This window comes from Danio rerio, chromosome 7 (assembly GCF_052040795.2).
Source record: "Danio rerio strain M-AB ecotype USA chromosome 7, GRCz13ab, whole genome shotgun sequence".
NCBI lineage: Eukaryota > Metazoa > Chordata > Actinopteri > Cypriniformes > Danionidae > Danio > Danio rerio.
In genome coordinates, this window is record NC_141027.1 from 34,772,961 (window position 1) to 34,976,907 (window position 203,947).

The 203,947-nt window shown below is 36.7% G+C and overlaps 5 protein-coding genes across 47 annotated transcripts; all 5 read left to right on the plus strand.

The window, feature by feature from the left end:
* Positions 1-2,002: 2,002 nt before the first annotated feature.
* Positions 2,003-34,993, plus strand: slc9a5 (solute carrier family 9 member A5). The gene is given in 16 exon segments (NM_001113472.1): positions 2,003-2,354; positions 10,805-11,107; positions 12,286-12,449; positions 16,685-16,763; positions 16,843-17,020; positions 18,664-18,884; positions 20,359-20,561; positions 23,099-23,188; positions 25,450-25,520; positions 25,638-25,764; positions 30,202-30,293; positions 31,113-31,239; positions 31,540-31,689; positions 32,061-32,133; positions 32,228-32,359; positions 32,935-34,993. Coding segments are annotated over 16 exon segments (2,913 nt in total). The 5' UTR covers positions 2,003-2,017; the 3' UTR covers positions 33,501-34,993.
* Positions 34,994-36,474: 1,481 nt separating this feature from the next.
* On the plus strand, positions 36,475-155,828 carry plekhg4 (pleckstrin homology and RhoGEF domain containing G4). 22 transcript variants are annotated; one of them, XM_087261370.1, is made up of 26 exons: positions 36,475-36,572; positions 38,756-38,889; positions 48,671-48,779; positions 93,877-94,074; positions 99,477-103,464; positions 106,733-106,909; positions 106,988-107,111; positions 107,749-107,842; positions 115,073-115,159; positions 115,757-115,873; positions 116,658-116,756; positions 119,134-119,282; positions 124,113-124,251; positions 126,117-126,239; positions 126,491-126,682; positions 144,168-145,081; positions 147,884-148,133; positions 148,910-148,999; positions 149,586-149,810; positions 149,900-150,070; positions 150,580-150,760; positions 151,597-151,713; positions 152,450-152,698; positions 152,773-152,969; positions 154,682-154,729; positions 154,897-155,828. In XM_087261370.1, the coding sequence occupies exons 5-25, from the start codon at positions 99,714-99,716 to the stop codon at positions 154,718-154,720; spliced, it is 7,485 nt and encodes a 2,494-aa protein (XP_087117496.1). In that variant the 5' UTR covers positions 36,475-36,572; positions 38,756-38,889; positions 48,671-48,779; positions 93,877-94,074; positions 99,477-99,713; the 3' UTR covers positions 154,721-154,729; positions 154,897-155,828. The 22 variants fall into 22 exon arrangements, 21 of the variants coding, with proteins under 21 accessions (XP_087117496.1, XP_087117507.1, XP_087117499.1 ...); XM_087261381.1 differs by having other exon boundaries at positions 99,477-100,419; XM_087261373.1 differs by having other exon boundaries at positions 38,802-38,889.
* Positions 155,829-165,453: 9,625 nt separating this feature from the next.
* si:dkey-148a17.5 lies at positions 165,454-169,544 on the plus strand. Of its 3 annotated transcripts, none has more exons than XM_087258669.1 (2): positions 165,454-167,806; positions 169,333-169,544. In XM_087258669.1, exon 1 carries the CDS (start codon positions 165,535-165,537, stop codon positions 166,552-166,554), a length of 1,020 nt encoding a protein of 339 aa, XP_087114795.1. In that variant the 5' UTR covers positions 165,454-165,534; the 3' UTR covers positions 166,555-167,806; positions 169,333-169,544.
* A 269-nt stretch (positions 169,545-169,813) lies between these two features.
* si:dkey-148a17.6 lies at positions 169,814-171,036 on the plus strand. The gene is given in 1 exon segment (NM_001328706.1): positions 169,814-171,036. A coding segment is annotated over 1 exon segment (1,071 nt). The 5' UTR covers positions 169,814-169,821; the 3' UTR covers positions 170,893-171,036.
* A 2,830-nt stretch (positions 171,037-173,866) lies between these two features.
* Positions 173,867-199,745, plus strand: esrp2 (epithelial splicing regulatory protein 2). Of its 20 annotated transcripts, none has more exons than XR_015494899.1 (18): positions 173,879-173,983; positions 174,143-174,729; positions 174,814-174,942; positions 182,540-182,653; positions 183,007-183,121; positions 183,318-183,413; positions 184,539-184,593; positions 184,707-184,817; positions 185,099-185,231; positions 187,225-187,267; positions 187,694-187,995; positions 188,873-189,109; positions 189,192-189,390; positions 190,996-191,194; positions 192,790-192,973; positions 193,932-193,965; positions 196,091-196,192; positions 198,567-199,745. XR_015494899.1 is itself a non-coding variant. In XM_087259861.1 (17 exons), the coding sequence occupies exons 5-16, from the start codon at positions 183,112-183,114 to the stop codon at positions 196,175-196,177; spliced, it is 1,656 nt and encodes a 551-aa protein (XP_087115987.1). In that variant the 5' UTR covers positions 173,879-173,983; positions 174,143-174,729; positions 174,814-174,942; positions 182,540-182,653; positions 183,007-183,111; the 3' UTR covers positions 196,178-196,192; positions 198,567-199,745.
* The last annotated feature ends 4,202 nt before the right edge of the window (positions 199,746-203,947 follow it).

The following is a 203,947-nucleotide window of genomic DNA, read 5'->3' on the forward strand; positions in this document are numbered from 1 at the left end:
TCACAAAAACTGCCTTCTTTCATCTGAGAAATATCGCTAAATTACGAAATATGCTATCCATCTCAGATGCAGAAAAGCTAGTCCATGCTTTTATGACTTCGAGACTGGATTACTGTAATGCTCTATTTGCTGGCTGCCCAGCATCCTCTATTAACAAACTTCAATTAGTACAAAATGCAGCAGCCAGAGTTCTGACCAGGTCTAGAAAATATGATCATATAACCCCAATTTTATCCTCCTTACACTGGCTGCCTGTTAAATTTCGTATTGAATTTAAAATATTACTTCTCACTTATAAAGCTCTAAATAATCTAGCTCCTGTTTGTCTAACCAACCTTCTGTCTCGCTACGAACCAACTCGTTCCTTAAGATCTCAAAATTCAGGGCTTCTAGTAGTACCTAGAATAGCAAAATCAAGTAAAGGAGGTCGAGCCTTCTCTTTCATGGCTCCTACACTCTGGAATAGCCTTCCTGATAACGTCCGAGGCTCGGACACACTCTCCCAGTTCAAAACTAGATTAAAGACCTATCTGTTTAGTAAAGCATACACTCAATGCATCACCTAGCGGGTTCCACACAGGCTTCTGCATCTTGCTTATATACACTATGAACAGCAGCTACGCTAATTATTCTCTTTATTCTCTATTTTCACCTGGGGATACTCATCCCGAGGTCCTCAGATTAGGCAGAGTCACTGATTGGATCCAAGACCAGCGACGTGATGATCCCAAGGATTCCATATCCGGGACCAGGCCATATCCTGAGCTGCTGATGGTCGTGGGGAGTGGAGAACATGTGTCTGATTCCAGCGACGCTCCAGGGACAGACGAGTCTTCATTGAGGCCATCTTCCAGCATAAACCACGGCGAATGAAGTTCTGCACAAGACTTTTGGCCAGCGGAGAAATTAAAATGGTCGTGCCCAACTGAGTCTGGTTCTCTCAAGGTTTTTTTTTCTTCACTCCCATCAGGTGAAGTTTTTTTTCCCTCTCCGCTGTCGCCACTGCCTTGCATGGTTCAGGATTGGTAGAGCTGCGCATCGATGAATTTGCTCTTCAGTGTTTGAACTCTCAGTAATGATTAAATCACACTGAACTGAGCTAAACTGAACTGAACTGAACTTAAACACTAAAACCTGAACCACACTGTTCCAGTTACTATGACCATTTATGTGAAGCTGCTTTGACACAATCTACATTGTAAAAGCGCTATACAAATAAAGCTGAATTGAATTGAATTGAATAATATGATATAATACAAACTTGTCTGAAAACATAGTATGACTGTTATGGAAAAAGTTATTAAATATTGAGTCCAAATGAAAAGACTATACAGTGCTGTGGCGTAATCTGACCTTTCAGTGGATTTATGATAAATGAAAAGGGTAAAGTGCAGTAATGACAGTAAGAACATGAACACTAACATTTCCAAGGATGGCGATGCTGTAAAATTGTTACAATTTTGTTTGTTAATTAATGCATTGTTTTGTAACATAATGCCTCATTGCAAAGTGTTATTTAATACGAATATTTTCCAGTGAACTACATCAGTAAAGATTCACTTTAGTCCTCCTGGGGGCGCATGTGACATTTTAAATTCATTTGACAACTACTTTAATCATTGAGTGATCTATCATTTAAAAGTCAGGCTGCTTCAGTGACTAAAGCAACTTGTTGATTCTGATTAAACAGTCGATGTATTTCCGCGTATTAAAGAATTGTTTTTCGTGGCGCTGTCATATATAGAGTCTGTGTGATATCGTTGGTTTTGCTCGCACTCTCTGTTTTGACGAAGATGAGGATGATTGTGATGAGTGACGGCTCTTTAACAAGATCCTCCTTGTGCACGAACGGATCACGTGTCCGTGTCTGCCAGCTGCACCTTCGTGAGTTACCGGCAAGTGGAGTGTGTGTTGATGTTGTAAACCGGTAACGGGGCGTCCCGCGGAGGGCTTGCCATCGCAACAAGAGCGTATATAAAAGAAATGAAGATGACACGCCGCTGAACGCGCCGGCAAGATGCGGGGCTTGAGTTTGCTCCTCTTCATAACGCTGGCTCGTGATGCAGTGACTGACCTTTACGTGACAGGAGCATCGCTTCCGCCAAAACTCGGGGTGAGCGCTGCTCCTCCCGCCACATCCCCCGTCGCCGCCCGGTATATTCCCCGAGAGTACGGGCATCCTGGGATTGCGCTCGCCCGGTCTGCCGAAGAGCCCACGACGCCGAGCACAGAGGATGGAGAGTCTTCTCACCACCACGGAGGAGGATTCAAGATAGTGCAGTGGGAATGGAGCTACGTGCAGACACCTTACATTATAGCCAGCTGGCTCTTGGTGGCCAGTGTGGCCAAAATACGTAAGTTCTGTAACACATTCTGTTTGTACATTCGTATTGTTCAAAGAAAGAAAGCTTCGCGCTCCATCCTGGTTCATTACGCGGGCAGTGCGGAAAGTTATCTGTGTTGAGGTCGTGAATGTGTGTAGCTCGGTTTATTAAAGCGAGCCGCCGCCGGTGTTGTGTGTAAAACAGTGCGTAAAAAAGCGCAAGCCACCTGCGCTTCCCTTCCACTGGCATTAATTGACCGACGCGGGTAGTTGTCATGGCAATAAAACCCGTGCATTTCCTCAGGGACATTTGAATACAATGATAATTAAAAAGGCTTTTAGCTGTAGGGAGATAAGCGAAGCGCCTTAAAGTGACAGGAGTGTGCGTTTCGGTTAGATGTACATATGGTGGACTTGCATTATCTTCTGTTTGTGAAATCCATGCTGTAAATCCATGTGAGAGGTTTTTGAACACTGTGTTGACTGTTGAGAGCTATTTATTTTACAGTCTATAGTTCAGAGTGTATGAGAGCTCAACGTGTGTTCTGTGTTCCCGCCGATCCGGCAGCTCTCCAAAAGGCGCGAGTCTCAGCGGACAGTGACGGCGCGCGCTGATTGGCTATGACTCATCATCTTTCTATTATCATCTTCCTCAGTCTTACGCTATGTTCTGAATCCACTGATGAGAAGCTCAATTCAGGTGCGCGATTCGATTCTTTCGATTAGTAGTCGATTAGAAGTCTTGATGACATCATCATCACTCGCTGACGCGGCAGATATTAGTTCTCAAGTGTAGCCACGTCGGTATTTATTGATTTAATAATTCGGGATACTGTGAGGATTTCTTTCCATTGTAGCGTGTCTACGAAAATGAATCATGTGTTTATTATAGCAAAAGTGAATTAACCATTTTTTTTTTACCCCCCCTAACACAACCACAGTTTTACTAAAAATGTGATGGTTAAACCAAAGTTCAGTAACCATTTTATTAGTAAAGCCAAAGTTGAGTTCATAAGGGACCAGCCATCTATTCATCTATATCAGCCATCGATTTATCTATAACTCCATTCAAGAAGTGAAACTTATGATGTATTCATTCATTTTACGCAGACTGATGTATTTCAATTGTTTATTTCTTTTAATTTTGATTATTTTGATTACAACTAATGGAACCCCCAAATTCAGTATGTCAGAAAATTTAAATATTGTGAAAGGGTTCAGTTTGAAGACACCTGGTGCCACATCTTACTCAGCTAACTAACTCAAATCACCTGCAAAGACCTTGTAAATGTCTCTCAGTATAGTTCTGTAGGCTACACAATGATGGGGAAGATGGCTGATTTGACAGTTGTCCAAAAGACAACCATATATACATTATATATAATAGTTAAAACCAGCACTGTTTTCATTTGTCAATGAATAGATTACCTGAGCTTTACATCAGTAAAGAGGAAAACTGCTCTCATCACATTCACTTTTCTGTGGTTCTTAAACTCCACTTATGATGCTGTCAAAGAAATGACCAAATTTATTTTATTGTATTTATTTGTTTATTTGGCAGGGACAGTGTACATTAATTAGCATTTCTGCAAATGCACCAGAATTAGCCAGAAGGCTATTTTTTGTGTGTTGTCCCTGAACAACCTAAAAAAAAAAAATACAAGAATTATACAATCGGTCAAACATAGTTGAAAAGTAATAAAATAGACAAGGTTATGTAGATAATAATAAAAAAATGAATATTTACAAATTCAACTAAAACTCCAATGTTTTAAAGGTAGGCACAAATGGAAACATGCTAGGTACATTCTAATAGGAATAATGACACGTCTGATTTTATATAAACCAGATTTTTAAATGTTTTTTGAATATATTTAAAGAGGTTATAAAAAATAATATATAAAATGATGAGCATAGCCTGTGTCCGTCACAGAATGACATCACAATCATTTCTTTCTGCTGATCTAAACATCAGCAAATCAAGTTGTAATTTTCAGTACTTTTAATTTGTAGCTTTTCTACTGTGCTGTTTGATTTATACAGCACATGTTTCATTCATTCATTCAGCCAAATACATCAGCAAAATTCATATTTTTTCCTTCATGGTCTGTCATTTTTGTAAACAAATTTGTCCTCTTTTGTGAACTGATTCAGCTGATTCCTGAAGAATCCAGTGTTGAAACCAGGGGTTGAAAGCAATTGTCCTCGAGAATGTCCACAGGGAGAACGTGTAAACTCCGCACAGAATTGTTGGCTGGTTTGGTAAGGACTAGAACCAGAGACGTTCTTGCTGTGAGGCAACAGTGCTAACCACTGGGCCACCGTGTCACCCATCTAGTAAAGGAGGAGAAGTGGAAGGGGGGATTCTTTAAAATGAAGATGGCTGTCATATAGAACTTGGGGTATTTATTGTGGCTAAGGAATCGTCTGATTGGTGAATCATAAATTGAATAATGCAGGACCAGCAATCAAAAGCACGTGATCCTCTCGAAATTAGTTTATAAATAAATTTCACTTCATGTAACTTGACAATACTTTGGTGTTTTGCTTTAAAACGTGTATTACACACTGCCATGTAGAAAATGCTATTTTTTTAATGCACTTACATTGTTAAAAAGAGGTATGTTTTGGATAATTATTACATATCAATAATTGGGGTGTGAATGGTTGCAGCTTACAGTTCTGTAATGTTTACCATAGACCTTAAACAGTAGCTAATGAATTGAACGATTCCATTAAAAACCCCATGGGAAAATCTATCATGGGAAATAATTTTCTGGGTGCTCATTTGCTAGGCAAGAGCTCATGATGATCAGTTTCATAAAAGATTATACAAATATCTTCTAGACATGAGAATTTATAATAGGGCATGTATGTAAAGTTTTAAGTGGCAGTACAAAGTTTTTTTTACTGATTATATGTTTTGTGGCGTTTATTCATGAAAACACACACTCATACAGTACACAAGCCTACACAAAATGCACTGCCTCCTGTATTTGCATGTGTGGGTGTTTCTCAGGCGTCCCTCCAGCTTGTATTTTTGGCCAAGACATGCAGTTACATCAGATGATTTAGTGCTGGTAGCTCGATCATCTGTTTCTCCCTGATATAATTGCTACGGCAACACACCATTAAACCCACTCTGAATATTTGTCTTGCATCTGGAGAAAATAGCACTACTGTATCTTGAGCACCTGCACACAGTGGCCAGATGACTTTAAGTGCTGAGTCCACACACAGACTGACCAGCTGTTGAGGGATCAGTGCAACAACATGTCACCCTCAACAATGACAAAGAAAGTGAAGCATCTGCAGCTGTGAAATGTTAAACTATTGCAACATATAATACTGTCATTTTATTTCAACAGATGATTCTAGAATCACTGAACGTACAAGGTTTCTGTCTGAAAATCTATTTGTGTACTGCATATCTAGAGAGAGAGAGAGAGAGAGAGAGAGAGAGAGAGAGAGAGAGAGAGGGGCTAAAAAAAGTATGATGCAAATTTAATTCGATTTTTGACATTTTATGAATAGTATAATATGTATGCATATTCATTCATTTACAGCATAGTTTGTCCTACTTTATTTTAGGTGGCCTAAACTAATATGACTTTACACTGAAACTCATTTTTGACACAATATACTTATTGTCTAAATACAAGTTTTTACATTGTAATAATAATTGTGTAATTGATTTCTGTGATTAAATGTGTAATTACACTGTTGACCATCCTTTACACCTCAATCTGCCATTATACCTGCTCATACCACCAAACCTGTCCCTAACCCTACCTGTACCCCACCTCAAGAGCACCAGAAGTGTTCTGCAATACATTATCAACACATGTATTTGTATGTGTATTTATTTTTTGATCCAAGTAGTAGTTAAGGCTGCATGATATAAAGTGGAACTGGAATGTCATATCTAATTAAGATTTGTGTGTGATTTTATATAGTTTTTATAAGTGTTTTCATAACAATAAAGGACGCTTAGGGGTTAATTCAGGAAAATTTGGCTAAAATGGCAAAATTACATAAAGGGTTACATAAGTTAGACTTATATAATATTTCAGTAATATGATATGACTGCATTCAATTTCAACTAAAAGTTAATACAAATAGTGCTCCAACGAAGCTCCTCCAGGAATGAGTATAGACTTGGGGTGCCATTGCAAAGAGGCTTTAAGTCACTTTCAAAAACATTTTCATTCACTGCTTCATGCTGGTGGAATGATCTTTCCATTCCCACTTGGGCTGCAGATTCACTGGTATCCTTCATTCATTCGTTTCCATCCGCTTTTCTGGGGCAGCAGTCTTAGGAGAGAACCCCAAACTTCCCCCCTGCCCAGACACTTCCTCTAGCCACGGGATCCCGAGGTGTTCCCAGGCTAGGCTTGAGACATAGTCCCTCCAGCGTTTTCTGGGTCTTCCCTGAAGTCTCCTCACGGTAGGGAAATGCCTGGAACACCTCCCTAGGTAAGCGTCCAGGAAGCATTCGAAACAGATGCCTGAGCCACCTCAGCTGACTTCTCTTGATGTGGAGGAGCAGCAGCTCTACTCTGAGCTTCTCCCTTATGACAAAGCTCCTCACCAGCAAAGGAAACTTATTTCAGCCGCTTGTATCCGAGATCTTGTCCTTTTGGTCATGACCCAAAGCTCATGACCATAGGTGAGAGTAGTAACGTTGATTGACTGGTAAATCGAGAGCCTTGCTTTTCGGCTCAGCTCCTTCTTTACCACAACAGACTGGTACATTGATCACATTACTGCTGCCGCTGCACCAATCCGCCTCACAAGCTCACATTTCATTCTTTCCTCACTTGTGAACAAAACCCCAAGATACTTGAACTCCCCCTCCTGGGATAAGGACCTTCCTCCAACCTGGAGATGGCAAACCACCTTTTTCCGGTGGAGCATCATGGCCTCAGACTTGGAGGTGCTGATTCTCATCCCAGCCGCATCACAGTCTGCAGCAAATCGCCCCAGTACATGCTAAAGGTCTATGTTCGATACCCCCTACAGCCCAAGGCTGCACTTTGAAATTCTGTCCATAAAAATTATAAACAGAATTGGTGACAAAGGGCAGCCCTGCCTGAGTCCAACATGTACTGGAAGCAAGTCTGTCTTATTGGCGGCAATGCAAACCAAACTTCTGCTCTGTTCATACAGGGACAAGACAGCCTTTAACAGAGTGCCTCTGACCCCATACTCCCAGATGGTATCCTTTAAACAACAACTAAAAACCCATCTCTTTCGAAAACACCTGAACCCTCGGTGAATAAAACCAAAGCCACCTGTAGAAGCACTTTCTCTCTCTCTCTCTCTCTCTCTCTCTCTCTCTCTCTCTCTCTCTCTCTCTCTCTCTCTGTCTCTCATTTCATTTCATTTTCTTTTCGTCTTAGTCCCTTTATTAATCAGGGTCGCCACAGCAGAATGTTCCACCAACTTATCCAGCACATGTTTTACACAGTGGATGCCCCTTCAGCTGCAACTCATCCCTGGTAAACACCCATACACTCTCAATCACACAGATACACTACTGACAATTTTTAGCTTACCCAATTCACCTGTACCACATGTATTTGGACTTGTGGGGGAAACCGGAGCACCCTGGAGGAAACCCATGCAAATGCGGGGAGAGCATGCAAACTCCAATACCTCCGCGTCGCCCACCCTTTCACTTCAGCTAAATTCAGAATTGCTTTATTAACATGACTGTAAATTATACAATAGTGCCAAAATTTGAAGTAGGAAGACAAATATAAAACTACTATAGCATCAAAATAAAGAATAAAAACAAAATATCATAATAATTTAAACTGAAGTAAACAATGTAAGTGCGACAGTGGCGCAGTAGGTAGTGCTGTCACCTTACAGCAAGAAGGTATCTGGTTCAAGCCTCGTCTGGGTCAGTTAGTATTTCTGTGTGGAGTTTGCATGTTCTCCCTGTGTTCGCATGGGTCCGGTTTCCTCCACAGTCCAAAGACATGTGCTATAGGTGAATTGGGTAAGCTTAATTGTCCCTAGTGAGTGAGTGTGAATGAGTGTGTATAGATGTTTCCCAGAGATGAATTGGGGCTGGAAGGGCATCTGCTGCGTAAAAACGTGCTGGATAAGTTGGCAGTTCATTCTGCTGTGGCGAAAAATGAATAAACAATGTAAAAAATAAGAACATGTGAACATTTCTGACCACAGTGTTTGACATAAACACACACACACACAGACAAAGGGTTACTGTGGTAGATAGTAGGAAAGCATACAGTAATACACACATGGCACACACATAATTGGGTTTATCTACTGTCTCCCAGGCTGTGGCACATCCACACACATCTGGCAGCCAGTGCTGCTGTATGTCCCTCTCTCTCTCTCTCATTTTAAATGCTCATAGAGTTTATTTCTATTTTAAATTTCTGGGTAAACAATTCTGGTCATTCACAGTGTCAGGACCTGACACAGTTTATCTGTAGACAGACAACAAGTAATGATATCCATATCATTAGCATAGCATTTGCATAGCATAGTGCTTAAACATTCATGCTCAGGTTTGTTGAGTCATGGGTGCGACAAGGCAGCATCTCATTATACACACACTCTAATTTAATGATTGGCCTGTTCTAATGTTAATAGAGATAATAACAGAATGGCTCCCCCCTCTGTTCCTAATTACTGTCGCTCCATGTGCAAAACTTCTCTCTCGGTCTGTCCCTGAAAATGAAGGCCATTGGTTTAATTGGATTTGATAATCTTTTATTATGACTGTAATTACATGTGGGATGATTAGCTAAGTGCTTCGACACATAATAATTCAAAAGCAGAAGATCTTGTGATAAAAGTGATTTAGCAAAAGCAAACATCGCATTCATGGACAAATTATGAATTCATTTTCTATCACCACAGTGAGAGTCTGGAGCAGTTCACTCACAGAAATCAGTACTGTATGCTTTTAAGAGAACACGCTGCTCTTATAACAACATATTTGTGAAGTATCTAGACATATGAATCAGAATACATTAGTGTTTGTGTGCACACATGCATGTGTTTGTGCAGATGTCTAGTATGCTTATTTTGGGTGTACGTCAGTGTTTTTCTGTCCTTGTGTGAATGACTCATGGAGAGCTCTGATTGTTGTGTTTCTTGGCGGAGGTGTGCACTGTTTTCCCTCCTACACAAAATCGCTCTGATCATGGAAACATTAATAATGATTAGATTCTCCTATTATGCCATAATCTGTTGTGATTGTACACTTTTGCATTTCGGGAGGGCCACTTGTATGGTGTAAAAGGAGGTCGGTGTGTGCCTTATTCAGCCCTGCGTATTAACATTGTTTTCAGTACAATATCCATAATGAAACATCTCATGGACTATTAACTTCATTTCGGTCCCCATAAACACTACGTTTGTGTTGTTTTTGTGAAGTATTGACTTGCACCACATGCTTCAGGGTGTTGAGCATGCTAGGTTACTGCTGTCTGATTGTTCCTCTCTTGACAATGCTTCGTACGGTCATTTGATATGTTTGACGTGAGAATGGAAACAAGCTGCATTTCCTCATGGAAATATTGTGATGACTTCTTGACTCTCCATGGAGCCACAGTATGCTCTTGCATTTTATTGGTGAGTTTAGCATGCTGTGCTTACTGTGGCATATTGACTCAGTATTTGTCATTGTAAGTCATTATAGATTGGAGTGGCGTTGTGTAATGTTTCATTTGAAACCATGGTATGGAATTACAGTACTCTCGAGGTATAAACTACTATTTGAATGAGGCTGGTTGACCGCCGTTCCAAATGTAATCAGTCAATTAAATGAGCATTATCAGTGGTTATCGGCTGAGAGATATGGGCCAGTAGAAGCCTTCTGTGCCTACTAGTAGGCTCAGAAGACTGTTATAATTCATTCACATGGTTATATTATCACCTATATATCACTTATGGCTGCGGCAGGAAGTTAACAATAATTATTAATATTATTTATTAAATTTCCCACTAATTGTGTTTTATTAACGTTTACCCAAACCCTAAACCCAACCGTCACAGTAATGTAAAAATAGATCTGGATCTGGGGTCTTCTCTATTAGTATAGCTGATTAACCATGTGGATGGATGATAACAGCTTTTTAAGCCAACCAATTGGCATAAAAGGCCCCTACTGGCCCATATCTATCAGTTGATAACCACTGATAATGCTCATTTAATCGAGAGATAACATTTAAAGCAGGTGCCGTACTGTTAAGTGGAAACAGCCATATCAGACAAAAAATTATTTAGTCTGATGAATTGTCTGTTGTGATCGTTGGCATTACAGTGCAGCACATATCTCTTTGAAAGGGATGAAATTTCTTAAATAGCTGTAGTGACATTTCAATAAAGCATATTCATCTCCGTTTTATGACAGTGAGTAATATCTGTGATCTACTGTGATCAATCTTTATGAACTTTTTTCTCTGCTCTCTCTTTTCTGTTTTCTGTGATCTTCAGTTTTCCACTTCTCTCAGCGTTTCACCACAGCAGTCCCGGAGAGCTGTATGCTGATTCTGCTGGGTCTGGCTCTGGGCACAGTGGTTCTGCTTGCCAGCAAAAAGCAACCATATCAACTGGACCCCGGGCTTTTTTTCCTCTTTCTCCTGCCAACTATAGTGGGGGATGCTGGGTATTTCATGCCTGCACGGCTGTTTTTCGACAACCTGGGTGCCATTCTGATGTACGCTGTAGTAGGCACTTTGTGGAATGCCTTCTGCACAGGATTCTGTCTCTATGGAGTCAAGATGGCAGGAGTCATAGGTGAGTGCCTAAGGATGCTAAATGATTTTGTTATAAAACTGCAAAAATTTGCGTGACTTTTAAACAGCTCATGATGACAGTGCTTTCAGTGCCTTTGCAGCTCGATTCAAGGTATATGATCCACACAAACTTTACAAGTGGTGGGATTTTTTCTAACATGAAAATGCAGCATATGACAAACATTTTATGAAAATCTTTTAGAATTATGTGATAAAAAGAGGAGAATTGCAAAAGAAAAGCTTCTCTTTCATTTGGAAACCCCACAAAAATTCTGTTGTTACATTAACTAATAATAATTAGCAGTAGCAGTAGTTGTAGTGTTAGTTACAATAGTAGTAGTAGAACTATAACTAATATGAATGACTACTATTAACTGCTTTACAGTTCTCGTAAAGTTCTATATTATATTTTTCTTTTTTATAGTTTTCTACATTTGTTTACATTTTTATTAAAACAATGTCTGCGTCCGAAATCTCCTACTACACAGTAGGTACTACTGAGACAGTTCTACATCTGCCATTTTGTCATGCTCATGTGACCTACCCGAGTCAGTTGCGTTGCTTCACTTCCACACTTCCATTCATGGATTCTCTTGCGGTGCATCATGGGATAGCGTAGCATGCACCGGATGTAAACTTCTGAATCTCGCTGGAAGCAGTAGGTCATCCGGGTACTTCTCACATACTGTTTTTCGAATTCTATGAATTTTGTTCATACACATACTGTTTTTAGTGTACTATATACAGTAGTATGGAAGTATGCGATTTTTGGCTGGTAAAAAAAAAGACACTAAAGGCTGGTAAGTTCTTCAAATTACTGTCCAATCACGAGGCTAAAATTGCTTATTTTTTTTCAATAAATACCATCAGTGCAATAAAAGTGATCAGTATTCATCATTAATGTTACAATTATTTAGCGCAAAATACAAAAAATTATTTATTGCATTTAAACATTTGCTCAATTTTGGTCACATAGTAAGATTCTATCTAATTTTCTAGTCTAATAATCAAATCATTTGTTTTGATTTGGCACATTCAAGTTTCATACTGTTATTTATACCATTTTATTAAACACAGGTTGCTCCTGGACAGTCGCAGTGGAGCAAGTGCATGTTAAGCTATGGTTAAATTGGTTGTAATTATTGACTGGATTTGTTTATGTGTTGTGTGTGAGTGCAGATGAAAAAGTGGACGCAGGTTTGATGGAATTCTTGTTGTTTGGAGCTCTGATCTCAGCTGTGGATCCTGTAGCAGTGCTCGCTGTGTTTGAAGAAGTCCATGTGAACGAGACACTCTTCATCATCGTCTTTGGCGAGTCATTGCTCAATGATGCTGTCACTGTGGTAAGTCAGTTTTTAAAAAATAGAATCTTCTCTTGTATTACTCACATTTGCTTTAATCTCTAACTTATAAATTGTATTTACATGATTAACATGCTACTAGTAGAGTGGAATGATACGTCAAACACAGGCTCATTGTGAAAATATACCCCAGTATACATTTCTGAAGAGCGCGAATTATGTAGCCTGTTCACGCTACCGTCTTATCACTTACCTCTGTGTGGATGGTTTTTACACTGTTACTGCATTGCCCAGTGCATATTGCCTATTGCAATATTACTATTATTTGATTTGTTATAAAAGCCCATTAATGAATATTTCTAAACTGATTTTTGTAGCCACATCACTTCAGTCTTCAGTGTCACGTTCAAAACAGTTTTTTTCATTTTTATCATTTGTTTTGCTGAATTTCGAAAGAGTAAGATTTGTTTTAAATTGCATTTTAGTCTTCATAATTTAAGTGTATAAAAGCATTTACTGTCACTTTTCATCAATGTAATGTTTTCCTCGCTGAATGAAAATAATAATAAAATAATTGTCTAGATAGTATAACACTTTTAATTCATTTTATGCACAGCACTTTAGACAGACATTCTTGGCATAATTGATATTGAAGTGTTTTGACGTTTACCTACTCTAATACCCTAATGAATGTCTTGTGGATGTGTAAGCATTATAAAGACTCAAGGAAAGCTTTAAGGGAGACGAGGAAAATCTCTTCTTCATCCGTCTATGTTCTTTCTGTTGAGTAGCATGTCTGTTGTTATGGTAACTCTACACCAGAACACTCTGCTGTTGTGCTGACATGATTACATTATAAGACATACCCAAAAGTCATTTACTAGCTCTGGAGAAGCAAATCGATAGTAAATGACTTTGGCTTAGGCATTGCCACTGAATTATCCAAACCATTTCCTTTTGTTTTTTTTCTTTGGATTTTGTATATAATTACTCTGGGTACATACAGTAGCTTCTGCATATGTGAAAGCAGATTTTGTGTTAGTTGTTTATACTGTGCGTTGTTTTTGAATAATATGCTTTTTCATATCAACAGGATGTTAAATTAGAGTGGACAGAGCTAGCATTGCATTGTCTGTTTTTGCACGGGGTGTGCACTCTTGTAATAAATTGCATTTCTATATATGGTGTATTGATAATTAAAGCATAAAATATAAAGCATATTACTAGGTGTCTTTTTGTACCAGTGCCTTGTTTGGTTTAGGCTTATCATGGAAAAAAGTCTCCGTCTTCATTGGCAAAACACACAAAAAAATGTTCTAACATGGACATTTTAACTGTTCTAACAGGTTTTCTCATACTGTAAAGACTTTTAGACTCTCAATATGTTTTTAGTTTTTGTTGACTGACATACTCAATGGTTGCCGCATTAAAACTGTAGCTTTATCATAAACAATAGTGTTCACATGTACAGTAGCAGGTCTGTCTCTTTAGGTTGTAGACATCACATTTGTTGATCCATGTGTAGAGGATTACACCCAGTCAGTCTTTTAAACAAATTCCCCCTTTACTTAATCATAGATCATTTCCCCTAAATAACATTGTCTATCTTTTTCTGAAATGTGAAAGCATGGGAATATCCATTCATGCTTAATTCCTCAGGTTATATGATAAACTGTAGGGGCAGACTTACAGTTTAATTCAAAGGTCTTGAATCATGTAGTGGAATATTTTTTACTTGCTCTTTATAGGTCAATTTTGATTGCTGTTAAAAATGTGTCCAACACAAAGGGCGAATCTGTCGTTCTGGTTTCACTTTTTAAAAAAAAACTTTTTGCATACAGACTGATCTCAAATGAATATATATACAGGATATACATACATACAGTTGAAGTCAGAATTAATAGCGCCCCTGTTTACTTTTTCCCCCAATTTCTGTTTACGGAGAGAAGATTTTTATCAACACATTTCTAAACATAATAGTTTTAATAACTCATTTCTAATAACTGATTTATTTGATCTTTGCCATGATGACAGTAAATAATATTTGACTAGATGTTTTTCAAGACACTTTTATACAGTTTAAAGGTACATTTAAAGGCTTAATTAGGTTAATTTGGTTAACTAGGCTGGTTAGGGTAATTCGGCAAGTTATTGTATAACGATGGTTTGTCCTTTAGACTTTAGACTAAAATAGCTTAAAGGGGCTGATAATTTTGACCTTAAAATGTTTTTAAAAAAATTAAAAACTGCTTTTATTTTTGCTGAAATAAAACAAACAACGTTCTTTAGAAGAAAAAATATTTTAGGAATTACTGTGAAAATTTCCTTGCTCAATTAAACATCATTTATAAATATGTGATGCAAGGGTTTCTCTTACAGCGTCAATTTGCCTTGGGAATGACAGATAAATGTCCTGGAGTGGCCAGAGGAATTCTGAGCCACTTCTTGCAGAACAGTGACCAGGTCACTATGTGATGCTGATGGAGAAAAAAGTTTGCTGACTCACTCCTCCAAAACACCTCAGTGCCGCTCAATAATATTTAGATCTGGTGACTGTGCAGGCCATGGGAGATTCACTTTCATGTTCATTTTCATATTCACTAAACTACTTTGCCACCAGTCTTGCTGTGTGTATTGGTGCATTATGATCCTGATACACGGCACCACCCTCAGGATACAATGTTTAAACCATTAGGGGCACACACCACAATGGTTTGTTAGTCCTTGACAGTGATGTGTCCATCTAGCACAGGAATTGGGCCTAGGGAATGCCATGATATTGCAGCCCAAACCATCACTGATCCAACCCCACTCTGGGCATGCAACTAACTGGGTGGTATGCCTCTTTAGGGCTTCTCCACACTGTAAATTAGTGTTGCAACTCAGTGGGCAGCTGTGAATTTATGTTTTTGGATACAATCCCGGTTGGCACCAGGACATCCCTATCAGACAGCTTCCTATTCTCCCAGTTCATACAACAGATGAAATCGAAATTGCTTGGGCAGCAAAAATGTTTGTTTAAAAACATTCTTTAAAATATCTTCTTCAAAATCTTACACAGAATAAAGAAAGTATTAGGCTTGTAACCATGAGTGGGTGAGCAAATGAAAACCAACTTCAAAGTTTTAACTTTTGGTCAGCTATCCCTTTAAATGCCATTCAAAATCTCTGCCATGAAAATTAAGCTGCGTTCTCTTACTGCTTTTTGAGCTGGATTGTAATGAGACTTCTGTCATAAGTCTCCATTATTTATACGATTAGTTGTAAAGTTACCACAGTCACATTCTAGGGATTTTCCCCTCATGAGCAGGTTCTCACCAGGCTTCGGTGTAGAAGTGGCAGCAGATTATAGTGTGATTGAGTGTGTTGTGCTGGCAGGTCAGTGAGCACTTGAGGTTGGGCTATTGAGACTGTAATAATCTTCTTCTTTCATACATACACAATAAACGTGGTCATGACACAGATCAATGCTGTAATTGAAAGCTGCAATCTGAACTCACTCAAACCAGCATGCACTTAAATGTCTAGGAACTGTTACATAAAACTCTGCTGGGACTTCACAATCAAACTACAGCAGTCTACTGCTTATTAAACACTTGATGTTATTGACAGTCACTGAACCACAGATCAAATTAAAATTGTACAGACTTCTTGGAGATGATTGTTTGACTGCAGAACAACCAACACGTTTTCAATAAATAATTCTGCTTGAAATGAGTCTCCTGGCTTGGGTTATGAAATTTTCAACAATTTGGTGCCGTGACCCTGATTGAGACTGAAATCACAAATTTACCACAGTGACAACAAATAATCACTCACTTTTACCACATTTGTTTATTTATTTAAATACTTCTATTCAGTGATGATTTGAAATTATTCAAAAGTGAGAGTACTTTGAACTTAACAGTCACTTAACGCTTACCGTTGTCATTAAAATACACTCAGGCACAGAAGAAATTGTCACATCCCAAACATATAAAAAAGCAGAAGTAGCCTGATCTGTCTGCAGCACATGTATCTGTCAGAGCAACTGACAGGGCTAACCATGTCAAACTATATGTGTTAAAAACCCTTTAATTATTTTAAGACATTATCTCAAAACATGGCTTTGTTTATGGTTAATTGAATTATGCACTTTCCGCTTTTTAATTGTAATATTTCACCCATTATTGTTTTTACTTTATTTTCATCAAACAAATACAGCCTTCTTAAACATAAGTTTGTTTTATGTAAAAAATTGTCAAAACTGGAAGATAAATTTCTGATGCTCTCAACAGGTCTTATATAAGGTGTACATATCATTTGTGGAAGTGGGACCAGGGAATGTTAACACTGCAGATTATTTTAAAGGAATTGGTAAGTCCAAAAATATGTCCTGTTGGGTGTAATATTTACTCAAAAATACATGTATTAATACATTCTTTTATTATTTCAGCCTCCTTCCTCATTGTCAGTATTGGAGGGACTTTGGTTGGTCTCATCTTTGCCGTTATTCTGGCCTTCTTCACTCGTTTCACAAAGAAGGTGCGCATCATAGAGCCAATGTTCATCTTCCTGTTGGTTTATCTGGCCTACCTGACAGCGGAGCTCTTCTCTCTGTCCGCCATTCTGTCGTGAGTATCATCACTGCTTGCAAACTCATCTAAGTAATAAAACTTAATTAAAGGAAGGGTTTACCCAAAGATGAATATACTCAAGTGTAATGATTGACTTCCCTAGTAAGGAAAAGAAATACCATGGAAGTCAATGATTCCAACATTTCTCAAAATATCTTCTTTTGTGTTCAACAGAAAAAAGAAATTCAAAGAAGTTTGTAACAAGTGAAGGGCGAGTAAATTTTTGGGTGATCTAACCCTTTAAAATTCAGGCTCTACGTTGTCTACACTGAGCACACTAAGCTTAACATTAGTTATGAAGACAAATAATATGTGAAAATTAAACACCACTGAAAATGTGAAATGCAGAAAGATCTACGTAAGTAATTTAATAGTTTAAACAATGTCAATGACAGGTCCCCACCGTGGAAAAATAATGCAGTTTCTGTGACAAACACTGTAGTGGCTGACATTTAAAATGGTGAGAAGTTAAATGACAGGATTAACGCGGATAGAGAGACTGATTCATGCTGTAAGAGCAGTTCAGCAAAGGAGAGAGTGAGAGAAACATATGAGCATAATAGAGGAAAGATAATGAAAACATCAGGGTCAATGATACATTAAATTGAGAACTGATGAGTGGCTTTGTAAGAGCAGCACGATGATGTTGTTTATGAATATTTCCATTACAAGCTTCAATTTGAAAATTGTGTCAGATTGTTTTCAAGCCATGTGTGCTGACCCGTAAATCTTGGTCATACATCACATAATGAGATTATGAGCAGAGGAATTAGATTGTTAACCCATTTTAGTATTGCTCAGCACAGCAGTACAACAGATTTTAAGATGCAGAATCATGCTTGGATTCAAGATGCTGTAAAGCCAGAAATTAGTGGTACAAAAATGTAAGATTTAATTCTTTTACACATGACTTTAAGTAAAAACGTGTGGATCTGCTTGTTTTGTTTAGGACTGCCTATACTAATGCATTGCTTAGAGCGCCCCCGAGTGGCATTTTCATCACTGCACGTGGTGGTGCTGAGTTTCAATTGAAATAAATAAGCCACAGTAGAATCTAAAGATAATGGGGTAAAGTCAAATAAAAATTCATGATATGAATATGATCTTGTCGATATAAATTTGCACTCTTTATTGTTTCTAGTCTGTTCAATGTTGTGTGACTCATATAACAAACACAGCACAAAAATATGTAGAGTAGGCCTATAGTGAGTGCACTGTATATTTGGGATAATGGCATATCTTTGTCTCATATAAGAACATGTTAAATTGGCAAATGTTAGTCACTAAAAATGGTTAAAGTTTTGCTAATTTATTTTTAAGTATGGGGATTAGTATAGTATGCAAAAACTAGAAAGACAAACAAAAATCTCAAAGGAAATAAAAGAATACATTGACTGCAACATTCATTCATAAATTTTCCTACGACTCATTCCCACAGCGGAATGAACCGCCAACTTTGACTGCAATATACATTATTGCATTTAAATTATTTTCTTTGTGTAATCAAATATCAAAAGCACTGCTATATTGTATATGGAATTAAAAGGCAAGGATGTCACTCCTAATCTGGCCACCACAATAATTCTGTTGTACTATATCATATTGCACAACATCTTAATGACAATGTTGATTCACCACAGGTTGACTTTCTGTGGAATTGGCTGTAACAAATATGTGGAGGCTAATATATCCCAGAAGTCCCGGACTACTGTAAAGTACACCATGAAGACCCTGGCCAGCATTGCAGAGACGATCATCTTCATCTTTTTGGGAATCTCAGCTGTGGACAAGTCAAAATGGGCCTGGGACACTGGTCTCGTTGTCAGCACACTCATATTTATCTTAGTCTTCAGGGCTATGGGTGAGAAAAAGAATTCTCTATTCAATTCCATAACATGATATGCTGAAGTTTTCAAGTTGAAAAGTGAATGCTAACTGAATATTCTGCATTAAAACTAAGTGAAGTTTATTCATGAACTGATTTCGAGAGTAGCACATGCTTATGATTGTTTGCAGCTGGTCCTGCATTAGCTTATGCATGATTCACCAATCAGATGACTCTTAACCCACTATATTCAGTTCAATTCAATTCAATTCACCTTTATTTGTATAGCGCTTTTACAATGTAGATTGTGTCAAAGCAGCTTCACATAAATGATCATAGTACAATGGTTATAATACTATAAATAACCAGAGTATCTTACCTTAGCCATCTTCATCTCTAAGAACCCCCCCTTCCACCCCTACCCCTCTCCTTTCCTTGACAGGGCAGCACGGATGCTCAGTGGTTAGCACCTTTGCCTCAAAGCAAGAATGTCAAGTCTTTACCTGGCCAAGTTGACATTCCTGGTTGGGTTTACATGTTAAAACAACATGTAACATAAGTAAATTGACCAAATCGACATCATAGATGCACAACTAGTTTAGTAATACAATCTGCCCATAGTTATTCATAATTTGCACACACCATTATCAAGCAGGGAAGTTCTTGAGACCTACCTGGGCTCAAACTCCCCTCTTGCCCTACAAATGGGGAGGGAGCCCCGGGCTAGAGGATCTCATGAGCTCAGGGCTCTCTCCTGGCACAGCATGCCAAACACGCTTCATAATTAATCATCAGCTAAGGGCGAACTCTTGAAATAAAGTTAATTCAAAACTCTGAATCTTCTTAATTCATAAGGAGCTCATAAAAGAAATGAAAATGAGTTGATCATTTTTGATGATAATTAGATTTTTTTTTCATGCCTGATTCACATATGATCAAGGAACAGTGTTTATAGCACTTAAATCTGGTTACAGAATCTCAAGCGTGGTGGCTTGATTTGCAAGAACCAAAGAGATTCACGTGTGTCTTAGCCAGAATGTTTGATCTTCATCAAGAAGGTTTGTTCTAATGTGTCAAGCTTTTTTGAAATGAAATCTGTTCCAGCAGTTATATCTCTTCCAAAGACCTGCATAATACACACAATACACAATCTCTTAATACACATGAATTGCTGCAGTCTTTTAAGAACATTTCAAACAAGTTGGGATGAATAGATTTTCATTGGAGGCACAGAAGTCTCCGATTTCACTAAATATCTACATTTGCATCTCACAGATGAACAAGTCTTATTTGATATGAATAACTGAAGGGGAATAAATGATGACAGGATGATTTTCTAATACTTTGCTAAACCATGAAATCTGCAAATGTAGCATGAAGTTCATTTGAGTTTACTTTATATATATAATGGGCTGAGCCACTGAGATAATCTTGTGCTACAGATTTACAACTGCTAATGGCTTCATCTCTAACCTTTAGCTTATGTGTTTGCTCACCGTGTCATTTGCAGGTGTTATAGGGCAGACTTGGTTTCTGAACTGGTTCAGGCTGGTTCCCCTGGACAAGATCGATCAAGTGGTGATGTCATACGGCGGTCTGCGAGGTGCCGTGGCATTTGCTCTGGTTGTTCTTTTAGACAAAGAACATGTGAAGGCCAAGGATTACTTTGTGGCAACAACCATAGTTGTGGTTTTCTTCACAGTCATGTTTCAGGTACATTTTTCTGTATTCCTGTCTGCTCATGTTTTCCCTCCCCTCTCACCTTTACAGAATCATTTGGTGTTGATAGGAGTGTTTCATCTTTTCTCAGGCTGTGATTATTATTATTACTTAGGTGAATGTGTGTGGGTAGCATGCAGGTAATTGCCTTGGCGGGATGACATTTCCCCCACTGCCGTGTCAAATTGGTGTTATTTCCAAAGCTGCTCTGAAGCAGAGATGCTAATTATGATGAATGGATGCTGCCTATGTGTAAATGTGCATGTGTATTTGCCCATCTGGCCAGTGCCAGCCTATTTATTCTATTCCAATCTCTTCCTTTATTCATGCCTGGAGATTTTCTGTGGGTGTTTTCAAAGTGTTGTACTGTATAAAACATGCCATAGTACATCTTACTTCTGTATTCATTTGGATATACTGTCTGACTTTGGTTATAAACACATCAGTCAACAGAACCCACAGACATGTACAGTGGGTTAGACAACTAGTCATTGTCATTTTTTTTAATAGCTGGTTGTGGGTAAACTTAATCTGAGTTGGTGTGTTACATTAGTGCACCAGTAGGTGGCAACAAGTGATTGTCTATATTAAAGAGTCACTAAATCATTTAGTGATTCGTCAGTTCATTTGCTGAATTTGGAATATGCACCTCGATGTATCATCAAAAGTCATCAATAGTAATTTTACCAGTATATGATTCTTCAACTCTCAAAGTAGTGCAAATCTATGGATTTGCATTTTATAAATCACCAAGGACCACAGTTTCAGCTAAATATTAGGGGTGTAACGGATCAAAGTTGGACTGTGATATGTACAGATCACAACCCACAGTTCCGAACGCACATGACCTGTTTTTTTAAGAATTTTTGTTTAATTTGTAGGTTAATCCAACATTTATAACAATTGCAGAGAAATCCCCTCCTGCGTCATTTAAATCACGTGTATGAAAGCATTTTGGCTTCCCTGTAAAATATAATGCTGATGGAAAAAGTTGTGGCGAGACCTAAATGCTTTCTTAGGCTATTAATCAAAGTATTTTCTGATACTGTTTGTTCAGTGCTTGACCTTCACACATTTTTAATGGAAAATTATTTCAACATTACAGTATTCATACAACCATTTATTGTGTTCCCCTTTTCAAAATAAATACTATGCAGAAAGACTTTACAAATATACATTGCACAATATAAATAAAACAGATTTTAATAACAATTTCAGCAAATAAACACCCTTAATATGTTTATGCCTTATTTAAGATTTTTATAGTAATGTTTACTTTACTGTTTAATTTAGGGAAACTCTTGATATAAATTAGTTATCTCTAAACTTTAATAATAAAACTATATAAAATGCTGCGCTTCCCACCTCAAGTTGCAATGACTTCTGGGACTTGTCAAGCGAGTTTGGTGCTCAAATTTGCATCGGTGCGTCCTCGATATCAAAAACACATGCGGAAAATTTCACGCGTCCTCCGTTCTTGCGGTCTTGAGTATTGGAAATGAACTTTGGCAGTTGATGATGACGTTACTAGAGAACACAAAGATGCAAGATCGCTGAAGAACTCATAGTGAGAAACAGCCAGTAGCCAATATCCGGATGATGGTCAGCTGGAGAGGGTGTTGATTGTAGCACAGCATCATAGTAGTTGTAGTTCTTGTGGTGTGTATATAGTTCACCAGTGATCTACAGTCTCTAGATCACTGGTGATTGTTATAGTTATCAAATGCCAGCTTCAGTTTATTCAAGTTTAGAAACAGATCATTATCCTTCATGTGTAGAGCTGGGTTTGTCAGTGTGGTGCTGTGGTTTCTCAAGAAGCATCTTGAAGAGCTGTGCAGCTGAGCATTTGTCAAATATAGCACTTTTCATATGTATATGTTTGTTTGAAGACATTTTACATTGATAATGGCGGCTGCAATATCACGGTAGGTGCCCAGGCATAATCTAACATTTTGACTTTTTAATTTAGAAACAGTTTCAAATACTCCTTAATTCAGGTCATGAAGAAAAAAATGTCAGCAGTAGCTCGAGGCTTGGATGAGTGCTGTGTGTGTGCTTAGCTGCTTCTTATGAATGATTGCTACCACAGACATTCCTATACTGCCTCGGAGAGGGGTGTGGTAAACAGCTCATTAGCATTTAAAGAGATATAAAGCAAAATGGTTTACTGTGGACAGGGTAATAAGAATTCATTTACACTATCATTGAGCAATTGCAACAAATTAAGTAGTAGACTTTTTATTAGGAACTTAAAGAATCATGTCAACGTGTGTAAAATGGGCATCCAATGTCTCCTTTCATGTTGTACTGAAAACTTAAATATTTGTATGGCTTGAGGGTGAGTAAATCAACAGCAAATCCCAAGTTTGGTTGAATTATCCCTTCAATTTGGCAGAATGTTTGTTTGAAAGATCAGAAAGACAGACCTGGCTCTTCTATTAGAGGTGTGTCCTGTGATATTTACTTGAAAGCATTCGGAGGAGCCACCTGTGTCTGTTTTGTTGACATTTCCCTTATCTTGTCTTTTCCAGGGTTTAACCATCAAGCCTTTAGTGAAATGGCTGAAAGTGCCACGTAGCACAAACAGAAAACCCACCATTAACGAAGAGATCCACGAGCGCGTGAGTCAATATCACTTCCAATACTCCTGTCTCTTTTCTGTGTCTGTTTCTCGTCACCTGTCGCTGCCTGACTGCCTGTGGTGCGATGTGTGAGTGATGAAGTTGACCTTGCTGTCTGTGCAGCGCTTGTGATCTGATGACTGAAACAGCGGCATTGCGATAGACAGACTGACGTTAGACTTTTCCTAGCAATGAATTAATCATCAGAGCTCGTTTTTGCCTTTCCACAAATAGATGTGCACACATGGGCAGAGGTCACATGGCCCCTTGCCATTTCCCTCATCCTCTCAGCGAAGGTTTTACACGTCCTGCTGCCACTGCTGTATGCACACTCTGGGACTCAAGGCTACCTGCTGAGCTCTCCAAAACCTGTGCTAAACATAGACTGTAGTGAAGATGAGCTGACACAGGAGGTTTGAAATAGGAAGATGCAAAAAATTATATTTCTCTTCAGTAATTTTGTTGGGTTTTCTAGTAAAAAAAATAAAAATAAAATACTTAAACTCATTTTACAGAGGAACTTAAAAGTTATTTATTGATGAAATAACTCAAAAATACTTCCAGACATTTAAAAAATATATTTTCATCCTAATTAGAAGTGTATGTAATTTTTTTTGAAAATAACATTATTTTACATTTCACATAAGTAATTGAAAAAATATGGACAAGCGTTTTTCACAGTGTTTACAACAGGGTATGAGAAAAAAAAACGGAAGAGAAATAGATATTTCCTGTTATATAGATGCGGCACGGTGGCTCAGTGGTTAGCACTGTCACCTCACAGCAAGACTGTCGCTGGTTCGAATCCTAGCTGGGCCAGTTGGCATTTCTGTGTGGAGTTTGCATGTTCACGCCGTGTTGGTGTGGGTTTCCTCCAAATGCTCTAGTTTTCCCCACAGTCCAAAGACATGCTTTATAAGTAAATTGGATTATTTAAATTGGCCGTAGTGCATAGGTCTTAAACTCAATTCCTGGAGGGCCACAGCTCTGCACAGTTTTGCTCAACCCTAATCAAACACACCTGATCTAACAAATCAAGGTGGTCTAGACTACCCTTGAACACCTTGATAAGTTGTATCAGGTGTGTTTGAATAGGGTTGGAGCAAAACTGTGCAGAGCTGTGGCCCCATAAGAATCCAGTTTGATACCTATGCTGTAGTGTATTAGTGTGTGTGTGTGTGTGTGTGTGTGTGTGTGTGTGTGTAAATGTGAGTGTTTGGGTGTTTTCCAGTACTGGGTTGTGGCTGGAAGGGCATCTGCTGTGTAAAACATATGCTGGAATAGTTGGCGGTTCATTCTGCTGTGGCGACCCCTGGTAATTATGGGAAGCCGAAGGAAAATAAATGAATGAATGTTGCATAGACCAAAAACTAATTTTTATTTAAATTGCAAAAATGAACAAATTGCCACTTCATTTAATATTTAAAAAAAACTTACAGATGTTTAAAGATGTCTGCAAAGTATTTTTTTTATTCAAGTACATCTTAGTTCATTCAAGTACTTAAATTCTTATTTCTGCATTCACATTGAAAGACCTCATATGACTGTAAAGCGTTTTGGGTGTATGACAATACACAACAAAAATGCACTACATAAATGTAAATTCCTTCCAATTGATTTTCCTTGTCTGCTCAATTAATATAAATAATATACAGTTGAAGTCAGAATTATTAAACCCCTTGTATATTTTTGTTCTTCTCTTTATTGAGAGTAGACTTTTTCAACACATTTCTAAACATAATAGTTTTAATAACTCATTTCTAATAACTGATTTATTTTATCTTTGCTATGATAACAGTACATCATATTTTTTTAGATATTTTTCAAGATACTAGTATTCAGCTTAAATTGCAATTTAAAGGCTTAACTCGGTTAATTAGGTTAACAAGGTAGGTTAGGGTAATTAGGCAACTCATTGTATAAGGACGGTTTGTTCTATAGACTATAATAATTAGATTAAGGGGCTAATAAAATTGACTTTAAAATCTTTTTGTTTTTTAACTGCTTTTATTCTAGCCGAACTAAAACAAACAAGACTTTCTCAAGAAGAAAAAATATTATAGGAAATACTGTGAAAAATTCCCTTCTCTGTTAAACATCATTTGGGAAATATTTCACAGGAGGGCTAATCATTTTGATGTCAACTGTATGTATATTTGTTTTTGCCATGCAATTAGCCTTGAATGTAGACATGATGTAATAAATCATCTTAAGTAAATACAAAAATAAAATGAGATAAACATCTATCCTCCTGTCTTCAGGCCTTCGACCACATTCTGGCAGCTGTGGAGGACATCGCTGGACTGAATGGCTATCATCACTGGAGGGACAAGTGAGTGATTCAATACTAAATCTAGATGACAACTGAATCTATTATTAGGATGGAGGATGTGCTCTGCAATTATTCAAGAGCACGGTTAGTGTTTGTAATTCACTTTTTTTTATTTAGGTGGGAGCAATTTGACAAGAACTATTTGAGTAAGTTGCTCCTGAGAAAGTCTGTCTACCATAAGAGTGAACTGTGGGAAGCCTATCAGAAAATCAACATCAGAGATGCCATCAGTGTCATTGATCAGGTAAAATGCTGCCGTTTGCACAGTTTGTCTGCACTATGTCATTCAAGATCAAAGGAAGGATGATAATTGATATTTTACTGACAGTGACATTAGATTTGTGTTTTCAAGTACTTCATATATCCTGGCATTAAAAATATAGTTCACCCAAAAAATCGATGTTTTGAAAAATATCAAAAACTGGTGAACTAACTAACATAGTGTTTGTTTTTCCTACTATAGAAGTCAATGGTCACTGTTTTCTAACATTCTTCAAAATATCTTCTTTTTTGTTCATCATGCTGGCACACTTATTTTCCTGTAAGGGGACAAGGGTATTACAACAAATTTTGGACATGGTGTGATCATATTTATGTGCATTTTTCCATCATGCTTGAATATAATAATAATTATTTATTTCCATGGTACATGTCAAGGAACCTAATTTGATGCCATGTTATAAAAATGCTGTGTCATGGTATATTTTTTTGTAAGGCGTTCCATGTTGTATTATTGTTGTACTGAAAATGTCTTCCACTAGATGGTGTCCACACTCAAAAAATGAGTACTGGTTAAAAACAGACCATTTTCACATTTCTAGATTTCTCAGCAGTGGAAGTCATAATAGTTTGGTAAACCTAGAGAGCAGTGAATGAGAGACTATCACAAAAACGTTTTTTGAACTCCAGTTTGCTCAAATAACAAACGAAAAACTTCTCAAAAGTGTTTTCAGGATTTTCCAAAAAAAAAGAAAAGAAAAGAAAAAAATGTGTGAGACTGAGAACGGCAACTAGAAGACAAAAAAAAACAATATCAACTTTACTATCCTACTCATAGATTACTATCCTACTCACAACATTACAAACACTGTGCATAAGCGTTAACTAGTTATTACAAGTTGTAAATTAATTCGAAATTGATGTAATGTGAAGTTTATAAATGTATTTTTTTTATAAATAAAAATATTAAAAACTTAGTTGCTGATGACCATTTAACAAAGTTTAATTTCTAACTTTTTAATAAATATGACCATTGGTGTAACGTTAGTTCTTATTTATATTTATACTCATTTTTAAATTAATCATAAATCATTTTAAAAAGTCACATGTTATTAAATTACCCCACATTTTGTATTTTAAAAATGTAATTAAAAGTAATAAATGAAAATGTTATTAAAGTGAATACAAATTTAAATTTCTTTTTAATAGACACATTTAAAATATAAATTTTTCTACTGTATAAATCTTTATTAAAAGTCTTTATACAAGAAATATAGATGTCCTGAACTACATTTTAGAATGTTTGTCACAAGAATGCCAGAATTTGGCCGTTTTTAGGCAGACTGAAAACTCTTGTATAAAGAGGTCTTTGGGTTGGTGGAGAGTCTGGTCGGGGGTCCTTGAACCATTAAAGACCGAAAGCCCCCATACTACAACAGTGGGCAGAAAAAGCTCGGAGGTCTTTTCTCAGGCTCAGGAGAGTGGTTTGAGAAGAGCAGAGGATAATTCCTCTCTTTGTTAGGTCCCCTGACGCCACCCTGTCTCTGCCAATACTGCTCCTTTGTAGGCATCCGATACCTGTCAGACGCAACATCAAACCTATCTGCTAAATACTCAGCAGTGGCTTCATACAAAAGGAGTGAAATAAAAAAGAGAAGGGCCTCTGGTAGCGTCATATAATATATTTTATTTCAATCTTTTTTATGGGTCTTTTGTATGACAATACAAATTAAATATTGAGAGGTATACAGTGATGTATTGTCCATTATTAATCCCATCCTCTAACCTCTCATTCATTAACTCAACAAAACAATAAATGCATAAATACCAAATAATTATAATGAATTTAAATAAAAAAATAAAAATAAAAAAACCTTCTGATAAAATGGTAAATGGTACAGGTTGCCGGCACCAGGTGTTATAAGCAGGCCTTTGATGTAATCAAGAAAGAAATCCCAAGTCTTATAAAAGGAATCTAGTGAGCCAGAGAGTGAGCATCTCAGCTTTTCGAGTCAGATTCAGTAAAAAATGTCCTGTAACCACTTGTCATGTGTAGAGGGGGGAAGTGTGTTTCCATTTTAAAAGTATAGGACGTCTGGCTAGAATTGTGATAAAGGCAAGAACCTTACTGTCACAGCCTGTCAAATCAGGTTCAAGGGATACACCAAAGAGGGCTAACAAAGGATCAGGTGGCATATTGATTTAAGGGCTTTATTTAATGTATCAAAAACACCTGACCAAAAGGTGGCCAATAATAAATGTTTTGAAATAAATGATTGTCACATGCCTCCCGATTCATTAGTTTGTTTGCAAGAAAAAAGTAATCTTCCATGTCAGATTCACCTTTTCAATAGTTTCTCTCCCTTTCCCTTTCCTCTGCGCAGAAACAATATGTTAGATCAGAAAAGTTTTATAACACCTGGAATCTTAGTCATGCAGGGCTTTTGTCTTCCGGCGAGATCATTTCCTGCGCCCTTGAGTTTCATAGAGCTGGGCTTCCTGAGAGGAGTTATTAAGCTAATATTAGCACAAGATTGAAAGATAGGGAAACCTCTGTTCTCTTTCAGACCACCCAGTGAAAGAGGAACAGAATTAGGGTCAAAATGTAAAAGTTTCTAACATGTATGAAAAAATAGTCCGTCTTTTCTGCCATGGTTTTGCTTACAGTCTATATATGTTTCACTGAGCTGTGAAGTCAGGTCATTTGGTAAGAGTGCAGAGTAGATTGTTTAAATAATCAGTGGTTGTGTATGTCAAGAAATGATTAGTCAGCTGTAAATGTCATTTGTGAAAAGAGACACCATCAATAAGAAAGGAGAGCGTGGCCCGTATTTATCAAGCCTCTGAGAATTACTCATAAGAACAGTGCTAAGAATTAACTCTAGAGTAAAGAGAGCGAGAGTAACTTTAAAAGTTAACTATCATGCATCTCACACTCTACTCCATTCGGAAGGGTTCATCCCTAAACCCTAACTAACCCCTTCGAAGTGTTTACCCTCAAAGCTTCAAAGGGATTAGGGATGAGAACTTCTGAATGGAACACAGTATGAGACACTAAAACAAATCTAATATTTGTGGGTCCGAAGTGTCCATCAGTTGCACCTTCGAAATAGTTCATTTTGAAGGGTCTTTGATATGGTCAGTTTTGTGCACTTCGTTGTGGAACAGCACTTCAATTTGGCGCCCATGATTGTTTTCACTCTGAAGAGCCTTTTGGAACGCACCTAATGTTGAAATTTAAGTAAAGTGCAGGAGTAAATTTTAAGTCTTAGAGGGACACAAATGGGCTTTTGAGTGATTACATGAACATGTACCAATCACTGAGTAGAATTTCTCATTTAGGAATTTTTAGGGTTAATTTATATTGAATGGGAAATTCATAAGAGGAGTTTACATTTAAAACACATTTGACAATATGACTTATAAAGGTATTATATAAGATATAATATGACATTAAAAACAAAACAAAACATGCCTCATTTAAAATCGGAGTGCTGTTAGTAGTTACAGTGCTTGGCATGTTTGAGTACACGCCTCACAAATCTCTCATTTTAATTAATATTTTCTATACGATGCTTTAAAATATTATATTTATGCATATACATTAGATTAGTCAGTACTGGAGCCAGATCTGGAGCTAATCTAACAAAATAACTTGAAATAATGGTTCAAACATTAGTAGCCCAAATTTATATGTTAGGGAGAAATATGAAATATAATAGTAAAAAACAGCAAAAATCAAGAGAAACAAAAATATCTAAAAAAAAATTTGGTAGTTTGTAATTTATTTTTGCAATTTTTTTGCATGAATTGAAATGTACTATCTTTCTATTTCTAAAGATTTTCAGTGACTAAAATGTTATTTTAATAGATTTGTTTTTGTTAAAATGCGCCAAATATGTATTACATATATTCACTGAGAAATGGAGAAAAATATTCATTTTCAAAATGGGGTGTACTCATGTATGCTGAGCACCTCTTTAAGGCATTCACCCCAAAAATAAAATTTGACCATAATTTCTGTCATTTTAGTACAACTCACCTTTAAATAGTTCCAAATTAGAGTTTTTTTTGTTTTGTTTTTTAATTCAAAATAAAATATTTAGAAAATACATTTTTAGATTTTAGAAAATTGCACTCTTATGGTAGGTACGCACAGTGCATACAGCCGTATAGCTGCAGGCGCCACTGTGTCATATAAGCAGATACACTAGTCAACGTTTTTAAGTGGATCAATACCTTTCATCAAAGTTGTCTCAAAACTATTGAACAACACCCATTCTTGTTGTAACCTTTGTGATCCACTTTCTAATGTTGACTTAATTTTGTAAGTAGGATTAGCGAATTGTTCTCAGCACTTTACAGACTAAATTGGCACTATGAGATGCTTGATAAATACAGGCCCTGGTTTACATGTGCATTCAGATTGATATCTGGTGGTATGTCTGCGTGTTTCTCTCAGGGTGGGAATGTGTTGACCTCTGCTAGAGTCTCTCTGCCTTCAATGGCCAGCAGAACATCTTTCCCTGAAGTTACAAATGTTACTAACTACCTGTGAGTATGAGAATATATTTATGCATATCTCAAAAAAAATTGCTTAATTGTTATGATGTTGTCCAGTAAACAACGTGTATTTTCTGTACAATTCAAAAGCATGTTGTTGATAGTTTTTCTAAAATGTTTTTTTAAGTGATCATTTAATACATTTAAAATAATTACAAAATATATTAAAAAAAATGTTAATTACTCATGTGTTGCTAAATCTGAATTATGACTCCATTATTAGCATTGTTACTCCAGTTTACAGTGTCACATAATTATGCAGAAACCATTTTAATATGCTGATTGATCTCAACAAATGTATTCTTCTTATTATCAATCTTGATAACAGTTCAAACTGACCATTAAGTCTTCTAAAACACTATAAAAGTATTTTCTGTCACTTTTGTTCACTATTATAAGCAGTAAATATTCATGATATGTTTTAATATCTTCATATCTAGGCATCATTTATCATTTAATATCTTAGTATCATTAGTATCTTTTTAACAATGACTTACCCCAAACAATTTAAATGGCATTGTTTCTTAAATCAGATTAATAAGTATGATTGTAAACATATTTTCTTAAAGTAATATAAATGAATATAGACTATATTAAACTATATAGATAATATAGATTCTGACTACAATACTTACTATTTTTATTTTCAGAGGATGTTTTTATGTGTATTGGTGTGTGAAGACATCTTCTGTGGTGTAACTACTGTGCATGTGTTTGCATGCGTGTTGGTTCTTGTATTAACCTTTCAGTGTGCACGCTCACGTGTGTGTTTGTGTGTGTGCGTGTGTTTATGTATGTGTAACCACTCAGGAGAGAGAACGGCAGTGGAGTGTGTTTAGACCTCCAGGTGATTGACACAGTGCCAGGAGCAAAGATAGAAGAAGAGCTGGAGACACATCATGTGCTTGCTGGAAACCTCTACAAACCCAGACGACGGGTAAAGCACACAAACACACATTCTCTCCATAGATTTTTACACCAACCTATATATTTTCTCCCCTAACCATAATCTTACCACTAAACACAGCACTGACAGAAAACGTCTGGACAAAGGAAGTGTCCTCATAAACCATGTTAACTGTATGTTGTTATTCATGTCATTACTCACGTTTGTGTCCTCATAAACCATACATTCTGTCACTGCAAAGAGCTCTAAAGTATGATGTTGTGTCAGTAATATGGGAGACACATTGTGTGGTGTTTTCTTCAGTTGACCTCTTCTTCTCTGTTCCTGCAGTATCAGTCCCACTACAGTCGCCACTTCATGACATTGGGTGAAAAAGAGAGACAAGACAGGGAGGTTTTCCAGAGGAATATGCGCAACCGTCTGGAGTCCTTTAAATCCACTCGCTACAAACGCCACAAGAAAGACCGCAGTCAGAAAAAGGCAAGCACTCAATGTTGAGTTGTGTTACCTGGACTTGAAGGAGGTCATGCTAGTTTAGACAAAATAGCCTGCCTGTGTGAGAAAGGTCAGCTGCCCAAAGGCAGTGAAAAGACAAGGTTAAAGTTTGTTATTACTGATATGTATCTTGAGTGATGGGTTGCTAATTTGCTGAGTTTCTGATAATGTGCACTTGCATGATATTGAGAGAGAGAAAGTGAGATTATCATATTTTAAAATACGACTTTTTAAAGTAAATGCTACTATACAATATTAGTATTCTCATACCCAGTAATTCCAGTACATCCAAATGAACCATTGGAAGAGTCTCTTAAAGTGTTCTTTTTAAAATATTTGATAATATTGCATTACAGCGGAAAGGGTCAGATGCTAAAGAGCAAGACACCAGCGACAAACCCAGACGCAATGTCAGCTGGCAGGACAAAGGTTGGTTGTTAGGAAATGTTTAGCTTTTATGTTTGAATAAAGTGTTATATTTACAAGTGCATGATCGGTAACATGTTTCCACACATGTCTGCAGACCCGCTTGTGGCTCCATTGGCAACCGAGGAGGATAAACATGATCCTACTGAAGTAGATAAAGATGATGACGTGGGCATTATTTTTGTGGCTCGCAGAACCCCAGAAACACCAAAGGAGAGACCGAAATCAGGTAAGAATATGATGATGCTGTGAAAATCTGAGAAGAGATTAACATAGGCTCCAGCCCCATATACATTTCTGGACATGTAAATCGAAGCCAAAAATAAGAAAATAGCAGGGTGAAAATTCTGTAAAATCTGAAAACGTTGAAAAAATCAGATGAGGGATTTTCTTTTTCTGGATTGCTTTTTAAAACTGGTTTAGGGAAGAGTGTGAGAGGGTCAATCGGTGCTTTTTAAAACACTATTGGTTGGGTTTAGGGAGGGAAGAGGGTGGTTTAGTTGATCGATCAGTCATTTAGATAGTCAGTTAGTCAATCGACAGCGGCCTCTGGTGGATTTACACAAGAACAGCAGGCGCGAATGGCACTTGTGAGAGAAATTTGATATCTGAAAAAGCATACACAGCGCCCTTGGGTGGATTCGCGAACGCAAAAACTGCAAAAAAAAGTATCTCCTGGGACATATTTGGCGCTCTTCAGATATGTATATAGCGGTACATTTTCAAAACGAGCCTGGGTTGAAACTGATTGTTACCTATTCCCAACGCTTGTGTACCTTCTTGTGTTTCTTTCTGTTCTTGCAGTACCAGCAGCTCTGGATGTCTGTCAGAGCCCGATCACAGCTCCTCCCTCACTGACATGCGGAGAGAAAAACCTGCCGTGGAAAAGTGGCATGGGTTCCCTCCCTCCCTGTGTGTCTGTGGAGGCAACCAAAATCATCCCAGTAGACCTTCAGCAGGCCTGGAATCAGAGCATCTCCTCTCTGGAGAGTCTGGCTTCTCCTCCTGCTCCCGCAGAGCCTCTTCACCCGCGCATTAGCGCTCTCTCGCGGCTAGGAGGACCCCTGCGCACCCCTGCCAAGGACAAAAGTGCTGGTGTTGATGCAGGATTAGAAAGCACTACAAGTTCCCCAAGTTCAGGGCAGTTCAAATACCCTATGGGGAAGGAGGAAGAGGAGGAAGGTGCTCTTTCTCAGCAGCATCGGGAAATGCAGCCGCTAATGTCATCTTTGAGGCCGCCACCGCCTCCTCCTCCACTTGCTGCACAATCTGCAGGAAAGAGAAGGAATCCTTGTGTTTATCTTAGGAGTCTGGTGACAGTGCCACCTACTGGTGCAGAGCCACATAGCAGGAAGCCAACCCAACTATAGACTCTCTCGCTTTTTTACTGTGTGGTCATTTAAGGACCTTCAATCATCTCACAGTAGGCATTTACCTCCTCAGGCCAGACTTTATTTTTGAAGTCAGTAAATTAATAACTGAGAGGTTACTCGTTTGGTTTCTTTTTTTAGCACTTCATGGGTTTATAAATGCAATTATTTGTTGGTTTGAAGTGATCTTCAAGCTGTGATCTGCCCTGTATCATGTACCTCTGCATGTGTGATTGTCAAGGTTTAAAGCGACTGAACATCTTAAGGCTAAACCACATTCCAAGTACCATGTACTGGGAGTGTCTGTTGAACAGTGTTTTTACTGAAATGTCCTCCCTCAGTCACTCAATCACACATCTAAGAACGGCAAATCACTTCATGGTTATTCTTAATCTCACAGATTTATTCTTCAAATCAGCCAATCCATTTTAAAACAAGAATAAGCAGTGCTGAGGTTTTATCCTTTCAGTAGGGGATGACAGAACAACACATTTTCATCTGGCACAAAGCACACAAAGGCACGCGTCTTCAATCACAGTCGTTGAAATATTGAAATATGCATAACAAAATCCACACCCATTGCATCGGGTGACAAATAATTGATGATGATTGTCATCAGGAGCATTTATGCTGTGCGCAGGATGTATAAGATTCTATGCAGCACATGACTCTCTGTTGTTGTGTTTTGGAGAAACAGCAAGGTGTGTTAATTTATTTCGTATTGACGTCTCATCTTCATACCTTTTATGCTTTTGCTTTAGGAAAAACAGGGCTTAGTTAATCTGTATTTTAATCTACAAAGCTATACGTAGCTGTTTTAATAACCAAAGTGTAAAATGTTTTGTCCAGCATTGCGTAATTTTATGACACTATATTATATTTAATCATGAATAATTATTTATGGATCATTTATTTTATGTGATTTATCAGTAGTAGGGGGTTGGGAAATGGCTGCCGAGTATATCTTGTTCTGTTACCACTGTAGGTCGGATGTGAATGTCTACAGAAATATTTGACAGCGACAATGCACAGACTCATCTATATAATCTATTGCACTTATTTCAGCAGTGTTTAGTTTAATCGACCATATGCAGGCACTATGACTTACAGTATGATGAGATGGATGTAATGTTGTTTAATTTAGTTTTTTGTCTGACATATACCATGTATAACTATACCATAAAATGGTATTGTACACAGGTTTTGCACTTTAAATTAAAAGCCATTTAGTCCAGTTGTATCAATGGTGTTGATGAAGCTACTGGCCCATTGTTTTGTATTGCTGTGTAATTCTGTGTATGTATTGAGGGTTGTTGTGCCTTGAGAAGTTGTTATGTGTTGGGAACGAGGCCTTGTTGATCTATATTGTGCCTGTAACAGTATGGAGTGGTGGTTCAGTGCTATGTTGTCTTACTTGAACTTGTCGCATTAGCAGAAATGTCAGCCCAATCATTCGACCCCCATAAAATTCAACTGGAATTAAAAAACACACCTTTTAAATTGAAGACTGAATGTTCTGTTCTTTTCTCCCATGTGCTTATTTTTAGTGAGTAACACATCTATATGAGGTGTATGTGCCCAAATATTGACCCTGAATAGCTTCCATGATTAACGCTGACCTAAGAGAGCAGCACTTCAGTTTAACTTTTTAATGTTTAGATAAAAACATATCACTTATACATTCCAGTCTATCATATTTAGTTGGTCTCAGCTGGTTTTTCATCCTTGTATCCTCAGGAGGCCCAGTGAAGGAAACCTTTGGAGAATAATGAAGTTATAGTCCCCTTTAACCCAGGAGTCCCTGTGGTTTAGGCAGGGCTTCCCCAGACTACCCTCAAAAGACCACAGCGCATTTATGTGCTAATGTGCCATTTTCTCTTCCTCAAGTCCTGAAACAGATCCCAGCCAGCGATGAAGTCATTGGCGAGAGAACAAAAGTTAGATTTGAATGTGGAGACTTTAAACTGATTCAACCAAGTGATTTTCCCACCTGACTATATATCAAGGTTTTCAAGCTGACTTGAGTTGTAGAAATTCAATCTGAACATTTTAATAAATTAATCTGTACAGCATCCATGGATAAGAAGATATTCATTCATTCATTTTCCTACAGCTTAGTCCCTTTACTAATCATGAGGTCGCCAAAGCTGAATGAACAGCCAACTTATCCAGCATATGTTTTACTCAGCAGATGCCTTTTTAGCTGCAACCCATCACTGGGAAACACCCATACATTCTAATTCACATACATACGCTATGGACAATTTAGCTTACCCAATTCACCTATAGCACATGTCTTTGGACTTGTGGGGGAAACCGGAGCACCTGGAGGAAACCCTTGCCAACACAGGGAGAACATGCAAACTTCACACAGAAATGCCAACTGACTCAGCCAAGGCTTGAACCAGCGACCTTCTTGCTGTGAAGCAACATCTCTACCAACTGCGCCACCCCATACGAAGATAAACATGTGGTCATTTTTGTTCAGTGATATTTCCTGAACCAACAAATGTGATTTCTATCAAATACTAATAAGACCTAATTATATAAGAATGAATTTACCGTACACCTATTTATAACATAATAGAAATGATGGTGGAAACATTTTAAAAAACACTAATGTTTAGAAAAAAATTGTACATTCGACACATTTATCTCACTGTCATTTTAACAGATTTATTACAGTTTTTAAACGTGTGATTTTATCAATATTTAATCAATACTAAAAACATTCTCAATTGTTATTGGTGCTGTATTTAAAATGATAAAATAAACATAACCCTATTGTTGGAAATTAATAATAAGATAAAACCTTGTCGATCAAAACATCATATAAATTATTCCGCTAAATAATATAGGTCGCCGTCATACTTGGCGCATTAATATAACTACAACGGCTCGGTGAGGATCATCCAATAGAAATGTAGAGTAGAGAGTCGTATTTGTATATTTAATGATAAACATGTAACGTGTTAAACAAACTAGACGGTTTAATCAGTCATTAGCAATGTAGCGTATGACTACGGAAGCTGGGCTTGTTTTGGATTTCAGCTCTTTCCTGTGTGGACTAAGGTAACTTCACAGTTATGGTTTTATCATGCAGTCTTAATTAAAAGTTCTAGTAAGTTTTGGTGCAAAGAAATAACCAGTATCGAGTTGTAGCCAATGGTATTAGCATAATCTACATATTTTGGCTGAACACATTTAATTCAAATCGTAAAAGTATGTTTTACAAACACGTGAAACTTACCTGATGCTTTGTTCTGTAACGTTAGGTGTAACGTTAAACTCAGTCCGAACCGCGAACGAGTCCTTAACGTTACTTTCATACTGTGTGTTAACTTAGGTTTAACGTTAAATCGATGCCTTTTGGCAAACGTCTGAAGACTGCTGGTCAATAAACGTTGTATTTTGACCAAATGAAGATTCATTTTGTTCAAAGAAATAATTCGGTAACGTTAGGTGTATACTAGTTACAACTATAATCTACGTGCAGGGGCGCAACTGCACATTTACTGATGGGTATGCGAGTTAAAGTTTTGCGCCCCCCCCCCCCCCCCATATTAATTTCCTCAACAACATGTCGAAGTTCTGAACGCAACTGAAATAGTATGAAGAAGTAAAAGTATAATTACATTAAGCATGTTAAGTCACAAAGAATTACATCTCATCCCTACCCAAATTTCTTCTTAATTCCATTTTCCTCACCAAATGATTATAGCACCTCGACATGTCTTGTTTTTGTTCTTTTTGTACATTTGTCAAAACAAAATGATAAATATGGAAGTCGTAAAGGACAAAAGAACTTAAAAATGCAATAACTTCTCACATGCATATGTGAGAGGTGTAAGGACTATCTTCACATGAACAATTGACTGAAACTGCAATCACACCTTTCACAAAGTGAAATAAAAAAGACAAACTGCCTGAAATGTTTTATTTGATCAAAATGTTATTGGCAAACTTTTTGGGAACTAAATTGAACTAGTTTTAAGCAGAAAAAGTTACCAAAAGGCCTGATGTATCAATATGATACATAATTATTTATAAAAAAATACAAAACACAAATACAAAAAAACATGTATATGATATAAAAATGGATCTTGATGGGATTAATAAACATGACAGTTCCAAAAAATGTGAATATTCTGACTATTTGCTTGTGTCAGTTTTAACAGGGTTAAGAATCTAATTAGGTATCCAAAATTTATATAGGGGAATTTTTTAATCCAAGTATTATTTTCTATTTTGTCTAAAATATATTCAGTAGGCCCACATGGAGTCTGCGTGCGCAGACATCTGCAGTTTTCTACAGATTTTTAGCCCATCATTGAGTCTATCTAATTACTTTTGTAAATTTGTGTACATTTATAATTACTCAGTATTTAAATTCATTTTACTAATATTATTGTGATATAATAATAGTAATATTAAAATGTTCATATGATTTATTAACAATACAGTTGGTAAAGTAGTATTTTCTGCCTGTAATTCTCAGCAGAAATAGCAAAAAATGTTTGCAGATTCTGTCTGGCCCTAATATTTAGGTATGTAGCCTACTTTTATACATACATTTTGTGTGATCACTCTTATTTTTGCAAAATAATTAATTAATAATAATAAAGAGAATTTTTCAGATTACTCCAGATATACCTTTTGAGCTCAACTGTAAGTATGATTTGACAGTTTATTTTGATAAAACTTTTACATGAACTTTACACATGGATGTTTGACTGCATGTTATTGTTTTAAATGATTTAGAATTAAAATGTGTGTGCCAACATATGCAATTCATACCTATAAACCCTCTCGTTTTTGCCATATTAATTCTACCATATTTTACCATTCTATCCGCTGTCTTCCGTGTGTGTTTTTTCCAACACAATCTCACGGCAATTCGTAACTTTTTCATTTAGTGGCTGATTCGTACGAATTCGTATGATCTAGTTCGTACATTTTAGTACGATTTGCTCATCCCCCAATGACGGTTGGGTTTAGGGGTGGGGTTAGGTGCCACGCCTCCTTTTTAAAATCGTACAATTTCTTACGACTGAACTCGTACGAATTCGCCACTAAACTGCCAAAACGTAAAATACTTACGTTTTCTCGTGAGATCAGGCTGGTTTTTTCCTGTATTTCTCCAGCATTTGTGATGTTTCTATGAAAAGTTAAAGTAGGAGCTAAACAGCTGAATTCAAATGTGATGCAAGAACTGTTTAAGAGAATTAAGCTTTCACGTTATTTTTTATTGACAGCACGTTGAAATTAATGTAAAAACGGCTGCATTCACATCCTTTCCAGTTGAGTGATGGACGCGCTCCATAGTGATAAAGACGGCTTCTATACACGGGATTTGAAGATGAATGACAGCGGATACTTTAAGATTCAGGTGTGTAAATAGACAATAATATGTAAACATGTTTTATTTGAAATACAAGTTATATTATCTTAAATTAGCAAAAACAAAACAAATGTTTTCATTGCATTCTTAAAATCAGACTCTCACCTCTGTTATCAAACAAAACAGAGGATCAAAATAAATTCATTTGTTGCTCTTTAGTAATGAGCTAACGTTAGTAACTGTAATCCATATTTAAATGCAGTGAATAAAAATGTTATCTTTTGAAGCTGACAATCCATAAATTTACTACTATCAAAAGTGTTTACCATAAAGTTAACTTTACACCAGCTCATCATGGCTTTAGCCTATAGAAATATAGTATTTTTCGCATACTATACAGGACGCAAATATGCGATTTCGGGCGCAGTTCAGGTGTGGCCGTGCGTCACTGTCCCCCTGCCTGGACAAAACCTCCTCGTCTGCATTTATGTTAAATAAAAGCCCATGCATGCAGTGATTGAGTGGCGATAATGAATAATTAATGATATGGCTGCCCGTCGCTCCCAAAAAACATTAGAAGTTGATTAAACGTATGGTAATAATAGTGTGGGTTAAGCTTACCAATTCCTTATTATCCAATTTGTCATGGCAGTTTTCATTTTAAGGCATTGTTTGTTCTCTTTTTGTTTTCTATTTCGCGCTTCACGTCTCTTTACTCTTCTCTCCATTTTGAACATGTGACTGTAACCGAGCAATGGATCAATCAAATGGTCAACGAAGAGGGATGGGTGGTATATTTTTTTTATTCAATAAAATACAATTGTTTATTTATATAAAATGCAGGATAAACATTTTTAACCAAAAATATGTATTTATTTTGTTTAATATGTATAATAATATGTATAATTTCAAAAATAGTTTTGGCACAATGGCGCCACCCCCATGTGTGGTGCCCCTATGGGCGCATATACTGCATACCCCCTTTTTGCGCCACTGTCTACGTGTTTGTTTGACCTGAAAATATCTTTATCGTTAGTTAGTTTAGTAATAACATTAACCTAACTGTAAATGTGGCTGAAGTGAAGCTCCTAGAGTTCGGCTCCTATAAAGGTGTGAAAAATTGCCCATGAAGAATGATATTGTGGTGGCAGGAATGTGACACAATAGCCTCATTTTAGGTTATTATGAAGCTACAGTTTCTATAAAACCACGTGAAATGTGTCTGATAGGACACAGTGTAATTGGAGCTCTTTAGGGCAAGAACACAGGCTCAACCAGGAGCCATATTTCACAGGCCACAGAGACCAGTTAGAGGTGGATTAACTTTCTAAATTGTTTCCATTTGTTGGCAGTGTCTATCCTCCTCCCCATATAATGACGATGTCAATGGCCAGATTCAGTTGCTCTCTAAGACACTGTAGTTGCTGCACACCAGGTTTTTTCTTGTTATATGCAGCAAAATATTTACTGTGTTTAAACTGCTGCACATGCTTTTTTTAAATACAGTCATTCATTCATGAGCACAAATACGACTTAAATCACTCCCACACTTTTTCACATGCATTTACTTGTTTCTTGTGGAAAATAATTTAAAAAAAGATTTTTTATAGTAGGCCTTAGGCATGGGTTGGTATATGTTTTTGATGGTATGATAACCTTGAATACGAATTACCATGGTTTAACGGTATCACAATATTTAAGTTACTGCTCTAAAATAAGTTTTTTTAAATGTCTCTGTAAAAAACATTTTCCCTGTCACAATCAACTGGCGATCTAACCTTCATAGATCACTGGAGAACATTTACATGGACTACAATCCTGCCTCCAAATGGACTACAAGTCCTGTCAGGCACCACACACACACCTGTTCCAAGCCTCCTTTGATGAGACAGCTGAAGCTGCTCATGGACTGATTATACTCAGATATATACAGCTCACTCTGACATCCTCATTGCTGAGTCTTGTTTATTTGTCAAGTTAAATTACAACGTGGTTTTCTTGCCTTGCCTTGTTTGTTTGTTTTTTTATGTTGTCTGCTGCCTGCCTGTACTGACCATCCACCTGTTATTTGACCAAGACTCTGGATTCCCTGTATGCATCCGTTTGCTCTTAATTGAGATCATTGCCTGCCTGACCAATCTCTTTATAATAAATCCTGCATTTCGATCCGCACTCTGTTGTCAGCATCTCCCTTGTGACATTTTCCGTTTAACACAGTATATTTTATTTTAGGAAACATTTATAATGTTTTAGACCAGTAAGCAAAAAAGGCTAAATAGTTTTTAAAAAATCATTAACTTCTGCTTTCTTCATTAGTTTCAAAAACACAGATATTTTAAAACACATAAAATAACATAAAAACAATCCTACAGATACCTTAGGAACAGAATAATGGATAATTTTTAGTGGTTTTAAAACTTTTGACCTTTTCAAAACCATGGTAAACTTTAAAAGCGTTTATCTTCTAATGCCTAGTAGGCTTTATCACAAATATATTTTTAATGATGAGCATTAAAAAAAATTTAACTTTGTTAATTTTATCACCTGTTTTAAGCCTGAAATTGCTTAAACTCTTCACATTTTTACTTTACATTTTTCAGTAACTGTGGGAAAGCTGGCAGACACCAAGTGATTTTGTGGTGGAAGATAATTCTGGAGGGTGTACCAATTTTCATATTACCTTGAACTTCATGGCTCAACTGATGAAATTAACCTGCCAAGCAGGTTAACTAGTTGACAGGGACCAGTATAAATCACATTCTAATGAAAGGGTGTGTGCATGCACTCATGTATGTGAGAGAGTATACAGAACAAATTATATTTCCACAGTCCTTTGAAGCTGTTCAGTCATTTTTGACTTGTAAAGCATTTTATCTTTTACAAAAATTGTTTAATTGATTGGAAACTTGATAACAGTTTTGCCACTTGCCATGTAAACATGTATTATCCTGAAAAATATTTTCACACCTGTATAGTTGACAGACAAAAATAACCACACTGTTATTCTGTACTGTGCCAAAAAAACATATAATGCATTTTTCATAACAAAACACCTAAAATAAACAACAAAAACTACTACGACATAAAAAAGACCAAACTGAAGCTCTGTAGCATTCAAGGTTCACAACAATTTTAGTTGTAAATGTAATATTTTAGGCCCTAGCTCAAATATTGTGGAATGATTATAAATGTATTATAACTACTGCATAAATATTAAGTCTGAAATGTATAGTTGATTCGTTTAATTGACTGCTATGTGTATTTTTGGCTTTGTTTGATCGATGAAAAACATCTGCAGTATCAGTGCTACAATAATATTGTGTGTGTGTGTGTGTGTCATGCATGCGTAGCTAAAATTAAATTTGCAGTCAGTCTCATAGTTTCTGAGCACATTTGATTATATTGGCAGCCTGCAGATGGTGTGTTCCTGGTGCCCGTTGAAGTGATCAAAGCAGCAGTGGTGTGTGGAGCTCACAGTAGCTGCCATCCCTTGTGCAGAAGTCCAAGAACGAAGCTATTCTTTCAGGGCTTAATTGTGGGGCTGTCCAGAGCAGATTAGAGGGCAGTGTTCATATAGCTCTCTCCTTATTGGCTGGGTGAATATTGCTCCCTGGGGTGGAAAACCTGCTCACATTCTTAACAGACACTTTGCATTGTCACTGTGCAGCAGATCATCCGATATCTGGCTGATCTGTCAGTGGGACCTCCGAAACCCAGAGCAGGAATTTTCCATGTCAGGCCGGAGCATAAACTGATTAGAGCTCCATAGGTTCTATGAACAGGCCCCTTCTGGGTAATCACAGATATAATCATCCTTGTTTCTCCCGAATTGCTTGGTAAATCACGTACGTGCTTTTATTTATTGCGCACACACCAAAGCAGATGATCTAAGATGAGGTTTTGCCACCCTCTCTCTCCTATTGGCAAGGCTTTTATGTCGTCTGTGCCAAAACATTCATGATCAATCGATATGTCAGTCTTGTACAAATGTGTGAAAAGAAAATGATTCTCAAAACAAAGTAGAGCTATTATAATATATGTTCTGTGCTTTTAAAAAGTACAGCCTGTGGCCGTTTTTGCCCTGACTCCTCCGTGTAGATAATCACTGCTTATGAATTTGTTTTCCAGCATGTGTGTACTTGCTGGATAGGAGTATCTTTTCTTGATTGCATAACTGTTTGCTCATCCCCAACCCTTCACAACTGTAAAGATTGAACACATGTTTGATTTAAGAGAAAAGCTTTAAGTGTGTGTGTTTATTCTTGTTTATAGAGTGTCCTGGGCAAAAAAGACTGTTTCTATCTATCTATCTTTTAACTGTTTCTATCTATCTATCTATCTATCTATCTATCTATCTATCTATCTATCTATCTATCTATCTATCTATCTATCTGTCTGTCTGTCTGTCTGTCTGTCTGTCTGTCTGTCTGTCTGTCTGTCTGTCTGTCTGTCTGTCTGTCTGTCTGTCTGTCTGTCTGTCTGTCTGTCTGTCTGTCTGTCTGTCTGTCTGTCTGTCTATCTATCAACTGTATCTATCTATCTATCTATCTGTCTGTCTGTCTGTCTGTCTGTCTGTCTGTCTGTCTATCTATCAACTGTATCTGTCTGTCTGTCTGTCTATCTATCTATCTATCTATCTATCTATCTATCTATCTATCTATCTATCTATCTATCTATCTATCGGATGTATGCTAGTCTATATGGATTCCTATTATTTGTATAGGAACAGATTCTCAGTTGTTTATGTATCATGAGGCAGTAATGAGTGTGCGGGGTTAAATAAGTTCTGTAGAAAATATCTTTTCAAATGTATCTGTGTATTAAATCAGATGAAGGAGGGAATTGGCATTTCCAAGAGAACACTGGATTAGATAAGTAAATTGTCAGATGAGAAGGAGCAGTGTGTTACAGATTGAGCTGATGATGAGGTGAATTATTAGATTTGTTGTTTGGCATATGACTAGGCATTTTGAACAAAGTGGATGGTTCTAACTTCAATGAAGAGTGAATGTGAAGGTTGTTACAGTTTTTTTTCTTTGTTTTAGAATTGTTTATATCATGGTCAAATGACTTTGGATGGTATAGTATAGCTATAAATAATGGTTCTTACCATTGGTGTTTATCAGTCATATGTCCTTCAGAATGTTCCAAGCTGAACCACATTGTCTGGAACATTTAGACTTGTTACACAATGGTCCATAAACACTGTTGTAACACATTTAATTTGATGTTAGCTCTGCTTTATGGCTGTAAGGTTGTAGTCAGCCAGAATGCATGCACCAAAACTATTTAAAGAAGGGATTTATGTTTACAGCTTTCAAAAGTGTCTGATTTCATAATCATAACTGAAACAACTGTGTTGAAAACTCTAGAGTAACATTCCAGTGACAAAAACAGTAAAATGTTGTCGTCAATGTCTTTATATTTTTTGATCTTGTGTGTATCAGACAAAATTGGTGCTATAGGAGTATCGGTGCAATAATTGTCAGCACCTTACCTAAGTTAATAAATTAAGGGTGTAGCATTCATGTGATGGTCAGAATCAGCTTTACAAAAAAAAATAAAATAAAAAAAAATAAAAATGGTTAAAAAAAGTTACTAACAATGCAATTTGGAAACATTGCTTATGTGTTGTTGCACTGTGCATAACCTTGGCAAGCATGTGCATCTTCCTGTGCTTGTAAACTCATAAACAAACACTTGCAATTGGTTCATGGAATTGGCCAGATCAATGAGTACCGATCGAGTTGTGAAATATGATTATCGGCAGATATTGATATCTGGCCGATCGATCGGAGCATCTCTAGTGCACAAGTGACACCATGATGTAAAGATCGAACAGGCAGTTTTGAGAATTTAAATTCTGAACTGAGAAATGTACCAAAGTGACTGAGAGAAACTGTAATAGAGCCTGCAAATTTGTTGTAATTGATGCCGATCTTTCATATGCATTCAAACTGAGATGCTGTCAGAATTTTACCATACAAAGATGAATCTGACTGCAGCTTAAAAAGCCTTTGTTGCTTTCAAAAATCATTTAGAGTGACATTGTGATGCAGTTTTTCAAACAGGCTCTGTGTTTAATTTGACTTCAAACATCAGACGGGGTTTTCGGAACATCACCACAAATATATAGCAGACGGTGAAGTGAAGGTTAGGGGTGTAAATGTTTAAAATGTCATAGTCTTCAATGAAAGAGGTCTTTTTCACCACTTGAGAAGCATTGACTTTTGCATCTTGAGACTTTCTTTTCTCTGTCTTGTGTTGGTTATTATAAGCTTTTTAAATTATATTTGTGAAACTTGTGATGAGGATCTCTGAAAAACACTAAAGCCTTTAGCCATGTTTGGAGACCCCAGACAGGAAGCTCGCTTGCAGCTAAATCATAACAGTGAATCTCTCATGATGTAAAGACCACATTCTGATGAGTGTTCTGGGTGTTGAAGCGAGGAGAAAAGCAGGACACACTCGTGCCATCTGAGACCCCCTGTCTAAGTTCAGACAGGCCAATTGTCAGCACCATCTGCCATGATGAGCGTCCTGAGTATTCTCATGTTTTACAGACTGAGATGCTGAGTAGATTTAATGTGTGTTATGTCTTCTCCAGACCAGCTTGTGCCATTTCTCTTTAGTAGTTTAAGCCCGGTTGAAAGAATAAGCATATTTATGTTCCAAAGTTGTTGTTTTTTACTGAAGGATAATATTCAGGATGTATTTCATTTATAATACGTGACAGTAAATGGTTTTACATTTGCATTAAAAGTTTTAATACATATAAATGCTGCTCTATTGAAACTTTATTTATAATATGCAGGAAACATCTGTCACCTTCTTTAAACGAATATTAAACAGCACAATGTTCATCAACATTGATGATAACAATGTATATGGATGCTTCCGTAATTTTTGACATACACTGCCCAGCAAGCATTTTTTGTTTTTAGAAGATGTCTAATAGACGTCAAAACAGTCGTCTTGGCTAAAACAAGGCTAAGTTTGGGCTGTCAGTGAAAATCTAATAGACGTCTATAAATAGGCCAAAACTAGACTAGTCATCAAATAAACAGAAATGAATGACTACACCTAAAGTCTGTCTAATCTGTCTATTTGATGACTAGTCTAGTTTTGGGCATGGGCCAGTATAAGATTTTGGCGGTATGATGATAATGATAAGGATAAAAATATGGTGTTGCGGTATTATGGTTACCGCTCTAAAATATGTTATTTTTAAATGTCTGGGTAAAAAACAAAAACATTTTTCCCTTTTGAACAGTGTATTTTATTTTAAAAACATTGATTTATTCCAATCCAAATATTTTGGAACAGTAAACATAGGCTAAATAATTTAAATGAGTCATTGACTTCTGCTGTCTTCATTTGTTTCAAAAACACAGATTTCTTTACAATTTAAAATGGAATCTTTGGATATTTTTTTCTGCTGAAGATACTGTGTTTTAAAAAAAAAAGTAAAAAAAAATCGTACACACATTAGGAACAGTATAGCAGAACATTTTGACTGTTTTGAAACCTTGACTTTTCTAAACCGCGGTATACTTTAAAAGCGGTTAGCATCTAATACCGAGCGATAAGTGCATGGCTTTTTCATAAAACTGAACTCCTACTAATGTGTGAAGTTCTTCCATTGACCCTTGGATAAAAGTATCTGCTAAATAAATAAATGTAACTGCGTACTGGCGCTTTATACATGGACAAATCCCCAAATGAATTTTTGATTACAGTTTTTCTCAGTCGCTTTGGTGCGTTTCTCACAACACTATTTACATTTGCACAACAGTTAATGCATTTCTCAAAACAATTTGTACAAACTGCAAAACCTATTGATAACCTGGCAAAGTGTGTCACTTACTCAAAATGGAGAGTTCATGTCAATAAAAGTGTCAATGTCATCAAGATGAAAAGTCCTGACACCATTGCTTATGTACAAGATAGTCAAAGCTTTGTCATGTTTTCATTATGACAGTTTACTCTGTTTTTTCCAATGCAAAAAAGTCCGATTTTGATGACAGTTCCTGAAAATGCTCAAGACAACACTATATACTATTTGCACAGCCATTTGAAAACTATAGTAAAGTTAGAAATCACTGCATTTAGTGAGGTATCAAGACACTGAATATGTATGTTTCACATTTTTACTGCATTTGCTCTTTGCAATTCTAATTTATTCACAGCATTGTACATCCGTATTTACCACAAACATAAACTTCATTTGGGTAGAGCTGTGCACAACTGTATACAACATTGCAGTACATATTGGAACTGAACCTACAACATACACAGCGTGTAAAATAAATCATTCATGAAATTGTTCAATTTAGAACACATTTTCAGAAAAATGTTTTTTTTTTTTTTTTTTTTATAAATTTAGCTAGACAGATTTTAACAGCTAGTCCAACAGTTTTGTATGTAATGACTTAAGTAATTAAATAATTTTTTTTAATAAAATTAAATAAATTTTATATGGAATGACTAGTCAGCATTCAGAAGTTTAGTTAATTTTGACTAACATGACATAAGCAAATGATAATGTTATGATTACAGCAGAGAAATGTATGAAAGCAATTGATGCATGTCCAAAAGCATTTGCAATTTGTTGGAAGGAATGAGAAACTGCTACTATGATGTGCAAAAATGACTAATTGTTTTGAGAAATGCATGAACTGTTGTGCAAATGTAAATCGTGTTGTGAGAAATGCACCAAAAGTGACTGAGAAAAACTGTAACAACAGGCCAGGAGCTTAATGCATGCACTTCAGTAAAGCGGTTAAAAAAGCGCCTGCGTTGATATTTCCTCCCTGTATTCTGTTCCAGTGACCTTTAACAGAAGCATTTCATTGACATGTCAGTCTTTAAGCAAGCTTTAACAAATCTGAGAAAAAAACTCTTTGTTTTTGGCTCTTTACGTCTGTAACACATCCACACCTCTCATGGACACTTTCTGTTGACATAAAGAGGCGGGTCAACCTGCTCTGCCAGAATTCAAACACTTTCCATCCGTTTTGTGATCCATCAATGCTGTTTACATCATCAGCCAAAGAGAGATCTATTTTTGAACTGTCTCTGTTTGTAATGGCCGGGGTTGTTTCTCTGACATGATGTAGACTCAACATGATAGATGCACTGGAAAAACATTTCAGGAAGTGGATTTGGAAAAATTGATATTTTCTCAAAGTCATTTTTCAAAACGCATCCAAGATTTAAAATTCAGTCTTAAATAACACTCCCTGTTCTTTACATTTTCCTTCATTACCGTTTATTTTCATTTGGCACGGTTTCCGTCCTGCAGCCTAGTGTATTTCTCAGCTGTGTAAGAGCAAGTGTACTTTAGGGTTGTTTTGTTAGGGGTTGTATATGAAGATGCCTTGTGCCTGTGAACAATTCCAAAAACCACAACCTGTGTGCCGTAATTTGAGCATGAATATGTTCCCCTGGTTTCAGTGCAAGTTTTTTTGGCCTGGCTGTGGCTGTGTGTGTGTGTGTGTGTGTGGGGGTGGTTGTGTAAGGCAGTAATTTCCATGTATGTTTGTGAGGTAATTCTGAACTTAACGTTGAAGTCTTTGCTATTCATACTTTTAGATAGGAGAGTTTCACATGCTCCAACAGGCAGATTTGGTAATAAGTTTGTGGAAAGGGGTGAGTAAAAGACTTTACACTCCCCTAGAGATAAAGAGAGAGAGAGTGGGAGGTTTTAGAGAAGGGGGAGGAGTTTTCTTCGGCTGAGTTAGCACAGTGACAGACAGTCTCAGTGTGTGTGTGTGTGTGTATGAGTGTCTCACAGAGTGTTTTATTTTTCCCTCTCACATGCTGCCAGTTTTACCATAGAGGGTCTTCTCTGAGACTGTCTGTCTGGTCTGCGTGATCCTGTAGGACTGAAGACTTTGGATTAGTAGACACAGCTGCTGTAGCAGGATCTTCTGAGGGTAAGTGACTCTCATATTGAACGTTTTGCCTGTCTCTCTCCACCTGTCTCTGGAATTTAGCTTGTCCACTCACTCAGCCTGCAGTCACAGCTCTCCATGCCCGAGCAAGTCATCCTGACAGTTTCCTTCCTCCTCTTTTCTTCTGCATGCCTTCACTGGATTCATCCTTCCCAAGTTATACTGTAAATCGTGTGAACGTTTTAATAAAAAGAAAATACATTTGATTGTATAAAGAAATATATAGGAGATGAGTATTTGTAGATATTGTAATTCCTTTCCATTTTTGTTTCACACTATTTATTTCTCCAGTTTAAAGTTAATTGTCAATACGATTGTTTTGCCAACTTTCATTTAAAATTCACTACAGATTAATTGCTTATTATACTTTTACTCATGGATCAGTGCTTCTCATTTTTCTCCCCTGTGAGGCCCAATGTCAACAACTATATTTAGAGGTTTATTTACTTTTTTCAGTTGTTCATAAATTTATTGAATAAAGTATCTAAAAATAGTTTAATCCATTCCTGCCTGATCAAAAACTTTATAGGGTATAACTAAAAATATACAGTTGAAGTCAGAATTATTAGCCCCCCTCAATTATTAGCCCCCCTGTTTACATAATAGTTTTAATAACTCATTTATAATAACTGATTTATTTTATCTTTGCCATGATGACAGTACATAATATTTTACTAGATATTCAAGACACTTCCATACAGCATCACGTGACATTTAAAGCCTGAACTAGGTAAATTAGGTTAACTAGGCAGGTTAGGGTTATTAGGCAAGTTATTCTATAACAATGGTTTGTTCTGTAGACTATCAAAAAATATATAGCTTAATGGGGCTAATAATATTGACCTTAAAATGTTTTTTTTAATTAAAAACTGCTTTTATTCTAGTCAAAATAAAACAAATGAGGCTTTCTTCAGAAGAAAAAACATTATCAGACATACTGTGAAAATTTCCCTGCTCTGTTAAACATCATGTGGGAAATATTTTAAAAAAAGAAAAAATTCAAAGAGGGACTAATATTTCTGTCTTTAACTGTATGTTTAATAATTGTTAAATGTATTAATTATTAATTTATGGAGTTTTTATTAATTTATTTATACGTTTTATAATCTTATTATTTGTATGTATTATTATTATTAATTTACGAAACTAGACAAAAACAGTTGTGAGGGCTATGGTAATGTAGGAATTGTCAGTTATGCTAGTGAGCTCTAGTGCATTAACATGAACGAAATATGTTAACTAAATATGCTTGTTACTGTATTTTTGAAAGTTTTATATTATGTAAGTTTCTCCAATTAAAATTTTCATGGTCAAATATGTTTTATTATATTATTTTGAATAATTTTGTTGTACTATCGGCAGTGATTCAAAATATCCATGGACTTTAATCATGATCCAAACACTGTAGATAAAACTGCAGACATGCTGAACGAAAATATAAGTTTACAGTCTTCTAGTTAGAGCTGCAGGAATATAGCTTTTTTATATTACATATTTATATAATTTTAGATCATTTTTAATCATCTTGGTAAGATTTGCAGAAACACCCCCTCGCTTTGCCCTGTTGGAAGTTTTGAACCCCCAATCGAGTTGGCTTCAACTACCTGGTTAAAGAACACTGCTGTTTTGCTCTTATTGTTACCTAAAGCATTTATTGTTTTAGATTTTTAACTTGAACCATCTATATACTATAAAATGATTGTTAGGTATTATTATAAAGTTATGTTTGAGTCCATCCAGAGAGTGATAGGTGCTGTTAGTACTGTGCTGGAATGTGTGTGTGTGTGGACAGATGCCTGCACTGCTCAGTATTTTTGTTTTAAATAGCCCTGTTAAGACTTTGTGTGCCGTGACTGCATTGAGTTCACACACCATTAACCTCACACACATAAAGAAGACCGTTCCTACATCAGCTAGGTCAATGAGGAGTCCAGATGAATGGCTGTTGAACTTTTGGACGTGGCAGGATGAATGTGACTTTGTTGATTTAATAGTGCTTCAGCCCAGTCCAACCGCCAAGCGTTTTTGTAATTTACACTGGCTTTGCAGTCATGAAAGGAAGACTGAGTTGAACAAACACTTCACTTCTGGATACTCACCGTCATCTGTCTGCAATGGAGTACAGCTGATACCCAGTGTAGGATGTCGTAATAAACGCATGCCCCGTACTGTCTTTAATCTCGCAACAATAGGCCCGATCAGACAAACATGAAGAGCTCTCTTTAGTGACTGAGCTCCGTTGGGTTTCTGTGTATTTGTGTGTGTTTGAATGCTGATACAATAACCCTAATATGAGAACACATCATTTAAAGGGTTAATTGGTGGTAAAGTTTTTTTTACTCTGAATTATGTTTGAGACCCTTTTGTGAACTCTGTTGTAGTGTGTACAGTGCGGTGCCGTCACGGCTGGATACTTCTATGCACTACAGCTGGACGCGAAGGTAAAATGTCTGACCTAAAGGGCACTGAAAGTGTGGGAAACATCCCCCCTCTGCCTCTCTGTCCGGCAGACTTCTTTTCAACACTCCAAAATGAGAAATTAATCTTATGTGCTGCAATGAAAATATTTTAGAAAGATATGCTTTATTTTGTTGAGTTTAGTCTATATAATATCAGCTCAATTTTGACACTCTGTTTTTGATGTAGGGTTTCTTGGTGGCTTAAGAATAACAATGAGTGCCAGACACAAAAATTGATTGTTGGATCCAATGTAATGTGTTATTGTGGGCAACAAACAAAACTAATTCTGGGATGCTATGCAATGTCCAGACAGGAAACTAGCATTTATTATTTTGCCCCTCTGTATTAGACATGGGCTGATATAAGATTTGTATGATAATCTTGGACAAAAATATCACGGTTTCACGGTATTGTGAACACTGCTCTAAAATATGTCTCGGTACAAAACAGCAACTTTTCCCCTTTTGAATAGAATATGTTTTATTTTGAGAAACTTTTCAAATATTTTGGGGCAGTAAACATGTCAGGCTAAATAATTCAAATGAATCTTTGACTTCTGCTGTATTTATTAGTATTCATTAAACACAGATATCTTTACAATTTAGATTGGCATCTCTTGATATAGGTAATGTGGCATTAGGGAGTGCTGGTAGAGCTTGTCAGGTGACGTTTCTGTGTGGAGTTTGCATGTTCTCCTCGCTTTCGCGTGGGTTTCCTGCGGGTGCTCCAGTTTCCCCCACAGTCCAAAGACATGTGGTGCAGGTGAAGTGGGTAGACTAAAGTGTCCGTAGTCTATGACTTGTTTCCCAGAGATGGGTTGCAGCTGTAAGGGCATCCGCTGTGTAAAACATGTGCTGGATAAGTTAGCAGTTCATTCCGCTGTGTCGACGCGGATTAATAGAGTGACTAAGCCAAAAAAAAAAAAAATGAATGGCTGAATGAATGAATCGTTCAATATATTTCCTGCTGGAGATACTGTTGTCTTAAAAAAAGTAAATAAATAAAAAATCCTACTCATACCTTAAAAATGGTATAGCAGAAAAATTTTGGCGGTTTTAAAACCTTGACTTTATCAAACCGCGGTATACCTTGAAAATGGTTATCATCCCATACCTACTCTGTTCTGATCTCTACTGTACTTCTCCCTCATATGACCTGTGTGGAGACCTGATAGCCAAAAAAAACAAAAAAAAAAAAACAATTGACTACTATGGCAGCTACACTGGGATTCTCATAGAAATGCAGCACAATCTGCTCCTTTTTCCATCTGTTTCAACCTGCCAATATTTGGATCACATAAAAACAAAACAAAGATATGATCACAAACTGTAAATTGCTATCCAAATACTGCACCCGTAGCCATTTTAAGCCATTTAATGTCATCATGTCCCTGTAAGAGCTACAATTTGCTAATGTTTACATCTGGCTTGTGAATATTTCGTGGTGATTTAGTCATTGGTGAAGGTACATGCTTTATACAAGGTGTCTGCGGGGTCTTAAAATGTCTTAAAATTCAAAATGTAAGGCCTTAAAAAGTTTTAAATTCACTGAAGTATTGTGTTGTAGGTCTTAATTTGCCTAAGTTCATGTAAAGCTAGCCAATCGGACCAACAACCATCCAATCACTAACATTCCATCTCATTAAACATTTTACCAAAAGTTAATTTTATTAACTCTCATTTATTAACTTATTTTACCTACTCTATTTATATTTATACTTATAAACATATAGTTTAATCATTTCCTTGCAAAATTTGTTTTTAATGTTTTTCTAATGTTTTATCTGGGCCAAAATCTTCAGCGTTTAGCCATGTTTAAGTATAAAGTTGAATCCATAATGGTCTTCAAAAGGTCTTAAAAGTCTTACATTTGATTTGATGAAACCTGTAGAAATCCTGTATATATCAGGGGTGTACAAACTCAGTCCTGGAGGGCCGGTGTCCTGCATAGTTTAGCTCTATCTTCCTTCAATACACTGGCCTAAAGCTTTCTAGTATACCTAGAAAGAGCTTGATTTGGGCAGCCCTGTTTCATATCCTATGTCATTTAGTTTTTCATAGATTAATATAGATTAATATTTGTCTCATGCTGGTTAATAGCGCTATATATTATTGAACAACAATTATCCATTTTTTATAACTATGAGGAGAAATTACTCAGCCCATGCCTTGGTAGTTAGTGGGAGATAGTAATGTTTTGCTCGCCAGGGGGGCATTCCCCATGATAAAACGTGTAAACTATCAATAGGATGCCCTCATCTGTAGAATTGACCAATCAAAGCTCAGATGTTTTTGGATGAAAGAGTATTTTCCTTCATAAACTGACTGAATAGGTTGTTTGTGCAAGCAGTTTATTAAGACCTATATATAGTTTCCTTTTAAAATGTGCATCCTTCTGTGTGTCGTTGTGTGTAACATAATCAAATTGCAAGATTGTTGAAGCACATTATTTAGACTTTGTAGGCAGTTTCTTACAGGAATGTACCATTTTTCCTATTTATAAAGTTACACTCCTATGGGTAGTATTTCAGGTAATTGGTAAACAACCTATAGTTGTAAATGTTGGAGGATAGTTGAGGAGATGGAATTATGCAGTGTCCACAATTGCTTCTTTTCATCTTTGGTTCTTTCTGACTTGATAAGTCAATGCAAAAGATAACAATTTGACAGCCATTGTTAGTTTAAACACTTGTTTTTGAAACTCAGTTGCTGGTTAAACCTTCTCATTAACATCACACATCAGTAAACATGGTAAGTTTTGATTGTCCTTAAGCAGTCAAAATCACAAAACTCACACTCTGATTATGGCCACAGAAAAATATTACTGTATATAGTCTTAACCCGGCATTTTCAAGTGAAGTCTTATGATATTAACTTTTGCTGCAGGGAATTCATTAAGGCACATGAAAGTATTTATGTTACTTGAAGCCATTTGTTGGACTGCAAGCACTAATTGAAGTAATCACAGATTGGCCTCACAGTATATGTTTAAGACCTCTTGACATTTTTATCAGTGTCATGTGGCCAAAATAAGCACTGCCTGGTAGCGCTGTCGCTAAAGTTCACAGGGCCAGGATAAAATGTTTATGGGTGGGCCCCCTCTCTACCATGAAGGACCACTTCACAGGGCCTTGGACAACTGCTGCCTGCTGTTATGGTTGATTATGAGTCTGTATTATATGCTTGAGCAGAAAAGAACAGCAAGGGAGAGAACCCGGGACAGGATATTGCAGTTTGCCTGTACTGGACAATAGTGAACACATTGCTTTAAAACTTCAATTTCCTTTGCTGAAGCTTCAAGCATCTGCTTTCTCCCATCCCCATCTCCAATACCCACATGCTCTTGCATAGCTCACATGTAGATACATAAGAGATACTAAAAGCAGTGTGAAGTTATGGAACATGACATGGAATGTTATTGACAGTGAACTGTAGATTTTCATAACCTCAGGTTAAACTCTTCACTTTCTATTTAAATCAAAAAGCACATCCCATCTCTCGCTCGCATTCTTTCCCTCTTTCTGCATATCCCATGTTTCATTTTTAAATTACACAAACATTCGGGTGATTTCCCTACTGATGGTATCTAGGTCTCATTCGGGTTTGCATAACATGTTGGCCGTGGGTGAATCCTCTGGCTTAACAGGAAAAGATCAAGTGCGCTCGCAGAACTGCAGGCAGGTCCAGAACACACTGTTTACACTGTGCTTAAGATGCATTATACAGTATGTTGAAATCAAGAAATGAGCAGCTCACTTTATTATACTTTTTTTTAGCTATAATTTATTTACTTTAATTATGAAGCCTGAACACCTGTTCAGTTCTGAGGAAGGTTTCGTAGAGGTTTTAAAAAATTAATTTAGCATAGTAAAAAAATGCTTATGCTAGTTGTCTTCACACATTAATTTATTAGTCTTTGTGGGATAGCATTTGGATTGGAAGAATGTTTTGGACTCTTCTCCTAGTGGTCAGGCTGTAATATTTTTCCCAAAACCTCAACTGTTGTTTACAGCCTCATGTTGTTCAGTTTCTCCACATCGTTATGAATGGGGTATCCGATAAGAACTAGCAGAGTGTTAAAACAGAAACAGATGCTCATAAAACCCAGGTCTGGGTTGAATCTCTCTTCTTCATCACAATGAAGGCCTGTTGTTTCCTGTTGTCTCATCTCTATTTAGTGATCCACCACAGGATCTTCCTGACTCTTTCTGCTTAAGTAATATTTCAAGTTTTTAAAAGTGAAGGTCAGAGAGCAATAAAAGATGTAGATGGAGTGAGAACAGACTAGAGAACTGTGAGAATCCACATACATTTAAAGCTCAGTTGGGCTTGGGTGGACCTGCTCAGTCCCACAGTGAGGTAACTCTGCTGACTCTTAACACATGCTATGTAGTCTCCTTCTCTTCATTCATGTCCCCTAGTGGTTAAAATGTTGGAGTTATCCTGCTTTGCTACAACAATTTATTTTTGTTGACTAGTAACCAGATCTTTAGTGTAAATAATGTGGGAATCGGTGTTACGTCTGTATCATTTTATCACAAACACCCATATTCTAAATTTTTCTTCCCTTTTCATTCACAAAAAAGAAGAATGTTGTTAAGTAATTGTAACCATAAAATATTTTACATTATATGCAGCCTACAAACAATAGGCTATTATTTGACATTATTAGCCTCACTGTAATCCTCATATGATTACAATCTTCAGTAGTACTACAAACTGTTACTCTCTGAAAATACAGAAAATTTCCTGAAAAAAACAGAAACATTACATAATACCAAAATACAAGCAATAACTGTAAATTTAATGCTAGAGTTTTTAATTATAGAAAATAACTGTAAAACAACAGGTATTTCACAGTAAAATGAAAAAAAAACTGGAAAATTTTGTAAAAACATTGACTTGCAAGATATAATTACTAACAAACAAGTATTAAACTAAAATAAAACAAATACAAATTAAATAATTTATTGCATTAAAATTAATTTATTAATTAATTTATTTTTGTAGTTTTGGAAATCTTTCATATGAGGTGAACTAATTTTAAAAATTATTTTTAATACATTTTAATTTATAATGTATACATTTGTATTATTGTCAAGCTCAATTTGGAAGTTTTGAGTTAAACAATTTTTAAATTATGTTTTATACAGTATATAATACTGCATAATTATACTGGATTATACACAGATTTAAAATGTTGAGTACCACTAGTCTTAGGGGAGAAGCACACTTTTGTTCAAGACTGAGTCTAATGGTTTGTGCTGACATTTACCTTATTTAGTCAGTGCTCTAATAGTCAAGATGGAGGAAACTCGGTCATCTTAACTGTTTGCATGCACTCTCATAATGCTGTTATCTAGTATTTTAGCACTATTTTTGTCATTTTGCCAAAAATGTAAACATAATACTTAATCAAGCGAATACAATTAAGCTCATAAGCAAAGCAAGCATAATTGCTATGTTGCATGACGATTTTAATCACAATAAACAGGCATGTAAACATCTTAATCACATTGTTGTATCTCTAAATGAATTGTGCATCTTCTTAGGCGTATCTGAATGCTTTGCAGTTTGCATAACTTCATGAATGAACTCCTTGACACATTATTCATTGGGGCAGTGTGGCCTAATGCTTAGAGAGCTGGACTTGTAATCCGAAGGTTGCAGGTTCCAGTCTTGGCATTGGCTTGGATTGCATAACTAGTACTCTCTTCCACCCACAATACCAAGTCTGAGATGAGTTCCTTGAGCAATGCTCCATACCCACAACTGCATCCCAATGGCTGCCCACTGATTTACTATAAATGAATAAAATGTAAATAATATTATGATGCTTAACTCTTTGAATAAAATGTTTTTCTAAAGATTAATTTTGTAAACACAACTCTTCACGCGGTCTTCAAACTCATAGGTATTGCAGTGTACATCACAATGCCTAATAGGTAGATTCAAACAGTGGCCATTAACATGCCTACTGTACTGTATGTGAGTTCTTCATTTGTGCAGATAATGGCGGTAATAAATAACCTCACTTCTTAGCAAATAATCCAATTTTAAAAAGCATGTAAACACAAGTCACACTAAGGTTTGCTTTAATATCTTACTGTGATTTCTGTCCTTACTTTGATTATTGGATAGTCACACATGTGAAACTAGTTAGTGACCTATCACTTAAGGACACTTGTTATTGCTCAAAATCATGTTCAGGATATAAAGGTGAATAGGAAAGTTTGAAGCAGCATGCAGATGACACACCCATCTGATTAGTCACAGGTACGCGGAGTCATCAGTCCTCCCTCTGTTAGTGAGTTTCTGTTCTTTTAGTCACATTACTAATCCTATGTCCTATAAATAATGTGCAGTCATTTGATGAGACACAATTTGGATTTGGCTGCCTTCAAAATCACATACCCTCTTAGTTGGTACTTGTTTTGAACAAGTACATACAGTAATTTGGGATGACATGTAAAATGAAGTCAGTTTGTGGAAATAACAGGTAATCTGATTTTTATGAATTTTTATTTATTGCCAAATTAAGATAATTGTATGGTATCAAAGTATAAAAAATGTAATTGTACAAAAACAAAGTTTTAGTCCTTAAAAATGATTAAATTCACAGAAATATTATGTTCTAGATTTTATAATTCTAAGTGTTTCTTAATATCTACGTACATGTCCAACCGTTAGTTTGCTGCAAGTGAAAGATGAGAGAAGGAGTGCAATAATAAAACCCTGCAGTTGAAAATGCATAATAATAATAAAATAATAAAAGACAGGGTGAAGGCAGTTAGTTGTGGAATTGGATAAATTCTGTTTAATGATATTTTTATTATTAGAGAATCATAATTCAGTCTATAAACCCATTAACGGTTATCCTACAATAATAAATGTCTTAATTTGTGTGTTCACCTGTATAATAGATTTTTGTCTAAGATTATCTCTATTGTGTGATGGAGGATTCGTGGTATCCAATTCTCATTAAATCCCAAACTTGATATTTATAACAAAAATAAAAGTCTAAATCAGGGGTGCCCAAACTTTTTCTTATGAAGGACCAAAAACCAAACTAGATTGAGGCTAGTGGGCTGAAGGTTAATATAGTTGCCATGGGTACTTGCTAATGTATTTCATAATATTTAAAAATAACTGGAAAACTTTGCTATGTATTAACTAATACAATATAATTTTTTAATGTTTTATAATAAACTTAATAAAGTATCTCATTTAAAGCAGAATGTAGTTACACTAAGTTGCACCTGATTTTGCCTTGATTTGATCGCAGATGTTTTCTGCATTGTCCTCTATTTGACGAGTGTCAGTATTTACATTTTTACAGTATTATTTACGTATTTACAAATGACATTTAAACTAAACAATTTTAGTTGGCTTTTTTTAAGCTTGGCAATACAACAAACAAACAAAAAGGTTATTGTCAATTAGAAATGACAATCTCTGTTAAAATCATTGTCAAAACAACCCTGCCTATCATTCTTATTCTCTTTTCAGATGAGATTGTGGGCCAAATCCAAGGTTACAATGGGCCAACTTTGGCCTCCAGGCCCTAGTTTGGGCATCTTGGGTCTAAATGTGAATATATAAGTCTGTTTTATTGAGTAGAAAGTGCTATAAATGCTTTTGAAAAAGAAATATGGTCTAACATTCGGGTGCAGATGTTGACTGTGGTTGTACAGTATGTGAAATAAGGGACGTACTTTGGGTGTTTCCTCCCACAGTGTTCCAGCCAGGCCCATCATTCAATCAGACACCATAATAAATGTACAGACTGGAGGTTTATCATTGATTTTATGAAGGAAAGTCATTTTCTTTGAAGACCATTCCATTGGTCATTTATCCTCGGTGTGTGTGTTTGTGTTTGTGTCGAAGCTGAGGTTAGGGGTTAATGACGCTGGTCAGTCTTACTTAATGACTTATGGCTGAACTGTCTGAAACCCAGATGTCTACAAACTGTCTCCTTCTACACTGTTTTATACATTTTATATGCTTTGGTGATTTATGATTCATAGAAAGGTTTATGGATGTGAATTTGCTGTGTATTAACCCAGTACTGTTATTATGTATTACAAATTACTGGTTGAAATCTTGGAAACATAGCTGATAGAAATAATTTCTGCTGACCAAGACTGGATTTATCTGAACAAATATACTGTGCAGTTAGGCTATATTAAGACAATGTTATTTCAGTTTAAAATAACTGTTCTCTATGTAAATATAAATACAAATATACGAAACCGGATTTTCGATTAATTGCACAGCCCTAGTATTATTAGTTTTTAGGATATCTATCAGCTAGTGTGCCCCAAAACAGTGTCAGAATTCGCATTTAGAAGATATAAAACTGATATAAGCATGTAAAGCTTGTCACTTCCCCCCAGATGGACCAACAGTTTTATTCATGTCGACTCACACTACAGTTTCTCATCACATCATAACCAATAAAATGTTTTCTAGTAACTGACATGCCCCTCCCCTTTTAAGACAATTCTTATTTGCTTTTCATATGATGCTCTTGAGCTCAACATCTTTCACTGGCAGAGCTGTGATAAAAACTAAACACTATTGGCTGTTTTTTAAAAAGAAAAGGAGATACTCTGTGTCTCTACCCCTCATAGTGTTCAGGTTAAAATTACGTCAACCATGGAATAAAAATGTATAATGTACATATTTCAAAGCATTTCACGGGACCTTTAATAATGATCAAGTACCAGTAATAATGATTAAAACAGCAAATCTGCTTAGAATGATTTCTGAAGTATCATGTGACATTGAAATCTGGAGTAATAATTCCAAAAATCTATCTTTGCCTTTTGTGTACTAATCAATTCATCAATTAATATGTTGTTTGTTTTTCTTCATTATTATTAATATTTACAAAGATTTTCAATTGGCCAAATCATCTTTTGTCATATCGCATTTCATTTTATTATGTTGACTAAAGCAGAATATTTGTGTATGTATGTGTTTTTTTTTTAAGCAAGTTACATTTATCCAGTGAAATTCGTACAATAAAAATGCTTGTTTTTTTTTTAAAGGCTTTGTGATTTTAGACCTGTTAAGCCTGAGTGTGTTTTTTCTTAAGTAAAACCAGCTCCATATGATGGTCTTAATAATGATCTCTTCAGTCCTCACAAAAGGTTTCATTTAGACCGCAAACCTCTCACGTGTGCTCCAGAATCATTTGAAAATGTGTTTAGGGTGTGTTTGCTCATGTCAAACATAAAAACGCAGATGTTGACTCAACAGGTGACCGGCAAGAGCTTTTACCTTACCTCACCTTGGTATAAAAAGAATCATTGTTGTGTTTATTAGACTTGTATGTTCTGGTTTTATTTAACTGTTCAGACTACAGGTGCACTTTTGAACATGTGTGGATTTAGTCTTATGGTCTTTTCATTGAGGATTACTTGTGTCCCCAAAAGGATGTCTAGCTGTGGTTAACCGTCCATTCATTAGATACTTAGTGGCACAATTAGCTTTAAAAAGCTGAGCTGTATACTCTGGTTTAAGGAGATTTGGGAGTAAGTAGTTATTTAGCATATGCTACACTCACTACAGGCACACTGACCTCTGAGCATCTCGATAGACCACCTAGTATGTTTTAGCAAAGTATTCTTTCCTGTTGTTTTTCTCTTTTAATTGTTATATGAAATTGATCAAATTTGAAGCAATGTTTTAAGTTAAATTGGATAACTTAAAGTCCACATGTTTTATGTGATGCTGGTAAAGAGATTATGATGGCACATTTTTAATCTTGTCATCGTTGAGGCTATGGCTGACAGGCGCGTGGAGCTGCAGTGATTTACAGAGCCTAAATCAATATTAAAGACTGCTGTGATGCCAAAGAGGTTTGCTTTTAGACGAGCTCTAGTAATAAAAAAAACATAGTCTCTTTCATGATAAAAAAAAACAAGTATTTCCGGTTCTTTACAGTTGCTGTAGATTGTATACTTCTAAGAAATGTCTGTTTGCAAGTGCATTGTGTGGGGGAGGGGTGGAAGTGAACCTATCCTCATTCTGACCTTGATCCTTAAAGGATCCTTCAGGGATTGGGTAAGTGCTGGCCCCTGAGAAGAAAAAAAAACACTTAACCAAACTTTTATATAGCATCTCTTGTCTTTAAGGGCAAATCTAAGACAACAGTATTGTAAAGTCAAAACAATCATTAAAAAACATTTGTTTCTTCAGCAGTTGTCATTTTATTTAAATAAAATTGAAAAATATTCGTAAAATGTAGGTAGTGCTGTCGCCTCACAACAAGAAGGTCGCAGGTTTGAGCCTTGCCTGTGTCAGTTGGCATTTCTGTGTGGAGTTTGCATGTTCTCCCCGTGTTCGCATGTGTTTCTTCCGGGTGTTCCGGTTTCCCCCACAGTCCAAAGACATGCGCTATAGGTGAATTGGGTAAATTAAATTGGCCGTAGTGTATGTGTGTGAATACGAGTGTATGGGTGTTTCTCAGTGATGGGTTGCAGCTGGAAGGGCATCCGCTGCGTAAAACATATGCTGGATTAGTTGGTGGTTCATTACGCTGTGGCGACCACTGATTAATAAAGGGACTAAGCCGAAAAGAAAATGAATGAATTAATCTCAGTAAATGGTTTAAAAATCTATGAATTCTTGACTTGGAAGAATCATGGAATTCTATAAATTCTATTTTTAGATATGTAAATTTTTATATTTAAATTGGTGGATTATTTTAAATAAAGAAAGATTTCTTGAAAAAACAACATGACCAAAAATAGGGAAAAAATTAAATGATAGAATTTGCTTGTTTATTTATTTATATGTATTTTATGTTATTGTTTTAATATATTTTCGATCGTTTCTATAATAATTAATCAAAATGATCCTTTTTGGAAATTACATTTCCCGAGGGCCTTCAGATATCATTTTTGACAATGGGGGAGTCTTTGACAACCTTGGATACAACAGTCCTACTGTCCCAAGTAATTAAAACTGTAAAAACAGCTAATATATTGAATGCAGCAGTTGCAGTATATTGCCATCTACACAGTGAGCAGTACAACACTAAGTCAACACACGATTTGAATTCTGTTCTCTTATTCTATTTGAATATGCTTGTATTTGCACACACTCAGTGAATATTAAGGCATATATTTATGCTCATGTATTTTTTTTTTTCAAGATTTTCTTTCTGAATTCACTTCTTGATAGATTATACTTAGAGATTATAATATCATTAAATGTATATTTTACCATGTCTGGATTAATAAATAAGTGGTTTGTTAAATTTCTGGTCAGGTTTCTTATGTATCATTTTTTTCTTTAAAGCTGTCAATCCCTCTCCGATGTTCTTCAGCACATGCAAAAGCTTGGCCTATTCATTTAGTGAACCTCACGTGTGTGTGTCTGTGTGTGTCATTCATCTTTTTATTTCTTGTTTTCATTGCTGATATGGGTGGAGCTGGAATGATAGATTTCTGTCTATCTCTGTTTGTTTTGGCAGATAATGTTCATGTCCTGTAACAGATATTGGCACAAATTGATGCTATTGTTATAGGAACACACGAATGCTTATTCCAGCAGTCTCTGCACCAGTTTGTTTTGTTGTCTTCTTATTATTTAAGATCCTTTCTGCATTGTATATTTGTATTTATAATGGAAGAAGCATGTCCTGTATTTTCCAGCAGTCATCTGTTCCCCTCACTCGCTCTTGCTGTTGTTCTCTTTTATATAAACTGTGTAATGTAATAAATCTAAAAATAAATCAGTTTCTCTGTCCCTTGAGTCCATCACAAAGCAGAGGACTCCACGTTAACTGGTATCAGCAGTGCATTAGTCAGTCATGCCAAGCAAACTGCATCTCTTTTCATGTTTAATCACTTAATCAAATTGAGTTTGGGAGACACAGAGCAGGACAGACGGTCTTGTTTTTCTGTAATATATGTTTGTGAATGTGTTCTTGGGAAATCAATGCTAGTAATATTTCATTAAAATGTGCGCTAGTAGAGTTATGTTTTCAGAAAGTAATATTGATTTTGAATGAAACATTTTAAACCTTTTATTTTTTGGATGGGCTTAATGTACATGGTCATTATGCATTTTACTATTTAGTAGCTCAAATTTGAATTTTGAAAATCTAAGTGATGATGAGTAAAGTCTATTTGTAAGACTCTTTGGGTTTATAAAATGTTGGAAATTTGCATCACACATAAACAAGCCCATGGAGTACAATCCCAAGGCCACCAATGTCTTTAAAGGCCATTCACATATTGGACCTTTTGCATGCTCAAATTTATTATATTCAAATGGAAACGCACGGCAAGCGCTCTCAAACAGAGAGCAATGCGGTCACAATGCATATGCAGTTCTAGACGTTCTAGACATGTTTTAGACATTCTAGACATGTCTAAACTGCAGTAAGTTGAAAACCTCTCAGTGAAAACTTCAACTTTTCAGAATGTCGCACCATGCATCATGTGACAAACCAACCAGCTTTACATGAAGCATACACATTTCAGTTATAACAGTAGACTTATTAGACTCGCTCAGAGCCTAGAGACCCAAACATGATACTTTTAAACATTCTACATAAAGAAAGGTTGCATGCGAGCTAAAGCAATTGTTTGTTTGTGGTGTTTCCTTGGGGAGAGAAGCTGAAGGTTGCTTAACAACAACAGATGCCACTCATAGGCATGTTGAAATTGTAAGAGTGGTGCAGCTTGTATTTTCCATGCATTTTTAGATGCAATATGTAAATGCCCTTTAGGGACTTGAGGCTATTTAGACAAAATTGTCAAACAAATAAATATTATCGTCAAATAAAACCTTTTCTTTTTGACCAAAGAGGAACTTGTCCCATGATTGAGCCTGGTTTCTTCCAAGGTTAGTTCTCCACTTCTGTCTATTGGTAGAGTTTTGGTATCGTGCCACTATGTTGCTTAATTGGGGTCAGAGGAGCTACTCTTCAGTGCACGGTCCTTTAACAGTGGCATTCATATAAACTGAACTCAATCAGTTCTAATCTAACTAGAACTACACTAGCATTCTATTAGTCTGACATACTGAAAATGTCTCACAAAGTGTAGTATTGTTATAACTTTTTTTTTCATTTCCTGTTCATCAATGTTAAGTGGCTTTGACACAGTCTATATTAAATAAAACTATAGATATAAAAGTAACTTAAAGTACTTCAGGGTTCTGGGTGTTTATTTGTTGCAACATAAACATACATTAAAGCTTCGCAGTTCATTGGCTGGCTGCCTGACGCCTGTTGTTCTGCTATTCCCAAAGCATACACGCTGATTCCTATCTTCAGTATGTCTGGAAAGGTTGGTAGACTTCCTCATTTATGGCCCTTTTTCACCATTAAAGGTAACAAAACAGCTGTGCTGATTATTTGTCCCCATTTCCTCCTCTTCTTTTACTATTTCTTCCTCCTTTCATGTTGTTTGAGAGCTATTATGCTGATCAGTCATTATGTTATCAGACCTCTCCATCACAGCACATGCTTTCTCCGGCCTGTAGAGGTAGTCCTTCCCCCTGCCAGATATTCTGCTGGTTGTGCTGTGAGGAGGATTCCTCTGACATTTCTTGTGGACATAATTCTTCATGCCTTTGACCGAATGTGAAAATATATATTCCAGTTGATCTCAGTTTAATTATTTTGGAAATAATGGAAATAAAACGGCTCTTTCTGATTTAGCAGGGACTGATATCTGCATACTTGAGGTCAGAGCATTTTTTTTTGTTGAGTGATTCAGCCGTTGCTTTAGCTTATACTCTACTCTCTTTGTATAGCAAAATGTGTTACCCCCAACACACACACACACACACAAAGAGACAGGAACTGAGCATTTTTCCCGATGACAGCCTTGGGTGAAGGAGCATGTCATATATTGAGCCATTAACAAAGGGTGCAATACAGGAGCTGCTTTTTGCCCCATGGCTAAATATCCACTCACCCTCACAACAGAGTATTCTGCTTCCTGCTGTACAGCGACTTTGTAGACTTTATGAGATCACTTTTTAGTCTATTCACAGGGTTTGCATATCAGTGTCAAACTGGGTAAAGTCTTACAAGGAAAGGCAGAATGCACAAAATACACGGACATCTGTGAATTGTAATATACTTTGGGTTTAACATACTGCACATGTAAAAGTTGCTTATTAGGAAAACACAATGTTTTTGTTGGGCACCTTATGACTTTTTTGTATGCATATTATTTTGGAAATTAATATAAACATAAACATGCAAATAATTAGTTTCATGCCAGTAATATCTTTATTTATTACCATAACCAGTATGTCTATTGAACAAACTGTCAAAAACAAAGAAAGTAGAGCTGCATAATTCTGTATAAATTAATACTTCCTTTATAAAAAAATGTTTAAATACAGATATTTTAGTATTTTAAGAGCAACTTCATGAAATATTCGATTAATTTGAACAAATATAAAAATCATTCATTCATTTATACCAGCAGTTATTAGGCATTTAAATAAGACATAGTCTAAAGCAGCGGTATTTCAGTGACTTGTGTATTGTAGATAGTTTTATACATCTATTTGGGGCAGACACTTGAAGTGATTATTTAATTATTATTTATAAGTGTTTTTATATTTATGTTTATAAATGAGAACTCTTGACTGCAAACCAAATCTAGCTTCGGGTGTAAATAAAGTAACCTTACCTAACCTATCATTCAGATTTCACTTGTTTCATTACGGAATTAATTAAAATTGTAAACAGATCTGTTCAATTAACCGACAAACAGATTTTCTTTTGTGATCACTCTTGTTAGCAGACATCGCTGATTAGTTGTCTTAGGAACAAGCTTGTGAATGAGGCCCTGTTATTTTTAAAATGCATAACTTTTGCTACACTTTTGCCTTCCATCCACACTAACCCGAAGTGTGGATGGGGGAAAACAGAGACATCTGAAAACGGAGGCTTCATTATCATAACAATGAAATGAAAGCATAACATAAAGCACTGTTTCTTTTGCTTTTTATATTAAAACTTAAAAATTTAAGACACAAAAATGTTAAGGCATCATGTACATATTTATATGACTGTCATCTTCACTGTATGCAAATTTAAAACAAAATACCTAATATCTGCCTTTTGTCATTTTCATTGAAAAATATATAACATTTGGCTCACTGTGTGGTTTTTACAATATGTGCTCAGTGTCAGGCTATATGCACACAATAAAGATTATCAGAGGATATGCATGGTGAAATAGTGTTCTCTTTTGCTGTATATAATAATTGGTTAGCTATAATTTAATAATCAACAATAATTATAAAAGTAAAAGGTACAATAAGTTTATACAATATAGGAAATAAAGGCAAGCAATTGGTTAAACATGCTGAATCAGTGTACGTGGTCACATAAAATAATAGCATATCTTTGCACTCAGCCAAAACAGGTTAGCTAAGAACATGTAGGCTAATAGATTCAAAAGACCAACTCATAAAAATAGGTCTACTACACAAGATGGATTATAGATAGCGTTTGATAACTACAGAGAGATGAGATCCAACAGCAGATTCGGGATGGACTGGCCGGCGTTCGGCTGCTCTTAGAGGTGTGCTCAGAGCTCCCGCTGACTCCCTGGAGCTCAGACATGAGAATACACTGAAACAGGTTTCAGTGCATGCCAGAGTGTGTGTGGTCACGTGATGTACGTTTTCAGCGGTGTAGTGTGGATGGAGATCTTTTCAGAAATACTAGGTGAAACACCAGTGTGGATGTGGATCATTTTCGTTCTAAAACGCCATTTTAAAACGAAAATGTATTGGTGTAAACGAGACCTGAATCTGAATCAAGATTACAGTTTTTTGATGATTAATTGTGCACCTTTACAGAGAGTAAATGCTTTTCCTGCACGGATTAAAAATTTGTAAATTTTAACTTTTTAAACATAATTTTAGTTCTAATGTTTCTGGCATGGCAGTGAGTGGGTCTATTACCATGTGCAGCTGGAATGTGACTGGCCGTCCTCTACACTACAGAGTGCTTTGGCTCCCCCTGGTTATGCATTTAACTCCCTTCCTCAAGCCTATCTATTCACAGAAGCCTAGTTGGTGGAAAAACATGGTTCTTTATTTTCACCATTACATGCCTGTAAAGAAGTTTATCAGTGTGCTTCATCTTCCCAAATCATCTTAAAATGAAGTATGCCAAGTTCAGTGCACTTTCAGTTGTTCTAATGTCTTCTCAAGGGTCTTTAGCGAGTATCCATCCTGCAGGTTCAGGAAGTCATCTTATTTAGTGATTTCGATAATGATTTTTTTTTGCAGTGTAATCATAACATGGTATATAAATACATTAATATGGTACTGTACCAATGCTATTATAAGCTATGCTTAAAATTGAGCACTTATTTATACACTACATGAGACCCTGAACCATCTCTCCATCCTGTAAGTGATCCTTGGCCTTTACAAGGTTGAAGGCTCCTGGTGCACAGCCAAACGGGCATGTGTTTTTACACGCCCGGTTAAAAGTAAATATATTTAATTGAGGAATGGTCACATGCTTGACACAGAAATTTTAAGTGAGGTAGGGTCACACGCCTTACAGACTCTATTTATACTGAACCCCTGTAAAAATAGACAAATGACTAAACCCAGTGATGAATAACCTAAACGCACAGACCCATATATATGGATTCAATTTAGTATGACCTTAATTCAGTGTTCAGGCTTATGTGCAGTTTGCAGCTCTTGCAGATTAGTCTCAAATAAAAGATATAGACGTTTGAGTATGATGGCTTCCCACATTGGAAAAAATATTTTTTTTCTCATTTAGTAGAGTAGTTTGAACAAAAAGCAAGCATAAATTTTGAGTGCATGCATATACAGTAGACAGTGTGTGTATGTATATATATATATATATATATATATATATATATATATATATATATATATATATATATATATATATATATATATATATATATACAGATGAAGTCAAAATTATTAGTCCCCCTAAATTATTAGACTGCTTGTTTATTTTTTCCCCAATTTCTGTTTAAGGGAGAGAAGATCTTTTCAACACATTTCTAAACATACTTATTTTAATAACTCATTTCTAATAACTGATTTATTTTTTCTTTACCATGATGACTCTAAATAATATTTTACTAGATATTTTTGAGACACTTCTACACAGCTTAAAGTGACATTTAAAGGCTTGACTTGGTTAATTAAGTTAACTAGGCAGGATTAGGCAAGTTATTGTATAACAGTGGTTTGTTCTGTAGATTATCGAGAAAAAATATAGCTTAAAGGGGCTAATAATTTTGTCCCTAAAATGGTTCATAAAAAATTCAAAACTGCTTTTATTCTTGCCGAAATAAAACAAATAAGAAAATGTCCTTGCTCTGTTAAACATCATTTAGAAAATATTTTAAAAAGAAGAAAAAAAATAGAAGAGGGCTAATAATTCTGACTTCAACTATATACAGTATATACACACACACACACACACACACACATGCACATACATCATTCAGGTAAAGTCAGAGTACTATAGTTATATTGGTTTTATTGTTACAAGTTATTCATTTACAACATTGAAGAACTGCTAAATTGACTTTGTCAGCAGTTCTAGTGTTATACCAAACTTTTATTGAACCAACTGAATGTGAAATTTAGCAAAATGGAGTTTTTGTTCACTAAGTATGAGAATGCTTGACCACCAAATCAGCATATTCGAATGAATTATGACAGACTGCTCTGATGACTGCATGGTGAAAATTCAGCCTTGCTGAATCAAAAAACATAAATTACAATACAAAATTTATTGTCCAGCTATTTTAATGTTCCACAAAGTTATAGTTTTACTGAAGTTTATTTAAACATTACAGATTATTAAAAGTAGTTTATTTATATAAATGTAATTAAAAAAAATTTAAAAAGAGGCATACTGACTTTTTTTCCTTATAAATACAACATGGAAACTGAGGTACAATAAATTAATTATTCAATTAGGATTTAAATGAAGTTAAAGGTGCCTTAATGCTGCTTAAACCAGCTGTGCATTTGACTGAGGAACTGACCCCTTTTGCCCCAGGTTCACATTACTCCGTTCCCCCTGTTGATCCTGTCTCAGCTATTGGACAGTGGCGGGCACATCAATTGTCAATCACTCATCTTGGACAGCTTTTCTCCTCTCGCCAAAGCACTGTGTCCATTCTATCAGCAGGGATCCAGTCTCTGGGTGTGTGAAGCTGCTGAGCTGAAAAGCCAGATTACACTGATTATCCCAGTGCTTCTTCAAAGACCCCATGCAGTAAATTTTCCTCACTTGTGTTCTTTGTAAATTAAATTAGACTAAAACATGTATTTCGTAAGTGCATTTATTTTACCTTTATTTTCTTTTATTTCTATTTAGTTAGTTTTTTTTTTACAATACAGAACAATAATTTAACAGCAAGAAACATACCAACTAACACTACCCGTCAAAAGTTTTTTTCATCTTTTTTTTTTAAGGAAATTGTTCTGTTTATCAAGGTGGCATTTATTAAATGTCAAAAAAAATATATTTATTTATTAAATATATATTTATTACTTATTGTAAGTAGTTTCAAATGAAATAATTATTCTAGTCATTATTGCTTTTATTACTATTACCATTAATAATAATAATAATTAATATAATAATAAAGTGATTTCTGAAGTATCATGTGACTCTAAATACTGGAGTAATGAAGCTGAAAATTCATCATTTAAATCACTGGAATAAATGATTAAATTAAATGATAAACTACTTTTAAAGAGTTTTTTATTGTGCAATAACATTTCACAATTTGTACTGTATTTTTGATTAAATAAATGCAGCCTGGCGGTTCATTCCGCTATGGCGACCCCTAATTAATAAAGGGACTAAGCCATAAAGAAAATGAATGAATAATGAACGCAGCCTAAGCAGGATAAGTTTGTTTTAACACATTTAAAAATCCTACTGACCCCAAACTTTTAATGTGCGACATAGACACATCAATATGCACATACACAATTATCTTTATATACACCACATAAACATGCATATAAAAAGAGTAAAAAGGACGAAAAAAAAGTCCAAACACATAAGATATCGCTTCCAATTACCATTCACTTAAATGGGGATGTCCTTTATTCCCTTTATATGAACCATTTTCCCAACCCTTTCTAAAAAATATTTTACCTTTATTCTTTATTACAGTTTTAATAAGTTTCGTGCTAAGCGTGCTTTTTTCTAGTAATTGCCAAGTTTTTAATTCAGTTGTTTTGACTTTAACCTATTTTTATATTTATTTTTTTAGTTTACATGATTTAATTTTAATACTGTATAAAATTTCTAATAGTTCTTTAGCATTAATAGCAACACTAAAATGGTGATTTTTAGCTTATTGTTATTAATATTATTCATTTATTTTAAAATGGGATTTATAAAAGTACACAATTTAAAAAGATGTTCCCTCAGAAGTGAAAATGAATCATATGCTCACCCTCATGTCTTTCCAAACCTGCATAACTTTTATGTTTCACAGACAAAAGACAGATAATTATCAAACTGCCACTGGGCTTTCTTTGCATGGACTAAAAGTAAACACCTTGACATTTCTCAAATTTATAATTATCTTCTAATGATACTAATAATTACAAACTAATTGTAGTTTTATTTCTTATTTATTTCTTTATTTTTTGATAAAATTATCCCTTACTTACTTTTTTAATACACTGCCATACTTTTTTAATACAGTCTGTGTCCCCACTGTGTATGTTTTGCTCCAGCAGTATAAGTAGAGTGTGATGGGAGGGGCTTTAATATGTGGGTGTGTCCTGAATTTTTGAGTGACAGACAGACAGTCAGTGTGAGAGAGGGAGGGGCAGAGAGTGAGGGGCGGTCTCTACCTCGTGAGCTGCTGCAGTGTGTGGGGAGTGTGTCAGTGTGTCGGAGACCTGCAGTGTGGAAGGGTTAGTGAGTTACACACACACACAAACTTGCCCACTCAGCACACATGCATGCACAGCAAAACACAACAGCGGTACGGTACGCCGCCGGACTCACTGGAAAATGAATCTAATGAAGGGAAGGACATTCAGCCCGCAGCATGGTAAGTACAGACAGAGTTGGAGTTTTAGAGGTGCTAATGGCTTTACCTTACGGGGGTTGAGCTGGGGGAGGGGTGGAATAGAGGGGGCACTGTGACTGTTTTACTGAGTTTTACAGTAGTGTTGCTTGATTGATTGAATGAATAGCAACAGTGTGGGAATGTGTGCACCACTAAGGTTTTGCTAATTGGGAACATGTTTATAGTGTTATAAGTTGCTGGTTGTCAGCGTTACACGTGAACAAGACTTTTAGTCAGTGTGTGATCTTAATGAATAGGTGGTAAGAGTGTGTGTTGGTGGTCTGTACTGTCCTTGACATAGGTAATGCAGCAGAGTGGAGTGAAACTGTGGATTCAGCATGAACACGCGTCACTGAGAGCTGACTGTGTGTTGTTGTTTTTCTCTAGGTATCATAGAGCGGTTTGAATGTGTCGCTGTGTGACCTCTTCATGACTATTGGGGTCTTCCATATGTGTGTGTGTGTGTGTGCTCAGGCCTGTCACGCCAGCTGTTCTGTGCGTTACACTCGTCTCCTTTACATCTCAGCGAGCTTATAAAGAGGTCAAACATGCTGAGAGGAAGGAAAGTGTGTATGTGTGTGTAGTGTACAATGCTCTTGGCCTTCAAGGTAATGTGTTTTATCTGAAATCCATCTCCATTGGGTTTGAAAACACTGACATGTGTGGATTCAATTTAGCCTGATCTTCTGTGTTTGGTTTTTGCCGGTTTGATATTGAAAATGGGCCCAGGAGGAAAGAATGGAAAGCGGGGTAAAATGAAGTGTTTAGAGTGGAAGTACATTGTTATTAGTATGCTCATGTGCTCATTCATCAATCCAAACCACAATTACGCTTTGAGCAGGTTGCGCTCTGCTACATCTGCTTGCTGAACCACAAACATTTGTAGATGTAGCTCTTTCCGAGGTACTTCCTCTGACCTGGCGTGGATCTTCTCTAAGAGCGCTGCTGGGCTTGTCCTGTGAGCAATCGTTCTGTCCTTGTAATTGAGTGCGTCGGGTACAATTTACAAAGTCAATCTAAACATCCACTCCCCCATACTGCATATGGTTCAGTTTTTCAGGAAACACTGCAGCTCTGGCTCAGTGATCTGTAGCTTACAATAGCTGTAGAGCTAACTAGAAACAAATGCGTTTAAAAGCAGAATAGCCTACCACTCGTCCATTTAAGTCCACTGCTTGTCAAGATGTCAGAGCCTTAAATTAGGCTCATTTATTGTGTCTTTTGCTGAGGTTTTTGTGTCTCTAGGCTATTTAGCTATGAGGCCAAATTAATTTGGCACACCTCGCTGTACAGAACTTTGCCCAAGGGTCACTGGGTTATCTAGAAGCCATGTTTGAAGAGCAGGTTTACTCAGATGCCTTAGAGAGATCTGAGGTTTGCCTGTATCTGTTTGCAGGTAAAGAGAACGGTTCTTAAGTCTGCTCTGATGTGTTAAACTTTAACTCTTCAGATTTCAGATGCGTGCTTCACAAATGACTCTTGAGTAAAGAATTTCACCGCTCTTTTCTTCAGGAGCTTCATGAGAAGAGCAGCTGCAGGGTTTTTGATGAATAGGGAGTCTCAGCAGTAATAACAAACATCTTGTCTGTAGTATTTAAGGTGTAGGCAAGTGGGCCTGCATTTTGCTAGTGGGCTGATATATCTGATATGTGTGTCTGTGGAGGTTTATCTAACTTTTAGGTCATTTATTTAATCAAATAAAGTAAAAAAGTTTCAATTTTCAAATGTCATTTTGTGAGGGCATAGCTAGCTTTCAGTAGTTCATAATCCAGTCAACGCTGAAAAAAAATGATTCAAGATTCCTTGGATTTACTAAATCTTTTAAAGTAAAGTGGTTGTAAACAATTTATTTGGGCTGAATTTAAACAAACAAATTAAGTAGTTTTTTTTTCCGGAGGTTGCAGCTGAAAAGTCATCCGCTGCGTAAAACATATGCTGGATAAGTTGACGGTTCATTCTGCTGTGGCAACCCCAGATTAATAAAGGGACTAAGCCAAAAAGAAATGAATAAATGAATTAAATTAAGTTGAACCTTAATAAATTGAATTTGTTTGCTTAAATTCAGCCCATATAAATAGTTTGGTAACACTTTATAATAAATACACACAATGAATTGTTTATTAAGCTTTAACATATTGTCATATGGAATCATAAGGTTCTATCTGCGTTTTGAATGATTTGGAGATATTGAACGTTAAAGTTTTTGCATTCCGTAGCAAACAGTATGTGTCACATTTGTGTTTTAAATAAGAAGTCTTAAAATGTAAAAAAAAAAAACTATATGTAAAAATAAAAAAACATACCATAATGTTAATAATTTGTCATTTAATAAGAAATGTCAATAACTCAATTTTGAAAATATGTCAGATAGAACCTTATAATTCTAAGGTGACGATATAGTGAATTCATTATTTGTCAATTATTGTCATTATTTCATTATTATTAGTTTATTACTGCAGCTATTCTAGTCTTATAAGCATATGTATAATGTGCTTAATAAATGTACTTTCATAAATTGTGAATGATCGATTATCATAACTAAATTAAGCATTGCGTTATTTACAAACCAGTTGTATTTAAGAGTATTTGGTGGTTTTTAAGGTCATTCAGAATGAGTTAGTAAGAGATTAATTATTGAAATTAACGTTTATCTTATTATTCAGGCATATAGTAATAGTTACTATGTATGTTAATAAATGCTTTATTATTACAACTCCATGCAGTTTTGTGACTTAATTTAGTAATAAAAAAGGAATTATTAAGAAAGAATGAAAACACAATCATTAAGCACATTTTAAATGTGCTTTTAAGTCAAGAATAGAGCATTTGTAGCTGTAGTTACAAACTGCTTACTAACATTCATTAATGTAGAGTTAATGCTTAATACATAACGCGTTCACTACTTCCTAATGCTTCATAAATGGTTCATAGCGTGAAGTTATTATAAAGTGTTACCAATTGTTTGCAACAATTTTGCAGAAATAATTTTTCAGTGTACAGTGTCACATGACACTTCTCAAATTTTACGTTTTGCTAGTTTGGTAGGCATTTCTGTTTATCTTCAACATTGCAAACATTTCTGCAGATATACAATTTTGTTGAAAAACAGAAATAAAATCTAAAAGCAAGAGAATTTATTAGAGATAAAGTGTGTTGTTGCTGACTTTGATTTCTTTACTACTAATAGAAGTGTACAGCAGAGGTCTATGGCTGTTTTTAATTTAGAAAACACAAGGTGTGTTTGCTTGTGTGAGAACAGGATTGCAGAACTCATTGTTGGCTGCACTTTATTTTGTTGTGTAGAGGAATGCTCACGATTCTTCTTCTGATCAGACCTGTTCAATACAGAGTATAAAACTCTTTCTCACTCTCTTCATGTCCATCTCTTCCTTTCTGTCTGTTTTGCTAGATATGAATGGTTTACTTGAGTTCTTACCACTAAAGTAAACCAAATATCATGTTAGTTAAGCTCTCAGAAAGTAAAATTTGTGTATATTCAGGTCCACTCTGAACCTGGCTAACATGTATGGCTGGAAAGTTCATTATTGTCAGCTTTGCTTTGAATAATTTTGTGTGTGAATATTAACAGATGTCAACAGAAGAGGAGACAATCATTTATTATTGTCAAAGTGATGTATAGGAATCAAGGCAGTGTTCAGAGATATTGATTAAAGGCCTTCAGGGTCAATTTTGTCCTACATGCTTGTAAATCCCTGTCCGCTGGTCAACTTTGAAAGAACCGCTGCATACAGATACAATTCAAGACATGTGGAGTTGTGAGAGAGCTATGCAATTCCTTTCCTCCTGCATGCTATAGTAACCACACTGAAAACTGTGTAATATGGGATCAAGAATTGACTTGTTTGCTTTAAAGCTTCAAGCTAATCATCTGTAATTTTAAGCCATTCATTGATTCACAATCTGTTGTTATAATTGAAACACAGACTGCTTTTAGTGAGTTTTTATGTCATTAGCTGGATGGATATTGTCTCATTTTACTGTAGATAATTCCACAACATAAGGCATATAATATATATATATATATATATATATATATATATATATATATATATATATATATATATATATGTATGTGTGTGTGTATGTGTGTGTGTGTGTGTGTATGTGTATGTATGTATATGTATATATATGTATATGTGTGTGTATATATATATATATATATATATATATATATATATATATATATATATATATATATATATATATATATATATATATATATATATAAATATATTGTTAAACCCAAATTACTTTTTTTTTTTGTACAATATAAAAAAAATGTCTCACAAACTGTGGGTTACACACCAGTATATATATCACTAATAACAAAAAAAATAAAGCATGATAAAAAAAAGGAAATATTAAGTTTATAATTTCTAAAGAAAAAAAAAACCTGAATCCTTTAAAAATCTTAATTATTTTATTGATAGAAATATATTTGAATTAAATGTTTTGTGTGAACTTACTGTGAAAACTTTTTTAAAGTAAGAATCATACTTTTAAAAGACATGAAAGCCGCTGTTGGATTTAAGAGCACTTTAGATGATGCATTGTAAAAGCAGACAATGAATACTCAAACTGGATATGACTGCATAATGTCTCAGTGTACTGCTATCGATTTTGTTTGGGTGGCTCTTGTTGCTTCAAGAATGCTGTCACACCCTTTGGGTCTCTCGTCTTTATGTGGTAATCCCAAAACACTAAGCAGGAAAGAAAAGCGTTTTGTGTGGCCTATTTGTGGGGGAAATGAATGATCCATTTGTGTAGAAAAAGACGAAAAGTATGTCAATAAATATCAACACGCGAACACATTTGAGTGACAAGATTTCATGTTTAGGTGAATTCCCACATCTTTTCTACCATGTGGCAAGGCCAGAAATGTTAAAGTGAGTGGAACTTGGAATAGGGTGGGCTTCAGTGCCTACATGTTTAAGTGTATAATAACTAGATTCTTACATTATATTATCTCATAGTTTATAAATTAAATTAATGATGTGTGAGCTGACCGTTTTGAGTTTCCATGCGAAAAGTGAGCAAAAATGTGTCCAGAGTCCTAAATCATTTACATGCCTACTGAAAGCAAACCTTAAAGAGCCCATATTATACATGAAATAGGGTCATATCCTGGTTGTAAGGGTCTCCAACAACAGTCTAATATGCATGCAAGGTCAAAAAACACTTTCATGGTCTTATAATCTGCATTTATTTTTAGCTAATTATCCCAGCGACTCCTGTATGAATCGTCCAGTGATTCATTTGTTCCCAAACCCCTCCTTAGCGTGGAGCTAATCTGCGCTGATTGGACCGATGACAGTCTGTCGCGATTGGTCGACTGCCTTCAGTCAGAGAGGGAAATGGCCAATAGCTAATCAGCAATTTAAACGTGGATTTTAGCTGCCACACTATGGCGAGTGGATAGTGCCACGGATAACCGAACGAAGGAGACAGTCGTGTACTCGCCATACCACACACACACACACAAAAACACACACACACACCTCCGGATGACAACGCTCCCGCTTCCGCCCGCACCCGCCAGGTTTTAGCCTGAAAACCCGCTCCGTTTTCTGCCCGCCGCGCCCGGTCCCCGGCCCGGAGCGGAGAACACAACCAAAAATCACCCAGTATACAGTCCAGACAGCCAAGCTGTCTGTTTAGGTTTAAACACACACACACACAGCACAAAGCTCGTTCGTTCGTTCGTTCGTTCGCTCTCTCTCTCTCTCTCTCTCTCTCTCTCATACGCGCGCGTGCGCACTAACACACACACAAGCACCACGCAGACGCTCTCTTTCTAATTCGCATAGCAATATCTGTGATATTGCTAGACAGCCCGCTCCCGTCCCAAATTAAACCCGTTACCGACCGCTCCCGCGATTTATTCGGAAATTTATTCCCGCGGCTGTCCCCGCGCCAGATTTCTGCGGCGCGGGAATAAATTTCCGAATAAATCGCGGGAGCAGAACTCTAGCACGGAGCTCCATAAACAAACAGCACGCGTCGCGTTTTTAACGTGACTTTGCACGCGATAAGATAAAATATCCAGTTAACCTGATACAGTACACGCGGTTACAAGTAACAAATCACAACTAAATACATTTGCAAGCTAGAGTCAACGAGGCAACAACTTTAACCGCATGTACTTACACTTGAGAAATGGAAGAAACCCATCCTGACGTCCATCAGTTACTCTTTACTGATCCTTCCTTTAACAAACTCAGATGAAGTATTCTTTGTAGCATGTAGCTTCCAGAAGTTTCCAACTGCTTGGTTATAATGCTGAGGTTTCATCTTTGGGTAGAGACTCAATATAATGTCCATCTGCAGTGTTACTTCAATCGACCGGCATGTTTGTGTGCGTGTGTTTGTGGGTGTGCGTGTGTTTGTGTGTGTTTGTGGGTGTGCGTGTGTGTCTGGGTTTCTGCGTCAGAGGGCGGGGCTTCAGGTTTGAAATCTCCCGGGTTTGCGCGTGCACGTGAATAACTTGGTTTCGTTCGTACGTCATGGCGGAACACCTAATGAGTCGGTATCAAGGCGACTCGTTTGAAGCACTATGAGTCGACTCTTTTATAGATGAATCAACCGTTTTAAACACTGTATTCTTACAGATTTAAGCCTTAGCTGGATACTTCACTTCACTTAGAGCTGTGTTACACACTACATGGAGGGAATTTTCAAAAACCCATAATATGGGCTCTTTAAAACATAAAGAGCTCTATTTTGACGATCCATGTGCAAAGTGCAAAGCGCAGGGCGCGAACGCATTAAGAGCGTGTCAGAATTCACTTTTACTATTTTAAGGACGGAAAAATATGTTTTGCGCTGTGGCGCATGGTCTAAAAGGGTTGTGCTTATTTTCTTAATGAGTTGTAGGTGTGTTTTGAGAATAAACCAGTCAGAGTCTTATCTCCCATTCCATTTTAAGTGTCAGTTGCGTTGCACCATGGTGTATTTGCTGTTTACAAGGCGACTTTGTAAGTGGAAAAAATTAATGCTTCAGTAGAAAGAAGACAGTTAAACAGAGCATCAGCAGTGCGAGAATGAGAGGTAAGGCCTTGTCATTTTCTACTTTCACTTTCACTCTCGTAGATAGGGAAACCTTGCACGCAGAGACATCAATTAGCCTATAAATAATACATTTAGTGTGTTAAGCGCAAATATTTGTTTCAAAACTATTTCTAAATTCAGTTCTAATTTCCAGCAAACTAATTAATGAATAATAATAACAAAGTGAGGTCAAAAAACTGAGTTATATCCAAATACACATGCTACGTCCCATATGGTCTAAAACCTGACAGGTGGGCAAGTCTAAGCTTGTTTTTAATAAAACAAATATAAATATGCAGAAAATAAATAATACTGTTAATAACGATAACATTATACAAAAGAAAATTGTCACGAATAAACTGAAAAAGCCTCTCGAGATCAAGAAGGTATGAAAGTATATAGTTTTATATTTATGTAGGCTAGGAAATAATATGTTTTGTAATATTTTAATCCTTTATATTTATATCCTATATCCTCATTATATCCTATATATATCCTTAATATTTTAATTCTTTTTCATATGTTAAGACATTTGCGTATTGGTCTACATCTTGTGTGTATTAAGCAGTGTGTTAGCGAGGCGCACAACAAATGCGCTCTGCACTGCACTTTAGGCTTTGTTCCGGTCTATAGAACAGACTATTATAGTTTCTTAGAATAGCAATGCGCTTTAAAACGCCTCCTTTTTAGACTAGAATGGCTATGGGCACACATATGAGCGCAAATGCATTTGCTCAGGCATGTGCCCACAATCTGCGGTGTAATATTCCTAGTCATTTCTCCCATAGGCAGCTGAATCAGAAGTTCTAAAACAATCGCAAAACAAGTACACTTCCGCATTGAAGAATAAAGTCAATAGACCAGGAATCTCAGCCTTCAGTCTTAGCTGCTCTGCCTGTCAGTATGATTTTATTTAATACACAAAATTTCAGATGATTATAATATTATCATACCTCTCTTACAGTTCTCTCTCTCTCTCTCTTTTTTTTTTTTTTTTTTTACTTATAATGCCTTTTTCCTAGTAAAGTCTGGAGCAATAGTTTGTGCAATGGAGGGGGATATGAAATTTTGTATAAAGGGTGCTGTTAATCGTCAATATACAATTACATTTATAATTCGCCTCTTCACACTTGCTACATATTTTCTTTACAAAACTTTTCTGCTTTCCCATAATAATTTTTTTTTTCTAGGTGGACCAGCGTTCAGTTTTAGTGAGCCAGTGCCACCCTGACTGTTATGTAGCCTCGCCACTGCCTTTTACACATTGTGACCTATTTTATCCTGTGCCAACAGAGCTGTGTCTAAAATTACTCATGATGGCTGTTTCAGACAAAAAGCTGTGATAGTTATTATTAAACTTAAACTTACTCAAATTATTCTCACAGACCTATTAGTTAACATGAAAAACATCAGAAGCCTCAGAAGCACACATCCAGGTTCAGTTGAAGTCTTCATTTAATGGATGGGTAACTGAAGGTTCTTGAATGGCTGTTATCACGTGATCTTCTGAATTGTGTTTATCTTCACAGTTGGTGCCCACTGCTTGTGCCAAAGTGAAACATAGGGAACACCCCTCCACACACACAAATTTATGTAACCCCTTCCACATGACCTTACTCTGTCACATCCTGCTGATTTCAGTCCCAGACAGTGTCGCCACACAATCCAGCTCTCAGCCAATAGAGTCTCACTTCACAATAGAAGAGACGAGGACTCAATCCATCAGTGGCAGAGGGCCAAAAGTCAACGTTTTTTTGTGTTTGGCTCTTGAATAGGCTTTGATCTAAGTGCAGGCGCTCTGAAGTTGTACACCGTTCTGGAGATTAACCCCAAAGACCCAGGATTTTGAGTTGTGTATTTGACTGATTATGTGCCAGTGGGTTTAGATGGAGTCCCATCTACAGGTTTGGATTTCAGGGAAAGACTGATTAAAATTAGATGGGATTATTTTGAGGAGACACTTGAGGCTAAGAGCTGCTGGCCCCTGTAAGTCTGGTCTCCGTATGCGTTTGATTCAGATGAACGTGTATCGGTTGGCAACTGCCACTCAGCCCTAATCCATATTCTCTCATTCAAAGCAGAAGTAAGTGGAGACATGACTTCGCCTGAGAATTAATTGGGTTGCTAATGGATTATTTCTGTGTGTAAATGATGGAAGATATTCTCAAGATAAGAATATTCATTTTGCATCTTGTCAGCCACATTTTTACAAATATGTTATTAAAAAATGTAGAGTTCACCCAAAACCTAAATCCAAGATGTAGTAGACTTTATTCTTCTGTTCTGTTTTGTTCTGAAGATTTTAGTTGAAAGCATGATTCTTGAAGAAGCCACTTGCTTAATTTCTTCAAGTGCTGATTTGCATTGGTTTGGATTTTATGAATCAACAAAGACCACAATTTTGGCAAAAAAACAATTACTCATATCAAAATTTACAGTACATTTTTAGAAATGCACATTTTGCATGCCATACATACCTTTTTTAAATGTAATGTGTCATCAGAAAATCATAACTTTAATCTTTCAGTGAATACTTGACAGTTTTCAAGTTTTCCCCCACCTTACTTTTTTTCAGAAGTCTGTCATCCTTAAATACGTCACATCAGTTTTCTGTTTTGATTCTCTTGCGCTAGAGAGTTAAGATAAACTGGAACACACAAACATCCATTGGTCACACTTTACAAAGCATTTGAGAATGACTGTAGGCCCCAAATGGTGCTAATGATGCTCATTTGATTGTTTTAAGTAGACAGCTTTAGATAGACAGGGCCTCTTATGGGTCTTGGCTTCAGTCTCACTGTTTACAGTTTGACGCCAGCGCAGTGGCAGAGTGAATCAGATTGCTGGCCTGACGCCTCTAGGTCAGCATGTGGCCCGTCTGAAGACTTCCACTCTTCAAGCATTCAAAGAACTCTGATATGACACTCTATACTGCTGTAGCCATCCGAGGGACGTTTATCAATACTGCTGGAAAGCCACACAATGAATTTAGGAATCAGGGTTTGTTCACATTAGACAGGTTAAATTAAGATGCTCTCTCTGTTAATGTTGTTAATTGAAGCTGCTCAAGGAAGAGGGTTGGAACTCTGGTGCAGATATGTAAATGTAAAACAAAATGAAGACATATAAACAAACCAAAAAGCAGACATGATGTCACAAAATGTGAGCATAAAGAGGGCTAAATGCTGTTGTGATTTTGCTCAGTACAGTTTAGACACAATCCAGGCATCGAAATGATCTTCCTGCAGCACAACTTCATAAGTCATTACTTCATCATTACTTCATTTGTCTTCATTGTTTACTAGGACTTTTCTGACTTCTTTTTAGAAATTTGAGTCGGAGGATACGTAAGAATATTTATAAAATTTTTGGTAAAGTTTGACCTTGTGAAGTGAAGATCTGAATGCAAAGCTAATAAATGTATAATTTTCATTTCTGGTATCTTTTTTGGTATAATTTTCAAATTTCATTGATTTAAAGTCCATATATATCCATAATAAACATCAAATCTTCTCCAGCTGGTGTATACCATTTAACATTTAGGCCTACTAAATTGTAGATAGAAACTTACTGCGGTGCTTCTTCTGTAAATCATTTTTAAAAATGCACATGGGGAGGTTTTATTGATGTTTCTGAGGGCTGTTTGAACAGTTATGACTTGTGCGAGCATCAGGTTTGATTCCCTGTGGAATGTCAGACAGCTCTCATTTTCTGCCTCACTCACCTCAGGAATGTGATGTGCTCTGTTTTAGCATTTAGCACAATTTCTTTCCCCATATTTTACTTACTCTGTCTGTGTTTTTTCATAATTTAATATTTAATTGATGCTCAGTCTCAAAATTGCTGTTTTTTAATTTTTACATAGCACTAGGATCACTCTAAACCTGTATGAATTCAGTCAGAACTTCAGTCTAAAATATTAAAACAGGTTTGAAACAGTAAATGAAGACACACTGTCAGGAAAATAATAATGGAATATATACAGTTGAAGACAGAATTATTACTCCCCCCCCCACCCGTTTATTTTCTCCCAAATATCTGTTCAACGGAGAGATTTTTTTCAACACATTTCTAAACATAACAATTTTAATAACTCATTTCTGATAACTGATTTATTTTATCTTTGTGCTGATGACAGTAAATAATATTTTACTAGATATTTTTAAGATGCTAGTATTTAGCTTAAAGTGACATTTAAAGGCTCAACTACGTTGATTCGGTTAAGGTAAAGGTAAATTTAGGGTAATTAGGTAAGTTATTGTATAATGATGGTTTATTCTGTAGACTCTCTGAAAAACATAAAGCTTAAAGGGGCTAATAATATTGACCTTAAAATAAAAAATATAAAAAAATGATTTTACTCTAGCCGAAATTAAACAAATAAGACTTTCTCTGAATGAAAAAAAAAAGATCAGACTTGCTGTGAACATGTCCTTGCTCTGTTATACATAATTTGGGAAATATTTAAAAAAAGAAACTGTATGTTTTGGTTGAACTGTGCCTTTAATGGAAATCTTTAATAAAGTATCTTGCCAAAATATCAGTCCTGTCAACAAATTTGTAAAAGAAACATTGCTGACAGTCATACTTGTTTTATATTTAGGCCTGCTCGTCTCTTTGAAGTCTTTTCCTGTTCTCTCAAATAAAAATGGTCTCTCCAGGGATCCATTTCATTGGAAAAATGTCTATCCATGTACCATTTCTTTAGCCAGCCATTGGATAAAAATTTCCTAAATATGTTTTTCTACTGGTGAGCTATATATGAGCACTGAATTCCAGGTAGATCTGACCCAGTGATCTGTGAGTGAGTTCAGCAGCAGTGGACAATCATTTGATGTGCTGACTGAAAAGTGTCATGGTTCAACAGCTGCTTCACCTCCTCAGGAAGTTGGTAGATGCTAGATGTCCAAATGTCCGGAACCTTATTCTTATCAGTCTGCTGATAACGAAGTAGGAAAATGTCTATTGTGGGGGTTGGGGTGAAGAGAAAGAAAGAGGGTTATATGCCTCTTTTGTGTTCATAATTCCCCATTGACGTACTACCACCACATTGTACGCTGCCAGAGTTTCCACTCTCTAAACCTCTGTGCCATCCTTATACACAATAGCCTGGTCACCTGATCAACTGGGACAGGATGAATACTGGAAACGGAAAATTTGCCCACTCTTTTGGGTAGCTTACCTCTCTCACTCTGTCAATCTTTTCTCTTTTACTGTCTAATAGACAGCTGGTTGATTCTGTCACTCGTGCTGGGTGAAAGGTCAGGTCCCCAGTGCTCTGTCCTGCCATACGCCATCTCTTGAAGTCAGTGTGTGTGTGTTTGTGTTTAAGAGCGTGCCCACATATTGGACTGCACCTCTTATTGCTTTACACATCTGTTAAAGCTCAGCCACAATTTACAAAAATTGCATTTCAAGGAACAAAGACTCCTTTATTCTTCTGACTTAAATTGACCCACATTTCTAATAGATTATCTTATCTCTCTAGTTATGATATTCTATGTTTGACTTTTTTGTCAGATGCAAGTCTGGACATATTACATTCCTGTCGTCTGTCAAACCACTATGCTATAATGTTTCTTTATACCGAATGCAAGGATAAAGGGATAAAAACAAGGATACAACTGAAACAATAATTCGTCTTTTAATAGTTTAATATTGCAAAACATAGCAAAAATTGGACTAACAGACATTGCTCGGCTATCATAACTACAGCTGGTTGTGCACTGGTTTTGAAAAGCAGAAGTGACGTACCATTTGTAATCAATCAAATTTTCAGTTACGGGTGACATGGTGGCTCAGTGACATGGTGGCTCAGTGGTTAGCACTCGCCTCACAGCAAGATGGTCGCTGGTTCGAGTCCCAGCTGGGTCAGTTGGCATTTCTGTCTGGAGTTTGCATGTTCTCCCTATATTCACATGGATTTCCTCTGGGTGCTCTGGTTTCCCCCACAGTCCAAAGACATGCGCTGTAGGTGAATTGAATAAACTAAATTAGCCATAGTTTGTGTTTGTGTGAATGTGTTTGTGTGTGTGTGTGTGTGTGTGTGTGTACTGGGTTGCAGCTGGAAGGGCATCCGCTGCATAAAACATATGCTGAATAAGTTGGTGGTTCATTCCGCTGTGTTGACCCCTAATGAATAAAGGGACTAAGCTGAAGGAGAATGAATGAATGTATGATATTTAGTTGCACATTGCATCACCTCTACCTGGACAGTTTGACGAAGACTATATAATTCACTTACTATGCAAAACAAAAATAAAACAGCTGTTGCCTGATAGTGTGATGCAAATATTGTTTGCAATGCAACTGCAGTGTCAACCTATTCCATTACAATGCTTTTTTTTTAAATGTCTTTCCTCAAGGGTTAAACAGTCAACAGAGGTATACACTCTTCCCTGGGGACAGATGCAGTTGATTTGATTATTCACCAGTAAGAGTGTGACCCAACGAGATGCTTTAAGTAATCTAATATTGTCCAGCCAAAGGCCAAGCTGCCATCTTAAAAGTAGACAGGCTTGATTTAACAAAGCCGTATGCTGTGTGCACTCTCATGCCATGATTACCATTAGCGAAAAGAGCCCATGCCATAAATAACACTCCTCCTAACAACGAAGACAAGCTACCATTAGACTGTTTGTCACATTCTGGGAAATGGTTCAATTCAGCATGTAAGCCAAGATTTGTTATTGTTTTCAAAAAGACAATACAAAGGATTTTTGTGAGCATTTCACATGTGAACCACAGTCTTCCTCTGTCTTTCTAGTAAAAGACACAATGTATTCAGAGTATAACAAAAAAAATCTGAAGGACTAAAGCACAACAAGCACGTAACTGTAGCCTGATTATACAATGACTAGGTGAAGCTGAGCTACAGGCCTGTTTACAAAATTGTTAAAATCAGTGATTTACATTATTTTTTTGTTCAAGGTTTTTTTAATTTGTTATACAGAGCAAACCAAAAAAAAAAAAAAACTTTCCCAGAACACTAGATTTAGGAACAATATATAATCAAATGTCCATAGAGAAAATAAAAGATGAAAACATGACATGAAAATATGACACTAGTTCCTTTTTTCTCTTATTGTCATATGTCCATTTCCATCACGAGAGTTAAAATAGGTTGCCAGATCTTATAAAATGTCTCAACAGACCCTCTGATAGTAAGCCTTATTTTCTCCAACCTATGACACGACTTCTCTTGTCTAGTGATTATGTGTTGCTAGAAAAGGGTCTTTCCGTTTAAACAATATCAGTCTTCTAGCCAGAAGAGAACCAAAGGCTAACATATTAATTTGTCTTATGTTGAGAAAAGCGTTCTCAGTTGCCACCACTACAATGCAAGAAAATGGTGATGGCTCTACTCCCACCCTAAATGATTTAGAAAAGATTTTAAAAAAACTAATCTAGTACATGTAAAGCTTTGGACATGTCCAGAACATGTGCAGTAGAGTAGCAGGAGCCTGCCTACACTGATCGTATATGTCAGCATTGATCTTCGAGAGTCTGACTTTAGACCAGTGCAAACGATAAACAATTTTTAATTGTATTACAGTATTGTACTGCAATAATACAATTCCATCGTGTAAAGTTGCTGAAAATCGAAGTTCCAAAGTTGCAAGTACCTATAAAAGTGTGATTTGTGAATGTCATATTTCTGTACCAGCTGTTCAAAAGAAGCAAGGTTTCCTTTAATATAAAGATCAGACAGTGAAATCGCACCCTTTCTAGAACAAGTTTCAAACGCTTCATCCATCATTGATGGAGCAAACATGTAGATTTTACCAATTGGTGCAGCCTGTAAAAAATCTTTGAGAAAGAATGCCTTATCTGATTCCAAAATTTAATTAGGAATGTACCTTTTAACATGTTTTATCCCTGTAATGGCGAAGTTGAATTTGCAGCAGGAATTACTCATTACATTATATATAAAATCGCCAACTTTTGAATGTATTTTGAATCATAGTCTTTGAAGTACCAAAAGTAACCTGGGAAGATGCTAAAAAATGTATTCTGTGTGGGCCTGCTTATAAGAACTCATGTAATGAAAAACAAGTCCAACCCCAAACACTCAGAAAACCACAGAATATCCCTCTGACAAAGTGTGGTAAGCGCACTTACACAAGCTCATGAGGCACACTGTTTATCCTGTAGGCATGACAACGGAGCTTTGTAGAATGATACCATTGTAGGTCCAAATCTCTCAAACTTGTCTCACTAATGCCTGAGAGAAAAGACCAAGATGAGTGATAAAAAGGGGTGAGCAGCTTGTGTGGCCATTCAGATCAGGAGGAAATTAAGCTGTCTGCTTCAGACTAACAGTAAATCCCCCTTCTTTCAAAGACTGGTCCCTTCTAGAGTCTTCCATTCAGCTCACAGAGACAGAAGAAAGCTCGAGCTGTAGGTTCTTACCTTTAAAAGGTAAAAATGGAGAGAATGTAAGACATTTGACTTTCTCTTGGAAATATTAGCTTTTTTGCTATTTGAGACAGGATGGGTGCATTTGATTCCTTCCTGGTTTAACACACTATAAACACAGTGAGACTTGTGACTGAGCATTAGTCATGACTAGTATTTGAAGCCACAGCCTCCTCCAATCAACATCTTTCTTTCATGCTGCCACCATTTGGTGGAGTTTAGCTGGAGTGACAGCTCTTGGAAAAGTGATATTGCTTTTCCTGACGATGATGGGTGGTGTGTGTTACTGTGCGGGTTTAAATGGCCAACTCAATGTTGTTATACATTATTCAGTTGAAGGAGTCGGCAGGATTTTTGTAGGCCTCAAGAGAGCTTTTTCCCAAGCATCAGAGCCTGCTTTATGAGTGATGCCTTCATGGCACCTCTGTTGGAGATGTTTAAGAGGAAAACCCCTTAGTTTCTTGCTTTTGAAGGCTCTCCTGCTGCCAGATTTTGAAAAATACCTTCTCCGATTTAAAATAACAATGGACATATTGGTTTGGCACTCCTGGGTTCTCGAGACTAGGCAGTACTCTCTTTTTTTTGGACTTTGTTGAATCTGAACATTCACATCACAAACCCATGAAGATCTCAAAACCTGGAATTCATTTACTCTTGAAAAGGGCCGTTAGAATGTTTTCTGTACAAGACGTGGCTCTTATATCTGACATGACTGATGCTGATGAAGAACACTCAAACATGCAGATGCTGTTTAGATCTGATAAACATCATTTGAACTTGCATCAAACACATCTTCAAGAATTTATATTTATGTTGTTTAAAACGTTATGTATCATTGCCACAATGTGTGAGAATGTTTTTCATGGAGAAGAAACCTGTAGACAGAAAAAATAGATAGATCAGTTTGTTTTCTTTTAGCTTCAGATACAGATCAAAATTATCATAGCTAGAAGATGAGCTGAAGAACGAGGACACTTTCATCCTGTTATTTCAGATGGTAGAGATATGGGTGTAGTTGAATGAGTTCCCAGACTGACTGAGTTATAGCACTGATAGGCACCAGTATGGCACATCCTAAGTGAAACACACACACACATTTAATTATACATGTACGTGAACATATCAGTCTTTGTCTGAAAAAATCTTAAAAGGCTTTTTTGTTTTAGCTTAGTACCTTACAAGTATTTTTTTATTTTTTTGATAAATATTTTGTAGAATTTTGTACACTTCAATGTGTTTTTTGTTTAGCGCTTTTCCCAATAGTTTTTGTTTTAGAAAAAAAGCAAGGATCAAAAACAAAACAATTAAGGTGTTCTGTATAGCACTGGTACCTTGTCACAAGATAATGAGTAGGGGTCGCTTGGTGATTTCTAAAAATCTAATTTATTTTATTAAACTATCAGAATACCCTATTTTATTTATAAACTAAAGAAACATTTTAAAATATGTAATAGTTACATTTTAAAAAAACAACATGCAAATAAAAAGCCATCAGCCTTTTAATTTTGTTTTCCATTGGATTGCGACCTCTGGAGTGATTACTTATATCAAAGACAAAGCAATAGGGTCAGATGCAGCAGATTGATTTTATGGCAGCAGATTGAACCTTCTGACACCTTTACGGCACTCACATACACTAAAAATCAAGGTCACAACTGAATATGGAGAATATTTTAGAGTGAGGTTCTCCAAAATTAAATGAACAATAGACTTAGACCTATTTGTGTGCATGCAAGATTTGTATATTTATAACCACCTCAGAGAATATCGGGGGTCACGAGTCACTGGCAATAGCCGCATTTCCACTGTCGGGCTACTGCAAGCCAGGGCTTTTATCGGGCCGGGCCGGGCCGGGCCAATCACCCAGGAGGTTGAGCAGTGAGGCTGAAATCATGTCGTGTTTCCACTGTCAGGCCAATAACCTGCAGCGCGGCAAGCACACTCTTCCCTAGAATGTCCCACGAATGAAACGTCACACAACCAGTTCAGCGGGGAACATGCAGACATGCACCCCATCGCATCATCACAAAACGACTAAAATGGAGACAACTGAAAAAAGCAAATTACATGTACATGTACTGCACAGCATTACATTATATGTCTATATGCATAGACATTTTCATTCATTATATTCTTTTACTCGTGTATAAATGTGAATGAGTGTGTGGATGTTTCCCAGAGATGGGTTGCGGCTGGAAGGGCATCCACTGCGTAAAAACATGCTGGATAAGATGGCGGTTCTTTCTGCTGTTTTAACCCCAGAATAATAAAGGGACCAAGCCGAAAAGAAAAAGAATGAATGAATGATAGACTTAGGAAATGTTTATAATTAATAAATAACTGTATTGACTTTCAGAGACAGCATTTCAAAAAGTTCACCCAAAAGGATGTTTGTTCAGACTACAGTTTTGATTACAGATTAAATGCTTGGTCACATTACATTACAGTTTTGTCTTTAAAATATGTACAAACAAACCCTTTTTATAGTTATTTTGGAAGATGCAATGCCCCAGTTGACATGCTTCTCCAATTTAGTCTGTTAGTTATAATGAGAAAATGATTGTGTTTATCTTTGCTGGACTCTATCAACCATTAAATTGAAATAATTTGTGATTATAACCCTATGAGGGCTGAGTGTTTACAGTTTTCGTCTTGTGTAGCCTAACTTTGGACATTCAACATAAAATCTCATTTTTTAAGAGTTTTTATCCATTAGAATGCCATTTTATTCCTTAAACCTCTTCCAAAAATGTAACTGAATTTTTGTTGCCTTTAAATGTGTCCTTATAATCTCGTGTGACGGTCGGTCCTCATACCCATGTTGGAAAACCTTCTGGTACTTTGTTGTAATGTTTTGTGTTAAAGCTTAATGTTTTGTGTGCAGGAAGGTTTTTCTCAGTCCTCCTACACTTCTAATCGCTCATCCTCTGTTTAATGCTGGTGGAATTACAATATTTACTCCAAGTGCACCTGTGCATCAGCTTAGCTCTCAGCTGTGCTATGTTGTTTTTTAGTTCATTCTTTCCCATGCTCTTTATCTTTCTTTCTCTCAACATAAACATATTCACTTCAACCATTGCCTTGGTTTCCATATCTGTACAATCTTACCTCAGATTCAAATCTACTCTTGTGTACGCACTCAAACACACATGCACAGGTAATTACACACAGACGATTCTCTAAGGCAGTCTGTGAATGACTTATGCATATCTTTTAGCCTACATGCCAAAGCCACTTGATGTGCTAGATAGATTTCTTTAGCTATACAGTAAGTGGTATTGTTAGTACATAGCGCGAAAGCTGGTAGGGTAGAGCTATATTTAGAGGGGTTTTTTAGCATTTGAATGAAAAATAATAAATAAAAGATACAGTAACTATTATGTGTTTAACAAAGAATAGGAAATGATGGTCATATTAAACCACATGGTGAGACCTGTTAAAGTCAGAGTACGTGTTGTGTCATTCTGGAGAATGTGTGATGTCCGTGACCAAGACAGATGCACAAGTCATGCCAACCTATAGGAATTTCCTAAATGTTTAACGACTGATTAAACATCATTGTTTGAAACACATATAGGCATAATTAGTAATTTTTAACTAATGTACATATAGCCTACTTAAATGTTTGCCTAGTTTTATTACCAATAAAAAAAAACACTGCGCAAATGGAAAAAAGAAAAAAAACATTGTCTGCACTTTACTGTAAAGGATGGACACGAATCAATAAAACTGTATGAAAGAAACAAATGAGAAAAAAAGTCTGCGTATGTAAATTTAGAAACATGTAATAATGAGGTGAATGTAAAAATACCTACTTCACAAACAGCAACTGTGTATTTTTTCATATTACAATAGTACATTTTATTGTGCTGTAAAATGTTTAGGACGTTTAATTTACTGATGTGTAAAAACTACAGCAAGAAATGAAGTGAGGGCACAGGATGTTTGAACCATGCAAGCATATTTACAATCTCTTGCACTTTTAATAAAATCATTTAATTACAAATGTCAGTCAGTAAACTCATTAGTTATGTAATTAACAGCAATACTGATTAGTACTGACCGGTCAGTGATGACATGCAAGGTGTGTTATTCACAGACAACAACCAGTGAAACTAATTAGACAGTCTCTTCTGGGTATTACAAATCTTTACTGCTAATAAATACAGTCATATAAATATTTATATGCTTATCTGTACCAAGGTTATAATAGTTTTAGATTTTTCATAGTTTTAGTTTTTATTTTGTTTTGACTTTTTGTTTTCAAATTCAGTTTTAATTATATGTGCAGTATTATCGGTTCACCGCTTCTTGAATCTGATCTCATTGTACTGTTCTACTAACTTAATAACTGTGGAAATTGGTTTATTTTAAGTCAGAGGTAGTAACAGGCATGTTAAATAGTAAGCAGTTTGTGGATAAGAGTGCTTACTGGAGTAGTGAATCATTTCAAATTATTCAGTTCAATTTGGTGAACTAGTTCAACCAGTTCACTTAGAAGATTCTGTTAAAATGAACGATTCATTCGCGATCAAGATCACTAATACAGAAATAAAAAGCCATTATTGGGCACAAATGTTTTACATTAATCCTTTAAGTCTCGGCTTGGGTCGTATTTAATGCCGTCACTGTGTTGCTGTCATGTCCAGTCAATTTTATTTTATTTTTTTTATCACGGGAGCAACAGCAAGGACAGACCGGAGGAGGACTGGCTTGATCTGGGCAATTGCATCAGGGTTACTCTAAGGTGACTTACGGGTCAAACACGTGGCAGCGCAAAGTAAATAGATTTACTTTTAAAAGGCCTACAGTAGGCTTATGTATTAAATACATTTACAAAGACAAAAAAGAAGGACGTTTTTGCTATAATTTTAGTTTGTTTCAGTTAGTTTTGTATGTACACAATACAGTTTCAGTTAGTTCTGGTTTTTAAAAAACTTTAGTTTTTTATTATTATTTCAGTTAATGAAGATTATTTAATATTTTATTTGTTTTTTCATTCATTTTCATTAACTATAATAACCTTCATCTGTACTTACCATTTTTTTGACTGTTGCCATTTCGTGACTTAACAATTAGTAGATTAGTGTTGGCTGCATTTAGCTGTTTTTGTTTCTGTAACCTTTAGTTGAAGAATTGCATATTACAGATTGGTTCAATGATTGTGGGGATATATTCGGCGAGAAAAAGCGATTACATGTACTTAATTCCTTGATTAAACAATCACCAACTGTGAACAAGATCAACCACCAAGTTGTGGCTGGCAGTAGATCAGATCATGCTTATGAAGCACAAACAGACACAAGCTAGGCTAGAGGCCTACTTCTTAAAGTGTGACAGGAGCAGCTGTTATTTTTAGCAGAGTTTTAGTCGCTCCCTGCACTGGCTATAAGAGTCGGGTTTCACCGGCAGTTACTGTTCTTCTCTGAACTTCTTTGAGAGAAAGCCTCTTGATGAAAACCACCAGGGAAATTGATCAGCTGCTTACAGGACATGTGTGGACGCAGCAGAAAAAAAAGCTTGGTGTGTTTGTTGACAGGGCTGAGTCGAGTGACAAAATGTAATAAAGTCTCAAAATAAAGTGTCTATAGTTTTGTGTTTTTTTTTTAGCTTAAAATACTTCATGGATTATTTTTACCATACTGTAAATGCCCCTTTTTTTTGAGTTTTTTGAGTTTTTTTTATATCAAAAAGGGTTGCTGTCAACAAATTGCACCAGTAATGTGACAGTAATGTAATCAATGCACAAGCAATTATAACAAAAATGAATGTTTAGATTTTTTTTTTTTTTGCTACATTTTATTCTAGCCTCTTTTCACAACAAACAATAATGCGTTGTTCTTTGGATTGGAAAATGTATATTCACAGTTTTCAGTCAAGTTACTAGTACAGATGACCTGTCAAGTTTATGTTTGTGTTTAGTTATAGTTTTTTGCCCTTATTTTCATTGTCGAAATTAACACTGATTTGTTCCCGACCCCCTTTCTAGACAAGGGCAGTGTCTTAACAGCATGTTCCTCAGTTTCTCCAGCAGCAAGCAAAACAGTTTAATTCCTGATATATGGTTTTTTAAACTCACAGAAACAAAGCGCACACAAAGATTGTTGAATGTCATATGGTTTGTTATGTGAATAATTAAATTCTCTTTCATGTCAACTGCCAAATACAAAGAGCATTGTCAAAAACAAGCAATAATAAATTGCATATGTACTAGTTTATTAGATTTGTAAGGCTGCTTCTCTTGAACATACACTACTAATACATCTTAATCATCCATTGTACCCATTGAACATAAAATTTGATCTCAGGATATTGTGTGGTGGACGTTCTTTAAAAATTACGCAGTACAATCAAGGCATTTGATGGAGTTCAAAACAGTGTTTAATGATATAGAGAAAAACCCTCTTTGGACTTTTGTGTTATTAGAAATCTTTTTCTTAAACTGCAATATTATGATCTAAGGGCAGCACAGTGGCACAGTGGGTAGTACGTTTGCCTCAGAGCAAGAAGGTTGCTGGTTCGAGCCTCAGCTGGGTCAGTTGGCATTTCTGTATGGAGTTTGCACTTTCTCTCTGTGTTCGCGTGGAGTTCCTCCGGGTGCTCTGGTTTCCCCCACAAGTTTAAGACTTGCATTACAGGTGAATTGGGTAGGCTAAATTGTCTGTAATGTATGAGTGTGTATGGATGTTTCCCAGTGATTGGTTGCAGCTGGAAGGGCATCCACTGCGTAAAACATATGCTGGATAAGTCTACGGTTCATTCCGCTGTGGCGACCCTAGATTAATAAAGGGACTAATGAGTGAATTAATTATGACCTAAAGGAAGATGAAAATGTAAAAGAATATAGATGCATTCATTGGTCTGATGGGCAGCGCATTGCTTTTAATTCAGCTGGGATTATCTGTAGCTTAACTGAGGTCATCTGGCTTCTTCATTAAGTGTATAAGTAGTAAAAATCCTATTGTATTTATGTCAGTACTGTTGCTAAGCTAGTTCTTCTTCTAAGGGTTTGTTGTTTTTCTGCAGGACTCTGAATCTCTGGACAGCTGTATCCAGAGCACACTGTCCGCTCTCTACCCTCCATTTGAAGCCACTGCGGCCACTGTACTGTGCCAGGTGTTAGATGTGGTGGAGACAACATACCGTGGAGACGGACTGCGATACATCATCGACTTTCTGGTGCCCGCTAAACACATCCTACAGAGCATTCAGCAGGATGCATGCGTGAGTGTTCTCTATTATTATCTATTATATTTGATTTTTATTTGTTACTTTTTTAATTAAAAATAAAAATAAAATGTACAGTTGAAGTCAGAATTATTAGCCCCTTTTGTTTTTTTCTTTTCCTTTTTTAAATATTTCCCAAATTATATTTTACAAAGCAAGGACATTTTCACAGTATGTCTGATATTATTTTTTCTTCTGGAGAAAGTCTTATTTGTTTTATTTCGGCTCAGTTTTTAATTTTTTAAACACCGTTTAAGGTCAAAATTATTAGCCTCTTTAAGCTACATTTTTTCTACAGAATAAACCATCGTTATACAATAACTTGCCTAATTACCCTAACCTGCCTAGTTAAAGTAATTAACCTAGTTAAGGTGTATAGAAGTGTCTTGAAAAATATCCTGTAAAATATTATGTACTGTCATCATGGCAAAAAATATAAATGATTTAAAATAATTAAAATGAAATAATTTAAATAATTCAGTTATTAGAAATGAGTTATTAAAACTATTGGGTTTAGAAAGGTGTTGTAAAAATCTCTCCGTTAAACAGAAATCGGTGAAAAAAATAAACAGGGGGGCTAATCATTCAGGGGGACTAATAAATCTGATTATAACTGTGTGTAATTGAAATATATCATAATAAAAAATGTTGAAATAAATTAAGAAATACAGCTACAAGCGAACGGAAACCCTAAATCTAGGTTTTTAAAAGACATAGACATGTATATACAGGCATTCAACAGGATGTGAGTGACACATTTCCCTTTCATTCTTTTCTTCTCTCTTACTCACAGCTTCAGTCATTTAGTCCTTTTGTTTTATTATTAAAGTTATGACTGTAGTGTGTTCATGCTTTCTCTGCCAGTCTCTGGATGTGTTTTGTCACGTCTTTTTTTGTATATCATGTTTTGATAGCTGAGCCCCCACTCATTATTAGTCATCATGAGGGTGTGTACCTGGATCACATACACACATTGAAACACAAGGCACAGCAAGCCAGTGGGCCTGATTGTTTTTGTTAGTGCTTCTTGTTTTGGTTATTTGAGAAGAAGCCCCCAGAAGTCCTATTAGTGCTGTAGAGCTTTAAAATCTTTCCCAGATAGGTCTTTGCTATGGGCCTCACACACAACACAGATACACATACACACGCATCCTCAACACAGCTGTCAACACATACATCTTTTTTACACTCAACTTCAGCTGCTGGTTTCTTGGTTACAGTTTTCTTTGTGACACCCCCATATGCTACTCGCACAGCATAGAGTATTTGACAAACAGAGGACTGGAAATTGCATGAGTTGGACACAGACTCATACTGCTGAAAAGACATGCCATCATAATTGAGCTGCAGCTTGGAGAACCCCATGTTGGCATGGGTTTCCTGGGTTGCAGCTGGAAGGGCATCTGCTGTGTAAAACATATGCTGGATAAGTTGGAGGTTCATTCCACTGTGGCGACTACTAATAAATAAAAGAACTAGGGCAAAGGAAAATACATTATTAAAATCATATTTAGGTTGGGGAGGTTAATTGTAGGTGATTTTCGTCATTTTGTCAGTAAAGCCTGTTCATGTAAACCTCTTGCTAAGCATTCAGATGGAGCAGCAGTACTACACATAACCACCAATAAGGTGCGCTAACTTTGATTTTGATATGGAATTCAGTTCAGTTGGACGATAAGATTCTTTGTGATAATGACTTACAGCTTTGAATTACAGAATGAATGAATTAGGAGGAATTACAGCTTTGTGTAGTAAATGCTAAGTCCAAACTCACTTTATAACTTCAGTTGAGTGATTGAAATAAATTCTTACATGAGATGATTTAGTAGTCATGTATCTATTAGACATGCTGAATCTATGAAAGCAGTTAAATCTTCTGTTGATTCAGCAACTGCTTTGTGGATTTCCTGGGTTTCGTCTTTGTGTGTGTTTATTGGTTTCTGCACAAGAGCTCCCTCTGGCCTTTGATGGAGAGTTACTGTTGGTCACACCATGCTTCCCTGACAGGATGTGCATGACAGTCGTAGCTTTGCTTGATTATGTTTGCGATTTTCATTTTCACAAAACATTAGACTGATACTTTTTAAGTTTTTTATTTTATTAAGATGAATTATTTCTTTAATCAGACTGAAATTAAACATTTAACTTGTAAATAAAGGTCCAAGTTTGGACTGTTGATGCGTCTGATAACAATGAGGTAGGGCTGGGTGATTAATCAAAAGGGATCTAAATCGACATTCAGAACCTATAATTGATCTAATTTTTCCAGGTCAGTTTTTTCCAATTACTTTTCCCTCTCTTCCTATGTGGAGTCACGTGGTCACTCTGTTAAGGCTGATTTATACTTCTGCATCGAACACATGGGTGTTACATTTTAAGCCTTGTTAAAATGTAACTCCACGTTGCACCTTTGCACTACATTGACGATGATGCCTTGAGATGGCATATTTTCCAATATTTTTATTACAGTAAAATTATTATGGTTTACAGAAGGTGCAAGAAAGCACTGCTTAAAGCATTATTTACAGAATATGAGTTATTATATTAAAATATCAGAGTTATTTTGTTTAGAAGAGATACTGCTTATTTTATACTTTTAATATGAAAAGCATTGAAAACAATTTATTTTGTTTCCAAAAGTGCAAGCTATTTATTTTCACATATTTATAAGAAGAAAGTGACAGTTGGTTTAAGGCAGTGTGAAAGTAGATCATTCAATCATTTTAATATCAAGTAATGCACGCTTCATTCAGAATTCTCTCACCTGTAATATGTGAGCATATTTACCATACAAAACTTGTCAGTAAACTATAAGATGGAAAAAATGAATAAATAAATAAATGAAGTAATTGTTCATTAATTGTAATCAAGTTAAAATGTTCAAGTTATCTAGATTTAGATTTTAGGCCAAATCGCCCAGCCCTCTAATGAGGCCTCACAAGCACCCATCATCTTTGCTCTGCTCTGCTCTTTCGCACAAAGGAAAATCTGTGATGTTTCATGCACTGAAAGCAAGCATCAGGGGAGAGCGGGAATGGTTTCAGTGTGCACCTGGCAAAAGACCCTTTCACAGGACCCCTACTAGTTTATTTATACCCCGTTTTAGTGTCTCTGTTTTTGTAGTTTGTGTGTATGAGTATGGGCATTTCTGCTCTCGTGAACACTGTGGGAAAAGCGGCTGCCTGCTGCACCTGGGGTCAGTGGAGTATCTCCAGGTCTGTCTCTTCATCCGCAGTGGTGGGGGCCACAGCTTGAAGGTGAATGAGGGTATAATAATGGGAAACAGAAGCTTGAACTGAGAGGTCTGTGTATAAAAAGTCCTTTCACCCCTTCTTACCCTCAGTACAAGGACATCCAACCCTCCTTCCTCCCTTGCCCTTCTCTGCCTTTCAAAGGAAACGGGTCATTTTCAGCCGTCCGAAGTCAACTTGAGCAGAATATTCATTTCATCACTGGTATATATCTGAAAGCACGTTTGCATCAAGTTACAAATACTTGGTCAGCATTAAAGTCTGTAATTTGACTGTCAAGGCATATAGGAAGCAATCTCCTGAACTGGAGTTGTTTCAGGACTCCAAGGCTCCTTCTTTTCTCATTCTTAGTACGATTGTGTTGTATTAAACAGAATTCACTCAGGGTACAGATTGACTCCAGGGCTCTCGCTCTCTTTCTGAAGTAGGGTTGTAATAAATATCCAAACTGTCTCAATGAATTCTATGAAAAAGGAGTCTTTTATAATCCCTGTCTACTTGATCTTATTATCTATATTATTCACTGAATTGCATTACTTAAACTAAATTTTAAAATAAGGCAAGTGTGACAGCATTTTGTCCTTTTGTTTAATCGTTTGCATAATAAATAATGAATAAATAATTGTTAAATTTTATTTAATTTAAATAAATGTATTACTTTTATTGTTGTTTTTTCTGTTTCTCTTAAAATCCTAGGGAGTAGGCCAAATTGAACAGTTGTAAGCAATAAGGTGCTTATTTGCCCAAAGCACATGTACAACAACATGTTGAGATGTTCTTAGAAGACATACATTTTCTTATTTTCTACTTGGATCAAAATGGGATATACAGTTGATATCAGAATTATTAGCCCCCCTTTAAATATTTTTTTCTTTTTTAAAAATTTTTCCTAAATAATGTTTAACAGGGCAAGGAAATTTCATATGTCTGATATATTTATTATTATTTTTTCTGGAAAAAGTCTTATTTGTTTTATTTAGGCTTGAATGAAAGCAGTTTTTAATTTAATTAATTTTTGATTTTAATTAAATAACCCCTTTAAGCAATTTTTTTTCAGATAGTCTACAGAACAAACCATCATTATACAATAACTTATCTAATTACTAGAGCCAGACAGAATCTGCGAAGGTTTTTTGCTATTTCTGCTAAGAATTTTGGTAAAAATTTGCGGATTTCTGCAGAATTATTTTGGGAGTGTCATAACTAAAACCTTAATGTGTGAAATAAAAAATAATATCTTTTTAACTTTTATTTAATTTTTAAAATGCAAATCCAATTAGATCCACAATTTTTGGTCAACAAAGCAATTCTCTCATATAATCAATCTACTAATAGACAGAAAATATTACCGTACAAACTGCATAGTACATAAATCAGATGAACATTTTGACATTAGTCAATAATATTACTGTAATTTAAAAACTGAATAAATATAGATTTACACACATTTATTCAAGTAAATAAATAGAATTAATGATGGGCGGAAAAACTGCAGAAATCTGCGGAATTCTACGCACACAGATTCTGTGTGGGCCTATTAATTACCCCAATCTGCCTAGTTAATCTAATTAACCTAGCCTTTATACCGCTTCACTTGAAGCTGAATAGAAGTGTCTTAAAAATATCTAGTAAAATATCATTTACTGTCATCATGGCAAAGATAATATTAATCAGTTATTACAAATGATTATGTTTAGAAATGTTTTGAAAAAAATCTTCTCTCCGTTAAACCTAAATTAGGAAAAAAAATAAACAGGGGTGCTAATAATTCAGGGGGGCTAATAATTCTGACTTCAACTGTCTATAGCATCAGGATGTGTTGTGCCTGGACTGTAATTGCATTCTAATAGTACAATGCTTTTTTCCTCCTAGACGTGTTTGAGTATATGTAATTGTGTACTGTATGTGTAAAATAAGGTGTGGACTTGTGAATTAACAAATTATTAAATATATTAAGCTGTGTAACTGTGAGGCGACATGGTGGTTCAGTGGTTAGCACTGTCGCCTCCAAGCAAGAAGGTCGCTTGTTCGAGCCTCGGCAGTGTAAAAATATTTTTTAAAGATTTATATATCCAAAAAAGCTTTTTATATAAAAGACAGACAGTAATTGATTGCCTGACTGACTGAGTCTCTGTCTTTTCTCTACAGTTCCCATACTGTGGTTTTCTGTTCCGTCATGAAGGATGGCCACTGTGTGTCCATGAGAAGGTCATAATCCAGCTCTCCTCTTTGGACTGGCGTGTATTACGGCCCAGCGACTTCTACTTGCAGGTGACACCATCTGCCAAAAGCCCCCCGCGCATCAAAGTGAAGTGTCTGGCTGTTACCGGGCAGCATGCGGAGGAGCTGGACGTGCCGGAGCTAGCATATACCTCTCTATTCACCATGGACTGGCTGGACTCCATCAACCAGGAGAGGAGTGTGGTCAGAAGAGCTGCTCTGGAACACTGTCTTTTATCAGCGGATAATGATATTTTTAGGGTACCGTGGGAGGATATTGTTCACCCGGAATTTATCAGCAGACCCTCCAAAGTTGCAGAACAAAGTGGAAGTCGAAGGGTTGCCAAAGAAGTTGCAAATGGAGACGGGCGAGACTCTGATGTAGAACAAGACAACAATCCTGAGGACATACAATGTAGAACTTTTTATGACCCTTCCACGGACCATTCAGGGGATATGGATTGTCAGAGCAAGGAAGTTAAGCTCCACCCTGTTCTTAGTGAGATTAATAAAGATATCAGTGGGAGGAGCTCTAGCAGCACTGCGGACGATTCAGAGGGCGAGTATGTGGAGCTAGCTGATATCTCCTTACCACGCTTTTCCCCACAAAAGGGCTCTCTTACTCAAGCCATTAGCATGAACTATAGAAATCTACATAAACCTCAGACTCCTGTTTCCACTCAGCTTAAAACCAAACCAGATGAGAGTCTTTTGAAGAATGGTGCATGCTCTCAAAGCATGGTGTGTGCCATGATGATCGAGGAAAGCCTGAGTGATACCTACCAACCAGTGATCCTTACTCCCACTGCTCCTGCAGAGGCAGAGCGTCCGCTCCAGCAGGTGGACATGTCTGAACCTGCCTGTGCAGCAGGTACAGCTTCCTTTGACAGTGTGTCTGAGCATGAGTCTGAGAGAGAGCTATTATCTCAACACTCTGACTGTGAGGACGCTTCACTATCTGATATTTCAACAATTAACATATCGCAAACAGACATTAAACCAATCAACACATCACAACTAGACAACAATGTAGTCTGCAAATCACAAGACAGTGAACCAGACAGTACATCACAATTAGACAAGAATCTAGTGAACACATCACAAACAGATACTGAATCATTGAGCATGTCTCAATTAGACCATAATTTGGACTGCACATCACATCCAGATGTTAACCAGAAACCATCAAGTATATCTCAACTAGAACTTGAACCACTAACCGTATCTCAGCTTGACAGCAAGCTAATCAGCACATCACAACCTGATAGCACATCACAGTTAGTCAGCGAACCAGTCAAGACATCACTAGATGTAGAACCAGTAAGCACATCTCATGTAGACAACAAACCAGTCAGCACATCACAACCGGACAGCACATTACAGCTGGTCAGTGAACCAGTCAAGGCATCACAAGATGGTGAACCAGTAAGCAGATTTCATGTAGACCTCAAACCAGTAAGCACATTACAACCAGACAGCCAACCAGTCATCACATCAGTCAATGAGCCATTTAGGACCTCACAACCAGACAATAAATCAGTAAGCACAACTCAACTAGACTGCAAACCAGTTAGTGTATCACAACACAACAAACAAGAAAGCAAATCTGTCAACACATCCGTTGACAATGAGCCAGTCCAGACATCACAGCCAGACACTGAGTCACTAAGAATATCTCAATTTGACAGCAAACCAGTCAGCAACTCTCAACTAGACAGCAAACAAGTCAGCATTACACAACTAGTCAATGAGATATTTAGTACACCACAACCAGACAATAAATCGGCGAGCACAACTCAACTAGAAAGAAAACTAGTTTGCGCATCACAAGACAACAAACAAGAAAGCAAATCTGTCAACACATCAGTAGACAGTGAGCCAGTCAAGACATCACAGACAGACACAGAACCGCTAAGAATATCTCAGTTTGATAACAAACCAGTCAGCAACTCACAACTAGATGGCAAACAAGTCAGCATTTCACAACTAGTCAATGAGATATTTAGTACACCACAACCAGACAATAAATCAGTGAGCACAACTCAACTAGACAGTAAGCTAGTTAACACATTACAAGACAAACAAGAAAGCAAATCTGTCAATAATTCAATAGACAATGAGCCAGTCAAGACATCACAGCCAGACACAGAACCGCTAAGAAGGTCTCAGTTTGACAGCAACCCAGTCAGCAACTCACAGCTAGATGGCAAACAATTCAGCATTTCACAACTAGTCAGTGAGATATTTAGTACAACGCAACCAGACAATAAATCAGTGAGCACAACTCAACTAGATGGCAACATAGATAGAACATCACAATTAGACAGCAAACAAGAAAGCGTCTCTCAAACAGACAGCAAACCAGTCAGCATATCACCAGACAATGAGCCAGTGAAGACATCACAACCACAACTAGAAAGCACATTACACCCAAACAGCAAACAAGCAAGCATGTCACAACTAGTCAATGAACACATCCAGACCTCACAGCCAGACCTAAAACCAGTAAGCATTGCTCAACTCTACAGTGAAGATGCTAAACCAGATGGATACGCTGATGTCAAACCAATAACCACTGAGCTAGACAATGGACTAGTGAGCACATCACAACCAGATAACCAACCAGTTGACACACCACAAGCAGAATGTACAACAGTTAACATAACCTTACCAGAGGGCAACCCCAATGACACATCATATATTGTCAACCTGCCGCTAAGTACATCACAACCAAACAGCAAAACAGTTCATGTGGAGCAAGCAGACATAAATGTAATTAATACATCACAGCCAGAGACTGAAATGTTATCTTGTGTTTTGGAAAGGGAGAACTCAGAACAGGTTTCTCCAGCTTATATTGAACTCATTGTGTCAGATCCTTATGCAGAAGTCAGATGTGAATCTAAAGAGCTGAGAGTTAATTGTGATCTTGAAGGCAGTTGTGGTTCACAGAACAACAGAGCGTCACTTGCCGAGACAGTAGCTGAGAGTGTGTCTTCGCAAAATCAGATTGATCAAACAGGCAATAGCCTGTATCAGATGCACAAACCCATCCATACACCATCTGAGCAAATGCATGATCTTCCTACCATAAAAGAAGACCATCAGACATTCAGTAGCAGTTCTCATAACACGAATGAATCTGTTGGTGATTTAAGTCCCATTGCAGAAGAAGATGGTGGGTCTGTTACAGCTGCTCTGTATAGTGAGCATGTAGCCTTAGTTTCTGTCACCACAGTGCCTGGGGAGAATCCAGTTACACTCATTTCACAGGGTCAGGTGGGGACAGAGTCTCCTGAGGACAGAATCAACCAGACAGAGGTGGAACTTCAGACAAAGGAAGAACGTGCAGTACAAAACGTAGCTGGAATGCCACCTTGTAAGGGGGCTGAAATGGTAGAAAAGAAAAGCAGTAGCGAGGCAGAAATCAAAACTGATGAGAATGATGTAGTGGCAGTGTGTAGGCAAGAGGAAGTTGAGACTTCACAAACAGGTCTAGTAGATGCTACGCCCAAGTCTGACGTGCAAGTTCAGGAGGAGGTCAGCTCCCCTGTAGAAACAGATGAGAAGAAACAAACCAGTGTTCAAGAAAAAGGGGTGGAGGAAGAGGAGGTCAAGGCCAAAACTGTGAGGGAGCAAGAGGCCATAGTGACCAGCAATTCTGAAAATAGAGTCCAGTCAGCATGCTCTGAAGTGCTTGATCCAGCCTCTGATGTCCCGAACACAAATGGACACATGCATGCTCAGGACACTCCCACCACTGAACTAAAAGGGCAAATAACAAAGGAGGAGGATGGAAAAGGGGCAGAGGAGAAAAGGCAAGAGGATGAGATTGCTTCTTCTGTCAATGGCTCTCAAAAAGAGCATCAGCAGCAAGCAGACATGGACTCCAGCTTCCATCAGCAGGAAGAGCAAGGTAGAGTCATCTTTGCCAAAGTCCATCCCGCTTACCTTTACTTTATCCCTTTTTACCCCTCCTACTTTTTCCTTCCATTTTCCGTTCTCCATCCAGTTTCTTCACCTTAACAGATGCATCTAAGTTTTGAACTGCTTTAGATGCATCCAAAGATTTTTTTCCATTTTCACATCTGATGAAGAAAAGACCTGCTTCCCTTCCTTCTAATTTATTCCTCTACTTTATTCATAACCCACTTTCTACAGTTTCTATGATCTTCCTCACATTTTTATTACCTAAATCACTATACCTTACTTCTGTTCATTATAATCCCCTTGTTTAACTTTTCTAAATGGTGTTTCATGCATGAGTTGTGTTCTGCTTAACAAACCGCCTTTGTGGTTTGCAGCAGTTGTTCACTGCAGTGAGTCATTTTTATCATCATTCATTCATTGCCATGTCCACCTAGTATATTTACTCTAGATTAGTTGACTGGCTCCGGTGTTTCGACATTTAGGCCTTTTGACAGGTTACAAATGCCTCTCAAATGGTCCGTGCTACGGCCTGATAGAGCTGCTTTTCTATTCGTTCTGAAAGGGAAGCGTGGGAGGCTCTGGTTTTACTTAGACTGGGTTCTTTACAAGGACCAGGTTCGTAGCAGGTCATGTTCCGGCCTCTAGACAGTTTGTTTTCAAATTTAGACGCACATTAATTCCACTGAACAACGTCCAAGACAGACGCCATTTTACATCTGAACTGCGAAAGGAAACAGCTGAAGAGAAGCCTGGGTCATGTGCTGGATTTCTGCTTTGTGTACTTTAGTAACTCAATCCTACTTTCATTTAGATTCAACTATTTTTGGACATTTGTTGCAGTTAAATCAGATGAGAAGTGTTAATCTATTTCAGGAGTTGCTCGTCTGCACATAATACAGTTTAGCATTAAATTTCTTATTATTTTCTTCCAAATAGTTGAACGATGATCTGTCATATATTTTTAATTAGGGTGCCACATTGAAAATTAAGCAGATGTTTCTGCTAGTGTGTCATCTCTTCTTCCAGAGGATTTGGTTGCCTTGGATGTGTTCACCTGGCTCAGGTGTGCTACAGGTGTGAAGAAAGATATATGAGATGAGGTGAGGTGGGTGGGCCCTGAGCACAATTCCTTCTGTGGGACCTCTGAAATTGCAGGGGGTAAGCAGAGGTGGATGTTTATGTGTGTGTGTCCGGGGTTATAGATGGAGTGTTTAAGTAGTAGAGAATGGCTGGGGGTTGCATTTCTTTGAAGACAGGAACAGCAGAAAGAAGAAATGATGGTGTGTTTGTTGTGGTGGATTGACTATGATGGATCTGATTCTCTCTGTCCTAGTGGGTGGTTCACAAACCCTAAACATATTTTTTTTCCAGTTTTACTACTAGACTGTGTTATCTTTAAGTGGATAAATTGTAAGCTTATCTGCCTGTTTTGATTTTGTCATTTTTATACAATATTCTTTTACCCATATATTCATTTTTTCAGCGGATTTCAGGATCTACTCTTAATCCATTGTTTCATGTTTAAGTTTTGGTCTGCTTTTTTGTTTGGTTAAGAAAGTAATACCTTAAACCTTCATGTGTCAGCAATTTTTTGAGAGAGAACTTGGGTATTTTTAGTCTCAAACGGAAAATTACCCTTGGACAAAGCTTTTCTAAGATCTATAAAATATTTTTGAAAGCAGTATGGACTTTGATGAGAATTCAGCCTGTGAAAGTAAAAGCTGATGAGCTGCCCAGATGGAAGACACACACACACACACACACACACACACACACAAACACACACACACACACACACGCACACATGCAGACAGACGCAAAGACAGGTAACACATACATTTACAAACTGACTAAAGATCTAGATAGTATACTATTGAGAAGCTCCATAAGTAAGTTTCTGCTTGTAAGCAATATTTTATTTGTGACCGCTTGGCTAGATCATATCAATTATCACTTTAAAATCCTTACAACTGGCATGCATATAATATTTATGCACATTCAGCATGTAATCATAGTCAGTCTAATGCAGTAATAATAATAAACATATCTTCTGAATGGAAATATATTCAGTATAAATAGCATGTTTTAGAGATTTCCCTAATGGTCTGAGTGTTTAGTGTCCAAAGCCACATCAGAAAAACAAGAAAATCAGATAGAAAGGCAAGAAATGCATGAAAATTTAAGCCTGAGGAGATGGCCCATGGCCAGAATGAACTCCAGACTGTGGTAAAAGAGTGTGAAGCCAAGGCCCTCTCTGCTCTGCCCTGTCTGGGGCACCACTCAGCTCCTTGAGGGGGGCTCATATGGTCGGCTTTCTCAATGTGAGCATTCTCTGGCGAGGAGGATGTTGGGTAGACAAGGAAACAGAGAAAAAGCAAAGACAAAGAATTATTAAAAAGCCTATTTTTGTTCTATTTGTCAAGTTTATTGTAGCTTTTACCTAACCGGAGAACATTCCATTATGTTTAGGCTTCTTTCATCAGAAGCACACTTCTACTGTTCCAGCTCAAATCCCACCTCAAATCTCAGCCAGATTATGCTTCAGAGCAATTTATACTTGTTTTCCTTGTCTTTGTGCAAGCTGTTTTACGACTCCTGGAATTCCCAGGACTCCATCTCATCTGTTTTTGATCTCAGTATCTATTTTCTACGCCACAGCAGCAGTGCGTGGCAGTGCAGCGAAGCAAAGCATTCGTTTTATGACTGTCGGAAGCTGATCTCCAGTTATCTCTGAGCCCTATCGTGCTGTCAGGTATATTGGGCACAATTCCAAGCCGCCCTGTGGATCGACGCACAGGATGATACATGGAATGCTGTAAATTAGCTGGAAGAAGTCTGTTTGTGTGATTTAGGGTCAAGCTGCTTTCAGCCATCTTTACATTGCCGGTTGCCGGTAGGGGATTCAAAGAGTGGCTTAAAGAAGTCTGTCATGTAAAAAAGGCCTTTATGTTTTCCGAGCCCGAGTAGCTTAGTGCTTCATGACCCAGAGGTTGGGCTTTCTTGAGGTTTAGGCTTATATATACTGTAGCTATTAGTCAGCTATCTTTAAGTCTGTGTCTCTTCAGTGAGTAAGAGTAAGTGAGCAAGTGCATGGCAAACATTGAAGTAAACACTGATCATATCAAAGTTACTAAATAGTGTATTTTTGTCTTAACTGACTACACAGTTGTGAGTCCAGTGGGTTTAAATTGAGATGTTTTTGTGTGCATCAGTGCCATTTGTTGTATTGACTCCAACCAATGTTCATATTCCAGCATGCAGTCAGAAAGTAGACAGCACTGTTTGCCACCTGTCTGCTAAAACTGAGAGTGAAGACCCCTCAGCAGTTCCTTCACCACAGCCACCAGTCTATCATAGAGCACAACCTGTCAAGAGCAAGGCCCATGACATAAATCCTGATGTCCTGAGCTCAGGCGTGCTCTGCCTGACTGGTAAGGAGCTTCTGACACCAATAACAAGGTCGTTCTATCATTATCACCAAAAAGCTCATATTTTAATATTAATTTCAGGAACAAGAGATAAATCAGGCCATGCCTTGGTCACTGTGACAATGAGAAACACTGTCTGGCTGAATCCAAACTGCAACAGTGGAGAGCTAGTGCGGATCATGGTGTATTTCTGCAGTACACTCAGGTAAAATTAATTTGCCAATCAAGATGCACTTTATTGGAAGTTAAAGGGAGTCTGTAAGTTTTTTTTTAAATAAGACTCTTTTAGTAATCATTACTGTAATTATTTGATCAAAAATACAGTAATTATATCGTGACTTTATTTAAAAAAAGAAATTGGAAATGAATTTTTATTAAAAAAAATTACGATTTATTTTCACAAGCCATTTTTCCAGTTTTCATGTTTGTATGATCCCTCAGAAATCATTCCAATATTATTATTATATTTTATAATGTTATTTTCAATGTTAAATAATTACCTGATAGTTTTGTGAAAATTGATCTATTTTTTCAGGATTTTTTAAATTAACATTTTAAATGTTAATATAAACATGTATTCGATCTGATATTACAAGTGGCTTTACAGTCAGGTTTGATCTGTTCAGTTCAATTTATGAATGAATAAAATATTTAATTTATATTGTAAATGGGAATTTTCACTTCAAACTTTTGAATGATATGTGTTTTCTCTGTGATTTATTAGACAACATACTTTTCTAAATATGTATTTATCAATCTGTTGCTAAGGGAAAACAAGCAAGTGTGTATGAGATTTGTTTACCTGTATTTCACTAAAAATGTAACCTGGATTTGACACACAGGAAGGAAGTAAGTGCTTTGGGATTGACTGTCCTGGTGGATGCCCGCAGGTGTTCACCTGTTCCCGCCCTTTTCAAAGCCTTCAACATCCTCCAGGTAAGAACACCCTGACAGTATGATTTGTAATAACAAACACGCATGCAGTGTACCATTCATTAATATCCTTCAGAGAATCTCACACGAATAGACACTGTCACACAATGTTCACATGCTCAAGGCGTTTCCTCTCTCATACTTGCTTCAAAACTGAATGGAATGCAAGCGTGCCATAAATCCTGATCTTTAAATCCAACTTCCAATCAGACATCTGCTACTGGGGAGTTCACAAGACAACTTTGCAAACCTTATCAAACCTTCGAGAAGAGTTTACATCATCAAAATCAATCGTTAATGGCTAAACAGGACAAATATAAACAACACATCATAAATATTAACCGTGATGTACCAGCTGTGGAAATAAATAGGCTGCATTCCACACAGTTATACAACAGGAGATACACACGCAAGAGTCAGAGAGAGAGCACATGACTTCCCATCTGGGATTGATTATTTTGCAGAAAGCTTCTGATATAAAAGGGTTTGTATAGTCAGTAGTTATTTACTATCAATGATTAAATAAAGATTTTTTTTAAAAGGGTGTCCAAAGTGGCAGTAAACATCATAACCTGTTAATTTCATTACACGTTTAAGGAGTGTTTATAGAGAGCTTTATCTCATTAGCGTGGCCATCTACTGTAGATGGTACTCAAGTGTACTGATTAAATTATCTCACCGTCATTTACTTGAGTGATGTAAGGAAAGCAATAAATAATCCACCAGAGATACTCAAGGAACATGATCCCTAAGCACATTTAATGGAAGTGACTCTAGAGTCTGCGCCATGGACCTTAATGCAGATTAATGCTGCTTTCTTCTCCTGCCAGAAAACCTACCCTGCTCTGAAAGACTGGGGATGCATGCCAATGCTGACTTCACCATTTAAACGTCCCGAGTGAGATAGAGAGAGATAAAAAAATGAGCAATATACAAGTCAAATTGAGGAATGTTTTTAGTGACAGTGTTGGTTTGAGTATCACAGGGCTTCTAGTGATGTTTTCATTGTCTCATTTGAGCTGTAGAGCAGCTGCAGAACCCCCACCCTCACCATTCTTTCCTTTATTTATTCTTTTCTTTGATCTTCCATCCTTATCTCTAATCCATGATGGACAGCATACAAGTGCTGTCTTGTGGAAAAGGTGGCTTTGCTCAGTGTTAGGGATTCCTCATGATGTACTGCTCAACTATGTGAAATTCAAGTGTTTGAACACCCTTTCGTGTATTGAGGGTCAGTGCTAACACTGACAGATGAGATGTGGTGGCTTTTAGTGACCTGTCCTTAGGGAATGGCCACAGCTCTCCTCCCTCCACTGACACTATCATCTTATTCTAGATGTCCTTTTGAGCTGGCAATTGCACTTTCCCCTCAGGCCTCTGTATTCAAATAGATAGGTTTAAACCATGGCCAATCAAGGAACTGATTGATTCCTTTTGCCTCATAAACTGATTTGGCAATGGTATAATACCGCCTCCTTTAGGAGACAGTTTTGAGTCACATTTCCAAAGTGGGAACTTAGCTAGAAAATAAATTAGTCTTTTCATTTCACTTAGTGGAGGCATTTCAGTGCACTATTGCCTCACAGCAAGAAGGTCACTGGTTTAATTCCCGGCCAGTTAACATTTCTGTGAGGAGTTTGCATGTTCTCCCCATGCCAGCATGGGTTTCCTCCAGGTGCTCCAGTTTCCCCCACGTCCATAGTCTGAGTGTGTGTGAATGAGTGTGTATGGGTGTTTCCCAACAGTGAGTTGCAGCTGTAAGTGCATCTGATGCATAAAACATATGCTGGAATAGTTTGCTGTTCATTCTACTGTGGCAAACTCAGATAAACATGAGACTAAGCTAAAGGAAAATTAATAAATAAATGAATGGTTTACACTACCATTCAAATATTTAGGGGATATTCATTCATTCAATTTCCTACAGCTTAGTCCCTTTACTCATCAGGGGTCGCCACAGCGGAATGAACTGCCAACTTATCTAGCATATGTTTTATGCTGCAGATGCCCTTCCAGCTGCAACCCACTACTGGGAAATATTTAGGGGAAAGTATGATTTTTATGTTAAAAAAAAAAAAAAACTTTTTATGCTCACCAAGAAGGCATTTATTTGATCAAAGTACAGTGAAAGTATTTTGTAAATTTATTAAATAAATATTTTGTACTTTATACATTAAATTGAACTGAAATATAGATTTTTTTTATATTTTAAAATGTCTTTTTCAGCTTTTTTTTTTACTTCTTAATTTTATGGTGTCTTGATACTCAAGAAACTTTTTATAATTGATGTTGAAAACAATGTTACTTAATAAACAGTTCTGTTTTTGTCAAGGATTCTTTGGATAAATCAAACATTTAAAAAACATTTATTTGAAAGATATATAATATGTTACAATACTGGCAATAGTTTACTGTAGTCAATTTATCTGCTTTTTCTGAAAAGAAATATTTAATAAATCTCTCATTTTGGATTGAGAGAGTTGTTGCTGGGCTTGTGATGTAAGGTTTGGATTTAGTTTATCAGTCTAATAAAAGGTATAAAACCAAAATATTTTGTTTTGTTGTAAAAATCCACACATTCATCATCCTCAGTTTTTAACCCCCACATGACATGGAAAAACCTGACCCGACCTTCTCATATATTCTTGAATTTAATACTATTAAAATGCAAAGTGAAAAAAAAAACTGCAGTCTCTCAGTAAGTAGGCATTAAATATCCGCAGTAAATATGTCTCATCCGTGAAGTGTTTGTTGATGTTTCTGGAACATTCCTCTGTAAATATGCTATTATTTCATTCCAGCGGAGCTTTCTTTTCCTTCTGTTCTGATCTGGCTGTGATGGCAAGATAATGTGTGCATGATCAGTATGCATGATGACATGCAAGGAAAAACAGTCCTCAAATTGGCATAATAAGCTTCTGGTCTGCTTTTACAGTGTTGTTTTTCTGCTCTTTTGTTATGGGCCATACAGCTTATTTCATTAACACTGACAGAAGCCTTTTATGTGATTCATGAGGTACATGACAGAAATGTGTCTGCTAGGTTATGTAACTCTTAAAAAATGTTTGCTAAATGTTGTAAATACATAAAGTCAGCTTTAAGTGAAGTTTCTGTTCTCTAAATGTTATTGATTGAATGACGTGTGTAATTGATTCATCCATGTACGTTACATTTTCTTTGTGTTACCTTGTAATTCTTAATTATAATGTTATAACTAGATCTTCTAGTCTAACAACTTTCTCTCTGTTGAGATATACTAAAATTTAACAGACATTTAATCCACTTAAGCCTGCCCATTTAAAACTGACTGCAATCTACATCCGCCCATTCAATGACTAATGGATAAATCCAAGTCCCTGTTCTACATTTCTTTCTCTTTTTTTTTTTGAGTGTTACACCAGGATATAAATGCTAATATAAAAAAAGAAAAGATATGTTTCTACTGTACATCACAACTTTAAATAAATATTCTAATAGTATGAATACAATGTATCCGCTTGTTAAGTGGTGACGTGTTTGTGACGTATGTAATACTGTTTTCGGGTCCAAGCCGCCATTCATTTGAGTGGAGAAATCATTTGTTTATGATCATGTTTTATTCCTATCACACATTAAAGTTAATTTTATATAAAATCATAATGTACACAACAATCTCTGGGCTTGCTGCATAACAAATACCAAAAATTTAACTATTTTAAAAAAATTAATCACTTTCTGGCCATCGGATATTAGGCATGGACATATATACTGCGATCGTGATTTTCGAAAGCATTAAATCGCTTTGTAAACGTTTATTATTACCATTTCATGAGTCTCCCCATAGGCCTTTTTCACACTTCCTGGTTCCGGTAAGCGAAGCAGTGTACCACAACATCCGGTTTCAATGCGACGGAGCAAGAAAGAATGGCAGGGTCATCTCATCGCTGTGATTGCCGCGTTCCCAGCTGCTCCAACTCAAAAACGACACTCTTACTTTAATGACCACGATCCCCCGAAAGACGAAGGACAGGGAAAATCATGGATGACAATATTAAAGGGGGTTGAATGCCGTTTCAAGTTATATGCGGGAGTACATTCTTATGCTGTATACACTTCAAAGCGGAGATTATTATGTTTCATTAAAGACTGGTGGTCTATGGTTTATTTTGATGAGTAATTATAATATAGACAAAACTCCAGTTAAACTATCTGCCTTCCACAAACAAGTGCTCATCATGGTCATTAATCAATAAGCATGATTTATGCCTACATTGTTGTTATTTTGGAATAATAGACAGTTCATACAAATGCAAATCTCTTTTTTTTAATTGGTTTGACAGTAAAATTATTTGTTTAGTCAGTTATATAATAAAGATGGTAAACTTTTCTTACAATGAAGTCCTTTATTACAAAATCAAAATATTACAAAACCCAGCAAGTTTTCAACTGTTATTGGTTCAATTCGTGCAGAGACATGTTATTCATTTATGTTATTTAGAGGTATTAATAAGACCATCCTTCTGATGCATCGTCTTTTGATATTACTAAATCTTATGTCGGCAAATTTTGTTTTACTAAATACCAAGAGTAATGATAGAGCTATTCATACTCTTTTCCAAAAAGAAATCATTACTGTACCTTATATTCAATTTTATTATATGTCTTTATTAAAGGGTGAATTAAAGAAAAGTGTGACTGTTACCACAGAAATATCATGTTAGAAATAGAATTAAAGAAATATCCTATAAACTCATCCACAGGTTTTATCCAGCAAAACATTGTTTGCAAAAATTTAAAAGTGGGATTGATGTAAATTGTATTTTTGTAACGAATATGAGGAGACAGTTTTACACTTATTTTGGCATTGTACATAGTCAGCTTATGGGGTGAGTTGCAAAATGTATCAATAACGATTCTTTTGTGTTCAAAACCTCTTTCATCATTATGGATAAATGTACATTTGGGCTTTACTTGATTATCCTAATCTAGAGGGAAAATAGTTTTATTTATTTAATTTGCTTATGTTGTTAACAAAATTGTACATTCATAAATATAAATTTACTAATATGAAACCAGATTTTAAGGTATTGATGACTGAAATATGCTTGTACAATACCAGTATCAACTCTCTAAACAAGAAACTCGACCCACTTTAAAATGTGTGAACTCTACAATGTATTTCATTATTACATATGTTATATTACATTTTGATTATTTGTATTTTATTTATAATTACCCCCTGGTATGTACATTTTTGTATTGTAAAATGTTATTTGCTGTTCTTTAAATAAATAATAAAAATGAATATTATCCACGAGTAGGAGCTAACGTGTTTCCAGACTTGAGAAAACCTCACGAGCATTAAACAACCTGTAATGTATTAACCGATAGCAACTCGCCTGTATAGCTAACTTACTTCGCCATTCACTATATCTGACTCTGAATAAAAAGGAATGAGGGGGTTAGCACAGTTTACAGACGGGACTACTGACATTAAACTCATCCTGCTGGATGTTAAATAGCCAGGTTAATCTAGCTTACGAATGGCTTGAATGAGCAGATTTTATGCTGTTGGCTGTGCACCTTACTGGAACCTGACGTTGCAAACGGAAACGGTAAGACACGTTTTCTGCACAAATTCTGCAAATCGGTATCATCTTTTAAAAGCTGTTTTATTAAGGCAGTTTTACACATTCACCGAACAACATCTTCTGGTCCAAATTATGGCAAAGTTGACTGTGAGAAAGTCATCCGCTGTCCCGAGGCTGTCATGTCTCTGCGACTCCTAGCGAACCCGGAAATATCGATACACTGCTTCGAAGGGCGCTTCCGGTGTTCAATTCCGCTGTGAAAAAGGTCTATTCAGTTGAATAGAGCGCTTGGACCCGGAAGCCGCTTCGCGTGAAGTCACACTTAACAAGCGGATATTAACATCCAGGGCTTGACATTAACACCCGCCAACACCCGGTAGATTTCAGCTGTGGCGGGTTAGACAGCCACTCCCACTAACCACTTTGGCTGGTTGAAAATAATTTTTTAATTGACAGTGCTGGCTCGTCACTAAAGATTAGAGTTTTGATCGTTTGTCAGTATGTGTGCAAATGTGATCTTCGAGAAGCTGCACGACTGATTTGTAGTTTGGGCAAGCAAAAGAAAGCAGGTGAATACTGAATGAGAGGATGATCAGGTGCACAGTGAGACACAAGCGACTGACGAGTGCTTTAGTGTCGCACACATAGCTGATGTACTGCGCATGAAAGCTTAAAAGCTCTCGTGTCTTGTTTCCTTGCGTGAAGCAACCTAATGCGGGTGCAATCGGTTCTCTTTTAAATACAAAAATTGAAAAAATGAAAAAAGCGTTGCTCGTGCACCCGCAGTCCTGCTGCTTTTAAGAGCTTGGGTTTATTTTGCAAGCAACAGCGGTTGCTGCTTTCACTTTAACCATTTTCTGAACATATAATATGCCTAACATTAACCGTGTGGGCCTGGTCATCCTTTCATTATCGCACACACAATGTTTTTCACATTTTCTTTTGCTTACAGTTATTTTTATTAATTCGGTTTAACTATTGTCCTTTACAATAACATTGCTTTAATATTAGATTAACTCTCCATTTATATATAGTTATCTGGTGATCGGAGACCTTTAGATAGAAAAGACTACTGTGTATAGTTTTAGGTATGTATGTATACTGCTATATTTAGCTTGTTTTGACACATTATTTATATATCTGCATTAAGGTATTTAATTAGTTTGGTGTGGGTAGGAGAAAATTGGTAAATCCTTTGTGTTGAGCCCTAAAAAGTCATGTGAACTAAAACTAGTTGCAGTATGTCACTATGAAACCACTACACATTTGCTCATCCTCATTGAGCAAGCATACACAACACTCAAAAAAGTTAATTTAACGAGGAGGCATGTGGACATAACATATAACTTAAATCAAGAAATTTTAGAATGCCAAAGTCAAATGTATGCATAGATTATACAGTATATTCTCCTAACAACTAAATTGTGGCTTGTGAAAATGCCAGGTAGCTAGTAAGGTTGATCAAACAAGTTAATGTCAAACCCTGGTAACATCTTTTAAAATGTCTACCAAATTATGTTTTAAAAACCTTATTCAGTTAACATAAGTGGGTGTATATAGATTTTTTTTTTTCATCAGCCGGACCAGTGAATTCAGGTTTAGCTGGGAAATGTGTGTAATTCATGGTGAGGTCTGTGATTTACAGTCTATTCAATCTTTGTAGGAAGCCATGCCGGGATGCATTCATACTGTTCTGCTGCTGGCCGACAGAGATCTGGCTCTACGCATGGAGAAAACCTCTTCTATACAGGTAATGTACAATTACTATCCATTACCTACCTGTAACTTAGCATGGCATTACAGTTATGGTAACACCCCAACAGCTTTAAAAATGACAATATCTTCACAATGGTGTTGTTTCATTTGTAATTAATTTGTGCAGGAAGGATGGACAACTGAAATGTAAATCTATAGTTTACTTTATAGGAGAGGAAATGATAGCTGCCAGCTTTGACCTTCAGGTCTTAGAGAACAATGTCAGTTTACTGAGAGTTTCTAGATAGTGTCAAAGTAAACAAGTAACATCCTCTAATAAAATGCGTTTGAATAGGATTGTTTCAGATTATAGTGACATCCTTTCAGAAACAAACAGCATCCAACAGCACACACAAGGCTATTTTTACATAAGTGTCTGGACTTAGATGCCACTTATGCCTGACAAATAGAGATGGAGAGTGTAAGAGACAGTTGAGAATGTCACAACAACTGGACAGATAATTTACCCTAGGCATCTATCTATGCTATTAGAACAGCCATTGCAGCATGTAAAGTGTTTATGATAGCACTGTTATACATGTTTGTCCCCATTGAGACCTCAAGAGTGTTGTTTTCTCTTGCTATCTGTCAGGTGGAGCTGCTGACATCACTCAAGTCTCTCTATAAACATGTGGACGTTTCTCAGCTTCCCACTGAGTTTGAAGGCACTTTCCCTTATGCACACAGCAGCTGGGTCTGCTTTAGAATGGTGAGAAAATCACAATCTTGAATAGTACAGAAAGCTGGAATACCAATGTTTTGGCACAGATTTTGTACCCTGATTTGCAGTCTAGAGTTTACATTTCAAAGAAAGAATGTAATTACATATTCCTTATCTTTAATGTAATTTATTTTTAATTTGTTATGTTTTTTACTTCAAATATTTACATCAACCCCTTAGCACACCCCTGGGGCAGACCCCAGACCCAGTCTAAAAATCCCTGGTTTGATGTATGATACCTACATTTTCTGTAATCTTTATAGACTACTTAGAGGGATGTAAACAAAAACATGGTCCCAACGTATTTCCTACTTTACATTTTTGATTTATATAGCTTCAGAGAATCCAAAAAGAGCCACATATTGATAAATAATGCTATGACGGCTGTTTTAACATCAAGTTATGATCGAATTACCTCTTGTTACAGATATGATATAGTTTGATAATAAGCAGGAAATGTTCATTAGCCAATGACATCACCACATTGAAATGGTTTTGAGTTGACCTATAGGATGGCCTAATGTTTTTAAATCTTTTCCATAGTGTATTCTAGCCTTAAATTAAATTTATATACCAGTTCAATTAATGAAATGTTTATCCACATTATAATAAAAACATGTTCAGTGGTTTCAATGCATGAATATTGACACAAATTAGGATATAATTAATTTACTGTGCAGAAATATACAGTATATGCATATATTTGATAACAAATCTGGCATTTTTTCAAATTCTTTGTTGTAGATACCATAATTTTTTTTTTATATCTCAGAGGTTGGAGCAGTTGACCAGTCATTGTGAAGATGCTGTGAGCCTGCTTCAGAACACCATCAGCAAACTGGAGTCCACAGTGCTGCCCCCTACAGCAGAGGTACTGCAACAATCAACAAATCACTTCTTTTAAAACAGCTCTACTGAATACATTCACAGACAATGAAGGAGTCACAAATCCATCAAAAATCAGACAACTATTTACATTTATATACAGTATTTTTATCTAAAGGAGCTCACATCGCATTCAAAGTATATATTTTCACTCCTTTCATTTTCTGAGAATCCAACCCATGAACTTGGAGCTTGTCTAGTAGCATGCTGTTCTGTTTGAGCTACAGGGATTTATATATTGCAGGTAGTTTCGTCTGTGAACCAGTAGGACCTCTGTAGTTATGTCTTGTGGAGTCTTTTTATGAGCACCTGTAGTCGTCAGTGTGACATTGAACTCTGCCTCAGGAGGGCATCACCATGGCACTGAAGTCTTCTATTCTGAGCCTAATGGACTTCTGTATCCCTGTAGCACAGCAGTGGCACTGGGGTCCAGTTACAGTCATTTAAAGACTTTTCTATTTAGAAGAGATGTCACGTTTGGACAAAATAGACTTGAGTTTGTGTGTGGTTGAGGTTAGTGTGTCAAGGTTTTGACTGAATTGACCTCTGGCTGTCAGCTGAGGTCATGAAGGACCTTTTTATCCACAGGCTTCTAGGGAAAAAAGCAGGGCCTCAAGAGAAATAACGATCTCCCAGAGGAGTGTTTATCTGCAGCCATCTTTAAAATCACTTACCAAGGGTTTATTTGAAGAGCTGAATGGGTTCGGTGGATGAGGGTATGGATTTCTGCTTGACTTTGTGCTGAATGCTAAAACAGCCCCTCCTATGGATAAAGTGATGCTTAGATGTTAAATGAATGGAAAACCAGAACAAGTCTTAGCCTGTGCTCTCATCTTTTTGCTGTTTCTTCTTTGTCTGTCGTCTTTGTCATTAATCTTGTGTCCCTGCTTCTTCATGCCTTTTCACCACAGTTCTTTATTTATTTTCTGCCCTATACTTTCCAATAAACCTCACTTATCTACTTTATTGACTTCGTTTAATAGTTAAATAGACAGCATCTATGAAGATAGTTAATGCTTTTGAGTAAATAAAACTGCAAATAGACTTTTACAAACACACAATCATCCAGTGACATTTGTAATTCATGTAATTGCTCTCCGGTTTTATCCCACTTCACACACACTAATTAGGGTGTAGACGCATGACTGTAATTATGAGATTTTCATCACTTGGCATACTTTTTCAACACTTTTTCATTGCTTTTGTTGAGGTTCCTGATGTTATTTGGCATTGATATAACGTTTTGTTGTTAGCTCCTTAAAGGCTCCTCCACATAGTGTTGCAAAACCACCATCTGCTTCATTAGGTAGCTATTATTGATGCTTTTATAGGTGGTACACACACAAAGAGACCGTCAACTCGAAAAAAACCCTTATAGTCACTATTATGTCTTTACATTTTAATTAAGATGTATTTGCAAATGTATTAGTCTTGTTTATTAGCAAGAATCATTATCATTCTCACAAGTAGGTTTAGGCATTTGTAGAGAAATGTAAACATGCATAAAGTCATGTAAACTAGTTTAAATGTTTTACTCTTGAACTTATTAGTAGTGCTTGTGATGTTTGAATTACTTGTACACCATCATTTAAACATATATGTGTTCATTTAAGTAATTGAGTTTTTAAAAATACAAGTATGTCTTAAATTTACTTCTCATCACTGATACAAATTGCATTTCAAAATGTTAAAATAACAAGCAGTTATTTTAAGTTGTTATAATATTTAATTGACTCAAGTCATATCAGTGGCAAAGTGAAACTATTGTTTTGCCAAGAGTAGTTTGTGTTGAAATTATATTTATGAATGCAGTATAAACTAAAGATCATGTGCATTTGTCTCTATTTTGAGCACTTTGTCATTATCCTGCATTCACACCAGGTTCAGTATGTAGAATGTAAGACATGTGTTGTATTGTTGACAAGGAAGATAAATAAAAGCTAGCTACAAGTACAGCCACACAAGCGCACACACCTGAAGGTGTGGCAGTTTTGTGTATTACACAGCATTCTGTGGCTTAAGCTCATTTTATCATTTAATGAGTACAAACATGAGCTGAACGGGGTGTAGATGTCACTTAATGAATAATAATGAATGCTTTGGTGTATGAGAGTGTGTACAGGTAATGTATTTGCTGCGGTAGCCGCATGTATAACTGTACTGGTTGTGTCAAAGTAGTTTTTTAAGACAGCAATATAATGATGGGGTGTGTGTGTGTGTGTGTGTGTGTTTATGCTGGAGAATAGACAGATTTTACTCAGTAAGAACACTAGATAACATGTGTATGTGTAATAATAGGTGTGTGTGAATGTGTGCAGCTGTAGAAGAGTGTTTTATAATAATGTTTGTGTGTGTGTTTGCAGGAGGCTCAACTCTTACTGTGTAAGTACAGAGAGCTGATGAGGACGGTTCTGGAGGACAGCAGGCTGGTGCGACTACAGTTGGAGGGAGGAGCAGCTCTGTCCCGTTTACGAAAAGAAGAGACCAGCGTTAGTCTCACAGAGGACTACAGGTGAGGCATAAGTGTTCAGACAACACCCGTAACTGACTGCGCAAATCACACGTACCTAAGAGAAAAGCTAATAATATAAAGCTGTTTCAAAAGGAGGATAGTTCACCCAAAATATTTCATTTACTCACTAATAACTCACCCTGAAGTGGTTTCAAACCGTTTTGAGTTTCTTTCTTCTGTTGAACACTAAAGAAGATATTTTGATGAAAGCTGAAAACATTTTAACTGTTGACTTCCATAGTAGAACAAAAAAATGCTATGAAAGTCAATGGTTACAGGTTTCCAGCTTTCTTCAAAATAATTTTTGTGTTAAACAGGTTTGGAACAAGTAAAGGGAATTTTCAGTTTTGTGTGAACTCTCTTTAATCATGCCAGCTTCTAAAATAACATTTACATTTTAAGGCAGCATGACGTGTACTTTGCACCCCCACAGTGTCCTTTACAATCCCAGATTGCACGACAACAACCACAGTTGAAAAGATGAATCCTACATGATTGAAAAAACAAAAGAAAAGTTGATTACTAAAGCTTTAAATCAATTTAAATAACTAAAACTGCCTTTACTTTGTCATATATATGGTAGGTATAGTGAAATAAGTATCTAAATTAAAATGGACATTTAAAAAAGGAAAAAAATGTTTTCTATTTTACTTAATTAAAAAAAAAATGTGTTGGCAAAGCTGAATTTTCAGCATCAACACTCATATGACTCTTCAGAAATCATTCAAATATGCTCATTTGCTGCCCCAAAATTGATTTAGTTGTATTTGCTGCTGTTGAAAACAGTTGCTGCCTTTTTCACATTTTTTTCAGATTTTTTTCGGAAAGCTGTTTAACAAAGTAAAAATCTTCAATGTCAGTTATAATGTTTTTAATGTGTCCTTTAACTAGCCCCAAATTTTAAAACATTAGTGTTTATGTAATTCTTTGAGTACTCAAACTGCATTTCAAAACTATACTATACTATAAATAACTATTTTGTGTGGTAGGTGGCTCAGTGGTTAGCACTGTTGCCTTACAACAAGAAGGTTGCTGGTTCAAGTCTCGGCTGGGTCAGTTGGCATTTCTGTGTGGAGTTTGCTTGTTCTCCCTGTGTTGGCGTAGGTTTCCTCCGGGTGCTCCCGTTTCTCCCACAAGTCCAAAGGCATGCAGTACAGATGAATTGAATAAACTAAATTGTCCATAGTGTATGTGTGTGCATCTGAGTGTGTATGGGTGCTTCCCAGTGATGGGTTGAGTCTGTGTGTTTTATGTTTTCTGCCTATTTATACTATAACAAATGAGCCACTGATCAAGTCTTATTTCAGCAAAGATGAAGCCAACATAGGCGGTAATCAACGAGGTAGCTAACTAGGTTTTTGACCTTAATTATATAATTACATGAAGTATAAAAGCAGTTTGACAATGACAAACAAGAGGGATAATGAAAGCGAGAGGGAAAACAGTGTTGAGAGCGTGGGAGAGCATGTTCAGGCCTCTGATGATCGGGGCTGGGTTCAGCTGGAGGTTGAGGGAGTGTGAATGTTATTTCCCATCGCTGAGCCAAGAGAAATGTCTTTATCTGCACACAATCATTTCATCCTCAAACATGCACACATAATCTCAGAGCTAAACAGACACCAATATGCACATGTGTCTGTCTCTGATAAGGTGCTATAGTTTGGATGCTGCAGGGCTCTGGTGCTGCTTCCTGTTTGACTTTGTTTAAAACACACAGGCATGTCTGCGCTGGCTTACTCGGGCATTTTCAAAGCCTCCTGCTCAGACACAAACACTCTAGTCGGTGTTTGTGAGGGTCTCCACTGATAAAGACTCGCTGGGTTACTCTTAAGGTCCTTGCACACTTAAGACTTTTTTCTGTTTTCTTCATCTCAGAAACTTTGCACCGTGAGTCCAAAATGTATTAACTAATACATTGTAGAAAACAAATGCAAATAAATAAATAATTATTAGTGATATTCAAGCAGTGAGGATGATTTATTACCCTCTTTTTTCATAAAAAGAGGTAATGTTGAGTTTCCAGGCCTGGGATTGCATAGAGTTTAGAAATAGAGTTTCACCTCCTTAAGATCCAAAGTTTTCTTCAGGATGTTAGTGGCTAAGTTTGATGTTTTGTTTGGTATTATTGAGCTATATATTAAAGAGGAGACCACCAATTTCTGTGAACCAGTATGTCTAAATTATGGACATGGACACACAAACCAAACTAGGTCTGAATTGTGTATTCATCATCCTTAAAAAGCATGCTATTGATGCAAAATTCCATAAAATTAAACCATATCTACAAAAATGATGACAGACAACTTGAGGTTGGACTGTTTTTTCATGTGGGAAATCTTCAAAGAGTTCAATAAATTTTAATAGGTTCTAAAGTTATGATTCTTAAAGTTTGGGTTTTGCCAAAGGGTAAATATAATATTTAAAGATGCAGAAGCTAGCCTTTCTAATTTGTTTACCCAATTTATAGTCTTTCAAATCTGGTGAAATTATCATTTAAAGTCTGCGCATGATCTTGAAGTTGCTTATTTGGTGTCTAACAAATGGCAGAATGAGACCTTAGCTGTCTGGGGTTGCTCACACAGAAACTCATCTCCTGAATGCTGACAGACACACAAAGGACTGAATCTCACAGGTGTGACTGAGTCTAAAGTGCTCAACAATAAGTCAACAAATCCGGCCTTTTTGTGTCCTCTTCTGTGTTGGTGACATTGACTTCTTCCCTCACACATAATCCTTTTCAGTCTAGACTTTGTCTTTTTAACACTTCCTTTTGATCCCAAAAATGAACTTTGACCTCTTGGTCTTTTACTGACTTTTTAAAGCTCATCGGTGGTCCTATAGGTGGCTGGTTTGTCTGTGTTTTTTCCCCAAATGGCTATCGATAAGAAGTTTTAATCTTGTTATTCCTTTTTTTCTATCTTCTCAGGAGTCCTTGTCTAACAGTAATATGTAGTTACATATTACATATAGAAAAATAAAAATAAATTATTATAATGACCACTATTAAATGGCTTTATTTTTAGTGATTATTTTTGTCTAACATTATTATTACATTTGGAAAATAAACTCCGAACACAATCACATTGTTTTTTTTAATTAAGTTTGTTAATTAACTTTTTTATACCAAATTTGATTAAAGGTCACATGAAGTGCTTTGAAATGTCACTTTTTATTAAGTGTTTGACATAATCTCTACTGAAAAATGAAGAGAGGGTGGGACACAGTAGCTCCTCCCCTTTTTAAAAAACAGCCAGTGGTGTTTAGTTTTTATCACAACTCTGGCAGTGAGAATAGTTCAGCTCAAGCGCATTAAATGAAAAACAAATAAGAAACATCTTGAATGGGGTGGGGCATGTCAGATACTAGAGAGCATTTGATTGGTCAAGATTTGATGAGAAATTAAAGTATGAGGTCTTGTGGAACAAATTGTGGATCCATTTAGGCTGAAGTGACGAACTTCAAGCTTTACATGTTTATATCAGTTTTATATTTTCTAAACGTAATTTTTGTCACTGTTTTTGGAGCACACTAGCTTATAGATATCCTAACAGACTGAAACTAGCATTTTAAAAAATGTAATTTAATTCCATGGACCTTCAATCCACATTACTATGATGGAATGCTTCACTGAGCTGGTAGTAAAGGTTTCTAATTGTTCATAATCCATCTTCAACTTTTATCTCTCTCCGTCACTCTTCCCAGAATGTCTTTGATATCTCCTGCCTGCTGTGATAACCCGTGTTTGCTCTGGGTGTGTGCTGTGAATAATTGGTGGGTTTTGGACTGACTTTGAGGTCACCGATTTGCCCCACATGCCTCTCATTGTGTGTAACAGTGAAATTCTTTCCAACACTACACTTACATCAACTGATACCTTAAAGGGACAGTTCACCTAAATTAAAAGTAATTTTAATGACTTTTTGAATTTAGTGACTCTTTTTGAAAGTGAATAGTGCTGTGAAACTCAAACAAAAAGTATAATGGAGCCATGTGATTTTGTTTTTGCATGTACAAGTATCTAACAGCAGGGGGCACAGTTCAGTGTAGCTGTGTTGTTATGCATGTGCCACATGTCTGCCTGCTCTAATAAGTCTTTCTTGCATCGTTAAGTCTTTTGTTAGTTGAAATAGGAATGTGGCACTCCTCAAAAAATAGTTCTGAATGTTAATATTGATGTTGTGTTGTGTATGGATCAGAGAGTGGTGACTTTTTGAGTAAATAAGTTGGCATATCGTTGAGGGGAAATGTGGAAATGTTTGACTAGAACACAATACAGTATTGTGTAAGTGAACTACAGCAGTGGTGAAGTCATCCAGTAGACATCAAGCTCTGCTGCTGTGCACAGTGTGCATCACACCACTGCCCATTCATAAACGTATACAGAAAATGCATCTTTATTCATGTAAACTCGCAGTTATGTGGTCACACAATCCATCTTTTTATGATATTCTACATGCGCAAACATCAGAACATAGTCAATGACTTCTCATGTAGTTTTCACTCATTTATGGTGTTTTTCTTTCTCATCAACACACATACACACACAAACACTGCTCCATACTGTGTTCCTTTGCCAAATGACTCAGATGACTCAAGCAAACTTGCCCATCCAATTACATTCAATCTCGAAATGCCTCGTCCAATCAATACATTCTGTTTTAGCCAATGAGATAACTGTTGTAACAAAATGTCTTAGCCAATGAGATCCGAGTCCTGGAGTCAGTGTTTTTTCTTCTTCACAGCTCAGTTGCTTGGAGTTTCTCTCAGGGACAAGACAATATGTGGACTGAATGTAATATTCTAAGCAAACCATGTTGGTGTGTGTTTTAGAGATGCCATTGAAAGTGCTGGCCGTTTGTATAACCAAGTGGACGAGCTGGTTCACAGACTGGTGATGCTGTCCAATAAATGCACACAGGAACTGGAATTCATCATGGAGTTTAACAGCCTGGAGGAGGGATTCAAAGAGGTGAGGACTAACGTTTAAATTTTGAACTCTATTGACCAATGAGTTAACACTTTAAAATGATAGTTCATTAGTAAATGTTAGCTAGTGTATTTACTAACATGAACAAGCAATTAATAATACATTATCATGGTATTTATTCATCTTTGTTAACATTTGTTGATGTTATTTAAGTTAAATAATGTTAGTTCATTGTTAGTTCATGTTCACTCAGTGCATTGACCACTAATAACCACAACTGTTGATGTAATTATACATTAATAAAAACTTTACAAAATTAGTCATATTTGGGACCAGACAGAATCTGCGGACATTTTTTGCTGTTTCTGCTGAGAAGTTTGTAAAAAAAACGACGGATTTATGTGGAATAATTTTGGGAGTATCATAACTATAAACTAAATATATATATAAAAAACACCTTTTTAAATTTTTTTAATGTTTACAATGCAATTCGAATTAGATCCACTTATTTAAAATCATATGAACATTTTCATATTAGTCAATATTATTACTGAAATTAATTTAAAAACTGAATTAATATAAATGTACACACATTTACACAAGTAAATACATAGACTCAATGATGGGCTAAAAATCTGCAGATTTCTGTGCGCAAAGATTCCGTGTGTGGCTAGTCATACTTAATTAATGTTAGTATATACATTAACTAAGCTTAACTAATGGACAATTATTCTATAGTGTTACCCCTGTTGACTGTAACTGTAAGAGCTGCATCTGAAACTTATGCTATAATATTATTGTTAATAAGTAATATGCTTCATTGTCTGTTCTACCTTTATGTCTCATACTTCCTCTAAAAATAGATACATTTTAAAATTTTGTTTATGAATTAGGATTAGTTTTCTTTAAATATGCACTCATTGAATCACAGGTTTAATGTGGACTTTTAAACACGTTTTTGTTTTAATTTAAACTTGAAAATCAAAGAACAATATATTAAAAAATAAAGGATATTAATAATTTATTAAAATACATCATCTCACCATTTAATGTAATTCATCTAGTTATTTTAATGAACCCTTGAATTTAACAGATCACAGTTTTACCTATAAAGTAATTGGTGATGAGAAAAATCTGATTATGGAAATACATTTTTTTGTTTGTTTGAAAATTTATTGTCCCATTTCTTGGACAACCATGACTTTACCAGAACATATTACAACACAAAAAAATTACATGTATAAAAGAAAATCAAAAAAGTAAATAAGAAAGCATAAATTAGAAATAAACGACCCCTGGTTTAATTAAATAATTGTAACGTTGATACATGTATTAGTAGACAAGCTTGAAAAAAATATTTGCATTGATTTGTATTTGCAAAGTATTCTCTCAACTGTGGATTCTGCTGCATATCTGGCCAGTTTGTGTTTTTTAAGATATTTAAGCCTTTTTTTTTTTATTTAAAACTTGAAAAATCGTGAATACTGAACTGCTGTCTACGTGCACACAGACTCACAAACAGCCTCACTTAGCTGAGCACTGTCCTGGTGATTTATTCATCTAATTGTTTTAATGGACATATGTGCCCAGCAGCAAAAATCCTGTTGGTGTGGATAAAGCGGAAGTTGCTGAGAAACTGATTAGCCATACACACACACACACACACACACACATCATGAGAAAGTGTAATTTAGCACCCAAGCATCTGTATCAAATAACATCCATAAGATTGATGTGTTTGTGTGCTCACGTTTCAGTCTACTGCCAAATCCAACTGTCACGAGAACAAAACGCATAAATACGTCATGAGCCATTCTCAGAATAAAGCTGGGCTGTTGCAGGAATAACTGACATATGTTGTCTACACAACTGATTGTATCTAATATGTTGATTGTGTGTGTATGTAGGTTAGTCAGTGGATAGAAGAGGTGGGAGAGTCTCGTCTGCAGACGCTGAGCGAGCTGGAGGATTCCTTGGAGCAGTTACATCATAAGCAGAGCATCTTCAGAGAATTTTACACAGCTGCATATGTACGTCAACTCTTACCACACTTTTTGCAGACAACTTTTAAGATTTTCTTAACAAATGGCTCATAATAGTTTTATTTGGACTGAGAGGTGATATTTTACTGCGGTAGTTAAACATTTATTTAATTGTGTCAACATGGGCTTCAAGAGCGGTTATCGCTGTTTAAATGTAGTCACCTCAGTCGCACCCTCTGCTTTCATACCAGTTGAGTGTGTAATTCGGGGGGTGTGTGTGTGTGTGTGTGTGTGTTCAGGAACACTGTAAGAGTGGTGAAGCTCTCCTCAAGCGTTTAGAGAAGTGGGAAGACGTCTCCTCTGCAGAGCTGCAAGTGTATGAGGTGAAAGTACGTTCATTCTGGGTGCATCTGCGGGATTTCTCTCAGCGAGTGGAGGATACCAAGGATAAAATAGACAAGACTGTTCAACTCTATGAGTTCTTTGATAAGGTAAGGGCTCAGTGGTTGAGCATAATATGCATGACTTGTCTCTGTTCTTTCTTTCTTTCTGCAACTAAGCTTACTTTGTACTTTTTTTTCTTTTTTCTTTTTTACATTCAACATCAGAAATCATTTGACTCCAGCTATTAGGTTAACCTAACCTAAACCTAAGTGGCCTATAGCTGTATTATCTTTATAATTATGCTGCAGTGTGTGTTTTAACAAATGTTTTTAAAGAGATGTTTTTTGAAAAAATTTTAGACAATTTTTAGAGTATTAGTAATTAGTTGTTGGTTGTCAGATTTCTGAATGAGTTATTATAGGAATCATTTATCCTAAAATGAGTTGTTATTTAATGTACATAGCTAGATTTTTCTCTCTCTTTATATAACACAAGATGTTTGGACCCCATTTAGTTTAGTTTCAACTAAGAAAGGAAGTCAAACCGTTTATGATTTCTACATGTTTGCAGGTAAATGATAAGAAGTTTTTGAGGTTCTACTTGATATTTTCTCGATACTAGAAAAATTTGAACTGGTCTGGTGAATAATGGGAGATTACTCGACACACCAGTACTGATTTTTAATTGTAAGGTGTGTTCATTGTTCACAGTTGTTATCTTAATGCATGAATTTATTCATTTGTGATTAATTTAATCAGTGTGCTTTTCACCAGTGCAGTTTCATCACTTGGGTTTAAAAATGCATTAGCTGTTTTCCATGCATTTATTCTTTCACTTATACGTTTCAAGTTTTCTTTCTTTTTTTGCAGTAGAGCTTTTATTCTTTCTTCTCTCAGTTTTCTTATTCTTTGTATGCGATTCTTAATTGTTTTTATAGGAAATATTCTTCAATTGTCAAAAACTTTTAAAATTTTTATTTAGTTTGGTCTAAATTTGGTTTCATCATAATTAAGTAGGCTTAGTGACCTTCTAAGTAGCACTGGCGACCCCTGGTGGGGGTCATGACCCCTCAGCTTTAGACATAATGTTGAACTGACACTATCTGTCCTCTAGTGTTTCGTGTTTCGAAACAACCTAAGATCTGAATAAAAGGTTTTAAACAAAAAAAGAAAAAAACTGTAGTGTGGTAATACCTTTGTGTGGTCGGAGAGAATTGTAATGAATTAAATCATAAACTATTCCTACAATTTTTTTTCTGTTTTCTCAAATAATGATAAAACCTTTTACAATTAGCAGATAATCTGATTTTAGCATCATGTTTAAGTTTCTCAAAGTGATAGATATGGAGGACAGGTTCATGTAGTTTGTCCATGAGTTCCTCTGGAAAGACTACCGTGTTTCTAAAGCAGAATCTATCATGGAAATCACTCACTGTCAGTGATGTCATGCAAACAAACACACATGCACGATTGTTTCTGTGATCAGACCATTGTGTTTTTCCTCTATAGTGGCACTGGGAGAGTCTTGAAGGCTTCGGTCTGTCTTCAGTGTTTCCCCTGTGAGCCTCAGCAGGGACAGATGGTTATGTTGGCTGACCGCTATCAGGTTTTAGCATTAGCATAATCATAGTGCTCTTCCTGACTCATCAGATTATCCACACACAGACCTCTTGATCTGTTGGCATGGCGACTTCGTCTCCTGCTGTACATTGGCATATTGACAAATGTTGTCAATGTATTTGTGAATGAATCAAGGCTGGATTCATACAACTTACAACTTCCTGTTCCTAGATGCTTCTCACAGCTCCCATGTTTATCCTCTTTGGTCTTTAGCACTGGAGAGTCTTTGTGCCGTTGTGTTAAGATGCATGATGACACTTGTGGAGCTCACTGGCGGAGGCATCGGACTGGTTTTGCATGGATGCTTGTTCACACCACCTGTCCTTTCACACCCGTTCCAGTGAATTCATTTTCCTATGTTTGATTCCTAAGCTTGACTTGTCCTCGATGACAGACTGGCTCATCCCAGATTTAGAAAGTGACTGTTTGAGTGTGCTGCTCAGCAACCACTCCAAGCAGAGCTGATGAAGTGGCCAGTGTGGATTGTAGTCATCAAACAATGTGTGGTATGACAGCTGAGGCTGAACGAACCGGAACAACTGAAGATAGGACGGTATGAAGGAATGAACAAATGAATCAGAGGTTCTAAATACATGGAAAAGTGGGACAGACATTGAAGTATCTCTAGCAGGTTTTCTGTAGTTAATGTGACTTGAAGTTTTGCTTGGAAATGTACACTGTTCGCTTACCTGATTTCACCAAGTAGGACATGTTTCTGGATTAACATCTATGTTGGTCCTGGAACAACATTCCAATAAGCCAATCATAATTAAGGGATATGTTTACCAGTTAAGTTTAGGCTTACTGTTAGGTTTATGCCATACCTGCCAACACTCCCGAGAGTTTCCTGTTTTTCCGCCACCCTCCCGTTTTGTTATTTCTCCCGTAAAACTCCTGTACCATTTTTTTGACCAAAAATGATGTTCCAGGATCATAGCAAAATTATTACATGCATACACTATTATCCAAATATTTGGTCCAAATATTTTAAAATGCTTAACAAAGCTGTGTTTGTATTATAATTATACAGTCAAAATATTTGTACTACAATTTGATGAAATAGTGTTACAGTTTAGAGTAGTTTTTTGTTTTATATTGTAAGATATTACTCCAATGCCCCAAAAATTAAAGACATTTCACTTCCATATGAGCTAAAATCTTTCACTTTAAAATAAACATCTAAAGTGAGTCAGGGAATGAATTAATTTGGTCTGACCTTACCGGGCGCTGTGTAAGCTCACTGACACACATTGGGTGACAAACATAATATTGACAATCTATTGTCTGGATCAGAGCCCTGCAGGCAATCACAGCAGCCATCAGTGCAGAAAGTGACAGTGAAGCTGTGAGCATCAGCCCTGTGATACAGCCTGAGGCTCAGAGACACTGGACTCCAGTGTGTGAGACCCAATCCTTTCTCTTCCAGATGGTCTGTGTGTGTGGAAGAGCACAGAGACTGAGGAATCACTGAGATGGGGTTTGATGGCAGGATGAGGACAAAGTGATGTTCTGACTGGATCTATTGACTGTAATGCTTTTTAAACCAGTTTGGGGCCAGTTTATTGTCAGCATAGATTTTCATGAGTTACACAATGCAATATATTTTAAATCAATTTAGACATTCTTATTAGTGTGTAAGGTGTCTATTAGGAAGCTCATTTCTTCTTTTGTACTACATAGTTTTAAGCCTAAGACCTTGGGGGCTCTATTTTAACAAACTTAGGGCGCAAAAGCATCAAGGGCATGTCTGAATCCACTTGCGCTATTTTAAAGACAGATAAATACTCTGTTCGGTAGTGCATGGTCTAACAGGGTTGAGCTTATTCCCCTAATGAGCTCTGGGTGTGTTTTGAGAATAAACTAATCAGAGTCTCATCTCCCATTCCCTTTAAGAGTCAGTTGCATCATGCCATGGCGCATTTGCTATTTACATGGCGGACATTGTAAGTGGTAAAACTGAACGCTTCACTAGCGAGAAAACAGTTAAACAGATCTGTAGCACAAGGATAAAGAATGAGCCTCCTCCAATCAGCCTTTCACTTTCTCTTTCTTTCGTGGATAAGGAAATGGTGTCGTATGCACAGACATCCATTAGTCAACATAATTAATTTTGTTTATGCGCAAAGATTTGTTTCAAAACTATTTCTATATTCAGTTCTAATTTCCAGCAAACTAATAAATGAATAATAATAATGAAGTGTGTTCAAAAAAACTGAGTTATGTCCAAACACACATGTCCTATGCCCCATGTGGTCCAAAACCCGACATGTCGACAAATCTAAGCTTGTTTTTAATAAAACTAATATAAATATGCATATAATATATAATGCTGCTAATAATAATAACATTATACAGATGCAAATTGTCATGAAAAAAAACCCAAAAAATCCCTCCGAGATGAAGAAGGCATTTGTAATTTGTAGTAATACTTTTATAACTTTATTCCATTAGTTATTTTTCATTTGTAACGATATTTGCCTATTGCTGTACATCCTGTGTGTTTTAAGCAATGTGTAAGCGAGGCGCATAACTAACGTGCTCTGCTTAAACCCTAGACCTGCTTTCAGCTGGTCTATTGCTGGTCTATTTTAGTTCCTCAATAGCAATGTGCCAACAATGCACCTTAACACACCTCTTTTCTAGACCAGAACGCCCATGATTCCACAAAGTGGCGCAAATGGATTTGCTATTTAAACAACATAGCGGAAAATGGGAAAATTGTGTATGACAGGGCCCTGAAAGTTAGAAAGAAACAGCATCTCCTTGTTGTCATTATAATGAATATACAACAGCACAGCTTTTCCACTAAAGAACTGAATTAACACACAGCTGGCTTCTGCTGAGAGGAGAGGATTGGCATGTTTATGCCCTCTCACAGTGAATGTAAATGTGTGATAAATGGGTTTTTCATTTATTAAGTTACTTCATGACAATCCAGGTTAAAGTTCTTTCCAACTTGTTTTATTCTCATCATGTCATTTTAGCATTGTTTATGTTATATTGTAGATTGTATATATTGTAGCATTTATTAAAATTTTAAATCAGATTTTTTTTGCTGTCTGCTTTAAATTTTTATGTTGGCTCAAATGAACTTCTAGTCACCTCAACTTTCATCAATGAAATGACTAAAAATGTTGAGTTAAACTTTTTAAAACTTAAACATGTAGTTGAAACTTAAGTTAAAGCAGCATAACATACTTGTTGCCTTGACTTTTTGTCATTACATTGCTTACAATGCAGTGTACAAAGCAACAATTTATTAACAAATAAAAGTTTATTTTGTTTTCCTGCAGTTTTTAGATTTTATTTTTGATTTATTTGAGTTAACACTCTTCATGGTGTATTTAACAGTAGTTACTCTGAAAACAGCAGTAATTAAATGTTTAGAATTGCATCAGTTAGAGTATAATTTATCATTTGAGCAAATCCAGCAGTGACACTTGCAGCATTTGTTATTCTGGAATAATGTATCTGTGCAACATACTGTGAGCGGTTGGGTATTGATTAAGTTATTGATACTCCTGTGTCTCCAAGGAATGAGCTCTTTCCCCACACGCCTTCTGCTGCTGTCTTTCCTCTAATCCAACTCTAGCTTGAATTTAGGCAGGATTACAGTACAACTTACTTCACCACATAAGTGCTACACATTCAGAACCAGTTAAACATATATGCCTGACCCCAATATTCTTAAATAACCAGAACTATAAGCCATGCTCATACTGTAATACGTCATTTCCTCTCCTCACAGCATTAGTGAGAATGTGTATGCTTATAAATCATCAGCTGTGCCTCACTTTACCCTTCTCATCACCTCTCCGGATTTTTCACTCTGTCTGCATGTGGGTTCACAAGGTCCAGTTAACACCACCGTGCCAAGTTTCAGGCATCGCTTTGCCGTCTTTGCTTTGCCCTTTCTGGTGAGGGGCTTTATAGTATTGTTGACAGACACCCTCCTGTCCCATCCCCCCTTCCCTCTTTGCTGTCTCCCTCCCTTTAGTGAAGTTGCTGGGGCAGACCCATCTGGTATTTAGACTTGCATTTGCCTGTGAATAGCAGGGAGGTGGGGAGAGGAGGAGAGTGGGCGCCACTGGCTCTCTCTCCTAGTTACTTTGTCATTCTCAGTGAGAGGGAGAGAAAAGGATGACCGCCGCTGCTCCGTGCTCCGGTCATGGGACCACCGGCGTCTTAGCCGAGCAGGAAAATGGATATAGCCATGGAGAGGTAGGAATGCTTAAATCTGCAGTGATTTGTGGTACGGAGACTGATGTGTGGTACTGTTAGCAGTGCACAGGAAGTTTGTTTTAGTCTTCAAGAACTTGTCAAGGCTTGCATTTCTGGTGCAACAGAATTGAAGGACCAACTCAAAACACTTTTGAATGGAGCACTATGGGTATCTTTGGAGAGTTCCGTACGCTTCACTCAATCTCCACCCCCTTTTTTCTGGCTCTCTTCAATCTTGTTCATTCATGCGCTGGTAAAGTGTGTATGCAAGAGGAAACTCGAGCTGTAAGTGTGTGAACTGCAGTGTTTTTAATAGAGTTTCCTCTCAGCATGTGGTATTGACCAACATTTCTCACACAGATTGGAGTTTGCTGCCATGGGCAAATGGCCACATCAGGGGGTTTATGCCATCCATTATCTCCGTCTAACTCTACACCTTGTTAGTCAGATCATTATGGAAGTGGATTACTTCGGCTTTGCCCCCAGAGCATGTTTTGAGGAGGGATGATATGCATGCAGACTCATAGTATTCTGCCATTCAGGTCTTCTTAGTTCTGTGGGTGACAAAAATGACATCAGTGTATCTTTACTCATCTTCCAGCCCACAGGATGTTTAGACCTTTGTGTGTGTTGGTGTGTTGGCTTCATAAAGTATCCTGTAGAGTGATGTAATGTGAAACTGTGAAAGTGATATGTAAGATGTGCTTTCTTTAAGACCGGACAGTTTAGGGTCAACCGGAAAATGCTGAATATGTTCAGCATATTAGAATGATTTCTGAAGAAACTTGTGACATTCAGTATTTACTTTATTATACTATAATAAATCTCTCACTGGTCATTTGGTAGTGTCTATTAAAATGTCTTATCACATAAAGCCCTGTTAGTATCTACACACTCTACTGCAATTTGTCATTGGAAGCCTATCCTGGGTTTCCGTGGGTTCCTAAAAAGTCTTTAAATGTCTTAAATTTTAAAACATAATTTTAGGCCTTAAAAAGTCTTAAATTCACTGACAAATTGTGTTGTATTTCTTGAATTGGTTTTAACAGGCCTTAATTTTGCTTTGTCCAAGTAAAGCTACTCAATTTTGGCTGATATCAATCTAATAGCCAACAACACATCTCCATAAAACCTTATTTTTTATATGTAAGTTTTTTTCTTTTTTAATACTTAATTTTTAGGGGTTTTTAGCCTTTAATGAATAGAATAGTGCAAAGAATTGACAGGAAATAGTTGGCAACAGAGAGAGGGGAAGGGTCGGCAAAGGACCTCGAGCCAAGAATCGAACTAGGGTCTCCTTGAGCATCTTGGTGCTTTATGTCGGTGCACTTAACCACTAGGCTATAGTAACGATATATTAAATTTTTTTAATGCAAAAAGATACAGTTTACAACAGGTGTTAGACATTTTTACCACAAATTACCCTAATTAAATTCCTTAATCAGGGAAAAAAAACTAGTGGTCTTAAAATTGTCTTAAAAAGTCTTAAATTTGACTTGATGAAACCTGCAGAAACCCTGTCTATCAAAATTGCATAAGTATGTTTTTATGGGGAATATTTATTTCACTGTTTGTAGGACACATGACTCTATAACTGTACTTTTGTCCTGACCAGAAGCCTATTTGTGTGTTTGATTACCGAGAGAGCTTTGGCTAGGTTTTGTTTATAAAACATTGATGCTCAAATAGCCATTAAATTTAAGTTGGCTGTCATTCTGTCAAGTGTGGATATAATCATACTGATTAAAAGGATTCAAGCGTTCTTCGTGGCATCCATTAACTCTTCTTTAGATCTTAAACAGCTAGTTGTACCTGCACTCATTCAAAATAAGATGTTTTTTCTTTTTCTTTTTTTCTGTTGAGTAATAGTTTTATAGCTTATTATTTAGGCACAAACTATATTTCAGTTTTAATCTGAACACTTAGTTTGTTATTACACCAGTATGCTCAGCTTTAAATATATTTTATATTTAAAGTATACTTTGTGGTCATGTGCACAAACACATGTACTATGTGCACACTAGAAACAGTTATTTTTGATCAACTTCTATGGTCTTTCAGACATATTGGTTTATAAAATGGCTTTGTACTTTATACTAGAATTGCAGATATCTGTTAACGCAAAAAAAAAAAAATGTAGTTAGAGGAATCTGACTGTACACATACAGTACTCTTGTATTATGCTGAAGATGTACTGTAGACATTTCACAGGTTTCCCTTCTCATTTAAAATGCACCATCATTAACCATTGTGAGAGAGCCCAGCAAACAATTTTGTGTTTAATAGATGTCTAATAGACATCTAAATGTCTATCTGTAGACATTTATAGCTGTCAGTGAAAATCTAATAGACATCTAAGAATATCCCAAAACCAGACTAGTGGTCAAATAGACAGATTAAACAGACTTTATATGTAAAGTCATTCGTTTCTGTTTATTTAATGACTAGTTTAGTTTTGGCCTATTTATAGACGTCTATTAGATTTTCACTGACAGCCCAAATTTAGCCTTGTTTTAGCCAAGACGACTTTGTTTAGACATCTATTAGACATCTTTTAAAAACAAAAAAGTGCTTGCTGGGAGGTGTGCTGTGTTTACACAAATAGTCACTGGATCTGGAGCTACTAAACCACTATACAAGGCACATGGAAGAAAATGCAAACTAGATTCCAGCACTATCTGTAACAAAAAGGAGCCAAATTTATTTGAAATGTTGCCAACACATTTTGGCTTTAAATAGCCATGAGAAAGCGTTTTAACCCAAAACGCATTGGCATCAATTCTAATAAATTTGTCTCTTTTTTTGTTACAGGCAGTGCTGAATCTTTTTTGTTTATAGCTCACACCGATATCCTACAGGTGAACACTTTGTTTGTGTCTCAAGAGAATATGTCAAAAAGAGTTTATTTTGGTCTCTTGGATTTGGCAGGGGGTCTGTAAAACAGTGTAAGACTCGGGGTGATCCTGTTTAATTAGTTAAGAAAATGCAGGTGACTGCTTTGAAATAATCAGAACCCTGGATGGAAAACTCATTATCCAGTCACCTCTAGCATGCTCCAATCCCAATGAGCGTGTGTGTGCATTTATGACCCTGCTTAGTGAACAGCATCTCCTTCTCTTTTCTCCTAATCATCCACATGTCTTTGACAACATTTATCGACCAGTGGATCTGTTTTCTCATTGTGCAGCTTGACTGGGCATGAGGCATGTGTCCCCCAAGCAGACCACCCTTTCTGGACAGTTCCCCCCAAAAACATTAGACTCTTCTTTATACATCATTGCCCCTAAAAACCCCCAACGACAACAGGAGACAGCACTCTGCGGGACAAAGCAAGCCCCATGCACTATTAATTAGGTGTGTCTGTCTTTTGTGGCGGTCTGACTGTGGCCTCCTGTCTCCCGGTCCTTGTGTCCTGCTCTGTTGTGGCAGAACCTGGGGTTAGCACCTGTGGATACAAAACACTGACCTCCTGACTCGTTCACTTACAACAACTGAAAGATGATAAACAAAATGTATGCAATGGTTGACCTCCCATGTTGTCCTTTTCGAGCTCTGTAAAGAACAGGAGGAGGAAAGTGCAAAGTAAAAGGGCTGTCAGTTTTCTGTTCACAGCTTGTTAATGACATGTTGACTAATCTCTGGTGAGTTTGCACCTTGCTCTCATTAGCCACCTGGATAGCATGTGCTGAACATACAAAAACATTTTCAAAGGAGCTGAGAACTCCCGGTCACAAAGTAGACAATTTCATATAATGTTAATTCAGAAAAGTCTTAATTCAAAAAAGTCTTAATTCAGATTTTAGTGCAAAATTCTTTTGGTTTCTTCAATGTGTTAAAAATAATAAAATATTTATATTATGAACTTATGATTTTTCATTTTTTTAAAGATATTTCTTTTATTAAAATTACTTTTCTACTAGTTAGTAGACCTAAAATAAGTAAGCCACTTTTGATTTCTGGAAAAACTAGATTTTTGAATTTGATTTATTATAAAATAAAAACACACCAGAAACTGCAATCTCTTTGGTCTTAGATTTTCATTAAGTCTTCATTTGTCATTTTTCTTTTTTGGTTGACTAATATGTATTCCCATAAGGCATGTAAGTGTTTGCGTGACCTAATAAGATTTTTTTGAGGGCTGGACCATGTGTGCAGGGGGGTTTAAGTAGCCACTCAGTCTGATCAGTGTTGTGATCAAGACTTATTAATGCCACTTTGATAGTTCAGAGCCGTATGATTGGCTCGCTCTGCAGAAGCCCTTTCCCAGCCCCCTCCTAGGCACAGTTCAATCAAATTACACTCACTTAGACAGAACAATGTACAACAGTTTTTTATAGTATGCCAACCAATGACTATGCTTTTAACAATACCTGCAAATTCAAGCAATACCATTTTGTTTCAGTTTAATATCAAGTACTATAAAGGCTAACATACTACAGGTTATATATGTACCAATACTGCTGCACCCAATTGATTGTTTTGGGTATTCATATGGATAAAATATCATTAGTTATCTATTATAAACCTTAAAAATGGTGGTTTATTGCAGTTAAATAAAACCAAAAGACCAAATCCTGTTTTGGCTGTTTAAAATAAACATTAACTGATATAAAGTGTATATAAATGGCTTAACTGTATTTTATGTCACGTTGTTAACCACATATTTATCATGTTTATGTACTTTAACTTGAATAAAAAAAGAAAAACTTGATTAATAACTTGATAAATATACAAAAGTGTTAAACACAATTTTTTTTTTCTAAAACCTGAACTAAAATTTTGATTGAATTGAACAAGCTAAATAGGAAAACCTGTCTCCACTGCTTTAAAACAACTTGCAACCGGTGTTGTGTAGTATTTCTGCTTTCGTTTAGATCATTTTAAAATATAAATATAGATGATATTTAAAAACCAGCTTCTTGTTGAGCCAAGAACGGCCTCACATATGTGTTCAGAAAGCCCAGGCTAGACTTGCTCTCCTGCAAAGTAGAATTATTTCCTGTTTGACTCATAAAATTGGACTAATGGGCAGACAGTGGCAACTTTATAGTCTTCACGTGCACATGCTGCCAACCAGGCCAGGGAGGGCAAACAAAAAAAATAGTTCCTCAGTCCTCTCAGCTCCCCTTCACAAACAGTCATTACCCCCAATAAAGCCAGCCAACCATACTATATCAGAAACAGACCCTGCGCTCCATAGAGCAAAAAAAATCAGTTTTACATCTGTTTTATATTGACACACTTCTCATGCCTTTTTGAAGAATCAAAGCTTATGTGGCACTACAACAGCATCTGCATTATTAGGATTTTTTTTCCTGCATCTGAATGGGGAATGTGCACACAGACTTTTAATTTTTAGTCTGCCAGTCTAAGCATGCCATTAAAAAATCACCACGATCTGATTTGATAGATATACGATATAAAGTGGGTTTCAGACCAGATACAAAGCACTGCATTAAATGTAATTTTTCCTCATCATGTCTTTAAAATTGATGAAAATGATGGAAATTTATCTTACCACAGGATTTTCAATTAAATTTCTGCACTAGCCTGCTGCGACTGATGGCGCTAGTGTTTTCAGTCTTTTATCTCATTTTACACTTAAACAATTAAATGAATGCTTATGTCTATTTAATTGATTGTATTTTAATTACATTACAATATCAATGCTTTAAAAGAAACCTTGTGACATTGAAAATACTCACCTTTACATTTTATTGTTGGCTGAAAACACTAACTGAGCATATAGCCCACTACAGTTGAATCAGAGGGTCCTATCAAACACCCGGCGCAAGGCGCACCGCAATTGTTGTTTGCTAGTTTCAGCTTGGCGCAGGAGTCATTTTGATGTATGCAGCACGCTGTTTAAATAGCAAATGCGTTTGCGCTCATATGTGCGCCCATAGACGTTCTGGTCTGAAAAAGACCATTGGCGCATTGCTATTTTGAGGAACTAAAATTGTCCGTTCAATCGACCAGCTTATAGGAGGTCTAAAGTCCAGCACAGAGCTATGCAACTGACTCTTAAAAGGAAAAGGAGATAAGACTGATTGGATTATTCTCAAAACACACTTATAACTCATTTAAAAAATGTGCTCAACTGTTAGACCATGCGCCATGGCGCAGAGCGGATTTTTCTGTCCTTAAAATAGCAAAAGTGTAGTTGTGGTTATTGAAGTAGTAGTTGTAGTAGTTCATGTCGTTGGTACAGTATAGTGGTAGCAGAAGTAGTAAAGGTGTCGTTGTTGCAGTAGTAGTAGTAGTCGTTGTTGGTGTAGTAGTAACAGTAGTAGATGTTGTTGATGTAGATGTTGTAGTAGCAGTGATTGCGGTAGTAGTAGTAGCAGTAGTAGTAGACGCTGTAGCAGATGCTGTAGTAGTATCAGTAGTGGTAGTCGTTGTTGTAGTAGTATCAGTATTAGTAGACATTGTAGTAGTAATAGTCGTGGTAGTGGCTGTAGTAGAAGCAGAATTAGTTGTAATATTAGTAACTTTCTGTAGTAGTAATTGTTGTAGTACTTGTGATTTATTATTATTGTCAGTTATTATTACTGTTGTTCTTTCTTTCTTTTTACTGTCATTATTACTATTATACATTACTAAGCATTGTTGTTACTCCTTACTTGTTGTTACTTGTTATCTGTGATACTTGCTTCATTTATTGATTGTTATTGTCCTTTATGTACACACACACACACACGCACCTACCTGACTATATTTGTATGATCCCAATTTATGTTCCTTTCTCCATATTCTAATTTAATTTAAAAGAAGAAAAAGAAAAAAAATTGCAAAAGTGAATTGTGACAGGCACTTAATGATTTTGCGCATTACGCTTTGCACTTAGATCGTTAAAATAGAGTCCATTGAGTATGTAGGAAATGAAAACTGAGTGATTCTAAATGTGCAGGAAGAGTTGTTTTTTGTTTTGGAGCAGCTGGTGTGTGTGCTTCACATAATTCTACATATGAAACACGTTTGTCTCTCAGCGCGCTCTACATATTAAACCCGAGAGAGCGACCGCAATCGCATCTGTCACAGGCTGCGTGTTCCCTCCTCTTTTTCTCTATGCGTGCATGCCTTTGCTGAACTCTTCTTTCTTGAGCCTGATTCCTAGGGCTTTGACATTCATGAAGCTTTATAGGAAACACAGAGACGTTCCCCCCAGCAGTGGACACGTGCATACTTGCATGCGTCACTACTGATACGCATAACAAAAGAACTAAACAGAACTAAATCTTGCACACTGCTGAAGCTTACCTCATCAATCATACAGCAGCATCACACATTAATTGATCGGTTGAAGATAAATGACCTGTGAGTTTTAGGTTTGGGGAGTTTAATGCACCGGTATTGTGCGTTGTAAACCATAATTAGATTGAATTAGTCAATATCACAAGGGGCTAGTTATCATACAGGTGCTGTCTGTCTTGTGCTCTACATCCCTCTTCATCCTCCTTAACTATTCTTTTCCTATTATTTGCATTCCTTTAGATTGCATATGGTGATCGTTGAAAGAAAAAAAAACATTCATTACAAATGACAGCTGTTATAAATATGTCTTTAATTGTAAAAAAATTTAATATTTGAAAACTTTTATGTAGTTTAATTTAGTTTTTATTTAGTTTTTTTATTATTTTATATTATTATATTATATTATATTATATTATATTATATTATATTATATTATATTATGCACTGCTGCTAATATGAGACTGCATTTTTGTGATAGTGGTGCAGTTGGTTTTCCTATCATCATTAACATCTTTGATGGGTTTATTTAGAGATGTAGTTAATCATAGCTAGCCCATATGGAAGTACCTGTGGATTAATTTCTATGTTGAACCAACAACTGCATCTTTGCATTTGATTTTTAACCACTGATGTGCAAGAAGCACACACTAAAACTTGAGAAAGAAATAAGAAATATAAAGCATGTCTATCAGTATATTGGACCCCATGTAGTAGCTCTCAAAGTGAGACAGAAATTCATTCACTTTAATGATCAGTCAAATTAATTATAAAGCATAATTTTCCAACAACTGAAGTGTAGCCAGTGAAAAAAACTTGTGGAAAAAACTTCTAGCCACATTGTCTGGTGAGCAAATAAGGTAATGTCAAGCCCTTCTTCCTACACACTGCAGGGTGTCTTCATTAAAAAAAGTCTTTCCCCTCTCTTTCTTTGCTGTCTATAGCAAATCAGCCTTTTCCTGATTTTCTTTTCCTCTATAATTGTTTCCCTCTTTTCCTGTTCATCCTCTTTTTCGGGAATCACTCATCCAAATCCTGCTTTTTAGTTCAGGAGGTCCCACAGCCTATTCTTCTTACATTTTTCATCATTTTACCATTCCTCCTTTTTTCATCTGCTCAAAGAGAACGGGTCATTTCAGCTCTAATGAAAAGACAGGCAAGCATGCCAGGGTCTTGTGTTGGGGACAAAATGGCCTTGCCTGTGGCTTGGTGAGTAACAGAGAAATAACTTTCAGGAGAATTTAAGCCTGTGCCTTCTAAAAAGTGTGTATGTGTATTGCTGCAGCCATATTTTGACACATGCTATCCTGTCAGGAGAAATCCACATTCCTGGCGTGGCTTAGACATGAGATCAGAGACTGGCTGATGTCATGAAAACCTTTCCTCCTTTCAGGGTTTTTCTTTGAGAGGAAATAATAAAAGATTATTTCTTTCAAGTTTAAAACGCTCCTCTTGACCCACTTAGACTGCTGAGAGATTCATTTATGGGAGTGTACAAAAGCCCAATCCAACACTAGATCTGTCTAACTCCCACTGCTCTGTTTTAGCACATCTAACACTCTCTCTCTCCATTTCTCTGTGTTTCTCTCTCGCTCTTTGTGCATGGTTGAATAGTGGGGCCTTTAGAGGTGCCTCCCTCAGGCAAACTAATTCTCCTCTCACCAACCAGAGCCCCACCACACGCACACACAATTCACACTTCAAAGAGCCATGAACGCTAACCAACCAAACGATGATGTCATCCCCTGCCCACAGTATTATGGGCATCATCAGATTGAGTGAGGAACTATATTGGGCTGTAGATCAAAGTGTCCGCTTTATTTCAGTAAAGGGTAAGCACAGGGCTTTTTTCCATTTTGTTTTTCCACCAAGGGGGGCAGTTTTGTGAGCTGATCTGACCCCAGGTCTTCAGCTGAACCCATAGTGGATTTTATCACTGCAAACTGTTGCTGCTGTTTTACTGCAGGAACAGAGCGCTTTATATCTGTTTGTGTTTCCCGTGCCTGTTTCACACATCAGGAGTTTAGCAGCACAGGGTAGTAATGGGAAATTAACAGGTCTTCTGGAGGATTTCTGGAGTAAATGACTGTAATGCAAGCCAAACTATTATCAATGTACACTGGTTTAATTAAGCTTTTTTGTGTGTGTGGTTTGTTACAGAGCATAATATAGTTTGTAACTCTTTTAATGACATTCATAAAATTAATTTAAATTATTCTATCTTTATTTTGACACAATAGTTTCTGCATATATAATATATAATATTTCTGCATAGTATTTTATGTTAACAATGCTGTGGCATAACAACCTTTTAAAGTGGTTTTAAACAAAATTAGCATGAAATGGAAATTCACCATGCTTATTTTCTAAATGCACAATACTGATCTTATCATGATCAATTCATCCATAATTTCCCCCCAATTTGTAATCAAAATAATGTTCTGGTAGAACAACAGACTTCTATCTAGAGAACAATGCTGGACTTCTCCAGTCATTTAAGGTGCGTCCCAGATTGCATACTTATGCACTATTCTACGCCATTTTGTAGTATAAATAGTGTAAGTAGTGCGTTCATACTAAAAACTCTAAAAATAATAAGTGCTCTTCAATTACCTTAATAATGCACTTATTCAGCCGATAAAATCAAGTGTGGAATGATGGACTGGGCAGAGCTCTCAGGCGCACATGTTAGATTACTTTATTTATTTCGGATTGTGGAATCAGTATTCTCCTACGAGAGTGATTATACCGCCTCCCGATGGTGAATGCATTTATACTCATGGCAAGAATAATTTGGTAGTTTGGTCATTTTTTTAAACGTCATCTTGGAAACAGTTTGAATTTCCGCTTAGTAAAACAACACATTAGCGTTCCATTTGGGATGATACAACATACATATACTTTGCTGTTGAGTGTGTAAGTGAATAAGTTCATAGTGTATAGAGTGCCATTTGGACACAGCTTTAGTCTTTTAGGTTTATTTAGTTAAACATGCAAGCTTGCATTCAGATCTGCCTCCATCTGATTAACAATTAGTAAACTGAGCCACAGTAGTATATAAAAAATTTATTCAAAACAGTTGCAATTTTACTTCTACTATGTTGCAATTTTAATATTTTTCTGTAGCACTTTTAAAGAACCTAAACCATGCAAAATATGTGCACATGTTTGCATCTCTATTAACAGGGGTCTTCAAATTCATTGTCACCATTTGGTTCTCACTCATCAATTATGCCACATTTGCTTCTTTATGTGTCTTCTGTGTTTGTGCCTCTTTCCTCTATCAGTTCAGTGACTTCTTGGCCGTTTGTATTGTTAGCGTGGGCAACTAACCTCTAACCCCTGCTCTTGTGAGAGACTTCAGTATCTGGGTGCTGAAGGCGCAAAATGCTGGCATGTGGCCTTTGTGTCACCCTAACCTGAGAGAGAGAGACTTGAGGAGCCAGCAGTGCCACCATGTCATATCGCAGCAAGGACATGGAGATGTTGTGTGTGCGCAGAAAGAGAGAGAAGAGGGGGAGTTTTGCTCCTTTCTCAAGAATGTCTAAACACAAGCCTGTGTTTGCAGCCAGTACTGAAGAGAGTGTGCATGTGTGTGTGTGTTTGAGGTAGAAGGGGATTGTGTTTGAACAGTATTAATCCCTTCAGAAGTTTAACCCCTCATTTTCCAGCACCTAAAGCTCTTGTATCCTCAGGAGTGCTCGCTATAGAAACCTGCCCACCAGGATGCTGATGAAAAAGTGCTAAAAATGAAAGTGCTGCTCAGTTGATGTACTAACAGCCTCTTGGAGTGTGAGAAGAGGCCTTCAGATTTTCTTTTAAATAAAATGACAGCTAGTAAAGCCATTGGCATTTGTCTTTGTGGGACAGTGCTGTCACACATAGTTGAAACTATAGGCCCTCCTGCGGCTGAGCTGCATGTTAAAGACTGATTACCCAGACCTCCCAGATCCTTGGCTAAAAACCTATTTATTTCATATGAATGAGGTGCTGGAAGGATTCTCACTCTATCCTTCCCTCATTCACGCTGCTTTTGTAGTTGTTTTCCATAAAAAAGTCTCTTTTATACTCTTTTCATTTATGACTATGTGAATTAAAATAAAACATATTATTGTGAAGTATTTCATTCATCCTCCATGTCCTGTTTCTTCTTTTAAATGCAGCAGTTTTCATTCAGAATACATGAATGAAAATATGTTTTTGGGGTTACTCAAATGACTGAAATTATGGATGTTACATACATTTATTTTTACACATGTTTCTTTGGAAAGTATTACTTTTTTAAAACAGACTGGACAAAAATATACTTTAAATCAAAAGTCTCATTATTTTATTTATTTTTATTTTATTTTGCAAAAGAGTGACTAAAACTATGTAAAGCTTCTAAAAAAAAGAGCAAAAATGAAAGCAAAATATAAACAATGCTACAATAGTATAAAACATTGAAATTTAGATTTAATGTTACTTTTTCCTCATAACTTTTTGTTCCTCTGTTTTCCAGGCATATGAATGGGCTCTAGAGGGCATGCGTCATTTGGCGTGTGTCAGTATGGAGGATTGTGGCATGTCTGAAAAGTGTCAGAGCGTGATCACGTGTTTGGAGACTTACCGCAGTCAGCACCCCCCGATCCCTGATGCACACTTCCAGGAGATGAAGGACCTCGCTGGGGAACTGAAAAGCGAACAGGGCCTCAAGCAGTGGAAGTTTGCCTGGTCCAAGTGTCAGGAGACCAAGCAGATGTTTGAAAAGAAGCTGGAGATGGCCCTGCGTTCCCGCCGTGACAGCGACTCCAAGTCAGTAAGGAGTGACTCTTCTCGTCGTAACTCAGATGTTAGCACTAAACACCAAGAGCGTAGCAGTAGCATCTCCTTCTCATGTCGGAAAGCGTTCGGCGGAGCCTGGGGTCGAGATAGACTTTCCTCACATTCTAGCACATCCTCAACTCCCAGTAGCCCTTCAGGCATTCGTCTGGATGCCCGTGACACTGTCCGAACTCCAACAGGAAGTCCATACAGCATTGAGCACAGAATCCCCCACAGCACCCCTGTCAGGTCCCACAGGCTAACACGTAGCATCTCCACAGATGAGTCTCCTCAGAGCCCACATGCAGAGGGGCTAGCGTGCACAAGCCCAAGCGGCACTTCTGTTCAAACAAACCGCAGGGTTTTGCGGAAGACCCAGAGCTTCGATACAGCTGGCAGTGAGCCTGTGTCACGGTACGGGACCTGTCAGAGGACTTTGAGTGAGCCTGCACGCAGAGGAAACACAGGGGTGTTCATTAAGGGTCTGGAGGTGAGCAGCACTGAAGTGATTGATAGGCCGTACAGTCCACGACTACCACCCATCCATGGATGGTCTTCAATTGATGCACACCGCAGCGGGAGTCCTGCTCCAGAAACACGCAGCAAGGGCAGGTGGGTACACTCAGTGCACACATACAACTACTAACCCACACTCACTAGCTGTAAACTAAACACAATCAACCAGGGAGGTCCGCTTGCCATCGTCTCGGACCTTTACTATATATCTACCACTGTGTGAAGCTGTCACAAAGCACACACACACTCGCACATGGGTAGGAATGCATTACCAGTCTGTTAATGCAGAATGTGAGTAGCTGTGCTGCCAGAAACACATAGAGTTATATTTTAACTCAAGAACACATTCAAGAGTTTTTTAACATGACCCCAGAGGCTGTTAGAGGGTCTGCGGGACACGGATATACAAATTCAGGGAACTAGACCTCTTAAGGACTCCTTTACCTTTTTCCAACTGCAAATAAATAGTTACATATAGATAACATAATAAAGAATTATGCAAATACTATACAATTATATATAATAGGATTATTATTCATTTCATTTATTTTTCCTTTGGCTTAGTACCTTATTTATCAGCGGTCTCCACAGTGGAATGAACCGAAAACTATTCCAGCATATGTTTTACACCGCAGACGCCCTTCCAGCCACAACCCAGCACTGAGAAACACTGATGCACTTTTATATTCACTCACACACACACACACACACACACACACACACACACACACACACACACACACTTATGCACTACAGCCAATTTTTTTACATAAATTCACCTATAGTGCATGTCTTAGGACTGTGGGGGAAACCTAAGCACCCAGAGGAAATCCTCACAAACACAAAGAGAACATGCAAACTCCACACAGAAATGCCAACTGGTCCAGCAGAGACTTGAGACAGTGACCTATTTAGCTGTGAGACAACAGTGCTAACCACTGAGCCACCGTGCCACCTATTTTATTTTATATATAGCATTAATTATAAAAATATAGTTTTATTTATACAGTTTTTTTTCCTTTGTTTTCAATTCGTTCGTAAATATTTGCCTTCAGGTTTAAAAATCAAGAACTGCATTTTGTAATATTGCTATGATTGACTTTAAAACATAAAATCTGATTTTTTTCACATTTTACATACACACACACACATATATATATATATATATATATATATATATATATATATATATATATATATATATATATGGCTTTTTATAATTGAACATTGGTCCATTTGTTGTTTCCAACCTGAACCCATTTCTCTCGATTTAAACACAATAGAAGACATTTTAGCAGTTTTAGCTTGCATTGGCTGGATAAATACAAAAATAAACTGGAAATTGATTCCCAAAATATATTCATTGATTTTTTTAGGAAACAAGGCACTTTACATTTTTGTTCGCCCTGGGCATCAACCCCCCCCCTGTATATTCCTGGGTTTGTGTTAAAATGTAACTGACACAGACATCCTTGATTTGAAAAAAACATCTTTCCCCATATAAAAAGGCATACATGAATCTTGTAACTTTCAACATTATCATGTGCATCGCGTGTGCATGAAAAAACTCAATTTGTCTAATATTAGACTGTCAGAGCCCCATAATCTTCTAAGTCTCCATGGATGTCTTTTCCAGCTGTGGGTCCCTCTGCTCGCCCCTTAACCCCCCTTGAGAAAGAGCCTGAAACACAGATCACTTTCCCAGGTGGGCGCTGGTCCTCTGGGCTTTGAAGTGGTGGGGAACGTGTTTGTGTTCTGGTCCTTCACACAGAAAAGATGGATGAAGTTAGCCGATTATATAGACATCTGAAAGAGGTCTTTACATCTGTGTGTCTTCCTGTCAAAACACATTCCCCAGGTTCTCCAACATTGCAGTGCAGAGGTGATGTTGATACAGTTTTTCAGAGCAAAATAACTCAAAACAATCTGTTCAGCTCTGTGTGGTCCAGCTATTACAAACATTTAATGCATTCTGATAACAATCTAGTTTGAGATTAATGTAAACACTAAACCATCGCCTTGTTTTGTGGATACACACACAGCAAGTTCAGCTGAGTTGTGAGAAGGCAAAGAGGCTGCAAGCAGGAAAACAGCGACTGTTCAGGTTTGCTGTCATTAGGTTGTGAAGGTTGGCAGTGGAGAGACGCCTTGCGGTCATAAAGATCTGGTCATTGTAAATCAAGAGATAAACATGTTTTAAAACTGTGAGAAAACACCTGTTTTTTATTGTTACAAAACCAGAAAAGCTGTTAAGCCAAACAATCCTTTCACACACTTTTTACAAATGTTTTAGCATATTTTTGAAAGAAAAATGCAAAGCAGACTGCATTTAAAGTTTTTTCAAAAGTAAAATAAAAGCAGTGAGATTTAATATTGCCAATAACAAATACTTTAGGCTTCAGTGTCAAAATAAAATATTTTAATATGCTAATTTTGTTTTCAGTGAACTATTTCATTGTCAGTGTACACATATACAACAAGTACTAAGCAAGTTAAAATACACTTGTTTACATGGCCACACAGCCAGTATCTCTTAAAAAAACATTATGAGTTTAAAATTCAGCTTCTGTACATTTAATGACAGCAATCCAAGTAAGTGTAAATAATAAAAAAAGATTTTCTTTAATTGAGTTCTTCTTCATCTCTTTTGCGCTTTTACAATGTAGATTGTCAACGCAGCTTAAAATAGAAGTTCTAGTAAACTGAAACTTTGTCAGTACAGTTTTGAAGTTAACGTTCAGTTTACTTCAGTTCAGTGTGGTTTAATTTTCATTGCTGAAAATCCAAACACTGAAGAGCAAATCCATCAATACAAAGCAGATTTACAAAGGTTTTATCTCTTTTAAAATGGTAAATTTCAAAGTATTCTAACTGTTCTCTCTCTTATTTGTTTTACAGCAAGTTACGACACATTGTAGATGAGATGGTGACAACGGAGCGGGAATATGTGCGTTCCCTGCGGTATATCATTGACAACTATTTCCCTGAGATGGAGCGCGCTGACCTGCCGCAGGATCTGCGGGGAAAGCGGAGCGTCATATTTGGAAATCTGGAGAAGCTGGTGGACTTTCATAGTCAGTATTTCCTTAAAGAGCTGGAGAGCTGCTGTAATCATCCTCTACGCGTCAGCCACTGTTTCCTACGACATGTAAGAGACTTCCTTCATTCTCACAACTTCTTGTTCAACTGTTTGACTTCAGTTTAGTCAGTTTAGTTTCATAATAATTCGGATTTCTTCTTAACCTTTTTACTATTTTCATATGTAGTAAGCATTAGTCCTGAATTAAACATCAGAGATTGAATCACATTTTTATTGGAAATGAAACAAAGAAGCTTAATTTGTCAATGTTTGTCTGTTCCCAGTTCTTGACTGACTCATTTTTGACCTAGCACAAGTCAAATGTAATCCAGAAATGTGCTCTCTCTGAGTTCACTTTCTCTCCTTTTATCCTCTATGAAACTGAGAAATTAGCTGATTCAGGCCTCTTTAAATTAGTGAAAGGCCACCAGACTATTTTCCTAACAGTTGTGGTCAACTCATAGTGCTGGCTCACCTTAAGAGCTCTGCTTAATGAGGGCAAGGATTCACAGACAAGAGAGAGGTAGAAGACGAGCAGACCATTCGGTCTACAGCAGCGTGTGAACTTGGCTGAAATCACTTTTGACATGTTTTTGGCGTAGCAAAATCTGCACTAAAATTATGACACACTCTATGAACCTGAAAGTCATTATAAAACCATTCACCCGACCACAAAAAAGCTTTTCCAAACAAAAATCAACCTGGAAATGATTTGGGGAAAATCTTCCCTCCTTTAATTTCCGCTACAACAAGAAAAGTGATTCTTCAAAACATGAAATCGGAAATGTGTAAGATAACATTTAAAATATTGCTTTTTTTTCTTTTTCCCCCATATAAACATACAGCAAGACCAGTTTAGCCTCTATGCATTATACAGCAAGAACAAGCCAAAATCAGACACACTCCTGGCCAGCCATGGAAACAACTTCTTCAAGGTGAGTAACTAGATCCAGACCCTACTGTAGACCGCATATCAGAAGCTTTTAGTTCTTTTAGAAGCAAACTTCACATCACTCACACTTTAAGCTATATTAAAGATATGGTGGAATTTTTATTGAAAGCATGCTAAAAAAAAGTTTTTGGATGGAACGCTCGAAACTTCATATTCTAGATCAGGGGTGCTCAATCCTGTTCCTGGAGATCTACCTTCCTGCAGATTTCAGTTGCTACCCATATCATACACACCTGAACCAATTAATTAGGACCTGAACACCACTTGATAATTACAGGCAGGAGTGTTTGATATGGGTAGCAACTAAAATCTGCCGGAAGGTAGATCTCCAGGAACAGGATTGAGCACCCCTGATCTAGATAGTATTGGTCAATGGCACTTTTGCAACAGGTGTACGAGTATATTCGAAAATAGTATGCAATTCTTCAGCTATTTTAAACTGTTCTTACCCCTGAGTGAGAAAAAAAATAAGCTAAGAAAGACAAAGAATATATTGAGGCCTTTAATCCTGGTTTAAAGTTTAGACTCGTGTGCAAATTGCAAGATCATCAGCAACTCTCTTATTCCAGCATAAGCAGATGGAGCTGGGAGATAAGATGGACCTGGCATCGTACCTGCTGAAGCCCATCCAGCGCATGAGTAAATACGCTCTTCTGCTGAAAGACCTGATCAAAGAAGTGAGCGAGGTCCAGGAGCAGGAACTTACATACCTGCGAGCCGCAGCAGAGATGGTCAAGTTTCAGCTCCGCCATGGCAATGATCTACTCGCCATGGACGCTATCAGAGATTGTGATGTAAGTTTGTCTCCAGCTACAGCAACTCTCCTCCTGACTTAAAAAAAATCTTCTACTCTGCTCATGTTGTCTTTTTCAAACACTTTCAGGTGAACCTGAAAGAGCAAGGACAGTTGGTTCGTCAAGATGAGTTCACGATTTCATATGGCAGAAAGAAGTGCCAGAGACACGTGTTCCTGTTTGAGGACCTAGTGCTCTTTAGCAAACCCAAGCGCATCGAGGGTGGACTAGATGTTTACATATACAAGCATTCTTTTAAGGTGAGCACCTAAAGGACATGTGTTCACAGAAACAACAAGTGCGCTTGGTTGCATGCATGTTGAGTTGCATTATATTTATTTTTAAGAATTTAGCTTTAAGCTTTATTTTGGTCGCCTGCAAACCATAACAATGAGATGCCTTGTGCTTTTAAGATTAGTGTTTTGCTTTAAAATAGTTTGTTTACGTTTAATGTTTATAATAGTTATTTTCAGTTAATGTCAGTATATTTACAGTGGCGTATTTATAGTTTTTTTCTGTTGTAAATACTTGAGAAGGATTTGAGGGGAGTATTTAAATTTATTTAGGGCTACCTATAGCATATTTTACATAATTTCAGTTTGAAACGTCACATAAAATGCCACGAGTATAGCACACCAACGTATGATTTTTTTTCTCCTCAACACTATTTTGACATCCTGCAACTTGACATGGTGCAACTTATACAGTAGTCATATGTCCTCACAGTTTGGTGTATATGCGAATATAATAGCTCTGATTGTCTGTTTAGACGGCTGATGTGGGTATGACAGAGACGTCAGGTGAGAACAGTCTGAGGTTTGAAATTTGGTTTCGGAGGAGAACTTCAAAGAACCAGACCTACATTCTCCAGTCCAGCACTGCTGACATCAAACATGCCTGGACTTGCGACATCGCACGAATACTGTGGCAGCAGGCCACGCGAAACAAAGGTGAGAAAGAAAGAAAAGAAGCGCTTGAGCTTGAAGAAATTCATTGAATTTGCTTTGTTTTGCTGGAAGGAACAAATCAGAATGAAAGCATAATTGCAGATAATATGTCCTGTCACATAACATCTGAGCATATATGAAGACTTGTGTTTTTCAGCAGTTTGTCTGTGAAGACCTCAGGCAGATTTGAGTTTTAGAAGTATTGAGTTTCTGCAGTTTGATATTTTGAGTGTGAGGAAAAAAAAAGGCAAATCTGAGGCAGCTCTCAACCTGTATTTAGACATAATTAATCTTTTCATCTTGTAATTCTTGTTTCACATCTTAATTATAATCTTTCTGTGTTTATTCTGAAGTTTGGATTGTAATGATTTTTACCACACGATTATCATGTCAAAAATAATTTATGATAATGAGCGTCTCAACATTTTCTATGATCATTTTGAAATCAGTATTACTATTAGTCAGAGCCTTTTTTTTGACTATGAATCACACTCATATTAAAAATGTGCAGAGTTTGGGAGGAGGAACTTTGATCAAATAAAGTTAAACCGTTTAAACAGACCGGAGTGTTCAGCTTTCCATCTTTTTACAGAAGGCAAAAAAACCTTCACACTACTGAGCAAACTTTTTTTCGCATGCAGGTAGTGTCTTGCCTTCATCTGTCATCTCCGAAAATATGATTTTGTGCAGTAGTCACTACAAACCGGATTGTTTTCTTTGCTTGTTTTGTGACAGATGGAAATCACCCTTAAGGTGAAATCCCGCCACTTGCTATAATGGGATTCTTTGTCGCCTGTTTATATACAACTATATATATTTTGCTACATATCTTTCTGCAGAAATTCGAATGCAGGAGATGGTCTCAATGGGTGTGGGCAATAAACCCTTCCTGGACATTAAACCCAGTGATGCTGCAATCAACGACAGAGCCATCGACTACATTATGAAGGGCAGAGGTAAGTCTGTTTAACATGACAACCATATCATATTGATTTAACTTCATGTCCATTCATAACCAGAATACTATTTTTACTTTAAAATAATCAGAAAAATAAGCTTTATGGTCCCACTTTATATTAAGTGTCCTTAACTACTATGTACGTATATCAAAAAAATAAATACAATGTACTTACTGTGTTCATAATGTATTTGAGAACCCTTATGGTGCTTTTGAGTTAGGATAGAGGTTGGGTTATGGACAGGTTTGGTGGCATGGGTAGGTTTAGGGGGGGTTAAGGTGTAAGGGATGGTCAACAGTGTATTTACAAATGTAATTACAAAAGTTAATTACAGGTGTATTTACATACATGTATTTAATCAAGCATAAGTACACAGTAAATACATGTATTTACACAACAAATACATTGTAACAAATTATTAGTTCCTATGTAAGTACATATTAGTTAAGGCCACTTAATATAAAGTGGGACCAGCTTTATTAAAGGAGCACATTATTGAATTACTATCAAAATCAGAAAGATTAAGTTTTTTAGTTACTATAACTTTATTAGATAATAATTACTTTACCTGATTAGCTACTAACTAATAGCCTTTAACAGGTAAATTAATTATATATATACATATAGTTAACTTGCGGTTATATAATATATTGGTGATGTCATTGTGTACATGTTCAATAAAGTGTATTTGTGTGTTAAGTGTACAGTATGTGTGCTCTTTCTTCTGTTACAGGAGCTAGAACGAGAGCCTCCATTGCTGTTTCTCTGTTTGACCACTCAAACCCATTCAAAAGAGCTGCAGTAAACACCCCCGTCAGCGGGACCCCGGTGTCTGGCGGTCCTTCCTCATCCACCCTGCTGGGGCCCTTGAATCTGCACATGTACAGCAGCCAAAGTCTGTTGGCGGGGGAGAGACCTCTGATTGGCCCCTGCATCGAGGAGGACGAGCTGGAGCATGAGACCAGTAGTCAGCCCTCTATGAGTAAGTGTCCTAACATGTGGATTGGAACATGCATGTTCTCAGATGTGACACTGAAATTTGATTTGTGTTTGTAGCTACAGAGAGTTCGGGTTCGTCGTCTCACTGTCTGTCTGGCAGTGGCTCTAGCGGATCAGACAGCGGCTGTGTGTCCAGTCACCTTCCTGAGGCTTTGTCTGAGGAGCCCAGCTCACCTTGTGACTCCTCGTGTTATTCCTCCATCACCTCTCCCACGCAGGAGAAGCCCTGCTTTAACAGCCAGTATATCTCAGCGGTTAGTATTGCTCGTGTTTACTTGGTTTTACATGTGTTCAGGGCTGCACAATATTAGAAAATGCTGACATTGTGATATTCTGTTTTCCTGCAATATACAGTGCTCAGCATAATAGAGTACACCACATTTTGAAAATTAAGATTTTGATCGATTTCTCAGTGAATATGGGAAATGATTTTTGGTGCAGGTAAACAAAACAGATTTATTAAACAGTTATATATTTATTAAAATAATATTTTAGTCACCAAACTTATTTAGAAATTGAAAGATAAAACAATTAAATTCAAGCAAAATATTAATATACATACATATATATATATATATATATATATATATATATATATATATATATATATATATATATATATATATATATATATATATATATAGGCCGAGTGCCTTAGTGCCCCCACCAGTGCCGATATACAGCCATATTGCACTGCTACGAGTGTGATATTGCGTTTATACAACAGTTTGACGGCATAATTGTGTATATAAAAACAAGATCAAAAATGGAGAGTCTCAAAAACCCTTTTGTATGAGGAACTACTTTCTTCTGGATTCAAATCATAAGCTGACAGTTAAACAGTTGAGCGTGCATCTTTTAAACTTTAGATCTGTAGTGTCTGCTTTTTGCTGGCTGTATGTGGGCGGAGTAATACACAAAGGGTAAAGAGGCTGTAGGAGTTCTGATATTGCAGAACATCGCAACGCTATCAGCCAATCAGATTTGAGAACCAGACAGAACTGTTGTATAAATATATATATATATAATTTTTTTTTCCTTTTTTTTCTTCTCTTGATTTTTCCCTCTTTTTTAAGTTTGTATTTAGTATTTTTCTATGACATAAATTTGGGTGTACTAGTTTTTGGACCGTTATTGTAAGTTATTTTGTTAGATTAGCTCCAGATTTGGCTTCAGTGCTGACTAATCTAATGTATATGCACAAATATAATATTGTATAGCATTGTATACTGCATTTATTAGCGGTCACTTTGATGGGTCAAGTGTAACATGTGTTAAAATATATAGTGACTTAATAGAGCAATGACCTGTAAATGATCAAATACAGTTGGAAGCAAAATTATTAGCTCTCCTGTGAAATATTTGTGTTTTTTTACAAATATTTTTCGATGAATGTTTAACAGAGCAAGAACAGCTTTACAGTATTTACTATAATATTTTTATATTCTGGAGAAAGTTAAAAGTTATTTCTTTTCAGTTAGCTGAGATAAAGCAGCCCCATTAAGAATTGTTTTTTTCTGTCGGCTGCCGAACAAAGCACTGTTATCTAATGACTTGCCTAGTTAATCAAATTAGCCCAGTTAAGCATTTATTCTAGTATCTGGTAAAATAGTTATGTGCTAGCATTACACAAAGAAAAAAATAGTTAGTTCATTTATTCATTAATTTTCTTTCAGCTTAACCTCTATTTCTAACTCATAAGCTAACTCAGCCTGCTACATTTAACTACTGCTTTGAGCCATATCGCAATATCGATCATAGTTCAAAATGTGATGCAGCCCGAGCACATTTTCATGGCTACATCAAACGACTCATCAGTGCTACTGATGCAAAGACATGTCATAACACCTATGCTTATGCTGGCACTAATGCACTCGCTCAGGAAGACACTGATCACCTGATGATCCAATCAGAGCCTCCCCTTTAACCCTTAATAACCCCATCGCTCATGTCCTTCTCATCACAGGGGGATGCTCAGGTGATCGGACCCTCTACTATAGTCTGAGCTGCTGCAGTAAGTTTGGCTTTCGCTCCATCACATGATCACAGCTCTGTGCATGTGCACTGATACACTCACTCAGCATATTGAAAATGTTGTATATAAATATATGCTTCATCCTTGAGCTTTAGCAAACATACCTGTTCGTAATGTGTGTTATTCTCTCCCGCTTCGCCCTACAGGTTTAAGAGCCATCTGCTTCAGATTGAGAAGACGTTGCCACACTGAAGAGGAGTTCAGAGCTAGTATTTATTATTTCTCCTGAGTGCCAGTAAATCTCACACAGAGCACTCCAGATAGCACTGTTTATCTTTCTCTTTTTAAGCCACTTTTAGCTTCAATAGCTTTTATATAAATTTACGAATGATCTATAAAACTGAACCAATATTCTTGTATTTATCTTCAAGTGTTAAGATACAGTAGTGTTTTGAGCTGTATTATTAACTGTAAATACTGTAGTAGTGTACAGTAGACTTCTGAACTGTTGCGATTAATCAGTTCACACACTTGTTTTGTGTTGTTTATTGCCCACTTTGCTGCAGACTTCAGCTGGTTTGATTTAGAACAAATGCCCAATGTTTTTAGGCATGTCTAGATTTCTGAGCATCAGTACACTAAAGAAGTTAAGCAGTGTTGTAGAGTTTCTGTTCTTTCTGATGTTTTCATAGTCTGTGGACCTGTGGTCAGTTCATTCAGTATGGTATTCATTCAGATTTTACAACTGACCTCAGGTCAGCTCTGCCCAGCACTGCTGCTCCTGGTTGCTGGGTATTGCTGCTGCCTGTTTGGAGATGGGAGAGCTTTTCATTTCAGTTCTGTTATTTACATTAATAAGTATAACAAAAAAACATGTAAATTGTAAATAGTTGCACCAGTGGTGCGTTGAGGACATAGCCTTTAGGAAGTAATGTTTATACATGTGTTAACCAGTCAACACAAGAATCACTTAAGTGCCATTCTTTGTTGCCAAACCAAATTGGAAGTGTACAAACAAAAGATGATAAAAACAGTTCCACTTCTAGTTGGAGTTACGAGTGTCTACTCCAGTGTTTTATTTTTCAATCTTAACAAATTCACACAGAAGTAATAAAAACCGATTGCTTTGTACCTGTAACCGATGTGTGCTTCTGTTATTGTCTTTAATCTTTTATGATTGGCATGAATTGGAGATCTCACAAACCCTGTGGGCTAGCATTCAATTTCTGCACAACAACTGAGCTAACAAACAGACTCATTGTTCATAATGACGCTACTTGGCTTTAGGGATGAGCAGTATGTGGTTTACATGCGCATTGATATAAGTGTAAACACAAGCAGTGTGGGAAATGCTCAATTAAAATTACCAAACCGTTTTAGCCTGAGGACATCGGCATCAATGGGGTTTTCACAAAACACTTTGAGAATGGTTTGCCAGCAAACAGTTTTTGTGTTTAATAGACGTCTAATAGACATCTGAACGTAGACAGCTTGGCTAAATCAAGGCTAAATTTGGGTTATAAGTGAAAATCTAATAGGCATCTAAAGAATAGTCCAAGACTAGACTAGTCATCAAATAGACAGACTTCATATGTGTAGTCATTCATTTCTGCTTATTTGATGACGAGTCTAGTTTTGGCCTATTCTTAGATGTTTATTAGATTAACACTGACAGCCTAAATTTAGCCTTGTTTTATCTATTAGACATTTAAAAACAAAAAATGCTTGCTGGATATGCTTTCTATTGTTACATTTGAGTTAAGGATTCTGCAGTAAATACTGAAACTACACTCAGTGGCTACGTTATTATGTACACCTTGCTAGTGCTGTATTGTAAGAACTTTTATCTTTAAAAAAACAGCCTATTTTTCTTTATACTTCTTGAATTCGCCAAATGACCCTTAACAATAACTAAATGAACTACAGAATGTTACACTTTCAAACACATGCACAAGTTGCATGTATTCCGTCAGTGCTGCACAAGCTTGGTTTGTAGCACCAACTGCTGGACACTTGTAGTTTTAGTCAGGGTTCACATAAGCCTTAACATATCACAGAGATTTTTGCCCCTTAGATAACACAGATTCCACTTTGTTTGTTAAGGCATCAGCTTGCTTTCTGTCAGCTTGTTATAGACTCAAATAAAGGTACAGGAGCTGTCACTGGGGCACTACCTTTTTTTTTGAAAGGTATGCATTTGTAACCAGAGTTCATATTTATACCTCAAAGGTGTATATAAGTGCTAAAATACTAAAATGTACCTTTGGATAGGGCTAGGCGATATATCGTGTTTTAGAGATATATCAATATTTCTTTCCAATGTGAGACATTTCTGTACAGTATATCACATATGACATCTTGAATCCAGGTTCAATCTGATTACACACCCCTATTTTAGTAACTCACTGGCAGACTGGCCTACCGACTTTGAAAAGCACCTATTGACCCATCCACAACACTTCCCTAAACCCAACCGCAGTGTTTTGAAAAGCAATCCAGGAAAAGAATAGCCCCCTAATTTTTGCCATGTTCAGATTTTACCACATTTTCACCCTGTTATTTACTTGTTTATTAAGTTTTTTGGCTTTTGTTTTACCTGCTTTCTGGAACTGTTCTTTAACTGACTCGATCTCCGTTGTGGTGGTCGACTCCGCTTTGCATTACAAGTCAACCGACAGACACGTCGAGCTACCAGACAAACTGGTAACAGCGGAAAAGCTGTCCACATGCAGGTATACGGTCAGCTGGTATGTGCCAAAAGGAATGGCGTCATACTGCCCTGTAGCGTTTGTTTTAAAGATGAAACCTCTGGCTACATAATTCGCAATCTCCACAAATGTATATAGGGCTACGTTTTTTAAGAATGATCCTATGTTGGACATCTTATAATGAAACCCCTTGTTAACTCAGTTTCTTGTGGAGTATATAAACAAACAACAGCAACTTTCATTCTCAATTTGGCTAACTTTTGTATGTTTATATTCCATTTTACATGCCTTTTTACGTCTTATTTTTTAGGCATAGAGTAAATTAGTTATCATCATAGAGTAAATAGAGTTCAGTTTATCTTGTTGCTCTATTTTTAACTGTAGGCTATTTCTGTTGTTTTTTTGTTTTTTTTTGGTTGTATGCACAAAACGTATTTTGCCACTTGGTATTCAGAATGTGAGATTGCAAAGATTTATTATTTCATTTCAATCAACTGCACCTCCTTATTTTTGTATTTTGAATTTTTTTTGTGCTGAATCACTGTTGTTCATTTTCCTTTAATTTCTGTTAAGAATATAACAGCTTTTAAGTGTCATTTATAAGGGATTCACAATGCATAAATAATCCTCACTTAATAAACCCTGCATACATAATCCTCACTCAAACAGTAGGAATAAAGTATAGACAGTAACTTCAATGTATTAAAAAGGTTTGCTTACAATGTCATTTTTACATCCAAGCTAATTGGTTATGATGTACTTGTCTGAGGTGCATTTCCCTGCTTCTCCACATGCTCCATGTCAATCTGCCAAATGGAGAGATAGCAAGTCAGTTAATCTCAATGCTTTTCTTTGGAGACTAACTCCATTGGACAATCTGTCCCAGCACAGAGAATAAAGTCTTTATTCTCAGATGATCACTCTTAATTAATACACTTACATATAACGAAAAACTATAATTAAACGCATTTACAAGGGCACTGGCCATTTTATTAGGGCACATGCTTTCACCATCAGTCTTTAATTCAATTACAGCCAAATCTGATGATTATGATGAAGTGGGAAAAACTCAGTATGTAAAATGAAAACCGATTGAGTATTTAGGTTGTCATGCAATCACTCAATATACATCCAGATACGCAGTGGTGTAAAGTAACTAATCACAAATACTCAAATTACTGTCATTGAGTATTTTTCTTAGGAATTGTAATTTTCTAAGTAGTTTTAAAAATGTGTACTTTTACTTTCCTTTGAGTACATTTTAGTGCTGTATCAGTACTTTTACTCCACTACTTTCCTTCAGCCTGCAGTCACTACTTTTCCCCCCTGTCTATCAGGATTAGAAAAATCAGTCCTGCAATTCCTGTCCAATCAAATCGCACATACTGTAAATAGTCAATGTCGAATGTCCAACCTAAAACCAACCAAATATCAACATCTAATGATAGCTTGATGTTGTTTGGACATTACCACTATGACGTCTATCAGATGTTGTATTTTGGTTAATAGATGTTGTATTTTGGAATAAATCAGTATTTGACATCAGTTTGATGTTGGTTTAAGATGTTGGCTCGACTTTGGATTTTGGTCACTTTCTAATAACCTAAAATCGACCAAATATCATCGTCATTATTGGACATCAAAATGATGTTGTCTTTAGGCTGGCTAGACATTGAATTTTGGTCACCTGAGATCAAAACCTAAATCAAACCTAATATTAATGCTTGGTAATAACTAGATGCACTACAGAATGTTACGTTTACACACACACGCAACAATTACATTTAAACGCATCAGCTTTTTACAGCTCACTACTCACTACTCTTGAATACTTTTGAAACGGCTACTTTTTACTCATACTTTGAGTAATATTTACAACCGATACTTATACTCTACTTACAATTTTTTTTTAGGTAAGTAATGGATCTTTTATTTAATTATGATTTTTCAGTACTCTTTCCACCACTGCAGAAAATTTTCAGATTAGTTTCTGCTAGCTCAGAGTTTATAAGTCTGAGGTTAAAGCACAGTGAAAGTGGTCTGAGGATTTTAAGACTGTTCATCACAAAGTTACTTTTGCTCCACGTAACCTAACCTGATCCAGGCAAGTTTATGTTCGGGTTCTCCAACCAAAATTTGACCATTTGCCTGATTACAAAATGGCACACCTCTGTTTTTCTAAGTTTTTCTTGCTTCAAATTATGTGACCACTGCATAGTAAAAATAAAACATTAAAAATGACTACTTATGAGTGTTTATTTTACAGAAGAGTCTCTGTGTATACACACTGTATAAATCTATTTACATATAAACAAAAAACAGGTTCTCTGGATCTCAGATGCAGGATAATGGACCTGTTCCACTAATTTCCCAACAGGCGCCAGGTGTAACAGACTTTAAAAAGTTATACAGTAAGTGCTCTTGAAGAAAACAAAACTGTGACAAACCTTTTAGTCTAAGTGATTTATGCAAGCGGTAATATGAGAGCTTCTGTCATGTTGACACTGTGCTGAGTGTTTGTCCTGGACTCTCTAGACTTTTAGACTTTTGCATCAGTTCCCTTCACTTTGCCAAAGTCTGTGTCTTTGTATTGTAAATGGTCCATAACACTGTATTGAATGTGCCAGTAAATGCAGGTTTGCTGATGTCCACCATCATCTCTTTCATCCATCAGTCCTGCAGCTTTTGTTCAGTCTGACAGTCTTGTCCTCCTTTGCTTCCACCAGTAAAGTCGTCCTCCCCGATGGACCTGTAAAGACTCCTGATCTTCCACAATGCATTCATCATGAGGGCCGTTTCTGCACTCCAGCAGTCTCTAATGCACTGACAGACTGCTGCATTTCAGGCTCATTGACATTACATTTTCACCAAAACAACAATAGAGCCACTGAAGTTTGCATTGAACTTATTTAAGTTATCAAACAGAAACAAATCGTGCACAATAAACAGACCACAATAAAACAGCAAAATAAACCGATTGTAGAAGAGTTTCCTCTCACCAATAACTGACTCAAACATACTATATAAGTCAGAAATAAAACATGGCATTTATCATCATCATCGTCAGTAGCCTACTCGCTTTCTATTTAAGCAACAAAAGTCTTTAATAAAGATATTTTTCTATAAGCTGTTAAGTCTTTTTCTCAATTTACTTACAACATTTAGAAAGAAAACGAAAGAAGGGAAACAAACAAACAAATTATGAAGGTAAAGTCTGTTATCCCAGCAGGTATCGGATGTCAACATCACACTGATGTTAGACATCTATTTTACTGTAGTGAATAATTGGGTTCATGTCTCCAACATTGGTCAGACATTGAATTTTTGATTGCAAAATAAAATCAGATTGATGTCAGAACCCAAACGCTCTTTGCAGCTCTCACATTGTTGTCCTTACTGAAGATAAGCAGGGCTGCAGATGGTTAGTACCTGGATGGAAGACTAGACCACACGGGAAAACTAGGTTGCTGCTGGAAGAGGTGTTAGAGTGGCCACAAGGGGTGCTGACCCCATGGTGTGATTTGATGTGAGTTCTAATGCTGCAGTAAAGTGAAGAAGATGCTATTCTGTCAGCCGTCTTTTAGATGAGACTTTAATCTGAGGTCCTGACTTTCTTTGCCTGGTCATTAAAAATCCCAGGATGTCCTTGTTTAAGAGTTAGGGTTTAATGGTATCCTGGCCTCTGTTTATACTAATGTCATATTTGGCTTCATCACTTTGTCTCCTCTCCAGCAATAAGCTGGGGTGTGGTCTGGTGCAGAATGGCTGCCTTCACATCGTCCAGGTGGATGTTGCACACTGGTGGTGGATGAGGAGATTCTCCCAAAAAATGTGTAAAGCGCTTTGAGTACCTAGAAACGCACTATATACATGTAAGGAATTATCTTTAGAATTATTAACAGACTGACTAATGTTGAACCTCAAAATTAGTCAGTGGTTGCATTTTGGTTGAAAATGGAAATCTGTTTGACAACAAGCCCCAGCATCAGACTGTGTACAATTTCTTGCTGCCTTACATTTTTAGCTGATTCAAATAAGCTTTTCGAGTCATCTCAACTTACATCAATCAAACTGACTAAACAGATTACAAATACATTAAAATATACATATGATTAAATACTAAAAACTGAATTCAACCTCCAGACTAAACTTCAATGCTCTTCGGCCCGAAACAGAACCACACAGCAGGCAAATTATTTATCATTAAAACAATTAAAAGAAAAACACATTCTTTCTATATTCAGCCTCTGTGATCATGACCTAGAAATAGAATAGGGCAGACATACACAGTCCTTGACTCCTAAAGAACAGAGATTATGTAAACAGTGTGACACAAACCCAATAGAGGATGAAACACACTTCCTTCTGTTCTGCCCCAAATACACCACGACTAGAGAAATATTTTCCCCCAATTTGAAACATTGACTAATTCATTTTTTAATTTAAATGACTCAGAAAAACTTTACCATGTACTTGAAGAGGATGAATTGACATCTAGACTAGCTGTGAAACATACAATTAGTATAATATGTTTACACCCTACACACCATAAGAAATGGTTAATGTAAATTCATATATCTTATTTAAATCATTTAAACTTTTTATTATTATTATTATATTTATCAAATGTTTTCTGTTTTTTGTCATTATTTCTTATCTACTGCATCATTATTATTTTATTTATTTATTTATTCATTTATTTTTGATGGTTTTAATATATTACATATTTGAAGTGCTTTGGCAATACTGTACCGAACGCCATGCCTATAAAGCAACTTAAACTTGAACTTGAAAGATTAGGTTAACCTGCGAATAACAAAATATAGTTAAAACCTGATTAAAATAAGTTAAAACAGTATAAAATTATTTGTTGTGTTAACTCTCTCTCTCTCTCTCTCTCTCTCTCTCTCTCCCTCTCTCTCTCTCTCTCTCCTCCTGCAATGTATGAAGTCAATAACAGCAGCTGTAGTTGTCCAACAATAAAACCCTCTGACAGAAAAATTCTGAATCATGAAGACCTTCTTCATGTGTAGAAAATTACTGTAATGAACTAAAACAAACCATAACTTATCTAGTAGCTAATCTCCTGCAGCTGACATAACTCACTCTGTTGTTTTAAACTCTAAATCAACAATGAAATTTGCATGGAAATTATGCTTGATTTGATAAAACCCCATCGGTCAACTGCGCCAGCTAGAAGTATGACTATATTAGGGAAATTTTAAGATTTTGATAAGTCATATGGGGGGCTACACAGAGCGGGAACTGACAGATCTAGGCGCGTAGGCAGCTTTAAACCCCTGTTGTTCCTTGTGCGTCCAGTAGAGGGAGGCACATTATGTGTGAGCTTTCAAAACAAAATCAAATATAACTTATATGCATTGCAGAGATTTTTGACATTTATACTAACTAAAATGTTAATGGCAGGTTTATCAGAGTTTCAATTCCACCATATATCTTTTTCCTACTATTAGATTCACACGAAACAACAGGGACACACATCTGCCTGCTCCAGCAGTCTGGGTATGTATGAAATGAGACCAGCAGGTAGCGCTACTGTCGCATTCACATGGATAAAGTCATCTTTATTTAAAAAAAACTGTAACACTTCTGGCTCAGAGGACTTTGTCGTTTTCTTATTTTCGTTTTCATTTTAAACCTAGATTTTTTTTGTACATGCACTTAAATATAAATATTAAGTGCAAGTTTAATTTCTAAAATAGACAAAATTGTGACACACAGAATAAATAAATATGTAACCAGTAGAACTTTGATCAAATATTCCACATTCATCTGAAACAAATTGAGCTTGTTTAGAAATGTATCATGACATTAAATCTTCAGTCCGGTACTGGCATACAGCATGTGGGCCAAATATGACCCGTTCTTGGTGGAGGTGGCACCGTCTTAAAGACTTGGGCCAGTTATCAAATGTAGTATTTGGACTAAATGTAAAATAAAACTGTGGGTCACGTAAGTTTGGCTTATCATGACCCACTTTTAAATGACATTTAAATCATTTTTGTGTAAAGAAAAAAAATCTACCAATCAGGTCACTTTGAGAAAAAACACGCCCATAGCATGCCTAAAGCAAAATGCTTCACAGGTTTATCAAATTCCTTGCAGTCGTGGCACACTAACATTTCTGGCCCAGTTCAGGCCTAGTTATGGGTTGTTAACTTGGCTGAGACTTGGCCCAGATGTGGTCCATGTTTGGCCCTTGTGTGGAAGTCAGACTTGGTCCAATCGTGTACCGTAATTCACGGCAGCATATGGGCCTGGCAAAAGCTGATTGTGTGAGCCAGAGAAATTTTGCTATGTGGGACTGAAGCGGCTCAGCTACTTATTGACTTATCCATGTGTCTTTGTAACCATACAACGTGTCAATCATTTTAGATGAACGCACTGATCAGTGTATTTATTCACAGTGAATCCAAAATTGCAAACTGTCTGATTAGGTGCTTCTTCATGGGTATGAAAAGGTATGTTTTATATAAGATGAATATGAGCAGTGACGTGAAGTGACACAACTGATGCTTGTAGGTCACGCGACAGAATGACAACATGAATTTGGGAATGATATTTTCAACATGTCGCATGATGACCTACCAGCATCAGTTTTGTAACTTCACTTCCATTTACAAATATTCTCAAAAGGCCTCATATAGAAAAGTGAGGTGTCCAGTTGTGCACTGAAGTGAAAATTGTCAAGTATACCCATGAAATTGAAACCTGTCTTCTGTATTTTACTCATCCAAATGCATAAACACATTATGAGTGAGAAGTGAAAACATACACATCCTACACACACCCAGAGAAGTGGCCATTGCTTGCAGTGCAATTAGAATTTGCTCAAAGGCAACACAATGGATACTGAAGGTGGCACTTGCTGCACTCCCCCAAATTCAACTGCTGGGTACTTGGAATTGAACCTGCAATCTATGGATTACCAATCTGACTTTCCAATCATTTGGCCACAAATGCAGAATCTCAATTGAAGTATTAGCAGTTGAACACAGACGTACACAGCTTGCATACTGTTTTTGACTTACACCGTAAAAATGCTGGGTTTTACATAATCGATTTGTGTTAAGACAACATGAAGGAATTAAGTTAACTTATTAGTTTCTGAAATTTAAGTGGATTGAACATAAAACAATTAAGTTGTTCCAAAAATTGAAAAGTTGTGTTGTTTTAGCTCATTTTAAATAAGTCATTTCAACAAACATCATTTTTGAGTGCACTATATTGCAGAGAAGTTTGTGATTTTGGGGTTTTAGTTTTGTCCGAGTTCACCGTATCATGCCCACGTTCTTAAACAGTCAAGTTTCTATTGGAGATGTTCATGAATGTCCTTTTATTTTAACTGCATATTGTTACTTTTGTCATCTTTCATGTTTCATGTAATGTAGACTTGACAGTGCTCAAGTCTACTTGCCCAAACTGGATCCGTCAACTTTACCCACATAAGTGACAAGAGTTCATTCCTAATACTTTGTCCTGACCCCGCCAATACCCTAAAACACAATCCTAACCATAACTTACCCCTAGAACATGGAGGAAAGGATTGGTGAATAAGAACTGTAGACAACCTTTTTTTTAACCCTGTAACAATTTTCATCAAATCTGATTGGTTGATTGGAATGTTGGGAATCCCCCCACCTTTACTTAGGACACTGCCCCCCGCTCTTCACTTATGGGGCTCAGTTCTAATATTTGTTCATAGGGCCCAGAATTGATGGCAACACCCCTGATCCTAGTGTATCCTTACTACATCCTCTGTAAAGGCCTTGTATTTTTGACAGAAACTCTGGAGGGTGGTGCTCGTGTGTGATGGTGACTCATTTCTGACAAAGTCATGACAATTCCCAGGTTCCCTGCATTTGTCCTTTTGGTTTTGTTTTACAGTAAATTCTTACTTATCTCAATCTGTATCCTGCTTGTTCATACAGATCGGTTTTCAGTAGGTAAAGCACAACATAATTACGAAAGAAATGACTTCTGTAAAGCGTGGGCATGCCACTTGTCTCCTCCTCTTTCTGTCATATTGTCAAAAACGGGTTGCTTTGCAAGCTAAAACATACGGAACTCAAATGCAGTTTCAGTCAGAACTGTGATTCTCTGAAACTGGACAACATGAACAGTTCCTCTCTATCTGGTGAGACTGACGCAGAGCAGGATGGTTGGTCGACTGCAGGGAGCACTGCTGCCTGTGTGATCCTGGCTGTGTGTTTTCTAGTGGGCACCCCGGGGAACCTGCTGGTGGTGTGGACCATCCTGAAGCATGTAAAACAGCGTTCACACACGGTGCTGCTCATCCTTCATCTGTCCATTGCAGACCTTCTGGTGCTGATCACCCTGCCGCTGTGGATCTACTCGCTGGCCCGGTCCTGGGTGTTCGGAAAGGCTGCCTGTAAAGCCATGGTCTACATCATCTATTCCTGCATGTATAGCAGCGTCTTCATCATCACCATCATGAGTGTGGAGCGATTCCTGGCTATCAGGTACCCATTCAAGATGCTGTCCTGGAAAAATGAGACGGCCATGTTCAGACTACTGCTAGTGACCTGGATCCTGTCATTACTTTTGGGGATTCCAGTCATCCTGACCCAGTCTTTAGATGATGAGGATGATGGCACAGGACACTGCCTGCACCGGGTCTACAACTCCTTGTCTTTTGAAGTCTTTTGTATGTGTTTGGAGACTCTTCTTGGCTTTGTCATTCCATTTTTTACACTTGCGATCTGTTACTGCCAAGTTGCCGCACAGCTCCGAAAGGTGCGCTTCAGGGCCAAGAAGAAATCCGTTTTCCTCATTGGTGGAGTGGTCGTGGCCTTCATTTTGTGTTGGCTACCTCATCATGTCCTTAATGTAATAAGTCTGGTGGATATTCTAAGAGGAGAATCAGAAGAAGCATCTGCTATATCAGATAGCGCTATCTTCATTTTTGGATCTCTTGCTTTTATAAGTAGCTCAGTCAACCCTGTGTTGTACGCTTTTGCTTCCAGAACCTTCCATGGAAGTCTGAAGAAGGCAGGGATAGTGAAGCTGTTTCAAGACTTGGGAACACAAACACTTCAAATGAAAGAAGACGCCTTGCAGGGTGGTGGACCGCAGGATGGAAATAACCTGGAAAGTCCTGTTGATGAACAGTAGTTAGAAGTTTGGATATATTTGAAATTGTCAAATTTTTCAGATTACATATATTTGATTTTCTTTTTAGGTAAATAATTGTTTGTTCGAAATGGTCAAAATGGCTTGCATCTTAAATGGCTAAAGCTAGTCAGATGCCATTATATCATGATTTAGTTTTTTGTAATCGACAATGTTGAAGTGTTTTATTTTACACCTTTGTGAATGTTCTTTAACTGCCATAATATATGTTATAATTAATGTTGTTCAAATGACAGGATGTTTTGTTTTTTCATAGTTAAAGGATTTTAGATGTCAAATATTATTTCAAATCTTTGTGATCAGTTTTGTTCATTTACATGATTTTATGAAAGTTGTTTAAATGCCATATTAAATCTGTATATTCAAAGATGTTTAAATGCCAAAATATTTAGCAAAATACCGCAGTACTTGATTTGAGGCAGCAATGGTAACCAATTGCCTACCCTAAAGTAAGAAGCTTACTGGTTTGAATCCCAGCTGGACCAAGAGCTCTTTCTGTGTGCAGTTTGCATGTTCTAATGCTCATATGAGTTTCCTCTATATAGCTCTAAATGGTTGCACTCTCAGTCCTGGGTTGTGGCTGGAAGGGTAACCGCCGGTAAAAATTTTTTACCAGAGAGCAGGTGCACTGTAAAAAATGCTGAGTTCCACACAACTCATTCATTCAAAAAAATTTTTTTTGGAGTGTATGCTCGCATCAACCTGTCTATTGACCCTAAATGCGACAGGTGTCATTCTGGTTCAGCTACTCTTATCCATATGTTTTAGTCTTGTCTTCCCTGCTTTCTTTTTAGAGGCAAATGTTCCTCTCATGGTATTACCACTGTTGATATTCCACCTTGTCCAATTATTGGTTAATTTGGGGTTCTCCCACCTGGCCATACTTTACCCTCTCATTTTGTAGACTTATAGCCTTCTTAACCCTTCTGGCTAGGCTATTAATTCTTCTAAATTGGAGAAGCCATTACCCTCCTTCCCACACTTGCTGGATAAGAAATATTCTTTATTTTATAAATGTAAAGAAAATTAGGTACTCTCTTCACAGACCTAGCACTATTTTGATGAAACTGTGGGAAACCCTTCGCAAACATGTTCAGACTCTTCAGCTTGACCCTGCTCTTTCTGATTAAGTCCCCACCCCCTACTCCCAGCTTGGTACTGGATCCTAGTTCTGATCAGCACATTGTAAACCTGTATTTTCTGTATGTAAGATTGCACTAGTGTTCATTCATTCGTTTTTTTTTGGCTTAGTCCGTTTTATAATCTGGGGTCGCCACAGTGGAATGAACTGCCAGCATGTTTTTTATGCAGAGGATGCTCTTTCAGCTGCAACCCATCACTGGGAAACATCAACACACACTCTTTCATACACTACGGACAATTTAGCCTACCCAATTCACCTGTACTGCATGTCTTTGGACTGTGGGGAAAACCGGAGCACCCGGAGGAAACCCACGCAAACACAGGGAGAACATGCAAACTCCACACAGAAACGCCAACTGACCCAGCTGAGATTCGAACTAGCATCCTTCTTGCTGTGAGGCAACAGCACTACCTACTGCGCCACTGCATCGCCCTGCACTAGTTTTTAATTTTTGTTTTTATTTAATTTATTTTTATTTGCATTTTGTTTTTTTGTTTTGTTTTTTTTTTGGTCAAAATGCTTTTTAGTGGAGTAGAGAATAATTAGAAAGTTCATTGCACTGTGGTGACCACTGATAAAGCAGAGAATACGCCAAATGAAAGTAAGTGAGTTATTAATTTTTTTTTTTTTTGGTGATTAAAATTGTTTAAATGATATAGGAAAGTTTAAAACTTATAGGAAAGACTTCCAACAGGAAAAAATACAACATGTAAGTCCTACTTTTAAAAACATCTTTATGTTCAGTGTAGTAAAAAAAATAAGATAAACTGGCTCATCTGAATGAAACCTTTTCTGAAGAAATTTTCTGATGACTTCATTCATTTTCTTTTCAGGTCAGTCCCTTTATTAAAATGGGGTCGCCACAGCGGAATGAACCGCCAATTTATCCCGCATGTGTTTTACTCAGCACAAGCCCTTCCAGTTGCATCCCATCACTGGGAAACATTAATACACACAAACCCATACACACAAACCCACGCGAACGCAGGGAGCGACCAGCGACCTTCTTGCTGTAGGGCTATTTGTGCTACCCACTGTGCCACTGCGTCACCCAATTTGAAGACTTATATATAATATAATAACTTATAACTTGTATAATTACTTCCACTCACTATACTGTCAATGAGAATCCTGTCAATTTCAAAAGCATGGTTCACTCAAAAGAGAAAAATGTGTCTTGTTCATCTGCTGAATGCAAAATAAAATACTCTGAAGAATATTGTTGACCAGGGTGTCATGATGGCACAGTGGCTAGCACAATGGCCTTACAGCACAGCAAGAAGGTTGCTGGTTCAAGCCCTGCCTGGGTCAGTTGACATTTCTGTGTGGAGTTTGCATGTTCACCCTGTGTTCATGTGGGTTTCCTCCGGGTGCTCCGTTTCCCCCACAGACCAATAGACATGCGCTATAGATGAATTAAACTAAACTGGCTGTCGTGTGTGTGTGTGTGTGTGTGTGTGTGTGTGTGTGTGTGTGTGTGTGTGTGTGTGTGTGTGTGTGTGTGTGTGTGTGTGTGTGTGTGTGTGTGTGTGTGTGTGTGTGTGTGTGTGTGTGTGTGTGTGTGTGTGTGAATACAAGAGAGTATAGGTGTTTCCCAGTGCTTGATAAGTAGGCAGTTCATTCCGCTTTGATAACCCCTGACTATTAAAAAGACCAGCTGAAAAGAAAATGAATGAATGAATAAATGAATATTGTCAACCAAACAGTTGATGGTAATTATTGAGTAATTAGTACTTTTTTAACTGGTAAAGTCAGGGTTTACCATCAAAATGGCAACTACTAATATCAAGCAGCTTCTCGTTGAATAAAACAATGCAATGACAATCACAAGACACATGTCCTAATGGAATTAGTTGAGACCTGACCACATTCTCATTTTTCACACAATCTTTACATCTGTATCCATGGCTGATGCACCACCCAAACACCCTTTCACGCTATATGTCCTTCTCTTCTAGCCAACAGTCACTTCAGATGTTTTTCTTTTCTGTGTTTGACAGCCCTGTTTCCCCTCACAAAAGGGAAGTGAGTTTTGCTGATGCAGCCTGTTTTTTAGCTCAGTGGTTGGATGTGTAGCACACTAGAAGTGCACCAGAGAAGGAAACATGAACGCTACGGCGAATCTTCAGGGAGACGAGGAGACCGAGCTGGGCTTGGTGGGGGCCTGTGTGATCCTGGCCGTGTGTTTTATGGTGGGCACACCAGGAAACCTGCTAGTGGTCTGGACCATCCTGAAGCATGTAAAACAGCGTTCACACACGGTGCTGCTCATCCTCCATCTGGCCGCCGCTGACCTTATGGTGCTGATCACCCTGCCGCTGTGGATCTACTCGCTGGCCCGGTCCTGGGTGTTCGGAAAGGCTGCCTGTAAAGCCATGGTCTACATCATCTATTCCTGCATGTACAGCAGCGTCTTCATCATTACCGTCATGAGTGTGGAGCGATTCCTGGCCGTCAGGTACCCATTCATCTCCATCACCTGGAGAAGAAAACAAGTACTAAACAAGGTGCTTCTGATAATATGGATTGTTTCATTTCTGCTGAGCATTCCCATCATTTTAACTCACAATCTGGGGGATGTTAATGGACACGATCAATGCATTTTCAGGGAATACGAGTCTGACACCCAGGAGGCTGTTTTGCTTATTTTAGAAACTCTTATAGGTTTCATCGTCCCCTTTTTAACTTTGCTGGTCTGTTATGGCTGCCTCTTCAGTCGCATAGTGCAGATGAACTTCAAGTCCAAGCGTAAATCCACAGTTTTGATCTGCAGCGTGGTGGTGATGTTTGCTCTGTGCTGGATCCCTCATCACATAGGCAACATTCTTTCTCTCATTTCACTGGCAATCAAGCAATCAAACTCAGACCTGGCGCAAAGTTTGGAAGACATTTGCGCCACAATGGGCATTATAGCAGGAGCCCTGGTATTTGTTAGCAGCTCTGTCAATCCAGTGCTCTATGTGCTCGCAGCACGAACCTTCCGCAGCTCACTTCGAGAAACGGGGATACAGAAGCTGTTCCAGCATCTGTCCAGTGCTGTGTCAGGAGAAGGGAATAAGGAGTTATCATTTGTGTCCAAAAGACAAAGTTCACACACCACCACCAACTCACAGTGTCTCACAGACTCAAAAAGTCAAGACGTGGCAGTGGAATCATGCGTCAGTACTGCAGACTGACCCTATCAGGTGTTTCACACCCAGGACTGAACAATATTAGGCATTTAACTATTGTTTCTCAAGCAGGAGTGCATGAAGCTTTTAAATGTAGGAATTGTATTCAAATGCACACGTTTAAATCAAGTAAAACATTTGCTTGTGTCTTTATTTTTGTGTTCTGAGTATATTGTAATACTCGCTGAGATGTTTTAATTGACCACATATTCTATTACACAATTACTTTGACTTTGATTTTAAACCTTCATTGCCTTTATATCAGACACTTCTGTCTGATATGGGTTAGATTCCCATGGTGTCTTATGCAAGCAGATTGTCCACAGCCGCAGCTGCGGTGCACAATGATTTCAACATCTTCTTTTTCCTCACATTGCACCGTGTTTTTGTGACTCTTGTAATGGTGTGAAAGAGGAAGTGGGCATTAAAAGGAACAGAGATTTGTCTGGAAGAAGATTCTCTCTGTTACACTGAGACATTAGCTTTTTCTTCTTATATCTTGTGTAGGTTTAAATCAGAAGAAACTCACTAGGTTTTTTTCTTCTTCTACGAAATCTTTAGTTTGTTCCTTTCAGAGACTGAATTGACTGAACTGATAAAAGGCAAAAGTATTGCCTATATATGTGAGCATTAGGATGACATGCACATGCCTTGACCTGTGGTTTTACTTCTCTCTCTTTAAAGATCATTTTCATGACTGAATGAATCAGCTGAGCATTGCTCAAGATGAAACCAGAGAATGAAAGATGCTTAACCGTTTGAGTCTCACAAGAAATATTCACCTGAGTTTGCCACTCAATGAAAAGCAAGACGAGTGCAGACTAACAGTCTCTTTGGCTTTTTTTCTGAACATGGAATTAAAATCCACAGCTGCTCTTACATAGCAGTGATGCCAAAAGTAGGGCCCAAAGTTCCCCCATTGTTACCTTTGACTTGGCCCACTATCCCATCTGAGAAGAGCGTGAGCATGATGGAGAGGGTTGGGAAGAATGCCTTTCGTCCCTTCTGATTTGACAAAAGCTTTTTTGTTTGTTTTGTTGCTGAGATACAAAAAACAGACTGACATTAAATGTTTTAATGAAATATTGTAAATGAATGAGTCTTTAAAATGTAAATACTGTCACTCAACAGACTGAGCACATCAAGGCAAAAACTACTCCATTTTCTTATAAATGAGATTGTTTTTGTTGTAATAAGTTAATTATAAGATGTAAACATATATACTGTAATAGTTAATATAAAGCAATGTTTTCTAGTTATTTTTAAATATTATTAAATACATTAGGAAATTACCCATGACAACTATATTTACCTTCAGTCCACTAGCCTCAATCAAGTTTGGTTTTTGGCCCTTCATAAGAAAACGTTTGGGCACCCCTGCTATACCCACATAGCAAAATTTCTCTGGGCCAGCTCTGGATAGTGAATTACGGTACATGAATGGACCAAGTCTGGCTTCCAGACAAGGGCCAAACATGGACCATGTCTGGGCCAAGTTTAGCCAAGTTAATAACCCATGACTGGGCCTGAACTGGGCCATTACCTGAAAGCCAAATTCCAGTAACAACACAGGATAGAATAATAATTCAAACAATTAAATCTTGATTGTTTCCTGGATAGAAATTAAGGCATTAGAAGATGCAAATAAGAAGATGGAAATTATTGTGTGTATTAAAATATTTCTTTACTCTTCTTAAAAATAATTAAAAGAATTTTTAATGTGGGTTAAGATAGGCCAAACTTATGCGGCACATATACAGTACAATTTTTAATATTTAGGACAAATATTACATTTGACATCTGGCCCATGTCTTGTGTGCTGCCTTAGACGGTGCCACCTCTGCCAAACCTGGGCCATGTGTGGTCCACATGCGATATACCAGTGCCAAATGAATGCCTGCTGGGCCAGCTTTATGCCAAATCTGGGTCAGAATTCTTTGCTACCTGGGTATAGTATACCAACTGCATGCATGAGCGAATGATGTAAGGCTCCTAAAACATGTATTACAACTATTTACTGTATACTATTGCATCAAGCAGTCAATTTATGTAGTTTTTTCGTTTGCTGTCACACTAAATTTCCTGTAGTGTGTGATTTCTGTCTGAATTGTGTCCTTCCTGGAGCTGAGAAAGAAAGAAAGAAAGAAAGAAAGAAAGAAAGAAAGAAAGAAAGAAAGAAAGAAAGAAAGAAAGAAAGAAAGAAAATTAGGCTATTATATTAAGCAAATTCAAACTTTGACAATCTCATTAGTTATGAAAAACATTTTGCCCAGGTTTATGATGTTCCTCGAATTTTAATCATTTATAGATACTTTAATATATTGAGGCAGGTTGTCGTTCAAACATGTAAAGAGTAAATCCTGCCTAACGTCTTACTAAGTAGGCTAAGTGAAGTGTCATTGGTGGCTTGAAATGCCACTCAAGCGGCTGCTCAGCGCTCCTAACTGGATAAACAACTGGATATCCAGAATAAACTAATAATTGCCGATAATGTATTACCTGCTCTCTTTATAAAGTAAAAATGATATTAGATAATATATAGTTTTTTTTAAAGAAAGATTATGAAAACCCACACATCTAAAATAAAAAAAAACGTATATTAAAACTTTTATTCAGGCAGTTGACATGAGGTGTCCGTAGGAGTCCATGCTTTTAAACACACTTCAAATCTAAAGTTAAAAATGTAACACAATATGTATTTAAACAGCTGAAAGCACGTTTAGAAACGTATATATTTAGCAGAAGGTAAGGTGAACAGCGCGGATACACATAGATGCTTGGCAGCAGAGAAAGTGAATCTGATCTTCCCTCCTACTTCCTAGCGCGTTGCGGACCAATCAGAACGCATATCATAGACAGAGTAGCTGTACGACCCGCCCTCACCTTTACAAACCGTCCAATCAGCGGGCTCCCCCGGGAGATTGACACCAAACAGGGAGGCCGAGCCAAAGCCAGGTAACCAAGAAAAAAAGAGATAGCGAGAAAAGCCTTCAGGGCTTGTTATGGGGTTAGCGTGAGACGAACGAGGACTTTTTTCTGCCTTCTTTACCAGTCAAACCAGTAACTCTGGATCGAGAGCACACAAGAACTTCAGCAGGTAGAGTCTCGTGCCGCACTCTCTCTCGTGTCCTCCTGGAGTAATCTTCTGTCCTTCCTCGTGTACTTCAATTGAATTTCCATTTCTTTTGTTTGCTTCTCTTGGAGAAAGGTGAACCCTCGTGTTACTGTTTTATTTGATCTTTGCTCTTAATTGTAGTTTGTACCCTTGTGGTCCCTGATGGCTTCGCACAGTGATACTCTGGTGGTGTTCTTTGGGGCAACAGCTGGTGCAAATGGGGGTAAACTGGGGTCGGATGAAAGGGAATTAATTCTCTTGGTGTGGCAAATTGTGGATCTACATGAGAATAAGGTACGGACCTTTTGACCCTGATGTAAGGTCTCTAACTTTAAACAACAAACCCAGTAATGTGTTAGTGTTAGAAACCACCTTGACAGGTGACATTCACCAACGAGGTGCGCTTTCGGATAGTCAAACGCGCTAACTTGCATTATAAATCTCACAGCTACTTTTGATTCGAGTACTATCTGTTTAATTCGAGCATTACAGAGTGGCCATTTCAAGCCACGAGAGACGAAAGCGTGCCCTGTTTGCTGCATGTCATCTCCTGTAGGTCAGTAACCCTGCCGTGTCTGCTTTGCATTCACACAAACACACCGTCTGAGATATCAAAACAACCACCACCATCTACTTCATCGGTGTCAACCCAGTGAGGTGCTCGCCTAGACCGCACGGGTTCGTGGAGAGCATTGAGCATTAATTGCGTTGATGTTCTCGACGGCCAGGTGCGTGTTTAAGGGCGCGCCACTGAGAGAAACCCGCTAGAGTTTCAATGCCAGGCCGGTTGAAAGACATGCTGTTGTTAACAGGTGGGCAAACTTCACCGGACTCTAGTACAGCCGGACAGTGTGGACCTGTCGGAGCAGTGCAAGGAGGAGACCGGGCTCACTGCCGAGGAGCTGTGTAAGGCCGAGCCGCTGGAGAGCGTCCTGCAGCAGGTGAGAAGCTCCATCTGTGTGTCTGTTTGGACTGCCATTATATTATGTGTGTTTTATAGCCATTAAGAGGAATACATAATGTACATTTGGTCAAAAGTCACAAAGCACCATGTATGGGCCTCATGTTTGATTTAAATGGTTTTGCTGTGGTGTGTTTGTTAGTGGTTTTGAGTGAGTGAGTGAGTGAGGGAGGGAAGGAAAGAAGGCACAGACGCTCTGCTCCAGGGTGGAGTGCAGGTCTAGTCTTGTTGTGGACTGATGTGTTGAAGACATCTGGAAGACTGAATGTTTACCTGCGAATTCACCCACCTGAGAACCATATATGTCAATGAGTCTTGAGTAAGTGTAGGTAATGCTCATGTAAGGGTAGGGACATAGACTGTTACAATGTTCCTGTTTTTTTTTGCTCTGGGTTTCCATGTTAAACTTTCATCAAGGAGGTTTGGAGTGGTTTCGGCTTGAGTTTTACAGGTATGTTTTTTGACAAAAGGTGGTGTTGCCAAACGTGTTTCTCAACACTGACGCAGAATTTATTTGCACTCGATAAACCTGTTCCCACCCTCAGTGTTTCAGAATGACGCCCTCTTATTACTGTCCCACAGAAAGTGTTTACAGCTCCTAGTCTAAGTTTATCTTGTTTGTATTATTAAAGAGTCTTATTGTCATTATGACAATTAAGACATTTTGTTTTCAGACACTTTTATAACTTACCTTTGTTACGTTCAGGTGGTGGCATTTGTATGTTATCTTGATTCAGTTGTAGCCTATCCCCAGGGGGCTCTGTAAATATTAACTAGGAAATCAATTTCTCCTCGTCTACATTTCAGAGAGATAGATCATTCGCTCAGTTCAGGTTCCCCCAGTGTGTTTGTGTTTTAAAATTTAAAGCAAGTAAAAAGTTAGTTACTTAAAATTAAGTACATGTTGAAAGTATTATTGGTTATAAAGTACTTCACATGAATAAACTGAGTTTCTCAAAAAAATGTCTCAAATGAGGTTTGGAATTAGCATCGAATACTTGAGATAAGGTGCAAAAAAAGTCTTTATGTACCGTAAACCATACTAAGTGGTTGATTTGGGTCAAAATTGTTACTTGAAAATTTTGCATACTCTAGGTGGAATGGTCACAACCCTAATTAATACAAGATCTCAGCCAAAATTAATTAAAATATATGGTGCGACATTACCTATTGTTGTCTAGGCATGGGCTGGTATAAGATTCTGACGGTATGTTAACCTTGGATAAAAATATCAAGATATTGTGCTCACCGCTCTAAAATATATTATGTTTAAATGTCTGGGTAAAAATATAAAAACTTTTTCATCCCTTTTAACACTATATAATAAAACTTTTGAAACATTTAAAATCTTTTGAAGCAGTAAACATCTCAGGCCAAATAAACTTCTGCTGTCTTCATTAGTTTCTATAACAGAGATTTCTATATTTAAAACATCAACTTTGCATATTCTTTTAGTTTTTAAGGACAACCGTAACTAAAAATATTACATACATTATACCTTAGGAACGCTATTACAGAAAATGTTGGCAGTTTTTAAACCTTGACTTTTCCAAACCGCAGTATACCTTGAAAACAGTTATCGTCCCATGCCTATTATTGTCCAAATAATGCCATGATGAATGCAAACCTGAATAAAAGCTAAAGATGGTCACTACATGACCCTGAGGAGAGACACCTGTAGGATTTTCTTCAGTAAATGTCAAAGACGTTTTGATCCAAACAGCGACTGAACTTGAAATGACCTAAACCGTACAGAGAAGTGATCTAAACGTATTCAGTCAAATTGTTCCTGAAACTGCAGTAAGGAGCTGGGGTTGAAGAAGTGCTCCATTTCACTGAAGTATCACTAAGGAACTTGGCCTGTTGTGTTCGTTTAGGAAAAAATAACCTTCATAAGAAGTTGCAGCATGATGACTAACACTAATTTTCTGACTGGTTGATAAAATCTTCTTCAACATTGCGTCTAAGTAGAATGAAATTATTACTTTTAAGATCCTGAGTGTTTTTGAGGGAGAAAGGGATTTTGGGTGTGTTTGAGAGTGCGTATGTTCGCTGAGTGAGCACAGCAGACTGGCAGAAGCGTGTCAGTACCTGTGTGTGATGAGCAGAGTGCTTTATTTCTCTACAGACTGTCAATGCACTGGGAGGGTTCTGGAAAATGCCTCTATGGATGAGTGACACATTCATCTATTCTTTCAGTCAGCATTAAAGCAAAAAATGCAATAATTCCCATCAATGAAAAAGTCCTTTATAGACATGGGTTGTGGATCTCATGATTTTGCAGCATTGAATTAAGTAAATAGACAGTGGATTAACTGGAAACCGGTTGTACTGTGTGAGGTTGCTGCTTGAACATCCTGGTAGTTCAGCTGGCACATCCTGCTAGCTTACCTAATGGGACTCCTGCTTTACTTTAGATTGCACAGTAATATGCAATATGAGAATACAATACATATTACTTAGCCCTACTAAATTTGGAGACCAGAACACTTGAAGTACTCTTTATGAGACAATAAAGACATGTATAGATACAATGTTGGGGGTACCACATTACAAGTAACACAAGTTACGTAGTAATTTTTTTTTTAAATGACACCAGACTCTAGTACCTTTTATTAATCTATACAACATTTAAAGCTCTGGGGTCAGGAAGTTCTCTGAAGATAACATTATCCTACACCTTTTTTAATGTGTTTTTTTTAAAGGTAAATGAAGGTTAAAGGAAATAAAATAAACTGGAAGATCAAGCCAGGTCAGAAAAAGTAGCAAAAGTACTTATCATAAAAGTAACTAAGAAATGCAACTAGTTACTATTTTGGGGAGTAAGCCATTATTGTAATGAATTATTTTCTAAAGTAACTTTTACCAACACTATAGATGTGTGTAAGGCTGAAAGATAGCATTTTGCTCTAATTAAAGTTAGAAGTTTGCAAAAGCCATTTGAAATGCATAACTGTAATATAAATAAATACTGTAGGCTAACAATTTTGTTAAAACAAAACATCAAAATATTGCTATAATATATGACGTACTATATAGTTTTTAACTTGGTTTGAATATTTTCTGCTGTTTGCTGATTTGGTGGTGTAAAAGCAACTGATCTTTATGTTGTATGAAATACACTGACATCTTACTAACTGAGGTCATGTGATCCTAAACACTTGTATTTTTAATATTTTAATGTTTTATAAATAAATAAATAATAATAATAATATATGTATTTTTAATGGCTCTATAGATAACTCTGCTTCAATGCACCAAAATGCAATTTGGAGTTTGGTTTCTTTGTGTTTAAACACAACACACACACACATACACAAACAATTGTTTACCAATTTAGTTATTACATTGCTTAGACCTCCATTGTTTTTATCTGCCAGATTAATAATATTTCCTATGGCCTAACTCTACCCCTAAACCCAATCCTCACAGACAAGTGCAAAATTGGTAAACTCAAATGAAACGTGTACTGGTCCACTTTTTAACTGGTCAGAAATGTCCTAACTAGTGGGTTGTCATGATATTTCACTTTATAAAAGAGGACATTTGGCTCTCATGAGTTCAGCTAAACCAGTACACACACTAAGCAAACATGGCCCCAAAGGACTCACCAATTGATTGTGATTCCATAGATCAGTTTTCTCCCTCATTCTCACTGACAGAATAGTAGAGGAGAATGTGAAACTGAAACCCAGATCAACTTTAAATACCATATTTATCTCATCCTCACCACATACATTTTTTTTTATTTTCTTTTTATTTTAGTGCACAATTGTTTTTTCCAGGTTTTGATTTGATTACATTTTTAAATTTAGATGTCATAAAAATAGTGTAGGTGAATAGTGAAATGCTACCTTCATATCTTGCTTTTCACTGGAGTTTGATCTTCTCTCTCTAACTGTGTGTGTGAGCAGTGAGCACAGGGTGTGTCTGTGTTTTAGCCGAACGTTTGTGTAGCAGGAATTACGTTTGCACTTAATTATTGCAGGTGCTAATTTGTGCAAGGCGGGGCTGAGCAGGGAAAACTGTCATAAACACACTAATTAACTAAAGTCAATGAGTTAATATTTATGTACAGATTGTGACCGCGTACCACTCAGGTTTACCTTAAGATTACCTAAAATGAGATGTAAAGCTCTTGAATTATATGTTGAATAGAATTATCTGGTATTTGCGAAAAGTCTCTTTAAGCCCTTAATGACTAACTGAAGCTTTGTATCGGCATGAGGTATGAAGATGGACAGGTTATGTAGAAAAACAACACGTCACAGTACAAGAGCATGATGGGAATGTAGCAGAATGTGCTGCCATTTTGACTTCACATGTACAGCGTGTAGATGCAGCACCATCTTTTAAACTTTTGTCAATTGTGTGTTGGTTGCTCTTATGTAAAGGCAATGTTGGCGTGTGTTATCAGTACTGGCCCAAATGATATGAAAATTAGGCCATAAACGTGCTATCTGTTCTCCTTTTGCATACTGGAGTCTTACACATAGCACAACAGTTCATGCTGTAATTCACTATGGATTGACTTCAGTTGTGCAAATGTCATGTTTGATCTGCTGTCACAACAGTACATTTAATACCATGTATAAATAGTTTTTTTTAAATGCTATTCAACATAATTTCATTTAGTGGCTATGATCAGCCCTCACTAAAAAAATCTTAGACATTCCCACTGCTCCGTATTACCTCTTTTCCGTGTTTCTTTGTTGCTGTCATGTGAACAACGTCATCAGTTTTGGCACCATTGTTGGAGGATAACCCGAACTGCTGTTGACTGATGCAGAGATGGATAAGTTTACTAAACATCTGTAATGGTTCATTAAAGACTGTGTTTCTGCTAAACACTGGTAAATGTGGGAGCCCCTATAGTTGTGAGTGAGCAGGTGGTGTGTTTATTGAGCAAAACAAACGCTCTTCATTTGTTTTGTCATCTGTCTCTACTTTATCTGTAATGACTGGCAGAGCCACGACTCACTTCCTGTATTTCCACCAAACCAGTCTGACCAGCTGCTTATTCTAGAACAAGCATGCGCATTAACACTTGACAACATGCAGTGAGTGACCTTTGAGATGCCCTTGACATTGCAATAGAAAGTTCAGTAGTATCCGCCTATATTTATTTATTTATTTATTTTTATCTGTCTGATGATCAGAAGATATTTAACAAACTGTCATTGCCAATAATAATTCTTTCACAGTGTCACTTGTGATTGTGTGAGATTCTGGCTGTCCTCAGACTTTTCAAATTGCAGGAAGAAGGTACTTTAATTTTGCACTAAACAATAGCATTCAAAATTGCTTATTCAAATGATTTGTGTCACACTATAGACTCATGAAAAATAAAAGCTACTAAAAATTCTGTAACTACGAAAAAAATGGTTTAAGGGGGTATTTAATTTAAATCTTTCTTCATACAAAGTAGGGCTGAACAATGTATCGTAAGCATCAATATCAGTATCAATTTGTACCTGCAAGTCACATCGCAAAATAAGATTATATATTAGAGATAAAAAAAGCTATTATTAAATTGTATATATTTTTTTATCATTTATACAAAGATGATCACGTTATTTTACATTTCATTTGTTCAATGTCTGTACTTGAATACTGTTATACTCCCAAAAATCATAACATAACATAACATAAATCAGTTTATCAATTTTTGCTTGTTTATTTTAAATTTCATTTATAGTTTATTTTAAAGTGTTTAAATATTTTTATGCAAATGCACTACGTAGAAAAAGAAAGATCATTCCAGTCGATCGAATTTAATTAAATCTTTCCAAATATTCAAATCATCTGGTAAAATTGTATTCATATTGCAAAATATATATCATAACAAAACAAAATATTGCAATGTCAGACATTTTTCCAATATCGTGCTGCCCTTTTATTCATTCATTCATTTTCTCTTTGGCTTAGTCTCTTTATTAATCAGCTAACCACTGTCCCATTTTGACGCCAGGGGCGGACTAGTTTCCCCACTGGGCCAACGTATTTTTTGTGATCTGATCGGCCCATAAAATGCTTATCAGCCTGTCATTTTTTTCTGCCTAATTAATTCACAATGATGCTCTGAAAGTAAGATGTTTTTTTCTTTTTCCGACAAACCGGCCCATGTGACATAATCTGCAGCCCATTGGTTCTTTGCTTTATTGACATTTATTTGATCTAATCACAAACACCCAGTTTGGGCTCTGTGTGAGCGTGCAACGATGGTGTGTATTTGTCAAAATAGTTAAAAGTCATGCCCAATTCAGACAACACACGTGCATATGGACAGCAGAAGCAACGCACATCTAGTTACCTGTCTATAGAAAAACTTTTTTTATTTTTACATTTTATCTACTTCAAGGCCCGCGGCAACTTCCTCCCATGCTGTTTCCTTAACCTGCAACTTTTTATTTTACAAATTATATAGATCCCAAAGAACTGAATGCTTAAGCTCTGAGTGTCATTTATGTCTTTTAGGGTGCACTCGGTCAGAGGACAATCACCTGTGATAACATGACATTTCGTTTTTGATCATCAGCATGATATAGGCGTATAGTTACAATAATATTTATACAATATGGTTAAAATTATATTTATACATGATAAAACTAGTATGTGTCTTGGGCAAAACTAATAGTAATTTTTATTATTTTTTTTTTTTTTGCATTTTAATCGTTAAATCGTTTAAGTTTATTTGATTGACTATACACAATCTTTTATCCATGTTTGATGTTTCATTGCTGAGTTAAGCATTTAAGGGTCTCGGACACTTTGCGTTTATTATTTAACTTTATTTTGTTAATCAACATTAACTGTGTGCATCAGCAGGCAGTTTTTGTTATGTTCATTATTTAATAAAGGCTTCCTCAAAACACACAGGCACACACAAGATGAATTCCAGTGTGGATTATAATTTTGTTATTATAATAAATTATTAATACATTTATTTGTGTATTTTTGTAATTTTTTTTTAATTTGTCAACTCTTTTAATTTCCTATATATGGCTTTTATGCTTTTATAAAATAGGAGTTGGTAAACATACTCAAGGGCGTGCACAGATGAGTAGCACTTTGATTGTATGTAGTGGGCCACTCTGTCCAAAATGCCAGGGTCGATTGATTTTGTTATTTATTTATTTATTTTTATTTTTTTATGTTTGTCCCAGTCCAGCCCTGCATGATGCTCAGCCCTTTTATTTTCTTCTGAAAAAGCTGAAATTTTGGAAAGTTTCACAAGCTAATTTCACATGAGCATGTGATATGATTGATCTTGACTGGTAGTCAAGACTAGTCTGGCCTGTCTAGTATTACTCCCTTATCTTCACTTTTTTGAATAATCCCTCAATCCACCCCATCTCCCCCTTTTCCTTCTTTACCAGGGGGAGCTCAATAATTACCTGATCTCAAAACCCCTCACACGCTCATCAACCAGGCGGTAGCCCTGGGGTTAGTTATTTCTGAGTTCAGGGCTCAGGGATATTATTAAGCAATATCTAAGTGTGAACTCTTGAAATAAATGTATAATAGTGTTAATAGTAGGTTTTATTTTGTCCGTCTTTCTCTGTTTCTGTCTGTAGTTTCACCAGTCCGTGTCAGCTGAACTAAAGTCACTGGGCCGAAGCTCTTACACACTGTGTGTTGACGGGCCACTTCTTATTCGACAGGTGCTTCACCCTGAGGCTTCTAAAAAGGTAAATTACCTTCCAAGCTAAAAACGCTTTCCTTCTTGTGTATTTATGCTTTATTCACTCTTACTGATGGCTGTTTAAGGTGTAAATGAAAACCCTACTGTTTGTGTGTTCAACTGTGCATAATTTCTTCTGCCATTTCTAAATTAAGCTATCAGTTTGTGTTATCTGTTTAGCAGCAACATGTTATAATCTTCACAGGAATGTTGTGCTCATCCAGAAGACATTAAAGCACCCAATCCGTTCTGCCTTATACATTTTTCTTCTTCTTTACAGTTTTCCTTTCCCTGAGGCTCCTCCTAAACATATTTTTCTGCCCGCTTTCCTCTCATTTGCCTGTGTGTGTCTTGTTGTAGAATCTAGTCCTGCCAGAGTGCTTCTACACATTTGTAGACTTGAAGAAAGAGTTTCACAAATGCTGCCCCAATGCAGGACCAGTCAAAGACCTCACACTGCTGTCTATGCTGGACTGTATCCTGCATATGCCTTTTTTTCAATGCAAATACTATTTTTAATAAGTATAACAAATTAAGATGAATGCCATTTTTGGGGGATTTTGTTCAGTTCATTTTGAAGCACCTATTTTGGCAATTTTCTAGGAGTGTGCGTGTTTGTGAATCTGTCTTGGTGTACAGTATGGCTTATATACACCTTGACATGCTGTCAGATGTGTGCATTCAAGCCACGGTGGAGCAAGAAGCCGGACTGAGGGAGGTGAAGGACATGGTTCTGCTAATACTTCATGTCCTGGCTGATCCTTACAGTGAGTGACCCCATATAATAGATTGATCTGTGCCATTTAAGCCTAAAATAAATGTTTTTTTTTATATACTACTCTATGTGCGCAGTTAAATGTACAGCCTTTTTTATTTGATCGTGTGGCACTCCACACTTGCAATTAGGGCTGAGCGATATGACAAAAATGCAATCTCGGTAATTATTTTCCATATTGAAGGATGACGATATATGTTTCGATATAAGATCTTAATGCCTCTAGATTTTAAAGAGTACCCCAACAATAACTGAAGCCACAAGAATTGGAGAGTCCATTAAATGGCATAACATATTTTCGCCCTGTAAGTTTTAGGTGGGGGAAAATTTGTTAGATCTCTAATATCAGCACACTTAGATTCCCATTGCTGCACATTTTTGCTGTATAATTGGCTCTTAGATCAATATAGAGTAAAAAAGCTCCAAGCTTATCATTGTTATTTGTTTTATTATAAAGGATCACCCCAAGTTTGCACTTTTTTCTCTACAAATTTATGAGAAATGAAAAGATACCCTTTTACACAAGCACTTTTATGATAATTAACAAAAATTTTGAAAGCTTGTTGAAATGATACATTTTTCTGATGTAAATGTAAACACGTAATCTTACAATTTAGCTAAATTAGTTTGATTTGCAAGTGGCTTATGGCTCATACATTATCCTATGATGCAGTACTTACTTATTGTAGCATAAGTACAATATTTTCATTTATTTATAGTATTGTAACTTGTACTTCTGCTTAGATGAGAATATTTTTATATTAAATCTTTTGGTCAAGAAAAAAGGGTCTGATTTTATGCCATATTTTCTCCATATTTCTCCATGCCATATTTTCATGCATTTAAATCTTTAATCAGAAATTCTAAACATGTTTGTCACATCACACATCTGCACTTTAGTAAACTGACAGAAAACAGCTTGATGTGCTTATATGTTGCATGAAATCAACGTAAGGTTAAAATATAAAGCTCTCCTTAAGCTGTTTATGACCTTACCCTAATAGGAAGAAAAGTGGTGTAACGAATTTACATGAGCTTACAATTTAATTGGGTTGAAAATATGCATGTAAATTCTCTTGTTGCTTCCGATGTTGTTCATGTTTTTTTTCCTTTGTAGATCACAAATTCTCTGCCTTTGAGACTGTAAACTACAAGTTTGAATCTGGAGCGTGGTATGTACTAATGACTATGTCATTAGTTTAATTGCTTGACCACAATTTTGCAATTAACATCTGTGGGGTTTCTCATGATAAACTGTGTGTCTGCATGTGTGCTTGGCTTCCAGTAGTAAGACAGAAGCTGTGGACAGTGAGACGGTCATCAGAGCTCGTGGGCTGCCATGGCAGTCGTCTGATCAGGACATCGCCCGTTTCTTCAAGGGCCTGAACATTGCCAAGTAAGATTACAGCTCAGCGTAACACTGAAATGCACACTCACAATGGCATGGAGCGTGCACTCTGAAAAGACCCTTAAGTACACATTAACAGTGTAATGCAAAACTCAGTAAGAACTTGAAGGCAAATCTAGCCAAATGTCACATCAGGACTTTAGCTAGTGAAAATGCAGGTTTTCATGGAATGTCAAAGCTAATTTGTTATGAGCACAATTCAAAAGACTTTAACTAGTTTTTAATTGCTGCTTATATTCCTTTGTGTGTGTTTTTTTTTGTGCATACAGAGGGGGTGTTGCGTTGTGTTTAAATGCTCAGGGTCGAAGGAATGGGGAAGCTCTGGTGCGCTTCATAAACTCTGAGCACAGAGACATGGCACTAGATCGGCACAAACACCACATGGGCAGCAGATACATTGAAGTGAGTTTACTTCTTCACTGCACCCAAACCAGGAGTTTGTTTTATTTAACTGTCAACTGACCTCTTGTTTAGTAATGCTCACTTAACATCTCAAATGCTCCTGATTGCTTTGCTTACACTGATTTTTTTGCCATGACAAAGCTGGCTTGCTAAAGAAGCTGCATCTTTAAAGCACTATTTTCACATTATATTAATGGATTTTCAGCAATCTGATCTAGAGGATCTTGTGACCCAGGACCATAAAATCATTTCATTTCTTTCATTTCATTCATTCATTCAATTCATTCAATCACTGAAATTTATACATAATCTGAAAGCTAAATGATGTTAGTTATGGTTTGTTAGAATAGGACAATATTTGGCTGAGGTGCATCTAAATATTGTGACAATTGAAATTAAGAAAAATCTATAATTTGGACACTCCTAATATAATTTTGGCTATAGCTGATAATGCACTCATGCAACAAGACTATAAGATTGCATAAGATATAAAATATTTAAAAATATTTTAAACCATTTAAACACAGACACCATCTCAACTATTAATTTTTTTATTTATTTTGTTACAAACTTTAAAATGATCACAGAAGTACTTGATTAAGACTTTAGTGTTTGGATGTAAACGCTGTTGTCTACAGTATCACAATCTGTATTAAATCTGAAAACTACTTAACACTTCAAAAGAAGGTTGTTGTAGTAGTAACATTCTATGCCAGTAGGTGACGACAAGCTAACATATATTTGTTAGTGATGATAATTAGTTCAAGATAATTCAAAAATGCTGTATGCATCTTGCACTAATATGAGGTCTTAGAGTGAGGTATTGAATTATTTATTCAAACTGATATAAAAAAATGTGTCTTTGCATTATGATCTCCTTTTGGATTACAATTCTCAACATCTAATGTTGGTAGTTAACACAAAGCATTTTTAAATACATCCCATAATTTCTAAAATATCAACTTCTACCAAATGGTTTGTCATTTTTATGGTAAAGGTACTTAAATTAATACATGTACTATGAAAATGTGAAGTGCAAGACCCATTTATTTAAAAACAATCAAAATAAAACATTTTTGAATGCTTAATCATCTTTAGTTTTATGCCATAAAATATTTCCGATTTCATTTAACATGTTTTCTTGTTTAATTTATTTTACCAATAAAACCAAAATCAAGTGCAGTAGTGCAACAGGAAAGTGTTTTATTTTATTGATTTATTCTTTTTAAACCAACAATGCTGTGTAGTATAAACCATTATTTAAAACAGCCAAATTATGGTTAACCATTTGGTAGAGCAGGCTGTTAAAGGTCTAAAACAAACAATGAAAATAATGGTTCTCAGTTTGTCTGTGTTACAAGAGGCTGAGATGCATTTCCACTATAATCTACATGTGTATTGTGACCATGTGTTTTCAGAAAAACTTTATTAAAATCCTGTTTCGTCACTGTCACTTAGTGAGAACATTCAGTGTAAATAAACCCTTGTAAAACCTTATTTGAGCTTGTTGGAATGCAAGTGAATGAAAAGGATGTTAATAGTAAGTGGTGTACCACACAGCGAACTAAGAATAACTTGTCTTTTTACTTTCACCTCGTCGTAAAATAATCATGTTCTGTCAGTATGCTAAGTGGAGTGCAGGCGTTCTTTGTCATCGAATACATTTGAGCAGCCATAGTGCTTGTACTATGAAAGCAATCCTACTAATTGCTGTTTTAGTGATGGCATTTGGCATTAGAAGATCAACATGTTTCAGTGCTCATTTATATCAAAATTTTATATTGTTCACTTGTGATCAGATAATGGATGACCCATCTTTATGCCAGGTTTAAACAGCACTTAAGTGTCATTCCCTTTAATGCATCATCACTAAGACCTGTTAAAACGATTGTCAGCTTCTCTTAGTGGACACATCTGTAATTGGCACAATGTGATGAATACAGTTAGATATGGTTTTGTGATTAACTCATGCCACTTTGTGTTTTTGTTTCAGGTTTATAAGGCGACCGGGGAGGAATTCCTGAAGATTGCAGGAGGTAAGACATTTACATGAGGTCTTCAATTCGAGCAGACACTTTACATTTTGTGGCGTAAATCTCTATTTGTTGTGCGTGCGTGTGTGTGTGTCCCTCCATCATTTTCCCCCACTCTGTGGAAATGAAAGACTCTTTGTAAGTGTCTTGCTGACTCATGTTGGGCAGGTAAAGGGGGAAACTCTACTCTCCTTCCCTCCTGTCCCGTGATCTGGATGGGTCACAAAGAAAGTGAGCTTTTTCCCTTAGGGATGAAGATGGGTCAGCAGCCTCTGAAAAGCTTCACACACAGCAGGTGTAAAAGAGCAGCGGCCTGCCGAGATATCATTACAGAGCGTGTGGATGTGTCTGCTGAAAGCTTTTAGGGCAGCGTAGAGCATCAGTCTGTGACTTCCTATTTTAAATGTACAATTCCTCTTCTTTTGATAGGCACTTCCAATGAGGTGGCTCAGTTTCTGTCCAAGGAAAACCAGATGATAATTCGCATGCGTGGGCTTCCATTTACTGCTACTCCTCAGGATGTTCTGGGCTTCCTGGGCCCAGAGTGTCCAGTGACTGATGGGACGGAGGGGCTTCTGTTTGTGAAATATCCAGATGGACGTCCAACAGGCGATGCTTTTGTTCTCTTTGCTTGTGAGGAATATGCCCAGAATGCCCTGAAGAAGCACAAACAGATCCTGGGCAAGAGATACATTGAACTGTTTCGCAGCACTGCAGCAGAGGTCCAACAGGTATTGATGCTTTTAACTGAACACTCAGAAATTTAAGTATTAACATTTATATTATAGTTACTTATTCTTTAGGTAGCCATTAGTAATAGAATTATTTTTGTATAGGCAAGATTTTCATCAGGGTTTTTAATCATTTCAATATTCAGACTAGAATGAGCTGGATGTTTTCCACCATGTTTTTTTTTTTTTTTATGTAATGTGCATTTATTGGGTATTGCCATACATTCAAAGCACTTTAAAATCGTGTGAAGGATAGGGTCTTTTCACCACCAGTAGTGTGCATTCTGTTAAGAAAACAGACATTTATTTTTTATCTGAGCTTAATACTTTAGTTGTTGTTTTTTCCATTTATTCACAAAATGCAGCAGCTGATCAACATGATCAGCAGACTGTACACATGCACACATTGATTGCAAAAATTTAAATTAGTGTTACAACACTTTCTAATTTCCAACACATCAGCACACAAATGTATTACCGTTTGTCCTTTTAAATTCTGACCAATCCTATTAAAACAGTTTTAATCTTAATAATACTTGTAATCAATTACAAAAAGTATCATTGGGTAAAAAAGCTGAACAAAAATATATTTTTTTAGATATTCAGATGACAACAGAAAATATTTTTTCCACCAATTCCTAGCAATGCATTTTTGCTGCTCTGTATTGCTCTTGTGTATTTGTATATGCATGTCTATATATAAGTGTATGACATAAATATATAATTTAATCCCAAATATAGTTAGGCTTTTTTTAATTGCCTTTTACAAATAGTAGTATATCTGATGATTAATCAGGACTGAAATCCCCCAAAAAACTGTTTATTTGAAAGACTAGAAGATCTTGTCAACTTGACTTTTTTTTGTCTTATAAACTAGGTGTTGAATCGCTATATGTCCACTCCACTGATCTCCACACTTCCACCTCCTCCTCCTCCAATGGTGTCTGTGCCAGTGTTGGCCACTCCACCCTTCATCACCACTGGCAACACACGCGACTGCATCAGGCTGAGAGGCCTGCCGTACACCGCCGCCATCGAGGACATCCTGGAGTTTATGGGGGAACACACCATTGACATCAAACCTCATGGAGTGCACATGGTCCTCAACCAGCAGGTGCCTCAGAAAGGCCTGATGTTTCTCGAAACTTGTCATGGGGTCTTTAACTTATGTTGTGTATTTTTGTTCTTCTTTTTAGGGTCGACCCTCTGGTGATGCCTTTATTCAGATGAAGTCAGCTGACCGTGCATTTATGGTGGCTCAGAAGTGCCACAAAAAGATGATGAAGGATCGTTATGTGGAGGTTTTCCAGTGCTCCACTGAGGAGATGAGCTTTGTGCTGATGGGGGGAACACTGAACCGCAGCGGTCTGTCACCACCTCCATGCAAACTGCCATGTAAGAGACTGCCTGAAAACCCCTATTCTCAGTGCATGCAATCAATATTCCAAAAATATTTATGCATAATACCAGTTCCAAACCACAGTTGACAATTAAGGGTTGGTTTAATTCTAGGTTTAACACCTACCTTTTCATCTTCATTCTTCCCTCAGTTGAGTGTGCTTTACTTCTAGTCATTGGTAAAATTTATTCTACATCACTTTACATTAATGGTAACATGCAACATGAAGAGTAGTAATAAAGGTGTAAAGTACTTTGGATATTTAAAAATGTACTTGAGTAAAAGAATTTATGAGAATATGGATTTGCATAATAATACACACACAGTATGGCATTGCTTATAAGCCTGATGTTCTACTTTCACAGTCTATCATTTATTAATTTCATTTTCTTTTTGACTTAGTCCCTTTAATAATCCAGGTTCGCCACAGCAGAATGAACTGCCAACTTATTCAGCACGTTTTTACGCAGCGGAAGCCACTACCAGCTGCAACCCATCTATGAGAAACATTCACACACACTGTCACACTCATACACTAGGGACAATTTAGCCTACCTAATTCACCTGAACCGCATGCCTTTGGACTGTGGGGGAAACTGGAGTATACAGAGGAAACCCACACGAACTCCACACAGAAACGCCAACTGACTCAGCCAAGGCTCAATCCAGCGACCTTCTTGCTGTGAGGCGACAGCACTACCTACTGTGCCACAGCATTGCCCTACAGTCTATCATGTAATAGCTAATCAATGGCCCATTTTACCACTAACATCTTGTGGACAAACCAGGTAGTGCACAAACTGTTCAGAGTACAAATGTGAGCTGCTCATCCATCATATGCATGGTTGGAAAGATCAAGCTGTGTGCATAAATTAAGCAGTTTTAATAATCATTACAATTCACGGTAAAACTCACAAGTCACTGATTTAAAATGTGGTCTATCGGTTTCTTTGTATAAACAAGCAAGATTTCACTCTTGTTTGCTCTAAAATCTGTGTTCGGCTCAAGTACAAACCAGTTAAAGAAGCACCAGTGCCATATGGGCACCAGGTTTCTGTATCCAACCTTGGTTGTAAAGCCTTTTTTCAAATGTCAAATTCTTGTAGTAAACCGCATGATAAGATGAGCTCGTTAGCTGTATCTAGTCAGATGCAGATCTGTATGTCGTGTTCTAGTCTGCACTCTTCTGCTGCCATTGGCACGGCTGTTTGAGCTTCAGTTTCAGATTATCTGCTAGAAAGCAGTGTGATCACCTCTGTCACAGATCTAAAGGTGCAACATTTTGGCATTTAGAAAGAGCAAGCCTGTTGCAGCACTAAAGGAGGGGCTGTTTGCTTAGTTATTTGATCTGGTTGTTTGACCTTGGCTTGAGAATTAGCCGTATGTGCTCACGCCACATCAGAGGAGACACTGGTTGTCCCTGTGCCAGTTCAGCTAAATATACATGACATTCACACACTCCAGCAAGGTTGGCTCCTCTCATTTTCACCAAACCACACAAAGTGGAAATGCTAAAAAGTTAATTTACTTAGTGATGATGCATTAATTAACAAATTTACTAGGGCATCATAATAGAACTTTTTTTATCCTGTGTCTTTCAGGTCTCTCTCCACCAACATATGCTGCGTTTCCTGCGGCTCCAGCTATGCTTCCCACTGAGGCAGCGCTGTATCAGCCCCCCCTGCTGGCCACTCCAAGAACTCCACAGGCCCCAACACACAGCCCTGCACCTGCTTTCGCCTACTATTCTCCACAGCTCTACATGAACATGAATATGAGCTACACCACCTACTACCCCAGGTACCACACTCACACAAGCTGGCTTGATTGGATAAATAAGACCTTTTAGCTTTTGTCTAAATTCACTTGATGCCATTTAAAGATACCTTTTAAGGCTGTAATTTTACCTGGTTAAGTTTTGTTGTTAGGAGTAACATATCTGAGATTGTCATTTAAGCATCTTTTAAATGAGCAATATCATACGAGTAGCAGTGTGATATGGCTGTAGGCACTGGTGGGAGGCATGCGTGCCTTAGTGTCCCACCAGTGATGATATACAGCCATTTCGCACTGCTACGCGTGTAATATTGTGTTCATCCAACAGTTTAACATCATCGTTTGTATAATCAAACACAGAGTCTCGAATTATTTTGTACAATGAACTACTTTCTTCCGCCATTCATTCACATCTGCAGCTGACGTCAGAACAGAAGTCATTACTAATTCACCAACATCACTTTAGAGCTAGTGTTTGAATGTCCGAAGTGATGACAAAACTTGAGCAAAATCTCTTTGTTTTTTTTTTTTGTTTTTTTTTTTTTTTTTGTTTTTTTTTTAGAGATTTCCCACTATTTCCCTGTTGCAATCGGGGGTCACAAAAATTAACACCGGAAAAAGCCAAAGCAAAGCAAGCACTACCAGAGTAATGGTATAAATACAGCACTACAAAAGACAGAGTTCGATTTAGAGCCACTTACCTCTTTTATAATGATTAGATAAGCTGTAGTTTGAAATAGGAAAAGAAAATGCTGAGTTTTTCTTCCCTATGGCCTTATTTTGGGTTTTTGTTTTATTTTTTATCTGTAACTTGTGGCACAACCATTTTTGTTTTGCTTTGTATTTCAGACTGATGGCCACCAATATCCAAAATGATAAAAAAAAAACATTTTAAATAAGCAATATCCTTTAAATAAACGGCATAGTTGCAATCTAAACAACTACATTCTTACTTAAAGTACCTTATGTTGTCCAACAGCTGCAATATTTGTCAAACTGTAGTGAGTTTTTTGATCTGCTGTCACTCTATGTGGGCAGAGAAATAGACGCGGGTGAAGTGGCTGAACGAGTTCTGATATTGCAGAATATTGCACTGATATCAGCCAGTCGGATTCAAGAACCAGACAGAACTGTTAAAATATTTAGTATTAAATAATACTCTAATATTTAGTATATTTATATGTGTTTCTGCTGTAAGCTGTTAATGAGAATCAATTGCAAAGTTGTTAGCAGTAATACACTAAAACCGTTTTACTTAGTAATTATTTTTCAAAGGTACAGTTTCAGTATAAAAAAAAAAAGCTGCTATAATTTTACCACAAAATCTGCAGAAGCTGGCATGGCGTTAAGATAATAATAAAATTTGTTCTTAAAAATAATTAAGTGTTTTGAAAATCATTGATACTGGAAATAATTTCAAAAAAAGAAATATTCAATATTAATATTTTTTAGTTTACTGTATTTCTAAACAAAAAAATGCGTCTTTGGTGAGCAGAAGAGACTACATTTGCAAGTCTAATTGTGTCATATAACTAACTAATCAACGGATATATGTATCCACATCATAATGCAATATGTTGCCATCAATGGTAGTAAATCTTTTTAAATTTTGTCTCCAGCCCGCCAGTGTCTCCCTCCACTGTGAGTTATTTTGCAGCGCCACCGGGTTCAGTCGCAGCTGCTGTAGCAGCTCAGCCCACCCCTGCCATCCTCCCTCCTCAGCCCGGGGCACTGGTGCGCATGCAGGGCCTGCCGTACAACGCCGGGGTCAAAGACATCCTCAGCTTCTTTCAGGGATATCAGGTGACTGCACTTTCTGCTGCTCACTCACTCATTCATTCAGCTTCTCAAGTTCAAAAAACAAAAAAAACAAAAAAGTTCTCCTTTCACCTAAGACCTTACTAGGGCCCCATTTCTCATGGCTAAGCAACAAACAGCTTAAGATTGTTACACTTCTTCTTTCTAAACGTGCCACTGTTAAGATTCTTGCACGCTGAGTCAAACATTTCATATGTCTTCATTTTATCCTAAAAAAAGTCACAGTTATACATAGAAATGTTGAAGGCAGAGTTTAGTGTGTAATAACAATATATTAAGAACAAATGCAATTTTTATTATAAATATATATTATAAAAATAAATAAGTAAATAAAATGGACTCTTCAGGCTGAGGATGATGTTCTTGTACTTTGTTTAAAAACACACACAAAAAAGCGAACCTATTTGGCCAACCCAGTCCTGAGATTGTGTAGAAGGAAGGAGAGTTTCAGCTCCTTATTAAGATTGAAAGTTTTCTTCAGTGGCTCAATTTATTGCTTTGCTCGTGATTCTGGAGCTACATTTTAAAAAAGACCACCGCTGGTCTTCACAACAAATAAAATGGAGAATGTAAAGACACTATATAAAGAAAAGCTAAAGTACTATTATTGTGAGATGAACCTATGAAATGCTTGCTACAGTTGCGAAAAACAGTATATAAAACTCAATTAGTTTTAATTAGCATCGTTATGCCCAATAAAAGTTGAGGCAGTGAGAATTTTGGATTCAGTGTGCAAGAAATGAATCCATCTTAATAATATTATTTACTACATAAAACTAAGGAAGAAGGGAAAGTTTAGTGTTAGCTGCATGAGCTTCCTATAGTAATAACAATAAATTATTGTAAATTACTCGTAACGATGACAGCGTATATTAAAGTGGTACAAAAGTTCTAGAGCAGTGTTGAATGCTGAATCCTTGTGTACGTTTTGTCCTCTCATTAGCTGACACCCAATTAGCCGGAGGCTTCAAAGGACGGTATGATTCCTGCACTCAGAGAAGAGGGCTATAACAGTCTGAGGGAGGGATGCTTTGTTTTGGGCATGGGTTTCTGTGTGTGTGCGTGCTTTCTTTCTCACAATGTAGAGATGTATATTTGTGGAGGTTTTCCAAATGTGCTAGTGTACTTTATATAGTGTGGTGGGTACGGGCTCCTCTTTATTGGAGCGGTGTGCGAGACACTGTTCACTAAGTGTAGCGCAGCAGCACGTGTGTGTGAAATGCAGTTCAGCTTTGACTTCTGGCTGAACCGGTGAAATGGATCTGAGCCCAGTTCAGCTTCCAAGTGTGCTTTTAACCTCTCATAGTAAATGCACACTACAGCCTCTGTGTGCGGGATGTGTTTTTTTTTTTTGGCAGGTGGTCCCTACCTCTCTCTCGCTCTCTTTCTCTCTCTCTCTCTCTCTCTCTCTCTCTCTCTCTCTCTATCCATTTATCTATCCATATCTCTATCTCATCTGTCCATCTATCTCTCTCAATCTCTTCATCTTCTCTCTACATCTATATCTCTACGTCTTCTCTATCAACCTATCTTTCTATCATCTCTCACTCCATCTATCCATCTACCATCCATTCATCTCTCTCTTCATGTTCAGCCATCTATCATCCATCTCCATCTATCCATATCTCTCTCTCTCTCTTATCTATCCATCCCTCCATCTATCTCTGTCTTTATAGTATCTATCTGTCTATCTTTAGTGAGAGATGATGTTTGGGCAAACACTGGTCTGGTGTCTCCTCTTGGGTTATGATGCATTTATGATGTATAAATGAAGGGTCGTTAAACCATAATATTTAACCTATGAGCCTTTAATAGTTATGTTTGCATGTTACTCTTTCCTTCATTTACATTTTAGTTTTACTCTTTTTATTTTTTTATTCATTCATTTATTATTGTTTTTTTTACTACTTATGGTAGACCCAGGGTGTGAATATGTGCTCTGATGAGGATTTGATTCAGGAAGTGCTGATGATGCCAAAGTTCCACAATTCACTACAAATACTTTTTTTTTCAAATTATATTCTCATTGTAATTTTTACATAAAATGAACGAAAATATGAATTTCTTTAATGAATTCTTAACTTGACTTGTATTGTCTCAAAATATTTATTTACATAAATGCTGTTCTTTTGAACATAAATGAATATTTTGTGGAAGTTCTGACATTTTTATTAAACAGCATCAGAATGGTTGTAAACACTGTTAAACATAATTAAGTCTTTAAATTGCACTTAAGCTAAATACTAACTAGAGAAATGTTATGCACAATCAATCACGTCAAAGACAAAAGAAAATGAGAAATTAGTTACTAAAACTATTAAATTAAAATGTGTTAATCTTGTCTTTCAAACTTGAAAACTATTTGACCAAAAAAGTAATAATTGTATTGTAAAGTAAGAATAATTTTGTCTCCAACTTTATATATGGTTTCCAAACGCAAACGCCTGCTATCTGAAATTTTCTTACTAAAATGAGCATTTTTTTTTTTTTCAGAATTCCGTAGTTTCAGTAATTTTCACTTTTATTGTGATTTGAACATTGTTCTTTCCTTTATATTTATATGACTGAACAGGAGGCTGAGAAAAATGCTTACTTTAGAAGAACAATTAAAGAGTTCAGATGCAAAAAACTATACATTTCTTCTGAAATGAGCACTGTGTTTGTTCAGTTATTAAATTCTAAAATGTAAAAATATTTTCTACAACCAGGCCATTAAAAAAACAATTCTTAGCCTTTAGATCTGTATAAGTCTGAAACTTTATTTATAATGGTCTTAACAAGGTCTTAAATAAATGATAATATTGTTTCTTGACCACAGGGTTTCTACAGGTTGCACAGTGTTTGAAAACCAGTGTGCTGCTTAATATTTGATTTCAGAATTATTTTAATAATGATATGTTCAAAAGAACACTTATAAAGTCCATTTCAAATCAATTAATTTATTTCAAACAACTTGAGGTGAATTGGAAGAATTGTCATTGGCACATGTTCTCACCCCTCTATGAGAAGTGTGCTCTGTGAAGTGCTCAGCAGCTGATGTGTATATGAGAGCAGTGCTGAATGTTGAGCTTTGTGGACTGACTGTGGCTCATTGTGCTGTAGCTCAATCCTGAAGACTACAGCTCCTTGGTTGGAGTGAGTGATCAGGGCCGGAGTTTCATTCAGCCTAAAGAGTGGCTTTGTCTGTAGGGGGAGCCGCTCCAGGTAAGCTCCCACGATGCATCTGTGTGACCTGAAGCCATGGCTTGTGCATGGACTAATCCAGTAACGCTCTTTCTTTTCTTCTGATTCCTAGATCTTCACTCTCTGCCTTTTTGGATGATTAGTCTCAGAATGCTTTAATTATCCTGTTTTAAACTTGCTGTAATAATAATAATATTAATAATGCTTCTCTCTGATTTGACTAATTGCTTTGGGTTTTGAATGTCTTGTTTATGTATTCCTTGCGTTCTAGAAGTCTTCTGTCTTTGCGAGGGTCTCCTGTTGAATGGTTCTACTCTATAGTGGCTGTGCTAATATATTCTCTCATTCCTTTTCAGCTGATTTGACCTACTTGGTATTTATTGTGTGTCCTGGCTTCATGCAAAATGAATAATTCAAAATCAAATCCGTTTCTCTCCTTAGCTGCTCTCTGTGTGTGCAGGTGGATGGATCTAGACTTTTATTGACCTGATTGTGATGTATTCCGGTGGTGACTTATTATTATTCATTCATATTCTTATCTATATAGGGCCACCACTGGAATATATGAAAGCTCATTTTCACCACAGAATTTGAAAATATTTCAAGCTAAATAGGACCTCTCTCATAATACTGACTTTATTTTGCACAATTTCAAGTTTATCTGGCAAGTTTTGGGTTTCTTGCAATTCCTAAAATGCTGAAAGTTAGTTATGGAAGATATATCCTATTAACTCTGATAATTGAAAAATAGAATAAAACTACAAATATGAACTTTTTCTGCAATAAAAACATCTCTATCTCTTATCTTTTATTCTGCAGATTAGATAAGTCAAGATATAAACTCATCGCTCATGAAATCGCTAGTTTATCTCTCCAAATACATATACTCCAAAGTGTACACTATCTGACTAAAGTCTTGTTGTTGATCACAGAGCAACAAACAATAATTTGACTTCTAGTTGATCATTTGGAAAAGTGCAAGATCGTAGATTTATTCGATGAATCGTCTGTTGAACTGCATCTTAATCATTACAAATACTGCAAAAGGCCTGTTAAAACCCACATGAACCCAATATTCTCAAAAAATCTGTCAAGTTTGGTGAAGGAAAAACCATGGTTTGGGGTTACATTTCAGTATGAGGGCATGCCAGAGATCTTCAGAGTAGATGGCCACATCAACATCCTGAGGTATCAAGACGTTTGTGCTGCCTATTACATTACAAACCACAGGAGAGGGCCAATTGTTCAGCAGGATAGCGCTCCTTCTCATACTTCTGATAGCGCTCCACTTCAAAGTTCCTGAAAGCAAAGGTCAAGGTGTTCCAGAATTGGCCTGTCCAGTCACCAGGCATAAACATTATTGAGCAAATCTGGGGTAAGATGGGGGAGGCATTGAAGATGAATCCAAATAATCTTGATGAACTCTGGGAGTCCTGCAACAACGCTTTCTTTGCCATTCCAGATGACTTTATTGATAAATTATTCGAGTCATTGCAGAGATTTATGGATTCAGTCCTCCAATCTTTTTTCCCCACTGCACCATGCCTTTATATTCTATACTGGACATTATTTCTATTAAGTTACAAGATTTTTGTCTAAGCAAAGTCAGACCATACTGTCCTAATTAAACAGTCAAAAGTCGAGGCATGATCATATTTTATTTTGGTAAAATAATCTTAAATTAAAGTAATCTTGATTCTTTTGCCTTTCATATAAGCCACTTCAGATACCAAATGGTCAACTAGAAGTCAAGTTATTAGTTGTAGTTCCTAAATCTTAGATAGGTGACGACAAGACTTTTGTCACGTAGTGTATATTTTATTCCCCTTCCCTGAACACGAATCCTCACAGGAAACAATCAGCATTTTAAAAAAAATGTTTTTAAAATACTTAATTTGTAATTTTATAAACCCTTTTCCTGCATGGGGACCAAAACCATCTCCACACAAGGTCATATAGTCCACAAAATGTGAGGAATAAAGTAGAATAAACACAGATGTACATGCCTACATGCTCCTAGATTGCAAAGAAAGTCAGAATTGAGAGACTTCGATAGACAGGAAATATAAACCATTCAAATGTTGCTGTTCAGATTATTTTTGTAATACTTGGATTACAGTACTTGTAATGTTCAAGTAACATTGATTACCTGTCATGTAATAGTGAGAATTAAGAACTTTGAATTTTGCGAGGAAATAAAGTCCAATTCTTATTATCTTTTTTAAATTGGTTTATAAATTGCTATTCTGACATTCCAAGTGATAATTTTGAGACAAAAAAAGTTATTATTACCTTTTTAAATCATATTCTTAATTTTTTTAAATCCTGTGGCTGAAGCGAGCTCTTGTAGGAGCATATAAAGTCCTCCTCATTATTTTTGTTGTTGTTGTTGTAGCTCCAGGCGGACTCGGTGCTCGTGCTGTATAACTGGAGTGGTCAGCGCAGCGGGGAGGCGCTGGTGACCTTCCCCAGTGAGAAAGCAGCAAGACGGGCTGTAGCCGAATGCTCCAACATCCCCCTCTCTGGACATCCCATCCACCTGGCCTGCTGCGAGTGAAGATGAGTCTCAACCCTTTCTCCCTCAGAAACTGCTGATCTTGATTTCCAGTAGTTCAGAAGGAGACCTGATGCAGAAGCACTGTGTATATGTACGTTCATATATACACAAACAAAAGCTAAACATCTCAGTAGCACTGCCTCACCGCTCCTCTCTCTGTGTGTCTGTGAGGGACAATTCCATGCTCAACTCTCTCTGGTAATGTCAAGATCTTTTCTGCTAGCCTGTAACCCTCGCAAGCCATTGTTTTGTGGAATAAGAGGTTTTCTTGTTGGTAAGACAGTCGGGCTTGACTGCAGTCTTTGCCGTGCACTAGGAAACCAAACCGCAATGCAATACATTGTTTTTTTTGCCATTACGGATAAAGGAATGTTGTGAGATTGTAAAAAGCCAAATATATTGTTGATCGGACTGTTATGCTGCACATACAGTAGGATTTCAAAAGGTGTGATGTTTTTTTTTTCCCCCAGTGTACTGCTGAACATATGCCTTATTTAATAGAGATCAGACCAAGTATGTACTTCGTAGACTTGCATGAACTGATTTTTTTAGTTTAATCCATTCGGGGAGGGGGGCGAAGTGAAATATTTTTATTTAAAGCAAAAGATGAGTTGTTCGTGTGACCGCCGTGCTTTAACGCTCATTCTTTAGAGGAACGTAAGAGGTGTGTGTTTTGTTGCTTCAGTCTGACCCATCAGTTTATGTGAAGACTGAACGGCGCTGTGCTCTTACCTTGTTTTGGACTTTGCAAAGATTTTGGATATGTGGTCTACATCACTTCTTTTATTGATGACAGACTGATTAAATCATGAGCTTTATTATTAATATTATTATTGTTTTTTTTTTTTTTCTTTGTGACTACATTTACCTGGAGTGCAATACAGGCTGAACAAAATATCACACCTCTCTAGTGAAAGAAGGGATATTTTGTTTCCCTGCTATGTATGAAATGTGTATGAATGTGTAAATGTGATTCTTATATGCAACAAATAAATTGATTTTGCTCTGACAACAGCATGTCAAAGTAGTGATGTCAAATCTCTTGGACAAACTGTCAAAACTTGTAGTAGTCTAAAGTAACAAATTATAGCCTTTCCAGGAAAACTTTTTCTTTTTACTTATTTTTACTAAGTAGTTAGTGTACTTTGACCTGACTCTTTTTATTACTGTATTCCTTGAATTGCGTTGGGAAGACCTGAATCCTGAAGGGATTGTGTGGAACCCTACATTTTTTACAGTGTGCAAAATAATTAGACAGATTTTTGCTATTTAGGCTACATAGATTTGACTCCGCATGTATAAGCATCATTCTACTTTCTGTCTGCTTATTATGCAGCCTAGACTCATTGGACATATCTGCCCTGGACAGTATTTTTGAGAACTGACAAATATGTACTCTGTGAAAAATGCAACTGCAAGACAACATAGTCCAACCTCAAATATGTTAGTGGGGCACGTTTTAATAACTTCATACGTGCCATACTTGTAAATCCAAAAGGGGGTATGCACTTTTACTGCATTGTTATTATTGGTGCGCATCTTAAAGATTGTTAGCTTAATTTACATAAGAACATTTTACATGTAGTCAATGAATAGCACACAAATAATCTTACACTTAGAAAATGAAAGCTCCTATAAGCAGCATTAAGTGAAATACATTTTACAGCGTAATGTTACTTTATACTAATACTTTAAGAATTTAAAACAGATATTTTTACCCCAGTAAACTGCCAGTGCTTGCCCAAAACTCTTATGCAAGTATGATTTTTTTTTAGTACTCTTTTCACCACTGATTGTTTTATAGGCCAGTCAATATAAATACACATTAAGCTGATATGAAAGGTGAATTGTAAAACATTTTTTATAATTTTCATGTAATTATTATTTTTTTAATTATTATTATTATTATGATTTGTTTTTCATGAAGGGTTGTTTTGCGGGTCTTAAGGGATGTGGCAAATTGAGCTTCAATCCTTTTGTTACCATAAGATGAACTAGAGAGCTGAACCTTCAACATACAATTACTGATGATGGGTCAATGAGTTAGCAGAAAATAGTGCACTGGTGATTCCACTCATATGCAGAATATTGCAGTTATTAATACAGTTAGAGGCTTATTAAGCATATGTGAATGACTAAAATCTGAGCATCTGTCAACAATGCCTCTACTAATAACAATCTAAGCTTAATCTAACATTTATTCACTGTTAAATTATGCATTAAATAGAGCAGAATCAAATTAGCTTTACAAGTCATTTCAACTTGAAGAAATTAAACCGATTGAATCATTACAAATTGTATAAATTAAGTTGTAACCTGATTTTATTTTATTGTCAGAACAACTCTGATGACAACGGCATGGTTTTGTATGAGTGTGTGTGTGTGCACCTGTATAGAGTGGAGAAAGTGTTGTCTTTAACCTAACTTTTGGAAATGGTTAGTGTTTTACCCTCTTGTTTAATATGACCCTTTGCCCATTTTATTGTTTGCTCATCAGCCAATCAGAATTGAGCATTCAAAAATTCTGTAAAGAGCCTCGAGTATCAAAGTTGACATTCAAATGTTATACAGCATGATCAGTAAAGTAGAACCGTTTTAAAAGGATTCTTTAGTTCCCATTATGGCGTCCTGTTTTCCATATCTTTGACATTATCCTAAGGTAAAACACAGACCAATCACACATAATTTCCTGTCATAAAACACACAGACAGACTGACAGAGGGAGAGACGTTTGGGCATTTATTCTTTTTATTGATACACTACCTCAGAAGAGTCTACGCCGCACGCTGTTCCCTTTGAATAAGTTCAAAAAGCACTGCAGTCTTAAAAATTACAAAATGTTAAATACAAAATGTACATGAAACAACAATACAAGGCTCCGTAAACATCAGCTGAACCTGTACTTTTATTTATTTTACAAACCATCCAACCAACCCAAAAAGGAATGACATCCAAGTATCAAAAATAGAGTTCTGGTGTCGGCGGCGTCGTCGTCTCCATGTAAAAGGGGAACACATTGTTCAATCTTTGGTTTCTGGAGAATGAAGATAGGTGCTTATTTAGGGATCCATCCCAGAACTCACATCAGATTTTTAAAAAATTTGTTTATTTTGCTTGTTTTGCTGTCTTGATTCACACAAAAAAAAAAACTATTCCTAAATCCAACTCAAACTTATGACACACATTCTCTACATTATTTTTCAAAAACACAAGTTAAGGCTTTCCTACCGTATGTCTGATAGTTTCAATTAAATAGTCAAAAGTGGCATTGAAAACAGCGGTCACTATACGTAAGGGTTTTACATACAACCAAATATATACTTACATACTTTATAGATGTATCAAACAAATCTGGTTTTTGTATGTTTGCAAATGTCAAACCATCATTTATTTCCTGTCCTTGCATAGCCTAATGTATATCAGTGTGCTTTTACACCATTCAAATTCAAAGAGGTTCTTCAAGAAATTCCAAACAAATATCTACAGTTCACTGTTTACAAACGGACAAAAGCACATCTGCACAAACAAACAAACAAACAAACAAACAAACGGTTAAGACGCTTTGCTGTGTGCATCAACACACACACACAAACTCCTGTCTGGCAAACTATAGTCTACATGGAGAAGCATCTCTACAGCATCTAGTCTAGAGGCATCAAGGTTTTTTTTTTTTTGTCTTTTCTCTTTTAAAGGCAGAAGGCAGGTTTATAGTGCATAGCAGGTTTTTTTTTCCAAACATAGTTAACAGTCATAGTTACTGCTGTACTGTATGTCTCAAAGACTGAAAAAAGAAACAACAATGTATTAAGTGAATTGCTTTAAGGCAAGAAGCCGATCCACAAATGTGTCTGAATTAGTCTGAACCCATGTCTGCTCTGGCAGTGTGTGAAGAACTGAGCAAAGCTCGATGGGTTTCTGTCCACACAGGGAACAAAACTAAGCAAAAATAATAATAATAACAATTTTAAACCTCTATGAACTCAACAGGGACTCAAACTGAGAGCTGCTTTCAAGTCACTCTATTGTGTAACAGATAGTCTACTTGTTGATTGTCAGCATGCAACCTTTAATAAGACCACCTCTTTTTCCAAAAAGTGAAATATGGTCATTTCCCTGACTTCAAACCTGCAATGTTTTTCTTGAAATTGTCCAATGCATAAATTCTTCTCTAATCAAAGGCACAAAGTGTGTCTCAGCATAGTCAACATATGTTTGAGTTCAATGAACACAAAGCCCATATAAAATATAGAGATGCACTGATACCATATTAAATAAAAGAATAAAAAGTTATTCAGAGTGATATCTGGCCTTCCTCTGAAATGAAATATCCCCACAATTTTGACAGAATTAAAAACCATGACAAAAAAATAGACCATTTTGAGGGATGTAAACAAAAACAACGGTCCCAACGTATATCCTGTTTCACATTTTTAATTTCAAAAGCTTCAGAGCATTCTAAAAGAGCCACATATTGATAAATGTTATGATATAGCCGTTTCAACATTAAGTTATGATTAAATTGCCTTTTGTTACAGTAATGAAATAGTTTGGCTCAAGCAGGAAATGTTCCAATGGACCAATGACAAGACCACATTGAAATGGTCTATAACAGTTTACTCTAAACTAACCTCTGATTATTCAATTTTCTTAATCCAAACATGATCAATTCAACTGGTTCTGATAACTGACTGATTTGAAATGATTGTGGTAATGCAAATAGTTATTCGTTAATCATCCAATATGATTATTGTCTGGTAAATCGATGCATCTCGGAGAGAATATACAGATATGGCTAGTAATCAAAGACCACTTGAAAATTCTCAGAATGTGCTGGATATACTAGCTGAGTTTGAGTGGAATGTTCATCTGTTTATGATTCTGTAAAGGTCATTTATTTCAAACTTCACAAAGAAATTGTCATTTTATTAAGAAAATAACAATGAATCTAAATCAGAGATGTTCAAAAAAAAAAAAAAAAAAGGCCCGTGGCAACCTTTGATTTGGTCCACCAAGCAAGAAGAGCAAGAATGAAAAGGATGCTTTAGAGATTGTCATTCCAAATCTACTCTAACCTTTCCTTTGTTTGTTTATTGTTTAAAACTGACTCAAATGAAATGTTTCTATTAAATGCTGCAAATGAATGACATTTCATTTAAATGTACATACGGTCACCTGACTTCGGTGAGCAAATCAAGGCAGATTCTGCTTGACGAGTGTAC

Excerpts from the sequence above, each read along its gene's own strand:
- plekhg4 (XM_087261368.1), top strand. Across the intron at positions 115,160-115,756 it reads AGAAAACCTCTTCTATACAG|GTGGAGCTGCTGACATCACT; the intron begins GTAATGTACAAT and ends GCTATCTGTCAG. Across the intron at positions 152,699-152,772 it reads CAGTAGTCAGCCCTCTATGA|CTACAGAGAGTTCGGGTTCG; the intron begins GTAAGTGTCCTA and ends TTGTGTTTGTAG.
- si:dkey-148a17.5 (XM_087258669.1), top strand. The coding sequence starts at position 165,535 with ATGAACAGTTCCTCTCTATCTGGTGAGACTGACGCAGAGCAGGATGGT.
- esrp2 (XM_087259854.1), top strand. The coding sequence starts at position 174,164 with ATGGCTTCGCACAGTGATACTCTGGTGGTGTTCTTTGGGGCAACAGCT. Across the intron at positions 174,296-174,813 it reads TGGATCTACATGAGAATAAG|GTGGGCAAACTTCACCGGAC; the intron begins GTACGGACCTTT and ends TGTTGTTAACAG. Across the intron at positions 191,195-192,789 it reads TACACCACCTACTACCCCAG|CCCGCCAGTGTCTCCCTCCA; the intron begins GTACCACACTCA and ends TTTTGTCTCCAG.